This window comes from Gallinula chloropus, assembly GCF_964237585.1.
Source record: "Gallinula chloropus genome assembly, chromosome: 6".
In the NCBI taxonomy this organism is placed as follows: Eukaryota; Metazoa; Chordata; class Aves; order Gruiformes; family Rallidae; genus Gallinula; species Gallinula chloropus.
The window spans coordinates 23,874,701-24,163,058 of NC_140091.1; the positions used below are offsets into that span (position 1 = coordinate 23,874,701).

The window sequence follows — 288,358 nt, forward strand, 5'->3', positions numbered from 1 at the left end:
TTCTCTTCTATTAGATGCCTTTTGCAGTGCATGAGAGGAATAATTGCACAGCTAAACAACAACATAGCTTTTTGTCGATTTGTCATCAGTTCTACAACAATTCTAAACCAAGTAGCCAAACTAGATGTGAACATAAGGTAACTAAAAGTGTTCTCCATGTAAACTGTTGCTAAATAAAAGTTTTTACATGGTAAGGATATGGATATCTTCTTAAAAAGACAGTGTGCCCTTTCAACCTGAATAAATGTGGCTAGTGTGGCTGTCAGGAGGAACTTACCAGCCTCTATTCATTTTAACCTTTATCTCTGTTTTTAAACATTTCTCCAATAAGTATAAAATTAAAACAGTCAAATGTACAAATCAGTCCTCCCTAAGTAAGAATTTTCAACCATCTTTCCACTCTTTAAATACTCAGGTAATGTAAGTCTTTGCCATATTTCAGAGCACTGGATAGCAATTTGTAGCCAGTCACAGTCCTTCTGCTGAAGGCTTCCCTTGATCTCCCAGTGTGGCAATGTAGGGTATCATAAGCCTAGTCAAAATTAAAAAAAAAAAAGTGTCTAAATCTCAGTCTTCCCCATGCTCTATTGCTGAGGATAGGAACTCTAGATTCTGTTATTCCTGATGTTGTTAGTAGGAAAATAAGTTCACAACGATTTACAGCTCCAACATTTCCTCCAAATCTGTGAAAACAGTATGGGTGATTATACTTGTACCAGCAGTGACAAATGTAAAATTTTACTGTTTGCACCATGGTAGTGCCTAAGGAAAGTGTTGATTCCATTTCCACTGCCATACTATTCTAGTTTTGTTTAAGGTTGAACAATATTTTTAAAGGTGGATTCCTATGAAAACTTTGTTTTCACTTTTATGAGGCCTTTTAAATGTTCATCTAACTTTACTTTGGCAATCAAACACTAAAGCTGTAAGCATGTTTTTTCACCAGGAGTGTCAAGTTTCCCTTGTGCTGTTAGGAAACATTACTTATGAACATTTTTTAATTAGAAAAAGTTCAATAATTAATTTAGTGAGAGCTACCTAGGTTACTTGAAAGTACTTAGAAGGACTACAAGATCATTAATTCTCTGTAACTTTCTTCTGCTTATTTACTCTGGAAAGAAAACAATGGTATTTATAACAAACTTCAAAGGGAAAGGAAATTATCCATTTTCCCCGTCCACTGTGAAGAAAGTAGAAACATGTGGCTCAAACCTCAATTTTTTCTTTCTACAATTTGGTATTTAAAACATGTTCTGTTAGCTAATATAAGACTTGTAAAGCAACAGATTAAATTGGGGGGGGGTGAGGAAGGGTGAGGAAGGGTGTGGCGGTGTGGAGGTTCAATTACTGAGCACAGTAGACCACCATCTGCCAGGAACTGCATTTGGGTAGCTAGTACAGTCTTGCTGTAAGAAAATGGACTAAATGGTGATTGAGCCAACCCCATTTTCTGTGAGCTTCAGACAGTCAAACCACTCCCTAGCATACAGGGCCACCCCGCCACCTCAACTTCCTTGCCTATCCCTCCTGAAGAGTTTGCAGACAACCATGACTCTATACAAAGAGGAAAAAAAATTACTGCTTATCCCTTTGTGCAGTTCATTAGAGCAGCAATGTGTCCTGTTTGCAGTTGCAGAACATTGGAAGAGTTAATGTATGTTGTCTTTCTGATTTTGGATAAACTTTATACCTCACAAGAGATAAATCTCAATACTTTTTCCAAGGGGGATGGTTGTGCCTGTTACATGGGTTTTGGTTTAATACAGTATGAGGTAGTATGTATATTTAGACCTTTGATCAAATTGTGTTTAAAACTTTCGAATCACCAAATCTTTCTTTCTTTTTGTATCATTGGAACTTAGGTGTCAGTATTTTGTACTGTCATACCTGTGATGTGTGTGATGAGCTCAGATGGGAATTTTTGTTCCCATAAAGAGAGACCAACTTAGAAGATTTTTGTTTCTTGGAAGACTGAAGTAACCCAAATCTTTAAGTACTGCACTGTACTATATTTATGCCTCTTAATGTTTCCTTGGTTTTCATCCAAGTCTGTTGAAACAGTTCATTCACTGAGGTTTTAGGGCATTCTTTTTGCTTTGGTTATTGTTAAAATTTATTATCCTTCCCTCATCGAACAGTGATAATGTTGTTATTTGTGGGAGTTAGAATTTATAAGCTGTTCTGGAGAAGACATTTATTGCCTTATGGGCTGCAAACTATAGTAGAGCTATTTTGTATCTGAGTTTTTCCAGGAGTGCTTATGGCCAGATGCTGGTATCAATGGTAAAATCATAAATGTGAGGAAATGCTACTGGCCTTGTGCTAATTCTGAGCTTGAAGATATTTTAGGACTGAGCTGAATTCCAGCCTAGGTTGCCATAGTGTGAGGAACACTCAGACCACTTTCTCCTTATCATCGAATGTTGAAGCTTAATAAGAATCTCAGGTGCCAATTGATTTATTTAATTACTAAATGTTCCAAGTGCTGCTGGTGCTTTTCAATGATTTTTTCTTTAGATACTCCAAAGAGAGATAGAAAATTGTGTCCTGGGAAGACACAAAGGGATAATTGCTGCGTGACCAACATGCTGTTAAATTCTATATGTTTTTGAACACTCTGTAATATAGATGATGTCTACATTCCAGTGTATTTCTTTTTTTCTACTGATCATTTGTAAATTTAGGGTTGTGTCCAACTCTGATTAGTGAAACTAGCAAAAGGAAACTATATACTAGATGTAGCAGTGTTGCTACTCCATAAATTATTTTTCTATTTATATAAGATTTTCCAAATTTCGTTACAATAAATTAAGAAAAATATACAAGACAATGTCAGAATTGCACATAAGGCTTAATCTGGGTCATAAGTAATGAATGGGGGTTTTTTGTATTTTATATACTACTCATTATCACTAAGCAAATATCTAAGCCTATTCCTAACCCTGCTTAGACTCCTGTTAGAGTGAATCTGAGCTAGAGCACTTTACAGAATGTTCATAAATGCCATTAATTGCACATATCCATAGAAAAGCATCCACTAAAGTTCCACAGACATTAAAAAAGCCCCAAACAACAAAAAACAACAAACCAAACACCCCCCCAGCCCCCCCCCGCCCCCCCACCCCCCCAAAAAAAAGAGCATTCATGAATTGATAGTTCTAAAAGGTTCTCTCAAATCTACAGGAAAATTACTACTTAAAAAAACCCAAACCTGTTACTTACTTATAAGAAAGACTCTGAGATTATGGGGTAGAAAATACGATGATCCAGAGTTATTCTTCTAGAAGAACATGGTCGTGAAAAGGAATCTTGTTATAGCTTCAAACAGTAAGATTATAGTACCTCCTGAATTTATTTTTTTATATGATATCAAATCTTTTCCCAGGGTTGTGGGGTTTTTTGTTTGTTTGGTTTGGTTTTTTTAACATAATAGCTGAGAAGGGAATAATTTTTCACTCTTTTTAGATCCTAAGTGATGAGAGACTCTAAGGGATGCTCATACCACTTTAATTCTTTGTGACTTCTCCAGAAGTAGAGAGAACCTCAAAGAAAGAAGCTTTAAATATTTTAAGAAACGCATACTTTTGTACTGTTAATGGGTAGTTTTCATTATAAATCAGTAAGAAATTGAAGTTCTTACATTTCAGATCTGTTGGTTTCTCCTTTGTGGCAACTTCACAATGACGTGTATTGAATTACCAACAGCCAACAGAACTAAATTACACCATGGCAATCTTAGTGTGCTGCTTACAGGCAGCATACATGTATATTTTGTGATGATAAGGTGCAAAAGGTGCTGTGCTGGAACAACATGGCAGTGTTTCTGCCACTCAGCCATTCATTTGAACTCCTACAGCTGTTTTGTTACTAAACAATGCATGAAGTAGTGGGGAGCCCTCCTGCTAGCTGGCCTTGCAGGAGAGCGCAGAGATTCAAACACGTTTAACAGTACAGAAAAAGAGTTAATCGGATACTTTTTTGGTTGCTGGCAAGTGAGAGCTCCATATTGACAAAATCACAATCAAGCATCAAGCAAACAATCATTGCATTCCCGTGTTCACAATGGAAGAAATTACCAAGTAATAACAGCATTATCAGCAGTGCTGTTAGAAAGCTTCATCACCATTCTATGCAGCCAGATTATAATGGCTTGACTATTATAAAACAGACCGTAGGAGAGAAAGGCAGCAGGTGCCCATGCCCCATGTTTGCAGAAGAGAGCACAAGTTGTTCATTCTCCCTGAAGTGAATATAGAGCTCATGCGGACCAGCCTCTTGCAATCACCATCACGAACTTGCACGTGTCCAGCAGCTTTGAGAAACATTCACTCTTCCCAAATGATTTTGATGCTAAATGGCCAATTCAAATATTCCAAGACCTAAAGAGAAGCTCAGTTGGAGAGGTCTCTCTGTAATGCTACAATGCCACCAGTCACCAGAGCCAGTGATTGCATTTAGACTGAATTTGCAGCAAATTTGTGCTCTCCTGGTGGTAGTACAGTGTGGGAACAATATTTCTTATTGCTTTTCTAACTGTTTGCAAAAGAGAATAAAAAGGGACTTTCTCTGGTTTTTTTTTCCCAGAATCACACTGGATCATGGTGGTGTTCCTCCTACCTAATTCCTCCTGCAGGTATGTAATCCAAGGTAGAGAAGCAACATTTTTCTCATAGCATTTTCAGAGTGCAAAATGTGTCCATTACGTATGCACCTGGACTTCCTGGAAATGAAGCAGACATTAATGCAGAAAGATTAATTGAAACATTACCTCTGGCACCATTACAGGTACTTCAGCTCTTTATTGATTTGAGTTTGGCATTGATACCTATCTTTCCTTGCAAGTGATGATGTAGAGCTTGGTGAGAGAATAAGAAAGATCTTGTTACTACAAGAACAAGGAGTTACTGAGGTGAACGCACATATGACACATACACTCTCTTAAATCTTCCCACATAAGAGAGACCTGTCAGTGTTGTTATCACTCACCGAAGCTGGTCAGAAAGTCTTCAGTAGAAAATTCCATCTCACTGAAAGCTAAATATCTCATGTACTCGTATTTATTTTGACAGGCTTTCTTACTGAGAAGTTTTAGGAAATCCTGGTAAATCCACTGGTTAAGGAGAAGATCAAATGAAAACAAAATTTCTCTGAACAAAACCCAGATATTTAGAAAATTTTGGTTTTTGAAAGCCTTTTAAGGTTTATTATATTTTTCTCCAAAGTACAATGAAAAAAGAATTTAAAACATAAAAAAATACAGTTCTGGTCTCTGTTAACTACTCACATAGCTGTTGAATAACATCTTCCTGCAATACTTCTTTAACTGTTGGTTAAAAAGATTGTATCTCAGACATTTAAGAAAAAAATGAGGAAGAGAGAAGGAGAGGATAAGAAATAAGACAGTTATCTAAAGGAAGAAAAGTAGAACAGCTGCAAAAAACTGAGGTAGATACTGCACCTGAATTAGAGGCTAATGCAGTCAAATTCAAAATTTAACAATGAAGCCAGGGAAATGGAAAAGCTCTAGAGGTGTTTGGAAGTTAATGATGCAGCATTGTAGTAAAGCCCAAATTAAATTCTCAGTTCTCATTGCAAAAACACATTAAAACTAAAGTACTGCAGGATAAGGCTGTCTCATGCTGCTTAGAGCATTACTCCTCCTGAGTGGTTTGTTGGGGTTTTTTCACTGCAAAGCAATGACAAGATGTTGGTCTTTTTCCTGCTCATACTTCTAACCAAATTTTTTCTTATAACAAAGGGAAAGTATAGAATTCTGAGTGACTGAAATTTGAAGTACAGGTAGAATGTCTAATGCAAAGACTGAGGAAACTTGAACATAAAAGAATGTGTCAAATTATCTGCCATCTCTCCCTGAAATCATGGCCAGAAAAACAAAATAAAACCAATCAAGAAACAAAAAAACTCAAAACAACCCCCCCCAAAAAAAACCAAACCCCAAAAAATCCACACCACAGAACAACCAAACAACCCACAGTTTCTCAGGCTCCTGTTATTTGCAACATTCTCTTTAACTTCCAAGATTATAATTTTATAATCAATTTAATTGGTCCATTTAATTGCTGTAGCTCTATGCAGAAATGTTTTCTTTCCTTTGACCTAACTTAGAAAACACAGAGATTCATGATTTTTCATTTCTGAAAACAAGTTAATTTATAATTTTCCCCACAAAATCCAGATCAGAAACTATCTTAAGTGTAGGATTTGTGGTGTCCTCATGATATGAGATTCTTACTAGCTAGTGACATGAATACTTTTCTATTTAATATCACAAATGATAAATATTTAAATTTCACCCTTCATGCAAGAAGCACATATGGAAAAATGGAATTTTCAAAACAAGATTTAGAAAAAAGCCTTATTACACTTCAGCTGACTTTCGAAACAAAAATATATTTATAGCACAAATCTCTTAAGATATCTGAAAATACAGCAAGTTTAGTGTTCTGTCTCAGGTATTTTATCACATGTTATTTAGTAAAGTAGTGTCTCAAGACAATAGTACCAATTCAAACAAGTCAGAAGACAGAAAAATAAAGCTGTCTTGTACCTTCTAGGGAAGCCTAGGAAAATGTGAAAAAGAGAAATAAATGTTCTAAATGCAAAATACACCTGAGAGAACTTCAGAAAAAATATCTTCCAATGACTAATAAGATTCTTGGCATAATTTTATATAGTTCTTTTAACAAATCAGTTATTAAAAGTTATGAAATAAGTACATTTGAAATTATAAATTCTTATTCTATAGGTAACTCATACTTTGCTAGAATGAAGTAAGGACAAAAGTATCATAGGCAGGGGTGATACCATTTATTTAGTGCCATACTCATCACTGCTGTGAAAATTCTCAGCTGAAACAATTGTCCTTCTGCAGTGGTTGAGTATGTGTTATACTTTAAAGTGGAATCTTGTTATTTAAGTAAGCGGGCCTCAGACACACACATATATAAACCCAGCATTCTTCTCTTCCACTCTTTTCAACAACAAAAAAGTTAATTCTGGCCCAAGTGCCACCCTGGAAGGTTTAACTTATCCTATGTTCACAGGCATCCAGGTCTCCCCACGTGCCGAGTGCTCTGCGCCAGCGCTGTTCCCTGCACACTGCAACAGCTCATTAGAACTTGCCATCTACACCCTCACCCTACACATCCTGCCACTGAAAGAAAAGCCTTTTAAAGTCTTATAACAGCCATAATAACACGTAGAAAATATTCTTTTCATATTCATTAAGATAAGAAATACTAGCTTGCCTACCAGCAGGTACTCAGTAATTTCAGGACATGGATGTCCTGTTGATTGACACCCTGGGTTGAGTCTTAAAAAGAGCGAGTAATGATTACCTTATTTTTTCATCTTGATTATTTATGTTATGAAGTCTTTGTTTGATACATAATGCAAGTTTTATTTTCAAATATTAACTTTCAACAGGTTCATTCAGTTTTATGTTCTGAGGCCCTTTTCATTTGCAACTTAAATACATTTTAACCAGTGTTTTTTTTTTCTTTTTAAATGCAATCTATATTATAAATTTGCTGTACTGGTATGAGATGGTAATTGGTCTCATAGAAGTATCTTTCTCTGTCCAGATTGCTTCTGACTGTATAATTGGCCTATAACTCTGCATCATTATTTAGTAACCTAAATACAATGACCAAAGCAGTTTGAGTCAGTGGAAGTTCTATCAGGTTTACCTTAATTGTGCAGTGTTATTAGCACAGAGGCTTAAAGTGATCATGTTGTTTTGAACCATCTGTCACTGTACCCATGAAATGAGTACAGAAATAAAAAAATAATATATACCTGTTTATTTTAAAAGAGCTTTCTCTAATTTTTTCCTCCCTCCCTGCCTTTCCTTCTTTCCTTTCCTCCCTCTTTCTTTCTATCTTGTTTTCCTCTCTCTGAAGCTGGCCAAGAGATTATGCTTTGTACCCTAAGTCTCTCATTTTGTGGATCATGTTGTATCATGCAAGTGAAAAGGCTCATTTTCCAGATTTAGTTTACTCAAGAGATAATAAGCAATTGCTGAATAGCATCTTCATCAGAAATTGTTTTCACATTGAGTAGTGTGGTAGAGAAAGTTCTTTAGAAACCTTTACAAGAAGAAATGTTTTTGTAGACAGAGAAACCACAGTTACAGAAAACAAATAATTTTTTGGCAACTGGACCACAATACCTATCAAGAGCTGACAGAGGATTTAGGCAGTAGTATATGACACAAGTCATGGCTTAACACTGCCAGGATGAAAATCAAGTGCAGTATCCACTGAAGGACAAGGATGAACTTGTGAGATGGTTTGAAACTTCCCTTGCAGCAGGAGCAGATGATCTGTAGGCTTCTGTAAGATCTCCTATATTTGTGGTTGGTATAAATATGATGCTAATAAACAAGTAACCTGTGATTCAAATGTTAAACAAGAATAGAGGCTGTTCCCTGAGCTTCTACTTAGATTTCTGTTTACCTACTGAAATTATTATTAGTTTCCCATGTGGGGATGCTGTTTTGCTGTGACATATACATAGGATTTTTAATTTCAGCAGAATTCCTCTTGGTTTTATATCCACTAAGAATCAGTATATACACCTCCTCTTCTTTCAACAGCCTAAACTTGTATATGTAACTCCAGTCTGGCCCCCATCTGTAAGGATAGAATTTCATTGCAAAGGAAATAACAATGGATAATTTGGAATTGGAAAGGGGAGAGAGAGGAGACTTTTTTCTCACCAGTGGGCCACAGACAAAGGTTGTTTCCTTGGGAGTGTGAATGAAATCTCCATTTGACAGCAGAATTTAAATGGTGATCACAAAATAAACAGTGTTGTCAACAGGACCTGTCACCATACTTAAGACTGCTGAGTAATTAGCGCAGCAATTAATGCAAGCAAGACTTGTAGGCACAAATGATTCTTAGAGGTTCACAGAGGAAGAGAAAGAGAGACACTCTCACTTTGAATTTGAAATTCCTCCCTGTGGCAGTCTGAGAGTGACCATGTGCAGGTCTCAGGCTTCAGCAGCAACAAATGAGTGAGACTGTGTTTTCTCAAATTGCAAGGGGCTTTAAATACAAGAGGTTCACAATTAGAGGTGAACACAATACATTTTTACTCCCTTACGCACCTTTAGATCTGAGGGTAATTTAGAAGCTGGTGGACACCTTGACTTCTCTTGCTCATGCCTTGGTATTCATAGTCCTTATGCTAAGATCATTAAAGGGTTTTGTGAGTTAAAAATGTGTTCATCTAAAAATAAATGACTGAGGAAAAGTTGACATGGATGACAATGATTGAAAAGTGCTAATTTCATACCTTCCATTTATTCCAAGTTCCAAGTACCTGGAGAAATGCTTATTCAAGTAAGATGTATGGTGTAAGATAGAGGATATGATAGATATGGCTATTTTATGTATGAAAACCATATGTCCTCTATTTATGTAATTTGCAAATTATGTAATTCTCAGATTTTAGCTGGAGGTACACACTGTAATGTTGTGGCTCATTGTGTTCAAACAATCTGTCATGCTGTAGAAATGTTTATAAGCTTTGTAAGCACAACACAAAAGACCACAAACTGGTTGTAGTGCTGATCCTTTCAACATATGGATAATTGTAATTTCTAACAATCTAGAAATGAAAAAAGTATGTTTCACATTAGGGATGAGCTTTACAGTCTTGATGCACAAATGTATCTATCCCATAACTGGTTAAAACATAGTGCCAGTGCTGTCAGGGAAGGTGAGAGCTGAGCTCTGCCCAGATTCTTATTTAGCTCTTATAAAGTTACAGCTATAGCAAGTATAACTTCATCCTCATAATACATAAAAACAATGCAAATGTGCTGCTTCACCACACAGTTCAGCTAGCTGGAAAGTGCTCAAGCATGTCCTGTCTCTCAGATTCTCTGAACTTTTCTCAATCTGGCAGATGAAACACATGTCTTGTGAAAAAGTTCTGAGTGAGATATGGAGTTATTTTACATGATTCACCCTTTGCTTTCCACAGAAACACATCTCCCATTGCAAAAGTCTTTCACATTGCACTCTAATGCTTTTTGGTAAATTGAAGCCACATCTGTGTTGTTTGTAGGCTGTGTGTGATTTGACAACAAGATTTCCTTAAATCTTGGGTGTTGTCCAGCCTAAATGATTCTATGATTCTTTGATTCTCAGATACTTCCAGTATCTGAAGGGGCCTACAGAAAAGCTAGGAAGGACTGTCTGTAAGGGCATGGAGCAATAGGATGAGGGGCAGTGGTTTTAAACTTGAGCAGCATAGGTTTAGATGAGACAATAGGCGTAAAGTTCTTCACTCTGACTGTTGTGAGACACTGGCCCAGGTTGCCCAGAGAGGCGGTGGAGGCCCTATCCCTGAAGACATTAAGGTCAGGCTTGATGGGCTCTGAGCAACCTGAGCTAGTGAAGATGTCCCTGATCACTGAAGGGGGTTGGACTAGATCACCTTTGAAGATCCTTTCCAACCTAATGCAGCTTATGAGTCTATGATTCTATAACTAGGGCTAGGTTTTCTGGAAAAGTGGTGATTTATATTTCGATTTAGTAAAAACAGGCACTCCCGGACCTTTGTTCTCTGGATTGAAGTCATATCATATATTTTCTGATTTTAAAAGTCTTTGGGGAAAAGTAATTATTTATTGCCAATTAAACCAGATTTGGAAAATACAAAACAAAGGCAAATTAAAACAATTAATTCCACCCCCTTCTATCCCTCTTTTCTTCCCAGACACAGCTTCACTCTTTCATTGCCAGCTCCTGTAGCTGCTGGAGCAGTGAAGGGGAAATGGGGAACTGAGGGGATAGCAGTCAGTCCGTAACAGTTTCCCTGTGCAGCTGTTTTTGCTCCTGCTTCACTGAGCCCTCTCCCCGAGCTGCAATCCTCCATTGTAAACCTGCCCTGCTGGTGGGTCCCCTGCAGAGGCTGCATGGTGATCTTTCCATGGGCTGCAGGGCAATCTCTGCTCTAGACCCATCCCCACCCCCTCTCACCTGTGTGTCATAGCGGTGCTTCTCAGAAATATATCACTCTCAGTTTGGTTTTAAAATAGTAATATGACAGAGTTAATTAACCAAAAAAAAAGTTGTTCCGTGAGGTGCAGATTAAATGCCCCATTTATATAGTAATTAGTTCTATCTAAGTTTCTGTCCTAATTAGTACAAAGTATATGTGAACTAACCCACAAATATTCCATATGAAGAGTTTGCTCCCAAATCAGCATTTTCTCCTCAAGGAAACATGAACTTGGTATAATGTAAAAAAAAAAAAAGAATATAAAAATTAAAGTTCAGACAAGGATAGAAGTATTTTTTTGATTAGTTTTGAACTCCCAAGTGAAAAAAATACCCAGTAATTGGAGAGGTATATTAGCATAAATTACATATACTTAGCATAATATAAAAGACCTTAGAATCAGGCTTAAAAAGCATGAGACTGCATTGTGCACCTGAGGACTTGGACTTGTTTAGTGTATTGGTTTTGATTTTTCAGCCACAGGTATCATCTGTATACAGAGCAAGGGCAGTGAGAAAACTTTTTCTCCCACAGTAATGGGAGACATTGCATATCAGAAACTTTGTTGGCTTTGGCAGGTTGGAAAACTTCATGTTTTCTTTTTTTTTAGCTTGAATCAGTATGGAACATGCCATCTGAAAGACTATTCACCATTATATTCCAAATTATTTCTAGCCAAGCTTGAGGACTAGAAACTTTCTCTGTGTGTGCATAGTGAATATTCTTTTAATGACAGCTTTCCAAGACCTGGACTTTACAACATAAATCATGTATTATCAGACTTACAGTAAAATCCCTGAGTTGGCAAAACATCAGTACTTCCTAAATGAGTCCCCTCAGCCTGCCTGCTAATGGGGAGAATATATACTTGCTACAGGGGGGAAAGATAAAATAGCTAAACGAAATGGTGATTTATTTTATTTGTATGATCTGTTTCACAAAATGTTAATTCATTCCCTTTAATAAACAGCAAGTAAAACTCACCCTCCCTCAAGCCACAAATTAGCAAAAGCGTTCATAGATCACTCTTGATCACTCTTGATAATAGGCTTTTTCCATGGAGTCCATTTCAACCAGTGTGCAAAGTGCAGCTCCTTACTCTCAGCTTAATGCATTTAATAAAACTTAATGAAACATTTGTAAACTTAATGAAGCACTCTGGAAATGAAAACAAAGGCAAGCCAATGTCCTTCTAAATGGAAACCAGGCCATCATACTAATACCACTGGAACACCTGAAATTGTGCTAAGCTTTTAATATGTCCTTTGGAGTTAACAGGGTAGACCAGAGTATCATTCAGAAAACTGCTGCAGTAATTTATTGGGTTTTTTATTATCATCTCTGAAAGCTTCACTCAGATATTCCTGTCTACAGTGCGCTGTGTATTCTTAGTGATCTTCTAGACGAGGAAGTGAAACTGCAGTAAGGTATTGCCCATGGTAGTAATGGGTCACAAACTTTGTATAGACTTTGCAAAGCCTTAGCATTCACCTCATCAGGCTCTCTCTGAACTTTCCATGACTTGCTGGCAGCAACTTTGGTTTTATTTAGTTTAACTGTAGCAATTTTATTTTTCTTAGCAACTTTTTGGCAATGTCTAATTTGGTTTTAATTTTCGTTTGCTGAAGGTGGAGAAGATTTGCAAAGAGGTCTTGACAAATTAGAAAGCTGGGCAATCACCAACAGCCTGAAGTTTAACAAAGGCAAGTGCCAGATCCTGCACCTGGGAAGGGGCAATCCTGGCTGATCCAGACTGGGGAATCAGATGCTTGAGGCTGGCTGGCCCTGTGTGGAGCTGCCTCAAGCAACTCAGGAGACTTTGTGATTCTGTGATTCTATGATCTTTCTATTGCACAACTAGAGTTTTGGTATGGATAGTATTAAGAAGTACTTTTTCTGTGTTGCAGATTGTGCAATTCTTGATTATTTTCTCAGAGAACAGATGATTATACTCTTTCCCCCAGTTCTGAAATTTTCTTGTAATATTAGTATTTCCACAATGTTTGCACACTTGCTCGTTATTATTGCCCAGAAGAAGAAAACTCCTTACACATGCCCCTAATGAAACTGCGGTCCTGGGGAAGATGCTTGCCTACTACAAAGATGTACTCTTGATTTTAGCAGTTGTTCCTGATAATGCAGGGGAAGAAGAAAATAATTTCTTCTGCAGAATTTTGTGATTTCCCATAGGAGAAAATACACTAGGAAAAATGTATTACTGACCTATCCTTTTTCTTCACATTTATTCTTTGTGTTAGTAGTAATACCTTACACACAACAGGACTTTTTCTGAGCTCCTTCTACAAAACCTTCCAGATATTTCTTCACAGAACTTCTGCACCTTGCCATTGGGGTTTTTTTTGTAATTGATTGTCCCTTGTGATATGTATCTTGTAACTAAAGCTAGTGAATCACAGAATTTGAACCAAAAGCTCTTGTTCTGGTTTTCTTGTGTTCACAATATGAGTGCACTATAGTGATAATTCATAATGATGCCTCACAGCAGAATACAACACTGACAGAACGAGCCATATAAATTAATAACTTCTGTTTCCAGTTTAAAATTGTTTTTAAAACTATTTTTGAGTATTTCTGCTACTGAAAAAGTTCATCCTGTAATATAGTCAGAAATGGTGTAACACTTTTAGCCATATAGAAATCACAAGTGGGGGTCTCTGTAATGGATGTCTGGAAATCATCTGGTACCACCTTTTGAGACCAAGGACAGCTTATCCAGGACCCTGGCAAGCCAAGGCTTGATTCCACAAATCCTCTGCACAGACCATTGCAATGTTTAATGTTGTCACAGTCAAGCACCTAGAAGCTCTCTGCAGGTGCCACAAGTAAACACCAGTCATCTCAAGGCCGGAGTCATTGTCGACCAAGGCCGAGCCCATCAGCGATGGTCCCTGTCCTTATCTCAACTCCTGAGCCTCTCAATAGATATTTTGTCCCTGTCCAGCTAAAATGGAGTGTGACAGAGCAACTTTGGTGGGCATCTGGCCTCCAGCCAGGGTCAAACCACCACACCTTTCATCCTGCATCCTAGCAGAGAAAGTTCCTTCATCATCTTTTGTGCAGTCTTCTGTTGAAAGACTGAGATTAGATCTCCCCTTCAGTCCTTCCGCTCTCTAGGCTGAACTCCTTTTCTTTCAACCCTGTCGAGTTTTCCACCCCATTAATCATCTTGGTGGCCCTCTCCACAAGACCATCTTGAGTTATGCAATGTCTTTCTTTAACTGGGAAGACCTCAATACAGTATTACACTACTAACTTATTTGTAGCCCCTATTTCTCCCTACTAGCCTTGACCTGTTGACCAGGAGCTGTTGGACCATCTCTTCCAGAAGAACAGGAACTAAATCATTTCTCTCCAACTTCTATTTCTAGAACTCCATGGGTCTTCTCCATCTATTTATTTCCAAGTGGGAGACCAGCTTTGTTGGTGACATGGTTGCCAAGTTTTGAAGATGTCTTTTCCTAAGAACCACTGTCCTCCCCCTGCCTAAGCCTTGCTTTTGGCCATCCTATTCTGTATCCTGAGGCCTCAGCTCTTGCTCTTTCAGCATCACTGCTAGGATTTGATTGATTTCCTACTCAACTTGCCATATGGAACATAATCCACTGACCTCTTCCTTCACCTGACAACTCAGTGATTGAAGGCATGCCTCCCACAAAGTCCATCCCCATCTCAGTTACTGGGGGAGCATCAGGCATTTTCCACAGCCCACCACTTGAATGACTAACCACATTTCCCCACAGAAGCTCTACCTCAGTTGATGCCTCTGATAAACTAGCAGCACAAGGTGGGAATGTTACAGAAGCAGCATCTTGTGTTGTGACACCATGGTCTGGAATCATCACCAGTTTTTCTACCAGAACAATGGCACAGACATTACTACCTCAAAGCAGCTCAAGCATCATCCTGGGACATTCTGCCCACCACCACAAACTGGCATGTAAAATGCTATCTTTCTGCTGGCAGTGCCGATTTGCAGCACTCCAGGTTACTGTGCTCCCTAGGTGACAGTTAAATACTCATTGGGAGCCAGGCACAGGTGTTTTTCCCACCTTTTCTTTCAAGTCCTTTCTTGCAAGCCTATGAACACCTCCAAACACATCTGAAATTAAGTTTGATTCCCTGGCAAGTGCCACAGCTGCTTTCCTAGCAACTGGAAGCTGGTCGTAGATGCCTTCCACTGAATCTAACTGATTGTACATGACATCTTGTACATAGTGTAGATCACATAGCAAATTAATGATAATATTTTAAGGAGAAGATCTCAGTTTTACTTCAGGGGTAACTTTCATAAGACGAAGGGGTTTTATATATAACATTATCTATTTGCCTCTTGCCTGCTAGCACAGGCATTGGAGGAACAGGTATCTAAGACTTGATACTTATTTGAGCATTTAAAATTCAAATTTTGGTGTAATCTCCAAAATTGTTTGAGCTGAAACATTTTTCATTATTTTTAGTGTGCAATAAGCTCTCGAATAAGATCAAGTGGGGCTGTGCAATATGGCTCTCACAGGCGGATATTTCATCCCATATTTTACAAAAACAAGCCTCATTTGCAGTTGTCTAGGCAAGGCAGAAAAAAATGCCTATTCACAGTTTTATGCAGGTCTAACAGTCTCATTTCATGTCATCAAATTTATCCTCATGCTTCCTGACTCGGATGTGCATCACTTGAAACATGCCTACTTCAGACTAGTGATTTATGAGGCAGACTGAGAACCCTGAATTTAATTTGATTTAGGGAAATTTCCCAGAACTTACCAGGGGAAACTCAGTTATAAATCCAAACATAATATTTCATCAGAAAGTTTTATATTTTCTCCTAATGTTTTTGAAATATTTCCTTAAGACCTGATTCTGATTAAGCTACATCACACCTTGCTGAATTTCAGTACATTTTCTAAAGAAGCTTCCCACATGATTGTGCAGTGGTTACATCAGCCCTTACAGCTGATTTAAACCCTTCTTACAGCTTTTATTTTTATATAACCATGTATTTATGACTACTTTTTCCTTCCCCCCATCCGCAGTCTCTTACATTGATTATTTTCCTAGGGAATGGCCCTAGGCTCAACAGAGTTGGCATAAATAATGGCCTTAGGACTTAAGCCTGGTTTTGTGAATGGCTTCCTAATAAGAATTTAGGATAGGATAGGATAGGATAGGATAGGATAGGAATAGAGTAGAATCTTTAATGTTGAAAAACCACTAAGACCATCAAGTTCAACCATCAGCCCAACACCACCATGTCTACTAAACCACGTCCTGAAGTGCCATGTTTACATGTCCTATGAACAACTCTGTCACCTCCCCACACAGGCTGTTCCAATGCCTGAACACTCCTTCAGTGAAGAAATTTTTCCTAATATCAACAATTCTTTTTTCCTAATATCCAATCTAAATCTCCTCTGATGCAACTTGAGACCATTTTCTGTCATTCTATTGCTAGTTACCTGGGAGAAAAGACCAATCCCCCACCTCACTACAACCTCCTTTCAAGCAGTGTAGAGAGCTATCAGGTCTCCCCTCGTTATGCTTTACTCCAGTCTAAACAATCCCAGTTCCCTCAGCTGTGACTCATAAGACTTATGCTCCAAACCCTTTATCAGCTCCATTAACCTTCTCTGGACATGCTCTAGCATCTCAGTGACCTTCTGGTGGTGAGGGTCCCAAAACTGAACACAGCACTCTAGTTGCCCAGTACAGGGCACACATGACCTCTTCCCTAGTCCCGCTGGCCACAAGAAGTCTGACACAAGCCAGGATGCCACTGGCCTTCTTGGCTACCTGGGCACACTGCTGGTTCATGTTCAGCTGTCTGTCAACCAACACCCCCAGTTCCTTTTCACTGGGCAGATTTCCATGCCTGTAGCATTCATTGCCTGGGGTTGCTGTGACCCACGGTCAGGACCCAGCACTTGGCTTTGTTAAACCTCATATAGCTGGCCTCAGCCTATAGATCCAGCCTGTCCAGTCCCAGGGCAGAGCCATCCAACCCTCGATCAGGTGGACATTCCCACCCAATTTGGTGTCATCTGCAAACTTTCTGAGGGTGCATTCGATCCCCTCATCCAGACCATTCACTCCATCCAACATTATACTTCCGATCTAGGTTAGGAGCCTGGGATATTTGGAGAGCTGAAGGACAGGTGTGGGCTATTCAGATGTCTGAATTTCCCTTCAGAGCTTCATTGAAAAGAGAAGCAGCCTATGCTTCTACTTTAAAACCCTCATTTTAAATGCCCTAAATTTTACCAGATGAATGATCCCACCTAAGTAAGGATAACTTCAGTGATCTGAAACATGTGTTACCTTATACCAGTGTGACAAAGGGCTTGCTTCCAAAACAACTTCTGTGTCTCATGAACTGCTCATTCCTAGAGTGCTTAGCTGGAAATGGCATCTGTTAACCCTAAAGTCAAATATCTGGACTTGTAAGAGGAAACTTCCTCTGTGCATCTGAGCTCTTTATACATAGCTTTACCCAACTTTATCAAAGACACTAAAAGTTGTCTTTTAAAGAAAAAGGAACTAGGCAAGTTCAATTAATAAGTTTGTGTGTTTGTGTATAATCCAGCTACTTTAATAAATAATCACATTAAAAATTCAAATATGTCTGGTATGAATTGAAGTGATAGAATGACTCCAATATATTCTAATAAGGGAATATGACAGGGATTACTTTGCTTTTTCTGATGATAGAATAAAAATTGTTAATATATTACGTTCAACCTAAGACTTATTAGAAATTACACGGATATTTTCAAACTGTCAGCTGCATTTGTTAATTTTCCTCTGTTAAATTTGAGAAAGCTGACTAAAAACTGTTAAAGCTGAGAAATAATAAATAAAAATAAATGCTTGGTAGTTTTCCATGTTTATAACTAAATTCTGGTAGGATAGAGACTTTAATCTTTTCAGTGGTCCAGATAAAATTTTTAACTAAAGATACCCATTTTTTATTTTATGTTGACAAGTCAGCATTTTAACATGCTTAGCAGCTCAGTCCTCCTCTTAACTTTATAGATGCAAATATAAAAAAATATAGCTGTGATGCTATCTGCTGTCCTGCTGTTAAACAAGAACTTTCCTATCTAGTTCCCTCAAGAAATACTGATTTTGGTAGTGAAATCTCAAGCATTAGACAGGAATAGAGGAATTAAATTCATAGAACATCACCGGAACAAAACCAGTTTAAAAAAAGAAATAATTTTCAGATCTAATATCCTTCTGGAAATAATCTTAACTACATTTTATTTGTTTGGGTTTTGAATTGGTTTTTTGTTTTTTTTTTTTAATGGAGAGGAAGGACTTGGAAATTTTCTAATTATATGCACAACATTATTTAAAATTACTTGGCAATCTAACTTACACAATGATATCTTTTTCTCATTTTATGACACTTTAATTTTGTAGGCCAAGGTGTTATGTCCTATTATATAACTGATATACTGGATAACTGCAGTGGAGGTGGGGGCACTCCATAAAAAAGGACATAAAAAAGAAGATCTATGAATTTATAGTATTAATTATGCTTTGTTGTCCTCTTATGCATATTTAGTGCTTAAAGTTTCTTCTCTGCTGAGACAGAGCAAAAGATGTAAGAGAAAATTTTGTATCCAAAACTAATTATGATCAATTTTCTTGTGTCATATCCATGCTAAGCAACTGTACCTAGCGTTTGCATTTCTGGTCTCATGTTGCACTTACTTCTATTGCATCTAAATGCTCCTAGAATGAGTTACGTAGCTGTGATGAGATCCCCAAGGGACTTCAAAGATTCTTTGCTGTTCCCCTTTCCCCACAGAAGAATCAGTTTGATATATACACACTCCCCTAGATTTATTTTAATTCTCCTCTGCTGTGTTCCCTCTCATGTTAACTGAGAAATTACAGAAAACCTTTTTTTTTAACAAAAGACAGAATTCTTGTAGTGTGTTTGAAAGGTGGTCACTCTCTGGATTACACCTTCTCAAGGGAACATTGTTTTCAGAACAAAACCATCTCTGCCTCCTAGGTGGTTTTACCCTCTTTTTTTGTTTGTTGAAAAGGAGTTCATATGCAAACATAAAATAGGTAGTGCAGCCGTGTCTAGGGAGCAGACAACCTTGCATCAGCTACTGTCATTAACGCTGTCATTTAGCTGTATTTCTCTTTCTTATGTCTGTATGTTGGACTAAAATGTAGCATGAAATAAAGAGGAATACCTGTGTTTAAAAAAGACACTGACAGTTTTAGATGCACATTACTGTTCAAGAAATATCTGTAGGGAAGGAAAAATTTACACCACTTCTGTGAGGTAAAACTGTTTCCTTAATCAAAATTCACACATTAATATTGTCAGTTTGGTGAGGAGAGAAGGAAATGCTGACTCCTGCCCCTCCAGGTGCGCCCGCTCCCAATGCAGTGCAATCCATGGTGTGGCCACTCTGCCAGAATGCGAACCTGGAGTGTCTCGGGCATATCATGTGGGTAAATTGGCATTATCTACACTGTTCCTCAAGGTTATAGGCTGCTTAACAAGTGATACCTGCATGCAGAAGAACATTAGATTGCTAGGATACATCTCTAATAGATTTCTTGCTTAGTGAATAGACCCAGAGTCAGTCGTGCGTCCCTATAAACTGCCTGTGCTGTACGTCTCAATCGACTGTCTGTGGCAGTAATAAACCCTACTGGCTGTGTTGTCAAGGTCTCTCATGTCACTGATCCTCACAGAAAAGGAGCCATGACATTTCTTGTTATCAAACTCCTTGCACATGCAAAATAATCTTGGTCTCATTTGAACTACAATGGGCCATGGGGCTCTCTTCCAGTAGTTTAAAAACCTCATAAAATGATGTCCTGGTTCCTTCCCTCTCTCCACTCCCTCCAGTCGTCCCAGTTACACTCTAGCTACCTTGGCAGGAGCACCTGCTGCACACCTAGAGCACGCTCCTGTATCTGAGGGTGACTGCTAGCAAGAGCTATAGTTCAGATTCATCTACCCATCAAAGAAACGATAGCTGTGGATTGTAAAATACTGATCCTTTACTATATCACATTTACCTACTTGCTGTTGCAGCTTTATTACCATGCAGGACTCAAAGTTGAGATGTATCTCAGTAGTGTAGTGATCTGGGCATTGATCTCCTTGGTGCTCTGCTGTCTTTTGCTTTGTAGCTGGAGTATGTGCTGTATTTTCAAGGAAATGTCTTTTTGATGGTTGTAGCCACCACCTTTGTATCTCTTCTCTCTCCTGCTCAAGTTGCCTGACTGCTTGCTCAGCTTGGGAAAAACTGATTTCTCTTGGTATCTACCTCTTTACTGACATGAAGTATCTACTGAATAAGCACTATGCATACTTTTGGAAACAAAGGTTCTTCCCCCAAATATTTGTAGAGGTGCAACAGTTCTGTGGCAAAGGAAGAAACACCCTGAAATGCAACTGCACCTCTACCTGCCTTCAGCCTCCAGAATTAGAACACATTTTATTTCTACTTGTATATTTTCAGTATGAAATAAGAGGAATGAGTTTATTCATCTTCATGATATTTTTATATGATTCAATTCAGCCTCTGTATTCTAAATCGTGTCACTCAGAGGTTTAAATCACTCTGGCAAACCTAATTTTGGTTTCTAGGCAGTGATAACGTAGTCCATCAGTTGTTTATGGTTTGTTCCTGTAATAGAGCTGCTAGACATTAGCTGGGCTCCCAGCCTTCAGACATGATCTAAATTGCATTTGCTTAGAAAATAGTGTTATAAGAGTTTTGTGTCATATAACAGCTACCTTCACTTAAAATGTAAGGTTAATATGTTATAATTAATATCTACCTGGTGGATATTATAACTATAGTCACTAAAGTTTGGTCTGAATACTGGATTAGGTGGTTATGGTATAGTTCCTTATATTACTATAATTTCTTTTTTTTTTTTTTGGTCTGGTTGTTTTTTGGGTTTTTTTCAGTTTATGATGTCAGGTAATAACAGCATTGATGAGTGTAAAAGGGAAAGGACAGCAAAAACCCACAGTGGAGATCTGATGGATAGCATACACTAAATACTACCTGCAGTGACCGGGTGGAAATGAGTGTACATAGATGTAGCCACAGTTCTTTCTTCCTCGCAAGTATGTTCATATCTTATTACAAAATTTGTTTACAGATTAAGTCTTTGACTGTTTTGACTTATCCAGACCTGTTATTTTACTTTTTTTTTTTAAGCACCCTGAATTTCCTTTTGAGATCATAGAAAGATTTCAATAGGAAAAATACCAAAAGGGAAATATTTTGGGCCACTGGTTGTAACTTGAGGACCAGACACATCCTGTGATTTGTTTTTTTCCCACTATTAAATTTTTATTTTCTTTTAGATTTATCCTTAGGGAATACAGTTTTAGTAAATTAGAAACCCTCATTATTCCAAGATCCTGCAGGTTCCAAATTCTGAAATTAGCCCATGACTAGCAGGCTAAGAAAGTTATAGCATACATTTAATTTGACACAAAGATACGGTAATGACAAGGGTTTTCTGCTAGTCCAGTCAAATACACTAATGTGATGTATAATAATGAAATGATGTCTCACTGAAGCATCTTTTGGCTTCTTATTTGCACATTCTATTGTGTACATATTTGGGCATAGTTAAGAACTTTCTACTGCAGCAAAGAAAGATTTTTTTATTTTTTTATAAGTAAAAAAAAACCCCAAACCAAATCAGAGAAACCCAAGAAGAAAAGCTGGTCAATGATAATATCTTTTAGGGAAGAGCATGAAGGGGTTGGGGGGAGGAGTCTCAGATCTTGGTATTTTTCCCTAGTGAAGGGATAACATAAGGGAAAAAAAAATCATTGCCCCACATTTCTATTGTAACTTTTACTTTCTACGAACAGAAGAGGATTCTTTTGCTTTTTGTTCATTTTATAACATCATAGTCTTTTGTTTATTTAAAAAGACTACACAAGTTACTGACTAGTAAAATCAAACTATCTAATTCTACAGTTTGTTACAGTTGCCAAAGACATCATAGTCTTTTGTTTATTTAAAAAGACTACACAAGTTACTGACTAGTAAAATCAAACTATCTAATTCTACAGTTTGTTACAGTTGCCAAAGACATACCAAAGACTTGGAGCTGAAAACAGGAATAGTAAGAATCTTAACTGAGAAGGTCTTACCAATACAAGAGCAAGCTAAAATTTTGACACATAGGAAAGGGGCTGAGATGCATCATTTAAGTAGAAAACAAACAGAACCTAGAGGCTGATCACAAGAAAAAACTGCTCATTTTACATCTGCAGGGCTTCCTTGTATATAACGTCTGACGGATTATCCAAATGTGTGGTGGTGAAATAGTAATCCTTATAAATATTTGGTGAAATCAAGAGACACAGGAATCACCAAAAAAAGAGAACGTTATCCTTGGCAGCAGGCTTTCTGAAGTGCTTCTGACTTTGCATTTTATTTTGCTTACATAAAATTATGAAGCATTGCATTTCTTGTGCTGCTGTGATTTAGCTAGAAAAGAGCGTAGCTTAAATTCAGATTACTCTGCACTTCCGAGTTAAATTACAATAAACTGTAATATTGGAAGAATTCAGTCATGATACATAATATAATATATAATACCATATTAATTAAAATAGTAAAATTTAATTTAATGGAAATTAACTGAAATCTAGTTGAATTAAAATTGTATATGAATTAAATATAGATGTTTTCTTTCTGTTCTTGCACATAAAATGTTAGTTTTATAGGTAATCAGTGACACAGGTTCAGACTTAACATGAGGAGGTGCTGTGAAAAGACTTTGTATCAGCTCTCTTCACTTTACCCTGTATTTTCTGACATGGACTTCTGACAGCCTAGCCATTTGTGCTGTTCTCTGGCAATAGGTAGTAAAACGTTCTTAAGAGTCCCAAGTTCTGCCATTTTAGATGGATTTTTTTTTTCCTGCTGAAATGTGTAGAATGCCTCTGTAAGAGGGTATATTTTTAAAAAAGTCAAAAATCTTACACTGAAAGGATATTATCTGTATCAATTAAAAAAATACACACATATCAAACAGTTACACTGTCAAGGAATTAGAATCTAATCAGTATGATGGTATTTAGGCAAATAGTTCAAACCAGATAGTTCTTGATAAATGTTACAGTGTGTGTATTTGGAAGGAGATGATGTATACGTGTGCACAATTCTCTCTGTAAGTGTGCAAAGCAAAGGATCATGGAGACTTTCAGAAAGTGTTTTGTCTGTGAAATGCTTTTCCTTTTGTAGTGTGAGTAATACCAGTTGCAAAGACAGCCCCTCACCTGTCTGTTAAGGAGCTAAGGTAACCTCTCATCACTGCACGGCTCTCGATGCTGTCCATCCTAAAACACTCAGTATTACCGCTCTGGGAGTCTGGATGTCATGCTGAGTACCTTGAAAAGGGCACGCCTTAGGAAATCCTCAGGTGTAGCAAGGAAAGCATTGCTACAGTTGTCACTTCAGTTCAGCATGAACATTTAGATCCACATCCTCAGAATAATATATTCTATGGCTATGACTTCTCTAGAGTTTGTCTTAAAATTTAAGTCACTATCTTCTCTTTACCTACACCTCCTGTGTTCAACACACACAAAAGTGTATCAAGGTTACTACTTTTGTGTAAGAAAAAAGAATCCCACAGCATTTCTTTTTAATAACTGTTCAGCTACAAAATTTTATTGGTATCCTTCTATGTTCCCTCTAGAGGATGTAATGCACAAAAGCATTGCCACGGAACATATAAAATTACAAATGAAATTTATTGTAAAAAGTAGAATGTCTTCTAGACTGGTGTCAGTATTTATTTCATTCATAAACCAAAACTGCAGGTATAATATATTCATTGTCAGCAAGTTCATGTGTGTAAATTGCCATCCAACAGTATTGACTGATATAAGACAGATATTGAAAAGACAATTTAAATTTACTCTTCCAAACATAAACTGTTCCACAAAAGCACTGTAAAAACTCCTTCAAGGTTTTGTGTTGTGCTTCACATTTATGGTTAACTACATAATTTGGTTGTGTCATAATCCACTGTGTTTGGCAATTTGGCATTAAAGGTCTGCAAAGCAGATTGAATCCTCACCACTTCACTGGTAGACAGTTTGAGTCTATGACGAAGCAAGCAAGAGAAGAGGTCTAGACGACGTTGACCAGGGGGAGAGAGTTTATTTACACGATCCCGTATCTCTAACAACTGCAAAAGTGCTGAGTCCTGTGATCCCTGAGTATAGGGGTAGTCCAGCTGCAAAATCAAGTCTCGAATTGCTTCTGGGTCAAAGTGCATGCTGTAGCCAAACACTTGGATGTTATTGATTTTCATGTAGCCCAGGTTTCTTGAGGGATCAATAAATTCCAGGGGTTCATAGTAGATGCTCTCATTGCCATTTGGACCGTTTGACTTTATTCGACTCCTCAAATAGATGTGCACAGTTTCAAAAAATGTCTTCCACTTGTTGCCCAGAGTCAGCGTCCAGTTATAACACTGAAGGGGTAAGTCCAGTTTAGTCCGCTCCCAGTCTGGGAAATTATTTTCATTCACAGGCATAAACCAGCTCTCAGAGTGGCTGCCCCCAAAAGGGTTGACGTAAACAGCAAGAACAGGCTCTAAGGTGCTGTTTTTAGTTAGGCAAATTTGAAGAGAGAGGCCTAGTATCATATGGACCAGGCTGGACTTGTACTTGTTACTCTTAAGAGTAAGGAGCATCCGTTTGCGCCAAGAAGGATCAAACCAGCTGTTAAGGCGCATGTCATTGCTGATGAAGATGGCATGGACCTCAATTCTCCGGTCTGTTTTCTGCAATAAATACTTCATTTCCAGGTCCTGAAGGTCAGTCTCAAACCCAATGTAGTGCTCAGTTGATTCTGCCACTTCAGGCTTGCAAAGCCCTTGGCTCAGCATGTAGCCAGCATTGCAGCTCCCACAGCGGGTACGATTGTCAGGAGCGCAGCTCAAGCACGCAGAGCCATCTCCAACAGTGCAGGGAAGGAACCCATGGCAGGCAACCTGGTCATTGGGGCAGGTACATGTGTGAGTCTCTTCAGAAAAACTTCCCAGGAGGCCATTTTCATTGCAGTAGAGAAAGGACTGGATGCGGTTGAGCCAATAGTTGGAAGATCTGCAATGTTAAAATAACTTATTTTAACTCAAATCAGACCTGCACACAGTAAATACAACCTGGCTATTTTTTATCAGAAAGAGAAAAATAAAGTTGCTCTATAGTAGCATATTAAGGCATTAAAGGCAGATGACAGCATCTGCTGTCAGATAAATACATATATAAATTGCCCTTTAACAATGGAAAATCAAAAAAGCAAAGTTTCCTTATAAACTCACAGGCACAACAGGAACATTTAGTTCATGTTTTAGTTCTCTCTGTATCTCTGTCAAGGAAGGCTGACAGAGAGCCATTTTTCAATAATTGTCTTCAGATTACCAGCCTATGCAGTTGAAACCATTTTTCTTCATCCTATTTGATCAAGCAGATGCTTTGAATGTATCTATGTATGTATAACTCTGTAACATCTCTCTATTTCTTTATAAAGATTTTTGTAAGCTTGCAAGCTTTCCTGTTACTTGCTGGAGTTGCTTTGATGTATAGACCGTAAGTCAAAATGTTTTCCCGGAATAGCAAGTAGGACCCCACACCCCACTAAAATCGATTCAGTCTTAATTCTTCAGGTGATTTCCAGCATGACAATATCCCTACAGGAAGCCATGCATGAGCATCTTGTGTTTATTTTTCATCTTTGGAGATGAAATTAAAAGATCACTCTAACGTTTGTGTTGTCATCTCATTATGGTTTCACTAGAAGCAACAGTTAATGTCCTACATCACACTGGGATAACAGACACTGAAACCAACAGTTTAGGCTGATGAGGCACAATCACTAGAGGAAAGACAGTGGAAGCAACGGAGTTACATGGGCATAGTCAAGAGGAAAATCATCTTTCTCTATGTGTATTTTTCAGTTCTTATTAATCCAAGCTATGAACAGTTTAAAGAACTTGATTTGGCCACTGCAGTCAGACCTATTGTTGCCACATAAATGACTACGGCTGCACAGTTTCTTCAATTTTCATTGCATTGTTTCAAAGAGAAAATGCAAGACCTCATTTTCTACTGGCTTATATTTAAAGTCATATCTGAATTTGTCTCAGCCAATGAATCATTCAGAAATCTTAAAATCGTTGCTTTTTTTTGACTATTAAAAAATGCTACAACTAAAAATCTATGGCATCTCAAAGTCTGATTCTTTAGAAAAAAGAAAATAAAAATTTGTAATATTACTTTGCTATATACTCTAGTGACTATTTTTTTTCCTCTTTTTTTGGTTGAAGGTGTGACGCTTGGTTGTTTTGGGAGTTTTTAAATATACATATAAACTACTAGTACTTTATAGAAGTAAATATAATAGAATTCATGACATGAATGCCTAAACATCATTCTTCTTTGTGATTATTGGAAATCAGCAATAAGCAAAAATATATCAGCAAGTTAAATTCTACATTTCCTGATTAGAAAACATAATGTCCATTCTACAAGTAAGGTCAATGTCACAGTGTAGAAACTACTCCAAAATAGAGTAGAACATTAAAGGTTTTGTGTACTTTGTCTGGGTTGTTTAGACAATAATCTGTACCTGCTGAGCTTGCCCTGGTAGCTCACAGAACTGCAGTTCAGGTGTGTTATGTTATGACCCTGCTTCCCATTACAGGATGAACTTTGCAGCCAGACAATGTCTCACATGGTGTATCTTATTGCTACCAGCCCTGTGATGCACCACAGCAATCAAAACAGAGTAGATCCTTGTCCAAAGGAGAGAAACTAACCTTTCAAAGGTCTCTTGTTACAGCTTTTTCCTAGCTCTTTATTGTTCTGTGCTTATTTAAGATCCGATACTGAACTCCAAAAGCTGCTGAATGTAAGACAGAAAAGTCTGGATTATTTCTTTCCCTTTAGATATTTGGGTTATGCCATTTGTTTCACAACAGCCTTTGTAAAGTTGTTTCCTTATTTTGACTTATTATCTTGGATGGATAACTGGGCAGATTTCAAGAACAAGTAATTTTCTTTTTAATCTCAAAGTTTTCTGCTTGCACTAACAGCCAGTACCATGTGGCCACTGGACCAACATTAAGCACATTCAACAGCTGAGAATGATCAGGTTTGTAAATGAAACTTTTAGCATCCCATTTCACTTCTCTTGCAAACAGAAGTCCATGGCTTTATAAAGTTGTCTTACATGGAGTACGTTTCCAGAAATCTTCATTTGGCACAGACTAACTCTGACTTTACAGCTGTGGACTCAAATCATCTCAGTAGTGGATAAACATTTGAAGATTTACTGTAAGGATTCCATGTATCACAGTGTCAGCTCACACAAAACATCAACCATGCTACAGAGTTTGTAGCATCTAAGGATATGTTTGCATAATATACTCTAGTCAGAAGAATGCTAACTGTGCCTGAACTCCAAAGCCAAAGAAAGTCATCTGACTATGTAAGTTTTTTCAACAGATTAGTAGCCTGGACTTGGCACTGAGATATCATGGACAAGCAATATCACTATGGTTTAACAGCATCTATCCTGGCTTAGAGCTCTGGCAGTTAGCTGTATTTGGTCTGGCTGAGGTGGAGCTAATTCTCCCCGTAGCAGTCCCCACTGTGCTGTGCTATTGGTACCTAACAAGGTGTGGATAACACACCAGTGTTTTCAGTACTGCTGAGCTGTGCTTGCACAGGGTGTCTCTCCAACCTTTTCCTCACCAGTAGGCTGAAGATCTTGGGGGCGGATACGACCAGGAGAGCTGACCCAAACTGACCAAAGGGGTATTCCATATGGCATCTGCTTAGCGATAAAAAGCTGAGAGAAAGGAGGAGGAAGGACAGGGGTGTGAGGGACATTCACTATTTATATTTGTCTTTCAGAGCAGCTGCTACTAATATGCATACAAAGCCTTGCTTCCCAGAAAGTGGACAGACAGCACCTGATAGTGGGAAGTAGAGATTAAACCTTTTGGTTTCCCTTTGCTTTCATGAACCACCTTCTGCTTTTGCTTTATTAAATTGCCTTTATCTTGATCCATGATTTTTTTCCATCTTCTATTTCTCCCCTCCTTGTCCTGATGCTGGCTTGATAGAATGGTTTGGTGGGCACCTGGTGTCCCACTAAGGTCAACTCATCACAACTACACACCAGCTACAAATTTTTGGAGACTAGTTTTGGATACTTCCTGATAGATGTAAATAAGAAAATTTTTGATTGTTGCCTTCTTTAAGTGTCACTAGCACGGTTTTGACAGCAGGGAGGCAAGCACAGGAATCGCCTCTGTAAGAAGAGGCCACGGGTGGCCACATACAGCACAACAGCTAGTTCCAGCCAACTGTTCTTATCTCTCACAGGTTTTTATATCTGAGTTATTTCTCCCCTCCTATAACAGAGATTTAGTCAGACAAAAGCTAGTTCAGTGTGCAGGCATCTGTCAGCCAGCCTAAGTTAATCACTCACATAAGGTAAGGGAGATAATTTGCAGCTTGAAGTTGATCCATGTTATGTTTCCCCTACTATTTCCTCCTCCTAGGTCTAGTGGATAGGATTACAGGTTTTTTTTAATGAATATTATATTACTACTTATGAATATGTTTATTATTTGTCATTAAAATAAATCAAAGGAATGCGGGGTGCATCATACAGAGAAGGAAAGGGAGACTGTCAATCTACTGATGAAAAGAAAAGAACTGAGAAAGTAGGAAAGGAATTCTCTTGGTCCACAGAGGTGAATGAAATAGAGATATCTGCTGAGGACAATGGCACTGCTAGAAAAAGAGTATTTTCTATTGTTTAAATAAGCCTATTTAAACCAGAAAAATAATTTACTAGAACCTGTTGATTTGGTTTTGGTTATTCACTTCTCCAGCCACACAGTCTTTTAAACATTTTTTCCTAATTAATGATTTAATCTACTGTTTCCATTATTCTGAGAAGCAAGATCTTTAATGTCACTTTTTTGTTCTTTTTCTTTTTAATGAGACTACTTTATTTTTTTGTTGTTGTTAAGGAGTAGAAGCAGCAGTCTAAAAGTCTGCATGAAATTATATAGCTGCACAATCACATAAATTTGTAACTTTGTAACTCAGCTTATTAAAACAACTACATCTTTCATCATTAGAGTTTGCAAGGGGACCAAGAACCTTAGAGGGAAGGAGGTTTTCTCCCTATTCCAAATAAAATTCAAAACTATAACCTTCCAATACTTTTTACCTTTTTTGGATTTTTTTTACATTGTTTTAATCAGAGAGATTTCAAGAAGTTTTCCTTATACTTGTTTGTCATTGAACAGGCTACAAACATAAATTAAAATAATAAAACCAACTGTGTTACTCGACTGCTTTTTTAAAATCTTGTCATTAAAGAATACAGTTACTCTTCATAAATTTGTTGCTTTCACTCAAGTAAATTAAGCAAATTAAGTACATAAAATTTCAGAAATGCCTCCTTTATTTAAGCCAATCATCCTTAATTACATAAATTCACAATGGAATGTTGTTCTGCAAGTTCTCCTTTTCTCCTAGAAATACAAGGTCATTTAAAATTCTGGACACTTCATTCAAGGGCAAGGGCTTGGTTAGAAGCAGATGCCTCCCAAAGGTCAACACCTGTCAGAACAGCTAGTATGATCAGATAGGTACAGCTTAGGCTTCTACAGCCACTGGATCCTCTTTGAGGATGGATGGCAGCAAGGGAGAGATGGGATCTAACAGAATATAATGGGTGACATCTTGGGCAAAAAACTTGCTGACTTTGTGAGAAGGGCTTCAAGCAATGTTACCCTGGGGCTGGATCAAACTGGGGTCTAGGGGAAAAAAGGGTCTGGGAAAAACTCTCCCACCTGGGAGTGGTACTACTAGGGACCTAGCTCAAGAGCCTAGGCACAGATGCAGGTGTGAGAAACAGGCAGAAGACATGGGCGTGGTTGCAAGGCTGTGACTTCACTGGGATCACAGAGATGTGGCTGGATTGTCTTTGGGTGTTTGTGATGAACAGGGCAGGGGAAATAGCTGGACTACACACAAAGGAGTGATTTGAACTGAAACTTTGCTATCGAATCTTATCGATCTTATGGGGTGGAATGAGACACGAGGCCATCAACTGGGAGACTGTGGACAGAATCTGCTACAGACCACAAGATCAAGAAAGGAAGTAGATGAAGCCTTCCTTACCAACCAGAGGAAGCAACATGACCACAGGTCCTGACCTTCATGGGGGACTTAATCCCAGCAGAGATGGTGGTGGGATAAGGTGACAAGACAAGAATAATCTAGGAAAAGACTAAAATGAATTGAGGATTTTTTTATTTTTAATTTTTTAATGCAGGTGTTGAAGGAGCTGAATAGGAGAGTTGCTCTGCTAGAATTGTTAGTCATAAACAGAGAAGAACTGGCGGAAGATATAAAAGTTGATGACAACCTTGGTTACATTGGCTGCAGGAGGATCAAATCAAAAATCCCGAAGGAACTGATAGCAATAAGTAACAGAATAGTTATCCTGGTCTTCAGGAGAGCAACCTTCCTCTTGGTCAGGGAATTACTAGGTTAGGTACCAGATGATGCTACCCTAAAAAGGAAAACAGCCCAGCTAATGTGATTGTTCCTCAAGAATGATGTCTTTATAACACAGTAGTCCATTTGGATGTGTAGAAGTTGAGCCGACACAGCAGGATGATAACTTGGATGCACAGGGAAATCCTGTCTAAGCTCAAATAATGAGACGTATACCTAGGTAGAAAGTTGGGATAAGCTGCTTAGGAAAACTGCAGAAACATGTCCTGGCCATGCAGAGATTAAATTACATGACATTTCAAAACTCAGCATGATTTGAAATGAGTGAGCAATGTGAGTGATAATAAGAAGGATTTCTACAAGTGTATTTGAGCGAGACACTCGGAGGAAAATACAGACTAAAGGAAAAAGGAGACCAGGCAACAGAAATGGTTAATGCATTTAGTGTCTTTGCCTTGCCCTTACCTAACAAGATCTGTTCTAAGGAAGAGAAATGCAAACTCTTGCATCTGGAACCAGAAAAACCCTCAGCATCAGTTCAGGCTGGGTACACATGCCTACTGTTAGTACAAGTAGAGTGAATCTCTAATACCTAAGGAGAAAAAAAAATAATTCTGTTCCTGGATAATGTATAAGACATCCAAGATTTTGCTACTTTTCCTGAGCCTTATCTACAAGGCCAACACAAACCAATCAAGACCACTGAGCTGTAGAATATCCTCCACAAGCATCACAGCCACAGGTTGGCAAAAAACTTCACACTAATGACTGACATTCTAATTAAGTAATTATTCCTATATTATGCCATGTAGTTTGGAAAATATCATTAAAAAAATTCCTTGAAAACAAAAACATTACTTAACCATCTTTGGGATTTTAAAGGGATCCTGTTTTCTTTTTTCTCTTAAATAATTTTGCAATTGCCTCCAAACAATGGCAGAGTGTGGGAAAAGGTTTTGAAGCTCAGTGCACTTAGCATGAGACATACAAAATCTCATTTTTCTTCTAGGTGATTATTTTCTTCACATAAGACAGTGTCAGTTACTGCTTGATGACATTGGTTAGATTTCCTTTTTCTATTGTATTAGATCTAATTCTTTTTTAATTTTCTCAGTTAGTTGGCTTAACTAGTGCTTGCTTATCCATGTACTCTGCAAATTTCAGTATGCTACTCCTAACTACTTTCTTCCTAACTACTTTCTTCTTAATCACCATTTGATATATTCATCATTTGACATATTCAAGATCCACTCTTTAGAGTGATGTCAGAAAGAAAAATGCTTATTAACTCTGTCATAGGACTTAATTTTATTTTCCTTTTTTTATTATTATTTCATTTTTTAAAGCTGGCTTGATATCTGAGCTCTACAGGAGTCATTAAGAAAAACTCCTGTTTACTTTGATCAGGACAGACTCTTCAACTTTAAGATATTCACGAGAGGATTAAAGTTAGTATGACTTTACTCAAAATTTAGTATACTGTTGTTCTTGTCCTCAGGTTTAGTCAAGTCTTTGTACTTCATTTCTCATCACATTGTTCTGTATACATTCACAGTGTTCTTTTACCTTAAATCAATTTTTATTTAATCATTTATATTCTCATTGTGTTAATGGGGGACATGTGTAAATGAACAAAGACTGCTTATCTTGAGCCATTTCTTCCTATTTATAGAGGTTAATAAATAAATTAAGACAGCTTCTGAGGGAAAGTTGAAAGAGCTCTGCAATTATTTTTTTAATGACACTGCAAACATTACTATTTGATTTTGAAAATTATATTTACTGGCCTGATGTCTTACTTTTCCAAACATGGAGATATAAAACTTCTGACTTTAAAACCAGCAAAAATCTTCCTAGTTACTTCAATGAGTTTCAAATCAAAATGAAATATCTATACCTGAAATATCTATACCTTCACCATCATACAAAATTATGTGATAAGCTTTAATTAAAAGCTGTTTTGGATGAGTCATACACTTGAAATCACAATTCTACTCTACAAATTAAGTAATGTTTAATTTAATGAAATAAAATACTTGGTAAGTATAGATTATTTCTTATAATTATTATATAATTATATAACCAATTACAGATCCATGGAATTTTTTTAGAACATTTTTAACACTTCATTTGTTTATTGATCTAGAGTCATTGAAATTAACCTTTCAAAAGAAGCACAAGTTTATAGAAAAAGTGGTATGTCCAGGATGGGGTTCCTATGAAAACCTCAATATCGCCTGTTGTTCTGCTAGTTGAATATCGATTTTATTTATAGGAAATAGACTATGAAGCCTCTGCTCTGACTTCTGCAGAGAAGAACACTGATACAGTTAACCCAAAAAAATCACATACGCCTCAGTTAAGACTCCTAAACTTGCTTTCCACTATTTTGACGTTTCAGTCTCAGCTTTGACTGTTTCTAGTCACGTGAACCACTTCTCTTGTGTGGCTGAACGTGTCTCTCTGACACTAATGTCTTTGATCATATACATCAATATGAATCTACTTAGTTGTGTGTGACAGTGTTCCTCAAGTTTTCTCAAGTCTTAAAATTTACTGGGAAACAAATTGTTCATTAATTACGATTTAGTAAGAAGTCCAGCTCTACTTTCTTATGTTCAACCCTTGCATTCCACTATACTATCAGAAGATCAGGCTGATATTACTGGAAGATAAGACTCTCGTGGGTGAGCCTCTGTTGCATAGGCTGCACTAAGCAGTTGACTACCATCCTTTCAGCTAGAATACTTACAGGGTACAGAAAGCCTGCCATATAATCTCACATTTAGACAAACATGATTAAAAAAAGAGCATAATGCTATGGAAGTTAATGTATCAGTTAACATCAGCAAAGTTTCCGATGAGAATCATCTTAATGAGAAATATAAATCTTAACTGTATTGGTAAATTGAATACATCTGTATGAAGTTGCATTGCATTACCTAACTATGAAATGCTCTCCAATTCTAAATACTGAATTGTAATCAAAGTATTTTGCAATATTTTTGTGTGTTATGAAATAACTGTACTTATATAAAATATTAATTTATTTGAATAATAGCAGTTTCCAGTTTAATCCAAAGCATGTGTTTACAAAGCATGTTCAATTCACTGTAACATTAAATGTAAGAACAAAGGAGTATGGTCACCCTATATAATAGCTGTAGCAAGTGTTTAATCATGATATGACACTTTTACCTCCTTCTCTGCCTCACTAAGTGCTTAACATCTGTTGTACATCAGATGGCTCAGTAGCAGATGATGAGTACTCAGTGAGGCAGATGCTAAGTAAAAAACTGAAGACAACATAACAAGAAGTGTATAGGCAGTAAAATACCCATTACCTATTTTTCCCTCCTTTGGAGGTTGAGTCCGCTATAAATCTGTAAGACAGTAACATCAACATCAAATGGGCTTACAGGTAGGTAAGTGCCATGTCTCTCCAATGTCCTACTGATCTTGCGGGATCACCTCTTCAGAAGGAAAAAAAAGACTTCAAGTACTTTGTTTCTGGGTTCTGACTCATAATAAGAACATTATTTGCTACTACATTTTGTAATGATCCTTATGTAAACGCACTGTTCCTCTGGGAAACGGGTTGAACCTACTGACCGTGCAGTCACCAGAAAGCCAGTGAGAATGAATAATTTTAATATTTTTAGTTTATACAGCCTCACAAAATTAAAGTGGTACTATAACAATCACTCAAATAAACATGCCTGAAGTTATTTTACTATGGCTCATGTTACAGGTGTGTCAGTGAGACTGTCAATGAGTCTTCAAATCCTGCTAAAAAAGATGATAGGAGCATTGCAGCTATTCTAAGTTCACATCTTAAAATACCACAGGTGACCTCATCTGCACCAGATCAAAGAATCACAGAATCACAGGGATTGGAAGGGACCTTGAGAGATCATCTGGTCCAACCCCCCTGCCAAAACAGGGTCCCTAGGACAGGTCGCACAAATAGGTGTCCAGACAGGTCTGGAATATGTCCAGAGAAGGAGGCTCCACACCCCCTAGGCAGCCTGTCCCAGGGCTCTGTCACCTTCACTGTGTAAAAGTTCTTCCATATGTTGGTGCGGAACTTCCTGTGCTCCAACTTGCAGCCATTGCCCCTTGTCCTGTCCCCACAGAGCACTGAAAAGGGGCTGGCCATTCCCCCTGCATTCCATACTTCAGATATTTATAAACATTAATAAGATCCCCCCTTAGTCTTCTTTTCTCCAGGCTGAACAGCCCCAGCTCACTCAGCCTTTCCACATAGGGGAGATGCTCCAGGCCCTTAATCATCTTTGTAGCCCTTCTCTGAACTCTCTCCAGGAGATCCCTGTCTTTTTTATACCAGGGAGGCCAGAACTGGACACAATACTCCAGGTGTGGCCTGACCAGGGCAGAGTAGAAGGGGAGATATTTTACCACTGATCTGAAAGTTTGTATTAGCTATTTGGCTCATGGTTAAAACAACATAAGCATACTATGAAGTAGAGAAGGACTAGGATGCCTTTGTAAATGTATATAAACAAGAGAAAAATCTCTGCCTACAGAGATGACATTGCTAAAAAGCCCCTGTTAACACACAGATAAAAGTTACTTATTAGCTATGGAATTTTTATGGAAATATTGTTTCCATATGTTTCCAACAAAAAAGTGGAAGAGGTAACTATAGAAATCTATTTTGGTGTGAGAATCTGTGGTGGTTATACTACACGAAAAGGACTGGAAGAGTCAGGAGGTTGATGCTGGAATTAATAACAATCTAAACTGAATCTATGTTGATTTATGGAAGTTAAAATGTTCTCCTCTGTTAATCCTACTTTTAAGGAAATTTGCAGATAGATCTTCCATTCCTTCTGTTGCCATTCTGCAGCTGTTTCGTAGTCTCACCACCCTTGTTAAGGCTGGTGCTCTATATTTTAAAACCAATATTGTATTAGGAAATGTAGATAAATTAAGCCCCTTTATCAAATTATATCAAACTGTCACACCTCATAAAACTAAACTGCCATGAGTACATGATACTCTAGACTAAAGAATATTTTTACGTTAAAATACTTATTTTAATATTTCTAGATGACCTTTTATGAATTTATTTACAAAGAATTGTAGCTTTAAGTACTCTAATATTGCACCCTTTTAAGTCTCATGGCAAAGTTTTCTGGTTTGAAACATTCCTACACATACATGAAAGAATGGCTATAGAAAAAGCATTTGAAGATAATACACCCACAGTTTTTTGACACAGCTATAATAATGATCATTGTGCTATACTGAAATGGAAAGTAAACCACTTTTTTAGAACCAACTGTTTATTTAAAGAGGTTCAAATCGGAGATAAACTTTGAGAAGCGTTTACTAACTAGTGATCCATTGCATTGCAGGGACAAAGGAAATAACAGTGAAATTAATTAATGGTGTCAAAGGCTGAACAAAAGGACTAAGAGGTGCTAGGAAAAAATAATTGCTTTCATGTACAGGAGGCAAAAAGACACCTCACAATCAAAACCAAAACCAAAAACCAAACAAAACTACGTGTACTTCTTGAAGCCACTTTTGTTATGTTTCTGAGGTATGTGTGTACTTTTATTTGTCATGTTAGATGAGTGCAAAACTTACCTTTGGCCACAGAAGGTAGAATTTTAGGTGGACCTTTCCAGCTGTATATTAAAGTGTTAATTATTATTTTTAAAAATTAAGATATAAAAAGCTTATCTAGAGGCTTCAGTGACAGATAAATATGCCTCTTTAAGACATGAGACCAATAACAATGAAGCTTAATCTAACATAATCAGCTTTTCATGTGTGAAGGAAATGAAGTATAAAATTGGACAAACTGAAAGTAGGATCCCCTCTCCTCTGCTTTTATACATAGGTAAAATAGGACCTGATAATGCCACATATACACCTGTGTACAATCATTGAATCATAGAATGATTTAGGTTGGAAGGTACCTCTAAAGATTATTCAGTCTAACAGTCAGATAGGGACACCCTCCACTAGCCCAGGTTGTCCAAAGCCCCATCCAACCTGATCTTGAACACTTCCAAGGATGGCGCATCCACAACATGCCTGACTAACCTGTTCCAGTACCTCACCACCCTCATTGTAAAAAAATTAAAATAAAAATTCTTCTTTATATCTCATCTGAATTACCTTCTGCCTTTTGTTTTGCCATTGCAGGGCTTGGTAAAAAGTCTTTCATTCTTTCTTATAAGCCCTCTATAAATATTGAAAGGGCAGAATAAGGTCTCCCCACAGCCTTCTCCAAGCAGAACAACCCTGACCTCAGATCATATCTGTGGCCTCTTCTGGACTCACGCCAACAGTTCCGTGTCCTTCTTGTCCTGAAGACCCCCTGAGCTGGATGCAGCTCTGCAGGGCGGTCGCCTCAGACTGGAGTAGTGAGCGAGATTCACCACCCTAGACCTGCTATTCATGCTGCTGGTGCTGCAGCCAAGGACACCATTGGTTTTCTGGGCTGCACATGTACATTGGCAGGTCATGTTGAGCTTCACGACAACCAGCAGCCCCAAGTCCTCCTCCTTGGGGATCTCAATCCATTCATCTCCTTGTCTGTACTGATACTCAGTACTGCCCTGGTTGTTTCCCTGCACTACAGATAGCCTTTCCTTCCCAGCTGGATGTATTAGCTCTGAAAGAGTTTCACATTAATATAGCTTGGGCAATGGCTGCTTGAAGCTTTTTACTCTGTGTTCCAACTGCCCAAAAAGTAATATGTAACAATGAATGAACTGAAGGAAAAGAACACTGGCTTAGAAAAAGTAGAAAAAAATTAAGTAGGATTTACAAATTAAAATATCTTCTACTGAATAATATAAGGCTGAAGTATAAAAGTAGATAATTTAGGAGTGTCTTTGAATCTTAAATTATGTCTAGCTCTGAAGTAATCATAGTATAATTATGAGGACAGGGCTTCATTACATTTCTATATGTTGGCATGAACCTAATTTGAATACTAAATGTGTAAGTGGAAGTGAGCTAGCTGTGGCTGGCTACTAAGACCAACTGGATTTCCTTGTCAATTGACATCCTGAGGCCAAACACACAAGTTCAAATTCAGTCAAAGATGTATCTGTGAGCTGCATTTGCAACAATCACAAAATGTAATAACAGCTCTAGTTTCCAGTGGAAATCCCAGAATTAATATAAAAAGTAGACTTGATTGAAAGGCAGCAGATCACAAAGCTATTGAAAAATGCATACAGGTTACTGAGTGTTTTAATGTGGCACTTAGGATAGGAGGAAGTAGCATCCATGTTCTTGGAGTATTTAATTCAAAACAGGAGTAAAACAGTAAGTTCAGACAATGAAGATAATTTCTGAGCTGGAGGTTTTAAAATACTTTGCAGGATAATTAAAAATAAAATTACAAAAGCCCCACAAAACTGTGCTCACAAAAGCATTCAAACTTTTAATAATGGTGAAGAGCAGATCTGGATATGCAAAGAGTTTAATGCCTGAAAAATCAGCAATCTACTGCATGTTTTTCTGGAGTTAAGGCTCATTAATACAGGCAAAATCATGCCCTCATTAACAGCCTGTAGCATAAAGGCAAAATCTGGATTCTATTCCTGCATTTTTCACCATCTCTCTGTATGATCATGACTATGGACAAGACACTTGCCCTTTTCCTTTGACAATGACCTTAAATTTTTCCACTGTTTCCTTATCTGGATTGTAAATTTAATTGCCTCTAGATTCTACAGCAATATAAACAGCAATAATCTGTAATTTTCTCCTACCACGTAGAAACAGAAGTGCTACACCAAAGCCAGAACCTCACAGTAAAGAGTAATGGTTTTAATTAACAAATCCGAACCTCATTTCTGTATTTATGCCTCACTTATCATGATATTAAAAAAATAAAATAAGATTCTGAGCCCAGTGTGGTTTTTTTCACTCTCATGTTATAATAACTGAAAATAAGTTAAACCAACTATCATTTCAAGCAAACCCTTAAAGTTTTAATATGAACACAACACACTCTGCAGGTTTCTTTTCCTGCCATGATACGTTTGCATAAATTGTAATGACATCCTTACATTTCTGACGGAAAATTAAAGGCTGTCTAGAAAAGTTGTATCATACCCTTTTTAAAACAGCATGTATTTCACTTAATAATGTATAATTCTTGTAAATTGATGTCACTTATGTAACAGTCATAAATATGGAAAGTATTAATATAGATGACCACATGTTGTATGTGTATAAATTAGGAGATAGTAGCACTCAAGCTTATAGGCAAATATCAAGTAATTGTGTATCTTCTGACATTTTTGTCTTCTTTTAACAAGCAAATACATAACATGGAATGCAAGGTGTAAGTTGATAGAAAGGCTGATATTGGGTCAACAACAAAACTCCAATTTTCTTCACATCGATCTGCAAAAATGAAAATTAGTATAGATAGTGACACTGATAAACTGCAGTCCCACCTTAGGAAGCTATGCAGATTTCTTTTGGAATCTATACAAAGATAAAATGATTTACCTCATAGAACTATTATCTATCCCCCACCAAGTGTTAAATGATTGATGAGAACAAAATATCTCCGTTTGCAATTCAGAATAATAATCTTTCTTGCACATTGCTGAAACCTGAGTACTTTCCACCTGTACACAGAACTAGTTCACCCTGGTTTGAATAACACACAGGAGCCACAAGCTATTGCAATGCTGGCAGAAGCCAGGATATGGTAACACCTCTGGGTAACCCCTCACCGACTTTCTCTGACAGAACCACATGAAAATAAGGAACAGTGATATGAACTGCCACTGAAGTTGTTTTGGAGTTAATCAACTCCTGTACTACACTTTGCAACTCTGTCAAAACCTCAGAGTTTTTAGGAGATCTCAAGTGGACAGTTGAGCTTTGCTGCAGATGCTGGAGATTAGCAGTGGGACAGTGTGCATCCTGAGAAGAGTACAGGAAGAATAATCGACTATAGATCATTCCCCAAAAGAGGTGATAACTCTTCTTGAAAAGAAAGAAGATATTCTGATGTGATACTTATCTTGATATTCCAACTCATTCTATTGAGTCGATGTCCTCTTTTGTGGGTTTTTTATAACATAATATTAACAGATAGAACAGAAATCTCCCCGTAACATTTTTATTAATACCTCGTGAGTTTTTATTTAAGGGAGTATAATTAAAAAAACCCAAAACAACAGCAACAGAAAACCCACAAACTTTTAAGTCCCTTTTAAATTCATCCTTAGTGAAACTAACCTGCTGGTATTGGAAAGAATTAATTTAAGGAGCCTGTCTTGCACAAAGAATATCTGAAAGTCAACATTAATAACCAAAACTGAATGGGAGTAGGCAAGATTTCCTTGTAGGGAAAAAGAAGTCTGTTAAAGAATATATTCCTCTGACAAATGACATATAACATTTCAGACTTTACAACAGCATATGGTTTAAGAAATGCTTAGCATTCTTAACACAGTTATTTTAAATATCTTTGATTATAAGCACCGTGGGATACTAAAGACTCTGGAGGAACTCTATTATTAACAAGGACTCCAGTATGCTTTCTATATATATCTGTGTGTGTGTGTGTGTGTGTGTGTGTGTATAAGCACACACCCCTCCTTAATACCCTAGGCACTCTCTGAAAGATTTATCTGTCCTTTCCAGAAAGGCCAGATGCTCTCAGCTGGAAAAGAAAAGAAAAGAAAAAAAGGAAAAAAAAGGGAAAAAAAATGGGGGGGGGGGGGGGGGAGAAGGAAAGGAAAGGCTTCGAAAATCCCTTGAAGAAAGCCCTTCCAAAATCAGTCTCAACAACTGCAATGACCAATGAAACAAGGGTCATAATTAAAGGATGTGAATGGTAAAGTGAGATAAATGTGATTCTTTTAGTGAAGACAGAGAAATGATAACAGATTTCTCACATGCAAGGAGCAGTGTAAGACTGGCTAAAAAACAAGAAAGAAAAACCACAGAATGATTTTAGTGTAAGTTGCTGGCCACAACCCGAACCTTCAGAGGAACTATGTGTGCTGTGTGCTCATGTCTGGCTGGTAAAATGCGCAACAGTCAAATGGGGTTTCTGATATGGAATCTGTATTGAAATGCAGGTAAGGTGCTCATTGCTGGAGAGTTAGCTGAAGGGAGAGGAATGCACAAGCTGCAGGGAAGTACAGTGCTCTCCTCAGTCATTACAGAATGAAATGCCACGTACAGCTACTTGCTGTCTTTGGCTTGATGGATTCGGATGTCGTATGTATTCATCCTGGAACCTACATACAGGGTAAACAGCTCATTTTTCTAACCTTGTAGTAAACTGCCTAACTCCCGCAGTTCAACAGCTCTGCAGTTTTAACTACTTCACTCAGAAAGTACGTTTAAACTCTAAGGTTGGGAATCAGGTCATGAAACACAAAGAATTTTATAGTGGTAGGTTTTAAACAGCTATTTGCTAGGGTGACAGCGCTAGCAAGATGTTCCAGAAAGGATTCCATCCATTCTTGTCAAAAATCTGCAAACATTATATACTTCCTAGTGTCTTTCTAATAACAGTCACAACAGAAAGTGCCTGAAGACATTGTCCATATGGAAAATGCCAATCTGCCTCAGGAGACTGTCTTGAAGAGTTCCCAATCAAAGTGCAAACCAAAAAAAAAAAGTATAGAAACATGATGTAGGATGTACTCACACAGGTTTTGGAGATACAGTGAGGGAATGATGACTCGAGGTGGTGATAACTGCAGAGTCACTAGCTAAAGTACAAGCCAGGAACTTTAATGTTCCCTTTTTCTTGCTGAGGATTTCCCACTGTGCACAATGAATGCCACTGAATAACAAGGAACAGCCACAAAACCAGCCCTAATGTCCTCAGGCAATCCTATCATCCATTATTTCTCTTATTTATTCAACACTCAATCCATTTACATGGGTTTAGGAGGTTTCTTTTACATGTATTTTGGTGGGTAAGGTGACTTAGCATTTACATTAAAGGAACTTTTACAGAGGCAGAGAGATTTTGGTGGAATCTTCTTCAGTCTGCTCACTATGGCACTTTGATTCAATGCATTAATGCCTTTTCCCTTGTTTCTAGCTGCTGCCATTTTGTGGTGCTTTTGATTGACAGCAAAGGCAAGCGGGCTTGTCACTGGGAAAGTAAGCAGGGCTCCAACATAAACACTCTCACCTTGATGAGTAATTACATTGCCTCTGCAGCACAATCAGTCTCTGCTGGCAAACGGACTGAGAAGTCCAAATCCACACATAATCCAGTGTTTTTCACAAGGCTGCTTACAGCTAGAATTGACATTACCAGAAAGTTAAAGAAAAATTGACCCTGCTCAAATGTTACTTGTTGGTTTGATTTTGAAGTTAACCCTTAACAGCCAAACTCTGACTCCCAGAAAAAATAAACTCTGTGTGATATAAGGAGTACAAATTAATGTTAGCTTTGTATCTGGCAGAGTTTTACAGTCTCCACTGCTTATTGCAATATAGCTCTGTCAAACATTATTATTATCTGAGTGCTTATTACTTTCTTAATCTATTTAATTTACCTCATTATGGACTTGTTCTGAAAAAAAAAATAAAACGATGGTGTCAGTAAAAAGGACCTCTTCAGCCTCAGAGCATTCATCATCAACCACTTACGTAGTCCTAATGTTCTCATTACCAACGTAAGAAACAACACACTGGCTAGAAGCTGTACCTCAGTGATAAAATTTTAAAAATATTGGAGAACATCACCTGTCCTTGCAAGCAGTAGTATGTTGCAAATCATCCTTATTCAAATAAAACTTGACTGAATTCTCTTAATACTATCTAGCAGCTTCCACTGGCTGTTTTAGTTTCTATGGAAACAATGTCAATTATTATTTTTCACATCGGACTGAGTTGCTGCATAGACTACCTGTACATATATGGATATTGAACTCTTAAATGAAATATCTACACCCCCTCACTCCATAAATAAAGGATTGGTTGGGTACTATAGGACCATTTAATATCTCAGCATCAAATAATTGAGATGGGTGAGAAAACTTGAAATGAAGTGCCATGACACAATCTCTAATGAACCCTACTCTATCCTGCAGGTTGAGCATCGCAGTAATTTCCCAACTTCACTATGAAGAAGATATTAGGATAAAAGTAAGCATTATGAGTAGAAGAGGAAAGGGTTATTCATTTCACTTGCTGTGAGAGAAAACCATGTTTGCTTTCCAGGGGTGTTATTGCCTTTGGTACATACTGATCTGCAATTTCATTGATTCTTTCTACCGACATGACTTCAGACTTCCTACTGAAGTTGAGCATGGCTGTCAAGGAGGATTTTTTTAAACCCTTTATATTTTTACCTGTTTAGCATAGTTTATATTTTAGTCTTTTACAATGTGCACCACAAATAAATTACTGTGATTTTAGCCACCAGCTAAAGTGGTTAAGCATGTAAAACACAAAACCACCAGTTTGAGTTTAAAAGAAACATTTGCAGTGCCAAGACATAATATCCCACCCCTAAATCAAGGTACTTATCTTTCAGGTAATCCTGAAGTCAGGTATTGTTCTCAAGTACATGAAGAGAAGGCAGAACACAGTAAGAGTGACTGAATCCTGACAGGATGTTCCGGGGAGCTAATTCGCATGCTCTTTGCTAAAGCACGAATCATGACTTAAAGACAGGGACCTTCAGGTTAGGAACAGAGCCACTAGACTCCTGACAAAAGGGAGTCAAGGTGAAGAACAGATGAACAAAAAAGCAAAAGCCCTCTCCAGAAGCCTAGCTTAAAAAAATGTTGCATCAAAAGCAAGAACTATCCTTTCTGAACTCTCTTACTGTTCTGCTGAAAATTTCCATCTCTGAATGTTGGAAAGCTTTCTTTTAGTTTCTTCTTAACTACTTGTTAATTTCTGTTTGTTTTCCATTTATGTATTATTCATTCAGAGTACAGAGTTACAACACCTTGTACAAACACAGTGCTCATTATGAACACTTTACACATAATGTCCTCTAACTGTCAGTGGGACACTGATGGCCAAGATGGTCCACAAATATTTTTTTTCTAGGTAAACTTGGCAAATACTGAGGTAAACACATCACACACACAGTGCTGAGAAATGCCTTACTTGGTTTCTAGAGCCAGGACAGTGACAGAAGTTACACAGTTTCTTATTCAAGGAAGGGTAGAAGCAGTGTGTCGTCCTCACATTAGATAGAGGGGGATGAATGAAACATGATTTATTCTTCTTTTGCCCATGACTAGTTCAGATATTAGACATAGCTGCAATTCTTTTTATCCTTGAGCAGTATCTTTCTCAGAAATGATTGATGGATAGGATTTTCTGCCCCCAAAGTGTACTCTACCAAGGACAAAGAGACCCAAAGCTACTTCTAAGGGTCATATGAGGTCATATCACAGTGAACTGAAAACCATCACTGCATTACATTTTCATAACCTTTCCTCATCAAATATCAGCCTTAACACAAGACAGCAACAACAACACAGGAAAACCCAAACCCTCAAAAGCCTAAAACACAATAAAATAAAATAAAATAAAATAAAATAAAATAAAATAAAATAAAATAAAATAAAATAAAATATCCAGAGTTTAGAAGTTCAGCCTTCCACTACATAAAGGTATCTATAGGAAAGCTGCAGAGGGGTTGGTTATCTGGGAGTATAGTGGTAGAATAACTGGGAAGGCCTTGAAAACAAAGGAGAGGCTTAAATGAGATCTTAGTCAGAAATCCTTCCTGAGGAAGGTGAGGAGGCCCTAGCACAGGGTGCCCAGAGACGCTGGGTCTGCCCCTGGATTCCCAGCAGGGTTCAAGGCTGGGTTGGATGGGGCTTTGAGCACTCTGGACTAGTGGGGCTGGTCCCTGCTGATAGCAGGGGTTTGGAACTAGATGATCTTTGTGGTCCCTTCTACAATTAAGTGCAAATGTTTGGGGTGGCCCCCAAATCTCGAATGTACTATACGCATCCACAAGGAGTCATCTTTTATTGATTTGTATTTTCCTGCAACCAGTTCTGCATCAATTTACACTGCAAATAGCTCATGAATTTCCTGTATCCTGCTCTAATTTAGAGAGCACTGCAGACCATTCCAGACTGCACTGAGCCATGTTGAATATATTCGTCATCTGTGTAATAAGTTTTGAGTACCTTTGATACACCTGTGATTGGGCTCAACTGTAGAAATTACTCAGCTTCTCTGCTCAAGATCCACTACAATGTAACTGATTTGTGAAGATGTTTCACACACTACTCATGATTCTCCTGTTTTGCTACTAGAGGCGTGTAGGCTCTGAGCAGTGAATCTAATTCAGTGCATGAGCAGCACCTGTTGTGTTCAGCATGACAATAACTTGCAAAGACTTTTTTAGATGAGCATGCATACTACATTTACAGGCTCAGGAAGCCCTATCCAATTAAAACCAGATTGTCTTTAATAGAATCTGTAAATGTGAACTGGAGTATCTGTTCTATATTCTTTTGCTAGATTTGTTATTTTTTTGATTTGGGGTTTTGGGGGTTTTTTTTGGTTTTTTCCCTTTGTAACCCCAACTGTTTTCTGCTTTATTGTCCTGGTAAGACAGCAAATTCCATTTCCTGCCATCTGTTGCTAAATTTGCAATTTTCCACAAGATCACTATGTATGTATTTTTTTCCCTGTTTGTTACTTTAGAGAAGCTACTATAGATAGACAAAATGACTGATCTATTTTTGACTTAAACACTACCCTGGTGTTTGATTAAAAAAAAAAGAAAAAAAAATAGATTCTAATTTCATATCTTCTACATTTTGAGGGAATTTTTTGTTTAGAAAAGAATTATTTCAAATTTCATCTGTCTCTTCAAACTGAGATCCTATTGCTTTTGATATGTTATTGTTAAAGCTTGGTTTTTATTCGACTTGCATTTCCTGTTAACTGCTTATACATCTGGTTTTGATGGACCATTCCTTTAAATATCTAAGAATCTGTAGAGACAAAAGTAATTTTACAGCTGCCCTATTGTAATTACTATTACCCATGTCTGTTTACTTCTTTTCCTAAAAATCTGCATAAATGCCTACCAAACTTAAAACCTCCTTGAAGCCCTTTGGATGCTGAAAAAGATCATATGAAAGTCTGTCCATGAGGATGGTGCTGATAATTAACAGACATCACAAATGAAAAAGGAAGAAGCAGTGAATAAGTGTTCTGCTACATAAATAATTCAAAATTGAGGGAGATTTAGGAAAAAAAAATCATGGCCATATAAGAACATAGAGAAATTTTCAAATATGCATGCACAAATCTAAATAGGAGATGAGAGACTCATTAAGGAAAAATCCTTATAGCTTTGTTTCTGGTGCTGGGACTTCAAATAACTTCACTGCCATTTAAGTTCTCTCATTTGGGATTCTCAAAGAAATAATCTTGTTAGCTTTGTTTTCAATTGCATGCTTCCCACTCGGATTCTGAAGAAATCAAAGCTTATTTAGCAGTATTGTCTCCCAGTCCTATCTATCCTATCTTCCTTCATCATTTCTACCAACAAGCTCTGGAAGACTTTTGTTCTACAGAATTTGACAAAGTGGCAGAAATATCCAAAGCATTGTTCATCCTCATTTTATGAAAACAGGAAGATAGCCCAAAATATGGTAATCCAGTTGCAGTTTGAAACCAGGTAGTCCATGAATCAACATGGGAACTGAACAAATGAGAGGCTACTTTATGGGGCTAAAATGGCTCGCTGCTTTAAGAATGTGCAGAACTATTTTATTTATGAAAAGGTTTTTATTTTTTTTTGTAATGACTGCTTGGAAATATGGTTCCTGAAGAAAAAAAAATCTAAAAAAACTCTGAAGCTGTCTTGTAGATGCCCAATGTATTTTAAATTTCCTTTTTCTAACAGTCACAGCTTTAACAGATCTTCTATGAACACTGAAGTCAGTCAAAAGCTGAAACTAGTCTCTCTGAAGTCATTAAGATATATCACCTCTCTCCCAGGTTAAGGTGTTTATGACAAATGAAAAATGACCACAGGAAAACTCAACTCATTGCTCATGTCAATAGCCTGCTTGTTCTTTAATACAGCGTAGCTAACATTTGGCATATTCTGAAACCCACCCGTGCTGTGTGTGTCTATTTATCACAAGGTGCCAAAGAAAAGTGACAGCCAAACTCACAGCAACACTCACTATGCAAAGCTGGAGAAGCACAAGGGGACATACTCTTTAAGGATATCCTTGTTTTCACAGCCAAAGATGCTTCTCTAAAGCAGCATGTCAGCATTTGAATAACTGAAGTGAAAACCCTTATTTAGACACATTTTTAAAAGCGTGAAGATCATGACTACTTTTGAATGATAGAACACTTGTAATATGTGTTTACATTACTTATCATGAAGATGGTTTTGCTCAGCTTATTGTAATTGCATTATTCCTCCTTGTCGTGTAAAGTGGTATGTTACCTATTATTATTCATTTCCTTCTGACCTTCTAAAGGACTTCTTATTAAACTGAAGTGTCCCCTGGCAGAATATATCCTTGTGGGAAACTGAGGAACACAAAAGTGACACTGCAGCAATATGTTGAAAATACTAAGAGTCTTTTGCATTTTGCTGTAGTTTAAGTACACAATCATTACCTCACAAAGTTATACATCACCACATGCTTACAAAGAAGCAGCTGAATAAAATTAATTTTCTATAGAAAATGACAGGTTTTTAAATACATTTAACATTTCTCTTACTCATTCACTGGAAGCTAAACATATCTATGACAAATTCAAAATTATTACAGGAAAGTAGTACCCACCCTATGTGAATAGGTTCTTCAGTCTTTAACATACATGCTGAAGAACATAGAGTTTAGGAATGTGAATTTAATTAAAATTATTCTTCTATTAAAAAGAAAAAAAACCCAAGACATACGGTCCTAAACTTTCATTTATTTATTGTTAATTTTATTTGTACCTGTATATGATACTGGCCAAAGAGGAAATTGTTCTGTAGATCAATGTAAATGCTGCTGCAGAAATAAAATTGAAACTTTTTCACTATGGATACTGATAAAATTAATGAAAATAAAGTGTTAATATTTCATTAATGTTAAGCTTAACCATAAGAATTTTTTTCTTCTTGTGATTCAACTGGCCATAAATAATAACATCTTTGGAAAAAAAGACTATTATTCAAGGAAAATTTAAATTGTTATTAAAAGTATCTTAATTCAGATAATCATTATAAAGGAGAACATTTATTTTTGTGTCATGAAATAAGTGGATGCCTTACAGCTGACCCCAGCAGCCCATTGCATGAACTGCCTTTGTGAGTGAGATTCCACATGACAGACACATAGCAGTGACTCTGAGTTTCAGCAGAAATGTAGATGGTTGCAAGCTTTTGTCTTGTAATTAGTGAGCAATAATATCCACACGTCAAATACTCTTTTATTCAAAGTTGTTAGTGCACCACCACCTCTCTAATGCTGTTCTTGTTATCCAAGAACTTGCACACAGGTCCCACCACAGATGCTGCTACTAATACCACAGACACTGGGGTATCTCCTCAGGCTCAAACATGACACTGAAGGACCAAAGGACCTGTCCTCAGTCCTCCTGGGCCACAGACAATAAGCAAATATTCTGTTCACGTATTCCCATGCTCATCCAAATGTTTACATCTCTTCCAATACTTATATAATGACCCTGATGTCCCCTAAACACCCTTCCAGTGCTTTATATTCTTCATCCTCCTTGAAGGATGAATTCCACAGAGGAAGACTGTTTCTATGCAGTAGATTTCCTTTTGTAAGAACTAGGGAGCTGTTAAGGCTCCAATCATCATGTAACTATTCAGGAGTGCTATGCTACAATAATCTACTTTTATGAGAGTTTGGAAGGTGAATATAAAATAACATAATCCCCAGCTGTGCTGTTATGTGTAAAGCCATCCCATTAATCATACTCAGTTTTACTTTACAGCCTGAAAGTATGCAAAGTGTTACTGCTATTCAGGTGCCTTCATACTGCCAGTTGCACACCTTAACTGCATTTTAAAAGCTATCTTCTCAAGAAATTAAGCACTCAATCTTTTCCTATCCTCCAGTGGAAATGTTAATTCAGCACCTTTAGATGTCAACAACATATGCAGAACACCCTAGAAATCTGTGCTAGCAAATGAAACCATAGAAGTATCCCAGTTTCCATGCCTGACTGCAAAGTGTTAACCACTTTAAAAAAAAAAAAATTAAATTATTCTGTTTCTTTACTGATTATTGAAACTGATTTAGCATCTGTATTTTACCATGAGGATACTGGTCACAAGTAAGCGTTTTGCTTACATCATTGTGGGGAGAGGGGATTAGATTATTTGTAGTTCCAAAGAATGAATCCGTGCTAGTCTGATGCTGCCAATAAATATATTAAGGCCTCATGGAGCTTGCAGACATAAGAGTGCAAATAAGTAAATACATGGAACTGCTCAATTCCTTCCTGGAGCATTGATGCGATGTTGGATTTCGATTGTGATCAAGCATTTGAGTCAGATGAAAAAAGGAATATGTAATAAGGACAGGAAAAGAAGAAACTGTTGTCATGAGGTACTACTCTTTATCTGATAGACAGAAACTCCAATTTTCTACTTAACCATCAAGGCAATACCTCAGATCAGAACCAAGGAAACGTTATGAAATAGTCTTTTCTTCCAAAGCATGGAAAGTGCTATGATTAAGAGGGACTAATCTGTCATGTACCCTCTGAAACAAAACTTCACTGAGTGCAAAAGCAGAATCCACAAGTCAGGAGACTTTTGTAAAATCCTGGACGTTGATTTATGATTTTTTTTTTTTTTTTTAAAAGAGATAAAGTTCTGCTTCTTTTAACTTGCATGCACAAGGAACGTCTACTTGGTAATTTTGAAGGAGTGTTGTACTGTTTTGCTGAAGAAAGAGTTCTGCAAATGTCCTCCTTAAGTTTATTCATTAAGGTTTTGTAAATGTATTAATACAATTTTGTGTGTGTAGAGTTGTACATTTTATGTCAATGATTAGGGATTATGATGTCCAAATATTGTCAGATATTTCTAATTATGTTCAATATCAAGACTGGACATTTAAACTAGGAATTACAGGAAAAATATATGAATTTTACACACTTCACTGTCACCTTCCTACAAAGGGTGGAAAGGATATACCAAACTTCAAAGACAAAATAGGTTAAAAGAGAGTTTTTGTAAAATATATTTGCAAGTTTGGGTGAGACGTGTGATCCCATAGACTGTGAGACTTGCATTATCATCAATTTCACAACTGCATGGCACCATTCATCCGAACTTGTCTATAGAGTTCTATAGCCAGATGACTGTCTGCCATTCAGCAAAAAGAAGAAACAGACTCTGGAATCATTATTTGCCAAGATTCACAGGTGTCTCCTGTAGAAAACTTCTTTATAAAGCTTCATGCCTCTGTGTCAGGACACCAATCTCTATTCAGTACAGGGAAATTTTGCCTTTCATAGACAGAGGGTCTATTTTTATCTTTGAAGTTAATCCAAATTCAAGTTGCAGCAACACTTAGAAGCACAGATGCAGATATCCTGTATAGACTTCCTTTTAAATATTCATGGATAGAAACCTGTTTCTCTAATTCATTCAAAGCTTGGGTTTCTGGCTTTTATGACCTTTTGCTCATCTCTTAATCCACAAGTAAAATGTTTCTTCTCCAATACAGTTGGCATTATATCCAAATGTGGAAGTACATGGGTAAGTAGGCTACATATGCAGCAGATGGTCAGCAGAAGAAATAAAAAATCACTTAATGTTGAACAACCTCATACCAGCGGCAAGATTCATTAAACTGTGGACTGGACTCAGCAAGATAGAAAATGCTACTCAAGTGTTTTGCAGTGTATCGAGGGCTAAATTGATGAAACAGAAAGTCTGCATGCTGCCTTGGGATTTGCTACACTGGTCTCCACTCTGAGCTTATTTAACTGAAGTTTTGTAGAGAAACATTAGGGACAACAGAGTCAGCAGCTTAGCTATCCATTTTATGGTACCTTGCTCCCATCTTGGACATATTTGCCAACTACCTCATTTATATTTATACTGTATCTTAGCCATCACTCCAGGAGTTATCTAAACCAGTAGTGCTTTCTACGGGTAATACACTGATGAAGCAATCTACACAGATGGTAAGCTTTCAACTTACATTAAAAAAATCATCAGTTATTGTTTCTTTTTTTTTTTTCCAAAATTAAAGCAACTTTGTCCAAAACTGAGTGAAATAACACATGCATCGTTTCAAGGGCATGATGCCTTTGAAGTCTTCTAAGGTCAATTAAGGATTTATTTTTTTTTTTAGGATTCTTATCAGCCAGAAGTTTCTTAAATTTGAAAGATTAAAAAAAAAAACAAACAAACCAAACAGAAGTTTAAGATAAAGATCCTGATTTCAGATTCTATTGGAAATGTCATTATTTAAAATAAAGAGGGAGACATTTAGCAGCTATAACGAAGACAGTTTAAGCAGTGTTAAGAGAGATTTCAGTTTTTGATGGTTTGTTTTTTGACAGGCATGTATTTTGAAGTTAATTTCTTTAAAATTTCTTTTTCAATACATGAATTTTAATTGATGCAAAAAATCCTGACATTTGAATCACAGAATCACAGAATCACAAGGTTGGGAAAGACCTTTAAGCTCATCAAGTCCAACCGTTCCTGTCCTATGCTAAACCATATCCCTAAGTACCTGATCTACCTTTTTTTAAACACACCCAGGGAAGGTGACTCAGCCCCCTCCCTGGGCAGCCTGTTCCACATCCCCACAACTCTTTCAGGGAAGAACTTTTCCCTCACATCTGATCTGACCCTGCCCTGGTGCAGCTTGAGGCCATTTCCCCTCATCCCATCTCCTGTCCCCTGGCTGAAGAGACCATCGCCCACCTCTCTGCACCCTCCTGTCAGGTCAGTGTAGGCAGTGATAAGATCTCCCCTCAGCCTCCTCTTGTCCAGGCTGAACATCCCCAGCTCCCTCAGCTGCCCCTCAGAAGGTTTGCCCTGCAGCACCTTACCCAGCCTTGTTGCCCTTCTCTGGACTCTCTTCAGGACCATTTGATGCACTTTTATGTAATGAGAAGTTTGAATGTGTACTAAGTCATCTGGCTAGAACAGGAAATACTTATCCAAGAATCTGAATGTCCAAAAAGTCAGAAAATCAAAGAAAAATAAAAAATAAAATAAATTCCTTTTAGTTGTTTGTTGGTTATTTTTTTTTAAAATAAACCCAGAGAAAATAATTTCTGTGGACAGAAGCTTCACAATGTGGAAAAAAGCTTGACTGTAGACATTTCTTGAGCTTTGAACAAATACATTCATTTAGTATTGAAATGTAAGCAAAGGTGATTCTGGGTAGATTTAGGGAGGATTTTAGTTTCATTTGGTTGTCCTTATTTAATAACTTGATAATTGAGAGCAGTTGGTCATTAAACACAATAGAACTATCTTAGAAAATTAACAAGTGTCACAGAATCACAGAATCATAGAATGTTAGGATTTGGAAGGGACCTTGAAAGATCATCTAGTCCAACCTCCTGCCAGAGCAGGATCATCAGAGTAAATCATACAGGAACACATCCAGGCAGGGTTTGAATGTCTCCAGAGCTGACTCCACAGCCTCTCTGGGCAGCCTGTCCCAGTACTCTGTTACACTCACAGTGAAAAAGTTTCTTCTTACAGTCCCATGGAACTTCCTCTGCTCCAGCTTGCACCTGCTGCCTGTCCTGTCGCTGCCATCACTGAGAAGAGCCTGCTTCATCCTCCTGACACTTGCCCTTTAATACTTATAAACATTAATAAAGTCACCCATCCATTTCCTCCTCTCCAGGCTAAAGAGAACCAAGTCCCTCAGCTTTTCCTCATAAGGAAGATGTTCCAGTCCCTTAATAATCTTGGTGGCCCTGTACTGGGCTCTTTCAAAGAGTTCTATGTCCCTCTTAACAAATGTCACCTTCTATCTGGACTGCCATTAATTTTTATTACTCCTCCTCCTTGCAATATAGATGTCCTTTATTTTATACTTCTCACCTGTTCCATATATGGGTTTCTAGAAAACTGATAATATCATAACTGGGATGATTTCCATACAAATTAATTGGAATTAATGTCTTCTGCAGCTGTGCTGTAACATCTGCCATTTGAGAGATGCTTTTTAATGTTCTGTGCTCATCAATTTTAAACTATACTACTAATAGTATCTCTTTAATATGGCTTGGATTCCAAAAAGTATGCTCTAGATGGGTAAAGAGATCATATGTTCTTAATCAGCACTTGACCACCATCCATATGGGATAGATCATACGATGGGCACAGATGTCTCAGGTATTTGATTTAGTCATTGGTTGTTTTGAAGCTGTAGGACATGGAGACAAATGTTTTACTCCAAAATACTGGTCAAACTGTGAATGTGGAGGAAGAAGCTTGATAGAAAGGAAATATGGCTTTTATTTCAGATGTTACTTTAAGACCCTGATCTCCTTCACTTGTTGATGAACTAAAACTTCATTTGCATTCTCTCAGCCTGAATCTTTTCTCTTTCCCACCCAAAAAAAAAAGACTTTAAAGTTTATTTTCCTTAAGAATGTTACTGTTAACACAGTGCTTTGTATTCATTCACCAGTATATTTATGACAGTTTTCCAAAATAAAGAAATATCTGGAAATACCTGGGGGAAAATTGCACAAATGTAGGACTATGTCTTGTGTACAATAACATCTTATGGAAAGTCTCAGGAATTATATTTTTTTCTTTCCAGAACCATACAAAACATATGACTTAAGTTTGCACATCAACAAAATAATGAGTTCTTCACAGACTATAAACATTCATGGCAGTTAATGATTGCACTGAAAATTAATGTTTCTGATGGGCAAATTACGTCACATATATTTTCTACACTTGCTACATAGTCTGAAAGCAACTTGGTCAACCTGAATAAGGATAGCAGAACACACTCTTGAAGTTTCTCTGACTCCTGTATTACTCAGAGTAAGAAATGGTAATTTGGGGGTTATTAAATGCTTGGACCATCTTTTGGGGTACAAAAGATATCCAAGTTGTATAAAGTCACATTGGGACCAAGGTTATACACCTCACTAGATATTGCCACAGACCAGGCATAAGCTGACCTAAAAAATCTGGAGTTGGTTTGTGTTAGCTGGGGTCTCCAAGTGCATCCCTTGAGCTACATTAAGTTTATAAGAAATCTGCCAGGAATGTAAATGTTCTGACAGCACAAAATATGAGGTGAATAACTCAACAATAAAGCTTTTCCCTGGGTGACATCTGTCCACACAGCACACGTCACCACCACAACCAGGGCCCTTGCTGATGCTCTCAACCGAAAAGCCAAAGAATAAAACACTGCAGAGTTTATTATTTATCACAGACTTGCTTTCACACCCTCCAGCTATGATCCCTCCTGGTGAAAGTTGAGACATTGGCAAGACAGCACGAGCCTGGGCCTGCTACCGATCCTGTCTCTCTGGGAGCACATCAGAGGGCTGGATGCTTCCGCACTGTCTGCCTAGCACCTCTCTGAAGTGTTAAATTCATTCAGAAACTGGAGAATGCAGGAAGGGAGAAGGGGGGTGGGGATAAGGAAGGGAAAGACAGTTTCTTGCTCATGTCACATCATCGCTGTCAGTAAAGAAGTTGAGTTTGCTGCTTGATATTTGAGGTAAGTGACCTGCACACTGACTTCAACAATCAGTACATAGCCACATGCTTAAGACACCAATATTGAATTAATAATTTGACAGTTTTGATTTGGAATGTTTCCAAAAATTAGCTACTGTTGTATATAACTTTTTTCCTATTGTTTGTGTCCCTAAATTTCTTTACACTTGGAAGTACCCATAGCAATTTTCCACAAGCTGAATTCTTATCCGGTGGTTCAGTTTGAGAAAAATCAGATGCCTCCTTACCATTCACCCTTCAATACACACCTTATTCTTTTCTATCATTTATTTTGCTCCAATCAAGAGCACAGAAGAAAATATAGAGAACTTATTACACCAAAGATGTATGTATTTTTGCTTTATAAAAGACATAAAAGGCCATAAATAAGAAAGAATGACTAACTGGAAATGACTTGGAAGACAATGTATTAGTTCTTTCTTTCTTTGTGTTACAAATGGAAGAATAACACAGTATGAAGCAGCCATATCAAACTTGAAATAAGTTTTTTCATGACCATATACGTACATATTCACCAGATAGGAAACTTGTTCCTACAATTATGTCATTTGGAAGCACTTAAGACAATAAGATCGGTGCATTCTGCATGTTGGAAGCAAAGGATTTATCTTTAAAAAAAAGGAATCAAAAAGGTAGACATTAGGTAATATGAACAATTCAGATGCAGGCTTACAGCACTTTTCTAAGCTTTTTTAAAAATCAAAGACTTCAAAACCAACCATCTGCAGGATTGAAACAATGTAATCTTGAAATTTATCTAAATACAAAGTTACTATATGTCTTTAGCTAAGACAATGGAGGCATAATCCTGAAGGTTAAGTCTGGCATTTGATGTCGTCTTGAAAAGCAAGTATCTTGCCTTCTGAGTGAGTTAACAGACTAAACTGCACATGACTTAACACAGGTGAGAAATACATGATGGTTGCTTGCATGTGTCCATTTCTATGTCAATGGTTCTTTGACTTGTTTAACTGAGAAGTTTATCTGATTCAGAGCCTGGAAACCTTGTTTTCAGAGAGCTGACAGACATAACCTGACAAGTAGAGACCTCTTTGTCAAAGTAAGCGATGAAAGGTTTTGCCTGAAACATGGATATGTATAGCAGAATCTCCCCATCCCCCATAAGCCCAACCTTCTTCCCTTTTATTCTACACTCCTGTCAAAGCTCTCTTGTGCTTTGCATTAATTCCCTCTTCCCACAGAGGAGACACATTTTTATTTGAAAAGGCATAGACCAGGAAAGCATTTCTGCTGCAGCAATTCATCCCAGCCTGAGCTGAGCCTGGGGCCCCACCGTGACGTGTGCTGCACAAACACATAGCGAGACACAGCCTGTGCATCACTCCAAAGAACTGCAAAAGAGAGGAGAGAAATGTGATCTTGTCGGCCTGTTGTCAGCCCTGCAGTTCTGTGCTTAGCACAGACAGAGGGGCTTTGGTGACCCCACAGAGGAAGGCTGATGCTGCAGACTGTTATCACTCCTTTTTTTGTTTTTCTCCTTTCTTACTTGATAACTCATAGATGATAAAAGACGTGCCCCTATAGTATATTTGATACTCTTCTGGGTCAGCTAAAGCAGTGTTCAAATATTTTTGTATTATACAGCTGAAATCTGGGAGATACTTTCCACTCCTGGGTTTAGCCTGTAGCCCAGGGTGTTCCCAGTCTCACACTCCTGACCTTGTCTGAGCCCCATTTGCATATCATGATGCTTGTAGGCAGGGGGCGTTGTCTAGAGAGGATCACAATCTGCATGTCAAATGTCATGACCACAAAGACAGATGGTCATCAGACTAGGAGTAGAAGAAGCTGCCAACCCCAGAAATGTGTGCCAGCTTCTGTTCACGTGTCAAGCAATTATTTAAGGTGTAGGCTTGCACGCCTTGGGAGTCATCACCGTGTTGGTCTGATGTTGTTTCTAGAAGTGATTCAGGTAGATAGATGGTGTGATTGGACCCTGCCCAATCAATGCTCCCTTTTATGGGGGAGTGATGTCAGGTGATATGGAAAAAAGCCCGGGCTAACTCATCCTCCCTGTGCTGACTGCTTGGCAGCTTGGTCACAGCAAAACCCAAAAAGCCAAAACCAAGCCCCTCGGTATTGTAGGTGTACCCTGGGGATTAAATGTGCTGAATATTGCATCTTTATAGCTGAAATTCTGCAGCATCTTTTTCTTTAAGCTGTGCTTCTCTTTTTTAATACCACTATTTTAAGCTGCTTGTGTTTTATTTTCTTCAAATTTTCAGGCTTCAGTTCTGATAGCACCAATTGCACTAGAAAATTTACCTGGGAAAAAAAAATAAATAAAAACTGTACATTTGAGGAAACAACGAGGGGTGAAATTTAGCAATTTGTAGTAGAATGGGTATTAGCAGATCTGAAAAAAAATGTATTCTAGATACTGTTTCATGAGGGAGAAGGGGAACTTGAGCCCAACTTTCCACTTCTTAGAACTTGACTGCATGGAGGAAAATAGTATTGCACAGTAATATGGGATTTCTGTTCTTATCACCTGTTACTCTTAAAAAAGAGCCCAAGTAAGAGATGGACACTAAAGTATCTATCCTTCCTGAGTGAAATTATTTCCTTGAGTCACTTTCTGCTGTTGCATTTCTGAATACTGCCTCCTTTGAGGTGTGAATATACAGCACTGTTATATGGGCAATACATGAGATGAAGTCACAACTCTCATGCCAATACTCTGTCCATTTAAAATATGGACTGTTTGACAGTGCAGCAGGACTCTAATAGTCGTTATGATTCAATAATCACTAGTATTAGCATTGCAAGACAAAGAAAAATGTGTAATACAGCATTCTGTAATATTAAATTAATATCATATCATGCTATATTGGTATAACTCCTTACATGTCAGATGTTTCCTGCTAAGATTACTTTCTTTCTTCCAACAGTTTGTATCATGTGACTCCTAAAGCACTGCTATTAGGGTACAGTTGCACTGGTGAGCAGCCCGTATTTTAAAAGGACAAATTTTGGCATGAGAGATATGACCTCACTCCACATGTTCCACATGTGGTATTTCCAGAGCATGGAAGTAGGCATCCTCCCGTTCTGTGACATTAATATGAACTGTCTACTAGTTTCACAGCACTTTATGATACGGTAAAGCTACTTCATTCTAATGTTGCTCTCCATCTAAAAAATCAGCAGTGGAGTTGTGGGTAGGCTGGAAAAATTCTCTTATATAGCATGTGATCAAGAACAAACTCTGTGAGTAAGTAATGAAATGCTGCAGCATTAGAAAAAAAATCTCCTTAAGAGAAAACATATTACAAGGACTGAGGCTAAGAGCAGCCTGCCCTTATGTATATACAGCTATTAAAATAGGTGTGAAAACACGCACACACAGGAGTGTATCTTAGCCTGTCATTGTTATCAGACCTATTATTTGCAGGCCTGTATATATTTTTATGTCTGTCACGTTAGCTTTAAATAACTCTAATCCCCAATCCAATTAAAGGTATCACCTCAAAGTGGATCATTTTATTTCCTTTGAGAAAAGATACAGACTTATTATTTGGTTTATTAAAGCAACTGCTACCAAACTGACCTTCATTTTATCTCACATACTTTCATCTTATCACCTTCCTTTTTTATGGCATGCAACTTTCAGATGTGCACCTGGTGCGTTAGATCAAATCAAAGTTTCCACTGGAGAGACATTCCTTTACATTGAAACTTGCAAATCCATTTTTAACTCCCACATGCAATATCTTAATTGAAGTAGATCAAACCATTTTCTGGTGTTTTTTATGATGTAAAATGATGTGCAATCTAAGTAAATTGTTCTTTGTTCTTTCTTGGAAGGATTTTTGTTTAGAAATATCTCTGTGGTACATTGTATTCTATTAAGAGGAGAAGATGTGCTAAAGCCAGGAAGAATACAGTTGCTTAGCACCTCTTGTTTGGAAGCATCATATAAATTAAACCCAGCCCATTCAGCCGAGCTTTTGTTGTCTTACACTGCCTTTCCATAACACAACTTTCATCTAGACTCACTCTTCATATTTGTTCTAGCAGTTTGCTAAGCAACAAGTAATTATCATAGAATCACAGAAGGCTTTGGGTTGCAAGGAACCTCAAAGATCATCTAGTTCCAATCTCCCTGCCATGAGCAGGGACACCCTCACTAAGACCAGGTTGCCCAAAGCCCCATCCAACCTGGCCTTAAATGCCTCCAGGGATGGGGCTTCCACAGCCTCTCTGGGGAATCTGTTTCAGTGCCTCACTAACCTCATAGTAATGAATGTCTTCCTACTGTCTAACCGAAATCTACCCTCTTTCAGCTTAAAGCCATCGACGTTTGTCATATAAATACATTCCCTGGTGACCACTCCCTCTCCCACTTTCCTGTATGCTGCAGTTAAGTCACCCCAGAGCCTTCTCTTCTCCAGATTGAACAACCGTAACTCCCACAGCCTGTCTTCATAGGAGACGTGCTCCAGCCCCTTGATCATCTTTGTGGCCCTCCTCTGGACTCACTCCAACAGGTCTACATCCTTCTGTCCCGGAGACCCCAGAGCTGGATGCAGTACTCCAGGTGGGGTCTCATGATGGCAGAGTAGAGGGGCAGAATCACCTCCCTCAACCTGCTGGCCACACTGTTCTTGATGCAGCCCAGGACACAGTTGGCCTACTGAGCTGCTAGCACACGCTGCCAGCTCATGTTGAGCCTGTCATCAATCAGCACTGCCAAGTCCTTCTCCTCAGGGTTGCTCTCAGTCCATTCTCCAGTGTAGTTGTGGTTGGGACTGCACCGACCCACATGCAGGACCTTGCCCTTGCTATACTTCATGCAATTCGCATGGGCCCACCCCTCCAGCCTGTTGAGGTCCCTCTGGATGGCATCCCTTCCCTCCAGTGTGTTGACCTCACCACACATCTTGGTGTCATTTGCAAACTTGCTGTGGGTGCACTCGATCTCTCTGTCCATGTCACCAACAAAGATACTGAACAGGGCTTGTCCTGGTACTGACCCCTGAGGAACACCACTCCTCACAGGCCTCCACTTGGCCACTGAGCCATTGACCACGACTCCTGGTTAAATTATACTTTTTCACTTACATCCATGCTTTGAAAAGAAAAATCTCTGTGTGATGTACTGTGAAACTTCAACCTATTGAACATTGTGGCTTCCTTGGAGGAAGATTTGACTCCCCAGTAACTTTCTCGCTGTGAATCAATTATTTCAAAGCAACCTAAACTTTTTGGTAACAAACTCTGAGATATAAGGAGCCAATCCTGCGTGGTATCCTGCGGGCATGGGATTAACCTATACTGTCTTTTTGTGCATATTTCATTCTGAACTATTCTGAACACAATGGATTTGAAGGCCTCAGTATGCTGATGGACTGTGTTATGGACACTATAAAAAAACCCCAGATAACTAACATTTTTTTCTGCATATGGATTGAAGAGAAAGCTAAGGCACAAGTCCCTTCTCTGAGGTGTTTTAACAGTTATCAGGTCCTGTCATGCTCCTAGGGCATGAGAATTTTTTCCCCTGTGAAATTAAAAAAGAATAGAAAAATGAAAAAATGCACATGAATTTCTCTTCCTCCTTTTATAGCTGCCTATGGTACATTCTGTGGGAAATTCCAGAACAAATCCTGGTTTTGCAAACTAGAATTCTTTCTACAACTCTTCCGTTTGAAGCAGCTATTCGCTGTCTCTGGTAATAAACTCTATTTAAAGCTACATTAGTTTCAGAGTATGTTTCTTAAATAGAAAATAAAAAGTTAATATTAAGCATCCAGTCATTTCAAAAGTTTAAATGTTGACATTTTATTCAAGATTGCATGCTTTTGTGTACAAGGGTTGTTCCCTGGTCTTTTAAAATTAACATTCTTATTTTCTTGAATGACTCATAATCTTCAGTTGCAGTTTTTTTCAAAAGTTTTCATTTTGTTATTATGCCAAGGAAGATGTAATCTTTTCCACTGCCTTATTGTTTTATTTACATTACATTTCTCCTTTTTTAATTTTTTTGTTTTGTCTTTATTAAATCACAAATTGTGTTGGTTAAATTTGGCCTCAAGTGATGCTTTTTATCACAAAGTGATTTAAACTGCATACAGATAGGGTCTGCACATATAGCAATATACTGTAATGAGTGCATTCACTCAAACGTGTAACATTCACCAAGGAACTAATTTGAATGACACAGAAAAGAATGAAATCAAGTGCTAAACTGACACTTTTGAAGGAAGAAATGAAAGCTTTTCCCTGGTTTCAGTGTCTTTCAGTAGTGTTTGGATATTAAATCCAGTCACAAGAAACCTTTGACATTCTTATTGAAAAAATATTTGGGAAGGGGAAGATAGTCCTTCTCTGCCAAGACAGTTTCAATTTCTTTTATCTTCTTAAGCACAGATATTCTGTTGGTTTTGATTTGGTTCCATAATTTGGGTAGCTGCTTGCCCTCAGCTTTGGTTCACATGAAGTGTCTAAGTCATGAGTTGGATCAGGTCCCTCATTCCTGTACTTATCAGCTTCTCAGCATATAGTCATTATATTTCGAAAGAAATCTTACTGTTGTGTTAACCAAAACAGAAACAAAAGCATTTTTCCCTCCCCATTGCACAGTGAGAAACGTTTAACCCCTTCGTGCTTCCTGCTTTACCCCTTCCCACTGCCCTGTTTCAGCCACAGCATCCTATATGGACATCCCTATTGAGTAAGACTGGCATTTATTTCTTCCCTCCACTTATTTTGTCCTTAGAAAATGAGAAGATTCAATCTGAAGGTGACATTAACAAGAGATTATACATGCACACATCTTGTCGTTCAGTGCAGGTGTGAGTCACAACACTCAGTGTAAGCTTTGAAGAAGCCTGCCCTTCACTGTCTGTAACAGGGCATCCCTTTCTCATCTCACTTGAGAAAGGTGCTGCTGGAATCAAGAGCTTGGACTAACTTAGTGATTCTGACAGTCTTTTTCTCAGAGTTTATGTGCTAGAACACAGACACCCTTAGGCAAACTGCTTTCACAATTAAGAATTGCTCCTCACGCTTCATGGCCTAACAGAGAAATACGCATGGTGAGCTCAGGGCAGGGATATGGCTTTATCCCTCATCTTGACTCCTGCACAGTAAAATGTGTTGTGCCACTAGTGGTGTCTCATCAACTTTCCCACACAGACACTGCAGCAGGAGCTGGCCAACTAGTGCAACAAAAACTGCTGCATGCTGCAGGTCTCACTGAGCAAATGCAATGAATGAGCATAGCACAGCATACATACATGCACAGTGAGCTTTCAAGGGTGAAGTGTCAATACAGTAAGACCATACTAATAACAATAATTTGATCTTTCAGGAGCCTTAACTTCATGGAGACAGTAGTTTACCTGGTAGCATTATTCCACAGAACATCAACTTTCTTATTCAGACTGCACTATATATTTTCTTATTTGTCTCTTGAAATTGAATGTTTTATCATTCCTTCCCTATGTACAACATAGGGGAATATTATCCACATAGGAGTTTCTGTGCTCCTGTTGGCTTTCCATTTTCAGGTGGCATTTTTCTTTGAACTCAGACAATCAGTACACTGATTACAGAAAGTGTATTAATTAATTCAGGTGAATTTTAAAAATCTACATTCAGCAGTGCCATAACGGTTTCTAACAGGAATCTACGGAATTTTGATGTATCTTGGCATGATTTGCCTTGTAGGAAAAGAACAATGAATGTTTTCATGTTAAAAAAAGAAAGTTTAAAATCTGGGAAGAACATCGGGAACTTGAAAAGGTTTGCAATGAACAGAATAAAATAAAAATAGTAATATCGTTCTCATCCTCAGTGTATCCCAAATGCTGCAGTAGAAGTTCGTTCTAATCACTAGTGCAGACTGAAAGAAAACTATTTATACATTACTCTAGCTGAAGAATATAAAATGTGTTTAAAAAGGAAACACAGGAATGTAGCTACTTTAACTTGCAAGTTAATTGACTCTCTTCTACTATGAACAATGATGCTAGGAGAGGATCCAATAGTATTTTGGTTCAAGGGCTAGAAAATTACAATCAAAAGTAATTTAGTCTTATGACTATTAAGTGGCTTGTTTTTTCAGGAAATATGGAAAAAAGTTGCAAGCAATTCTGTCCAACTGATTAATTGAATCCCATTTAAAAACAATCAAGCAACAATTTCTTTCATGTTCAGTAACAAAATGTTTAGGCCTGAGAAAAGAGACAGGTATTTTCAGTAATGAATTATAGCCTTGACTGTGTGCAGGAGCTCCTTCAAGTATGACCAAACGATTTCTGGCAGACTGCACAGATAAATCCCTATAAAACTCAGTCTTGTAGAAAGTTTTCATGAATTATTTTGAACTTTCAGAACATACCTCCCAGCTTCATGAAAGACCAGACCAGCTGTCATTTTTGACACATTCCTTTAAAAATCCTTTGTGTATATATATATATTCTACTGACTTGTGAAATACGGTATGAAGTTAAACATTAACACAGTTACTTTGTTTTTACTTGGTGCCAACATCACAACCTTTATTAAAAACTGAAGCATCAGCTTTTCAGCCTGTATCTGAAAAGGCAGTGCCCACAAAATGCGATTTAAAATGCTATTTATATCTCCATTAACCATCTAATTTCACTTTCCATAATAAAGTTCACCCTAACTATCAATAGCAGATCCCTAACACTAAGCTGAAGGAGTTGCTTGGAAAATCTTTGGAAAGGATTACATTTTGTTCCAGTTCCCTCTTCTTGTTTCTTTGGAGCCAAGGCTATTGTTGGCACACAAAAACGTAGGTTTTACTTTTATTTCTGAATTCCACAGGGAATTTTGATACTTGGGTTTGGTTCCATTATTTCCTTCACTTTCTGCTAAATACCTTTTCTTACAGCCTGAGCAATAATTCATGTTTCTCCATTGCATCACGCACTATTCATTTGGGTGCTTACCTGTGAGCAGTTGTGTATCTAAAACCTCAGTACCTCTCTTGGATTAGGCATACTCTCATGATGAGAAGTGCCTGAATACTGTTCTATCAATACCCGTGTTTTCTATCTTCTCATTATTGGACTTTTCACACTGATATTCCTTTATCTATTCCTGTATTTTGGCCTATCAGATTTTCTTTAACAAGGTTTGGAAATTAAACCAGTTTCTTTTGACCTTTTCCCCTCACTTCTCAGTTTAAAGCTCTTCTTATCAGCCATAAAAGCCTTGATGCCAGAAGGCAATTTTCCCAGATAGTCAGATGGAATCTAGTCTTTGAAAATGTTCTTTTAGCAAATGCTTCCCACTGGCTAAATATTCCCAAAGCTGCCTTTAGCACTGATCTTTGAGCCATCTATTGATCATCATGATGTCATCATATGTCCAATCTCCCTCTATACTGACCAGAAAAAAAATTAAGCTGTCGCTAAAACAGGAGATAATTATCTTAAAAGTAAGTTAGGATATTTTTAAATTAGAGATGTGTTGCAAAATCAACTGTTACAAAAGTTTAGTACAACTACCTGTAAAACAGGCAAACTCATTTCTAGTAAAATGTAGTATTAACAAACAAACCATGAGCTCACTAGTTCTGTAATTGAAAAAAAATCCTTCATTAAAAAAAGAATTTGAAAATTAAAAAATATGTTTGACCCAACACCCTACAGTGGTTATTGTTGAAGAGCTGATAATTTTGGGAGGGAAAAAAAAAAGTGAGGTTTGATTCTATTTCTTATGTTTTTAAAATTGCTATTTTCCTGCTTTTTTCCTGGTCTTTTGTGTTGAATCATCTCTTTGTCAGAACGCCCATTCAGGTAATGCCCAAGAAACATGGGAGATGATGGCAAACTACTGTACTGACCATAATTTTTTTTTACTGAAACGCTTTCTGATTATGAAATGATCCCAAACATGGAAAACACATTTTTGTTTCAGACAGCAGATCACAAAGCAAAGCACAACATGTAGAAAAGGGGAGTATGAGACCTGTGATGGCTGGCTGCTTCTGAAACAAAAGGTGGAAGGCTTAGCTAAGTGCCACCAAAAGGCAAAAAGGAAACGATGGGCCCTTAATGTGGCATGGGAGAGCTAGAGGCAGGGGAGAGTGAGGAGCCCCTGGCAGTTCTGGAACACTGATCTAGATTTCTTTAAAATTGGCAGAGATACATCCTGAATTCAGGAGTCACTGAGCTGGGTCCACAATGCTTATGCTCAGAAGAATAATGTTCTCAGAAGCTCGTTCATTTCAGATTCACTCTAGTGTCATTCCACTAATTTCAATAAAGCAATCTTCAATCAGCAATAAACTATAACCACTTTATGTTAATATAGATTTGACTAGCTAGCTTTCAGGATCTCTCTGTTTCTAGGAGGACTAAAACACTTCCATTTTCTTTCCTTAGGCATCCTTTCAAACCTAATTCATACCTGACAAATGAGACAAGAAATCAATAATACGTAGTGTATACTGTATAATGACCTGGAAAGTTCTTAAAATAGCTGTGCTGGCTCCAGAACAGGTATTCAGTGTTCAGTATACAGTCACCTGGCACTGTTACACCTGGCCAAGTTCCACTGACAATACAGTTCTGTAAAATAGAGGCAAACCAAACAGGATGAAGCTGCACACTGATGTTATTATGAAGCTGCCTCACATAATACACAGTCATCTACAAATGAGGTTTTATTTTGACCTTTCCCATCGTTATTTAGGAAAACATGAACAGAGCAATATTGAAAGCTGGGATTGTTCAACTCCTACAAACACAAGGATTGTATCCTGAGTGTGTACAGTATGCTGCAGTATTCCCAGACCTATGCGCTCCAGGAGGTTTTAGGGTCAAGACAGAAGTTTGACTTTCTCAGGTTTTTCATAGACTTTCTTACCTCTGCCTGGGCATGCGGATGAGTGGCTGTTTATGGCATCTCTTACTAAGGCCAAAAAGCTTGTGAACAGTTTTCTGTGCCTTGAGGAAGAGTTGCTTCATGCTGTTTTCTAGTTGCTCATAGCGCCGTTGAAAATTAGAATCCATTGTCCACAGATGCATTACAGTAGATGTGTTCAGGAAATAATTGATGGGCAGCCTTTTCATAAATAATTTGAATTCATCTGGAAAAGAAAAAATATTAGGCTTTTATTATGCAGTTATGGGTATTGTTGCAGAAAAAAAAACCCTTCTAATTTGTTTTTTCTTGAATTAATTTTATCAAACTTGAATTTTTGCAATTTTAGTATTTTCATATTTTAACTCTTTCAAAGCAGAAAGATTGCTACATTTTAGTGGGTTAGAGGAAAACCAGCAGAAGTCAATATTTATATATTCATTATATTGATAAAAGGAAACACAAGCAATGCAATTATTTACTTGAATTATTAAATAAAAATCAAAGTTTCTTACCTTCAAATCTGGGATCTGAAGGTAAATACACATTTAAAGATCTATGTGTATTCATTCATTTGGAGAAGACAGGCAACTGTCTTAAGAGGAGTACATTTAGGAAATGCAAGGAAATGTAATTTTACAGGCCAGCTCTCCTTTAGATATGTTATTCCACCTGAGACAGGCTAGACTTTCAAAAGTATTTAGAATTGAAGTTGAGCCTTTAAAAGCATTTTACAGAACTTGAAACTTCGAAAATGTCTACCATAACATTTTTTTTACTCATGTCCCCATCTCTAAAGTGGTAAAAAATGACTTCTGAAATCCCAGGATCACTGTTATTGTGAACATCCTATGCTTTGTGGATCTTTGTGGTAGCTCTGCCCACATAAGATACGTGGAATTAATCTCATTAACAGGATTTCATTAATCAGTGAGTCTATTTTCATAAGTAGAATAATTTACAAGTTTTGAACCTAAATACACTTCCATTTGGAAGGCCTCTAATTACCAGGGACAACATGAGAAAATGAGAGCATGCCTGAATGGATGTTTTTATCCTTTTCCTTTCTTATTTCCATATATCAGAATGCTTTCCTGTCTGCCCTCCTGTCTGCTGCTATCCTCCCACCCTTCACAATCCATTATTTTCTTTCAGCTTGTTCCTGCAGTAAATTCACTTATCCCACTGTTTGGCTTTCACTCTGCCAGATGCTCCTTTTGGGTTGTCTACACTTCAGCAGACTATGTTAATGCAATGATCCAACTGACTGAAGTAGCCTCCTGCTTAAAACTAGAGTTAGTGATAATATTTAATGTTATTAAAACTTTAGGTTGCTCATGGGAGAGGGCTGACTGAGTAAAATGTTCATATGAAAACATGCCTCATTGCTATCATTGTTTTTCTTTTGGTTTCTTTTCTTTTGGTTTTAGCTTTAGCTTTGGTTTAGATTTTTTAACATTTTTATACAAAAAAAAGGGAAACATATTTTCTGTTTTACAGGCAGACAGGAAAGTTCTTTTCTAAATGAGCCAGTGTGACCCTCATGTCAACACCCTGAGGGGCATGGGGCCATGATGAAATAGAATGGCCATATTTTGACAGTATTTTTTGTGATGGATTAAGATTCATCAGAAGAGGCATTGAAAGGTCTTCTGGAAGGTAAAAAATAGAAGGCAAGGGGAAGGATTATGATTTTCTATCTAATAAAATGGTTTTAATAATTTATCTGTGAGCTCCCTGGCAATGTGTTATTCATCTTCTCCTCAAGTCTTCCTCTTTGGGTATTAGTAGTCCACTATTGTCCCCCTGAGGACAGCACTGCTGCTCCTCTGCTGACCCTATGTACTAATTGACTGAAGAAAGGAACTGTTTCTTTATTTTGTCAGCTATTTAGAGCCTCTTATCCTTTGCTTTTTCCCTTCCCTAATTTTGTCCAAGAAGTTGGTTCTTATCCTCTGTACAAAGAAAGTACCTATTTGGTTATCCAGGTTATCCTCATTTTGTCTGCGATCAAGTTCATTTCCTTTCTAGCAGCCAGTATAGTGCAGTAGGTTTGGATTTAGCATGAGAACAACCTTGGCAAGATACCAATGTTTTTAGTTGTTGCTGATTAGTTGCAGTGTCTACACTAAGTCAAGGACTTTTCAGCTTCTTATGCCCTGCCAGGTGCAGAGGAAGCTGGGAGAGCTCAGCCAGGACAGCTGAACAGACTCACCTGAAGGATATTCCATAACATATAACATCATGTTCCAGGTATGACTGGGAGAGTTATACAGGAGGAGGGATTGCAGCTTGGAAACAGACTGAGCATTGGGTTTGTTCTTTTCCTGCATGTAGCAAGCAATTGCATTTGTGCATCACTTGTTTTAGATATTTTTATAATGCATTATTACTGTAATAATTTCTCTTGTAATAATAAAGAAAAATAATTATTAAGAATATATTAATTTTAGACTTTATTACTATTATTGGATTTATCATCGTTATTATTCTCTTCCTTTGTTATCCAGTTAAGTGTCTTTACCTCAACCTTTTTTTCCTCATTCTCCTCCCTGTTCTTTTTGGGGATGTAAGGTGTGAGTGAGCAGCTGCGTGGAGCTTAGTTACTGCCTGGGGTGAAACAATGACACTAAGTTTGTAGCTTAAAAATAGGAATTGATAGAAGTATTTGATAGATTCTACATTACCAGATGAACATCTCTGTCTTATTGCAGCTTGGGGAAAATCAGTTCCCTGTTTTCCCCTCCCCTAGTGACAATTATGTCTCACTCTCTTCACTCTACATTTCCCAGTCCTCACTTTCCTTCAAAGCTTGCATGAATGCTGTGGGAAAGAGTTTCACTTGGTTTGTCTAAGAAGGCGCAGTGCTGTTGGCTTGATAAAGCTTTCCCAAGTCTAAAGACTGCATTTGCCAGTTTAACAAACTGGTAGTTAAATAAAAAAAAAATTAAAAAAAAAAAAAGGAAAAAGAATAGGAAAAAGGTTAACTGAACTGTTCCAAAGTATATCCTTTGGCAAACCAGGTCTGCAGTAAGTCTAAATCAGCCAACCTCCACTGACTTCAGAGGACTGTGCTAATACACCTAGGGAGGATCACATACAAATGCCACATTCCTGACTACTGGCTTTAATCGCTAACTTCTCATCTCCCTTCTATTCTTCTGAGACATTGCTATATTTACTTAAATGCTGTTTCAGGAAGCCAAAAATAAACCCAAATCCCTGAGCAGACAACATAGTCGGAATATGCCTTTCCAGTTTTCATATTGCTTTAATAACTTACTTAAGAAACATTGTCACTTTGCTGTCCTCTACACAATGGCAATAAGCTCTACAGCTAACAACTAATCATGTGCAGTGTTTGGAGGTGATAAGGAGGGTTTACACTCCTCAACTTGTAATGCAAAAGCATTTCCAATAAGAAAATACTTCTTTTTCTCCCTGTAATAAAAATAATCTTTCACTAGCCCCGTGGCCTGAACGATCATGCTAATGAGCACTGTAATACAGGTAAAAGAGAGACAAGAGATAAAATGATCACAGTTACATAGTACCTGATGCAAAAAAAAGAGAAGAAAAGATAATGTGCTCATATCTTAAACAGACACATTTCATGATCTGTGAAACTACAACATGAACTCCTCACACAGAGATGATTAAACTATTACACTCTAATCAACACATTGTACCAGCCATTCTTGAGGATTAACAGCCGGTATTAAAGTGCTGGGAGCCATAGAAATTGATACTTTTAAAGCAAGGTACTTGATGCCACATGTGATCTGATTTCAGGACTTCCCTGTTTTCAAATGGGTAGCACATGTGCTACAATTTTTTTCATATGCATAACTCATTGCAAATAATGGGGCCAAATGTAAAACATTTTAAGCGGTGGTTGATCATACAAGTAATTTAACTTTCGTTTTACATCTGGTCAGATCTATTTTTCATTTCCCCCTTTCTGCGTGGTGAACCTTCCTTGTCTTAGCAAGGTCTAGAGATTGAAATGGCTTACTGCCTTTCAGTGGCAAAGAATGAGTGAGCAGCATCACACTGGGAGTAAACATTACTGCTGACATCAGATGGCTATAAGACATATTTAGGCTGTGACAAATATCTCCAGCTACTTAGCTTGTAACTTGGATTCTGAGTGTTAGTATCAGAGCAGGGCTTGATGTGAAGACAGTGATTAACATTCTGTATACAGAGCTAACAAAGACTTAGGGAAACTCAGGAAGCTTACAAAGGATTCGACAGTGCACTACTAGGAGGAAATAAAGGTGCCTGGTCTGTGTTAGCAAAGAACAGGAGCCCTGATTTCTCTGTTATGAATATTTTGCTTACACCTGATGTTTTGATTTTCATGTTCCTTAGAAGACTCTCACACCTTGAACCCCACAGCACGCTTCTGGCCCCATGTCAGCTGAGGCTGAGTGGTTTCCAGAACTGTTCCAGGCTATCCAAACGTCCTATGTTAACTTGTTTCTGCATCTCTCTTTTGGAGGACCTTTAGAAGCATCTTCAAAGTCGACAGCTTTATATGTTTGGGAATTCAGAACACCAGATAATAATAGTACCACCAGGCTAACATCTGCCCGGGCAATGCAAGTCTGGCAATATTAACGTGCCACGTAGTATCACTGCACTTTCTTCTCTCATTTTCTTTAGATTAAACAGAGTGAGTCCATGACTGAGCTTTCAGACTCTCATTTCTAAAATTTTCTTTTAAATGATACAGCCACTTTTTCCCCAATCAATATAACAGAGATTATTTCTAGTCTGTGGGTGTTAGAATTCATCTCCACAGACCAAGACACACTGTGCGTAAAGGCAGAGAACAATCTCAGCTTCTGCAGTCAGGAGAGCATGAACAGGAGGATAAAGCAGCAGCTCCTTTAAGCCCTAGCTTGTGTCTGAAGAGGTGTCAGTAATTTACTTTATTGAAAATCAAATTTCCGGACTCTCCTTGTAAATAGGAAAATTCAGATTTGGCATGTATATCTAACCAAGAAAAAGTAGATTGATGGGGATGGGTTGTTGTGATTCCGTTTTTTTCTTTTTGCTCTGTATTCTGGCTAAAATGAATAGCAGCATACATGTACATATGAAGCAATTAAGTGAGGAGACAGTCTATGTGCAGCTTAAGACAATGTAAAGCAAAAGAGAGTTTGAAAATAACATTCATTTAGTGATATATCAAGAAAGAAATTGTTTCACTGCAAAGTAAAATACAATAATTTTCAGCCATCTTCTCTCATTCTCTAGAAATTACTGTTTCTGGGGAGCTGACATTCGATCAAGTTTTATTCTGTTGGTTATTTTAATTTACCGAAAATGAAATAATTTAATCTTACGGCATCAGAAACTTTAGCATTCGATATTAAAACATAATGTTTTCTTAAATCTATAACCCTGTTTAATTGTGTGTTACATAGTCTAATCTAAAGTTAATTTTAATTTGTTTTACCAATATTAAAATATGGGAAAAGCAATTATATTTTCTGAATAAAAGCAGTCTGAAAAACCATGAAAAGATATTCTGCCTGGCCAGTTTAAGAATCTTTTATTGACTGAAACATATTATTGACAATAGGCTGATATTAATAAGAATTTAGACTGTAGCAGTTCTATTTAATGAAGATCAGTAAAAGTATGTCTGTAGGAAAAACCACTGTTTTACATCATATTATCATGTAAAAATCTACCATTAGACAGCAACTGAAACGGGGTCTTTTGTCATTTCTCTAAATGATGCTTTAATGAAATATTTTTCTTCCTTATTTATCTAAGAATTACAATAAAAATCTTGAAACATACTTTGTAATGAATAAAATAATGTATGTTCTTTAGTTTGACAGAATTTTGAACTTCAGCATTAAAATCTATGCATCTCTCATTTGTACATACATACTCTCTTCCTATCCAGATCCTTACCTTGCTCTAAAGGTATTCTGGGGATGTGTAAAGCCTCATGTACAAACTGTTCTGCTTTGGCTTTAACAAAATGCTCCAGTGTGTTTTCAGCAAACTGACAAAAATTGACCAGTCAGGGCATGATACTACATGTCTGAACAAAAAACCTTACGTTGTCTGACATGCTGTACAAATAAGAGCATTTCATACAATTTCAAGATTAGCTGAAGTCCTACATTGCATTTCATCTTTTCTCATTCTCATAATGAGAATTGCTTGCAATGACCACTACTCTTCATAGGCCACTAGTATCCTGGAAAGCCATTTCCCTTCTTAAACCGTGATAGAATCAGATTTCAATTAAGGCTCAATGTGAAATTGGGTGGTCTCTAGTACAACCTCTTGCTCTGACATCAGACCAGATTGCTCAGGGTTTGGTCCAGTCAGCTCTTGAAAAATAATGTGGATGGAGTCAGTACAACCTCTAGGTTACCAAGACAGGCTGGATCAATGGGGATAGGCCAACTGAATGATGTTCAACAACGCCAAGTGCCATGTCCTGCACTCGTGTCACAACAACCCCATGCAAATCTATAGGCTTGGAGAGAAGTGGCTCAAGAGCTGTCTGGAGGAGAGATATCTGGGAGTGTTAATCAACTGCCAGCTAAAAATGAGCCAGCAGTGTGCTTAGGTGACCAAGAAGGCCAACAGCATACTAGCTTGTATCAGGAACAGTGTAGCCAGTGTAGCAACAGATTCTTCCCCTGTACTCAGTTCTGGTGAGACTGGACCTTGAACACTGTGTTCAGTTTTGGGCCCCTCACTACAAGAAAGACATCAAGATGCTTGAGTGTGTCCAGGGAAGGGTTACAAAGCTGGCACAGGGTTTAGAAGAAAAGTCTTAGGAGGAGCAACTAAAGGAGCTGGGATTGTTTAGTCTGGAGAAAATGAGTTGGATGGTTCTTAAGCTTGGAGAATGCTGTCCTTTGAAACTGGACAGTTTTATAGAGCTCCTTTGCCTTCAAAGCTGCTTCAGAGCAAATACCACTCACCACTTCCCAGATTTATGTGACAATACAGGTCTACATTCTGCAGCTCTCCCTTACCAGATCAAAGTCCCCAGAAAACCTTCCCAGAGAGTGGGTCAGGTCAGCAGAGGGGACTTCCATCTTCAAAGAATGTTACCCGCAGCTTTCTAGCGCCTGCACGTGGGTAGGGTTTGGCTGGCTCTGATGGCCACTGAACTTATTCAGGCACAGATCTACAGGTGGAAAAGGAGCTGGTACCAGGAGTCACAAGCCTCCTGTTTCCCTGTCTTGGCAGTCTGCATTTGCCATATGATGGAGTACGACCCTGGCTGCCCTGCACATGCAGCTGAGGGTTCAGATGCTGAACTCTGCAGGGTCTTTAGCAAGATCCTACCTCTTCTTTCATTTAGCCCAGTGCTTTACAGAGGGAATGCCATTCCCTCTCTGAGAAGTGATTCATGAGATGTTCCAAAGGCAGGTATTTGTAACAATGCCTTTCCAGATCTCTGAGTGTCAGTGGAAAAAAAAATGAAGGAGTTTGAACCTTTACATTAAATAAGAAGTTTCAGCTGCAATTTTGTTCAGCTGGGGTGTTATTATTTTTACTTTTTTTTTCTTAAATAACCTCTCTCCCTGTCTGCACTCAGCACGTGTTCACAGCTGGTACTGATGCGACTCCAGCCTTCCTTTGGCACAACTCATTCTAATAGCAAACCAAAGTAAATAGATAGTATTGCATAAGAAAAAAGAGCAACAGTCAGAGACAACAAGAAACATTCAGACCAAAAGCTTTCATTGGTAAAACACTAAGGAAATATCTCCAGCAAGTGCAGCAAGCTATTTACTTACAGAAAAGATGACACAAAGCAGCAAAGCAAGACATCCAACCCTGCTCTGCCAATTTGCTTAACCTCTGTGCCCATTTCAGTGCTGACCTTATCTGCTATTGCTGCAAATAACCCTACTGTTTAATATCAATACTGATTTATTTCTGTTATAGGTTAGAAGCTGGAGAGAACAATACCAATTAATTTCACAGAAAAGCTAAGGAAGGCTGCTAAAGCTATTAATTTCACAACAGAGAATGCTCCTAAGTATAACTGTGCAGAGCATAGAAAATACATTTTATGAAAGGATTTTTAGCATTGTGAAATTAGAATGCTACCTAAATATTTTGAAATGCTCTGAAATTCCTCAAATGCTTTTAATTTCTCTGAAATCCTCTAAAAGGAACTTTGCTATTTTTTCTTGGTTTGCTTTGCTTTGAATCAGTCAAAATACTTCACATTGACAGAAGATAAATTTCACATTTTTATATCAACCTTTAACTTCGCATTATAACCCAAAAGTTACAAAGAAATGACAAAATGATTAAACATTTCAAAATGAAGGTCTAAGTGCTTTACTGTATTCTGTCAAAACAAACATCATTTTGCAATCATGGAAAGATTATTCCTGTGGGTTTGTTGGGGTTTTTTCAAATACCTCAATATTTAGAATAGATAAAGCTCTCTGCTGTACTTCAACTGTTTAAAGTACAAGTTATTTGGAGAAGAGCCTATCTCTTGATATAACTTCAGCACATTAGACTCCAAATTTAATTGTTGCCCTGTATTACAAATAATAATAATAATAAATTTGCTTATGGCTCCAGGCAGCTGCATCTTCCCTGGAGTCCTCTCTGTAGCTGAAATTAGTGTGGGTAGCAAGAGTTCTGGGAGGAAAGATCTGGTAATCTGCAAGAGTTTATCACACTTTTTTTACGTAGCTGTTAGTGTGTGTGAAAAAACATCTACTCTAACAATGTGACAATGGTGTTACCATTCCTTTCCCATAACAGTGCTTTTAATTGTAATCAGGGCAATAAATATGACAGCAAGTCAAATAGCAGTGTCAGCTGTAAACTACAGAGCTGGTAGCCTGGGAGAATAAAAAGCAATAGGACCTGCATTTCAAAGGGTTGGATAGGGTGGCTGTTCAATAAAGTGCTGCCTCAATATTGCATAGATATTATTAAAGAGATTTATAAAAGATATATGTTTTTTTAAATATCCCTCCATGATTCAAAAGCCTGGAAAAAACAAAGTACTAAAATGAACATATATTTGTTTTTATGTTGCAATGAATTTTAGTTGTTCATGATGCATTACTTAATTTGTCAAAGAAGTAGCAGCTGTGTTCCAAGAAATATATGTTTGAAAATAATCCAATTCAAGGAAGCATAAGACTGCAGCTTGAAACAACCTTATTTCTTCACAGAAAAGACAGTAAAGCTGAATTCGACCCCCCCACCCCCCAGCAATCTAGGCTAAATCACTAAACTCTCCCTATAATTAAAACATTTGGTTCTCCAAATCAAATGAACTCTCCTTTAAACTTTCTGAAGGACAAAGAGGAGGAAGGAAATATATGTGTTCTGGGAGAAACGGACAGTATAGGAAGGAGGAGACAAGGTGAGAAGCTCAACACTGAATACTGGACAGTCTATTTGAACAGGCACAATTTAGTTGCCATGTAAACCTTGGGGGGAGCAAATTTTTATGATTCTTGCAGTGGCATAAGTTTGTGTTGTTTTTTTTTTTTTCTATTGGCTTTCTTTTTTGCAGTGAGGAATGCTACAGGGATGCTACTATAAACCTGTGGCTCTGTGAGTGGGAAAGAACAAGGCAGAGTTCATCAATGCAGGTGAACAGAGGTCCTTTTGTCATTCCTGAATTTACAGTTTCTGAGGAACTTTATGCAAATGTGGCAATACAACTGATCATACATATTTGTTACCTATGTTTATATAAATAGTCATATGTATACTTATGTATGTTTTTTATATGTAGTTAAAGCAAGTAATCTCAAACTGTTATAGGAATACGAAATCACAGACACTTCCCTCACAAGCCTGGGGACGTTCTTGGTGCCCAGATAAAGAGGAAATAAATGCAGAGTCAAAATTAGTAGTAAAGGCAGAATATTATTCTCAAATCATGGATTAGTTCTGATGTTTTACTAGACAAGAGATAACAGCCTTCCCTAGACTCTGCTGCTAGCTGAAAGGACGTACATGTCCTATAATAAGGAAGCGACATGTTTCTTATTCTCAATCTAAATATGACCTTGACAGCAAGTTCATTTTTCAGAAACTAAAAGGCCAGACTCCAACAGCTGTCTCTGTAAATCCCAACATTTGAAGGACATTAACTTTCATCCCGTCAGTTTTTCTCTTGGGTTTGAGTTTCGTTCATTAATATTTTAAAGATGTTTATCTCACTAACCTTCAAATGGGTGTTCCTCAAAATTCATTGGAAACTTTCATTAATAAAGTCTCCAAAATTTACCTATGGGTTATTTTGGATTATTTTGTTAACATTGTGATCATTTCAATGTGGTTTACAAGTACCTCTACAACAGGGATGTTCCAATTTCCCTCTATTATTATCTTTCAGTAGCACTATAAATGCACATAACGCACAGGACAGGATTCTTAGGCATAGATTTAGACATAACCTGTGTCACCCCAAAACTTATCTCACTTGTTCTTGGTTATGCTGGTAACTCTTGCAGTTTGAAAACTGAGTGAGGTAAATAAATGTGTAATGTACCACAGAAGGATAGTTCAGGGAGAAGAATGAGTGAAACTGAAAGGCGTTCTTTGAAAACACATCCAAGTAAATAACCAGTGTTAAGCTGTTACAAGAGAAGATTTAAGAAGCTATGAATCAGAACAGACAACACTGCCCCAGACGAAAAGAGAGGCCACAGAGTAACATCCCTCTTAAGAAAGAAAGTCCAAAGCTGCCAAAGCAGATTGGAGTTCCACCAGGAATGATTTTTTTTGTCACTAGCTTTGAAGGGAATTACATTATCTCCCGTACATGGTGGACATAAGTAGAGTTATATTAGATCAAGCCTTCTGCTCCTCCTCTTATTACAATGTCATCACAATGTTTAAAGTGTCTGAGGAAGCAATGCCATGTAAAACTTTAATAAGTTGATTTGCCAGGTGCTGTTTTAGCAGGACTGCTATAATGCTTTTAGTTTTGGAATTGGGGCAATTATATTTATGGGGCCTGATTGGCTGTACCTTCATTTCTGGAGTAGGAGATGAACAATTTAGACATTGACTGAAGAAATTATGCACATACCACCTGTTAATTTCATTAAAACAATGACACCTCCACAGGGGTGGGAGAGGTGGGGAGGGGAGTATTGGTCACAGAAGGAATGACAGCTTGCTGTATCTGTTCATGCTATTGATTAAACTTCCTGACAACCACATAGGGAAGTTAATTACCGGGAGGCAAATTAACACCCTTGCAAGATAATAGAGAAAACAATAATTATATTAAGAACTCAGGGGGCTAAGTTTTCTTGGCCTTAAGCCTGAAGCTGTAAGCACCGTTTTAAAGAAAACCAGTGCTCTACTGCTCAGGGGCAAACAGTTTGAACCGTATTGATTGAAGTCTTTATTCTCAGTGATTAAAAAGCACCTTCAACTGCCAGTAAGTCTGTTCAGACTTTTCAGAAGGAGTCTTTCAATTAAGATTTCAAATGAGACTCATTTTACAGTGCAATCTGGCTATTCTGGTCAGCAGAGAGAAGGACTGTGCTCCTTGAATGACCTGTGCAGTCACATCTTGTGTGTAGCGCCTACACTGAGCTTGCGAGGGCCCTTTGAAGGGTGCATTCTCTCACCCTGAACCAATGAAAACAAAACTTATCACAGAGCAAGGTTAAATTTGTTGATTTTATAAACTGAAGAAATCCACAGGCGTTCTGTTTAATTCCAGGTTTCATTTTTAAGCTTATGCTACATGCCTTTGAACGGCAGCAGAGCAACTGGAAAAGCAGTAATGTGTCACTGGTCTGTGGTGAGAACTTCTAGTGGAAACTGTCTTCACTGCAAATGGCAGTGTGGGACTAAACTCACAGTCGGTGATGCCAAATCAAACCTAGACATCTTGCAATGTTATTTAAGGCTTGGAATCTCAATGCAGAGTCTGCAAGTCAGTCTGGACACTTTCCTTGTATTATAATTGCCAGAATTTTCTTCCTATCAGAGCAAACATACAGCAACGTCTATGTTTAAACTGGCCTTTCCAAATAAAACCTGCAGTAACCTTCTGCCCTTTTACTCACTTTTAGTAATTTGAAACAGGTGTAAATAAGACATCTGGTAATTAACTATGGTTTTAAATGTTTATTTTAGAAAATGTTTTCTCTGTCTTTTTGTGTTTTTTTTTCTTTTCCTTCCCCTCTTGTACTGGAACGATCAACAATCAGAGGGAACCCTACAAACACAAAGATGATTTTTCCCTAGTGACTAAACCAAAAATTTTTACAACAGCATCACTCCAGTTTACACAAGAGTTATTTAGGGCATTAGTTAGTTCTTAGGGTTGTCATTACCTCTGGCAATAAGTGAGAAAGCTAGAAGCAAGGTTGATGTCTACACAATGTAGTCAGTCTGCAGGCTTGGCAGCTGGGAAGAATTACCTTTCTACTTGCCAGTTAGGTGACTTTGATTTAAAGATAGTGAGAGGCAATAAGAAGGAATCCTATGGTGCCAACTTTGGCTAAAGCAGTTTTTAGAAAGAATTTGTTCCAGAGGAATAGCTAAATTCTGTGACTTACTGGGATGGCAAACATAGTTATAATTAGGGTTTTTTTCACTAAATAGAAGGAATGTTAAGGTTAAATATCACAGGCTAAATGCAGACTTGCTGTAGTAATGGACTTTCCTTCGTGGACTGCTGGGGTATGTGAATATAATTAATAATTAAGATGATTCCAGAACTTTAGCTAAAATTATGAAAAAAAAAGTACTTATCAGATGATAAAAACATTGTTCCCCAAATGTTCCTATGTCATTGGTTCTCATCATTGTAATGCATTCTGTCAACCAGACGTCTAAGATTTCTGTCTTCAGCACTGGACAATCCACTTGAATTTATTTAACTTTGTTGTTGGTTTGGTTTGGGGGTTTTTTAATATAATTTTAAATTTATTGCAATCTATTTAAATCTAAGTTAAAGATTTAACTTTATATTTTGTTTACTGGTTTTATGTTTGTTTTATTTAAGCATTTATTTCTTTTAGCAAATTAAATAAGTCTGATTACTCTGGGTATGTCTGCTATTTTTTATAATTGTTATTTAAACTGACTGAAGGAAAAAATTCAATAGATGTATCATATGTGTTCAGCATCTCAGGGTCTCTACATACAAGAATAATGACTGTAAAATCCTCTTTTCTGAGAAATACTTAGAGATCTGCAGAGTTTGATATTATATCTGATGACTCTCTATGGCTGTAGGTAATGACTGTGTGACTGTCATAGCCAGTCTCTGACTCTGTAACAGCCTTAGATTTCCTCCTTTACATCCTCTTTCCAGCCTCAGTAGTCACAAAGGAAATGATGTTCATCTGTAGCAAATTCATAAGGCTAGTAGAGGGTATAAAGAATCTCCCTTGAGCATCTGCACTCCCATGTCAGTGCCAATTGATTTTACCTTATTTTACCATGGTTTGCAGTCATTCACTGTGAGAACAGGGACCTTCACAAGAAACAGTTTTGATGCCTGGAGTAACTGGCAGGGCCATTTTACAAGGACATGTAGCGTGACCACAAATGGTTGGCCAATCTTTTGATAAATTCTGACAACTATGTCCATACAGCCAGACCAATACCACCAATCCCAAAATTCAAAGTGTGAATTGAAACATATTCTGCCTATTCAACAATAAAAATACTGGCCAAGTTTTGCATGTCAGTTTTAATTGATTAAGGTCTAGATTAACTTCAGGAGTGAGACAACATTATTCTTCACTTTTTCAAGCCCTTGAAGACCTCGAGGGCTTCTGTTGTGCTTTGTTCTCATTAAAAAGATCTGCAGATCTGGGAAGCAGATATGCTTAGCTGAAAAGTCTTTTTTGCTTCAAAGTTGGCATTTTACAGTATGCTCCTATTTCATGTGGGAAAATATGAACTGCAGGAGAAGGGTGACAATTCTGAAAGGGTATTATCAAAACATGGTGGTTTTCCATATTGGCAGTTTTGAAGATGGAGATATAAACTCATGACACTATTAAATGGGTAATTCTACAAATCTCGCTGAAGACTGTGGAATGGTGGAGGTAATCTGTCCTATTACCTTCTGTAGATTTTACATAAAAGTAATTATGTAAGATGCAAATGCTACCCCCCAAAAAAGAATGGGTTGCCTGAACTTCCTCATCCTCAGTATTACTGCTATTGAATTCAGAAATAAGCTTATCATCTACTCTATTAGGAACCTGCTTTCTTCAACCCTTTAAATCAAATTCTTTTATACAGGGGATTTTGGGGAACATCATTAATTCAATCATTATAAAGAAATGGAAGAATATAATTGAACTGAGGAAGCAGAACTCTACATTCTCAAAAGCAATCTATGCTGATGCAAACAAGAAAACTTTGGTAACTCTCGGTTAGTGCTATACATTACCTGAGGATTTAGAGCTAATTTTTGGGTGAACCTTTCAAAAGTGGATTTTTTCAGATGAGTTTAAGTCAGTACATGTAAAGGGTAACCAATGCTCAATAGTAAGACATCCTGTAGTTATTAGGGAATTATGAAATGCATTAGACATGAAGTCCAAATCCTGTGAATCCAGGGATTTAAGAAGAAATAGCTTGCAACAGCAATTCATTTCATCCAGTACTTTGCAATCAAAGCAGTGATGCAGGATGGATGCACAAAGAAAAATAGTTTCAGCAAATTTTAATGTGAAAGTTAATATCAATTTCCTTTGGCTGTACTTAAACCATTTGCACGTTCTGTGATACTGAAATTTACCTTTTGAAATATCTCCATAAAGCAGATACAGAAGTGATAGGAAAAAAAACAACTTTGCAGTATGAGAAGGAAATTTTTTTCTTTTAAAGGTGTAGAAGGATGTATTTCAAAATACTTTCAGGATGACTTTTTATGTTTAATTGTGCCTGTGAAGCTGCATGTCTGATAGCATAAACAGTTTTTGTGCTCAGTGGGCCAAGTTTTTCAAGGTCCTGGATGGCTCTGGTCTATTTAAGCTGATGCTGAACATTTAAACACACAAATCAAATCCATGAAGTTAATGGACTACAAATGATTAAAAGAAGCATGTATTTTAGTGCTTCACTGAATCGCCATTAAGCCCAAATGTGACAGTAAGATTTCTATGCAATTTTTTGTAGGCATGCTATTTCCTTCCATGGCATTTTGCATTTAAACTAATTGTTTGAAAGAATAAGTTTTCACTTCCAAAGCTGCTTTGAAAATATACCTCATAATATTTGTTGCACATGTCCTCATCCCATGCCTTTCAAGGAAATGTTCCAAAAGAGATTTTGTTGCCTTCAAGGGGGAAAAAAGAAAATCAACTGCTCAGCACTTGGGAAATATGCAAAGACAAGGCAGCAAGCTGTCACTGCATGTGAGCTATGGGCAGATAAAGGCTGGCATGGAAGATTTTATTTTCATGTTTCCAGGAGGTCTCATAAATGCTGGCAATAAAAGAAGAAATTATGAAAATGCACTTTTGCCATCTTCTATTGTTTGAGCAGTCCTACCATCCATGACCTTATTTATTCTATTAACCATTTTAATTTGGAAAAATGAAATTAAGTTTCAATAGGGACTGCTGCAATTTTCTTTTAGATGTGACTAAGCAGACCACCTTAAAAGAAAATTGCTGTCATTTTAATTGTTTAAATGAAGTGGTGGCCAGATTTCCAAAGGCTATCAGCCAACCACACCAGGATTCTAGTACAGACATTACACAGTCATATTCCTATCTCTTATGTCAGAATCCAGGGCCTATGGGGTTATGTATTTTAGAGCAGTGGGTCATGATCTCTGCAAAATGCTAAATTGTCCATCAACTATTGTCAGAGTTGCATGTCAGATTTTGCCTCTTTATATAATAATTCTTACAGAGAGAGTCCAAAACTTTCAAAAATCAGTGATGTGTAAAGATGACATCCTCACCAGCACCATCGTCATCACTGCTGTAACCAAATACTGTGAAAGTCTGACATACAAATTTGAGCATTTTTTCCAGGAAACTTGACACTCTTTGTGGTGTGAAAATAATTAGCTTTTTAGTGCCTAGGTTGAAGTTTTTTCCTGAAATGGAAAGATAAAGTTTGCTGAGAGGATGAAGCAGGAGGACCTGAACAAATACATGCTCCTCTAATAGAGGCCGAAGGGGTACAGGAAAACTGGCAGTACTAAAAGAACACCACATTCAAATGGTGAGGTAGGACCCAGGTATGGTAAGGGAAATTGCACTGGTTCAATCTAACTAACATAGGTTGTCTCCATACACTTGGTGAAACAGTAGCTTGTGATAATAGCAGGTCAACTAGATTATCTATTTGCCCTTTTAGGCTACAAATTTCCATGAAAAGCTACTTTCATACACACGAAGAAAAAGTAAATGAAGCACTGCTTGATTCTGTTAGAAGGGATAGTTTTAGGCTACATGTTAGATGATAAGAACACAGCTTCTTGGAATGATGCTCTAAGAGGGAACTTTGCTTTCACGTTAATTCAGCCAAAGGCTTCAAGAAACTAATGAAATTTGTTAATAAAGGTTGAACAGCTTTAGTATGGATTTTTGATAAGGAAACAGCTGCTCATTTGCAAGGATAGTAGCTGAGTCTGGAGGCCACAAGATATGATAAAGAATAAGCAGATGGTTCAGAGTAAACAATTTAAAGTAGCTCTTGTAATGTCTTTGAGAACTTAGTGCATATTCTGATATTAAGAGGTTATATGAAGCTCATTGAGCTAATAGTGAACAAGTGCGTGTTGCTGGAGGGAAGCTAGAGAGATGAAAAAGGCAGCCAAATTTACTGAGAGATAAATAGCATACTGCTTTATGTCCTCCAAAATGAGAATTGAGTTGTTAAAAGGTGCCAGAAGACCCTGAGTGAAATTAAATCTGCACATAACAATGTATGACAAGCTCAGAACTGGAATATGTCTGGTCATCTAATCTATAATAATCATAGTTGCTCAAAAGAGAATTGTGACTCTCAGCACACCCAAACTGCAGATTAGAGTCCCCCTGTCAGAAAACCAGGAAATTCTTTGATCACAGAGTAACAGAACGGTTAACATAGGAAAGGACCTCTGGTCCAGACCCCTGCTCAAACCAGGTTCCCCAGATGCATTTGCTCAGGACCATGGTCAGTCAGCTTTTGAATATCTCCAAGGAGGAAGACTCCACAACATGCCTGGGCAACCTGTGTCAGTGCGTAGTCACCCACAGAGGGAAAAAAAAAGTGGTTTGTGGTGTTTGAAAGGAATCTTCTGTGTCTTACTTTGTGGCTACAGCCTCTGGTCCTGTCACTGGGCACCACTGAAAAAAAACCCAGCTCCACCTTCTTCATGCCTTCCCTTCATGTGTTTTTTCTACATGGGTAAGACCCTCCAAGCCTTCTCCAGGCTGAACAATCCCAGCAATCTTGGCCTTTCCTCATAAGAGAGATGCTCCCATCCCTTTGTCATCTTTGGGTACTCTCTCCAATATCTCCATGCCTCTCCTGTACTGAGAAGGGCAGACCTGGACACAGCACTCCAGGTGTGGCTTCAGCACTGAGTAGAGGGGATGGATCATCTCACCCAACCTGTTGTCAGCAGTCCTAATGCAGACCAGCACACCATCCTCCTTCTTTGCTACAAAGGTACATTGGTGGCTCATGATCAACTTGATGTCATGATCAACCAGCACCCCCAGGTCCTTCTATGTCACACCCCTTTTTTTCAGCTATGTGGTCCCCAGCATGACCCGGCACAGGACTCTCCAAGGGCAGGATTTGCTTTGTTGAAATTCATGAGTCACAAGTCTAGTATTCAGGACCTTGACTAGGTATACAAATTTTTCCTTCACATCACATGATTTAAATTAAAACTGCCTAATTTGAGAGACGTAGGCTGTACAGAAAACAGTCTTCTTGGTTTTGTTGTTGTTAGATTTTTTTTTACCCATTATTTCTGGAAATTTAGGCAGAGAGATTCAAAGGGACAAATTAAATTTAGCTGCATATTTATTTTAAGTGGTATTTATGCATTGAAGAACTGCCATTTTTTTCTGTTCCTCCATTGTTTTCTCTTGAACAGACAGAAGGAGAGATAACACTGGGAATAAATAAACCATCTTTAAAATAATATTTAATTCTTCCTCTGCAGGCTGAATTCTGTCCACAGGTAATGTGCCTAAGCTCAAGTGAACCCAGAGAAGTTTTACAGGTCTCTATTAGGAAACTTCTTTTTCTTTTTTTTCTGGATTCAGAGGACTACTTTTTATATGCAAGGTAAGGAAGAGTTTGGATGGCAGAAAAGTTAGAAAATTAATATACCTGCATTTAACTTTATTCAAATCTGGAGTTCATAGTGTCAAAGAAAGGAATTAAATAATTAATTCCTCTGTAGTTAGTAGTAGAATGTACAGGGTAGTAGTTAGTGGTTTTGATTATCATGTCCCTTGTCTGTTCAGACGCTAAATTAATAAATAATCTGGCCGCCTTTCATCCTACTATTTTCTAGCTAATTTATTTTTTATTATAAATTGATTAGAAAAAAACAACATCCTCTTATCTCAAAAGCTGAATCCCGCCATTTCAGACAAAGACTGAAGGAAATATACCCTATTTTAAACATTAATTGTGTTTAATAAAGGGTGTTGTTTTTCTTAGAACATGCTATTAACATTAATCAGCTCATGATAATATTTGTTAATGGTGTTTTTCATAATTTAAATGTTGCACAAGCTCAAAATCTCTCAGAATATGTCTGAGTAATCACAGTGAATTGAAATGCTTTCAGACCATGTGTGACAGTATTGGAACAGCTCTTCAGATGGTAATGTATGATTTATATAGGGAGAGGTAATGGGCAATGACTAAGCTATCTATCTAAAGTTCATAAGCCTACTTTTTTTCAACAAAATGCAGACCCATACACATACAAGGTTACCTATCTCATTTTCCCATGAACATCTTCATGTGCAACACTTAAGTTAAAAGCAGAGATTTTCTGAGCTACCCAAGAGATGTGGAAGTCATGTTTTATATATTTATTAGATTGAATCCATTATATATATTTACTGAAATTATTATATATATTTATTAGATTGAAATCATTCAAGGGCTAGAATGCTAGGTGTGGCATATATCTTAATGATTTTATATATATAATTTAAATAAAATAATTTCACACTTTTTAGTAACCACACCTAAAAGCAATTACCTAATTGACAGATGTATGTGAAGTTGCCATTTAGTAATTCACAGAGCTGAGCTAAAGAGCTTTTTTAAAAGGAACAGAATTCAACTCTCACCCATTTTCTCCCTGACATTCATGTCTCAGTCCTGAACACGGAGCTATACGTGTAGCTGACAGTTATTCAAACTCTGATTAACTCCATGCCTCTATACAGTTTGCTATAAGAATCCTCCACAGATTCAGAGATGTGTGTTCTTTCAGTTAACTGAAATTACTGTTAAGGAGGTGCCATCAGGTGACATTGCTCAGGCACCGCATCCCATTCAAGCAGGACAAAATACTGTAAACAAAACGGTGCCCTTCTGTGAAGTCAGTGAGGTTATCCTGGTCTGCAAAGCAGTGAGCACACCAGGACTCCATGAAAGCTTAAAGGTGTCAAAACAGGCATTGGGAAAAGGCATTTTTGCACACACATAAAGATATATTCATGCTTTTGTAATCAGAGAAGTCTGTGGTTCTCCAAGGAGAAATACTGTGAGTTCTGGTGTCCTCATGCTAAGTGACCTGGTCTGGGAAAAAGACCTGAGATTTTCCAAACAGACTCAGATTGAGCTATCGCTTCTCACTAAAGGTTATGACAACTGAAATTTTAACTGACATAGGGTCGTTTTAAATTCCAAACCTGGAAATGAGAAATCAGCCCTTAACAATGAAATTATAAATGTAAAAAATTTATACATCCAAAGTATTTTTCGTAGTTAAGGATTGTACTGACATTTCTTCTGCTCTTCCCGTGACCACTGAATATTTTTCTTTCCTGTCTCTTCTATTGACATATTCTCTTTCTCCAATATAGCTTTTAAAAAATGTGATTTTAGTTTGCTTTCTTTTCTTCTTCCTTATTTCCCTCATTTTATTAACTATTTTTTTTCCCCTGGTTATTTTTTTCCAGGTCTGCTGAGCTCTCTTTACTTTTCCCACCATCTGGCTAGACAGATGCTACTGATCTCACTGAGTGAACTGTGAAAGCAGTTGTTCAAAAGTGGATTTTACCTGCAATTCCCATCCTCTATGGGACTGGAAGTTCTGATGATTGGGGCAGTTGAAATGATGTAGGAAACAAGCCTTAAAGAAAACTAACATGGCATAAGCATGTTGTAGAGACAACATAGATAGGTCCTATTTAAACAGGAATCATGTGAAGAGGGAAGTTGCCAGCTATGATGGGATGAACTGTTAACTACTTGGTAAATCAAGGGCAGACTATGCTCTCCATGTCAACTTCATAGCATCAACATAGGACAGGATAAAGTGGAAGAACAGGAGAAACTTTGACCCAATGCTGAAAAGTGGATTATAAAAGCAGCAGCTGTTTCAGCCGCGTTACAGAACAAAATGCAGAATCCCCATTTGAACCATACAACCTGAATTCCTTCCATGGCTTTTCTCCTTTCTGCCTCCTCCTTTGTCTTACTTCAACAGGGACAAAATCCTCACAGCCCTGGACTCCACAAGGTGTACCAGATGGATATTTAAACACAGCTGCCTGAAAGCTAACATAATTACACAGACTGCTGATCATCATGAGGTGAGGACAACACTTCCTACCAGAAAGTTGCAATAGGCTGAGATTCAAGATGCATTGAAATATGTTTATCTTCAGACATATGAACCGTTCTGGAAATTTCAGACGGAGTCTGTTGTATAAATACTTTTTGTGAGATACAGCCAAACAGACAAATATTTAGAAAGCATCTCACCAGATTCTTCAAATTCACTGTTGTATGCATTCCAAGTTTCACTTATGCGGAGCAGATTTTCTTCCATGGCTTGAATGTCCATGTAGGGACAGTTGCACTCTGGGAATCTGGGACCACACTGACACCAGCAGTCATTGTCCTTGCAGATGAACTCCCCCTCTGAATTGCAGGCGATATAGCTCAGAGCTGCCTGGACAAAATGTTCTTGCAGATACTCAGGCAGGATGACTTGAAGACCTGAAGGAAATGGAGTTTAGTGTAACGTTATTAAGTGCAAATGAATGTTTGGTCCAAGCATTTTCCCCAATTTATATAACAAACAAAATTATGAAAAAGGAAACTATAATCCTTTTTCTGGGCAATTTACACATTTGTCTAGCATTCACAGAATGTCACAGACTTCCTTTTTTAACAATTAATTTCAGATATACTCCTCAAATTTTCCTCTCAGATGGAAAATCCATTCTAATAACTAGTAACCTGTGTTCCTCAGGCAGAGCTTTACCACTGTAATTTCTGTCAGGGAAGATTGTCAAAAACAGAAAGAAAGGAATACATCAGCTTCTCATTGTAAAGAATTACTGAATGAACAGTCTCAGCAGTAAATGCTATGCAGTCAGGAAGCATGCAGCTGAATTATAATCTTGGTACCAGCAGTTAATGGAAATTTGGAGAGTGCTGATGAAGGGAAAGCAGCTTTGAAGACAGTAAAGAGACAGTATAATCTGTAAAAGAGGTGTGAAGATAAACATTTCCATTCTGTATTGTACTTGTTGTCCATGTTGCCTTTGACACAACAAGATACTGCTTGTCTAAATAACCCTAGTTCTCTCTTCATGATTCTGTAGAGACACACTAAGAAGAATGAGAAAAATTAAGTTGGAGGAAACTTTCAAAAAATAAAATTCAGCTGATATTTAGTTTCTTATGCAATTGGCAATTATTTGCTAAGAGACAGTCCATTGGAAATGATAAGTAGGGGTATAAAACCACGAGAAACAAAATTCTTTCTTAAATCTACTAAAGGTTTAACATGGGGAAAGGGAGCAAAGTTCAGCTCCGATGGTGTTTCAAAAAAAACTCCTGCTATGTCACAAATACCCTTGCAATGTGTTTTCACACTTTACCTAGTCATGACATGAAGAAACCTTGCCACAGCTTGTCACATTGATGTGCCAGAACCACACATCAGGTGAACTGAAAATTAAAATATTTGTGACCAGAAATTTTACTTATTTGAAGATTTTCAACATTGTTTACATGATCCAAACGATGGGAACCAGTGTTCCATATTGAAGATTTCTAACTTAACTAGCTATCACTCACTCCAGCTACAATAGTAATCGACCAGCTAAAAAGCTGCTGCAAGGTACTTTATAATTTTTTGTTTACTGTTATTTTCTGTGGCAAAAATACACTCTCTGGAGCCAGTTGAGTTTATTTGTAGGTCAAATAATTTCTCAGCATACATACATATTTGTAGTGTAGGTTTCTTCTACACAGGCACTTGGAGAATTACAGGGAGATTTCTCTCTTATTTTTAAGTGCGTAGAAATGACAGCTGTAACAGCAATTTCATAACCCTTCCAAGTCAAAAGTGAGATCAGAATTGCTAAAACCTGGTGCTTTCTTCTAACTCATGCCAAAATATGTAAAACACTTCTGCTACCTGAATAAACTTTTCAAAGTACTTGTATACGTGCAAAAAGCCTTGAAATTGTGAATGGGAAAGAAAGCCCAGACAATCTAACCTGAGTCTTGTTTGATTCTTCTGTGGCAAGTATGAAATGGTTTATGCAGTTCTGATAATGTGTTTCTCATCATGAAGATCCAATGGCAGGCATCAAAACACTGTCTGAGCCATGCAAAGCTTACTGTACAAATTTTTACTGACAAACATTGTGCATACACTGGAGACCATCAAAAACCATGAATTGTTTCTGGAAACATTTAATTGCATCTGAGTGGAAATGGCAAGTTCTTTTTAAAAAAAAAACCACATATACTGTCTCTGAAATAGCTGTATAATTTCATGGCTTTTAACCTATTCAGGAGAGATGGAAAGGAAATGAGAAAAAAAAGCACATGGATGGTTTAAACAGGAAGATAATTTTTCTTAATAGTCAGCAACAACTTTGCACTGTGTGTCCAACTGATTTATGAACCAATATGGAAAATCTTTAAGACTGGAAATAATTGTATAAATTCCTATAACTGCAAAATAAGAACTGTATTCTTCTCTCATAGCATGTGTATAGAGATACACACAAGGACATAAATTACTAAGAATTTTTTCATTGTAGTAATAAAATGTTGCTCATGCTACATTTGTATGACTGAAAGAAGCAATTATTAATGGCCTAATACCCTAGTGGGTGACTTTTCAAAAATGTTTGTGCACCTAATATGCTACCAGGGAAATGCATCTACTGGCATTAATGAAAAAATTATTTAAATTTTGCCTTTTATATTCCTTTTTCCTTTTCCCTTTTTCCCCTTTTCCCTTTGCCTTTCTACTTTATTTTTAATATATATAATAACTATTATTATTTTTCTAATGTGTGACCTGCCCAGTTTTCTTCAAATTACAAAGAGGAATCTTTGGACTCTTTATTATTTAGAGTCTTTGAAAATTTCTATCCTGCTCATCCAGTGGCTTCATCCGTGTCAGCGGGCCAGCTGCACGAGCTGCGAGCTGCTGCTCAGTATGTGCAAAGCAGGCTGAGCACACTAAATGTCACTCCCTGCTTGGTGGAATCTATGGGAATTCAGGCTGTTAAAAGGTGTGCAAGTGGTTGCTAAATAGGCCTGTAAAATGTTAACAGCGTTATTCAAATTATTTTCTGATGTGTACAGAAATTGTTTCCATTTCAAAGGCAACATGAGTTACTGACATTTCCTTTACTTTGTCTAGGACACACTTATTGCCTGCACACAAAAAAATTAGGAAAATGACCTTTTATGAGGTGGAAGAAAGAAAAACAAATAGTGTGATAAATGTCATCCTGTTCCAAAACAAATTAATGAAATTGCACCTACATACCTTGCAACTGAATCTTATTTTCAGGACTCTGAACCAGAACAGAGCTGACAGAATCTAGGTTGTCATAGTTACTGCAGCCAAGAGGACCAGTCCGCGTTTCTGTTACCTGATAGTAAGGGAATGGAAAAGCATTTGCTCTATTATTCAAAACAGACTCAGGTGCTGAGAAATTAGTTTCATGAAGTTTCTCTTTAATTCAGCTGGTGGTACATTTCCAACTTCATAATGGTGAAATAGCACAACTTAATTATGAAAAGCCCAACTGCAAAGGTTTTACCAGTGCCACAAAGTTCAGGGAGCTCAATTCCTACTGCAGAGAATCCTTACAAGTACTTCAGTTAACAGTCTAAAGATGGTTTATTTCTTCATAGCTATGGGACTTGGAATGAGTTTCATAAAAGTGGTTCATAAAAATGAGGTAGTTTTTCACTGATGAAACTTGTGCACATGGCAACTCTTCATTGAAATCATGGAAAAACCTTTTCCTGTGTAGCACAGCAGGATTCGAAAGCAAACACCTTTCAAGAGCTGTATTATAACAATCGCAGTGCTGGGATACTCCTTATCTGGGAAAGGCTTAAGATAAGTTTATACATAACACTCTAGATATATCATAAGCAGCAAATCTGTGACTGCAGAAACAAAATACAGCTACATTTGTCAAAGCAAAATGGCCACATGTTGGCCTCTGGCTTAACAGTTGAGGATTGGGCTTGGAAATGAGCAGTTACTTAAATGACTAAATGACTAATTCTTTAGTAAAGAAGACAAAAAGTGATTTATATGCTTCATGGAATATTGTAGATAATACTTAGGTGTCAACAACATAATTATGAGGGCTAGTATCTTTTTATTTTAATGTTATCCTGAGGGAAAAAAAAAAGAAACAAAGAAAAAAATTTAAAAAGGGAAAGAAAAAGAAAGGCTTTAATGTCGTTTCTCAGCAGTGAAGCACTGTAACTTTGGAAGCACTGCTGTGATGTCCAGAGGGCAGGCACACAGCTGCGCAGCAGATAGGCAGCACCTCAGGTTTTTGGTTTGGGTTGGGTTTTTTGCCCCTGTATAAGGAATCAATCAAGAAAAAAAAAAAAAAAACAAACCAACCTCAAACCCTTAGAAGATCAGTCAAGTAACAAAAACCAAACCCTTAGGAGAGGGTAGGTATGCCATAACCTCACATGGAAGTGGGTCCTGTAGAAAACTCATGGTTTTGCTATTCCTTCTCCTTTTTCCCAAGACCAGACAGAGAGATGAAAGTAATGAAGGTAATAAAATAATAAAAGTAATACAAACTGCCATAGCAGGAAACATTGGCCATAGGATGTTGTCCCTGTCTCCTTCACTGCCAAAGTAAAATGAATCCCCCTTCCACATCCCTTTCCAAACTGCTCCCAGTCACCATCCTGGTAATTCTTAGCACTCTACATTTTGCCATCTCAGAAGCAGTGGCCAGATTTACTCTAGTTTGGTGATCTGCCTCAGTTTTGAATACAATCACTTCTATTTTCAGTTATTTCAGGTATTGCATTCAGCTCTGGACCTCCTGGAGAATAAGCCTAATTTATAGAGTCAAGGAGTTCATTTCCAAACTACACACCTCCACTGAGCAGCAGGCTGAGATGCCAACAGACAAGTAACATTAATTGCTGTGGAGAAAGAAGCTTGCTGTTTTAACTATCTGTTTTGAAAAGAATAGGAAAGTTGGCCAAAATAACCCATGAATGTTCATGTTGCTCAGGATTGCCTGGCTCTCACAGTCTGTGCTACCACCAGCACGTGTGGGTGGCTGCAGCTGGATCATGCTATTCTTGAAACCAGGATTTCATCTTTTCCAGGATACTGTACTTGCAAACTACATACAAAATCTGAGACTACTCCAAGGTTTTGTCATCTTCCCATCACTTTGAACTAGTATTCCTGAGAGTGGAGAGAGACCTGTTGCAATGCCAGCAGCCCGTGGAGAGGACACACAAAACTGGCTTCAGCCAAACTGTTAGCATGGTGCCAGCAGTGTGAGGAAGTGAGATGGAGTCAGGATGTCTCCTCGCTGCACAGATTCAGCAGTCTTTAATACTTATGCCAGCACCATATTTACCACGGTTTTGCCCATGGCTGGAATGAAAATTGGATTCACCCCTGATCCTTCACTCTGACCCTTCCTCTCCCAACAAGTGGTCTAAAATTCCATTCTAAAATCTCATTTTTGGGTAGTACCCCCATCCTATATACAGAGACCTGATGGGTTTATACAGTAACAAAGACAGTTACCTACACACAATAGCCAGGAGACAAGAAGAGAGGTCAACGTTATTTTATCCTAGTTCTGAAAGATTATGCTCAGCATTTATCTATGCAATTCTTTATTTAAAGATCCATTTATTTTAAAAGGTCTATATACTTTAGAGTTGCTTTATTTTGTATATTATTATTATTATCCTCTTCAACCATTTGTCTATAAAGCAGCTTCATGGAGTTATGTGAAATGTATAAACTATAAAGCCAATTTTAAAATTCCTATCCATTCGTATTATTCTTATGCCTCCTGAAATAACCAAGTAAGGAAGGGTATAGTAAGGAGTTTTATAACTGTTGTGTCCCTTTTTGTTCATGCATTTTCATTTAGATTATGCACAACATAAGTAGCAACTTCCACTTAGGGGAAGTGATAGCACTCAGCGTATTTAGGTATGTTAAGAGGCAGAATGGGGAAAAATCATCATTAAATGGCTTTTTTAACTTTAGAGACTGATTATATAAATCCAATGATTCAAAAGAAAATTCTCTCTCTATATATGTATATATGAAAAAATTGAGCATGGTTAGATTTTAAGATGACTTACATTCATGACTGTTATAGGTAAGCAATAAAATATTGTTGTAATGATAACAATACTAAATAATACTCCAGAAATAGAGCAATAAGTAAGGACCTTTTCCCAATACTATATTTCAATCAAATATAGACATTTATAATATTAATTCTTATATATATCTATATATATATATCCAAGTACCCTCTCCTTCCTCAGTCAAATCCTTTGCTCTGGTACTCTTAGTTTCTGCATAGAAAACATATTGCAAGAAGAAAAACTTAATGTATAGTCCCAATATGCAACAAAGAAAGCCTAAAGCAGATGAAAATCATCAAAACCAAGATGACACTCCTCCTAGTCAGAGGTCAAAGCAACATAGTCGCATGGGGTTTTTTATACTCTGTAGAATTCATTCTTAACAAAGATTGTAAATCAGAAGAAAAATTTGAGTATTTGATAAACTAAAGCCTCAAATTTCTACCAGATTTTCTGATCAAATGAAAGGATTTAATTTTGGGGTAGTTCATTTTGATAACAAAGCAGTCCACAGAGGGGGAAAAAAAGTTCCAAAGGTTCTAATTCTGTTTTGATCTGAGTGCTATGGAAATCACTGACAATTTGATATTTTCTTGTTTCAGGAATAATAGACACAAAATTGGGAGGGCAATGGTACTTCTTTAATTTTCTTCCAACCAGACAATTATGCCTATATTCACTCCCAAGATCAGAGCAAAAAGGGGTTGTTGTTTTGGGGTTTTTTTGTCTGAAAAGTATACAATAAACGATAAAGTAAAATGATGAGAAAGGAAGGTAAAATGTAAATGCAGTGTGCTAAGATGCTAGCATAGTCCAGAAGGGATTGCATATGTAGAGTGTCATAACCACATACTTGTTTTGCAGGAGCTAGACCTGCAGTCCATAAAGAACACTAGCTCACAAAGCAAAATACCAGAGAACAAAGTTATTTAATAACCAAAAACTCCCTATGAACCAATAGCAAAATATGTGTGAAGCCATCTGACGTGAGCCAGGCAGGCTATTCTCAAGTGCCTTGTTTTCAAAGATTATCACAGAACAGGTTTCCCTGGGCAGCAGGGTTTTCAGTTCCCAGAAATAAACTATAACATTTGGCATTAATGAGACAAATGCCTACAGTTTTCAGCCAGTTAAATCTCATAACCATGGTGATAACGACCCGATTAGAAGTGCACTGAGAACATACCTCCTAGCACTTAAGCAGGACTGAATTCTTGTGATATCAGTGGGTAGTATTTCCCTGGGAAACAGCGTGCTTTTTTTGTCCATGATAATTAAGCCCATAGAAGGCTTTCCTAATAAAAGGGAAATATATTTCTGCAGAGATTTTGTTCCTGGTATATCCTTTTAAATGCTGGTAGCTAATATTCCTATCCACATGCCCATGCAGAGGTAGTGTGCTGTCTTGCATAAAGGACTATCCTCTTCAGCAAGACTCTTTAAAAATGCATTTGGCTTCTAAGGAAAATAACTAAGGCAACACAAAGGAGAATGAGATAATGCTAGTCAGTTCAAAATAGGCAGCTGCATCCGTATTCGTATAAACCTCTTTAATATTTTAAATATTAAAATAATGGTTTAGAGCAAACTCATCATATATACATGACTATTCATGGAAGAATGTCTCCTCTGAACAAGAAAGGGCAAGACTATGGAGCAGGGAGAAACCTGAAGTCTTTAGGATTCTCCTGGATGACTCTCCTATCAACCTCACCTTCAGGACTTGCAGTCCAGCCCATGTTCCCACACACTGTCAGCCCTGCACATTCTGTAGCCAATGTTCATTTCACCTAAAAAAAAGTTGATGAAATGAATAGGAACTAAATGTACTTTCTATTTAGAAGTGGATTTCCTGCCAAGATTGTGGGTTTTTTCCCCTGGGCTGGACAGTTTTTCACAAAAGCACCTTTCTTTCAGCTTTTTCCTTTACCACACAATAGGTGCTCCTCTGCTGCCCTACTTGTGTCATTGAGCATATTAAAAGGCTCCCACTAATTAGGGTGTAATTAAAAGAAATCAAATCTTCCAAATGTTTCAAGCACTGACACTTACTATGCTACCAGCTAGATGAACATTTCTGAGGGAGGTACAGACAAACCAATATCACTCACAACATCAGGGCTTGGATTAATATTTTCAATATATTTTTTTTTTAATTGTCAGCATTCTAGAACAATACCTCATCGGCATCTTAAACGTGTTCTGTAGCAGCAGTATTGATAGCACAGGACTGACTTTTTAATCTGAAGAGCTCACTATCTCAGGAGACCTGGAATTTGTCCCATCATATTTTTCTAACATTTGCTGTTGAAAAACAGAGCAGGGACAGTAAACTTGGTATTTCTGCAAATGAAATAAATTGCAAAATTTCCATTAATTTCTTTAGAAGTGGAATAATAACTTCTTTCAAGTTTTTGCACAAGGAGACAACTTTCAATTTCACTGAATGCAGCAATAAAGCTTCCCAAGAGATCAGTGTAATCCCTCCATTCCCTCTCCTTTGTTTCTATGCTCTTGGGAATTTACTGTGAACTACACTACTACATTACAACAACAAGGAAATTTAAATATATTATCTTCACATAAAGCATTAAATACCTCAGAAATCAGCATATCATAGGAACTGGAAACCAGCTCAGACAGTTTAAATTCTTCTCTACCGTTACATTTGTTAAAAGTGTTATTTTTTATAAGACTGTTTAGGTTCAACTGATAGGGAGCAATCAACTGCCTGTTCAAGTCTGTTCCCCACTATCTCGGAAAGCAATTTTTTATCTGTAAACTCCAGAAGTCACAAAAACATTGAAATAAGCCTTTGATGCTATGCTGTGCCACACAGAAATTAGACAAGAAACCAAGATTGTCAGGAATGCCTCACTTCTGAACTAGCAGGAAGCATATATGGGCTGAACTAGCTTCTAAAGATACTTCAGATAGAGGTCAGGTAGAGAGGGAGAAATTATTACTCCTTATGCACTGCTGCAATGCCAGCTCCACAGACTGCAAAACACTCCTGAGGCTATGGAAATTGAAAGTGAGTACTTATCCCAGCTGAAATCATTGCCAGCATTGACAGTTCTGGCACTGGATCCATAATTTTTCCTTTTCAAGGACATTTTAAACCCACTGCATGTCACATGCCATGTTTCCATGCATGTTGCTTCCATCCCTGTTGCTTTACATAAAAGCAAGTTTGCAGGAAACGAGGCTGTTGGAAAAACAGCCAGGGCAGCGATACCAGAGACTCATCTCCTGCACTTTCAGAAATCAAGGGTGCATCACCTTCATACAGAGCATAAGGACAGACACTCAGAAATAGCATGTTGTCTCTTTTAATTAATCTTGAAGAATAGATGGGAATGAAGTTCTTTGCAGAAGCAATAGACTTAGCAAAAAAATTGAGTATTTTGTTTCAGTTCACATTTAGATACTCCTGCTTGCCCACATATTACTTAAATTAATACTAATATTATTTTTCACAACTTTTATTGCCCAAAGAGACAGATGAGCAACAAACAATAAATGAAATCTATATATTTTAATTAAAAGATAAAATTAGGAACAAAGAAAACAGCACTGATACAAATCTAAATATTTCTTGATCATAAATATCTCAAGGTATCTCCAGAAAGCAAAAGCAAAGAAGTCTCCTGAAGCTCGATTCCTGACCCTCCTTCCTTTTCCACTCCTTTAATACATAAAGAATGTAAAGATACAAGGAAATCTTGGGGCACACACTGTAAAGGGAGACCATCTACCTACATTTAGCCTAACTGCAAAATTCCATTTAAGGACTTCCCAAGAGTATTAGGAATAGGATTTATATCTTTATGGCTCACAGAATCACAGAATCGTAGGGGTTTGAAGGGGCCTCAAGAGATCATTGAGTCCAACCCCCTGCCAAAGCAGGTTCTTTAGAACACATCTCACAGGTAGGCATCCAGATGGGTGTTGAATATTCCCAGAGGAGACTCCCCCCACTTCCCCCTCTCCCCGCCACGGGCAGCCTGTCCCAGGGCTCTGTCACCCTCACTGTGAAAAAGCGTTGAAGGTGTCTCCAGTCAGACTCTGCTCCACTGATCACCACCCTCTGAGCTTGGCCCATCAGTCAGTTCTCAACCCACCTCACTGTCCACTCCTCTATCCCATTCTTTCTCAGCTTTGCTATCAGGATGTCATGGGAGACAGTATCAAAAGCCTTGCTGAAGGCAAGGTAGATGACATCCACTGCTCTCCCTCCATCTACCCAGCCAGTGATGAGATCACAGAAGGCTACGAGGTTGGTCAAGCATGATATCCCCTTGGTGAATCCATGCTGACTCCTCCTCATGACCTTCTTCCAATCTTCAGTTCCAATATGCAATGCTGATGCTACTGGGATTTTTCACTGTGTCCTAGTTAGTTTCAAGAAGATGGCATAATTTATATATTTATAAAACTCAGAGATATTATTAATCATAATAATACCACAATTGAATGGAAAATAATTTTCTTAATTTGGGAAAGTATGAATAAAAAATAATCCTCCCTGAATCACAATAAAAATTAAAACGTTCTTTTTCTTTGTGCAATGACATTAAAAGGAAAGTCTAGGTGAATATAAAAATTATCTTTGGATAATTTTGAAATATTTTACCTTTAATGTGGTCAGTTTAAAAAATCATATATATATTATATTTTAAGAGAAAAAAATAAGAATCACTTGTGCTAAAGTAAAAAAAAAATCTTAAGGCTGACATTGGGATATAAAAGTACATTTAAAGGATTTAAAGTCTTTATGTTCAAAAATCAAAGTGAGAAGGGCAGGTTGATTAAAAAACAGATATTCCATGGAGATGCTACCTATGATTATGCATTTCTGTGCAATTCTAAAACTTAGTTGGAATGTTCTTCTCAGTAGTATCTCTCAAAATTTCCTGTTTTGAAGCTATTTCCAGATCTTATATTTCCTTCCCTGCAGTGCATGTAAACTCCTGGTTTATTTCTGCTGTCCACAGCACGGCACTTTCTAACACTCTGCACTCACTCACTGTGACATCTGCAGTAGGACATTTTGCATGTCCATTCTATTCTACCATACTCCAGTCAAGCTACCCCTTATGGGACTGTCATTCTAACCTCTCAGAAAGAATCACATTACTGCCCATAATGTGCATATCTGCTAGATTGTGCTCTGCCTAGGTCACACACATGTTTTTAGGGACTTATTTTTAGACTGTAGCCTCATTACTTTCCACTCATTTATTCCCTCTGGTAAATGATTGTAACACATTTGCCCTTTCTGTCTCATTGGTGCTGCCAAATCTCAATTTATAGTTTTGCAAAAGTCTTTGTTTTATGCTACTGGGTCTTATATGATACTCTGCAGGTTTGAAGGCCTGCCTACAGAGTTAAGAACTGCAACTGATCTATAGTTTAATCAGCAAATGTCTATCAGATGTTCAAACTAAGGGGAAACACTTGGCTAAATTTGTTTCAGAAAAGAAAAGCAACTTTATACTGATGCTCTAAACTTAATTTCATATGGATATTTGCTCAGTGTAAGGTGACTAGTTTAGGTATATTGCTGTATAACATATATTTGTTACACCTCTTCATTGCTATTGTTCAGTTTAACCTGTGATGAAAGCAAATCTTCAGCTTCAAATACAAAAAAATTATGAAAAAACATGGAAAAAACACCTGAGACTGGAATCTGATTCCAAACATTGCTGCAGTAAATATATCATGCATAATTCATGGGTATAGATTATATAATATATACATTACTCAAAGCAGGCCAATCAGATTGGCAAGCCTGTTCATTGTATAAATTGTAAAGGACTTATGACTCAGAAACCATACCTCTGGTTTTAAACTGAATGTGTATGTTGTTTGTTACATATTACTTGATAGGAAAAATAACGTTCAAATATTGATCTGCAATTGTACTTGAAGCTCCAGTCAAGGACTAGCACAAAACTAACAGAAGAGTAGTAAACCACAAAGGCCTCAGTGGGGAACCTGTTCCAAAGCACAAGTGTTTGCTGATGTTTTCTAAGTCATCTGAGCAAATTAAAGAGGCAATGCTCATACACAAAGCTGATGGAAGCTCTCAGGGACGCATTGCATGACTCCAGAGTGCTGCCTGGTCGATCTGATGAATGAGCCACAGCTTTCATACTATCAAAGCAGTTCTAAGGACTTGACTCGTGAGATTCTCCAAAGATGTAGGGAGCCTTAGTAGTATTTTGGCTCACTGTCATGCAGCCTGCTCATGAACTCAGCAGTGCTGACACAGCAACATCTCAGAGCTTGTCTGCAAGAGTTTAAACCCCAGCAGTCAAAAATCATACAACTGGTCCTCATTTACCATGCTTAATCTTCACATGGGAAATACTCATAGCAAGAAAAATCTCCCAGGTCTCCCAATTTCTATTCCAGCACTAGTCTGGGAAGCAGAACCATCAATGTCTGCAGGCTTGGCTCAGACAAAAGTAGTTGGGGAAGCACCAGGTAAAAATGACTGGGAAAGATGGCAGTTTCTTTGGGATATTAGCTTTCTAGGTTATGTCAACTTGCTGCAAGCCCAAGGTAAGGGGTAATATATCAAACCTGAGGGTATATTTGGTTAAGATAAAAATATTCACACAGCTTTACCTAGAATTTTCTACTATGAACAAATAAACAAATGAACAAGGAAAAGTACATAATTAAAAAGTACTTTTCAAATAATTGTTTTACAGAAGACTTGCAACTGCAATAATGAGTAATATGCTAGATTAAAAAAATGATTGGGAAAGGCAAGGCAAGAGCAAAGAAACGAATTTGCAAGTAAAGAACCGTATGAAAGAAAAATCTTTGGTTAAAAATAAAATGTAAGCTCATAATACTTTCACCAAAATAGAATAAATTCCCCTTTTTATTCCCTTTGAGACCAATTGAATTGCAGATAATTCCATTGCCTGTCTGCTGTATATCAGAAAGAAGGACTGAATCCAGGTTTCTTGGTTCAGTCAAAATTCATTAAAAATGAGAGTCTGTAGTTGGTTCCATATGCAGGCTGATCTTTCAGATTGGGTCTGTCAAAACACATGGCAAAAAGATAATTTCTTTTACACCTAAGTTCTCTCAAATACTCACAAGTCAAGTGGAGAAACCCGTAACATAAGAAATAAGGCAGTTTTGGTTATACCCACCATTAAATATAGAAACTTCTAATGTCAAAAATTGAAAAGTCTGAAGACTGTAGAAAATGCTGTTAGTGAATGAGAACTGCAAGGGAATAGGTACCAAACTGTATTATCATTATAACCATTAAAGTTGTAATGATCAGGTACACAGTGACAGAGAAGAAAAGAAAGAGTATTTGTCAGTTCCCTGTGCTCATCACATCAGGAGGTGGAATTTCAAATCAGAGTCCAATGTTTTACTCAGAAAAAGAAAAGTAAAACTGGATTCATAAGTTTTCTGCTCTTGATTAAATATTCAAAATACTCCTAACTGCAAGCCTATCAAATAGTACTTGAGTTGTTTTGTAAATTTACAGTAATAAGCAGCATTACAAAATTGAAACACAAAGAATTTAAAAAAATAAATGCTATCCTGAGAGGTAGAAATTACAGCTGGATGGAAAATTCTTATGGATATACCAAGATCCAATATTTTCATGAAGAAAAACCAAATCCTCCCCAGTGTAAATCAACACTGCATTTAGTGCAACATTGTGGATTTACACCATGGGGGTTTCCATCCTTTTTACAGGTGGAAATACTTTTGGCATATGGTGTTGAGCAGGTTTCATCAAACTCTCCTGAAGGACTTTAACTCATTCACCACCTGTAAAGACTCATGAATGAACAAACTAAGTGCTCTGAGTGCTCTTTTGAAAGTTTTGGCTAACAACTGAGTGATCCTCATTATTGTTATTTTATGAACCAAACAAAAAGAGAAACTTTAATGTACAGAAAATTGTTCTTTACAATTAGGCTCTGGGGCAACGTTATCCAGACAGACTGCTGTGCCTAGCTGGAAAATCGTTCAAATCATCCTGATTCGTGGGAATAGGAAGATCTATCAAATATCAAGGCCTGTTCATTAAGCCATACATGAATGTGTCCTACAATGGAGCTTGCATTGATATAATTTTTTTCAAAAAATGTTTAGAATATAGAATCTTGTCTGACGACTGGTTTTATTCATTTCTTTCTGTACCTGCCATAGATGAGACAGCAGCTAGGGCAAAGAATGATGTATCATAAAGGCAAGTGCATCTCTTCAACCAAAAAATAGAAAAAGAGAGAGCTAGAGTTCCTATGAGCATGAGAATCTAGGGAAAGAGGGAAGTTCAGAGGAAAAAGGAGGAAACAAATGAAAAGAGAGTAGCACTTATTATCAGTACTGTGGAGTCCCATGGAAGTGAAGGGACTTTGTTCTGCTCAGAATTGAAAGGAACTCTACTACCTGCAGGTCTGATGCTTCCATGTAGGCTACCATGTACTGGAAAATATCTAGAGATATCTAACTATACAGCTACTTTCATGATATGGTTGATGAAAATCTCTTTTATCTTCTTTTTTTTTTTTTAATTACAGGTCTTATTCAAATTCTCATATGTCACTGCATATTTTTTTCCATGCCTTTTCAATTATTACAACATTTTGCTTGTATGTAGTGCACAATGCTTTCTAAACAATTACATTGCTATAATATATAACTCTTTATACCATACACTATAGACTTGGCAGCTTTCTATATTTTCAAGGAAGGACAGATCCTGCTCAGTGTACACCGACACCAAAGTTGGTGATAAACTCGATTTATTTATCTTAAGTAGCTTTCCTTATGGTCTTTTTAGCACTGTAATCTCCTGACTGTTGAGTTTAGTAGATGAAATGCCTTTGCTTTATATCACAAAAAAAATCCCCAACAGAACAGCATGATACTTTATCCTTCTGTTACTGCAATATAACTGTTTTCTAAAGGATTTTTTTTAATAGGTTGGCCTTTATGACTAAATGAAAATTTTTAGACATAATGCTTCAGTCCTCTTATACATCCTAAAAATAAAATAAATAATAAAAAGCAGACCTCCACACTTTATCATTCTGCTTTAGCAAAGTGTATCAATTGCTGTGCTTGAAGGAACACAGGGTATTTACTTCTGCAGTGATATGAATGGCTCAGTGTTTTTGTGAATGTCACATTTCAAACAGAGTACTGGAATAAGAGTAAAGTCTACATAAATAGACTTAAAATATGACAGAAAAAACAATTGTAATGGTTCTCTTCCAATCATTTTCTCTATTATCTGCAACATTTTATCATCACCCATTTTTACACATCAAGGATTTCATGAAAATTTGAAAGGAAAACTTGGAATGGTTTTCCATTTCCAAGTCTCTCGTTGCTCCTAGAGAAGATACAATTATATTTCCTTGTAAATCTGCATACTGGGTAGGAAACTGCATACTAATATCCCCTATTTAGTGGAATTATTACCAATGTTGGAACATTATGAACTAGTATAACTGCGACACTATACTACTTTAATGTTTGGGTTTGGTTTTTTTTTAATCAAAGGAAGACTACCTAAAGACCGTGAAATGTATAAACTATTCCCTAGGAGTGAGAGGGTTAATTTAACTAAGCTAGAGATGGAGAAGGAATAACAGTTTCATAAATTAGGAAGATGATGGTTGAGGTTGAATGGAGAAAGCCCTGATCTCAAGGATAACAATATGCATGTGAAGAAATTTCTTTGACTTCAGTGGAGTTTATTCCTTGTATGAGGTCAGAATCTCACTATGTAAAATTAGAAAAATTATTTTGCATACCGGATTCAGCAATAAAATTTAGAGAACCGGGATGAAACTCCAAACCTTTAACATGTTAAGGGTCTGAAAACACTACAGTAATCACACAATACTACAGAAAAGCTCCTGCATGAATAATGACAACTTTCTGAAACCCATCTTTCTGCCACAGCATATATTGACATAGTAAGCATGATCTTGTTAGAGACTGAATTATAGTTTTACTGTCAGATATATAAATACTTCTGAAAAATTCTGTGAAGCCCCAGAGGTCGAAATCATGGTGAGCTGCAGAAGAGAGCAATGTTGCAACTCTCAGATTCAGTTACCTATGAAGGATTCTCACATAAAGAGTATTTTCAGGAGTGTTTTTTACCATTCAAATGAATAGATTGAATGGGGTGATTGCTGTTTGAATCATAATCTATAATAGCAAAATGTGAAAATGTATTATGCTTATAAATTCTATAGGAAAAATAATATGGCCATTAAAACCTTTCATCAGGCTTTTATTATTCTCTTCTGACTCTGAGTCTCTATTACCCTGAGATATTCTTCCTAATCTGACCTTTGTGTTCATACATGTTGTTGATACATATTATCTCATATTTCTTAGCGTTCAGAGGCAGGGAAATGTTCTGTGAATTTTATGGTCCTTGCTGGACATTTTCTGACCTGCTGATAGGAAATAGCTGTCAACTAAAGAGTGGAGGACACGGAGAGGGCTGAACTGAGTTTCTCAACACATACACAAACCACAGCATAGCCAGAATAGAGACTAAATTAAAATCCACACAAATTTGAATGCCTCCAAATTAATACTGGAATGATCTGCTCTAACTGCATTGTTCAGTATGCTCACTGCGGATATCAAGACCAAAGTCCTTCTCCATTTTCTAGGTTAATTTAATTTAGTTTCACATTTTAAGGAGAAAAAAAAAAGAAACATTTAAGGAACTGAAGTATGAATTGTTTATGGGGTTTTGACAACTGTGATGACAGTTGCAGTACGAGTACTGTTAAGGTCTCTTGTTTACGTATGTATATTTATAACCTGCTTAGGGTTTGGCAGTCTTTATTTTCTTGGGGTAAATCCTTCTCTCTTGATTAAACTACATAACTGCTACAACAAAGTCCTTCAATTTGTTATGGTCTATCATGTTGTGTGGTCTATCCTTTTCTGTTGTTGCTTTGTGGTTGTTGGGTTTTTTATGATTTTTTGTTTTTAAAGTGAGGAAGAGTTATCCAAAACCTTTCCAAAATGCATATCCTAGCATTTCTATTATGTGCTATTTTGTTGCTTTGGAATCATTTCATGCTGTGCTACCAAGTAGCTGGCGATGTTATAACTTCTTGCACTCATTACTCCTCTATGCACATTGCTGAAAATATAATGAGACAGTGCAGTTTGTATTAGAGGCTGCTAAAACACATCCTTTTACGAGTGTCGTGCTGCAGCTGCTGTGATGTATCATGTCAATTATGTTGCTGAGTATGCATTCTGAGAGTGTTTAGTAAAACATGTTATTCCATTAACTTGCTGGTCCTTTCCCCCCACACACTCTTTTCTCTCACTCTGAAAAAGTGAAGGCCAGATTCTCAGAGGAACTCGGCTCTTTCACACCAGCCCAAGAGCTGACCTCTAGATTACCTTTTAGAGAAAGCAGCCCTAGAGTTTCAATTTAATTAAAACTTGACTGTCCAAATGAATTAAAGTTGATTTTAATATCATCACCTTAAATTCTTGAATAAGATATGGAAATAAATCTCTAACCTTTACACTTGATGTATTATTAGAATTAGTTAACTATCCACATGGAGCAGTCATAAGATTTTGTTGTACCTATAGAGAATCTCATCCAAAGACCTCCAACAGCTCTCAGATATAAATGTAGAAAACTTACTGTATTTCAATTTTATAATGAGGTAAACCAAAATCCTTCGCTGTGCAGTGCAAGGTGATGCAGAGACATCTTAGCTACTTGAAATTGTTCTAGCTGCAGGAAGAGAAGGGATATAGCTGTGGAAGTCAAGGGCATCTCCTGAGCAAATAACCCCTGCTGAGAAATCGTGTGTTTGTCTGGGCACAGCACTGTGGCACAGCTCTCAGGTCAGGCCCTACGTTTCAAGTTTTATTGGTGCTTGCACCGTCTACTAGCACATGGCCCATGTGACGTGCTTTGTGGCATGGTTTAGCCAGGCTCAAAGACCAGGATGTCACCATTGTGCTTTTGATCTTGTATGAAGGTGGTCTGATCTCCTTCAAGTGAAGAATTTGGAATTTCATAATGGACCTGAACAAACTTGTCCTTGAAAATCTGTACTGTGACTTTCCTCTGACATGCTTAAGTAATGTCATGATACCTACACCAGGCTGACACCATATGTTACTGAAAAGTGACAGTAATTTTTGGCTTTTCATTCTCTAGGTTTCTTTAACTGAATTTGCATTTAGTATTTAATTTCTTTAATTAAGTCAGTAAATATCTGATATTACTTGTTTCTCCAGCACTATGTTTCTAACTGTGATTTTACAACTTAAAACTCTGGCTCAGCATGTGTTTTGAGCTTCCCAAGTGTTGGTCATTTACAAGGTTTCTCAGTAATACAATTTTAAATCCTGTCCACACATTAAATGGGAAAAGTGAGAACAAGAAGGTTTCAAGATCTGGATTTCAAAAGCTTCAAAGTTTTGGCTGCTTATAGTAAAACTACAAAAACTATCTACATTTGGAATTTGCCAGAAATCTGACACAAGCTCAAGCCTTTATAGTATTTCAGCATTTCTAGTTTTGATTACAGCAATTACTTGAATCCACAGAAAAACACATTCAAATATGAGGTGTGGGAAAAAGAAGAAATATGCAAGCCTTTTCAGACAAAACAAAGAAACAAAAAATGGTCTGTATTTCAATCTGAGTTTTGAGTGAGAAACTAATTTCATTAAACTTAAGTTTCCTGTCTAACAGCCCACCATGAGTCATTCATGGGTTAATTATAGATAATCAGATATAGTTACCATTACAATAGAGCCCGGTTCTTATAAACTATTTGTAAAGTTTTCAGAGACAACAAAAGTGCTTAAATATCTCAGAGCAAAAAAAAAGTGGTTTGGGGGAAGAAAAAAGCAAATTGCACAATAAAATTTAATTGAAATTAGAGGGCACATTCTCAAAGATGTTTATTCTTTCTCACTCAGATGGAATAAATGGGCTGTAATCTGGCTGTAAATGGTTGGTGGAAAATTCAATTTATGCATCTGTTCTTCTGTCCTCCTGTTCTTTTGTTGCACCGTGGCTCTCCCACAGATACTGGACTTGAAGAAAACACCTACGCTGTATTCACCTGCCCCAACTCCTTTGAAAGAAAAAGTATTCTTGAATGAAAGAAGACACCCTCCAAAAGACAGCTACAGTAACAACAGCCTCCTCACTATATTAACTGGCAATGTTATACTTGCCTAACATAACTGTATTTATCCTTTGCAGGGTGCAGTGAGAGGATTCAATAATATTTAATTTACCGTGTCACCAATGTGTTTCTTATGTGTTCTGCACAATCATTTGGACTTAGTTCAGTTCATTACTGACACTGGTGGTATTATGGCTTCTAGAAAAAAATAATTCAGAGTCATTTAGAATCATACAATCATGGAATAGTTTAGGTTGGAAAAGAGCTCTAAGATCATCAAGTCCAACCATTAACTCAGCACTGCCAAGTCCACCACTAAACTGTGTCCCTAAGCACTACATCTATGCATCTTTTAAATATCTCAAGGGATGGTGACTCCTGGGCAACGTGTTCTAGTGAATGACAATCCTTTCAGTGAAGAAATATTTCCTAATATCCAATCTAAACTTTCTCTGCTGCAACTTGAGGCCATTTTCTCTCATACTATCATTTTACATGGGAAAAGAGACTGACATCCACCTGGCTACACCCTACTACACAACTTGATATCATCTGCAAACTTATTTAAGCTGCCCTTGATCCCCTTGTCCAGATCATTGACAAAGATATTAATCAGAACTGGCCTCAAAACCAATCCCTGGGGAACACCACCTGTGACCCATCACCAACCGGATTGAACGTTCACCACAGCTTTTTGGGCCGGGACATTCAGCCAGTTTTTACCCAGCAAAGGGTATGCCTGTCCAAGAAATGAGTAGCCAGTTTCTCCAGGAGAATGTTGTGGGAAATGGTGTCAAAGGTTTTACTAAAATCCAGGTAGACAACATCCACAACCTTTACCTCATCCACTAAACGGGTCACCTGGTCATAGAAGCAGATCAGGTTACTCAAGCAGGACCTGACTATCATGAACCCATGCTGACTGGCCCTGATCACCTGCTTGTCTTGTACATGCTGTGTGTGATGAAACTCAAGATGATCTTCTCCACAACCTTCCCTGGCAGAAGTCAGACTGACAGGCCTGCAGTTCCCCGAATCCTCCTTCCAGCCCTTCTTGTGGATGGGCATTACATTTGCTAATCTCCAGTCAGCTGTGAGCTTCCCAGTTAGCCAAGACTGGTGATAAATGATAGAAAGTGGCTTGGTGAGCACTTTGCCAGCTCCCTCAGTGCCCTCGGGTGGATCCCATCCAGCTCCATAGAAGAGGGAAACCCTAATTCCTACCAGACCATACTCAGACACTTCCATGATTTCCAACACATAAACAACATCAGCAACCCTTGCATCTTTGCTGTCTCATGGATCTCCATCCCCTACCTCCACTGAGACGGCAGACAGATGGGCCTCACTAGCACACCATCCCCAGGCTTATGTCTAGCCAGTTTGGTTTTATCCCTTTCCTCTTTCAAAGCTGGTTTAAAGCTCTTTCAGTGAGCTCTGATAACTCTTGTGCAAGGATGCTTTTCCCTCTTTGAGACAGTAGCTGCTACAATAACTCATGACCTTGATGGTTCACACCATCTGTCAATCAGCAAAGGATAAGGTTAGTCATAGGGATTAAGGTTATTGCATAGTCTTAAATCTCAGGCCACTTCACCATCCCTTGAGCCTGCAACTATGGTTAGGTCTTCAATAGCTGCAAATTCACACATCTTTACAGAAGCAATAACACCACCAAAGTGGAAGAGCTGAGGATATTGTTCATTAAGGATACCACAGAGGGAAAGAACAACATTTGCTGACTTTATTTTGCTTCCATGACTGTACAGGATTTTATTAAACAAGAGAGAGCACAGCGCATCATCCTAATAGGGATGTTAATAGGGAGAACTAACAGCAGCTGAAGACAAATTTTCATAGGAAAAAGCTTCTAAAATGAGCATGCAAAAGAAGTAATGTTGGATCTCTAATATTTCAAACACAACAGGATGTACATTCATGTAAATGTATATGCAAATTACATGCAGCCCTCAGGCACTTGGTGAGTTTCCAATGAGGCCCTTGAGGCTGCAAACTGTTGATTTAGCATATAAGCCTAACCACTTACACTAAAATGCATGCATTAAAATAATATTGAAAGAATGTACGTATCAGGGACTTTTAAATAAGTTAAATATTGATATAGGCTCTGAGTAGCTCCCATAGACATTTAATTTCCAGTTGGAAAATGTAACATGGAGATTTTACCTTTCTTAGAGTGGAATAAACAATGTATTGTCTATGTGATTAACTCAAAGCCTCAATCAGTTGTACTCATGTTATTTTTTAAGGATAATTATGTCACAGCTAACAAATTTGATTACAAACAGATTTGATTAACGAACTTGTTTCATCAAATACATATCTCTGTTTCCTCATGCTGCATGTTGATTTCACTCTAAATGGTATAGTTCTTCACTAGATACATACTAATTAAACATGAAAATTGTAATATTAATTCTACTTCCCCCTTCTTAATGCTTTCTTTTTCTGGTAACATACCTTAGTTTTTGATAGAAAACCTTAATTGTAAAATTTATCAAAATATTATCTTCCTGCATCAATTCCACAAAATTATGTATCAAGACCTATAAGGAAAAAAAATCAGCTATTGCATATATCAAAGAATTTGAATGAAGAATATAAGAATTGCTCAAGGATTAGTTGTTTTAATAATATAACGCTGAATAATGTTTCACTATGTGTTGCTTTCCAAAGTGAAATTGTAGTTTTGGGAAAAAGAAATATTTATTAGTATTTGCTGGTGATTTTTTTCCCTGGAAGACTAATTGATCTTGATCATTCTCACCTAATAGTGATGTGTTGTTGATTTGGCTTTGTAACTTAATGGATCCCTCTCCATGTCTCATATTTAAACAGCTTAGACCTTAATCTATTAAGGAAGCATTATATAAAGAAGCTGAAAACATTAAAAATTGTGCAGTAGTTTACAGTGTAAAAAGCAGTAGGTTTACTCTCCTCCCTGGAGCAGCCCAGGAGGGGAAGGCACAGATCTGGCTTATGGTCACCAAGCTCCTCAGGGTGTCACTTCTCCTGAATCAGCCCTCAAGCTGATCTGCTGGAACACAGACATCTAACTGTGGATGAGGAGCCAACCAAGAATTCATGGGTAAGGATTAAAGGGAGGACTGGATAGAGGAGCCAACAAGGAGTGATGCCATGATGGACCTTATTCTCACCAACAAGGAGGAGTTCATGGGGAATGCAAAGCTCAAGAGCAGACTTGGCTGCAGTGACCATGAAACAGTGGAGTTCCTGATCCTCAGGGCAGTGAGGAGACTGCAGAGCAAGCTCACTACCTTGGACTTAGGAGAGCAGACTATGGCCTCTTCCAAGATCTGCATGGTAGAGTATCAATGAACAAAGCCCTGGAGGAAAGAGGGGCCCAAGACAGCTGGTTGGTATTCAAGGATCAACTCCTCCATGTTCAGGAGCAATGAATCCCAACAGAGGAAGTCAGGCAAAAAAGTCAGCATGAACGGATGAACAAAGAGCTCCAAGGCAAACTCAAATGCCAAAAAGAAGCCAACAGAGGGTGGAAGCAACGGCAGGAGCCTGGGAGGAATACAGAGAGACTGTCTGAGCAGCCAGGGATCAGGTTAGGAAAGCTAAAGCTGTGAGAGAAATAAATCTGTCTGGGAAAGTCAAGGACTGTAAGAATAGTTTCTGTAAGTATGTCATTGATGAAAGGAAAATGAAGAAAAATGTGCCCCCCACTCCAGCATAGGAGACCTGGACAGGGAGAAGACTGACGTAGTCAGTGAAGTTTTTGCATCTGTCATCACCAGGAAGAGCTCCAGCCAAACTGCTCAGGTCACAAAAAGCAAAGGCAGGGCCTGGGAGAATGAAGAACTGCCCACTGTAGCAGAAGAGAGGGTTTGAGAATACCTAAAGAACCTAAAAGGTACACAGTCCACAGGACCTGATGACATGCAACCATAGGTCCTGAGGGAACTGGTTGGTGAAATGGCTCAGCCACTGTCCATGTCATTTGAGATGTCATGGCAGTCCAGTGAAATGCCTACTGACTGGAAAAGGGGAAACATAACCACCATTTTTAAAAAGAGAAAAAAGGAAGACCAGAGGAACTATAGAGTGGTCAGTCTTATCTCTGTGCCTGGTATGATCATGGAGCAGATCCTCCAGGTAACTATGCTCAAGCACATGAAAAATATGGAGGTGACTGGTGACATGGCTTCACTACGGGCAAATCATGCCTGGCAAATTTGGTGGCACTCTGATGGGGTTACAGCATTAGTGGATAAGGGTGGAGGAAATTACATCATCTACTTGGGCTTGTGCAAAGCATTTGACACTGTTCCCCAAATTGGAGAGGTGGATTTGACAGATGGAACACTTGGTAGATATGGAACTGACTGGATGATCACACTCAAAGAGTTGTGGTAAACAGGCTGATGTCCAAGTGGAGACCAGTGATGAGTGGCATTTCTCAGGAGTTGGTATAGGGATCACTGCTGTTGAACATCTATGTCATGGGCATAGAGGGATCAAGTGCACCCTCAGCAAGTTTTCCAACGACACCAAGCTGTCTGGTGTGTAAAGTTTTGCATATGATTTGATGGAAGGATCCTAGTTTTAAAGATAGATGTACATCTACATGATAAACAGTAAGATTATGAAGGTAAATCACATCAGAGGGATGTATAATACGATGGTCTGGAGCAAGACTGATCTGATGGACAGCCCTCAGCTGAGATCTGGCTCTGTTGCTTCTCATTTTCAGCTGTGCTGCCTGAACAGCCAAATGCTGTCCTGCACCTGCATGTGGCCAGCTCTGAACTCTGAACTGCATTAGCTACCATTCTACCAGCCCATGATTAATGGGGCAGGAGTAATAGCCTCCATCTACCAGCAGCCAAACTGAACAGGTGCTGCCAAGCCACAAATTCTGGTGATATCCTTCTCACTGTAAAGGCCCTGGTGCTCCCAAGGAGGTAAATATGTATTTACTTGAGTAACAGCAAAGGTAGCTGGAAACTGCAATTGACTTCAGATGGTCTTTTGTTAAAGACTGTGGTAACGGATGGAAAGATCCAATAAGCAGAATGGATTCTAAATCACATCTTACATTAAAAGCTTCATAATTAATGCATATTCAACTGCAAGCTAAAATTTTATTTGCTTTTCAATTATGGAAATGGACTGACAGGTTAGTTCAAATAAGCCATGTTAGGCTAGAGTGCTGCTCAGTAAAAGATTATTTTGCTTTACATACTACCTGCTGTGGCACTGGCCACAGCCAAGCATCCTCCAGTGCCACCAGTGACCTACAGCACTCAGTAGATAGGATGCTTTGACTGACAAACTGTACTGAAATTATTTCCTAAGAGAAAATATGATGTGCCCTCACAAAACTGCAGAATCAGGAGCTCCAAACTGTTCCTAAAGTCAGTTTAAAACCCCCAAAACATCCCAGTCACAGGAGTACAATGTTTTGCAAAAGAAGAAGAAAGAGGGTAAAGATGTATGAGGGAACTGTATGCACCCATGCACTAACATCAGTCCATCTATAAATGCAGTTGCTGAGCACACATATAAAGGGGATCATCTCAATGAAAAAACTGCTATGATGTCCATCTCATTCAAATTATTTATTACTCATCAAGAATAACACATCTGTAGTGCATTAAATCCTTTTCAAAGTTAGAATCTTCACATTCAATCGGATGTTTTGATTCAGGTAAAAAAGTTGAGAACAAGAATTACTTTTGTTAACATGTGTTTTCTTACTAATCAAAACACATTTCTCCTGAGAAAGCAGCTAGTGAATCTGGAAATACATCTGTAGGTTGATCCTAGAGGACTTCCCTACCTTTATGGCAGTGGAGGCAATTTGGATGTGGTGGAGCCTGCGCAGTGTGCTGTCCCTGTCGATGAAATAGGAGGCTGCAAGTTGGTGCAGGGTCTCCAGAGTCACCGCAGAGCTGTTCGTGCTGAGATCACTTCCTTCCGACCTCTTGCTCAGCTTCCGTTTGTCCACAAAAATTGTGAGTGACTCCTCTCCTGAGCAGGGAAACAGAAACCACAGACCCCATCAGTGACATGTGCAAGTCCCAGTTTGCCAGAAATAAGGGAGGGAAGTAGAAGTTTTCTGTAGTTGCTGCCTGATGTTGTTACCCCTACACAGACATTTCAGTGCCTAAACAGATGGACAACAGATACTATTCTAGGTGTGGTTTGTTTGGCTGTTCGTTTTTTTAATGGTACCTCATGAATAACAGCTATTGAGTAAGAAGCATTTATACCTAAAATACAATGACACTGGGGATAAGTCTGCTATATTAACTCCTATTTACTAAGAATATAGAGATATTCTGCAGATATTAAATATAAATCATGTACAAAATGTGTTTATATCCAAAGTTGCCTAATACCTTCATTTTTTAGTATTTTAGTGTAAAAGTTGAGATTTCTGGTTTCCTTTTTTTTTTTAATGTATATTACCTGATTGCTGAGGAAGATACCCCGTTACAGCTTATTATGAACAATCCTGTTATAAGCAATCTAGTGCTTTATAGTCAATTCAGAAATGCTAAGATGCCTGAAACCTGGTACATTTGTCTTTAGCCAAATTTATATAACAAAAATGTATTGAAATATAGAATATGAATGTTAATCCATTTCTTAAAAAAAAGGAAACATAAATAACATAAACATTTTACTAACTCCGAAGTGCTTTTCCAAAAGCAAAGAGAAGCTCCAGCATCTTATATTACAGATTTCCCACTCTTTCCTTTTCAGAGAGACACAGAGAAATACTATTGAGTTTAGAAATTTTAATTGCTGTAGCATTATTGAAAACAAAAGGTAAGCAGAAGCTTCCTTTTTTAACTAAGTTCTTAAAAGCATTCCAGATCAGACCTACTGATACTGTTAAATTTGGAGGGAAATTTTCATATTTATTGCTCATTTCACGGATATTTGTTTTCCCTGCATTTCATCCTGAGCAAAAGAATTCACTTATGTTTAGGCAAAACTCTTAGCTTCAGAAAATGAACTAGAAACACAATTTATTGGCTCAGTGTTTTCATCTGTGCAACGTATTTCTGAAGTAACTACAAAAAGACTTTTCTCACTTTGTGAGTCTGTGATTGGTAACTTGCATTCTTCAATGTTAATCTCCAATACAAATGATTCATATCATTACACCTGTATTTTAGGTGCTCAAGAACCCTACAGAATGCCACTTCCTTTTTCCTGGAAAGGGAGCTGTCCTCATAGGGTCCGACTTGCCACTTGTGCTCGTTTCATTGCTCACCCATCTGCTGCAGTGGCATTTTGCCCATTCAGAGGACTGGCTGCCAGCTTTGCATGGGTTTCTGTGCCAAAAGGTAATAACTGTAGAGGGGTAATATGTAGGATGAAAACATGACATCATCTTTAAAAGGAGATAAAGTTGGTGGTGAGCAATGCTACATGAGGAATGCATGCCTCCATGCAGGAGACCACATCTGTCCACTAATCTGACACATAACTACCTTGGCTTGCAAAAATCCATTTGCTGGTGGAGAAATAGTGCATTCCTGTTAATCAGTCTACCTTACAGTGCTTCCCGATCTCTCACAAATTCAGAGGACAGTCATGCCCTTCAGACGTTCCATAGGCAAAAACACCATTATCCAGGAGCCTCTTTTCTAATTAGACCTGCTGGGTTTGTCCAGTATGTTCATGTCAGCCTGGAAGGGACAGCTGCTTCCCAGGACAGCTGGCTATTCAGTGGAGCCTACCAGAGTTTTCACCACGGTATTTCTACTTCTCCTACGGTTTTATAATGGAACATTTTTGTGCATGCAGTCATCAAAGCAAGGATTAGTTTCCTGAACTGCAAAGAACCAGGAATTAAAACAGCCTCTGTAAGCAACAGGATTTCCCCATCAAGTGATCTAATCTTTCTGCTTTTATTTGACTACTGCCCAAACCTCCTGCAAAGCAGCCTAGGGCTGATGGGCAGGGCAGGTGTGAGCGCCCTGCGTTACTGCAGGTTTCTGCACTGTGTTTTGCTGCGCAGCCTGGGTGTGAGGCAGTGCTGGTCCTGTGGCCAGGTGGACATTTATTCACACTGTGCTGCACCCATGCCAACCGCCGTGAGCAGGAAAAGCTGGAAAAGCACAGCAAAGTGTGATGACTTGTGCTTTGAGAGGTATTTCTCATCGAAACCTGCTTTAGGTTGCAGCGCTCTTGGCATTCAACTCTGTCTATGCAATAAAACCTGCCTTTTCAATACATGCCCTGTGACTTCAGCCAGTATGGAAGGTATTTTGGAAATGAAAAGCAATAGAGTGGGCTGAGATTGGAGCCAGGGACCATGGGGTTTTTTGCAGCTGTTTGTGGAGCGATAAAGACACAGTCGTAACAGAAGGGACAACACAGGAACTCACAGGGGTAGAAAATGTATCAGTGACCAGTTCAGGTTGCACAAACAAGGTGCAAAATTTTACTAAGAATTTTCTCTCCACTTTTGCCTTTATCCAGAGGTCTTAGCTAGTGTATTTCGATTAAAGTGACTTTTGCAAGTTTGACTGGCTTTCCAAAGAAAAAGTAATGGATTGTAAGGTGAAAGAAAACAAGCCCTTAGTGTCAAAGAAAATCTCTGGAAATTTCAGGTTCTTTGTGTTTCATTAACAGGTATGTTACCCCATCTTGCTCTGGTTGTAAACCCTTTTGATTGACACCTATTTGGTGTTAGTAGAGATGGTGGGACAGCTTTTATTTCAACACAATCCCATTGAGTTTTATTACTAAAACAGTTTGGTTATTTTTCTCCCATCAGCAACATCTGTTCTCCAGGGGGCAGAGAACTTACCTGCAATAAAAACTCCTATTTCCAAAAAATCACTTGGAAAAGGACATTGTGGTGTGTTGCACTGCTTTGCATTGATTAAAAAATGCCAGAAAAGTGACCTTTGAACCCCCTCACAGTGATCACATCATCCTACTATCCTAGTCATGCTTGATCCCACCCTTGCTTGTGGCAGTTGCTGGTGGGCGTGTTTTGACAGGGAAGATCTCCTAGCACCCCCAACCTTGCAGGCTCCATCTCCACTCCCTGATGCTTCCTTTCTCATGCTCTGTAACCAGGTTGAAATGGTCTTGAATGTTTAGGTTGACTCAGTTTACATCAGATTACATGTCCTGAGGTTGAATGAAGGCATGCAGCTGGAGCAATGGGGCCTCCAGTGTAAGCATCACCTCAACTCTTTCTCCTTCTTCTGTTTGTACGGCATCTCAAACCACCGAGTCCCAGTTCATCACTGGGATTCTTATGCCCTGTGCTAATATTGTGTGCAATTAGGTAGGTTTCAAAAATAGTTGCTGTTTATAAATTATCTTAGAGATTCTGTAAGGTTTTAATCTGTCAGAGCTGATTTATCACTTGCTAGAAAAAGTGGATTAAACCCCAGGGAATTCCCCACTATGTGGAACTCAGGCATCCATGTAGAGTTGAAATCTCTTTCACACCCAGAACTCTGTGGTTTGTAAAGTGACATCATTGACTCATTTTTTATTTGTGGAAGGCAATTTGAGTTAATTTAGATTTTGAACTAAATTTAATTTTAATTTAATTTAGGGAAAATTAAACCCATGCCAAAAGAAACCCTTCTGTCACATTTGAAACATGGATGTATTTCTTTTCCTGGTTACACCATAAATAGGCTAAGAAGACATCCAAGCATTAGCTAAAACAACAGGTATGATTTAGAAAACTATTCAAGATTATGAATTTTAAGAGCTGAAAAGGATTAATGGCAGTGAAGACTAAGAACACATGTTTATTCAGCTTCAGATCTGAACAGAGGTGCTTCCCACAACCTCTCAAAGCAGTATTCCCTCTATATCACCACAGTCATGAGACAGTTGGACTTTCCTTTTTCAGGTTTAGAAGAAATAGCCAAAAAACATTTGGTAATGTTCACCATAACCGAATGATTGGTTCAAGAAATTAGCAGTCACTGCACTGATGCTTTATTACCATGTAGCTGCTGTCCCTGACAGATACGCATCGGGGGGCAGGAGATGGACATGCACACTGTAGAGTGACCTTGGCACAATATATACTAATGTTCCCACAAGTCCTGGAATTTCCAAGCTTATAACTTAGCCTAGATATTTAATTCTTTCTAGGTTTATCTGAACATATTTTCCAGGATTTGTATTTATAAGTTAAAATCTTCAGCTGAGAAAAAGACTCTGCACTGATTTTCAAAAAATAGAAGTGTGAAGTGAAATAAAATAGTTTAGAGGAATTGAACTAGACTGATAACCCATGCATGGCCATTTAAATATAAGACTCCTAAACAACAGTTTATAAATGTCATTCAGAAATTAGAAATTAATTTTGTGTGCATCTTAAAACATCTTCAGGAATTATTTAAATAAAAAATGCAAATCACCATCATTGAGATGGTAGAATTTGAATAATACTATAACAACTGTAGCTAAATATAACTGTCTATTGAAGGAGTAAACATATTTTGTTATAGATAATAATACATATTCATATCATTTAAATATTTAGTGCTATTTTCTGCCTCAATTATTGAGAGATTGTTTTTCTGCACCCACATCTTTGTAGTGATTAAAGGATTTTATACCTTGATGTTTTGGATTTTCTTCTGTAGACCAGGTAGTGGTAGGAAAATGAGTGATCTAAGGAGTTCCCATCACTTCATGTCACAAAGTGAGGAAAGAGTAATGAAAGGATAACACTCAAAGGCAGATATAGCTGAGCATCATCGACAGTCATCTACTTACAGCTCTCTTTTCATTCACATACATAAATCTTACAAAGGTATAAAGGCCTTTGTGCTATGAATTCCTCAAAAGTTTCTGGTTAAATAGAATGCCACAGCTAGAAGAGCTGTAAAAAATAGAAAAAAAAAGGTTTTAAAATGTTATGCTTTTGTTATAAAATATATCCTTGCACTAGTGGAAAATCTGTTCATGTGTGGCTCACAGAACATGCCATTAAGGTTTTATCAGGTCATTTTCCCAAACTTAAACACATGGAAGTGTATAGTTCCAAAAACTATATAAATTAATGCCAGGCCAGATGTGGTATCATTTCTGTGGTTCCAGTGAATAGCAGTGCATGTTAATTCCATACATGCCATCTGGTTTTTGGACTTTGTAATTTTTTCTTCATTGAGTAGATGGGGAGAAAAAAAAAGGGATTGGGTTTTTTTTTCTTTCACTCCTCATCCATAATCTTAAATTCTAGGAAATTTACATACCTGGGTGAGGTGTTTGGAAGTCTGATGTTAAACTTTCAAATTTCTTTCTCACATCAGTTTTTTGGGACTGAACTCTCCCTCCCTTGTTTGCAAATACTTTCTATCCTGCCTCGAAAGAAGTATTACAGAAAACAAAGGTCATACCAGCAGTTAGTGTAAATGATAATAAATCCTCCAGAGTTCATTGAGATTCACTGGTTTACAGCGCCTGACGCTTTCTCCCATCTCTGGCCACAGAGTGATACACTGCTCCAGAGGAATATTAATCAGGGAGAGAAAATCTGACCCTCTTCATTCAGCGTGTGGAACAGTACAGGTATAATGACCAGACTCCCTTGCAGTACTGTAACTAGTGGAGAGGAGAATGACAAGAGGTTGAGGTGAAGCTAGTCTGCTGACACCTGTTAAGGTTGTCTGTTATAAAGACAAAGCTACCTATTTTTCTTTTGATTTTCAAGGCCTTCAGCACTATCAAGAGATATTTCCTGACTCAGAGAGATGAATGTATTGATGGTATTGGAATGAACACTGCGGAATTAGGACTGACAATAGCAGTAAAAATAAATCAATTTCTCTCCAATGTTTGAGATAGATTGCCATTTAGCCAATTGCCTATAAAGGCTCCAGTTTCATAAAAGCTATGACAACCTCCTGCAAATCCATTTATTCAGAGCAGTTACCATGTTTCCAGATGCAAGGAGGATTCAGTTCTGATGTCCTACATGTTCCTCTTGCGAAGCGCCCACATCAGACTCCCATCACCCAAATGCCTGGGGCAAAGGTCCATCATTTCAGCATAGTATGGTAGTTATCTACGATTTCCTCATCACCAAGTCTGTTGGTTTGCTGAGCAGCCTTTACATCCATACGTAAGAACAGCATTAAAGTGAATGCCTTTCAAGTGGGATCCACTGATATTTTCATCCTCCTACATTTATCCCACAATGGTGTGCTAGACTTCACACCATCTTCGTTCTGAAGCTCACTGCTGCACTCTATTTTTTGTAAACCACTAAAGTGTCCAGCTGCTAATGTTCTTTTATATTATTCAGCAAGCTGGACCTTCATTGCACCATGCCGTATGCAAGCAAAAGCAGAAAGTAGAAATGCAGAACAAAAGAGGGAAAAAAAGTAATACTGTGTATTGTCTCTCATTCAAAGGAGAATATTTGTTTTTTGGAAATGCTAGTTGAAAGCTGATAAGGAATTTAGAAATACATTTCATAGAGTCAGAATATAATTTAGCCTGGAAGGGACTTCTGGCGGTCATCCAGTCCAACTCCCTGCTCAGAGCAACTCTAATTAAATGAGATGCTCAGGGTCTTGTCCAGTAGAGCCTTCTCTCACCTTCAAGGACGGGGTTGGCTTGATTGAGTCCTCTCTTGCCTTTTCCCTAAAGCTGTTCCAGTCAGTCCTGGCTGGGTTGTGTAAATCTGCACCTTTGTTAATGCAAACAGGGTATGTCTTGCCCTAAACAAGAAGAAATTTCCTCTGCTCCTACTGATGGTCCTGCCCACCACAGCATCCCCACTTGTGCACAGAATTTAACAGATATGAGCAGCCACAGCTCTTCTTTTTCAGTGGATTAGACACTGCAGAGCCCCAGCACAGAAGCAGGAGTTACCCTTGTGCACAGGCACGTGACCTTGCCCAGGAACCCACTGCTCAGTCCAGTGTTTGCCTTGCAAAAGGGTCCGTCTATCGTGGACCTTGAAGCTGCTCATTATGGGCATTTGGCTTCTGTCACAGGACGATACAATTTCCATCACAAACAGAAGCAGTGAGAAATGTCATTTTCCACATTATCTTGTGGCAGCAAGAAAAACAGAACTTCCCTAAGTTCCCGTTTCAGGATGTCCTCAAGGGGAATATTTCTGTGTTTGTGGGGAAAGGCTGGGAACGTATCACAACCAACCATGTGTGAGAGTTCCCTTTATGGTCAAAAAGGGATATTCATGAAAGCCAAATGGTCACAGAGGCACACAAATCTTCACACAGGATTGTTTGTTTGCCAAGCTTTCCTTTATGTCCGTGAATACAGATGATTTGGGATTCATTAAATAAAAGTGCTATGCACACTCAGTTTGGTCTGCTTTTAAGGAGCTACACAAGTGAGAAAGATTTCAGAATAACCCAACCTGTAATTAAAGTGAAAGTACGAATATATTATTGAGAGAAAAAAAAAAGTCTAATTGCATATTAATAAAGTATGGACAAGCATCTCTGGGAATCCCTGTTCAATCTAGCCCAAAAATGAGAACTAAGGCATACAGGGAAGCACAGGGTTATTAGCTACCTCATGAAAGCATTCTTAGAAATTACTAATTCCCTGTAATTATTTTAATTGAACCAATTTTTCAAAGTATTCAGCACCCATCCAAAGATAATGGAAGGCAGCAGGTGTGCCTGAAATCATGCCTAAAAATTGAGGCTAGGGACCTAAATCAAAGCCATCAAAGTTAATACAAAAACACCCTTTGACTTCATTAAGTGTTGACAGAGCCCGGAAGTCAACACCATCCCCCTGTGAGCGGAAAATTTTTGCAAGCTTGTGGCAGCTACTGTGTCTTACAGCCTTTGTGAGGGAATCTGAAGGGGAGTGAGAAAAGGGTGTCCTTACTCCAGTTCCCCTGCAGCAAATCCTGAGGCTTTGGGGATAATACCGAATGTTTAAGCTACAATTTTCAGTTGTCTTCCAAAGGACCATATTCAAGTTTCAGTTTTTAGTAAGGGACACGTACTTCCTAAGAGGTATCAAGTCTGCAGCTCTTTTGTCCTCAGTGTGATACTGGTGCTTTGTCCTTTTAAAGAGCAGCTATTATTGTGCTAGACTGCTTTCCCTGAGTTGTTATGTCTAATTTCAACTTGAAAATGAGTTCCATCATTTAGCTGTTGGAACTGAAAGTTGTGCTCGTTAATAATTTGCAAATGGCCAATAATACTAAAAAATACTATTTGCTATCGGATAATCACTGCATTAGGATTCTTGCTGCAGCCAAATATTTCGTTATTATGCATTATATTTTAAGATTTCTTGTCTTTCACTTGTTAGTTTTTCATGTGCGGTCACTTGTAAAAAGTATACTATTTGTATGTTAGAAAAATGCCGAGATTTTAAAGGAAAATCTGGGAATTTTATTCCAAATTGCTGGTCTTAAAACTCTAATGTCAGTGGATTTCCTGTAGAAACACTAGCTTCTAAAATTATGATAGGAATTAGTTCTTTAGTATTTTAGATAACTACGGCAAGACAGAAATTCACCTTGTTTCTAGAATGGTCTTTTTCAAAAAGGAGCTACTGTGAGCTATTTCAGTTGTTACATATCTCAGATACCAGCCAAAAGACAATAGGAAGGCTGTCATTTCCTAAATATATGGTTAAAATTCAGTTATGAAATGTATTAAAGAGAACCATTCCTCAGGTGAATAAAGGATTTTGACAAGACTGTCCTGCTGGAAGGATACTCAATCACCAGAATTAACTTCAATATAATCACCCACCAAGGGATAAAGCTGCATTTTTAAAATGTCAGTTCATTTTGTAATGCCTAGATGGGTAATCGCAGGTACTAATTATCTTTCATTGTGAACAATTTATGCTCTCTCTTGAACATTAGGCCCCTCCACTGGATTTCTTCAATCCATTTGGTGACTGGATCACAATTATGCATAGACTATCCTTTCTAAATTAGTCTGCAGGGATTTAGAGCTGCAGATTCCATTAAGTTAACAGGAATCCCATGTAAAAGCCTCATCATCCCATTTTGAAACTTTTAGTCCCATTGGTTAAGTGGATACTAGTCCTGAACATGGCAAAGTGACAATAGAGGAACTTCCCAGCGGTCAAAGTCATTTAGAAGTCCCCTAGCTGAAAAGATTTGGTGAAAATACTTGTTATTATTTTTCTTACTTCATCTCTGCAACACTGTAAGGGATCAAGATACTCATGTAAATTTTTATTATGCAAATTATTAGAAGGGCCTCTTACAGGAAAAAATGTGACTCTCCTTAACGACCTCTCAGTGAAGAGAAACATCCCCACCAGACACGGAGCGTGCACACCAGGAACCCAGGAAAAGTACCTCAGTCTAAGCAACATGATTTCTTCTCCTTTTCTCCCTATTTTTTTTTACACAGAATCAATAAAGCAACGTTTAACATCAGCAGAAGAAAGCTGTGAGACTTTTAGACAGACCCTGCTCCCATGCTTTAAAGTCCACGCCAGGGAGAGTCGCTCAGCCCAGCTGCAGGGACCAAGGCAGTCCAGTTACAGCAAACTCAAGCACAACATTTCCAAGCATTAACCCTACCTCCCAAGGTAGCTGACAGCAGGAAATGTGTTCCATATTTCTTGATAAGGTTTTCTGTGATCTGCTGAAGGGTCGGGCGGCGTCCGAGTAGCCTTATGTTACGGAAGAACTCAGGGGCAAGAGGCAGAGGGGAGCCAAGGAAATTTCTTCTTTCCACAGCAAGATTATTTACTTTCCAGCGGCCAAACTCTCTGCAAAGCAAAACAATTCTCATTCAGGAATGTGTCATTCAGACAAATGTTCTTCATTTGCAAACTACTCTGCTCTGTTGACTAGCTGGGGGCAACTAGCTGGGTCTTACAACAGGCCTTGACAGTGACACTCCGTCATGTGTTACAGGCAGAAAGGAGTGTTGTTTATTAGAAGCAAAGACAGTGGGCCATAGCAAAATAATTGTTCAGAAACAAATAAATAAAAAATAATCCACTGAGAATACGGCTGTTCCCATTGTTTACATTTAGGTTCTGATGTGAATACAGCCTTAGAATGATCAGATTTGCTAGAGACTGAAGCTAAATTAATAATTGCCCAAAATTTGGACCATTTGCAAAAAGCGTTTTCATTAGCACAAAGCATATTTTACAAACATTTCAAGCAGCAGCACATATTCTTTGCTTTTTGAGAAGTTGTTTGCCATAGCTTGCCAGTTTGAACAATTAGAGAAACACTATTACCACACATTTAGACTTATATTTCCAGTTTTCTGTACCTTTGTCCTCCATTTTGAGGAAATATGCAGATATAGGTCCAACTTCGAAAAACAGATTACTTCAGTTTCAGGAGGGATATAAATTAATTCAAAGACTTGTGCCTTTCCCCTCCTCAAAATAAATCAATGAGGCAGGGAAAACAAACAAGTCAATTACATTCCAATAAACACATCTTTTATTCATTTACTTACCAATTAAGATAGCAGATAGAGTTATTAGTGGAAGGACTCGTCCTCAGATGCAGCATTTGCAACATCTTTGCTTTAGCAAGGTACAACAGTAGCTGCTTTAGTTACAGACTTGAGTACAGTGAAAATTTAAGTCCAAGGCAACCTCTGGACTATGGTTTAGCTACCACTTTGGGGAATCACTTGCGTGGTTACGTCAATTATGATTTCCCTTGGATAAGGTTGTAGGAAGGCAAATAGAGTAGAGAGCTGGAAAGATCCTACTCAAGGTCCCAGCTAAATATAGAACAGAGTTCGTTTACAAAATTAACACAGAAGACAAAAAAAATCAGGGCTGCATCAGGCAAATAAGCCCTTGAGAGGTATCTGAAACAAAGCAGTTGCCTGTGGGTGACTGGGATGAGAGGTGTAATACATAATCTAAATTGATATTTTTAGTTCTTTTAAGGCTACAACTATTAGTAAAATCCAGATAAAGACATTCTTGTACAGCCCTCCTACTTTCCAGCATCTTCCAGATTCTCTTACAGATCCAAACTGTCTTATCCCCAGTGCAGCTTAGATGTACAAACATTTGTGCAGCACCTGTGAATTACCTTTCCTCTCAGATAAATTCCTGCAGATGCAATTTTTCATCAAAACCAAATCTGAACTATAATAGAAATATCTTTATGTAACATACCTGAAATATAATGCAATTTACCAGCCAAGAGCAGGAGACTAAACAGATCCCTACAGCTTCTCAGAGACTGCACACCAGCATTGTGCCTAAATTTGTATTTGCAAATCACTATTTCATAGGTGTGTGTGGTTTTTTCAACTTAATTGTCAGGTTTTAAAGTTTTCTCTCAGAAATTCACTTTCATTTTAAGAAGCTATAAAACCAATAAACTTTCTTTTCAACCTTTTTGGAACTACTGCATATTTATGGAAGAATATGAGGGAAAAGGAGAGACAATTTTTTTCTGTCTATATAATATTCATTGTATAAATTGACCACATTAATGCAGGCTCAGTTAATTAGCCAGCACTGTAAATGTAATTTTCAATGTTTTTTTTTCAATTATTACAAAAAAGTAATAAGAAAACCATATTTTTATTAATTTTAAATTCTGTGCTTTCTGGGCGTATTTGAGTGGAGGGTTTTATTTGAATACAGGTCAGTTCTTTTTCCTGAACTGACCATCAAGACAGAATTGCTTTGACAGCAAGAAAAGAATACAAGCTTTATAATGTAAAATATTCATTTTTATAGTATGATTAGATCTTTTCTTCTAAATTTGCTATCTGATTATTTGTCCGTATCAAAAATGAGGTTCAAACACAAGAATAACAGAAAAGTTACAATTCTTATAGAAGCTACTTTGCTGTTACTCTTCAATCGATTTTCATTGTCAGAGTTTTTAAGGACAGAGAAGACCACCATAATCCTCTCATCTGCCCCCTTTTTAATGCAGTCAAAGGAATATCACCAAATGACTTTGCTGCCTCTGTCAGCTGGTTTGTGACTGAACAAACCACCTCCCCAAAAAACTCTTGTTCTGACTTAAAGGTGATGCTGAAGATTATTCAGAAGTTCTCAGCACCCTGTTGCAGTATTTTACTCCAGAGAGTGCATTCTCTTTTCAGCTTGAACGTTGCCAGCTTCAGTTCCCAACTGCTGTAGTTTTTAACATATGGCAGGCAGATTAATTTTTTTCTTAATATTAGGTAGACTCTGTGTAACTGCTTACAACCCTTGTCTGAATCTCCTTTTAAACTTGGGCTAAGCAGATTGCTTTCTTTTGTGTTTCTTTCTGAACTGTGGGTTCAGATGATATGTCTCACAGCTCTTCTCCAAGAGTGGCAAATGATTTCTTGGAGCAGTAAAACCACAGACAATAGTCTCATCCATGCTGAATTCAGAAACACTTCCAAGTCCTCCTGTTCTACTACAAGTCCTTTATTTATTGAACTCAGGGACCAGGTTATTCTAAGACCAGGAGAAACTGTTTTGGCTCACTTAGGCAAATCTGAGTTCCTTCCACAGTTTTTTTTTTGCTGTAGAAATCATGGTTTTGCTGTATTTTATGCTATTTCAGGGACAGGGGATAGGATAATGCTTTTGTAAAAGTTTTGGCAGTCTTTTTTGATTCAGAGCATACCAATAGAAACAATTACTAGTGCCGCAAGAAATCATCTTCTGAAATTCACTGCTGAGGAAACGGGGAGTAAAATATGGAAGGTGGGGAATTTTTGGTGTTGTTTTGTTTTGTTTTATTTTTTGTTTTACGATGACAGTTTTATTACTCTTCCACAAGCTGAGCTGGAGCCTTTAAATAACCTACAACCCAGATATAATATTGTCCTGGAGCCTTTCTTAAATTAAGTAATTTGGAATATAGAGAAATTAAGACCTAAACCCTCTGGAACAGACAAGCAGAAACTTCCTCTCTAATGTTAAAAGAGGCACATAGGATGCCAAAAGTGAGCTGCCTCACTGCAGGAGTGGTGATACCTAGATGTGGACAAGCAAGAAGTGTAACAGCTTCTCCAATAGGAAACCTCAAAAAAAAATAATTCCTCAGAAGTAACTGGGTTTAAGAGTGCAAAGTGTAGGAGCAGGGAAGTCTGGACTGAAGTTCAAGGTAGGGCGTTCACTCTTCATTATTTCTAGCATGTTGAGTAAGGAGGCTTTCACAGACGCTTTCTGGGTAGTAGGTCAGAGTCACTAGTAACTGCTATCCTGAAATTAGAGTTAATTTCTCTTTTCTGAAATTCCACTACAATTATAGCCTTAGGTTCCTTTTATAGGAATTATAGAAATATATTTAAATATCTCTACATGTAAGTTCACTTTCTTCTCTTGGTTCCACCTTGCAAGCAGCAGCATATTCTCTCCAATTTCCTTTTCCTCTCTCTTACCACCCAGTAAAGCTCAAACTTTATTTACTTCTTTGCCTTGCAGTTGTTCTCTCTAACACAAACTCTCCAGCCCTCATTGATTTTTGTACCAAAAGTGTGGTATTCTCTTTTTGAAACCATGTTCCTGTCCACTGCCAAAGGCAGACTCGCAGTCCTGACAGAGTTAATGATCTTCTTTGTACACAAAGTCCTGCCTTCCAAAATCACTGGAGTACCATTCATCAGAACACCTCCCACAGAATAGCATGGCATCAGAGCTGGCTGCTGGTCAAGAAAACCAATTATACACAAAATACAGACACTAGAGGTATTAGAAGCTTATTCTTTCCTCCTCTTCTTCTTCTTCTCCTGTGGAAGAGCCAGAACTAGCAGCTGTCATGGTGCTATCAAAAAGCTAAGATATAATAGCAGGTGGTACAGCCCGTGTTGCCCATCTATTTCCAGCCTGAGCAATGTGTTAACCGTTGGATAGAGTTCTGCAGCACACAGGGCAAAGCCTGTTGTTGAGAAAGATGATGGCTTTGAGTTCCTGGACTCATACAAGAGAGAGGAAATGATTCCGTCTGGCTCCTAGGATGAACCCTGTGAGGAAACTGTGTTATTAGCATAAGCAGTGCCAGAGGCCACAGGCAAAATTCTCTCCATCTTTCTACATATCAGAACCATGGATTTATAGGTTCAGCCAAAAGTCTGTTTCCTGGCTGGTTGGCTACCATACAGGCAAGAGCCCTGGAGCCTAGCAGTGCCCATGCTGATGAGCTGCACTGTGTGCATTCATCTATCTGCTGAATGGGGTTTCCTGCCACTTCGTTAGAGAAAGTTAGGTTGGAGAATGATCAGTTAGGTAGCCAGCATGGGGTAAAAACAAGCACAGTTTAAATATACAGTTTTCATTTCAACACATTTTATTATTTCCTACTAGTTTTTATTTGTCCATGACATTCAAAGTGATGTTTAATCTCAGAATAATGTTCTGACCTGAAACACCCTTTGTGAAAGTTGTGGATATGTTTTCTTCTTGAAAGAAGCTTAAATTGCAACTGAGTCTGAAAGTACTTCTAGGGCAGCAGGCCAACAAGGGTTGTCAATGTCTCTCTTGAATTTCAAGCCATGTCCTTTTCTTTTTTATTTCAAATGTGTATATAAATTCTACATTTCATTCTACCACTATGTTCATTTCAATAGATTTTAAATTATATGGTATGGGAAGATACAGGGAAAGCTCTATATAAAATACCTAGTTGAAGGAAATTTTACAAAATGCCATTGTATTCTAAAATTGGAGTGTGGGAAGACTTGAAATGGGAATATGAACTCTGTTGTTGCAGATTATTAAATCAGAGCCTACAAAGAGGTTTACAGCAAGTCTGATGGATTCTTTCTAACCACAACAGTCTCTCCTGAGGTTAGCCAAACACAAAACGGAGCCCAGAAAAATTAGCAGTGTTAGGCTTTATTGTAAGTAACTTAGGTGTTTTATACAGTATTAGTACCAGTAAGCATAATTGTTAATGAACAGCAATGTGGCATAGTTTGGAAAGCACTATTGGAAAACAAACTTTCCATAATTTTTAGTACCGTGGAAGTCCTCTGAGTTTCTTTCTCTTAATGTTTGCTAAATGAGACAGTTCCACTCTCGGATGGTGAGAAGGTGACTGCTTCAATTGGGCTGGAATGACAGTAAAGCTCTGAAGCCAAAGTTTCCCATGCAGCTGCAAGTTCATCTGTTGGCAGAGCAGCTCAATGGCAGAATATATCTGGTGTTTTTTCCACCTACTTTCTTTAAAAGTCTGAGGATTTTTCAATGCCTGAGGCCACAGCATGAATATGGCCAAGATAGTATAAAATTAAACTACTACCTTATTAAAGTTCAGAAGAAAAAGGTCAATGCAACGTTGTAATGGTCATGATTTGCATCATGCAGTGAGCTGTGACTGGGGCTTATGCAAACTGCCATTTGCACAGATACAAAGCAAAGGCAAGCTCAACTGGCTCTGATAGGGGTCATAACACTATCATCTCCATTTCCTCTGTCCCGTTCAATGCAAAAGCTATGTATAGCAATGGCTGTTAGGGAGAATTGTACACAGGCTAATCCCTCCATGAGAGGCAGGCTCATGGGGAATTGTGCTACTCCTAAAGACTTTATAGAAGAGGATCCCATAGCAGCAATATCCCATTACCATGAAGCTACATCAACATGTGGTAGGGAAAATACTTGCTACCAGAAAAAAGAAAAACAGAAGAAAAGTGGAGGGGAAGGTGATGGTGGGAGATAGAAAAAGGAAAAATTGCCTTTTAAGAAGAAGAGTCACCCAGCTGTGGACAGATCCAGAACCATGTAAGGTTTGTGCCATTCACAGATTTTCAGGTAAAAAAATTCTCAATACCAGCACAGATCATAGAACTTTCACAGAACATTTGAAATCAGTTAATGGAGAATCTGCCACAACCTTTACTAAATCTTTTTTAGTTGACTATTACTATTCAAGGTGAAGATGAAGGGAATTAGTCATATATTGACTAAGCAGCCTTCTGAAAACGCCTGCCTTTTAATAGAAACATGATAATAAGGACAAACACTGAAATATGGACAAAGTAAGCAACAGCTTCCCTTGATGGGAAGAAGCAGACCAACATCTCTTACAACTGTCGATTATCCAGGCACAATGATTGAAAAAAAAAAAAAAAAAAAAAGATGTAATAAGCTTCTTTTAAACCTATTTCCCCATTGCTGAAATGGAATGTATTTCTTCACTAACCATATCTTCAAAATTGTCTGGCATTTTCTCTAACTCTTAGTTAAACACATATCTATATTCTATATTATTACTTGTATTTATAGTTTTTCCATCTTATAATGAATAAACACTATCATTGGGATTTCTTTTTATCATAATATTCTATTCCTTTGAAAGATTCTAATAATATTTTTTCCTTCCTAATCTTTTTTCCTCTTATCAGTTTCCTAGCACTTGAATTTCTACTTCCAGGACTAGAACTAGCATCAGCTTCACTATCAACTTGCATTATGCATATAGGATATGCATAAGTGTATAAACACATTTTAATTTAAAATAAATAAATATTATATACCTAGAATGCCTATGAATGTATTTCTCTTCAGACAACTTATAGTCAGATTATTTTTTCAGCTACTGTGACATAAATGATTTGAAACATCTCACATCATCTTGGATATAGAAGGGTTTACTACACAAGAGGAAAAAAGCTGGCTTTCCTTTTATCCATGTCTGATACACATTTAGCCTCTGCAACATATGTACCAAAGAACTCCTCCTCTCATGAAATCTGAGAGGGACTTGTTTTCTGTCTTGCCTGTAGTTTGTGATATGCTTCCAAACACACTTGTGAACATTCATTCATTCATTCCTTCATTCCTTCATCCATCCATCCATCCATGACAAGGATTACATTGCAAGCAAATAATCCATTGGTTCTACATATAATAATTAGTTGCAGAGCGGAAATGGAGAATTCCTGGTAAAACCTACCTACCCTTTCTTCTACTATCTCTGAAAAAGACAACATAACTGGGAGGTCTTTCTTACATAGATTTTACATATTTTCTTTATTTCTTCATCTATATTTAGATGTAGTCTGGCTAGTCGTTATTCTTTCCTGTTAATGACAGCAATAATACAGCCAGCTCAGTAATGTCACAAGTAGTTACCTATCCAATTCATTACAAAAAGCTTATATTTGTTTTTCCCTGCAAGAAGCTAAGTACTGATTTCATTGTTTGTTATGTGTCCAAGAGGGATGAGAAAACTGTTCATTCTTCCCTTGACAGTATCTAGACAGTCTCTAACACCATTTAGCAACATTGTTTCTACAGTGTTTGCAAGCTCAAAACATCCTTTTTCCCTGTTCACATCTGCCCACAGGAGTTATTTATTATCTAAGCAACAGGTTTTATGAAGGGGTGCATTTTCTTAGACTTGAAGACTAATGAAATACAAAACCTTCTCTGACTTGAAGATTCTTACCTTTTTTCTATTTTTTTTTTGTTCAACCATTACAAAATCTGATGTCTAAATTTAAATCTGGTGAAAAAGGTATAGATATAAATTTTATAAATGTGGTATAAAAACTGGGTTTTATGTGTTGCATAATTCACTGATCACCTTCACTCGGTTTCCCAGAGTATTTTCAGAGAAGAGGTATCTCACCTATAGCTAAAACAATAGGTAAGCTTTAAAATGGAGAAGTCTGCCTTGGATAAGAGGTTCTTGGTACAATAAGGAAAAGAGTTATGAGAAAGAGATGCAAAAAGGTGTATTTAGTCTTTTTGTCTAACATTAAAGGCCAATAGATATCATGGTCCTGTTCCTGCAGTTGACTGTACATGAAAAAACATATAAACTCTGGAGTGTTATAAGAAAACAACTCAGAAATTTCTAGAGGTCTCACTGAGAAGGAACTTCATGGATTTGAGTGTACTTGTCATTGCTTCAAAATCTACAAGAAAATCAGAGTTGCCTTCTTTCTCTTCTTGTCCTGACTAATACAATAAGACTGGAAGCAGATTTCCTGCAGAGGTAAGGAAGAAAGTTGTATCTGTGTTTCAGTGCATGCAATAACACAAGAAAATACAGTTTGTGAAGACTGAATCAGCATAAAGATCTGTTGGAGAAAATAAAACATAATCGAGCATTAATTGATTCAGTGTTGGAAGATACTCCCAGATGAATCACAGGGGAAACACAAACTGCTAAAATTCTTTATTATATGCTACAGTTTATAATCTCAAAGTTTTTGAAATGTTTTTTATTGCTATTTTTATAATTCATGTCTCAGAACTACACAAGCAACCTCTTGTACTGGGCAACAGAGAGACATAGAGACAAAACCAAACAGTGATAAATAATTTTAAATGTAAAGACAGTGCTGCGTATTCACCCTATTTCTCATCTGGGAAACAGAGTCATAGTAAGGGTCCAGAACACTGGGAGCACAGCCTCCTTCTGTCCCCTGTGCAGAGCGGACCAAAAAGGTTTATGATCTGGCTAGTGTGAGCCTTTGAGAGCTGTTTGCTTCCTTGCTTATTTCTTTGTTTGCTTGTTTCTGGGATGTTACTGATGTTCAGCATTGGCTTAGGCTCAATGCCATGGAAACACCAAATTCCTGTTCACTAAAACTAAAGGCTGATGTTGTTCTTGCCTGCCTGGGAAAAGATACCTTAAATGAATGGTCTCAAACTAAATATGTTTTCTCAATATATCCTCAAATATACTCAAACTAATAGTGATCCAAAGCCTTACCTACCAAGCTATACATAATGTCTAGACTCATTCCTTTTCCAGTAAGAATTTTGTGTAAACATAAATCATGTTCTATAGTGTAGATTATTTGGCTTATTTTCTATAGAATTTACAAGTGCATCCTTCCAACTAAGACTTTTTGCCATTGTTGTGGCACACGTGCCAGAAGCACTATTTCCAGCACTGAGAGTTGACACAGGAACTTGAATTTAAAAAGGCAGTTGTTCCTACCAACACTCTGGGATGAGGCTGGCTTTACACAAGGGTAAATTTCAGACATAGACCTAAATGCTGTTTTGATGCTTTGAAACAACAACTACACCGTTGCTGTTTGCAGAATTTCAGATTGTTTGAAGCAGTTGAACGTAAACCCAAATATTTTCTGAAAATACTTTGGCATGTTATTTGTTTGGTTATTGCTTAGCTCTTGGGGTTGTTACCCTCCTATCTAAATACTGCATCCCTGGGATTGCTCAGATCTCTACTTACACACACACAAAGTGTGTGTGAATAAGGACTCTTATTCAACATATAAATTGTTTCAATTTTATTTTCCACCACAACAAAGGATGCTTCTGTTTTAGCACAATGATTTGTATTAATTCCCAAATAAATCTTGAGCATGGTTTTATTTAAAATGGTCCTGGTGCTAACCTTATTTTCAAGTTGTACAAGTTGAAATATCTCTAAAGAACCAATGGAATAACCACAGTGAGCTGAGCAGAGCATCAGGGCAATAAACCTGTCAATATAGTTCCAGAACAGAAAGACAGAGTTTTCTAATGCACTCCACTATATAAAAGTGTTGAAAGGTAGATGAGTTACTAATGTCAACAGAAACTGTTACGCATTTAATTTTTAACAGTCACTGGTACATTTCATTCTACTTTCAGTCCTTCTTAAATAACATGGGTGTAGAGATTATACAAAGTGAAGAAAACTTGGAAACAAAACTTTCCAGATATGAGGACCTGTATAAAACTTGATAGGTCAGCTTGTAAAACGCCTTCTAATACATATGTTGGAGACTTTGTATGCAACTAGATCTATTCTGAAGCTCAGACTACATTAAGAAATATGCTGAATAAGCCACTTAATCCCTCTACAGAGTCCAAATATGAACTTTTTTAGGAAGCTTCAAATATAATGAAGCTCTATTTTGAACTTCACTGTTGTAAAATGTATGTATTGAGAACACATTATTATACCATTTCTGTGCATCTGCATTCATTTCATTATCCTTCACAGCACCTTTTTAGAAGAGGTCTGAGAAAGAATAATACAAGTGATGGTGGAAAATTTCAAGTAGGATATAAGCACCAATGGGAGATAAAATATTATTTATAATGTCATGTAATTATCATATACACTATAAATTTTATTTATAACACCATGAATAATGACAGTTTGGGAAGGAGTGAAACTTTATACACCTGGCAGAGGCTGGAACAAGAACTGCAGAAGAGGGATATTTTTTGCAAACAAGCAAGCAAAGCATTGCATGGCACATCCCCAAAAACCTTTAGCTGTAGTCATGGCTACTCTGCCTTTATACTAACATGGCTGAGCAAAATCCTATTCTGTATCACCAGTACCTGTATTAACAGGATCATCACTGTGCCTGAGCCAACAGCATCATCAGAAATAGTGGTTTGTTCATGTGAGTTAAGTGCCAGCTGAGGGCAGCTCTACTGGTGGATCGTCAGTTTGCTGAGGTCTGAAGCCTTCCCCCTCTCCTCTCCCTCATGAAACAGGAGTTTTAACATCTTTGGGAGGCAGCGTAAGCTATGCAGGCCAGTTGCAATAAAGAAGAGACATAATTATTGAACTCAAATTAGCAAAAATATGATTATTTATCTTCTATGTATATTTCAATTTGAGGTTGATTGGACAATGATTTCAGATTATTAGCCGCAATATAACAACTGTGCTTAAGACCCCATTGTTCTGGCTGCTATTCTGCCCCAAGCTGAAGATAATGACAACCTACATGAAAGTTAGAGTATTTTCATATAAATGCTGCTTAGGAGGAAGCAGAACACAACATGGCTGTATGAATCTAAAAACAGAGCCAAGATTAACTGGCTTTCGGCCATATGCCCAGCAGACATGATGGTATTTCTGTCCAACTTCTTTGTGTAAAAAGCAATGCTGGGCAATTACTGGGGATTCTGTTTTAGCCACAGTAAATTTAACCTTAGCTATTAATGTCTTGGCCAGGATGATTTCCATCCTATTGTAAAACACACCAGCTTTGCAATGCTGACATGAAAAAATACCAGTACACCTCCACAGTGTGTGCTGCTTCCCATAAATTGGGATTATATGTTAAATAGAGACCAGTATTTTATACATAACAAGGATATGTTATAGAAGATGAAAGATGTGTGAGGATAAATGAAGTAACTGGTACGTAGTCACAAACAATGGCAGTGCATTAGTACGAATCTGTGTAAGAAGGGGTCTGTCATGACTTACAAAGCCTTGCCTGTCTGTCAGCTTGAGTACAGCTCAATGTAGCAACAACGAAGCCAATATTTTTCCCATCTGATGGTGGTCTAGGTGCCCTTGCAAAGGGAACTCCAGCTGGAGTTCCTAGGGTAAATGTATATATCTCACAAATATACTACAAAAGGAAGCTAATGAACATATTCATAAATACTCTTACTGAAAACAATACAGCAAAGAGATAATTCCTGTCTCTGAAAAAGTAAGCTGTGGAATAACAGACAGGATGGTCAAAAACCTTTCACCTAAATGCTACATTTAAGCTGCTTGTGCGTTGAGCTGGCTTGGTACAAAGCCCTGTAACAAATACTGCAGCATAAGCAGTGCTTCACTCTTGAACCTGGGACTAGCTGAAACTATGCCAGAAATGGCAATAAATTAGGAGTAGGATTTAAGTCAATAGCCTAACAGCACAGGAACAGAAATCCCATTCTGTAAGACTCCTTGCCTAAATTTTCTTATAAGAAGTTCTTCGGACATAACCAAGGCTACAAAACCACAACCTCCCTATTTATCCTATACCTCCCTGTTCTGGGTTTGGATAGGATAGGGCTAATTTTCACCAGAAGCTGGGAGTAGACCCAAACTGGCCAAAGGGGCTATTCCATACCAATAACATCATGCTCAGCATAAAGGGGGACTGGCAGGTGGGAGGAGCACACAGCTCCAGGACACATGGTTTGTGTACAGCTGGGTTTCCAGACAGCTCTGAGTAGTACAGCCTGAGTTGTGGGGTTCAGTGAGAAACTGCTTTGTGTATCCCCATTTTTGTGTATTTTGTTATAAGTCTTGCTGTTGTTCTTATCCCCTCTCTTTGCTGTCCCAGTAAGCTGCCCTTATCCCAACCCAGGAGGTCTGCCTTTGTCTCCCCATTCTCCTGATCCCACCTTGGGGGACTGAGCGAGTGGCCACATGGTGCTCAGCTGCAGAGGAGGCTGAACCAGGACAATCGGTTTCTTCTCCACCAAGTAGGAAGAGGCAGAGGTGGAAATTTCTCTTGGATATCTGGCAGGAGTTCAAGCTCTGTGTCATCAGGGTTTAACAAATGCGAAGACAGACAGAATTATCCCCTTGATTACTTCTGCTTTTTGCTTATCCAAAACCTGACAGTTCTCTGTGGCTGAGATTTAATTCCCCTGACTACAGGGTCACCTTGTAGTGAATAACTTTCACCCTGGCAGGGGTCAGAGACATCCACATCCAGTGGTGGTCTTCAGCAAAAGTGACTTCACCCCACTGAAACCAAGCTAGAAAAAGTAGAAAAGCAGGTTTCAAAAAGAGATGTGCTTCTCCCACAGGAGCACTGGGTTTCCCCAGATATAGCCCTGGAAGTCAGAAGAGATGTGTTACATGGAGCCCATATACTGTTCTCTCTTTAGGGGTAAGCCGAGTTTGTCTTTGTGAAGGCTCCTCACTGAAATGTCATCTCTCCTGCTATAGCTGAGCTTCAGGGAAGTACACCTCAACACAGAAACCTATCCAGTACTCCAGCCTGCATTCAGGGTTTGGATTTTTTCTTTTCCCCAAGGAAGTGAAGGCACAGAGAATAAACAGATATCCTGGTCTGAATAGGAATAAGACCAAAATCTACCCTCAACAGAAAGAATGAGGAAGGACTCTGGATTCCATCATGAACCTTACATCCATTCAGCAGAAACTTGACCCTGCAGCAACACAGATAGGAATATACACTTTTTTCACCTCTCTAACCTAAATAAAATCACAAAATTCACTATTGAAATCCTTATTGGGACAGCAGATGATTTCATTTTCTCCCTGATTTTTCCTTGAAACAGAAATAAAAAGAATTACAGAAACTGTTTTTAAAAAAATACTTGATTTTTTTCAACTGTTGTTCCTATGAGGCATTGATGCATCATGTGAAAATTAACACAATTACTGAAATTGAAAGAAATTACAAGAAAAAAATATACTCACATCTTTAGTGTGACACTAAAGTTAATTTACTGAATCAACAAAAAGTTAAAAGTATAAAAGGTGAAAGTACTTAAAACAGTTATAAATCAAAGAATTTTCACACACAGTAATTTTTAATCTGTTTGTCCTCTCTCTGATTAATAGCTTAGCATACTTTGGCTTCTGTGAGAAAAACAGAGATAATAGTACTTAGGAAACATGCAAATTTCAGTTTTGTAATGGAATTTTTGTAGCATTCTGTATACATAGATGGCACTTTTACAACATAAATAAATAAAAGAGAATTTTGCAAAGGATGATTTAAGGCCAAACTTCCACAACACTCTCCTTTGTCACAGGAACTCTCTTGCCCCAGTAATCATCATAAAAACTATGTGCTACACATCATCTAGGAGTCTCTTTTGCTGCAATTTGAACTGTTAATATCCATCTACAGCCCCAAAAAATGATGAAGGTTTTGTGTAGCTTTCCATAGGAAGAGTCATTACAGTTGTTGGGTGAATGTAAGTGTAGGACCTAAATCTCTTTGGAGTATGTTATTAGTGATGCACTATCAAGTGAGAGGGCTTTTGTGTGTGGGATCCTACAGAAATTATCCTCAAGCTAGCCCTTTTCAAAGTCTTAATTGTTAAGTAGGATGAGAGAAAGTATATCTGTGACTAGTATTTTTTGAAGATTTTTAAAGACTAGAGAAATGGTTGAAAACTTTTTAAAAAAGGAGAAATGTGATAAAAAGGAAGGTACTGAGTTAGAAAAAGAACAAACACATACAAAATAAACAATCATGCAGAAATGTAGTAAAATAGATTAAAAACAATCCAGCTAAATCTGCTTGGGATTTGACTCTAAACATGGCAAATATATAAAAAAAAACCCCAAACATGACAACTTCCAGAGTTCTGCTCAGATTTCAGTGAGAATAATGCCCCCAGAGAGAGATAAAATACATATATGTGAAAAAAACCAACAAAAAACAAAACCACCAAAAAACCCCAAACCAAAACCGTTTAAATCCTTTTGAATACAGGCAGGAGATTAAAAAAGTAAAAGAAATTATTCGTTAAGACATGTTGGACTCTTTTTTTTAATTATTTTTTGCAACACAACGGTTTTATGATATGAAATGTGATTCAGAAACAGCTGACAGCATCACAAGCTTTTTGTGGGCACTTCCAGCACATTGTCTGTACATACTCCAGTGCAGGGGAGTCTTGGTCTGCTGGCAATTCCCAGCACACACATTACTAACAGTAGCAGTTATTTTGCCATCCCTGAGAAATGGTTCCTGAAAAGGGTGTAGAGACATTACCACTGAAGGGAAACAAAGAACTGTCAGGAAAAGACTTGGGTTCAATTAAATGCATGCAGGGTAAGGATTTGCTAGTAGCTGATACAAGAATATGAACTGAATGACATTTGAAAGTGCTAATTAGAATTGCAGTACTTCAGAAAGGGCTGATCATGTAATGGATGCTGCAGTATGCAGGGAGCTTTATTCTGGAGTGCCAGAGTGGAGCTGTAGTCTAGAGCTATGCAGCCAAGAACACTGTTTTCACTGAATATATCAAATATGCAGTATTTGTAAGCTATTTCAGTACTTCAGTAGATTTACTATACTTGCATGAAATAGGCTTTTTCAATGATATCAGAAATATTTCCTAGTTATCTTTTTAATCGACTAACATTTTTTTGAGACTAAATTTTTTCCAAACCTGACACATTTTGACTCAAAGTCACCAATATGATGCAGCTTTAATTACACAGAAGTTGTGTAGTTAAAAGTAATATAATTTAATTTTTATCCTCATGGGGTTAAAAAAAATAAATATATACATATGTATAATTATTAAGGTTCAAGGCCTAGCTTTAGATAACTCGGTTATCATTTCATCTGAAAAGATGGAAAGAAAGAGAGAAAAAATAAAGTATTTTCCTACAAATAACAATTCTGGGAAAGAAAAATTGCCACTCATCCCTGAAACCATGGAATTTTTTCTTCTTTGAAGTCACAGAAAGAGGAAAAATTGGTCCTGTCTGTAACAGCAGGTACACACGTTGCCCTTCACGTGCGGCCTCACACTTAGAGTATAATCAGTTATTCCCCTGTGATCTGAGGGAAACGTCACAACTGGAACCTCTCTTTGCATGAAGGGGTTTTCTCCTTCAGCTCTCACTCGGGTGGTGTTGGTGCACTCTTCTAGTAGGGTTTTCAGCAACTGCTTGAAGAATGACCAGGTAAAGTACTGATTTTGTTTACGTGACTGCTACAAGCTGCAGTGCTGTCTTGACAGCTGATAGTGATGATGCAAGTTACAATTATTCCCACCAAAATTTAAGTTATTATGGAAACCTGTACAGACTATTTCAGGTGAGCGCTCTGGGAAGGGCTGATTCTCTAGTCCTCCTTGGGAAGGAAAACAGAAAGATGTCTCTCTCAAACTAGAGGAGAATTATTTATTAGGAAACTGTATTTCCAGACTTTCTGCAGAGCAGCTGTGGGTCTTTAATAAACTACATTGGTAGCGATATCCTGCCCTTTCAGTCCCACAGTCAGTAATTCAAATGTGCCTGTAACTCAGAGATGATAGCTGCCCTGACAGCTGGAGACAGGGTGACAAATAGCTCTTCCAGTTGAGACATTGACATAATTGAAATGTGCTGCCAGGGGAGAACAAAAGAGAGAGCATGGATAAGCAGCTGCAAAATCCATGTGAAGGGTACGGTCTTTCCACTGCTCTGCTTTTACCAGCACAGCAGTTTTAGACTGTTCAGGTCAGCGGCGATAATTGTGATCCCCTAACGGGATTGCCACAACACCAGAAGCAGAGTGAATTGATCTCTCATTAAGCATTTACAAAGCTTACATGCTAGCTGTAGAAGTGGAAATGTGAAAGCATCCTAGATGTGCTCAAGTATGCAGGAACATCTTCCCTTAGATCTTTCACGACAATACCTTGAGAAAGTATAACTAAAGTGTTATTTTGAGAATCAATTTATCTTAAATCATCTTCAGGGTTTTTATCAAAATGGTTTTCTACTGTATTGGTTCAGACAACTTGCATGCAAATGGTTTGGTACACTGGCCAAGGCCTGGCATTGAAAACTAAATTTCAGTTTCATGGGTGACTTGCTTATTCTTTATAGGGTTTTTTATATCATTATATCTTTATACAGTATCAAAATAAATATTTTCCTTTTTTTTATTTTTAGCAGGTATTCAAGGATCCACAAAATGTGACTAATCAGCACTGGACCTTATATGATGTTTGGGAAAAGGCTTTAGGGATTTTAAGAGCAAGATGTGTTCATATAGCCATTGCAAATTGCACTTCTTTAAACATAAAGAATAACCTCTTTGAGCCTCAGTTTTCCCATCTGGAAAATGATAGGTACCAAAACATTTACTCCTTGCACATGGAAGACATAATAGTTCTATTTGTAGAATATCATTCAGAGCACAATTCTGTACCACTCGGTAATCAGAAATGTCTACACTGGGAATATAATTAATGTCTTTCCTCAGCGTGAGAAGAGCAAGATTTTATAAGATGCTGCTTAGGAACAGCATTACCCTGTAAATAAAAACTAGAAATATTTGCAGAGGAACCTGTTCATCCACTTTTTTCCCTCCCTTTGCCCTCTAGAAATCAAGATAGTGGGATTTTGTCTCACTACCTTGAAAGCAAATTTGGGGTGGCCAGTATTTTTCTTCTCTTTTTTGGCCAGTCATGATCATTCTTTATTAGAGTGACAAATAGCACACAGGTAGAAATGCCGTACCCTTCACCCCAATTACATTGTAAAATGCACTTTCATGTTACAGGAACAAAGTACAGAGTGACCCAAAGCCCCTAAGGACCCACAAGAATACAGCTCATATTTCAGCTCTGATTAGAAGACAACCAGGAACCAGGTCAGAAAAATTAGGAATGTCCACAAGGCACTTGAAGAGGGTTATGCTGGTTTTCTAACTGATCATGTGTTTTGAGTTGAGGAGAATGACATACAGGGGGTGGGGTGAAGAAAGGAAAAGGATGCTCAGGAAGAGTTTTTCAACACCTCTTCCCAACTTCGTATTCTTTCTGCAGAAGTTATTTTAAATTAGGATGGGGATAATCTTTGAACTTTGTAGAATAGTTACTGGGAAGGTTCTGTGTTTGCCCCTGTAGTTTTAAGAGGCTTCATTTCACTCCCATGGAGCTTCACTAGCCCTAGGCAATCACTGCTGTCCCTAACAGCCATAGCTTGTTTGTTCTCCAGACCCTCCAGTTGCAATTACCTGCATTTCTGTTCAGATGTACTGAGACCTATGAGCTGCACTCAGTCAGATAATGAGGCAGGAATATAGACCTGCTAGCAATTTTCTTTCTATCAAGATAATAAGCATGACTTAATAGGATGATCTAAGACATACATTTATCGAAAAATGTGCCAGTAGTCAAAATTGACAAGATTCAAGTAGATTTAGTTTGATTGGCAAATAAGCAATATCGCATATACAAGCCTTGAACATTATTGGGAAGGTGAAAACGAGTATGAGTGGATGGATCAGTTGGTTTTAGTGTTTTTGCATCGAGCTGTCAGTCAAATTGCTGACAGCAGCAAACGTGTATTATTCACAGCATCAGAGTTAGGATTAGAGGGCATCCTTGATTCTGCTGTACCCTTATAATTGCATACACCAATCATTTTAAAATGCAGCTGTATCTTTGGTAGCTAAATCATCCCAAACGAAAAAGAATCCTTCAAGTAGACTTGATGCCAAAAAGACAGACTAAGCAGCAGCAAGGTAACCTTTGGCCAGTAGAAGCCCTTTAGGTTTCCAGCTACCCTTTACTGCAGCAGGTCTTGTACCTCACTACGTGTCAAAACAAACAGAGCTGCTTTGTACCTCCTGCTAGTTGGCTGACCACTCATATGCCAGCCTTGAACACCTCTGTTTTATCCACAACATAAGGAGAAAAAAATTTGGATATTTTATGACCTGCTTTGGTAACTAGAGCTTGTCTTTCTATAAAACACATATAAAAACACAATGCCAAAACCTGAAACACACTGCAGAGCCACATGACAGATTGTAAAACAGCAAATTTTCTTTTTAGAGGGGGTTAGTTTGCATGTATCTTTTATCTTAACAGAGACATTCTATGGAAATAACCTCATCTGGAAAATACCGTGCAATTTAAATGTGCCAACAAATAAAATAAATAAAATAAAAATAAAAATAAAAATAAAATAAATATAAAATAATTAAAAATAAAATAAAATAATTTTTCAAAAATCTAGAATAATTTTGTAAGTGTGAAAAGATTTAATGATTAAATTTAAAGATGGAGCAATTTTAATTTAAGATATAATCACATCTTCCAAGTTCAGCATCTGCTTCAGAAAGGAGTAAATATGCTACATGTCTGTAATTGTCTTTCTGCTTTCCATTTCCCACCTGGCCTTTGACTTAATTGAATAAAGATGATCAAAAATAGCTATAAAAAATTGCAAATACTCTTCTTCCTTTTTATCTATACCTAAATATTTGAATATCTAACTTCTCCCTGAGGCATCTTTACAAGGATGAGCCATCAAAATACTTTCAATAGCTCACATAAACCAGTTATCTTCTAAATACAAGTTGGAAGCACAACTAATGAAGTAAACAAAGATTGCTGTGAAGTAGTTCAGAAATGGCTAGGGAATGAGAAGTGCATAACTTTTGTTCTGCACCTGTTGTAGGTATGCAAATTTGCCATGAGCCACTGGAGGCCTCCCAGCACTGGGAGGTGTCCTCAATAATGAAGTTGTTTATACCAACATCAAAGACAGACAACTTGCTGGGGTTAGCCAGTGTCTAATGAACATACTTCAGGACATGGGTATTGTGCAAGATTGTTTTTAGCCTGAGGATTCTGATACTGTTAACATGTGGTTGTGATCCTATATAATGATATGCAAAGGCAAAGTTGGCCAACACTGATGAAATGTCAGCAGCTGAAAAGTTTTCGTATTGAATGGACATCAGTCACTACAGCAAAGTGAATCTGTGAGTGCCTATTTATTCATTTGCAGTAGGTATGAATAAATGTATATCTATACTTCTATATACTCTATACTTCAATATACTCTATATCTATAGGATATGTAAGAGATTACACTAATCATAATCTAACAATCTACATTAATCACAAACAATACCATCAGTGAGCTCTATGGACAGTCTTACCCTGGTAGCTTTACTTTAAAACTAAAACTTCAAAATTTAAACTTTAGTTTAAAAAATATTAGAAATGCTGAAACAGCCATGACATTAGACTATCTAAATTAGTTTATTTAGAGATCTTCACAGAGGTAAGAAGTTAGCAGATACAAATTATTTTTCATATCAAGTACAGTCACTTAGCAAACCAGTGACTATTTAATCAGACAACCATATTGTTGTCCAGTATAACTGGGAGTTTAAGTTCTGACATCCCTCTCACATCCTCAACATTTTTTTACTCTATTTTTAACTTTATTTTATTTTAATCAACTTAGCATTTATAACAGCAATATCTCACGTTTTTCAGGAGTAGACTGAAAGGTATTTCAAGAAAGGATTACCTTTATAAGAGGGGAGATGCAGATAAGTGGGTGATCAAGACCTAAAATTACAGGGCAAATGGTAAGATGGATCCTAAGTTTAATGATGTCTACCATAAGTCTACTATATTTGAGTAAATTATTCACAATCAATGTCTGATCAATTTGAATTCTTTTGGTTCACAGAATGTCCATTAGCAAATTATTTTTTGCAGCTTATTCAATATTTGAATGTAGTGAGAATATTTTCTGTGTATTTTGTAGCAGGGGATAATTCCTTATATCTACTTGAGCCCATACTCAGAGTGCCAGTTAACTCTGATGGCTACATGAATCTTCTTTGATTGGATTAACAGAAGTGATATGCAAGCAGATGTATAGCTGAACTGAACCACATGAGAACACACTGATCTGGCCATTTCAAATTGTTTCTGTGGTTTTGGCAAGAGAACAATGTAAATCGAAATATTTCTTTTCCAAAATTGTACAAGGAAATGGGTACTACTGTTTGCCTAGTAAACACACACAAAACCAGGAGTATTCACTCTAATAAAAACAAAAAAGTGACAGCACCTGAAACACTCAAAGGAGAGGCTAAACAGGCTCACCCATTACAAACTACCAATCTGAAAAACAGGCTCATGTATTTGGTATCAAATTGTTCTAAAAGAATTGGATCAATATAAAGTTACTAAGGCCAGAAATCCAGATGGTGTTGATCTCAGCCAACTAAAATTAGCTTCATTGGTTTTGGCTCACTTATTTATTCCTGTTGATATATGTGAATTTATGGAGAACTGGACAGCAGCCAAAGTCATACCCCATTTATTACAGATGAGACTCCATTTTTTCCAGTTAAATGATATTACACTAGAAAATCTTTTTTACCCCAAGTATATAGGAAATTCCATTTTAGCCAACAGCTTGATTTTTTTCTGAGATGAAAATAGTATATCTGTTTGCAGAGCAAGTTTCAGAATAGAAAAACTCAGTTTTTACTTTATCAATCAAAGTCTCAGATGACTTTAACATAATAACTAATGACCTTTTAATTTCACTCTGAATATATCACCCTTGGAGGTTTCGGATGTGATTAATTCTCCTTTGTTATTTATATTTCCACAGTGTCCCAGTACTTTAAGCTGTATTATCAATGTTTGTTACATAAATTACACACTATAGCCAGTTGCAACTAAAATTCATAGAGTTTTCTATTGCTAAACTAGTAAGTAAAATATTTTTCTGTCTTTTTTTAACAATACTGTGCCACTACCATGTGATGATACAGTATGCATCCACAGTGTATGTGAATAATAGGAAACTGTCCCCTGCAAAAAAAATAGCCTTACAGATGTTAAATAAAATACATTCCCAAATGAATATGTCCACATCCTAAATTAATATGAGGTGAGACTGTTAATGTTGCCCACTGATTATCAGTGTACAGCACAGGTTTTAAGGCCTCTAGCAAGCAAGTTGAAAGATATATTTGAAGTACAGTGATCATGGGTTTTAACTTACAGATCTATATTTATTTCCAGCTGTACTAGGTCAGGATCAAAGGCAAAAAGGCAGAACTAAAAATGCTTGAAGTTCAAAGTGTGGTTACACTGACTCAGAAAGGTCATTGTCAGTTATCTGTATGGAATCTGATCTATGGTTTGTCAGAAGTATTTCCCAACACCACTCACACGTATTCTTAAGCAGTATCATAAGTAGATAAACATGAGAAGAGCTTGGTCAGAACATCCTCTGGAAGCTTCCTGACAGTGAGCAAGCCTGATCACAACGTAAAAGAAAAATGTGACGTCTTCTCTTAACTTTATTTGGCATGGAACAATGAATTCTCATATAACATGGAGCCTCCACAACACTTTTTTTTTGAGAGGACTTACAAAATTGTTGACTTGTGATTTCTGACTTAAAGATGGCCAACAGCTTCTGAATGGTAAGGGAGAAGCATCAACGCCTGATGTAAATGGAAACAAATTCTCCCAGTTTTATTTTGACATCATAAAGGGGAAATATAAAAGCTGCAAGTTTTCATTAAGGAGTAGACGACTAAATGCATGAGTCACTGATATATACATTAGGCTTAAGTTGCAAAGTTGTTGTAACATTTAGGCAACAGTGAAGTAAACTCAACTGTGTCCACCTCATACCACATTTATATTACCTGCATGTTCTGTACATGCATCTTTTTTATTATTCTGTAAATTCAGCTTAGCGAGTGAATACAAAATTCAGGATGAGTTTAATGTAGCAAAAATCCATTTGTGAAGGCAATTCTTTCAACAGGTATTACATTCTGATATGACCAATTACCTTTGTGTCTATTCTTTAATTTAGAAATTCAAACTGTACACTACAGGTATCATAGGAGATTACACTGTAATCTAAATGCTGATGCTGAAGCCATACCCATACCAGGACTGTAAGTGAGATGTGGTGTGTCAGTAGATCCATCTGTAAAGAACATTTTAAATTAACGCAGTATTTTAGACCCAGCACAGACACTGCAGAGAAGAACAAAGAAGAAAAACATAACTAATGTTGTTTTAAGCTGAGATGAGACAGACATCATCTCTTACCTTCATCAGTATTTTCTATACATAAGATTTCCTTCTGCATTAGGAAGCGATGAATTCCTAAACTAGTGTCTTTTGCAGTTCATTCCTCTGCATTCCCTGAGTGCACAGTTGACACATGGTGGCAAATATTACCCTCTGTTACACTTCAGTGGAACTTCTGCCTTTTTTCCCCAGTGCCCAATTTACAGCAGAGAAGCAGCTAATAGCAATCACCTTCCTCCAAGTGCTCTGTTTATCATTTCCCTGTTTCTATGCTTGATAGCTTCCCTGTAAGGACTCACAAGATATTTCTGTCTTCTTCCATGTATATTTTTCTGCTATTTCATTATCATCTGCTAAATAGCTTTGCAGCAAATACTTAAATGTATTGTCTGGGATAACAACAACTATACAACGAAGAAAATGCTGAGATTGCTGCATATGCAGCAACTGTGTCATTGCTTCAATGTTAGCTTGTCCTCCCCTGGGTTTGTTTTCCTCTCTTCGTGTATCTTGTCACCTTACTTCTACTTTTGCAAAAATAACACCCCACCTTCTAATTATTGCATTTCTGGAATATTTGTACCTTGATGAAGCCACTGAGGAGATTCGTGCTCTGGCTCTGTTATTTTTTCAGTCCCCACTTGCCATCTGCATGAAGGCAATTACACACACACCTCTGACAAAACTAACCATTCTCCACAGGCAAAAAGGCTTGGAATTATGAAGCAAGGAAATTCACTTTAAACGCTCATACTTCTTATCACCACACAAGCACGGGGACAGAGAGTACTAACAATAACCCATTCTCAGTCCTTCCCAGGAGCTGCTCTCAGGGGGCAGGACCAAGGTCTCATCTCCAGAGCAATTCAACCTTTTTCATGTAGGGTGATAATCTTAGCAGGGGTTTCTTTGCCTGAAAGTCCTACTTTTCTCCATTTGCTCTCAGTCAGCTTTCATGGTGAGGAATTACTTTTCTTCATAAGATATTGCACAGCTCAGAAATTACTTGGAGTGTGCCCTTCCCCCATTGTACCAATCAGTTGGCATGGTGACACCACAGCTGCTACAAATCACAGGGAAGATGCTTAACGGGTACATTTGAGAGAGAAGTTCGTGCTGAAGAAACCACTAAATTTGCAATCATAGCACTTGTTCTTTGGGTGGTTGTGCTTTTATGGCTGTAGCTAAGGGAAAAATATTTTGGAAGCCTTGCAACTAATGTAGGAACGAGTTTGTGTGGGGAAACAAGCTACCTTACGATCTCCTGCATTTGCATTCTGTGCACAAGGTGATTCTTGGCTTCGTAACCAGAGATGGAGCCCACACAGGTCGGCATCACGCAGATCCAGGGATGCCCAGGCTCAGCTGACAATGCTGCCTCAGCTTTTAGTTCCTTTGGCCTTCCACACCCTTATGACATCTCCAAAATGAAAATCTGTTAAATTCAAGCCCATGGTGTAAAACTGTAATATTCACTATTTCTAGGGGGGCTGCAACTCTGGAAATCAATAGATGAAAATACAATGAATTAAGCCGTAATGTCTTTGAGAATCCTGCATGCCAGAATCAGAGCTAGGCTCCCTCTCCTCCTCCTGTCCTGCTAAGGAGCAGATGGAGATCAGCCAAAACACACTGCCAATGCTTCCTACTAGTGCCTTTTTTTGATCCTTTTGAATGTAAGGATGATATTTTTGCTAGATAATTGTATAGTCAGACCTTGTAACTTGCCTTATTAAACCTTCTGTCTTTTGTAACCATCCTTCCTTTGAAGATAACTTCTGACATATTCCCCTAGTTCCCATTTGGAAAATCCCAGTAGCATCTTAGGATCGCAGCCAAATATATTCATTCTTTTTACTAGAATTATTTTTTCCCCTATTATCCCACTTTTTCAAACTGTTCCTTATTCCCTGATTCTTGTTAACAACATCAATCAGGTCTTTTCCTCAGGCCACTCCCTTCCCTGGTAGCAGATATTTCTTTAAAAAGTAGTTTAGGGACCGTTTGGATTTGCAGCCACGACTTAACAAATCTTCATAAATTAAACTGAAATTCTTGCTTACATGTTAAAAAAGAGGCAAGTGACTCTTCAAAATTACTAACAGCTCTTTTATTGGTGGTGTGCTTGAATTTGATCCTGGATGTTCCCATTTTCTGCTTAGAACACATTTTTTTGCAAATGAACAGCTTTCCCATTAAAATGAGGTTTTCAATGGAAATGCTGACATAGTGCAGCAGCAAAGCTTGTGCCATTGAAATTATGCAGGACTTAATAACTGGAAAAGCAAGCAAGAACTGAAAAACTGAAGATATCCAGGTGGGATATAGTCTTTCATAGAACTGATGTTGTTCTTATGAATTGTAACTTTCTCCTTTTGCAGTGATGAGATGCTGATGGTTTTAGCTTATGCTTTTTGGAAATGTTACACTGGATACCAGGGAGTGTGTCACCGAGTTCAGGCACTTAGCAAATCAGTGAGTATTAGACAACCATATCATCATTCAGCATCAGGTTGGACCCGATGATCTCTTGAGGTCCCTTCCAACCCCTACGATTCTATGGTTCTGTGATAACTGGGAGTTTTCTTTAATTTAATCAATCTAGCATTTCTCACAGCAATATCTCATGCTTTCAGGAGTAGACAGAAAGGTATTTCCAGAAATAACAGCCTTTATAATAAGGGAGATACAGATAAGTGTAGTGACCAAGACTATTCAGGAAACACTTGACAGACACAGAAGTGAACCAAGCCTTCTGTACTTGTTTGTAATGCTCTCCTGGATAGCATTTACATTTTTTCTTTTAACTCATAAAAGTTAACATGGTGAAAGCGCTACCAATAGATTTTTACTTTCACTATTGGTACATGTACATGTATGTGTATATACACATGTTATTTGCATGTTATATATGCATTCATACATATTCATGGAGGAAAAAGTCAACTAAATAAAGCTTCCCAAAATTACATTTTTCTCTCCTTCTCCTTTCTTATCTTTAAAAGCATCTAGTAATTCCACCACTGTTAGTGCTGATTCAACAACAGGAAATGAAAACAGAATATATGTGAAATAAATTTAGAGAAGACAGAAATATGCTTCATGTTTGCAGAGCTGTTGTGGTTCCCATGATGTCTACTGGGGAAAATCTGTACTGGTGGTTTTGTGTTATTGAAGAGAAGTAGCATGGCTTCACTGTGGAAACCATGATCAATTGAGACAGGCAAATCCATCAGATCCTAATCCCCCATGTATCCATGAGAGATACAAGCTGATTTCTAGTCTCATAACATTCAACAGTAATTCTAACAATATCTGCAGTTAGTTTAGGAACAGGCAGAGTAAGAAAAGAGTTCAAAACAACATCACAGAAATTATATTCAGAGATTAAGTGTATCTGGATATGAAGTTTAACTACCCCCTGACTCTTCCTTGTCAGTTCACCTTAGAGCAGTTTACAAAGGAGTTGAGAAGCACCATTTCAAAGGTGTCATCCATACTTAATGTGTTTAAAACCATCCATCTGGCTAGCAAGACACCTCTTTCCCTGACTGGCCCTATAATCACTTAGTTGAAATGAGGGGTAATGCAAGACAGCCCAGTTGCTGATTTAGCTGTACTGGATGACAGGGAAGAGAAGCAAGAGAAGAGAAAACACAAAAGGAGCTATTAGCAGTTACTTTTGCCTTTTTTTCCTTTTTTTCTCCCCCCACCCCCCCACTGCTTAAAAACTTAGGCTATAGCTGCCAAAGGGCAGGTAACTGGTTAAACGTAATCATGACTTACTTAGGCATGATACTTTGCTTTCTTAGGCTGTGCCAGTAGCACAGCCTGGGCTACCGTCCATCCCCTGGTCTGCAACTTAGATGCATGTGCACATACATGTATGCACAGGTTATGTTCAGCTGTAACAGCTGCATAGCTATAAGAAAGGGAAAAGACGGTTCCAGAATAATTTCCACAGAACATTTCATTTAATAGAAGAATGTCTCTTTCAGAATCCTTCAAAATGTTGGTATGTTTGGAATGAGAGCCAGACTCTCTGTAACTCTCCAGAGAAACAAAAGCTCTTATCTATCTTCTAGGTATCCTGTAAGACTTGTATTTTTACTATTATTATTACTGTATGTGATACATATGTTTGAGGGGTTCTAGGTTATCCCCTGTGTTTATATTTGCAGTTGATCAATTGCAGCTTGAAAAGCTTCTGCCGCTCTGAAAAAGCTTAAACTTGGACCTGGTGGGAGGGAGAAGGGAGAAGATGCAAACTGAGAAGGAAAGCTATGTTAATGAAGACTAAATGATGGCAGGAACTCAGTGCTCTAACATGCATATTTTTCCCCAACTAATTGATCATTCACTTTTCTGTGCTGGCAGTTTGCACTCCCAGACAAGGTTGTAGGGAAAACAGAAATAATATTCTTAAATAAAAATAAGCACTGATACAGAGGTAAATACCTCCCTAGAATACTTATTACTATAATGATATTAACTAATAACTAAAAAGGTATTTTCCTCTTCAAAATCTCTTCAACATTGCATACTAATCCTCATGGTATTTCAGTGGCTTGCTCTATCAAGAACAACATGACAGTTTCCTCTCAGGTATTACAAGCATTTCCTCACTGCCCCTGCTTACTGCTGCCTGTATTGAAGAAGTTAAAAGTTCACTGAAAGTTGAGTTACTACACAAAGTAACTCACCCCACAGTGCTCTGAAGACTATGGCACCAGCTTCTTGTAGCTTCAACCAGCTGGAGCAGCAGGGGCTATTTGCAGGTTAAAGCATCAGGAGAGTTTGCTCATTCCTGCTTTCCTGTCCCAAGCACCAACTAGATAAGCACAAACAAAATGAGTGCTCGCTTTGCAATTCCAAGAATATTTCAATTTCCTTGAAGGAAATCATGCTCCATGCACATGTGTAAACCCAACTAACAAGAGCATCAATGATTGCAAAATGATCTGAAATGTGTAGCTACCGCAATGAGATTAACAGTCACAGACACCTATAAGGTGTAGTTAAAGGCCCAAGTCTACCAGTGTCCCATCTCTATTCCTTTAACTTTTGGCACTGGCTTTGCTGTCCTGTTTAGACTTCCACGCTACAGAGGACATACCAGCAGAGATAGCTCCTTGCCATGCCTCAACTTCAAACTGGTATGCCTGCTTACTAAAAATTAAATGTTTTGTGTTGTGACTCCACAGCAAAACCAAGGGGGAGGAAGTGTGAAATTTCTGCTGTGTGGCAATAATAAACCATTTTCTTTGTAATCAGCCCAATCTCTTATTTTGCTTAGCTTCTTCAGCACTCTTTTTCCCAGCTGTGCTGTGGCTGAATGACAGTGTATCACTTTGGAGAATGTATCGGTCCAATTAAGAATTCTGTTCAGTTTTGTGAATGCTATTTGTAATTGCAACAACCACAGTGGATTAAATCACCCTTTTCTTCCTGCACAAAATTGCAAGGCATTGTGGGGATACAGTCTGAAAGACTGGGACAAAGAAATCGGATTGTATCAACACAGAATGACTCTTCCCAGCTTGAATAGTGGTGCTACTGACAGCAGGGCTTTGGACTGAAATGGACTTTAGAGAGAAAGCCAAACCAAACCTGCCCTTCCCCCAGATACTCAGCATCCTCCAAGTTCCACCTCAAACAGAGAATAGAGAACTGATTTAGACCACTGGTCCGAGGCAGCATGGAATGTTTGCCTGTTAGCCTGCAACACGATCTGGAAATTCTTTGAACTAGAAAACATTGTACAGGAACTTTAAAAGTCAAATACTTTAGCAGATTTGAACATCATAATACAGAAAATGCTGTAAATGATGGTTGGCAGCCTTTGTAAACTCTTGGGTCCATGAAAACAAAGAATTTAGACTAGTGGGCACTTTTGAAAAAAGCCCAAAACCCAAAAAAAACCCTCCTGCTTACAAGAAGCGTTATAGGATGGATGGCTCAACACTGAGTCAGCCAAAGTGCTGCCCAAGGATATGTCAGCTGAGTCTCTGGAGTACTAAAACACTAGAAATGTGGTTGTCCTTTATTTATAAAGGTGTTTATGTTTACTTATGCAGTGTATGGAAGTCAGACTGCATGGCATGATGAACTGATTGATCCAGGCTATCCTACCTGAGTGCCTTCCACCTTGCTTTCCATCATGTTTAGTTACAGCAAGCCACAACAATAAATGGAGACACCTGGTGCATGTAGCAACACAGTTCTCTGCATGTGTCTCCATCACTACATCACATTCATTAGAGAGTATGATGTCAGCTCTACAGTACTTTCAGGCACTAATTACAAGTTCAAAGGTACGCTGTGATTATTTTTGTCTGCTGAGTACAGTGAGCTTTGGATTCCAACCCACATCAACAATTTGGGTCTCTTAGTATGAAAAGTAAATGCATTCAAAAGGCAGTGTTAAAACTAAGAGAATTTAATAGTTGTCAAAGCTATATACAAAGATACAAACTGGCCAAAGCACAGGTATGAAGATGCAGACCATCTGGAGGGGTTTCATGTTTTAGCTACATGTTCCTCAGGTCAGGGATTTTGCATGTCACGTTTTCCTGAGTTTACAGCAAGGTACAAGGCACCTGAGCAGAACTTATATTTGGATTTTTTCAAAGGTCCAGATGTCTTTTACAGGGCCTCAAGTTCAACCCCTTTTACTTGTTGAAACATTGCCAAAAACAGCCTCAGTGAGACTCAGCTTACTATTTCTGAATCAAGGTCTGGGACTGCACAAGGGGATCAGCATTGTTTTAATGCTGGAGCCAAAGCTGAAGTCTCCTCAGCCTAGTCACTAAGAGTTACACTTGCTGATCTGATAGCCTAAGGAAACAGGTTGACAGGAGACCTGTATTCCAGATTCATTAGCTTGCTGGGCAAAATTTAAGGCACAAGCTGCTGCGGTAGTTGAACATTCCTGATTGTCACATATAACTACTACAGATTTGTAAAATTACTGTTTGTAAGTTCCAGATCACTTCAAAAGCCCCTGGAATTGGAATCTCTGGCTTCTGCGGTATAATTTAATACCAATGAAGAGTGATACATACACTTACAGACTGCACCAATGTCAAGGTGAAGGTCTCTGGGGTGTCTGCAGCTCAGGTTCTTTACATGCTGGACTGAGGTGACAGCACAGGACTACACTGGAGTCCTGGCTCAACACCTCTTTTTGACAGGATAGCAAGTATGTGCAGGTTCCTCTGAGGTCAAATGAAGGGTATCTACAGAGTGCTGGGATGATGGGCAAACTTTGGAAAGCAAATGGCTCAACAGCTACAGCTGAAAGGTATCAAACCACAAGCCCCAGTAAGCTCATTAATCCAAGTCTTTCCGTGTAGGGATGCGATGCTCAAAGCCTTTGCCTTCCCGGGCTGTACTTCAAGGTCAGATTTCTGGTTTTCAAACTGTAGATTGTACAACCTCTGTGAGATTAAATTTGAGTCTTTTTGATCAGATGTTTGCACATTTTGAGGTCATGACAGGGCAAGGGTTGTGGAGCCAGGGTATCCAGCTTTTCCTGCTGTTACCAAAGTATGTGCTTTTTGTAGCATTACTGGGATATCACATTTAGCATCATGCTCTAATAACATGCTTCAGTATTATTGTTATGTAATTCAGGATATATAGGGCAAGTGGAATGTTAAATCAACCTCTCCTGTATTTATTGTATATGGCTAGTGATTGAATTTAGATACAAGATGATAAATATTTTGCTGTCTTCATGAATTTTTCTGAAGCAATAATATTTTTGTCAGCCTCCTGTCTGCACTGAAGTTTGGTATAGTGCATTCAGTTGTCATACCCAGAGCTATGAAAATCTAATTTAGCAGTGGGGATTTTTTAAAAAAAAATAAAAATAAGACAAATGTGAAAGCAGAGAAGTTTTGGAAATATTGAACAGAAAAAGAGATTTACATTTAGAATCTGAATAAAAAGCTCTCCTTTGCTTTCTTTTCCAACCTGCTGATTGATTCTGGGATATTGTTCCTGTGAAATCATTCATAACATCCTAATAGGTAATAAGTGCCATTAAAATTTCTGGTGTGCACTCAGGAACATTTAAACATATCATAACAAAGGTGAAAATAGAAGTAGGCATATCAAAATATTTTGTGATAGCAGTATGTAAAAAGAAAAAAAAAGAAAAAAATACAATTGATTTTAAATCTCTTTTTTTTCCTTCCCATAGTTTTATGGGTATTTTAACTTGAGATATTCAAAAAGTTCAGAGAGCTATGGATGTAGTATTAATGTAGGTAAGTAGATGACATGAGATTTGGGAAACTAAGCAGACTGTGGGAAACCTCCAGGCATGACAATGGGAACTGCTAGATGTAACAAATAACACAATGAGAAGAGGACCAAATTTACAGGTAAGGGTCAGATTTTACAGTTATTTAATGAGTTTTTTTCAGATATTTTGATGGGAGCACTGGGTATCTTTAGAAAGGCCAGCAGCACCTAGGCAACTGTAGAGGGTTGCCTAGGAAATGCTACCAGAAATACCAAATTCACGGATGTAGATGTAGAAATGGATGTAGAAAAACAGAACCTCTATGGGGAAAAAGCGACTCAAGGCAAGTCATTCATTCAGGAGGAGCCCACGGCATAGAATTAAAGTTTACAGCTGCTGGGGAAGACCTAACACCAAGAGCTGGTGGGAAGGGGATAAAAAAGGAGCCTGGGTGGGGTCTGGATGCCTGGCTGAGCTCACACTCTGTGCAATGTGTATGCCTCTGCAGCCCTGCTGCTCCCATGGTGGCCAGCTGGAGGGCTGGTAAGGAGGAAGGGAACCTCCCCAGTGACCTGGTTTTGGCTTGAGAATTCCCATAGAATTTCAATAGACTGAGATTTCATTGAAAACACTTCAAAATTTTACAGCATAAATAGGAGTGTTAAGAAAATGGTACCTATTATACTTTTGTGGTGATATTTGCATCAAGAAACTAGACTTAAAATGTGGTTTATCATATTTGGAAAAGATTTAGGTGCTCTTTACTTTTTAAAGTAAAACACTGAAATCCCTTTATAACCTGAGCAGATTGCAGATAAGGTCAATTTTTCTCAGATTACTACTCTGTTTCCCTAGGTGCATAAACAATTATTCCTCAACCCATTTACAAGTGTTATAGGAGCTTAGTTGTACAAATAATTACTCAGTTACCTGTCTGAAAGGTGCTACAGGTTTTACAAACAGAAAAGAAATAATCTAGGGAGATTAAAAGCAAGCATCAAACAGAAATACAAAGACCTTTTTAGAGGGGTTTTTTTTGAGCTTGAGTAGTGGAAGCATTTTTTTTCCTTTCTATGCAGAAAAAAAGAGAATATGTAAGCTTTGATTAACCTGTAGCAATAAAAAAAACCCTACAAATGCATATTTTAAGATTGCTTTTAAATAGAAACAATCCCTCACACCCGATTACATCTGGTATTACAGGATGATTTCATAGAATCATCAAATCATAGAATGAATTAGGTTGTAAGGGACCTTTAAAGACCATCTGGTCCAACTATCCCTGCAGTGAGCAGGGACATCTTCCCTAGATCAGACTGCTCAGTTTCACAGAATCACAGAATCACAGAATCACAGAATCTTAGGGGTTGGAAGGGACCTCAAGAGATCATCGGGTCCAACCCCCCTGCCAAAGCAGGCTCCCTATCTCATATTACACAGATAGGCATCCAGACGAGACTTGAATATCTCCAGAGAAGGAGACTCAACCACCTCCCTGGGCAGCCTATTCCACTGCTCCGTCACCCTCACTGTGAAAAAGTTCTTCCGCATGTTGGTGCGGAACTTCCTATGCTCCAGCTTACAGCCATTGCCCCTAGTCCTGTCCCCACAGACCACTGAAAAGGGGCTGGCCAAATCCCCCTGCGTCCCAAGTCTAAGATATTTATAAACACTAATTAGGTCTCCCCTAAGCCTTCTTTTCTCCAGGCTGAACAGACCCAGCTTACTCAGCCTTTCCTCATATGGGAGATGTTCCAGGCCCTTAATCATCTTCGTGGCCCTTCTCTGGACTCTCTCCAGGAGATCCCTGTCTTTTTTATACCATGGAGCCCAGAACTGGACACAGTACTCCAGGTGGGGCCTGACCAACGCAGAGTAGAGGGGGAGGATCACTTCCTTCGACCTGCTGGACATACTCTTCCTGATGCATCCCAGGACCCCATTGGCTCTCTTCGCCACCAGTGCGCACTGCTGGCTCATAGCCAACCTGTCATCAACCAGGACCCCCAGGTCCTTCTCCACAGAGCTCCTTTCCAGCAGGTCATCCCCCAGCCTGTACTGATACAGTCGGTTGTTCCTCCCCAGGTGCAAGACTTTACACTTGCTCTTGTTGAACCTCATCTGGTTTCTCCCAGCCCAGCTCTCCAGCCTGTCAAGGTCTCGCTGGATGGCAGCGCAGTGTTCCTGCGTGTCAGCCAATCCTCCCAGCTTTGTATCATCGGCGTACTTGCTGAGGGTGGATGCTATACCCTCATCAAGATCGTCAATGAAGATATTAAACAGGACTGGACCCAACACCGAGCCCTGGGGAACACCGCTAGTCACAGGCCTCCATTCAGATTCTACTCCACTGATCACAACCCTCTGAGCCCGGTCCGACAGCCAGTTCTCGACCCACCTCACTGTCCACTCATCTAACCCTTGTTCCCTCAGCTTCTCTATCAGGATGTCGTGGGAGACAGTGTCGAAAGCTTTGCTAAAGTCAAGGTAGACGACATCCACTGCTCTCCCTCCGTCCACCCAGTTGGTGATGACATCATAGAAGGCTATGAGATTGGTCGAGCACGATTTCCCCTTGGTGAATCCATGCTGACTACTCCTCATAACCTTCTTCTCTTCCAGTTGTTTGGAGATGGCATCCAAAACAAACTGTTCCATCACCTTTCCAGGGACAGAAGTGAGGCTGACTGGCCTGTAGTTACTGGGATCCTCCTTCTTGCCTTTTTTAAAGACTGGAGTCACATTGGCTATTCTCCAATCTTCAGGCACTTCTCCTGTAGTCCAGGACCTATTGAAGATGATAGAGAGTGGCTCCGCAATCACCTCCGCCAGTTCTCTCAGCACACGTGGGTGTATCCCATCTGGACCCATGGATTTGTGTGCATCCAATCCTTTGAGTCGCTCCTGGACTACCCCTACCTCAACTAGAGGTGAGCCGTTCATTCCCCAACCACTGCTACTTTCGTCTAGTATCTGTGGGTCCCGAGAAGCCTTCGGAGTAAAGACCGAGGCAAAGAAGGCATTCAGTATCTCCACCTTCTCATCATCTCCCGTTACCAAGATACCCGCCTCATTTAACAAGGGACCTACATTATCCCTGGTTATCCTTTTACTATTCACATACCTGAAAAAACTCTTTTTATTATCTTTTATGTCCCTTGCCAGCTTCATTTCTAAGCAGGCTTTAGCCCTCCTAGTTGCATCCCTGCAGGCCCTGGCAACATCCTTATATTCATCCCATGATCCCAGACCCTGTTTCCACAGTTTATAGGTCTTCTGCTTCCCTTTGAGTTTACTTAAAAGCTCCCTGCTTATCCACGCAGGTCTTCTACCTCTCCTTCCCGATTTCTTACTCAAAGGGATGCACCTATACTGTGCATGGAAGAAGTGCTGTTTGAATGTTAGCCAGCTCTCGCAGGCTCCCATTCCTTCAAACAGAGCAGCCCAAGGGATAGCCCCTATTTGATTTCGGAGGAGATCAAAGTTAGCTCTTCCAAAATTCAGGGTAGCTGTCCTACTTTTTGGCTTGCCTCTTCCACTCAGGATCTTGAACTCGATCATTTCATGGTCACTTTGTCCTAAGCTGCCCCCGACCTTCACCTCCCTAACGAGCCCATCCTTGTTAGTGAAAACAAGGTCCAGCACCCGCCCTCTCCTCGTAGGTTCCTGCACCATCTGTATCAGGAAGTTGTCTTCCATATGCTGCAGAAATTGCCTGGACTGCATACGACTGGCCGTATTGCTTGCCCAGCAAATATCTGGGTAATTGAAATCCCCCATAATGACCAGCGCCTGCGATCTTGAAGCTACTTCCAATTGCTTGAAAAATGCACTGTCAACCCACTCCTCTTGATCAGGGGGCCTGTAGTACACGCCCACGACTACATCACACATATTGGCCTGCCTTTTAATTCTTACCCACAAGCTCTCGACAAGTGGTTCGTCCCTACCCAGCTGGAGGTCAATACACTCTAGGTGCTCTCTAACATAAAGAGCAACTCCTCCACCTCGTCTCCCTAGCCTATCTTTCCTAAAAAGCACGTAGCCATCCATGGTAGCATGCCAGTCATCCAGGCTGTCCCACCACGTCTCAGTGATTGCAATGAGATCGTGGCCCTGTGACCGCACAAAGATCTCCAATTCTTCTTGTTTGTTCCCCATGCTACATGCGTTTGTATATAGGCATTTTAGTGGGGCAGCAGATGCAGATATCCCCAATAGCTCACAGCGAGTTTTTCGATAGGGGATGGGCAAAAGCGGCTCCACTGAGGAGTTCACGGGGTAATCCACAGAGTTATCCCTACTCTCATGTGGAGCAACATCCCCAAGTCTGCCATTGTGTTGTTGGCATTTATTTATTTCCTCCATCAACTCGTGCTGTGACTCCCAAAGCACCTGCCTTACCCCAGCGACCTTTGTAATATCCCCTTCCCCCTTCCTAACTAGTTTAAAGCCCTATCAATGAGCCCTGCCATCTCCTGAGCTAGGATCCGCTTTCCTCTATGGGACAGGCGAGCCCCATTAGCAGTACTCATGTCCGGAGCAGAGTACACCATCCCCTGGTCAAAAAACCCAAACTTCTTGTGCAGGCACCAGCCTTTCAACCACTGATTCAATTCATGTGTTCTCCTGACCCACTCTGAACCCCACCTCCCACAAGTGGGGATAGAAGAAAATATTATTTGGGCACCCGTCCCCCCAACAAAGCGCCCTAGGTCACGAAATTCACTCTTGATAGTGCGCAGGCTACACTTTGTGATTGCATCCCTGCCTGCTTGAACTATCAACAGTGGGTAATAATCAGAGTGACTCACCAGCCCTGGGAGCCTTCTGGTAATATCCCTGACCCTGGCTCCAGGAAGGCAGCACACCTCCCTACGTGTAGGGTCTGGTCTACATATGGGGCCCTCCGTCCCACTGAGGAGGGAATCCCCAACCACAACTACCCTTCTTTCTTCTTGCTTTGCTGAGGCAGTCACAAGGCGTGCAGATACTCGCCTCGCTCTGGGCTTTCGCTTCCTCTGAGGTAGAGGGACTGTATTCATCTCCTCACATACCTCCTCTTCAACTTCCAGGGCTCCAAACCTATTGCATATGGGGACCTGGGGGAGCGGGGTAGGTAGGCGGGGGGAGTGCCTATGGCAGCGAGTAGGGACTGCCTTCCAGACCTCCACAGGGTTTGGGTCACTCCCATTTACCTGGCTAGGGCTGGGCAGGGGGACCGCCTTCAGTAGTGTGGAATCTACCTGGCACTCTTCCCTCTTGGATGCCAGGGAGCTACACCACCAATCAATCTCCATCTCGCATTCCCGAATGGCTTTCAGCCTTTCGAGCTCTTCCCGCTCCTTTTCCCGGGTGGCTTTCAGCCTTTCGAGCTCTTCCCCTAGATTGGCAACTAAGCAGAGGAGGTCATCCACCTGCTCACACCTCACACAGGTGAGGCCCTTGCCTCTTTCCCCTGGCAGCAAGAGACTCAGACATTCCCTGCAGCCAGTGACCTGGACCGAGGCGTCCCTAGGCACGTCCCCCATTGGGGTTGCCCCAGATTTAGAGAGGGAAGGTCTCCGCCTGGTAGACACCATGGTCCAAATGTATGGACACAGAAGAAACCGGGAACCCTAGGCACCTCTGTACTCTGCGCTGGTGCGCTCAATTACCCCTCTGAGCTAGGAGGGGAAGCTCACGCTGCCTGCTTGCCCTGCCTGCGCGAACTGCCGCGCAAACTGACGCGCCACGCCCTTCTGACGCGCCACGCCCTGTTTGCCCGTCCTGTTCGCCGCGCTCCGGGTCGCTGGCGCTCCCAGAGACCCCTCTTGTATGGAGTGCGATTGCCGCTACCGCGCTAAGCTCCGCCCCCGATGAGTCACTCCGACGTGCAGTCTCAACGGGAGGCAATGGCTGCCAGCGGCTGCGTCGCGGGGTCTCTCCTTTTCTTCTTACGTTCTTTTATTTGCCCTCGAGGACTAATGCTCGGGGGTTGTCGCTTTCAGAAGGCTCCAACGCCGAGTCTCCCTCGCCTGAGCTCTCTACCTCAGCAACATCAAGCCACAGGGCAGCAAGGAAACATCCTCCTTGCCCATACCTTCCCAAGTGCCTCTAAGCCATAGATTAGAGGCTCTAACTGTGGAAGACCAGGCAGGTGACAGTGTGGGTGCCTATTCATCTACACCAGAGGAGAGGCCAAGATCAGAGCAACATACCCCTCAAATTACTACAACTGCAGCAAGAAGGAAGAGATGAATCACAGTGGTAGGAGACTCCTTGCTAATGTACCTGTACTTCTGTAAAGCTTTTGATACAGTCCCCCACAACATCTTCCTCTCTAAACTGGAGAGATATGGATTTGATGAGCAGACTGTTCAGTGCATAAGGAATTGGCTGGATGGTCGCATCCAGAGAGTCGAGGGCTCAATGTCCAGATGGAGATCTGTGTCAAGTGATGTCCTTCAGTGGTCCATAATAATTTAATATCTTCATCAGCAACATTGATGGTGAGGTTGAGTGCACCCTTAGCAAGTTTGCAGATGAAACTGCACAGTGGGGTGGGTGGTAGGGTACTGGAACAGGCTGCCCAGGGAAGTGGTGGCTGCTCCCTCCCTGGAAGTGTTCAAGGCTGTGTTGTATGAAGCAGCCTGGTCTAGTGAGGTGTTCCTGCCCATGGCAGGGGGGTTGGAACTTGATGATCTTTAAGGTCCCTTCCAATCCTAACCATTCTATGACTCTATGATAAACCTGACCTTAAATGTCTCCAGGGATGGGGCCTCCACCACCTCTCTGGGCAACCTGTGCATGTCTCACCACCCTCAGAGTGAAGAACTTCTTCCTAATGTCTCATCTAAACCTATCCTGCTCTAGTTTAAAACTATTGCTCCTCAACCTGCCCCTCCATGCCCTTACAAAGAGTCCCTCCCTAGCTTTCTGATTGGAAGGGGCTCTAAGGTCTTCAGGCTGAACAAGCCCAACTCTTTCAGCTTGTCTTCGTAGAAGAGGTGTTCCAGACCTTGGATGGTCTTTGTGGCCTCCTCTGGACCTGCTCCAAGACATCCATGTCCTTCTTGTATTGAGGGCTCCAGAGCTGGACACAGTAGCATTTAAAAAATGTTATTTCTCTGACCTTTCATACTTATCACCACACAGGGTTTTCTCCCTTTGTTTGCTCATTTTCCAAAATTTTAGATATTTTCTAATATAAAGATTTTATAAAGAAATAAGGATTACACATTAGGATATCAGTTTTCTAATTTGTTCTCTTGATTATGGTGTGGTTTTGTTTTGTTTTTTTTATTTAGTGGACTTATTCTGCAGTTCCAGCAATAGCAATGCTATAGTTTGTTACTTTGAATCCCCTCTCATCACAAGGACTCTATTTTCTACACACACTGTTTCACATTTTGCTGTCTTTCTTCTTCTTCCTGTCTTTCCCATTCCCAAGGTGAGGATAAAACTGCTCCAGGCAAAATGGACAGAGAGGAATCTCTGTGCAAGCCGCATAAATGGACCATCTGACAGGATGTTTGTCCCAAAACAGATGACAATGGAGCAGGAGAGCTGTCAGTCAGATAAAGCAGTAACCAGATGTTTTCCCACCATGCCACATGGGCAGTCTTGACAGGGACATCACCCAGGAACACTCCTTGGCAATGACTCCTGGGAAGCCTGGGGAACAGGGGCATGTTTGTGTTTACCCATGCCAGATTAGAGTTCTTGGGACCAGTTGTTAAAGTATACCTGAAAATTACAGGTGTATCGTTAATGGTTGTAGGCATCTAGCAGTGTGGTTTATTCACTGTATTGCTAATATTAATCCTGAATGTATCCTGACAGTTAATTGTTTAGCATCAATAAAATGTTTCAATTCCAATTTGATTTAAACCTCATGAAACCTCTATTTCTTTGGAAGGGATACTGCAGAGAAGCAGATGCTCTGAAGCCCATGGGATTGGTTACACAGGGTAAGGCTGGATGTGTGACAGCTGTCTATCATGATAAAATATTTACTTGGGAAAAAAAAAAAGGATTACAGCTAGTGGAGAATTTTATTCCTTGCCTCATCCACCCATTTTTTTGTTTCCTAGACTGTAGAATTTTATTTTTTTTTCCCCTAATAGAGAGCTGGGTCTTCTTGTGCTGGGATAAACATGGATTTTTGTCAAAGGTTTTAGCTCAGACTTTCTCCAGCAGAGCTGAAGCCAATCCTCCTCAACTTACAGGCTTTACCTTGTGTTCTTTAAAATATCTTGTCCCTTTTGGATGTGCCTTAGCCTTCTCTTAACACCAGAGTATGTGTACTATGGTATCAAATTTAGCTCAGAAGACAGGATCTCCTCCTAAAACACTTCAAAATAATATTTCAGAAACTGATTTATAATTTTATGTTATTCAGTGCTTTTCCACCCCATGCACCTTTTCTGTGCTTTACTTCACAACCTCGTACTGTAGAAAGGGGATTAATTATCTTCTTTGTTCAAGCAGTACATAAAGCAGCAGCCACAACTCCACTTCACTCACTACAGTCATTTTTACTACTGTCATTTGAAAATGTCAGGAGCCAGAGATCTAAACAATCTGATGACTAAATGAACAATTTGTTTGTAATGCAGATAAACATGTTTCCAGACTGTTAAGACAACCTCCTGCACCTGTCTACACACTTCCCAGTGTGTGACCTTGACAAATCAGGCATCAGATTCATCTCAAAAGGAGAATGAAACCAAGGGAAGGAAGAAGGGGATGGGTGTGCTATTGCATCTATCTGAAAGCCTATTTCCATGGAATGGAGAGCAGCAGAATGAAGAGCCCGTGACAGCAAGAAAATTAAAAGCAATGTGTAGGTCACAGCGGGTACGTTTTAGATGACTCCCCAGGGATGCATGTGCCATACCTCAAAGGTAGTGCTGGGAGTTTTTTCACTTTGTTAGCAGGGTGTTTTTTAGGTGGCAGCTGAAAATGCTGTGGCCACACAGATGCCTGAATTGCAGCAGGAAACGTGGTTTCATAGAATCATAGAATAGAATCGTAGAATCATAGGGGTTGGAATGGACCTCGAGAGATCATTGGGTCCAACCCCCTGCCAAAGCAGCTCCCCAGCTGATATTGCACAGGGAGGCATCCAGACAGGTCTGGAATATCTCCAGTAAAGGAGACTCCACACCCCCCTGGGCAGCCTGTCCCAGGGCTCCCTCACCCTCACTGTGTAAAAGTTCTTCCGTCTGTTGGTGCGGAACTCCCTGTGCTCCAACTTGCAGCCATTGCCCCTTGTCCTGTCTCCACAGAGCACTGAAAAGGGGCTGGCCATTCCCCCTGCATCCCATACTGAAGATATTTATAAACATTAATAAGGACCCCCTTAGTCTTCTCCAGGCTGAACAGTCCCAGCCCACTCAGCCTTTCTTCACAGGGGAGATGCTCCAGGCCCTTAATCATCTTTGTAGCCCTTTGTAGCCTTTCCTTTCACTGGATACACAGCTACAGACACAACATGCACTGGGCAGCCCTGAATTGCGGACGGCTGTGGGAATGCACCCTTTGAGTGCAGCTCAGAGTGCAGACTGGGTGAATTACGGCTGTGGCTTTGCATTAGGTCTGGTGATTTGAGAGACACTCCATATCATAACTCCTGCCACCATGATTACAGTGGGAAGATGAATAAGCACAGCAAGAAAGACCAGAGTGTTAAGCAGCTGCATAATTGCACACCTATGGAAATTGCTTTAGCTACAATTTCTGAGCACATGAAAAAGGAGGAGACAATCTTTGCAGGATCAAATGGGAACCTGTATGAATAAAAATGCACAGGAAGAAAATTCATCCTACAAGCAAGAAATGAGACCAGAAATTTACAACTTCCATACAAATAAACAGAAGAACCATATAACTTTGAAGAGTAGGTGAACCTATTGCAACCTATAAAATTATCATCACATCAATCATCTGGAAAGGAACTTGTTCACAATCACTTTATGTGAGCTCAAGCTTTAGTCTTTTCTATATTATTGCATCATCTGAATTGTCTAACTTGTGCATCCAAAGTGCTAACACAAGGCTGGAGCTGGCCATGTGGAACACCTGATGTTGGAAAGCCAAGACTGAATCCAATTACAGCCACCAAAACAATACACTTTTTTTTCAAAACTGTCTTGCCTGAAGCTGAGTACTGATATTGTTGTGTCCCATTCCTGTTTCCCCAAAGGGAAAGGCCAGTTATATCCCTGTACTGAAACACACCTTGGCAATGAGGGATGCTGCAAGGGTGCCTCCTGCGAGAGGAGAAGGTACTTCGAGAGGAGTGCTGGGCAGTTGGCTCCACAGAGGCCCAAACACAGCCATAGCTCAGACCATCAGTAGCACTGCCAGGTCTGCTGGGGAACCACATTTTTAAAAAGGCAAAAAACTGCACATCAGAATGAGGAACAAAGTGTGAGAAACAGCCCTGCAGGCACCAAGGTCAAATGAAGAGTGGAGGAGGTGCTCCAGATGCCAGAACATAGATCCCTTTGCAGCCCATGGAGACACCATGGTAGATCAGGTATTTCTCTGGAGCCTGTGGAGGAAACCAAATTGGAACAGGGAAGGACCCAGGCTGAAGTGGAGGATAAATGTGTGGAGGAAGGAGTAGCAGAGAGGAGCTGTGATAGACTGACCACAAACCCCTTTTCCACATCATCTCTGCCCCACTTGGATATGGAGGAATTGGAGGAGCTGGGAGTGATGGAGTGAAGCTGAGACTGGGCAAAGGGAGTTTGAGGGGAAGGTGCTTTAGATTTTTTCTTTGGTTTTCATTATTCTATTTAATTGCCAATAAATGAATTTTCCCTGCTTTACTCATGAAGTTTATTGATAAATGATCTCCCTGTCTTTATCTCAACCCCTGAACTTTTTCATTTTATTCTGAGCTCTCATTCTGTCAAGGAGGGGGAGTGTGAGAGCAGCTGGGTGGGAGCTAGAAGCAGCCTAAGTCAACCCACCACAACTCTCCAAAGCCCAAATCTTTATAGTGAGAACTTAACACTGAATATTAAAGAGCACTACAACATTCCTGGTTTTCCTGATTATTCCTGTTTTTTTAATTCCTTTTTCTTATCTGGAGAAGCCTTTAGTGCCCCTAATTCATTTTTTCTTGCGTTGCATTTCAGTGGTTTTCACTGAGTTGCCTAGTTCTCAGCTATTGCAATCACACAACATCCTTGTTTTGCTCATCTAAATTTTTATTTACACTTTCTGGTGTCATTTAAACCTTGTGTCCTTTTTCTTATACAGACTGATATAGAGATGGAGGGGGGAAAATAAAAATTCTGAATCTTGGCAATTTCCATCAGTGCAATACAGAGAATACAGGGTGGAGAAAGCTCACCCTGAAAGCTAGGGTTCCACACCAACAAGAGAAGCAATGTTTAACCAAAAGTCTACAACAGAGATTGAGAACATTTTCCTTTCATATCTCTTATTTCCGCTGAGCACTCATTGCAATGCAGAAATTCATGTCTTTCCCCAGCTGCAATTCCAAATCAGAAAGGTTCTAAGCATCCAGCCAAAGAGGAACAAGAAGGATGTATTGTTTTCTGATTCATGAGATAGAAGCACGGGGGAGACTACATGCTTCCTTTAGTTCTAGCAATAAGGAAACCAAGATTTTAACACATAATTCTCTGATGAGTTTCTCATCATTTCTAAGAAAACACCTAGCACATTTAATTTTCTAAATTCCTAGTTTGCTCATCTTTGGGACTTACCATGGCATTGTGGATTAAAATAATCAATAATGTCAATCATTAATTATTAATATTAATAATCCATAATAGACTTTTGGTATAGAAAAATATATTTAAATTCAAATTTTATAAAGAATGTATTACCTATTACCTAAATACAGTGTAATATCTAAATGTTTGATTTCCTAATTGTGAAACGACATAATGCAGCAGGGCTTATAAAGTATTATTCTAGTGCACATCACTCCAAAAAAAAATAATCTATGGGAGCTGCTAAAAAGTCTTACTATTTAAAAGAGTAAGAAGCTTGCATTATTCTGTATCACTCCTTCTGATAAGTGCAAGGGACTGCTTTGTCCCCACTAGTGGCTACTTGAAATAATCATCCTATACTTACAACTTTGCAAACTGGTTTTGTGGGGAGGACAATATCTATAGGTGATTTAGTAAACATGAAGAACTCCTAGGAAATAAAGACAGTATTTTCATCTGAAAAATTTTTAAAAGGTGCATTAGAGGGTAAAAAAAAAAGTATTATAGCTGTGGAAATGTTTCTAAATAATTATTTTATATTGTGCTCTGTGAGGTATTAGCCTTCAGAAAGTTCAGAGCAATCACGTCTTCAGAGAACACATTACAGAAAACACTGTGGTAAAGAAACCCTTCTGTGTATACATTGCCTATACAAACACCATCCAAGAAACCACAAGGTCTAAAGACAAGCTTTGTAATTTCTCACCATTTAAGCAGTAAATAGTTACCTTTCTGTATTCTGAAATGTTTACTACTAGTATTAAATGTCAGCATCTCCATTAACCTTGTACCTTCCCTGTCAGGGTTTCATACAAATTTGCTGCAGGGGAAATAAGGCAACTAACAGAAAAGCTGATATTTATCTCTTTTTCAAGCTATTTGTTTTCTATGAGGTCAAAATTATCAATTTTTTAGTCAATCACATATCTGGACATGTAATTAAAGTATAATGATATAGTTTAGTGACCCTGATGCTGTACTTGATCATGGCACACACACATTGTGTCCCCCCGTCCCCCCCCCAAAAAAAAAAAATGAGCCAAACACTTCAGCCACACAAAGTTGAATTTCTCTTTAAATTGATAGTTCCTATCATTTTCAAGGCATAAGCTACACAAAATTTATCTTGGTCACTAAAATATATAGGGATGCCAGAAATCATCAGGCTTGCCTGTCTCAAGAAAAGGCAAATTCATGCTCAGCCTTCCTTTTAAAAAGCTTCAAGTTCAAAACTCCTCAGTTTATGTTAACAGTGGATGTACTGTAGGAGATTTGGGGAATAGAACACTCCTGGAAATCAGAAACTCCTGCAAATGGCCAGATTAATGGGTAAGTTGCATGTAAATGAAAAGCCTGCAATTAGATATGAATGTGGTCAGCATTTCACCTTTTTACTTGAGAACTGGAACAAATCCAGTATCTAAGTTTATTCTTGTTTCCTTCTGCACGAGCAACATGATTTCTTGGTTTGCAGCAATTCCCCTGATTAGTGGGTGACTGTTTCTAGTTCCCATTTTCCATCCATTACCCAAATGCCACAATGTGTGTCACCAGTCAGGCATCCTCCAAGACTGCTCTTCCTGTGTAACAGACAATAATATTTCCCAGGTGATCGCCCCAAATGAAATGATCTACCACTCTTCTTCCACATCACACCTCAGGACGTGACAGAAGCTTCTTTCCCAAAACTGGTTGTTGCAAATCTTCTCCTCCCTTTTACAGTTCTGTGGCATTTTTATCTCCCCATAGCTCTTCACTGATGCCCATCACTATAGTATCTACTGGTCTGTCTTTCTCTAGAAAGATAATGAAGAAACAACATCTTATGAAGAGGTATGGGAGGTGTTTGCTTTCCACTAGTTGCGCCATGCAGCTTTAATTTTATTCTTGCAATGAGTGAGTGTTGCCACTTGTGGGCAGAGTATTGTTAATGATTTATAAAATATTCTTTTAATTGATGAAATGCACCCAGAGGCCTCCTAGGGAAAATAAGCAAGCTTGTATTTATATGCAAGTAAGTCTAAAACTGTTACTATTAAAAACTAGAATGTCAGCTAAAACATCCTAGTCACTGATAGCAAAGCACTTTTCAAACACTATCCTGACTCTAAACCTATGTGCTTCATCCCTAGAGTAGGATACAGGACTGCAAAAGTGACATTAATTTTATTTTCAGAGGTCTGGGGTAGACATGATTGCTCCCTAGATCAACTACATCCTCATAGACATTTACATTTAAGCATTTTTAAGTACAAATTCCTCTAAAGGGTCATAGCCAAGCCAAGAGAGATTATTGTCATGAATAATTCTTATGAGCAATGGTATCAAATGCTTTACTAAGTTCAGATATTAATCTAATGCATTCTACTGTTCTCCCTAGAATATGGAAATTAGAGTCAGTGGTTCAGAAAATTCCTCAGTGAGGCTGGAGGTCCTTGTGGCTGAAGCTATGAAATATGTCTTTTGCTTCAAGGATGGGTGGATCAATGAATAAAAAATGGGATAAGTAGCCTACATATTTTCAACACTCCTGGAGGAGCAGGAGGCCATATTACTCTGTGTGTGTGCATTTGGCTGCACACTCTGGTTAGACAGATCTGTATCAAAGCAAAAGGAGTAATGTGAATAACACACGTTGGATTCATGCAGACTATAAAAATCACGTGAGACAGTTGCTGAGACCATTCCCTTCATGCAGTACCTCTAGAATTAACTGTAGGGATGAACTCAGTGGAAGGTCTCCAGACTTAGAGGAACACTTCCTCCTAGTTTAGTGTCCTCAGTAAGTTTGCAGATGACACTAAACCAGGAGGAAATGTTGTTCTGCCTGAGGGTAGGGAGGATCTTCAGAGGGATCTGAACAGACTGGACCAATGGGCTCAGACCAATGGGATGAAGTTTAACGAGGCCAAGTGTAGAGTGCTGCACGTGGGACATAACCCCGAGCAGCGCTACAGGCTTGGGGGAGACTGGCTGGAGAGCTGTCAGGAAGAGGAGGACCTGGGGGTGTTGGTTGGCTGCAGGCTGAATATGAGCCAGCAGTGTGCCCAGGCAGCCAAGAAGGCCAATGGCATCCTGGTTTGTATCAAAAACGGTGTGGCCAGTATGTCTAGGGAAGTGATTGTGCCCCTGTACTCGGCATTGGTGAGGCTGCACCTAGAGTACTGTGTGCAGTTCTGGGCTCCTCACCATAAGAAGGACATTGAGGTCCTGCAGCAAGTGCAGAGAAGGGCAACCAGGCTGGGGAAGGGACTGAGGTCAAATCCTATGAGGAGCAGCTGAGGGAGCTGGGGCTGTTTAGCTTGGAGAAGAAGAGGCTGAGGGGAGACCTTATCACCACCTACAACTACCTGAAGGCAGGTTGTAGAGAGGTGGGCAATGGTCTCTTCAGCCAGGTGACAGGACATAGGACAAGGGGAAATGGCAAGAAGCTGTGCCAGGACAGGGGCAGATTGGATATTAGAAAAAAAAGTTTTACTGAAAGAGTTGTTGGGGCCTGGAACAGGCTGCCCAGGGAGGTGGTTGAGTCACCTTCCCTGGATGTGTTCAAAAACGGTTGATGAGGTACTTAGGGATATCGTTTAACATAGGATGGAGATGGGTGGACTTGATGATCTTCAAAGGTCTCTTCCAACCTTGTGATTCTGTGAAAAGCAATCACCCATTCCTGTACTAAGCAAGGATGGATTGTGGCCGAGATTAGCACATCAGTGTACAAAGGTACCATCAAAAGAAAGCTCTAGTGTTACTGAGGCTTAAACTCAGGTTCTGTCCACGCAAACTTGCAAGCATTAGCTTCTTAAATGTACAGAAAATGGCTAGGCATGAATGCAACGTTTCTGCTTCTTTATGTGTGAATAAGGCTTTGCCATTAAGGTAGTACTACTAAACTCAGTAGTGCCATTATCAGAACAATGTCTGCAAGCTTCACTTGCAGGACAAGACTTCAAACTGCCAGAAGTTCTGTGAAAACAGAACTAAACCATCCTTTAAACTGCAAGGATATTACAGGGAACTTAACTAGCTCCAAGAGTAGTTTTAATATAATTAATTGGAAACCTGAACGCAAAGTTCCATCTCTTAATTTCTCATACTCCCCTCTGCCCCTCAATATTCCCACTGGATATCAAAACAACGTGGCCCTCGACTGCAAAGTTCTGTATCTCTTATGTTCTCTTCTCTGGGGTTTATCTTGCATGCCTAATTCAGCAGGAGAGCAACCACTCTATCATGCATAACCTGTTCAGGTGGTGTAAGATTCTGCTTTTACTTCCAAGCTGTCATCTTTTACTACCCTAGAGACAGGACAATAATGGGGACATTTTCTTTTGTTTATTCTGTGCTGAGTCTGTTCTGCCCATGATGCTGATTGAAGAATGATCTCTCCCTGTCCTTATCTCAACTCCTAAGCCTCTCTATATATTTCTCCCTCTGTCCAGCTGAAAAGGGGAGTGATAGACCGACTTTGGTAGGTGCCTGGCCTCCAGCCAAGGTCAAACCACCACAGAATCTCACGGAAATCCTTGTTCCAGATATGCTACATTATTGTCATATGTGGTTATCTTAAATGCATTCCTGGAAATAAATTTACATACAGTACTAAGGTGGAACTATACCTCTTATAACTGAAGACCATTTGAACATATCCAAAGAAATACTACTTATGAATAATCTTGCTCCAAGACTTTTGCAATTCTTGTTCAGAATTTTATAGCTAAGGAGAAACAAATCGTTGTGGGGTGTTTTTAATATGCTAGAATGTCATTTAAATTGCATCACTACAAGTTGTTAAATATTAAACTCTTGTTTCAGTTGCAGGAAGTCTTTTCTCCATTTTGAATTTCAGTTTAGATGTAATTCTTAAAAAATTAATGCAGGTTCATGTTTTCATTTCAAGCTTTACATACAACAGTGTCACACATATATATATATATCTGTGTCTGAAAAAAACTCATATTCCAGTTTCTTTTCTTAATGATGATCAGCAGCTTATCAGCTTTTCCCTCTACCCCCAGGAACATTTTCAACAATATAACCCCAAATCTTCCTTTATTAGAAACAAAGGCAATAGCAAGTCCAAAGAAAGTCATTATCTGTGAACAGCCACTAGAGACGAAGACTCTGGTGATAAGACCCAAAGCAGATGAAAATCAAAAACCAGGACAGCAGAAACAGAGATAGCAAATTTTTGTACTGAGAAATAAAACAAGCTCAGATGTGGACAGTGAGGAAGTGGTGGAAGTAGAAATTAATAAGTCTAGTAGAGTCAGAAATCTGCCATGATAAAACAATCTGGCCATCCCCTCACCTCTTACCACGTTCAATTACCATGGCTGTTGTTGGGGAATGTTTATGCTAACACTTGAGGTTAATTATAGATACATGCTTGTGCTTTAAATATTAAAACAAAACCAAATGGACAACACTTTAGAGTCCTTCCACCATAAGTGGTTCCACAAAGACTCTGAAAAGATGTGTCACCATCTCTTTCCAGCCACAAGCCAGCGAGCAGTGGCATGGGGTCCCTCAGCCCAACCATGGGTCCACCTCCAACCCAGCTCTACTGCCCTGAGTGTACATATTCCAGGTGGGCTATAGGAGGATGCTGAGGCTGTTCCTTATCACCAAGGCAAACCTCACTCCCTTGTAGGGAGTCCTGTCTCTGGCACTCCTGCTTCCAGACAGTGTAACCCCTTCTGCAGCTGTGACTCCTTGCCCTCTGTGCCAGATCTGCCTCGTCACAAATCACCACTCATGAACAGTCACAATCTGAATGTCCCCTTCACTGGAAAATATATATATGATATATTCTGCAGTATAGTTTAACCTTGTCTTGTTTGTACATATCTGGGAGTTTCATTGGAAGCAAGCAAAACTTACCCTTGCTCAAGAACCTTCAAAAGCTCATGTGGGCTGCCTCAGGAGCTTAAAATTAAAGTACTGATATTCTCATGCATGTATACATTTTGATGGCATTTCCAGAGCCTTTGCATTCCAGAAGCACTGTTAGCACTGATGTAATACCTTCTGTTTCACAGATGAACAAAACCAGCTCTGTCCAGTTATTCAAGATCAAGCTGAAAGTAATTATCTCAGACAATAAGGGAATACTGTGAAAGTTCTGTGCAAGTGTGACTTGAATAAAACATGGTACACAGTGATGAGGAACCAAAAGCTGTTCTTGGCTAAGCCAGCTGGACAAGAGTCTGAACTTCAGAAATTCTCCCTGTAGAGAAATACATTCTGCTAGTATGCTAAAGTGCTGATTTGTACCTCTGCACCCATATACACACACTAACCAATTTTAAATGGGTTGAAACACTTTCATGCTGTCGAAAGCATCAGCTCAATCTGCATTCATGACATTCATATTTTGAAAGTACTTGCTCAGTAGTGTGGCATTGTTCAGAGAGAAGAAATATTTCACAGTGACAGTAAAGAAAATACACTTTTCATTTTCAGTTCTAAGAAACTAATGCTTCATTACCACTTCTCATTTCAGTGCAGGCTTTAGTCCAGTATCAGGAAAAAACCCCACAGATTTGCAACAACTACCTTGAAAATGTTAACGGTTCTTGTTATCTTTTGGAAGACCAGTATTTTGATTTGTGTGGTTTTTGAAGCAAAAATTGTGATAACATTTCTATACACCACATATTTCCATAAACATTGCAGGCTAGTTCTTCTTCTGTCTAAGTGAAAAACAGCTTTTCAACTCAACTAGTTCAACTCTGTACCAAATAGCTTGATAAGTACAATGTGCATTCCAGCACATTGTAAACAATGAAAAATATTTTGGAATTTGGGGGGGGGGGGGGGGGAGGTGGACAGGGATGTGTGGTAGGGGACATTAAACTAAGCTGAAGTTACCTGTCTCTTTCTACAAATCAGAATATTAAAATAGAGCAGTGTCTTTTATACTCTGTTTCAATAGTCTTACACCATTTCAGCTGGAAGTAAAATGTAGCTGCAAAAACACCATAACCTAGCAAGAAACCAGTGCTTGTAGCCCCTCAGTTGAATGGCATGAGAACTTCAAGACACTATTTATGTTGCAAACAGAGGTGATACTAAACAATGCATTAAATCATGTAATCTCTTATCTCTGGCTAAGAATTAAAAAAGCATTAGGGAGTAAAGGATGGAGGTGATGAGCTGCTAAACTAGTATGGATGTCAGCAATATCCCCTGTTCATATGGTAGCTAGTGCTCCCTAAAGCTAGGGTAATCCTAAAGTTTCACACACTGGTACACGTAACTGTGCGATGAAATAGCCTCTTGATTCCATATGAGTGTGCATCACGATACTGCATTATTGCACAAGGCATTATGATTAACACCATTAATAGCATCAGTGGCACAAGCATTGCCACGTGACTGAAAAATTCCACCATCCTATGCAGCAACTTCTGTGTCTGCAGCGTACTGTGAGGGCAGAATCCATGGCACGTGTTCTGAAGAGTGCTTCAGTTTAACAGAGCTTAGCTAATGTCACCCTAGCTCCTTCGAAGTTTGTTGTTGCTGGCTTCTTTCCTTAGGCACAAAACCTGTGTGTTTTAATAGCGACAGGTCACTATCTAGCTTTGAGATAAGGGGGGAACCAAAGTTGTCCCAAAATCATTTTAGCAAGGCTTAAGGTGGCTTATGCTAACAATCTAATCCAGAAAGCAACAAACAGTGACAATAACAGTGCCTATCTCCATGGGGAGCTCTGTACAGAAACATACTAAGGACTAATGAGCCTCACCTGTCAGTTGCCTGTGCTCCTCTGCTTCCCCTGCCCGGCGGGCGGGCGGGCTGCTCTCCTGCATGATGTGGGTGGCAGCGACTAGTTGCTGGGTTCCTTCATCCCTTTTAAGGCTGGAGGCGGGGTCACCTGACGCCAGGGGGCGGGTGAGCTCTGGCGAGCTGCCGGGTGGTCGCCGCGGGTGGAAGGAGCGGCACACGGGGTGCCCGGGTGTAGGGAACCTCTCTGCACAGCCCCATCTGCCGCATGGCCCCTGAGCTTTACCCGAGGGATCGCTGTCACCGCTGATCGTCGCTCACCGACTCTAACATCCAACACTGTGTTGAAGTAAAAGCCCAAGATGGCATTTCTACAGATAGGGACTGGATCACCAGCCACGACTCAGGCATGTCAGGTGGTGAGAGTGATGTCCTGCTCCCTTGGGTCCAGGGTGACTCTTTGAAGTAGACCAGAGGATCTGTGGCCTTGGCAGGCATGACTGTGAAATGTGTGAGCAGCCAAGGGTAGAAATGTGAGAGCAGAAATCACTACCCACATGCTGTTCCAATTCCACTAAGCAGGTGAATTTTAGCTATCCTGACACTGAGTTATGAGGCTCTGCTCTTGTGCTTATCCCATGCTGAATTCCCCCACAATAGTTCATGTTCAAGTTCATGTTATAGGGTGGAAGGGAAATAGGAATGAAAAAAGGATGCAAAACAAACTGACACAAGTCTAAAGCTGTGAATTCTGGCAAAGAGTTCCTGGCTATCCAATCTTCAGATAGAAATACCACCCTCTGCCCCCCTCGCACCCCACATACCAAAAAACCCCAGGTGACCCATCTGTGTCTCCTCAAACTGTCTTGAGAACTAAGTCCTGAAGTTACCTTATGGAATGGAGTCCCTTTCTTTGATCTTTTTTCCCCCCAACTCATTTTAGCAATAAACAATTTCATTTATATCAAGTATAGTACTGCCAGTCAGCTCTTGCCTATCCCTTTGGAAAACCTTCCTAGTTGTGCCCTATTTGCCAATGCGATATGAGGACGACTGCATTACAGACAGAGATACTGCATTACAGACTGAGAGATACTGCATTCAGAGGCATAGTTTGAATTTCTATCATAAACAGAACTTCTGGGTTTAGATTATTAAAAGATTTAGATAGTCATTCTTTAAGTCAGTTGGTGTAGTAACTATTCTCTGCAGAGGGAACGCTGGAGGGCACAAACAACTTCAGGGATCGATTCTTCATTTTTATATTCCATTACAAGGCAAAGATGTAAAACAACACTAATAGGTGTTAAGCTAATTCAAAGTGTGAACTCAGTCCTAAACATGACACTTCTGCTAATGAAAGGAGAACTTACATTCCATGACAGCTGAGCACTTGGTTTCTGCCATTTAACAAGGACAGGCTTCCCAGCTCTGCTGAAGCTTGGCATTTTTACAGTGTACTTTTCCCTTTCTCTTTCTTTATTTTATTTTTTTTTAAAGAAGACAACTTAGTTCAGACAATTCTCTGTAGACATATAGCATCTTCAGAGTTTCACCTTCAAGGTCTTAACAACTGTTTGATTTTCAGATTGTGCTGTGCATAGAAGGTTAATTCAGTGACACCAGAACAAGAGTGGAGAGAGACAAACTCGGAAATATATTTGAGCTATGACTTGACATGGTTTAATGGAGTAAGATATGCTACTCTTGAAAACACCATTGCTTTTACAGGACTTTTTTAGCCTTTTTGAAATAATTTGCTGTGCAAGTCTCACCTTCAGAGTCTAAACAGTAATATAAAGCAGCCAGACCTATAAACAGACCATAACTAATATTTGTCTCTTAATAGTGTGATTGTATTTAAGATACATAATGACAGTGAGTTCTGAGATTGCAGCAGTGCGAATTCAATAATTAAGTGCAATCAAAAAATGAGGAGAGCTTTTAACTTTTGTGTAATCTGCTTCCCAAGCTCTCTAGTAGAGAAGGCAAGAATGAATTATTTCATTGAAGTAATCCTTGTCCATCCCAGCAGCTCTGGCTTTTTATTTTCTTGTAGTGAATGAAATCTGCTGCCTCCCATTCATTATCATTGGGATTTTTTTCAATCTGGAAGCACACAGATGGCATGAAATATATAACTGCTGATGGCACCCAACATACTCATGTACCCAGTATTAAGACATCCTCAACAGCTTTGAAATATGTTGAATGTTAACCTTGAAATCTCACTGCCTAAGTTACACCTGGATCAGTCACGCATCAGGAACTCATTTCTGATGAAGCTAGGTGCTTCACAGATATCAGCAATATCTATTAGGATCTGAGGCAACAGAACACACTTGGTTGTACCAGAAAACAACCAAAGAATATAGCATAACCAAATCTTACAACTCACAGTCTTAAGACAGAGGACAGATCTGCTGTGGTGATGAGGTGCATGGTGGGAAAGCAACATTGGACAACAAGACAAAACTCCACAGGAGGCTATTTCCAAGCACCACTGTTAAATACTTTCCTCATACAAGTAAAATCTGCAAACAGATTGTACATACCTCAGTGTGAACCACTTCTGAGAACCAAGCAGACTCCAAATACTTCACTGTATTTCAGCACTGCTCCTCCCCAGACAAGGGGGTGGTAATAGCATTCACAACTGACTATGTTACTTCAGCAGTTGGCCCCACCAGTTTAAGCAGTGTAAGGTCATAGCTAGAGGTGGCCACCCTAAAGGATCCAGAACACTAAAGCCATGGAATAAGACATCTTTTCCACTGCCCTTCAGATATACAACACTTATGCTATGTGTCTCAATAGAGTCTTGATTTAAATACCAGTGGTACCAGTAGGTGGAAGAGATACCTATGAACTGTATGATTACTTGTTGTGAATTAGGCTATCAGAATCTAGCTCTAAACAGAAAAAAGAACTTGAATTTCTGAATTTCTGGGATGGTGCACACACAAAAAAATTAATTATGTGTATGTATGATTTTGTAAGCATAAAATGTGAGCACAAGAAAATTGGTCTGGAATTTTGGATTATATATATCTATATCTATATTTTTTTAATACTGGATGGATATATATTTATGCTATTGTACAAGTAGCTTCCAAACCAGCATACTTGGAAGTCAGTCAATCTCTAACAGAAAGCTAAATCAAACCCCAGCTTTTTAAAAACTGTTTTATTTTGCCATATTTTTTATCATCCAATATTTAAGACATTTTTGAAATGAAAATAATGATATCTATTAATTTTAGGAACATTTCTGTGAAAATTGCAGCCTTTCCCTGTCAATTTTGAGGGTATCATTAATGCTTTGGATATTTGGTTGCATCAATGATTCTGCTTGAAAAATAAGTTGTGTCCTGGAGGGTTGTTTATAAACATTTTTTCCAGATTATTTTATGACCTTGTGGATTTTTTTTTTTAAGCTTCAGCTATCTGACAAAGCTTTGCCACTCATTTTCTGCCTATTAGCAGAGTATCTCTATCCCTCATTACCCTCGGAAACTGAGAAATCTGATGAAACAGAATTGACACCAAAAAGTATGATTTCTCTCTTTTATATTTATGATAATTACAGATACTGGTGAAGTTGTTCCACTTTCCTGTAAATTACCTGGAGGCTTGAATTGCTGATTCTCTTGGTCTTAGCTCAAATTGTTTCAATCCATATTGTGGTAAGAAAAGAATTTCTTCATCTTTGTGTTGGTAGTGAACGAGTTGTGAGTGACTTAAAAGCATCTGAATTTTATTAAGCTTTTCTTACTGAAAAGCTTGCTTAGCCCTCATTCCTACATATACAAATGCACATCCATTTGCTATGACCCTATTACTCCAAATTAACCATTTTCCTCAGACATCTGATGACATGAGAGTTCCCAAATATTAAATTCAGAATTATTCCTAGCAAGCAATGATGCAAACCTTTCCTTCAAATAAAATTGTTCTTATTACTCCCCAAACTGTAGAGCATTTAATGAACACAAGTAGCCTGTTTGCATACACTTCAAATAAGGGTATCTCAATCAGATGATGGCATGCAAGCCACAGTGCACCATTTCTAACAGAAGTATACATCATGCTTGGAGATGTTCATATGGTTCCCTGTTCAGCATATATTCATGTCACTGGTTTAAAGGTTATCATTTTCCTTAGTGAATTGAGGAGAGGGAATCATGTTGGTAAAGCATTAAATTCAGCATATGGCCTATGGGAGTTCAGGATTTTAGTACCTGCTAAGGGAGCTTTTCTATGACCTTTGATAAATAGCTTGGTGCTGCACTGCAGCCATCTATGAAAGAGGGGCAATAAATGTGTCTTTTTCCAATTTCTTTTCTGCTGTTATTCATTCAGGTGCTGAGCACTCTCAGACTGCTCTGCTGTAGGAAGCATGGGACACACACAGAAGAGGTATTAGGTTCTAGAGAGATGCAAATGCTGGTAGCTATGCCATGCAAAAACTGCAACACGTAAAAAGATGACTCAAGCAATGCAACACAACTGCAAAGCCGTGGATGTGAGCACAGTTTTATTATTAATGCCTTGCTTCAGGACAAAAAGGCTGCTTCTCACTAAGAAGCAGGAGCTTTGTCTTGGAAAATAAGGAATTTCACAGTTTAGAAATGGCAACAGGTATGACCAGCAACAATCTGTGAGCTGTTTTCCTGCACTGAAAACTACAGCAACATGCTGGCTAGCCTGTTTGGCACATTCTGAAAGATCTTCTTTTAGCACAAGTAATAGTCATCCTCACTGCTGGACACTGAGAATTTATGACACAAAGGACCATGTCCAGTGAAGTGCACACAATACAAAACCAACAACTGAGGAAATGCCAGGTTCGGCTCAGGTGAAGATTGTAGCTCTGAAAAGCAGCTTTTGGTACTCTGTCTGGAGCTTGCACTTCAGGAATCCTTCACAACAAAGCAATCCTCATACACTTACAGCTCACTGGTCACCATAGCATGCCCTTTAAGTTCCACAGATTTCTATCTCTGGATTTAATTCTTCAATATTTATAATAAAGTTTGTGGAATTGCCTTGAATACAGACTTAGCCTAAGCTGTCATGTAAGTGCAGTACAGGAGATGTGGGTGTTTTCCTAAAAGCATGGGCAGCCTTTAGTATCTATCTTTTGTTGTTGCATACTAGCAAACTGCAGTAATTACCTAAATATATAAATATATTTATGTGTTTTATAAATAAATATAGTTGTATATATCTGGGTAAATGTTTCTATATAACAAGTTTTTCTGTGTCTCTCAGAGTTGTGCCCTCCGTGCTTTGATTGAATACTTTATCAGGTAAGAAATGCTACGGATAAGTCAAACGGCCTCCTGTGTTTCTGCATGTATTCATTATTGTCAGCCCACATGATTTTCTTACCCTTTTCTTCCTGTCTATTTCTCCTTACCTCTCTGTGAAGAATATTTTTTTCTCTGAGACTAGAAGATGCCTTAATAGACTTATCACCAGCTTTTTTGGTGTAGGGAAAACTGCTGTTTAAGTTAAACTATAGGAAACATCTAACAGCAAATAATAATAAAGTAGAAATTGATTCAAAGGAGACTACTTGCTGGCTTCAAATTCTCATCTTCTGCTATACTAAAATGGTATCTTGCAAGAAACCACCCTGACCTCCCATTAGCTGTAAAGTGACAGACACCACGAGAACACTCTTTTCCAGGAAACACAGCAAATTTGTAAAGTGCATTCCTTTAGGTATCAGCTAACACACTCTTTTGATCACTTTTTAATATCTTGCTTTATCTGTTAAGCTTACTTATGTTACCTGGATTTCTCAAGGTTTTCATTATATTTCCTCTACGGAGGCTGTCCATCAGCGTTGCATTTCTTCAAGTAGCTCTGCCAATGCCATTTGGCTAACTATCTGCTAATACTAAAAGCTAGTAAATCTCCTCAGGAGGACAGGCAGCCCTGAGAATTCTATGAATTTAAAGTCTGATTTATGTCCTTGGCTTAGTAGAAAAATGCTCTTTGTAAGAACAAAAGCTCCAACACCTAAGTAGAGCTGAAATTTCTTGAAGTGGCAAAATATTACCTAAGTCTGGGCTGAAGTTTAACTCTGGGTAATAAATCACATCTAGGCACTGCCTGAGAACCTAAACCTTAACTGGACTTTGTAAGCTGATCTAACTGCCAATTAGACTTCTCTTCCCTGAGTAAAATAAAATTGCTGTCTGGAGTGAGTTTTCATATTGGTCCACTGCAAAACTCATTTAAATTACTGGAAGGCTAGAAATCAATAAAATAAAGTGTCAGTGAATAAGAACCTGTTAAGGAAGGAGAAATGCACTCCTAGACTTCCCCCCCCCCCCCAATCTTTTTGGATAGTGAGATAGCAAAGTGATTGGAGTAGGTTTAGAAATATTTTGATGCATGAGTCTTCCCTTCTCCAGAACTGGATCACGTTTGAGCATCAAAGACAGAGTTTTTGTTATACCATATGTTGTTTGGTTTGTTTTGGATTTTTTTTTTAAAGAAGTCTCAAGTGCTTGTATTGCTTCATAGATCCACAGAGTAATTTAGATTGGGAGGTAGCTCTGGAGTTAGTAAGTCCAACCCCTGCTGAAAGCAGGTCCCATCATTTCAGGCTGCTCAAGACTTTGCCAGTTGAGCTTTAAAGACTATTGTCCAGTCAAATTTCAAATAACACAAGAAAGAAGGTATTCATATTTCCACTTTGTAGACAACGTACTTTGTTGTTCAGTCACTCTCGCTGCACTCTCCCTGTGATTTGTTTCCTTCTATGCCTAATGGAAATTTCCCTTGATGCATGTTTTGAGCATTTCCTTGTGATATCCTGCCTCTGTCTTGTTCTGTGCTCTCTGTACCCACAGGACATGTATTCAGTTAGCAGTGTAAGACCAGGCAACTTCAGATAGCCATGTCACCTCATCTTGCAGCTTTTCCACCTTCATATCAAAGTGTACTGTAGACACTGCAGCTACTGCACTTGCCTATGTACCTTGTGAAAACCAATAACTAGAGGGCAAGCCAGGACCCAGCTCTCCCCAGGAAAAGAGGCCATGGTCCCCCAGTAATTTCTACCACTCAGGAAGGATTATCTCCAGTCGTACCATTTTTCTGATGCTGCTTCCCCTTCGACACTGAAGATCACTGATTTCTGGCTGCTGCCTAGCAAACTGTATGTTTCCATAACCAGAAAAAGCTGTCAACAGCAGGACAAGAAGAATAAATGTGGTGGGCTTGGTTGTTGTTGTTGTTGTTGTTTGGGGGCGGGACAGGTGGTTTTGGGGTTTTTTTGCTGTCTTTTTCCCTCTCAGGTGAGGTTACTTATGGTACTATGACCAGCAGTAAGCACTGCTGGTTGTCTTGCTTTTGGGGAGAGTTTAGAGCACTGTAGAGGCAGAGGTTCCAAAATTCATCACAAGGAGATTTCTCCAATGTACTGAAGAAATATGGCTCTTACAGGAAATAAAACTGTTATGCCAATATTATATGTATTATTTTAGCACCTAAATGGATTTAGTCTGTTTTGTCTGTATGAGAATTTTAGATATTTATGAAAGATTATTTCTTTCCATAGCAGGCTTTCTAAAGCTTGGACTTCTTGCACTCTCTGACACATGGTATCCTTTCTGTTGATGAAATGTGAGATTTAAAATAAGCTGTATGTCTAACATTGTTCCTTAAACTTTGATGAATGTTACCCGTGTTCCAAAATTTATGAGAAAATGAAAATCTTTTGTAGCTACAGAATAGAAAACAGAAAATAGTTTTCTCATTTTAATAACTTGAATTAAATTTTTCTATGTATTATAATTTAAAAAATCATGAACAGGAATAGATACACTAGCAAGTAATAAATCATCCTTGCCATTCTTCTATTACCAACCATGACTGAATGTTATAGATTTATGTTCTGGTAATTCATCACTTTCCATCCATTATCCCGTGGATAATTTGTTGTGTTTATAACAACAGATTCTCAAACTCATTATATTACATCTTCAGATATCAGAAAGTGTATAAAATTGAAGGGTAAAAAAAAAATCCTGACTATGCAATCCACTGCTTTGGTAAAATATGGATACAAAGTTACATTTCTTTAATTTCAGAGGTAATAAAGCAGTATTTACCTGCTGCATCAGAATGAGAGATGATGGTTAAAGCATCTGTCATGACAGCTAGAAGCAAATTAAGAAGCAGAGATCAGCTAAAAACTACAACCCCAGGTTGCTACTTCAGCTTTCATTAACTTAAATACATTAGTTGTATTTGGCATTGTTATGTGAAAACCTAGTCAGCTTTATTATCTAATAGCAATTTACATATATTACACGTACTGTTGTGTTTCATGTTTTGAAAAGGCTGCTCTTGCAAGTCTATAAGACAAGTCTCTAACTAGCCTTGTTTAATTAAACCACCCAGTCACCTTTGTGACAAACAAAGGACCAATTTCTTAGCTCATCATGAAAAGCAAAAAGAGGGAAATAATAATTGTGTGGACATTTAAGTCTGCAGGACTACTAATTGATAGAATTTTTTCCACTTTTATCTGTGGGTAACAGGGGAAATATTTTCTCATTAACAGCCTCATCAGCTGTTCCCCAAAAGCAACTGTTTTCTGGTTGCTGATGGTGGCACTATCTTCTTCAGACATATTTAAGGCAGTGGCTCAGACCCTGCTGCCCCTCTGGTTTGGATTTGTGTCTTACTGGTTTTTATGCAATCTAGCTTATAACTTGTCTTAAGTTATACACTACATAATAAAGTTTGGATTTTTGTGAGGTTATTATTGTAGCATGGGTGACTAATCCCATTAGGGCTTAAAAAGACTTTTAAAATAACTTATTTATGAATTTTGTTTTTAAAAAAATTAAAATTAAAAAAGCGTTCACTAATGTACTCTGAAAAGGTTTGAATGGGCAATGTATACTCAACTGGATACCTTCATCAAACACTTCAAAACTCTGCACAGGGATTTTTAGAGAATTCTAATGCATGACTTAGGAGCCAGAAACTTTCCAACTCTAGATGCCTGATTTTGAACAAAGGGTTTGATGGTATATTTATCCCCTTGGAAGTGAAGCGGCAAAATATGTTAGAAGTGTGTATTACTACACTCTAGACCATGTTGATTTTTAGAATCTTTAGGACATTTCAGATTCATCCAGTAGTGAGTGATCTGTGGCACTTTTTATACTATTGCACTTGGCTACAAACGTTTTCAATATTATCTATCTATTATCCTAAATGAAATCAAAATGTATATTCTCCCATGTAGCTTGATGGTATTGTATAGCTTATCTGTTTGCTGAAGTCCTTTTTTCCATAACAAAAGGCAAAGAGCAGAAACTTCAGATCATAAATGTAATTCTGCTTGAGTCACATTCCAAACTGGGAACCTCCACAGGAGTTCTGCTTTCCTCAGTAAGCTGTATATCAGTTAGTTTTCCTCCATGTTCCAGTTGTGAAAAGCAGACGTGCTCAAACACAAAACTAACGCAGTCTAACTAAGCAGAGTACTAGGAAGCAAATCATCTCCTGGTAGAGGTGGTTTTGTCACTCTAAATGAGCACTGGCCATGCTTTGAACACTGAAGATGGTGGAGGCATTTGAGAAAAAGCAATTTTTCCCAGAGACATGTCTCCTTCTGATGAAAATCCTGAAATGGCAGCTGCAAACGGAGATGAGAATGTGATTCTCAAAAGGTAGATTTCTTTAAAATTTCATGTGGATAAATGGCATATATGCTTAATGATACTGAAAGATACACATTTCAAACCAGGATACACAAGCAATTCTAACAGCAGGACACAATATGGGCTGCACAGACCCACTAATGACATGGAAATCCAGAGACCGTGAGAAACCAGACATTCAGAACCTCATGTGGAAGAGGATATGTGCAAAATATTAAGCATAAAATACAAGAATTTTAAATAGCAATTCTATTAATGAAAAAAATCAAGTTCTTGATAACCATATCATAAACCTTCTGAATCTTGTAAAGCAAAAGCAATTTGATAGTTGAATTCTGAATACTACCTCCAAATGTTCAATTGTAGGTGGACAAGATATGAAAGGAGAAATCCTGACTAATTTACCCAAGCTTCAGAGTTTGCCGGAGGTTACCCTGTCCAAGAGGATGGGACCCTTCAAGGCATCTTCTGATGACAAAGCCTCTAAGCGAATTCAACCCCAATACATGACCTTTACAGTGATATTTTCAATTATTTTTTTAATTTTTGCAATCATGTCAGATTTCATTTCTCTATGTAGTGTATATTTTTCTTCCAGTGGGAAGATTTTGCAAAACTTGGGAATAATTTTGAGTTTGATGACCTAAATGGAGCAACAAACTGTGCACCTGCTAACATATTTATCATGAAACCTTAATGCAAAATTCATTACAGACATGTGAAAAGGAGACGCTTCCTTCCTTCTATAGAGGTGTAACTAGCACCAGGGATACTTCATGCATGAAAGATAGATTGAAGAAAAGACCTGAGAAAATTAATCCCCTGATACATAGTCTACAAAACCTGGAAAAAATAAGTATATTCTTAAAAAAGTATTGTTAATGGGAAATAAATGTAAAAATATACAGACTTCACTGCTGTTAAGCTCTTGCTAAACAATTCTGATCTCTTTTTTTTTCTTATAAGGTGGCGTATTAAAAATGTTTTTGAAAGATTTTTTTATGGACAGACAGATAGTGTGTCAGTAGGATCATAGGATCACAAACTGAAGGGACCTCAGGACAATTTTAGTCCAAGTTCCTGCTCTGAGGTCAGATCAGGCTACTCAGAGCTTTATCTAGTTGAGTGGTGAAAACCATCAAGGATGGAGATACCATTTTTATCTGCTTTAATCTCCTGCATTACTGTGAGGCTATAAAGAAAAGCATTTTTTCCAGCCAGATTTCCGGTCACAGGATGGATCAAAAGAGTACAGTGGGCCATGCCTGAAGCAAGGTCCTACTCACTCTGCTTCAGATTATCAAATCTGGCTCTCAGAGAGCCTGACATTCCACAGTATTTGAAATGATATCGAATATAAACTGTACAGCAAGTAAGAAATTCTTTCCAAATGAGTCTATGAAGAAGAATAATTATTTACAGTGAAGAGTGGACAGCAAAACCCTTGGCAGTGTTTGTGGATCTAGGTATCTATGAGATGAAGTCATGAAAGTGAAAAACAGGTTGTAAAAGTAGACCAATGGCTATAAAAGAAAGAAACAGAGGAAACAAGGGATGCAGAGAGCTTCAACTCTGCTGTTTACAAAGGTATTTACAATTCATGCAGGCAGAAAGCAAAATCATAGGAACGTCCTCTTAAAGTTATTTAACAGCAAGAAATGCCAGCAGATCTCATATTGCTAGAAGTAATTAAGACATTGTGTTGTGATGTTTGATTTGTTTTGTTATGTTTGGAAGGGACCTCAAAGCTCATCTATTTCCACCCTCTGCCACAGGCAAGGACAGCCTCTACTAGCCCAGGGTGCCCAAAGCTACATCCAGCCTGGCCTTGGACACTGCCAGGGATCCACAGCTTCTCTGGGCACCCTGTGCCATGGCCTCACCACCTTCACAGTAAATTCCTAATATCTAATCTATATCTACCCTCTCTCAGTTTAAACCCACTACCCCTGGCCCTGTTGCTCCATGCCCTTGGAAAAAGTCTCTTTCCAGCTTTCAGCTGTTCATAGCAAGTGCTAGAAAGTGTCACAGTGTAATTACAGACACAGAAAAGGGGAGAAACTGCATGAACATGCCTTCAAAGTTTAAGCTATCTGGAACACCTCCCACAAACAGATCAATATTAACTACTGGAGGGTAGTGTTTATTAATTTATTGAAAAATAAATGAGCTTTAAAGGTGATAAGGAGTTAGTGTAGGACCTGATATTGAAATAAAAGCTCACTGCCAGTGATGCTTCTTGTGAAAAACTAGTTTGTTGTCTGGAGCTCAGGAGAAATATACACAGAAAAAAAAAAATAATGATTTTAAATAAAATGGGACTAATGTCAGCTCATTGAAAATCCTCCTTTTCATTGCATTGTGACACAAGTGGATGACATTCAACTTTAAAACCTTAGAAGCAGTTCTGATTCCATGCCCTACAGGATGACTGCACTCATTATCATTTTAACATCAGGAATACCATGTCAGTCCAGTCTATACAAGCACACACTGTGATACTGCTCAAATTTAAAAAGATATGTTAGTTACACTTGCCAACAAAACAGAATCCCTGCAATATTCAAATTCATTCTGAAACAAAATGGTATCTTTCAGCAGGAGCCTAGGCAGTTGCTTGATCCCAAATTTGCCCTCAGAATCAGGCCAGCCCTCCAGAATGGGCATTATCAGAGCATCATGAGCTCTCAAGGTGAACAGAGCTTTGAAGTTCATCTGCGTTGACATCTCCTTCCTATGAAGTACCCCAAAGACCAGAAGTCCTGCTTCTGACAGCCAGATAAAGATTTAAGAAACTAATAAATAAAATTAACCCCTCCAAATCTGAAAATACACAGAACTCAAAGCAACTGAAAAAACGTAGAATAGAAATTAAAAAGGAATTTATGCATTGTTGTCCATCTGTCTGCTCCTGGCTGCACTGAGCCCCGCCCTTTCAGAAATTTCCCAGGACCCTCAAGTGATTTCTCTCACCTCCACAGTCTAAAACATCTCCTTCATGCTTCTAGTTTCCCACTATAGCTCGTTTGTTTGCTCCCTCTGAAGACAACTCTGCCCTAGATTTCTCAATCTCTTCCTCACCCCCAAGGGTTCAGCACATTTTTTTTCTTTTATAAAAACACAAGAGGGGCCATGAGAATGGGGAATAAACTAAAAGAAAATTCATCATCATGAGGGTCTTGGCTTGTATAAAGAAATCAAATGTCCTTCTATTTACAGGTGCAGCAGGATGAAATACAGTATTCATATACTGAAAAAAAGTTTCATAATTAAAAAAGAAAAAAGAGTAGGTAGGAAACTTAGTAATATTCTTTCTAAAGATAACACCAGTTTTAACTTTTCTTGACCAGAATCACCGATAAGACTTTAAGGACTTAAGGACTTGTAGACTCTACTAAAATCAAACACTGAAATCTATCTCAAAAATAATAATTAAAAATTTATAATTAATCTTCACAGTACAACATCCAAAATCTGTTTAACATATCATTGGAAGGCAGACCAAAAAAATTTCTAATCAACTATGAAAGCAGAAAAGTATGTGAAACAGTCCTCTGTTTCCAAATATAAAAATATTAAACATTGGAGATTAATAGGTCCAACCATAAAGTATGGAAATAATGCCTTGTCTTTAGATGGGATGGTCAGTACTGTGCTTGGCTCATGGAAAATCTGACATGCATTCAAGGACTTCTGTAGTATTGAGAATCCCACAAAAGTTTGTGTGATCATCTGAGTGAACAAAAATGTAACAGGTGGTGATGAGCTACACAGGGAGGAACCTCCGTGCCAGCGCTGGTCTCTGATTGCTGGACGGTTCAGAGAACACCAGGAAAGCAGAAGAAAACCCTTTAAAATTAATCTATCGGTTCCCCCTAACCAAGGCCTAGTACTTAAGAAGAAGAGAATCTATGCTGCCGAAGGTTTTACTGGTGGAAGCACTTCTGACTTTATTCTGTTCCCTGCAAAATCCTGTATCGTTTACTCAAGCAAAATGCTCATGCTCTGACCAATTCAGCTGCTTCTACAGAACAAGTTCTGGAAGATGAATTCAGTCCTAACGAGTTCATTAAATATCACTTTAATGCACAGTGCTTATAAAATTACATAATCACACATGACCAGAGAGGTTTCCTGCTAGAGAACCAAAATGGCTTCAAAACCTTTCTACCATAGAAAACCAAACGGGATTCAACCGTTTCTGGCTCATGAGGTTCAACAAGAACAATCACGTGGGTTGGGGCAATTCTCATCATCAGTACAGGCTGGGAGATGATGTGAGAGAGCAGCCCTGCAGAGAAGGACTTGGGGGTGCTGGTGGGTGAGAAGCTCAACATGAGCCCACAATGCGCACTCTCAGCCCAGAAGGCCAATCGCATCCTGGGCTGCATCTAAAGGAGCGTGGCCAGCAGGTCAAGGGAGGTGATTCTGCCCTTCTACTCCACTCTTGTGATACCCCACCTCAGGGGGTTGAGACTTGATGATCTTTAAGGTCCCTTCCAGCCCCAAGCATTCTATGATGCTATGATTTATTAGCAAAACCAAAGTCAGAATCACACTTCTGGGACCAGAGGAGTAGTGGTGACGTTTCACAACTTCCAGACCTTGTCGCACTGAAGCCCCAGAGCATTTCCAAATCTATTCCCACTTTTACTGTATTCTGCTATTGCCTAACTCCCACTAATGGAAGTATGTTGCTCTAATTAGTCAAAAAATGACGACACATGCTACGATCCAGCTAAATCTCAAAGGTCTTCAGTACTGAAAAAAGGAGTTATCTTCCATCCTCTGCAAATGGCAGGCTACACTATGGTGTGTGGAAAGGCATTCGCTATGATTTCAGAATTTCTTCAAGCTCCATGAATCTGTTATTAAGGTCAAACAAACTGTGGAAAGACTTTTTTTTCTGAAGATGTAGCCTGAAAGACTATCACACTATGTCAGATACTTGTTTTAGACTGTTACCAACATTGGATAGTAAAGATTATTCTTCAAAGAACTTAATTTCTTTTCTGAGAAAACAAATACTGAATTAAGGAGATGATAATTAAAATACAATTATTTTCAATAACCAAATTTATCTGAGAACTGAGGGGTTTTGCATCTTTTTTTAACTACTCTCTTTCCAAGTGACAATATCTGTATCCCCATAAACAACCAAACCAGAGGCCTTTGAATTTGTATCATCACAAAACAAATTGTTTTCTCTTACCAGCACATTATAAATCATAAACCTAAGGGGTTTTTTTGTTAATACTCTAGTTCTATATCACCCATTAGTTACTACAGGGAGAATGATTAAACCGTAAAAAAACCCCTGAACTCTAACAGATGATGGAGAAATTAAAAATATAATGCAATTATATTTTAGAAAAGGTGAGAAAGTCCTTCCAGGTTTTGCAATTTACCTCCCTATTGTCTGCTGTTCAGTAATTTCTATTCCTTGTTTATATAATACAAGGAATACATTTTGTGTACTATATAATACCTTTTCTTTAACCTCCTTTTATCTAAGAATATTTCCATTCTTATAAAGGGCTGCCTCTGCAATCACATGGCATTGTCACTGTCTGACTTTTCCTGCAGCAGAAAACAATATAATACACAATATATGATGATTTTACTGGATCTGTAGAGAGGAAGATACAGTTTCTTCATTTTTTTTTTTTAAATTATTGTTCTATCTAAATCAAAATCAGTTTCTAAATCAAAGCCAGGAGGAAAAATAAAATTAGTCAATAAGATTAGGCTTCATGCTTTGCCATTGAAATGAATTTTTTCTCTGAATTAAACAAACAAGGGAAAGTTTTTTATAATTATGTGGATAGTATATATTTGTTTGACATCGTAACAGAGCTCTTATTTTAAGAACATTGAATTAATCTAAATATTGAATGAACATGCATAGCAATGTACCTTTATTTTAACAAAACTGTGTACAGTTTTTGTGAGGTCAATCTTCTCCTCTTTTATTTCAAATAAATAATGCACAGTTACACTGTGCTTGTAGTTGCCATCAAAAAATGGTATCAGAGGAACAAACCAATCAGTATTAACCAGTATTGAAAGTATTGCTGCCTTGAAGTCAACATAAAATGTGCTAATAAAGAATCGTGAAAGTGCCAGATTGCATTTCCTTCTAGAAAGAGGAAACTAACCAGCTCTTGGAAAGTATAGCAAAGAAGTCAAATTTACTCATTTGCCTAACGATAAATACCAAGTTATCTGAAGTACTGTAGGATCACATCTAATGCTCCTAAGAAAATCCTCAGGTAGGTGACTGAAAACCAGTTACTCCCAAATATTCTTGTAAATTCCCTGATCTAAGGCACTGATGCTGGTGTCCTCAGCTGGCTGAGGATACGCTGTCACGTGGCATCACTGGAAATGCCTGAAGCAGCTAACGGCTCTGTTCAGAAATTACCCAACCACTGTGTTACCCTGGAAGCCAGAGATTCTCCTTCCTACTTGATAAATGTAAATGTTTTATTTGCTTTTATTGCAGGAACATCTAGAAATCTTCCCTATGACTGAGGGAGGTGTTGCAGTGGCTTAGCCTGGCAAAGCATGGGATGCTAATGGGAAGGGAGGAAGAGATGTCTTGTCTTCTCCTGCCTGGTCAGGCTGGCTGTGATGCTGCAGGAGTGCTCAGATCTTATCGGGTAAGCAGCAGAAGTGCAACTCCTGGGCAAAAATGAAGGGTGAAAACATTTATTTCAGCAGGTTAGGCAGCATCCTTCGTCAATATGTTCAGCACCACAAAGGTGGAGCCCAATGCCTCACTTTTGCACCACAGCATGTCATTTACCAGGGCACCAAGAGTCGGAGCACCCACCTGTTTCCCTTTTCTTTCACTATTCTTCCTCTGAGACTAATTTTCTTTCATTAGCTTGTCTAGATGATATATCTGATCTCTTTCCTGATGGAATAATGTGTGTTTGATTAATAATAATAAAAAGCAGTCTATTCTTTGCTGTTAAAGAATGCTTTGATCTCTACATGGGCTTAGCATGGGGTGTGAGGTGGTCCACAGGAGCCTCATTAGCCTTGTTTGATTGCTGTTGAGGTACTGAGATGAAGTCAGAGACGACTCATGTCCTCAATCTTCTGTCACGCTCATTTTATATGAAATGATATGGTTCACATTTCAAAGCCTACTGCTTGACAGGCATTCACTTCTCAGCCCGAATAACAAGATACTCTACACACAGTAGAAGTAATACTGTTAAGTATACATTAAAGGAAAGAAAAAGAAGAAAAAGTCTCCAGTTTAGTGACTTAGAAGGAAAGGAAAAACATATCTTTGTCTGATTTGTCAACTCAAAATATCAAAAGATTCTCTTTTCCCCTCCTATACTAGAGACAATTTAAGCTTACAACCTTCTTATTTGTTGCTACTTTAAATAATCTATATCATAAACTAAAAGCATTTTAATTTCTGGGTTTTTGTAACACAAGCAGCTGTTGTGGGGTTTTTCTAGTGTTCTAGTTACTAGGAAGGGGGCAAAACAATCCTCTACAGATTGCCTGGTTTTGACTGAAGCAAGTTTATTGATCCAGGCAGCGATGACCCTACACAGAAATGTGAAGAGACAAAAGGAAGAAAGAATGCACCTGGGCACAGCCACCACATTTTTATTGGCTCAGAAAGCACGCTACTAAAAGGTTTCACTGTCTGACTTTGTGTTTTTCTCCACTGGCACTAAAGCAACTAAAGTAAGTACACATTTTGACTTTGATTAATATGGAACAACAATTTTCATTTATGTAGCGCCTTTTAAACTCCAAAATAGCATTAAGCTCTTAGACAAACTTTAACATATATACAGGCTCCACAGATGAATCACTTCATCCACTACTGGAGCGGAACTACTGCTGATGTGAAATATGACAGGCGTTTAGCAGTTCATGGCAGCACAGTCAGGCACAGGCAAGGAACTGAGGAATAGCTTCTCCATCTAAAGCTGAAGGGAAAACAAATTTCATGAATGGAAAGTGTTTCAGGCTCTGAGGCTCCCATTTCTTTCCTTTAATATTTCTTGGACTTTTGGCAAGACACTCAAGAGAGGTGATGGGTCATGTGTCTCCTACTCATGTGTGATTATTTCTATTAATTTCTTTCCAACTATATAAACACTTTGTATCTCTAATAAGAAATAACTGAAGTGCTCAAAACTATTAGAGAAATAGCTCAATACTATGGATTTGTATCAAATATGTTGCTCTAATTTGGCTTGCTGATATCTTCATTCACCAGCCCACTTTAAGGGAGGTGCTGAGTTGTACTGCTTTGTCACAAATTTCTGGTGTCTCAGATACCAGCTCTCTGCAGTGCATCCAGCTCACTAGAGAACCTCATTTGCTGACCACGCTTCCTTCTGCCCTTCCAGGAGCTGGTCCTCCCTGCTGGCCCAGGGAAGGAGCAGCCAGTACAGGCTGTACAGTCCTCCTAGGAGTGGCTTTGCCCAGGAGGTCAGATGCTTCCTTTGTCTTTTCCATTCCAGATGCTTCCATCTCCACCAGTACATGGGAGCCTTCTGTACTAGAGTCCAATGTCTCCACTTACATTCTTTGGACTGAACACAGAGGGAGTTATTAAAACACATTTTGTTTAACTTCTTAAGTGTGCTTGAGGGGCAGAAGCTTAAAGAAATGGCAGTTTCATGGCCCCAGGACTTTTCTCTTCTGTCCTGCCACTGTGATGCAAATAGCCTAAGTGCCTAAAAAGATACAGACAGCTGGGCATGCTAAAAGCTGTGACACTCAGTGGTTTAATAAAGACCCACCTCTATTACTGGCAGCAAAGGCCAGGTCAATTCAAGAAACACTCTGTCTCTGATTCACCACCTATTTCTTGCTCTTTGCTCTAATGAGGAAACACAGTATGTCTTGAACTTAAAGTGAGAACTTGTAACACATCTCACATTATATTTTCCAACAGTAGATGTATTTATATGGTTCCTGGATATAGCTGCATTAAACAGGCTTTGATTTCTTATTATGTCCACTATTCATTACCTATTTTATAAACAAACACCTGGAAACTAAAGAAATGTTTTTTAAAAGTCTACTGTTACATATTTATGTCCTGCAGTCTACCCCAGCTAGTCTTTCTAGACTCATAAAGGCACAGAGAAATCCATAAACATCTCTGAAAAACACAAAATGCAGTTGGCTTGGAAGATACTTCCAAAGCAGAGAGCACATAATAAAGAATACACTGCTCTGAACTGTCAGAATGTCCTGAAGTACATGAGGTTCTATATAGAAAAGCTGTAACCGAAGTTATACCTGCCAAGAAAGAGTAAAGTAGCATTATATAATTGTTGAAAGTTTTGAGCACACAAATATAGAATCACAGAATCATAAACTGTGATTTTTATATAGGAAAAGGCAGGTTGAAATCCTTTTCCAGGGAATGAGAGTGATCTAAATGCAGAAGAGTCAGTCAGCTGTATTGTAAATCTCCTACACAAATCTCTTAGTGTGGTTATACATCTATCTAGTTATTTATTTGCTGCATTTCATTTCCTTGCTTTACTTATTGGTGATAAACGTGCCTTGAAATGGATGGCACTAAAGTCATCTGAAATTATTGGTAAGAAAAGTTAACATAGCTGTCATATGACTGATTTACAGCCTGTCACTGTCAAGAGTAAGAGTGAAAAGGCCAGTCACAAAAATAGCCTGTGCATAAGATCCTTGAAATCTCCAGGTATTCCAGCTAAAGCAATTTGGGTAACAAAGAGCAAAAAACCAAAGTTTTATTTGCCATGTCGTAACTTCAGGATGAAGGGAAGGGACATCCTTCAGTGGGCAAATTTCTTGAGAGAACTGCAAAGCAAGTGACTTTACATGAGCCTGCCAGGGTCTTCGTGCTAGATGTGCCTAGCTAAGCTCAGATGCATTCAGGGTATTATGGAGAAGGAAGAAGGGTGCAGAAGATTCACAGGATTTGAGATTCAGAGAACTGCTGCTGCTTGCAAGTTAAGCAAAAACTTCTGCCACGATATCAAGCTTCATTATTCCTTGTACAATAAAGAGGACTTGAAAACAAAGTGAAAATAAAAAAATGAGCTAATGAAAACTTACTGTAGCAAGAGTCATTAACTGCTTAAATAAATGCAGTTTCTAAGATTATTACGTTAGAGTAAGTGCTGGTTTTACTGGCTTGAAAATGTGTGGAGCTGCTGCAAACTACTGCTGCATCTCCATAAAAGATAAAGGGAGAGGGATTTTATAGGCTCACAATTATGTTTACCAGAGGCTAGAAAAAGCAAAATGTGCTGGTCAGATAAAAAACTGTGTTTGGGGTAAAATAAAGGAATCATCTGATACGAAGATAAGAAATAGAAAGCCTGTTGAAGTTTCTTTACTGCAAGTGTCCTTATACATAACTTTTTTTATTTCCATTTTTTATGGGAGGATTCTGATAATTACCCACAGACTCTCCAGCCCATCAAAAAGACAGAGATGCTTGTTTTCACTTATGGGATTATTTTTTTTTTTTTGTGGAATGAATTGATAGACAACTTTTTCTTCCTTCAGCCTGTGAAGATCTTTGCTCTAGTCCAAAAATACTTTTAAATACACCAAAGGAATCACAGAATCATGGAAGGGCAGGGGTTGGAAGGGACCTTCCTCCTAAAACAGTATCACTTTGACCAGGTTGTACAGGATCATGTCCAGGCAGGTTTGGGACCTCTCCAGAGAAAGAGACTTCCCAATCTCTCTGGGCAGCCTGTTCCAGTGCTCAGGCACCCACAGAGTGATTAAGTTTTTCCTCATGATGGGATGGACCTTCCCAGGTTCCAGTTTGTGCCTATTGTCCCCTGTCCTGTTGGTGGGCACCACTGAGAAGAGTCTGGCCCCTTCCTCTAGCCACCTACCCTTTAGATATTGATCAGTGTTGATGAGATCCCCTCTCAGTCTTCTCTCCTCCAGGCTAACCAGCCCTAGCTCTCTCAGCCTTTCCTCATATGAGAGATGCCCCAGTCCCCTCATCATCCTCGTACACTCTGCTGGAGTCTCTCCAGTAGCTCCCTGTTGGTCTTGAACAGGGAAGCCCAGTACTCCAGATGTGTCCTCAGCAGGGCAGAGCAAAGCAAGACGAGAACCTCCCATGACCTCTTGCCACGCTCTTCTCAATGCCCCCTGATACCATTGGCCTCTTGGTCACGAGGGCACACTGCTGGTCACGGATAACTCGAGACTTGTGGCCATGCCACATGTCAGTTTGCTAAAGATCCTCCTTTCACCTCCTTCTTTACATGTCGCACCTGAAAGACTTCTAGATATGTTTTCCTCCTACTGTCTCACAACAGGCCTGGATCAGACTTCTCAGATAGAAAGGGTAGAGAAGCAACTTTCCCTGATATCTGATTAGCATTCAACAAACTCTCAGAGGGATTTATTTATTGCATAATTCTCAGAAGGTGCAACAAATGGAATGGAAATATAATGGAAAAACAATGAAGTTATTTAGGGTGGCAATGAGCTTCAAGTCTTAGAGAGATTAAAGAATGTAACCTATTACACCATTTCTCAATTTCTATGGAAAAAAAAGCGAAACATCATCTGAATTTCTTTGCTTGACTGGGGAGAATTATCACACAGCTGTGACAATACTCTGTAAAAGCCAATTTGAATATGTTTTTAATCATGACCTCCTTGCCAGGTGCAAAACTACTTTAAATGAAGGTGAGAAGTCCAAGGTAAATGGTGGTTTATGTTTTCAGTAAGCTTCACTGATTTATGCAGCACAGCTTGGAAACCAAAGGAAGTCTAAGGCCTGTAAACAACTAACAACTTTTCTTCTCATTTAAAATCTGTGTATTTTCCTCTCGCCACCCAAATAACATACTAAACTGGATTAGAGGGAAACAGAAATAAAATTCTAAATCATCAGACAAAAAGAGAGGGTGCAAGGAGGGATTACTGCATGGAAAAAAAATAAATCAAAAGCTTATTTCTGCAGCAAGTATAAAAAAGTAACAGTTGAGCAGTGGAAGTCATATGCTTTAGTCACGTATTAATTTTTCCAAGGTCAAGTGGCTCTTTTAATATACCTGCAGTTGTGTCATAAGTCAGTCTGGATGAAATTTAAATGCTGTTAAAAGGTTTGCAGCTGATGATGACTCAAAATCAAGATATTTTATCTGTGAAATAGTGTCTTGAAAATTGGTGACTGGTAGTCACTTTGGTTTTCTTTCCTGGTGAAGAAATAATGGTGAGGTCTACCTCACCCCACAGAGACTGTAATTTTAACACCAACACCAAGAAATAAACTTGACTAAGAAATGAAATAATTTCTGTTTTCTGAATTTTTAATATCAGATTTTCAATAAAAGTCCTGGATCATCTCTGGCTGGGATACTTACCTCTTTTGAATTGGAGATAACTTTATACTCTTTCCTTTGTAAGAAAACACTTTATACTCTTTCCTTTCTCTTGGCTCCCAGTGCCTCTTTCATCAAAATGATTGAAGCTCAGAACAGAAGCCAGAGCAGGAGCTCTATGTGTCTGTCTGAATGTGGTTTGGGGGTTGTGATATTTTTTTTAATTAGGGGGATTTTGTAAATTGAGTCTGTCACTTTGAAAAGTTCCAAAGGACCTGAATAAAAGTAAATTAATACTAGGAAAAAAAAAAAAAAAGCAGCAGTAAATTACAGGTGTTGGAAATCCCTTCAATATCTACCCCTGCCCAGAAGTTTCCTTTAAAGACATGGGCTCATAATTCAGTTATGTATGATTTTGAGGCTGCTTCTCCTACTTTACTTATATTTCCCTCCTTGTATCCTCTTTGTGTCCTGCCATACATTTCAGTGCAATATGTGGAAATGGTCATGGTTTAACAGGCTGTTGTTTCAGTGTCCGTGTGTCTCACCTCCTGCTGGGGTAGAGTGGACATTTCACAAATGGGTGGATTGATCTCCTCAAAGCATCTGGAAGGGGGTGCAAGCCTGGGAGATATTCAGCTTCACTGGAAGCTGAAGGCATTCAGCACTCAACCAATAACCCTTAATTGTGTGATACATGGAAGACAATTTCTTCAATGCCCTATTGGTTACCAGTTTAAAAACTAAAAGATGGACAGCCTTGACAATTTTATGCTAGGAAATCTACAGCTGTCAGTGCTATTCATAGAAATACCCACATCTTTTTTGCAATCTAGATAAAATACTTCTCCTTCTCCTATCCTGTGTCAGCATGTTTAGGTGTGTGCTATCACTTGGACTTTTTAAATACCCTGCTGACTTTGTTTTATTGAAGGGCTTGCACTGTATAAACACATGGGGTGGGCCAGTGAGTGTAGCAGGGTCCCCAGTGAAGCAAAAGGATGGCTGTTGGACTGATGGAGCTGCCCCTTCCGGTGTGGGGAGGAGCACATGCAGTGTTCCCCATGCCCAGTAAAATCAGACAGTACTGTTCCTCCCTTCCTTTCAGGTTCTGTATTCTATCCCATGCCTTGGAAGTATGCAGATGTGTTATTGGACAGGATTGCTTCATCTGTTTGGGCAAGTAGAGAAAATAGAGACCAGAGAATGTCACAAGGCCACTCCCCAGTGTAGACATCACATTTTTTCAGTTTGTCGGGGGGGGACAGTGCTGGTTTTCAGAGGAAGTATTAGCTTCCCAAGGAATTGCAGGGTGGTATTTTCTTGTTTGCATACAGCAAGATCACAGTGTACTGTTTGAATGATAATCTGACTGATGACAACACGCAAAATAGTAACCTACATTTTGGTAATAACATGAACAAGTGCTTTGCATTGGAGAAAAGGCATGATTTCCCCAAGATCAATTTGGCTTCAAAACTAAGGTTTAGTTGACTCACTTTTAAAAGAGGGTTTCAAATTCTATGGCATAGATACGTGAGAATAATTCAGTCTTTACAAACAGTCTGTATAAACTGTCACAATGAAATTTTTTCACGTTAAGTAAATCCCATAGAACAGGTTGTAACCAGCATCCAAGGGCACATGAAAATATACTAGTATCCTATAACTGTCCAGTGTAGTTTGTTCATATTATGCAAGCCTATTTGCAGGAAATTTCCTGGAGAAGGAAGGCACACCTTCTATGTTTTTTTTGGTTTTGGGTTTTTTTCTTTATTTCTCTATTCACTGTTGGTACCACTATTGTCTCATGGTATTGCAAGGGTCAAGTGGATTTCTCTGTACCATAAATGAGAGTGGAAAGGTACTGAAACCTGCTTTACTATACATCTGCTACAACGCTTACAGGCAATCTGGATTGCCTACAGAGTAAAACAAGAAATTCAATTTTCACTCTTCATTTACAACTTAAATCTTATACAGATACAAACTACATGAGAAGGATGTGATCACAGGGGATTGTGAAGACACATGTTTCCCTGGCACCGTTTCCTCAGTTTGGTTCAGGATCTAAACCCAGAAGTTTCAGTTGAGCTGGTTCATCTGATAAAGGTTTATTACTACTTAGGATGTGAGCCATGATGAAAGGTGCTGGGAAGAGAATAACAGGGTCTGATCAACAGCGGCTGGGAGTATTATGTGGGTAGAAGGTAGAATGTCTCTGGTGAGGCAGAAATATTTGCTCTGCCTGTGGCAGGATTTGTCCCAGGGTACCACTGCAGTATGGAAAGAAAAATGGGCTGGCTTTGATGATTTTGCAGTAGTAATGACACTAGCTTGCATGGTCCCATTACAGCTCTTCTGGAGGGAATTACCAGAGGGAGAGTGTTCTTTCCCCTGTCCAAACAGAAACAGCTTCACTTTAATCTTAGAACATTCAGCTTTCCAAAAGCATTAGAGACGTTTCCTAGCCAAAATCTCATAAAGAAGTGATGGTGCAATGGGACAAGAGAGAAAGTCCTCTAATGGATTAATAACTTCCTAAAATACAGGGGAAAAAAATAAGGGAAAAATTATAGTTTGTGCACAAAGAAGATTATCATTTTGTCCCACATGGATCTCTCTTGTTCAGCATATTCCTAAGCCATCTGGAAAATGGGGTGAGCAATGAAGTGAAAAAAGTCAAAATTCAACATTTAAAAAATGTAATAAGAATCTTCAGCTGAAATGAACTGAAATGAGCTCTTTGGATTGTTGATTTACAAACACTTTTTTTTTTTATTTAAGCTGTTTGCTCCAGTATTTGAAAGCCATTTTTAAAGTGGGAGAATATTTTCTTACCCAGCTCCACTTCTGAACATCCCTGAGGTTTGCTGAAAATAATAGCCAAATTATGACTGTAATTACAAAGCCCACGTGCCAGTCCTTTCTACCTTCTACTACTTTACTATCTTATTTCTCAAGTTAGAGGCGTAGTAACTCCATGTTTGCAACTTTTTTCTTTCTTTTTTTTTTTCAAAAAAGCAACACCTTTTCTCAAATATATATTGCCAGTAGTTTGATACTTGTAAATGCAAGGAAACAGGAAAATAAAGATTTTGTTTTGTTTTGTTTTTTCTTCCCTGTCACTGCCTGTCTCCAAAGTTGTTAGATCCCTGTGTTGCAAAATCTTGGTCCTTGTTGTCCAGGTAATGAAATGAGAGAAACTTTGGTAATAGGCCAAAGCTGTGCCTGTTGCACCTCTGTCCAGTGAATAATTAATGAAATTACTATTGCTTTTGCTCTTGTTCTTCTGCGATATACAAGAACACTTTTTAACCTCCAACATCCTACAAAGTTCAGTCTGAAATTCCAGCATTTGCCGAAATATATCTGAAACCTAGAATGACTTTATTATTATGCTTCATCACCATGGCTAGATACAACAAACAGCCGTTTGAAAGGTGAACAGGATGAAAGCACTGGGTGTGAGTTGTTAAAATTTGTCTTGGCTGTAGTGTTTATACATATTTGTTGATTCCTGTATTTTAACACACCAAAATAAAAACACAAGGGCAGCTTCCAGTTCTCCCAAACTGTCTCCAATGATTCAGAGGAAATAAGTGGGTGTGAGGTAAAGCCTCTATGGTGCTCAAGTACTTCAAGTGGTGAATGCAGTGCAAATACTGGAAGGAATGTAAGTCACACATAAAGGGGCTATATAAACGGTTATGCAGCAAACAGATATGGAAGGTGCAGCAGGTGCTTTCATTGTGTGGACCGTCCCCTCATTTTGAGTGACATGGTGATGAGCTACAGGCAAGATGCGTCCTTGTTTCAGAGATTCACATATTCAAGTGTTTTAAGGCCAGAAGGGACTGTTGAGTTCGTTTGATGTAACCTACTACAGTGAATTCTGCCTGCTAATTTGTCTGTTAGAGAGAAGGATTTCTCCTTCCTGCATAAGGAATGATATTACCTCAGGAACTGTGTTTGAACAGCAGTCTCTTTCTTAGACACATTTAATCATGAATTAAACACTCCGAGTCTAATTCTTACTTTCAGTGCTAACAGCTATGAAAAACACTGACAAAGTCCTATAAATGCCTACAAATTCTTAAATATGTAAGGTGACCAGCTTACATTGGGAACTAATGTTTATTGGAAACTCCACAGTAATCCTTTGGATTTCAACTTCTGGGATAAACCTTCCTTCTCTCCCCTGTTAATCCAGGGAAAACTCTAACCAGACTTCCCCAACATTCATATTTCCTCTGTGGTCCTGCACTTTTTCATCTTCATCTACAAAGGATTTGTAAAGGGACCCGTGTGGAGCTGTGTTTGAACTACAAGTCATCTGCAGCTCACATCTCACAACGACATGATATGGAAACCAGACACTATGTCTTCATGGGTGAAGCAACACCTAGAAGCAGAAATCAAACCTACAATACACATTATAACATACCTACAATCCACTGAAAATTGGAACAGTGTTATGATACCAATAACATGCAAAATGTCATTATGTTTGAAAAAGTTAAATTCTTCACTAACAAAACAGCTAACAGAAGTGAAACTTGTTAATCATAAACACAATTTATAATCACTATTGCTGTCTCCTACTATGATTTTCATTTCTAGAGGATTCAGCTGAGGAGATACACATAAACACACAGAGAAAACAATCCTTTTACACCTACATAAAGATTAAATAAGCAGGTTTCCCCCTTATTAGCTTAATTATCATCTCTTCAATATTTGAGAAAATATATATAAAATATATATTATATGGACATTATCATTATACAAATTATTAATAATAAGAATTCTTTTGGTTACAATTATATCTTAGTTCCCAGAGAGCTCAGCTAAGAAAGACACATTGTGGTCTAAATGGGAAGGGTCAAGCAGCTTCAGATCAGCAAAAGTGGTACTGAATTATTCTCCATTCCCACTACCCTTGCTATAGTACCTAGACACGTTTACATGTATTTGTTCTGACAGAGTCCTGTGAGGCAGGGTGGTGGTTTTATCTGCTGGGAAAGCACACTAAAGGATTTGTGCATGGTCACAAAGTGACTCCAGAGGTAAAAGGGCTTTGGCAAAAAGCACCCTAACCCCAAGCATTCTTTATCTATTCCAAACAAAAGCATGTAAGATTAGTCATTCATATTTTCTTAGGAAGCAGTCAGCTCTGAATACCTTCACGAGATGTACAAATCAGCACTTTTCTAGAACTTAATGAGGAAAGAGCAGTCTTCTCTCTTAAACCCACAGGGCTAAATCTCCCAGAATACCTTCACATACCACTGCCTATTTTTTCCAGCTCACAAAGCAGATATATTTGAGCTATACCTAAGGAAAATAGAACGGAATCTTCTTTCTCTGCAAGAAATGAATAGTGAAGCAGGAAAAGTGTTTTTCCCCATTTAAATATTTTTCAGTGGGAAAATGCTCTTGGTGAGTTAAAAGTATAGGCAGAGTATATGGCTTCCTCACAAAATTTCGTTTTTCCTTTCTTTCCATGGAAAGCTGCGTCTTCAAAAATTGAGGAGTGTTTGTTGGGTTTTAGGGAGGATGGGGATAAATTCCTCCATGTTCAGCCAAAACTTAAAATGTTCTCACTTGGAAGCAGTAGATTCATTCCACCACCTCACTCTTCCTCTGGTGATGAATACATCATCTCTCCCATGATGCAACTGCAGTCACAGCACTGTTCTGAAGTGATCATCAGACATGTCTCTGCCACATTTTACAGGCAATAAGCAATCTCGATCCAAAGAGGGAAAAAGTGGGAAAAAAACCATGCCTATTGCCATCCCAAAATTGCTTTTTTTTTCATTCTTACTAAAAATCCAGCATTTGACAAAAAGATGTTCTCTGAATGCTTCCAACAATAATCAGTACATTCCCAGTAGCTCACCAACATTATAAAGGGTCATAGAATCATAGGCTCAAGGGCTGCAAGGGACCTCAGGAAGTCTCTACTCAAACTTGCTCAAAGCAGAGTCAACCCTGAAGTCAGACAATGGAGACTGTACAGTCTGTCTAGGTAACCTTTTAAATTCTTAACTGTCCTCATGGAGAAAAAGTTTCTCCTTACATCCAATCTACATCTCTCTTGTTTCAATTATTTCTGTGTCTTGCACTCTTATCATGCAATTCTGTCTTATGAACTTCATTGGGTTCCTCTAGTCTTCAGCTTCTTCAGGTCCTTCTGGATGGCACCTCTGCCTTCAAGCTGTCGTGTGCTTCCACTTCCTCACAGGTTGGTATCATTTGCAAATGTGACAAGACCATGCTCTTTCTCATCTTCCATGTCACCGAGATATTAAATGGGGCAGGTCCCGTGACAGACCTCTGTAACTGTCTGCCTGTTAATGGGCTCCAGGTGGAGTAAGACCAATGAACCATGAAATCCTGAGACCATTCATCTACCCATTTGATCGTCCTCTCTTTTTGGATATGCAGAGGGCTGCAGGGGTGGTTTCTGTGAGAACGTGCTAGAAGGTTCCCCTAGGTCAGACAGAGCCAACACCAGCCAGCTCCCAGATGGACCCACTGCTGGTCAAGGCCAAGCCAATAAGCAATAGTGGTAGGGCCTCTGGGGTGACAGAATTAAGAAGTGAGAAAAAATGGGGGCAGCAGTTATTGCAGACAGAGAGGAGAGTAAGTTGACATGAGAAACTCAGCAGAGTTCAAGATCCTCAGGGCAGTGAGGAGGGTGCACAACAAACTCACACCCCTGGACTTCAGAAGACCAGATTTTGGCCTCTTCAGGGACCTGTTTGGTACAGTACCCTGGGACAAAGCTCTGGAGAGAAGAGGGGCCCAAGGTGGCTACCTAGCATTCAAAGGTCACCTCAATGCACCCCAACAGAGAGGAAATCAGGCAAAAATGCTCAGAGGCTGCAGGGATGAATGTGGAGCTCCTATGCAAACTCCAACACAAAAAAGGAAGTCTACAGAGGGTGGAAAGAAAGGCAAGAGCCTGGGAGGAATATAGAGAAATTGTCTGAGCAGCCAGATGGGATTAGGAGAGCTAATGCCCTGGTAGAATTAAGTCTGGCCCGGTACTTCAAGGACAGCAAGAGAAGTTTCTATGTCAGTGATAAAATGAAGATGAGGAAAAATCATCCAGAACGAAACTGGAGACCTGTTTACCCAGGACAGGGAGAAGGCTGATGTAGTTACCAAATTTTTTGTGTTGGTTTTCACTAGCAAGGTCTCCAGCCACACTGCCCAGGTCCCAAAAGACAAAGGCAGGGACTGGGATAATGAAAAACTGCCCACGGCAAAAGAAGATCTGGTTCAATTATCTAAGGACCCTGAAGGTGTACAAGTCCATGGGGCCTGATGAGATGCAGCAATGGGTCCAGAGGGAACTGGCAGATGAAGTGGTCCAGCCACCTTCCATCTCATTTGAGAAGTCATGGCAGTCCAGGGAAGTTCCCACTGACTGAAAAAGAGGAAACACAACCCCCATTTTTAAAAAGGGAAAAAAAGGGGGATTTCAGCCTAACTTTCACAGTAATTACCTCATTTTCAGTAACAACTGGGAATATTACGTCATTGAGTAACACTGAGACTGTCTTCTGCAATAACAGTCAGAGAAATTGTGTTAATATTTCAACATTACAAAGAAATAATTGCAAAATACATTCTTAAAATGAAGGAAACTTCATCACTAAAGACAAAATAACTTTCATAATGCATTGATATAGAAGTTGAGAAATATAAAGGAAGAGCTGGAATGTTATTTTTTCCTTTTCTCTCAGTTATTAATATAAACAGTTATTTGGTTGGTGTGATTTTTTTTATAATTCTCAAATAAATCAAACTGTTGGATTTCATTTTACAAAATGAAAATCTGAACTAAAACCAACAGGTGATGCTTGCTCTCTCCAGAGCCTAACTGAAATTAGGATTTTAATTACTTTTTCATGAGAATTGTGACTACAGCCCACAACCTAAATCTCTACAGAATCACAAAACATCCTTTATATACCTGTTAATTTTTGCAAATCATTGCAACATATTAAATTCACACATTCTGATGTTTTTATAATGAAGTAGCTAATGCTGAAAACTACCATGAAGAGGTATGGAAAAAAGATTTAAAATAAATTTGTGTTTAGATCATGCTGAATGATTTAGTCCTCAACAAGTCACTGATTTAAATAGGTGTTTAAATGAAATCCAAATGCCAAAAATAATTTTGAGATAATTTTTAAGTGCTTTCAGAAGTAAATCTTGTGAACATTAAATGGTACTGAGAGTCTGTTTCAGGTGATGAACTGTTATTTAGCTGCACAATCTAGATCAGTCATAAAAGTGCTTTGAAACAGCAGTGTAACATCTTTGTTTGAATCACAGAATCACCAGGTTCGAAAAGACCTTTGAAGATCATCAGGTCCAACCGACCCCATGCTAAGCTAAACCATATCCCTAAGTACCTCATCTACACTTTTTCTGAACACATCCAGGGAAGGTGACTCAACCACCTCCCTGGGCAGCCTGTTCCAGGCCCTGACAACTCTTTCAGTAAAAAGTTTTTTTCTAATGTCCAATCTGCCCCTGCCCTGACACAGCTTCTTGCCATTTCCCCTTGTCCTATCTCCTGTCACCTGGCTGAAGAGACCATCGCCCACCTCTATACAACCTCCCTTCAGGCAGTTGTAGGTGGTGATAAAGTCTCCCCTCAGCCTCCTCTTCTCCAAGCTGAACAGCCCCAGCTCCCTCAACCGTTCCTTATAGGATTTGCCCTCCAGCCCCTTCACCAGCCTGGTCACCCTTCTCTGCACTCGCTCGAGGACCTCAATGTCCTTCTTATGGTGAGGAGCCCAGAACTGCACACAGCACTCGAAGTGTGGCCTCACCAATGCCGAGTACAGGGGCACAATCACTTCCCTAGACCTGCTGGCCACACCGTTTTTGATACAAACCAGGATGCCATTGGCCTTCTTGGCCGCCTGGGCACACTGCTGGCTCATTCAGCCTGCAGTCAACCAACACCCCCAGGTCCATCTCTGCCTGACAGCTCTCCAGCCAGTCTCCCCCAAGCCTGTAGTGCTGCTTGGGGGTGTTATGTCCCATGTGCAGCACTCTACACTCGTCCTTCTTAAACTTCATCCCACTGGTCACAGCTCATCTGTCCACTCTGTTCAGATCCCTCTGAAGAGCCTCCCTAACCTCAGGCAGATCAACACTTCCCCCCAGCTCAGTGTCATCTGCAAACTTACTGAGGGAGCATTCAATCCCTTCATTGAGGTCATTGATAAAGATGTTGAACAAGACTGGACCCAGGACTGAGCCCTGGGGGATGCCACTCATGACCGGCCTCCAGCTGGATTTTGTGCCATTCACACCACCCTTTGGGCCAGGCCATCCAGACAGTTTTTAACCCAGCTGAGGGCCCACCTGACCAGGCCAGTGGCAGCCAGTTTCTCAGTCAGAATGCTGTGAGAAACTGTGTCAAAGACTTTACTGAAGTCCAGGTAGACCACATCCACAGCCTTCCCCTGTACATTAAGAGGGTCACCTTGTCATAGAAGGTGATAGGTTAGTTTGACAGGATCTACCGTTTGTAAACCCATGTTGACTAGGCCTGATCCCCTGGCCATCACACATGTGCTGCATGATAGCTCCCAAGATGACCCTCTCCATGATCTTCCCCAGGACTGAGGTCAGACTGACAGGCCTGTATTTCCCCGGATCCTCCTTCTGGCCGTTTTTATATATGGGGGTAACATCTGCCAGGCTCCAGTCGAGTGGAACTTCCCCAGTCTGCCAGGATTTCTGGTAGATGATGGAAAGGGGTTTGGCTAGCACATCTGACAGCCCTCTCAGCACCCTTGAGTGAATCCCATCTGGCCCCATTGACTTGTGGGTATCTAACTGGCCAAGTAGGTCGCTAATCATTTCCTCCTTAACCATGGGAAGTTTGCTATTCCTCCCCTCTCTGTCAGCCAGTTCCTGAGGATGAGTACTCAGGGAATATCCATCTTTACTATTAAAGACTGAGGTAAAGAAGGAATTAAGGACCTCAGCCTTATCCTCATCCCTTGTCACTAGTGTTCCCTCTGCATCCAATAAGGGCTGGAGATTCTCCTTGCCCCTCCTTTTACTGTTAATGTACCTACAGAAGGACTTTTTATTGTCTTTTACAGAACTGGCCAGTCTGAGTTCCAGTTCAGCTTCTGACTTTCTCCCTACATGATCTCACTACATTCCTATAGTTGTTTGAGGTTACTGCTGAATCAGAACTGCTGCTTTTTAACATAACATGAGGTCAGAAAAACTTGCATTGCCATTGCCAGAGCTGCAACTGGGTTTCAGAATATATCAAAAAAAAAAAAAAAAAAAAAAGCATTCCTCTCAGCACTAATGTTCTATAAGCATTAATCATTAACCTAGCTTCCACAGACTGAGGTTAAAAACATGAGCAAATCCTCTGTAGCTGTGGATCAGACAAGTTGTGGTGTTAGGAAGTAGCACATTTTGCCCAATCAGACCTGGTCAGGGTTGGCAGGGACCTCTGGAGATCATCTAGTCCAACTCCCTGCCAGGGCAGGGTCACTAGAGCAGGCTGCACAGGACACCATCCAGGCAGCATTTGAACATCTTCAGGGAAAGAGACTTCCTCAGCACAGGGAGTTCCACACCAATCTGGGGAAGAACATCTTCCCAGTGATGGTCACAGAGCCCTGGGACAGGATGCCCAGGGAGTGTAGAGTCTCCATCTCTGGAGATATTCCAGACCCAGGTGGACGCCGACCTGTGCAACCTGTCCTACAGACCCTGCTTTGGCAGAGGGGTTGGACCCGATGGGCTCTGGAGCTCCCTTCCAGACCCTATGATTCTGTGATTCTGTAAATCCCCAACCTCCCCAACCTGTCCCAGGGCTCTGCCACCCTAACAATAAAGAAGTTCCTCCTCATGTTTAGGTGGAACTTCCTCCAGTCAAGTTTATGCCCATTGCCTCTGGTCACCACTGAAAAAAAGACTGATCTATCCTCCTGACACCCATCCCACATATTTATAAACAGTGGTAAGATCCCCCCTCAGTTTTCTCTTCTCTGGGCTAATAAGTCCCGAGTTCCTCAGTTTCTCTTCATCAGAGAGATGTTCTAGTCCCCTCACCATCTCCATACCCATTTTTGTACCTTCTCCAGTAGCTAACTGTCCTTCTTGACCCGAGGCACCCAGCACTGCACACAATATTTCAGATGAGGTCTCACCAACGCAGAGTAGAGAGGCAGGAAAAACTCCCTTAACCTGCTAGTCACACATTTCTTGATACACCCCAGGATACCATTGGCTCTCTTGGCCATGGAGTATATTTGTTGGTCATGGTCAGCCTGTTGGCCACAAGGATTCCCAGGGCTTTTCCACAAGGCATCTTTCCAGATGTTTAAATCAGTGCACCTTTCTCCACTCAAGGCACGTTTAAGGCTACAAGAGGCTTTCTGTCTACTTTGTCATCCATGGCAGGAAGGTAAGTAGCTGCATTTGAATGTGGGGGTTTTTCACCCAACAAAACACAATGATTTAGCAAAGCCAGACGAGGTCTTTACAAGAGAAGACTCTGTTCAGGAAAATGACTGGATTAGTTCTCTGCTAAAAGCTAGGTTTTGTAAGGAAGCTGAAGTGATGAGAAGCAGATTGGGGGGGGGGGGGGGGGGGGGGAAGACTATTCTAATAGAGAAGATAGATGGACAACCAGTGGCTGTCTGGGGTCTAACCTGGCCTTTCACCTCTTGTTGCTGAGAGGTTTGTGAAACCGGTAACATATGTGACTGGGAAAGGCCAGATGGGCAAGCAAATCTAAGAGCCATGCTCAAAGAGGTCCCTCTGCTCAATGTGCTCTATTTTCATCCCAGGTTTGCAATTCGAAAGAGATGCTAACTAATTGAAGTAATAGTCTGAACAGCTTTTTAATTACATATACCGACACAACAGGATTTTTGAAGAATTTTTCCCCCCCTCCAAGGATACCCTGTGACTGCTCCAAAACTGTCAAATATAGACATAAATACCAGAATAGTGTTAGGTGAGAAAGGAGCCCCAAAGCACTGAAGAAATCCTGCACAGTTTGTCTTATAGACGTGCTAGTAGCTTCCTGACAACTTGGCTTCAACTTCAATTTTCTTTCTCCCAGAGCCAAGTACCATATGCTAACTGTTACAGTGAAATTACACTTATCCCACAAGTCTGCAACTGAGATGCTATATTTAAATTCAACTGCTAGGTGAAAGTATGTTTTATAAAAACTCTAGGAAGCTGTATCCAGATGGTTACAAAGAAGAACCTATATCTAGGGATTTTGGGGAGGATAACGGGGTACAGCGGTATTGCTTCTGAATTTGGGTATTTCTAGTGATATTTTCCTGATATTTGGCTATATCTAGTGGCTATTCCCTTTAAGGTAGAACTAAAAAGATTACATATTGCAGTTTTTGGCATATATCAGCTTGACTATTTTTGCGGAAATAAGTTATTAATAAACTTGGTTTCATTGGGATCTTCTGTAACTCTTTCCATCTGCGTATTATCCGTCTCAAGTTCTTATTTGAAATTAACCTAATGTACTAAAGAGAAATGTTATTCCATTTATTTCCGCTTTTTGTCAGTATAACTTTACTTTTAAATGCCAGAAAGACACCGGGGGAAAGATCTTTAACTGTTGGAATTATCAGCATTGAATATTTGACATTCTGAATTAGATCATTTCCAACACTAGTCTGTTCCATGAAGGGAGACATGGCAGTCGGGGAGCTGATTGTTTTTTCACATTTCCAAAGGAAATGTCAGCTCTGACAGTACCCAAAGCAGTTTAGCAAAGCTGCAACATTGGCACAGAGTGGATATCTTCAGTTTGTTGAGGAAATGCTTTGGAGTAGCTGAGGGTATTTATGAATTAACACCAAAGAGCTCCTCAGTCAGGCTAATGACTGACTATAACTTGAGAAATAGTTTCAGAGATTGAGAAGAGTCCACCACAGGAATATCTGAAATTTGAGAGTTTGCTCTTTAGCTAAGGAGACAGCTGAACTCCAGCATTATGCTACTCATATGACATCATGTAGTGTCCTTCTATAAGTCTCTTTTAAAGCAAACAGATGAAATGGATAAGAATCAACACTGTTTTATGAAATACTCTGAGCAGTAACTTCCAAAGTAAGCTCACATTTCTGCTGATTTTAACAACATTGATGATGTCACAGTGATTGCGTGAAGCTTTTAGTCTAAGTTCAGTGTAAAGTATACTGCAAAATTGCATCTCTTTATACATATCTGTGCTCATGAATAAGTGATGTGAGTGTGTGCATACATGCTCACTACAAGGGTGTTTCATGAATATCAGCTCATTTCAGAAAAGCCGAGAGCTTTTATAAAAAGGGATGTTCTCAAAGCCCACATAAGGAGTCCTACAAAACAAGGATGACAAATTGCAAATGGATTTCAGAACAAGTACATTGTAAAATATCCTGATTGGGCTGTTGTCAATACGCTTCTCTGAGGGAAAGTCAGGAAAGGCCATCAGTACACACTGTTTTGAAAAAGTAAAGTTAAGCTTCTAAAGCTTAATTGAAATGACCAATGTTTTTATTTGATGTGGTTACTCCCCAGCACAGCACCAATGTCACACCAATCAAAAAACAAAGCTCCTGGCTTTCCTTACCTTTTTCTTTTAGCAAATCTCAGTTCTGCTCTCCCCAAAAGAATATGGTGTGCAAAATGCAATTTTAAGAAGGCTCTAGGCAGATGATTTGATGAGCTGACTTGTTCATTTAGGCTTGTGGATCTCTGGCCTGAATCCAGGTCAGCCTGTAAGCTTGGTGTGTGATGAGAGATGAAGGTGCACACTGTGACTTGTTTTGGCACCTGGGCTTCAGCCTTGATCCAGGGCTGGGGTTATCTGCACCCACCCATCTCTTGTGTAGTCTCCTGACCTACACCAGCTCAGTATTCCCACTGTTACATATGTGTGTAGAGCAGAATAAGAGTGGGTTGTGGTGTTCAAATGGCACAAGGGCAGTGTCACTCAATCCCTGCCAGCTACAGCCTCTCCAATTCTCTCTCTCGGTTGCTGAGACATAGCAGGTTGGCAGCACACCTTGTTTATTACCCACCCTGGATTTCAGAGACATGTCCTGTGCAGGGTGCTACAAGTGTCCCTGCATCTGCTCACAAGCTGGTGTCAGGGTATCTATGAATTTACCACTAATATATCCAGTTATTTATCTTTGCTATGGATTCAATTCTACTTTAAATTACAAATGAGTATCCATACAAAGAGTAGCCCAATTCACTTTTACTCAGTATAGCAATGGAGATCTACTTTTTAACAGCAATCATTTCAGTAGAAATAAAATGTACCATATGGGGACATTTTACTGTGGGACTTCCAATAAGGCTACAGGGAAGAGGGCTATTACTAGCCACAGTCCCATCAGCTGAATGGAGCTATAGACATCATTTGTTAAAACTAAAAGTTTAAATAATCTACATCTGAATGCATAGTCAACAACATATAAAGAAAAAATCACTACACTGCCTTTTAGCTGTCATTAATCTTGGATTTTAATCCCTCTTTCTTCTAGAGAACCCAGCATAATGTGATAAATTTCTCCTGTTTCTGTGCTGCTGTTAATGCAAAATTCTGCCTGTCACCATGATACAGGGTTTTATGAGACCATTGTCCCTAATACATGGAACTAAAGGATGCACAGATTTGGCAAGTAGATAACTGTAAGTTTTCAGCCAAAAGGGTTCTCTTCTCTCAGAAATACTTCTTGATGTGTTCAGAACATTTGACAATTAAACTAGTCCCTAAAAAAAGCAAGCAAACAAACAACCCATCGCAAAGCTTGCTAAGTGTTTTGGGTTTTTTATAAAATTAAATTAGGGCAAACTATAATAATCAAAGCAGGAGAGGTGACTGAAGTGTTCACAAACTTTCAGTATTTTTTCCTTTATCCTGAAGAAAAGTTTTCAACAGATTTCTCTGTAAAGCCCTGATCACCCATGGATTTGCAAGACCATTAATTTCTTCATGAAAAGCCAACAGGAAAAGTGAAGAGGCAATGAATCACAGAATCACAGAACCATGAAGGTTGGAAAAGACCTCCAAGATCATCTAGTTCAACCATCCCCCTACCACATATATTACTAACTAAACCATGTCCCTAAGTGCCTCATCCAATCTTTCCTTGAACAGCCCGAGGGATGGTGACTCCATCATCTCCCTGGGCAGCCCGTTCCAATGCCCAACCGCTCCTTCTGAGAAGAAATTTCTCTTAATTTCTAATCTGAACCTCTACTGGCACAACTTTCATCCATTCCCTCTTGTCCTGTTGCTACTTATCTGCAAGAAAAGGCTGACCCCCAGCTCACCACAACCTTCTTCAGGCAGTTGTAGAGAGCAATAAGGTCTCCCCTCAGCCTCCTCTTCTCCAGGCTGAACAGTTCCAGTTCCCTCAGCCTCTCCTCATCAGACTTGTGCTCCAGACCCTTCACCAGCTTCATTGTCCTTCTCTGGACACGCTTCAGGGCCTCAATATCTTTCTTGTAGTGAGGGGCCCAAAACTGAGCAGAGTGTTCAAGGTGCAGCCTCACCAGAGCTGAGCACAGTGGGATGATCACCTCCCTGCTCCTACTGACTGTGCTATTCCTGATGCAAGCCAGGATGCCATTGGCCTCCTTGGCCACCTGGGCACACTGCTGCCTCATGGTCAGGTGAGTGTGAAGCAGCACCCCCAGATCCTTTCCCTCTGTGCAGCTTTCCTGCCACCCTGCCCCAGACCTGCAGCACTGCCTGGGGTTGTTATGACCAAAGTGCAGGACCCAACACTTTGCCATGTTGAACTTCATTCCTTTGGCTTCTGCCCCTTGATTCAACCTGTCCAGGTCCCTCTGGATGGCCTTCTTACCTTCTGGCAGATTGACACTACCCCCCAACTTGGTGTCACCTGCAAACTTACTGAGGGTGCACCCAATTCCCTCATCCAAATCATCAATACAGATATTAAAGAGGATGGGCCCCAGTACCAACCCCTGGAGAACACCACTTCTGACTGGTTGCCAGTTGGATTTAACTCTATTCACCACCACTCTCTGGGCCTGAACATCCAGCCAGTTTTTAAATCAGCAAAGAATGTACCTGTCCAAGCCTTGGGCTGCCAGCTCCTCCAGGAGAATACTGTGGAAGACTGTGTCAAAGGCTTTGCTGAAGTCAAGATAGACTACGCCAACAGCTTTTCCTTCATCCACCAGGTGGGTCACCTGGTCATAGATGAGGTTGGTGAGGCAACATACCTCACACACACACATCCTGTTGCCTTTGGCTGATGCTGTGGTATCAGCTGTATATACTTCACACTGCCAAAACTGCTTTCTTTCGACTTGTATTTTCCTGTTAAGTTACCAAAATTTATTTCATAATTACTCAAGTGGATCATCATAAACTACCAGTTTACATCTTTCCAGAGCAATTAATGCATAAATCCAGCTATTCAAATGTGGGGTATGCCATAAGCAACCAGATTAAATAGGGATCCTCCTACTTTCTTCCACATCTGACACTGGGTCAAGTCTTTGCAAGTAAGTCAAGGAGGTCACCATGGGTGCCATTGTCGGAAGCCAATGCCAGCAGTTCAGAGGCCTAGGAAAGGTGGAGGGAAATGTTATCTCCTAATTCCATAACAAATGCTGGCTAATGACATCACAGAAAGTAACACGTTAGAAACTTATAAAAGAAAATTTGGTTTTATGTGTGATATAATGTCCTTCACTGCCACAATAGGTGGCAAAAATTACTCCACGCATTGACATAACCTTTATAAAATGATGGTGCACCAGTACATCTCATAGTATGCAAATATGCACAGTAAAAATAATTTTCTGTTCAATGATAGCTTTCTTATCTGAGCCTGTCACCTGTATTTTTTTCCCCAGTTCTGTTTAAAGACCACTTCATTTCATTATTCTATCTAAATGCTGTTGTTCTGCAAACACTTTCACACTCCCTAATCTTCAAATCCCTAGCACTAGGTCACCTCCTGTAAGGAATTCATACTCATGTATAACACTCCTCTGCCTCATGAACCCACCCAGGTTTCCTCCTGATAGACTGAAGCTTTTCCTTTTATTTTTGTAGCCTTGCAGCTTTATTTATTTTGTTCCTCTATTACTCTCTGTCCCAAAGTTTTTGCAATCAGGATCTCAACCTGAACTAATACAAACTACTAGATGTAATTTCATTAAACACAACAGCTTACACAAATTTAATGTAATTGTTAGCCTGCTAATGACAGTGGAACCATCCTAGCTATTAATTTGAAAACTGGTGAGCTATTTCCTTCAGTACAGTTCTTACCCTTCTAAGATACCTAAATAAACAAATGTCACACCAAGGACTAAAGCCTTGAAAATATGAGGCTCTTTTGAGAATCTGGTTCTGAATGCTAATGTTAAGCTCTATAGAAAAAGATTGACTACTGAGGAAAAAATAGTACTTAAACAGCATATTTAATTGATAGGGCATTAGCTTCAATGATATTTAGAGAACATCAAAGACAGAACATATCTGTATCATGAGGAATGAAGTAATATTGGAACTTCAGCAGAATGATCTAATTTAGTTCAGTGGACAACAATGGTTAGGATAGCAAAATATTCTATGCAGCAAGTTTACTCATCCTCTTAACTTTATTTGTGTAGCCTGAAATTGGATTCCATAGAAATGCAAAGTTTTTCAGGTTGCTGAGATCTGAACCTTTATCTTTCCCTGCAGGCTATTTGTATTAATCTGCTTTTCTCAGAAGCACAGAGATGTAAAACTGTTAAAGCTCATTTAAAATGTGGCTATATTTCTATCAATGGGCCCAGATAGTTGAATTATAGATTTTAATTATGCTTTTTACACTTTGGAAACTCTTACTTAGAAATGTGTGTAACAAAAGTATGTAATTAAAGAGCCTTTATTGCTGCTGATCAGTGAATTGTGTCATATATTGACAGCAAGAGATGGCTTAGTATTTGGAAGAATTTACATGGGCCACATTTTATTAGTGATTAATAAGAAACTCAGTCACATCTTTGTTCTCCTACCTTTACTAGTAACTTGTCATGAAATCAAAGCAGAGCAAAAGATGAGAAAATGTGAAATGCCATTTGCTTTTAGGGTAAGGTAGAAGAATATTTCATACTTGAGTAGCATCCACCCTACGAAACCAGCTAAATACATAACTGGAAAATGAGAGGTTATGCTTACAATTTTATCTGCTATATATCTGACATGCCTGGCAAACTTTTCCAGTTTAGTAAAACAAGAGTAGGATGGTTACCATCACACAACATTGAGGCACTTTTCCCAACAAACCAAGGCATGAATAACAGCCCCCACACCAGCTGAAGGTGTTGCAGCTATAGTTACTGTCGTGTCAAGACTGTGAATCCTCAACCAGAAAACACGATGCCAGTTAGAGCTGGTGGAGGGAACCTGCTTCTGCAGGGCACTGCATGCTGTGCTGTGGAATGTCTACAGCGCTGGGGTGGGGGAAAGTAGGATAAAATGGTAAAGCAGGGTAATACCCTGCTTTTCAGGGTATGATTGAATAGCAAGCAGACGTGTGCTATGCTATGCTTTGCCAGATGTTTAATTTAAAAATCATTTTATACTGTTGGATACCACTGGAAATGGAATGGAGATACAGAATAAAAATAATCTTGTCCCAGATACCACCAACTTGACCAGATTTCTGTGAAATATGAGCTGGGGAGCTGCTTTGGCAGGGGGGTTGAACCTGATGATCTCTCCAAGTCCCTTCCAACCCCTACGATTCTATGATTTACACAGAGAAATGACACAGGCATGTTAGAGAAGATCAGGAAATGGGTGTTTACAATGCATAGCTGCATTCTTGCCCAAAATTGACGCCTTTTTGGTTTTCAGTTTGGTTTTGGTTTGGGGGGCTTGGGGGGGGGTGGGGGTGTTTGGTTTTTTGTTTGGTGGGGGAGTTTTTTGTTATCAGAAGAAGAAAAAAATGTTGAAAACAGAAATTGCTACAAAGTGTTCCAGAGGAAACAGACTGTGTTTGTCTAACATCCCAGCTGCTTCAAAGCTTGCACCTACATGCTCACATATATTCTCAAGGTTTTATTTCTTTTGGGTAGAAAGTTAATTGCATCATTGACTTCAGTGAAGCTCGTGGTTTAGACTATTATTTGATATGAAAAAGGTGTTCAAACAACCTGAAATAACTGTAGAGAAATGTAAGGAACTAGAAGAATATAACTGTTTAGTGGTATTAAAGAATGCTACATCATGCAGCATTTGTACCTGCTCCAGACCACATCATTATTCTTTCACACTGTGTTTGGGCCAACAAAACTGGGACTTAACTTTCCTTCTGATACACAAATCACCTTCCAATGTTTCAGTTTCCTATGTAGAGTATTTTATTTTTTTCTAGCACACTGTTCTGCATAGTCCATAGAGCAAAAGGTTGAGAAGAGCAGCCAAAATTTAAAAACTTTGGTTAGATTTTTCCTCTATTTTCAGGACTACTGTGGGAGTAGCACTAGGACTCTTAGTTACTGGCAATCAGAATTATTCCTGGGATAAAAATAGATGAGAAAATCAAATGACAGTGGCATTTGGGGGTGAAAAGTAAACTCTGGATAGTGCCTGATAATTTGAACTGTTTTCAAGTTTGGAGTCCTCAAAGGATCCTTAAACATACAAAATCTTCATTTAATTGTCCACTGGCTTCCCATTAAGAAAGTATTTTGGTGGAAAATTGTTGATAGCTCAGTAACTAGTGGGTAGCTATCACATTTATGTCCTGCCTTCATTAGTAGATGAAGATGTCATACAAAGTAAATGTGTAACCCTTGAACACATCAGTTGTATAGGCTACCTTCTGCTTCTGCCTAGGAGGAGTGTGACCATTCCTCATTTCACAGCATGAGAATTAAAGCTCCATACTGCTGTTCCAAAATCCACCATTTGTTATCAATGATAAAAACATATTTCTTTATGTCAAGAAAGAGTGAAATAAATCCAAACTCCTAATCCCTTTGCTGGATTAGTCTCAGCATAAAGTCCACAGAGGGCACATTAATACGTTAATGTATTTTCCTCTGTGTATGCCTGTCTGTTTACAATGAAGATCAACTTACCATTTCATGCTAGTCTCAACCCAGACATTTCTGTAGTTGGCCAGTTCAGACCCTTTGCTTTAACTACAGATGGATTACTCCATCTGAGATAGTGAGTTTACTATCCCAGAAGACCAATTCACAGGTAACTCCATGCCATTTTGCATAACATTGTTGTAACAGAGACAGTGTGGTCCCTGATTTTCAGGAGCTAGTAACAGCCACAGGGTAAATAACTAGAGGGACTTTGCCCAAGGCTTCTGTAATATGAAGTCTTTCATTTTGCTCCACTATCACATTTCATTCAGCATTGATTAGAAGGTATTACCTACCCTTGTGACAGGAGAATAATGATTTTTTTTTTTCAGCAAAGCAGAAAAAATAGTAACTGCATTTTATTCTGAGTTACATGATGTGAGCCACCTTCCACTGAATATTTTGCTAAGACCCAACAGGTGAGACACTCAGTGACATATCTCACGGAACTATAAAATGAAGATAACTAAATTGATTAATAGTGTTAAGGTGAAGAGAAAATCTGGTCATGTTGTCTGTGGCTGAACTGTGAAAGCCAACAGCCTCTTGTATTCATTCTTCATATCACAGATTTTTACAATGGTTTGGGTTGGACAGCACTGTAAAGCTCATCCAGTTCCAACCCTGCTGCCATGAGCAAGGACACCTCCCACCAGTCCAGGGTGCCCAAAGCCCCATCCAACCTGGCCTTGAACCCTGCCAGGGACCCAGGGGCAGCCAAAGCTTTTCTGGGCACCCTGTGCAAGAGCTTCACCCCTCTCACTGTAAAAATGACTTCCTTGTATCTAATATACACCCACCCTCTTTTACTTTAAAACCATTGCTCCTTGTCCTGTCACTACAAGCCTTGTTTAAAAAATTTTTCACCATATTTCTCATTAGACCGCTTTATATATCAAAAAGTTGCAATGAGGTCTTGCCAGAGCTTTTACTTCTCCAGGCTGAACAACTCCAACTTGCTCAGATTCTCTCCATAGGAGAGGTCCTCAAGTCTCCTCCCCATTTTCATGGCCATTCTCCGGACCAGGTCTAACAGATCCACGTCTTCTGCTGAGGAGACCAGAGCTGGTCACCTTGTTCCTTTGATGATCATTATGGGTCCCTTCAAACTCAGGATATTCTATGATTCATTTCTGTGATTCTGTAATTCTATGAAATAAATTAACGAATGTAGTATCATAGAACCACAAGGTTAGAAAAGGTCTTTGAGATCAGTGAGTCCAACTGTACCTGTCCTCTACGAAACCATATCCCTAAGCACCTTGTCTACCCGTCTTTTAAATACATCCAGGGATGTTGACTTAACCACCTCCCTGTGCAGGCTGTTCCAACGCCCAACAACCCTTTCAGTGAAAAACTTTAACCTGAACCTGCCCTGGCACATATTGAGGCCATTCCCCCTTGCCCCATTGTCAATTGGACAAAGAGACCGATACCAACCTCTCTACAAAATCCCCTCAGTCAGCTGTAGACAGTGATAAGTTCTCCCCTCAGCCTCCTCTTCTCCAGGCTAAACAACCCCAGTTCTCTCAGCCTCTCCTCATCAGACTTGTGGTCCGACCCTTCACCAATTTCACTGCCCTTCTCTGGACACACTCCAGGATCTTGATGTCTTTCTTGCAGTGAAGGGGCCAAAATTGAACACAGTATTTGAGATGCAGCCTCACCAATGCTGAGTACAGAGGCACAATCACTTCTCTAGACATACTGGCCACACTCTTTTTTATACAGTACAAGATGCCATTGGCCTTCTTGGCTGCCTGGGCACACTGCTGGCTCATATTCAGCCTGCAGTCAACCAACAGCCCCAGCTCCTTCTCTTCCTGACAGCTCTCCAGCCAGTCTCCCCTAAGCTGTAGCACTGCATGGGGTTGTTATGTCCCATGTGCAGCACTCTACACTTGGCCTTGTTAAACTTCATCCCACTGGTCACAGCCCATCGGTCCAGTCTGTTCAGATCCCTCTGAAGAGCCTCCCTACTCTCAGGCAGATCAGCACCTCCTCCCAGCTCAGTGTCATCTGCAAACTTACTGAGGGAGCATTCAATCCCTTCATCCAGGTCACTGATATTGCGTAGGACTGGACCCGGGACTGAGCCCTGGGGAACACCACAAGCCTCCAGCTGAATTTGTCTCCATTCACCACCACCCTTTGGGCCCGGCCATCCAGCCAGTTTTTAACCCAACTGAGGGTCCACCTGTCCAGGCCAGTAGCAGCCAGTTTATCAATCAGAATGGTGTGAGAAACCACATCAAAGGCTTTACTGAAGTGCAGGTAGACCACATCCACAACCTTCTCCTCGTCCATTAAGCAGACCACCTTGTCACAGAAGGCGATCAGGTTAGTTTAGAAGGACCTGACTTTCATATACCCCTGTTGTCCTTGCCTGATCACCTGGTTGTGTTGTGACAACCCAGTTGCTGCTTGTCCCAGCAGCACTAGGCATAATAGTGACATGCTACCATAAGAAAATAGTAAAATACAACATGGTTTTTGGATCCAAAGCCCAAAACTTAAAAAAACCTGTTTTACCAAACATAAAGCTGTTCTTGCTGTGTTGTCTCACTCATCTATGCCCTGTGGCCTATGTGGTCTACTACGAACTGTTTATAGTCCTGTTAGAAATCTCCTTGCGCCATCGGTCATTAGAGAATCCCTAGAGCAAAATTGATGAGTAAGCATTAAATCAATATTCCATTTTTCTAATTAGAAACTAAATGGGGGAGGAGAGGGATTGATAACTGCATATTTTTAAAAAATTAAGCCTAGCCTATTTTGCTAAAACATGACTTGTCAGGAATACAAATGTCCCTTCTCCTGAAAATTTTAACACCACCTGCCACGGAGTTCCTCCTTCCCAAAACAAGACCACATATAACCTGTGGAGCAAATATACTTTGCAATGTGCTCTTCTGTTCTTGACCCTCAGTGGTCTAGGTGGCCTTCACAAGAGCAGGGAGTAAAATGGAAATCTGAAGATGGAACATGGCCCTGAGTTTCCTGTTACAAATCCAGTCATGAAGAGCCAGCCTGCAACACCTTCTAGGTGCTGATCAAATCTCACCTCAGTAACTTGGTGTAAGTCAGTGGCTTTAGTGTTCCTTATCAGATAAGAATGCAATTACATTTAGGCCAGTTCTAGATTTGATTTAGCCTGGTTTCTTAAAAACTGGAGGCTATGCAACTGCTTTGCAACAGTAAATGTAGGTGGGTTTTGCAAGCCTGTGGCTCCATCTCTTGCAAATAATTTAAGAAGTTGCTGTCAAGCTTAAAAAAAATGTCTACACATGTTAAATCATAAATCACTTTTAAAGTATTTTCACATTTTATGACAATAAGTAGGAAAAATAATGTGATCCCAAAATGACCTTACATAGCTGAATGTGGGTGCAAAACAGTGACCCTCTTATAAATGTCTTGCCTGCAGGATAAGCTCTGGTCAGACTTAGCCATCAACCAGAAGACACAAAGCTGTAGGAAAACAGTCTGTATTCATTATGGCTCTCTACAAGCAGCTGGTTCCCTGTAATTACCCTGTGGGTATTAAGCTCAAGCTATTTTCCTCTTGCCCTGCACTCAGCAGACAGTGTTAGCAGGCCATCACTCCGGTGGCCTTTCCACACCTGGGATTACTACCATCATTTTTCTTTGTTTTCTGGCTTTGAGGGATGTTACTTCCCAGACCAGCACTTTCTGAAATTACTGTTTTGTTAGCACATTTCAAGATGATCTCAGAGCTAAAACAGAGAAGAAAAGCACAAGGATTTTTCACCACAGATCAGAAATGCAGATTTCACAAGGATAAAACCACTTCAGATCAGGTACAGACTGTCTTCAGCCACATCTATCAGCCACAAATCCTTTCAATAACTTGTAACTGGACTTCAATCTGTTCCGCTCCACCTGTTCCCTGGCTGAATTCTGAGATATTGCTACCAGATTTACTTAACTCAGATTGAGTTTTTCCTACTGCTTTATTCCAATACTTGTGACAGAGCCAGCATTTCTCAGGGAGAGATTAATATTGACTCATGTGTGTTGGCTGTACATGGGGATTTACAAAGACTCAAACTGAATTGGAAACTGGAGTCAGGTGACTTCAGTTTTTGTTGTGGAGAACTTGACAAATCTCACTTCATATTAGCATAAATAACAAATAAAGACTGTCTTATTGCCATTAACAGTGATATAAAGTCTTGCAAACTCACTCATAGTTTGGGATTTTCATGTTATAACTGAGAAAACAAGAGAAATAAGATGAAGGAGGAGTGACACGTATAAAATTTTGTCTCTCAATAAATATAAAACAGGTACAGGGAAATTTCTTTTTAAAAGAAGCATACTTATTTTTGTTTCATTTCAATGTCCCAGTTCACAAACATTTTAAGTTTAAACATTGAAGTTAATTGTCATTAGTTTCTAATAAATTACTATGGCTACATTCCTATCTATAAATTACCATGGTCAGGGAAAATGACCACCACACTCTGGTTTTTTTTGTGTGTATTTCCTTTGTTTGTTTCTTTTTGTCTCTTGTTACAGAAAAGTTGAGTGTCAGGGGATTTAATATATTGTACTGATACCTACCACTCCTTGATGGGTTTCATAACAAGGACATGCATAACTAACTCACACAGAGACAGCAGTAAAAATAGCCATAACCATTATTTCTTCAGGCAAAATCCTAAATAAACAGATGGGCCTTCACATCAACCATATAAAAAATTGTTTTACTAAAATGAAAAGCAAATTTCAGAGGCAACTCTAATAAAAATGTCTTTCAGATACTATTCAGTCCGTGACACTAAAAAAAAGTTAAAAGACTTCAAACGAGGCAGCCCTTTTTGAAATGAGCAATGAAACAAGTTAGTCAGAATTTTAAGAGCCATATGAAAGACCTGATCAGGACCCACTTTTTTGCATTGTACTCACATGCTGTTAGTCATCACTTGGGCAAACAGCTTGGGCACTGAACTCAGCATGAACATCTTTGAGGGTCCTTGAATGTTAGGAGTTATGCACAGGTTGTAATGTTTCCCAAACAGGTGTATTGACAAGTCTTATTTGAGAGTTCATTGTCCAAGCATGAGCACATATTGGAGGCATGAGTGAAGATACAAGTGGAAAATCTATGGCATATGGATTTCACATGATGTTATTACACAAGGAACCTGGGAAACTGGGAGTTAAATGTAGAGTTTCTGTAGCCACATGCAAGAGTATATATTTTTCCTTATACAAAAAACCCAAACAAACTACATCCTGTTAGGGCTAATTTCATGAACCGTTTACAGAATCATAGGGAAAGATAGATAAACAAACTGGAGCAAAGTGGGAATAGCCTCTGCATGAAACTGAAGGTTCATGTTAATGTGGTTTACATATTCTGGGATATCTTTTATTGTAGTCAGAGCTAAAGTTTATTGTAAGTGACATAATCCAGAGTTGACCAAAAACATGGGAAGATGCAGCAAGATCTGTCACAGTGCTTCTGAAAGAGGCATTTTAATACAAAGATCTAATAAGGACCTTTTTATCATGGTCAGTATCATAGAGGATTTCTGGACCTCTGACTCATCAGGATCTGTCCATAGTGAACTCCATTAATGCACTGGTGAAGGGCAGGTATTCAGACACCTGACTGCAGAATATGGAAGCTTTTCTTTCTAAGGAAAGTACTGTCTCCCACCAAAAATGTGAAGTAATACACTCCTTGATTTTCACTCCATATTTATGTATGTATACATACATACATGTATATACGCACATACATGTATATACACACATACATAGGTATACATGTGTAGCTACGCATAAACGTAAATGCATATAAACACATGTGCATTCACATTCACACTTGTTTGCTATGACAGTAGTCATAAATATTTGGGTTCTAGAAATTAATAAATGAACAAGAACCACAGACTGCGTGTTTTCAATTTATTCTAATTTATTGAGTCTTGTGGTTTATTACCAAAACATCATTTGCTATTTCATAAAAGAAAAAAAAACCCAAGCAATGAACAGTTCTTTATAGCAGGAGACCTTACTACAAGTCCTTTATTTTTAATCAGTTGAAGTTATTATTTTTTAATTTATTTTGCGTGGTTAAATACGTGAAATATAGACAATAAGCTTTATTCTGTTTGTTAATGTGGGTTTCAGATTGGTAATGATTTGTTATGTTTGGAATTTAGTTTTATTATTATAACCTGTAGCCAGTATTTTATGTAAATGGCTAAAGATGCACTTTAAATAAAAAGCAATTAGATTTAACTGGATAAAAATATGTTGCATGTGCTTTCTATTAATAGAGCATATTTATCAGTAGCCAAAGCTGATGTTGCGCTTGAGTTCTGTAGGGGACTGTGTCAAAAGATTAAGAGACTGTGTCAGATGTTTGTCTCAACATCACTGGAACTTTACACCACCAACTAACACCATTGTCTTAAGCAATGGCACAACAGCCAGACTGCAAGGCCTGATGCTTCCTGCCTTCTTATGGATCTGAACAGAGAGCTGATTAAATTTAAACCAACCCCTGTGGATGGACCCAGATCTGGGGCTTGGAAAACAGAGGGGCCCGGAGACCCCTGAAGACCTCCAAGTGACAGTATTGGGCATGCTCACTGCTGCAAGTGTTGAGTGCAGTTAAACAACATAGCTATTGGAATACACTAATTGATTCCTAGAAGTAGAGAATACAACCCAGTAAAAGAACAGAGGTGCCCAGCATTGTGGGGGAATGTTCCTCCACTGGACCTGAAGACATCGGACTGACGGGACCCCGCAGCTCTGTGGTGGTAGCTATTACAACCTCTCTCTCTCTCTCTCTCTCTTTTTCCCTTCTCTTGCACATTTGTTGTGGGCCAAATAAAGCGACTTGACTCTCCATCAGAAGAGAGGTGGCAGCAGGGACAGGGAGGGGATTGTCCCTCTCTGCTCTGTCCTCGTGAGGGTCCAGCTGGAGTCCTGTGTCCAGATCTGGGGCCCCCAATGCAAGAAAGATGTGGGACTGTTGGAGAGGGTTCAGAGAAGGCCACGAAGATGATCAGAGAGCTGGAGCAATTCCGTGAAGAGAGGCTGAGGGAGCTGGGCTTGTTCAACCTAGAGAAGAGAAGACTGGGGGGCACCTCATTGCAGATCTTCCTGTCCCTGAAGGGAGCAGAGAAACAGGAGGGGAATCAACTTTCTAAAAGGGTAAACAATGGCAGGACAAGGGTGAATGGAAGGAAGGTTTAGATGAGATATTAGGGGGAAGTTCTTTACAGAGAGAGTGGTGAGGGGCTGGAATGGGCTGCCTAGAGAGATGGTGGATGCCCCATCCCTGGGGGTGTTAAAGGCCAGGTTGGATGGGGCCCTGGGCAACCTTGTGTAGATGCAGGCTGGAGGTTGGTGTCCCTGCCTGTGGCAGGGGGTTTGGAATTCTATGATCCTTGGGGTCCCTTCCAACCCAGACTATTTTATGATCCTATGATTCTGTGACTCTTGATTCCATTTTGAGTCTTGATTCTGTTCCTGAGAATTGCAAAGACCTGGTCATGATAAAACACCTAATTGGACATCACTCAGGAGTTAAACCCTGCCAGGCCCAACCACCCTGAGCAATCTGAGGTCTGCTGGAATGCAAGGAGGTTTAACCTCTGTCAAATTGGTCTATCTGATTGTGGATCATGACAAGTTCCTGGTAAAACATCCAATGCTACTACTAGCAGTAAGGGTATAAGTTTCAAATCCCTTATGTTAAGTTTAAAGAATGCTGAGAATATAATTCAGAATTAGTTAAAATGTAAATATTTATTTTAAATTAACCAATTCTATTTCCTCAGGTTTCCAACTCTGCCGATCATTCAGAATATTTGGCAGAATATGTCTTATATTTTGATTTTAAATTATGTTACTCTTATAAGTCAAAACCAGTATATGTGTTTTTCCCTAGAGAAATTAATATTCATTACTTAAAGCCAGATGCTATCTCTTCGATGCATGTGAGACCTGCGTGCACAACTTCTAAATTGCTACTGGGCTTTGTGTGTGCAGTTTTCAGAGCTCTCTATATATCAAATTGTCTGATATGTATAAATACCTGCTCTTCTAACACTGAATAAACAAAGTAGAAATTGAGAGCATCACAAGATGAATTGAGATCTGGAGCCATTAATGACCTAAAGAACACTATTATCCATAAAAATCATGTTGGGATTCTAGGGAGAATTGGGCAACAAGACATTATTTTGAAGTATTGTTTTTCTTCACAAGGTTGTCTGTTGGAATGAATCTGGAGCTAAACAACAAAAATTCACAACCAGCATAATGACTAGTAAAACCTGTGGAATCAATCAATTAGAGCTAGAAGACAACTAAGAATTGAATTCTGAGGTATTGACCATGACCTTAAGTCAATGATAGCAGAAGAAAATGACAAAAACTCTTGAGTGAGCACGTTTGCTGTTATTCTTTTTCTGAGTGAAAAGGTACAAATACCCTCCTATACAAAGAAAATATCATACATTCCAATCAATACTACTGTGTTTCTATACAGAAGAGGTTTCTGTGCTATTCAGTTCTTTCCACTATGTAAGATACAACATGCCACATGTTTAGACTTAAGATGTGGACAAAAAGAGAAATCTGCAAGCCATTCTGTTGGGAGTTGACTCCTGACCCAGCAGCAGGAAGGAAAACCAACAATGCAAGGGTTAAAATGCAAGCACAGAGAACTTGATTCAAGGAATAAAACCTTGCTGGCTTTTTTTTCCAGTAACCAAAAGAAATCCTGGTAATTGTTTTTCCCCTTTATGAAAGTCATCAGCATTTGAAGTTCTCTAGTTCTGGAATACCAGTTATATTTAAACAAAAATGAAAAGGGCAAATGAAAGAACAAAGACCCAGCTAACCAAAAATCTTCAGGGAATTAATGAAAATGACCTGATTTCATGCCCACGATTCTGGCAGACTATCCTGCTGACTGAAGAATGAATCTATTACTAGTGTTAAACAGCTTTTATACTACTTCGGTGATTGCATGAAACCATTAAGTTACAGCCTCTATTACCCTAATTTTTTATGGCAACTTAAATGATTTATGAAGTTACTAACTGATATGATGACACACCATATTCTCTAAATAAAGGTTCTTTTGTCTAGGGAAACGTACGAGTAGGAGGTTTTGATTATCCTTAAAATACTAGATTTTAAAAGTGATTATATTCTGGAAATGGATTTGGTGGTATTTAGAAAAATAAGATCCACTCCCTTCCTTGCTGTTTGAGTTTTCTTGGGACCTTTGATTATATGCACCAAACAAATAAGAAGAAATACAGAGACTGTCAAAATACAGGGGCCTGCAATGTGCTACAAAAAAAAAAAACAACCATAAAACCACCACCAACAACAACAACAACAAAAAAACCCCACAAAAAAACCAAACAAACCAACCCAGAAGTCAGTCTTGGCATCAATATTCTCTTTTGTTGCCAAGCCAAAACATGCTTTGTGTTCTTCTCAAGTAAACTGACTCCTGAGAGCAGTCCTAATCCTGCTGGCCTAACCAGCACCATTTCTGAATATCCTTCCCAGCTCTAGCACTGCTCTAGAGAAAATTTGCCTTTGTTCTGAAACCCAGTGATTTAATACTAAGCCAACAAACTGGAGTGAGGGGATATGGGGTAGGTCTGACCCTGGTCAGTGGCAAAACCACTTAAACGCTTTTGACTGCTCTAGGATTAGGGTCACTAATAGATTTTTGTTGTTGTTGTTCACTGAGATTTCTGCAGGATTCTGTAGGAAGCCAGAACCTCTTAATATGTACTGCTTCAGCAGCATCTGGCCACGCTTTTCCCAAGACCTCCCAAGGTGGATGGGGGTCTGATGTTGTGTATCAGTGTCTGAAGCAACCTTGGTTTATCTCATGCTCTTGAGTGATGAGTGCTAGCCCTTTACCTAGAGCAGATGGCTTCTCTGCTGTGCAGCTTCACAAAAACTCTTGAGTAACAGAGCTGGAAAGAGAGGGGCATTTTGAGAACCAAAACTCACTCCCTCTCTTTGGTCCCTCCTGCCTACCTCTGAGCCCCTCATGACTGTCAACCCTTTTTCCTGGGCCACAAGTTTTCATGAGAGATCAGACTCTCTTATCTTTTTATTATCATTGAAATATTCCTACACTGGGCAGACCTCTTGCATAACTGGAATTGTGGAGACAGACCTACATAGGTGCTCAGTTCTTATCTCCTGCATCTCTGGTATCTGAGAGGCCCCTTGCATTCCCAGTGCCATAAATGGTAGACTTAGGGACATCAGTAAAAGACTCCTTGGCCCTTGTGAACATCCATTCTATGTACTTGTCAACCTCTTGAGATTATTGGCAAACTAAACCAGGCTAGAATTCATCTGAAAACATTTTTTAAAGTTTTCTGTTACATACACATAGCTTCTCATGAAATTATCAGTTCCTTTTTTCCACCTTTTCCCAAGCATGTCCCTTCAACAGAATGCCCTGGATAAATAGATCAAGAAAATAATACAATTTGATAATATGAATTGTTATTTGTAAAGCATCAGTACCTGATAGACATCTATGGCCTAAAGATAAACCAAAAATGGTTTCCCATGAAGGAGAGCTGCATTTGAAACAAAGGGCTGGAAATGAGATGACTTTGGAGAACGTCATCCAAGTATTGCTAGACCTGGAAATAAGGTCATTTAAAGCTCAGGTATGTACTTACACAAGCAGTTTCACCAAAGCCAGCTATTTAACTTGTGTCATGCCCAGCTTAGCTAAACTGAGAAAGGCTGTTAAAAGTGTATCGCAATCAGAAATGAAACTCACTGATATTTTTCAGGTACAGAGATTCTTTTTAAAATATCCTTCTTCGGGGGTGGGTGGAATGATTTTGCTTTGGTTTTGGGGTTTTTTTGCTTTAATTACTATTCTTCCACTGTGGGAAACTGTTGCTGTTTGATTCCTCAGGCTGCAAATCAGCATTGCTTTGTGTACCCATACTGTTTGTTATAATAAGGCCACAGTACCGGACTAAAAATAATATTTTTCCAGTGGAAATCTATCAACTCACAATCCCAGAAACTCCCTTTGAATTGCTCTCCTCTGCTCCCCCCTACGAGCCGTTGTTGCATTCAGTAGTAGAGCCTTTTGTAAACACTCTGAGGATGACGATCCCTACGATTACAGTACCTTTTATCCACTAGGTTGAATGGAAAATTCCCTAAAGCAAGCTCACCAATTACAATGCAGGCCAGAAGCAATTTACTGATACAGTGAATTTCTGGAAAAGGCAGACAGAACTGTTCTTGCTATTTATTCCCTATTGATGCAGCAATTGTGGAAGATAAACTTGTTTGCTCTTTGGTGCATTTATAATCCCGGTTCTCAGTTGCCCAGCAGTGACACTGTGCATGCAATTCAATGCTCAAGGAAGAGAAGACTCTGAAAAGGCACTGGTTGACCAGTTTTGCTTAGCCAGTTTGCTTAGAGGTACATTTGGCTGACTACAGCCCACATCTTTTCTCAACTTCTATACTTGCCTCATTTCTTTCTTTGGGATACCCTGTTCCACTCCTCTGCCACTACCCCTCTCACCTTTTGTGGGGTTTGAATGTAATCAGCCAATCATAAAATCATCAAGGTCGGAAAAGACCTTCAAGGTCATCAAGTCCAACCATCAGCCCTACACAACCAAACCACTAAACCATCTCCCAAAGCACCTCATCTACCTGTATTTTAAACACCTCAGGGATGGTAACTCCACAGCCTCCCTGAGCAGCCTGTTCCAGTGCTTCATCACTCTTTCAGTGAAGAAATTTATCCTCATATCCAGTTGAAACCTCCCCTGGTGCAACTTGAGACCAATTCCTTTTGTCCTAATCTTTTGTGTTATGGAAACTGAGGTCCATGGCTGAGAAGTGAGCTCCTGTCTAAGTATCCAAAGAAACAAGCCTACTTAAATAAGGCAGAAGCTTTGATATTTCCAGTACCTAATGGGTCCTTCCAAAAAAATTGTCAGCAGTGATGGCCTCTAGAGCATGATCAAATAATAACAGCACCAAGAAATGCCACACCATCGTTTCCTTAGGCTTTTGAAAGGGATGATGGCAGACATATCATTTCAGCCCTGCATTTCACTAAACATTTGTGTAGGAGAGAATTGTTGAAGACATTTCAATATTTCTTTTCAATGCCTTAGAATTCCTAAATTATCAGTTCAAATTAGCCTTGGGAAAAGCACAAGGGAATGTCATTCCAGACTGCAGACTGGAATGAAAATTGCAAACGTGGGCACGTTGAGGTGTACAGCCACAAGTAACCCCCCCATTTCATTACTAACACTATCTGTCAGGTACATATATCTGTGAAGAAATCTAGTGATAGCTGTGGGAAAAAAATATCTTGATAGGGAATAAAAAGCACAACTGACTTTAATGTTGTCTCGACTTCCCACACAAGCATTAGGACGTATTAGTGAGTGCTCCACGATGGTCACCTGTCTTGCTGACTCACGAGATGATTCAGAACATGTGAGAGGAACCCAATACATTCTAATACAAAATAATCTTTAGTTTCATAGCATTATTTTCTAATCCTTTCTTTTTTAGTTGTTTATGAATAATCACAATCACTGTAGAAAGAACATCTAAAAGGATGCTGCTTAAGTCACATGAATACTGTGCTGCTCAGAGCTACACAGTTCTTTAGAAGATTTTTTATTTTTCCTTTTGCAGGCTAGTATTCTGCACTCATTAGGTATACTTTACCTCAGTGGTTACTAAAACCTAGTCCAGTACTAGCACTGCATCCTATTCCCCTACTCATAGGATCGTTACTTTTTTGTAACTTAGTAAGACCCAGAACTATTTTACACTAAAGATTAGAAACCTGCTTTAAATTGTTACCCTGAACTTATTTATAGCCAGTTTATACCAATTTGGTTTTTTGAAACATGATGGCTTTTGGGTTAAATAGTTCATCTCACTTTGTGATCCACATATTGACAGGAATCCTATTTTTTTTCATCACTTTTTTTCCCCTTAAATGTACCAAATATTTCTACCTTAAAAGCAAAGGCTCAGCTCTTCCTTCTGATTTTTCACATCTGTTTTAAATTTTAAATAATTTTCCTTTCCTACACAGTATCCCTGAGGATATTTCCCCAGGACCTTATTTGATAGAGTGAATACTTCCCTATCTCTGTAGAAAATACCACTTCTGATACAATGTAGGTTCTTTGCATAATTTCACAATCACTCTTTCCATCCTGGTAACCTCTCATCTCATTCTGTTTGGATTTAAATTCCTTTGTCTGGGGAGCTGATTTACATAAGAGGCACAGTACTCCCATTGTGTATTAAATAACAAATTATAAACTCGGTTTTCCGTGCCAAAATATTTACTGATGTTAAACTACAGGAGCCATCTCCCATAAAATATTGACACAGCATTCCCTCTCATTTAGAGGCTTTCAGCAGCTATCCAGGTGCCTTCCTGGCATTGCTCTCCTAGATCAGTGGCCACGAATGCCAGAAAAATACCCAGGGCAATTGTTAAATTCCCTTCAAAGAATTACAGGGAATACCTTGCTGCCATCCCACCAGTCCCAACATACCACAGTGTTGGTAACATCAGTTGCAATTATCTACTGTTCCGCAGCACCTGATTAAAACATTATGTATATATTTGTCTCTTTCAGCTTTATCACATAACACTGTTAACTCCTCTCACTGGAGAGCTAAACACAATACAAAATCAGCATGTGTACCCATGGACATAACTGATCTTTAATGTATAGGCTAAAATATAGGTGACAATAGATTTTCCTACTGCTGCCCTCCCATCATTTATGCATCAGCTGTTTTTCTCACTTTTTTACTTTAATACTCTGATAGGGAGATAAGGCAAAGTAACTTTTATCTATAAAAGCTTATTAGGCTTAAGTTAAGACCTCTCCTAAGAAATTGGGTTCAGTTAATAAGTGAGCTCCTGGGTGCCAACCTTTGGCTTCATTTTAACAATTTAGAACAGATTCATGGTCGTATGAGCACTTCTTTAGAGTGAGCAGGGAATGTGGATACAAAGTGGTTGCTTTTTGCCTTGCTGGCATGCAAACAGGGGGTTAATAAAAATGCTAGCACAGAGTCCATACTGGTATTTTATTAAATTTTTTAACTGTTTTAGTCTAAAAGTTGAACTCCAGCCTTTTTAAATGCAAATATGTTTAATAATTTAAGAACAGAAAAAAAATAAGGCTACTGGACATCATGGCAAACAATTGTCATAGGTGTTTAGGTGAAACTAAACGTTAAGGTCAGTCTATCTCCTGCCATGCAAATGACAGCAATAAAACGAGTAGCACAAGATTGTTTTACTCAATAGCTGAGAAATAATGACAATGTTTCCATCAGGTTCTAAGTAATCTTCATTTTAACATTCTTTGTTATCCTCTTTAATATGTGTTTTCCAGTTCTCTGTCCTATTATCTTGATGATAATAATTCTGTATCTTCCATGGGCCTGCAGTACATGACCTTGATCCCATTCAAATCAGTGTCAAAGCAATGGTGAAGGATAAAGGCCTTCATCTCTTTATTTCTATATAAATATGTATTCCCCAGTTTAACCATAAGAGAGTAGCACGCATTTTCTAATTTTTAAAAGGAACTTGATTATAATAGGGGATGCTATTTTGAAGTTAAAAAAAAAAAAAAAACTTGGGAAGTTAATAATTTAATTGAGAGTCTTTTTTTCTACACCATTACTGCCTCTCCTGAGACTGCCAAAGGAGGAGAAAATATAATGGGAATCAAAACATCATCCTAGTCACTGCCTAATCTTTCTGTGGCTGGAAAACAAAAGTCAAACAGCAGTCTCCTACTCAAAACTCCTCCAGCACATTTTACAGTACTACATGCAGGATCTGCAGCTCACTAGTGGGTTTTATGTTATTTCTACTGAGACCATTTAATTACTGCTAATTGTAAACACCTAGTCCTAGTGTTAGGTTTGTTGTCCTGAGCATGGGCAGTGGTACTTGTTGATGGAGAGACACATCTTTCTGGGTCATCTTCTCTGTGTGACTTGGATGCCATTGGTCTAGAGACACAGAAAGAGACCTGCCACTTGTCACAGTCCTATCAATTCTTCTGAAGCCCACCCCTTCCCCAGAAAAGAAGCCCACCTTTAGGTGAGCTTGCCACATTTGTGCCATTTTAAAAAGAAAAAAAGGTCCTTGGGAATGTTCTGAATGTTCAGCCTGACCTCACTCTGCTGCAAACATCCTACCAGAAAGGGCTCCAGAGTACAATCTGCACAGCCTCTTACCCAACACATTTCAATCTTCTTGAGCCCCATAGATTTTGATCTGGCATAGATATTAAAAGGAAGGGACGTAACTTGTCCTCCCTTTCCCTGTTAAAACGCCAGGTCTCAGGTGTGGACTTCAAGGGCTGAAGGAGCAAAGGGGAAGGAGACCCTCCTGTCAGCATGGTGCAGAGCGGCACCTCTCTTTCTTGTTAATGCGATCAAGCAAATGCAGGGATATGTTTTCCCCTTCCTTACCTCTCCATACCATTCATGACTGTGTCCCCAAGGGATTGTTTTCATTAGGTAAAAGATAGTTGAGGGAGTGAACAGACCAATTAGATTCCAGATCCTTTAGCCTGGGAAAGCTCACAGAAAAGCACCAGGGATTAAATTTACAGCATGTGGTTCGTAACAAGGTCACCATGTTCTGCACTATTTCCTAATGGGACCGTATTTTACAGGGAAACTTTGCAGCAAGGTTTGTATTCAGAGGGCTGAATCAAACAATGCACATTTTTCTTTTGATTTTGGGAGCTTGTGCCTCCCTGGACTTCCCAGCTCATTTCTTCAAGGAAATAGGCAGACGATAGAAATAAACACAAGAAACACTTTTTGTGAGACTGTGCAAATTAAAGTCAATTGAAACCTATGCACAAACCCAAATAAATATTAGAGATACAATTGCAGATCTATAAAACTTAACAATGTTTCTGTAGTGATGGCTGAGACGAGAAAAATTCTCAAAGAACTGACTGAAAGAGCTGAAATGAAATACAATTCCATCTTTCATGTTTTTAGCAAGATAATCTTGGTTCAGTGTTGACTAGTACAGAATAATAGGAATAAAATATGCTGCCTCAGTCTCTGCATTATTGGCTTTACATTATTGGTCCTGACAGCTGGCTTTTAAAATGCAGTAAATATTGGGCAACGCTGTTCTGTTCAGACAAGCCACTTCATCAAGCATATTTCCAAATCACGCTTTAGTTTCAAAATGTGCTTAATTTCTCTATATATGGCAAAGTACCTCACTACAAAATTGACCTGCAACACAGTGCCCTCTACTGCACGTATGTAGGAAAGGAAAATAAAGCAAGTTCCTTAAAAATGAAGTCTTCACAGACTAAGACCAACAGTTTTGTCACAGGCATCTGGATATTGAACTAAGGGGTGGTACATTCATATAGGTATATATCACTCTTACCTTCTTCTAAAGAGCTGGATACCACTGGGAGTAGTACATTACAGTAAATACAAAATTTACACAGACTGGTTTAAGGTTTTAAATTAAATCAGGGTGCATCTTTCCATACCAATCCAGTCTGTGCTATAGGTTGGAGAGCTATTAGGGAAGTCAGAAATCTGTCCTGCATTGCCCTGATGCTTCCCCTTTCTCTTTGCTGCCAGGAGGGATCTATAGTGATACAAAGTGGAAAAGCGTCTGCTTATAGATTTGTTTTCTCAGTCCATAATCCCTCACGCTCCCTCAATTTCTGCCCTTCTTTCTATTTGCTGTTAGGTCACTACTATTAGACTGAACTCTCCTTTTCATTCCCATGTCTATGACAAATGCATTTGGTGTCACTGAGTTATACCTCTTGCAAATGACTAAGAAGGTATTTCACAAGTTTTGTCTCAACAGTGAAAGCTGACAGGTTACAAATATCCCACAAGAACAATTCTACAGCAAGAAACAAATTCTCAAGCAGACCTGTATTTGTTACATCTTCCCCTCTTTTTGTCTGCCTCCCCCACCCCTGCGCCTTCAGTCTGAACTGAGCCAGCCTAATGCAGGGCTTTGTGATGGACCTGCAGCTTCTGTTAAAACTCACAGTGGCTCTTATTGCGCAGTCCCTCAGGGATGAGAAAGCTGCTTCTGGAAACAGTGGTGCAAACTGCTGGGAAACTTTTTGGAGTTACTTTTGAAATGCCCTGATTTGGACAATGAAGACCATGCTTTTCCAGCAGTACCTGTGGAGCCACAATTTCGTTCTTGATGTCTCAGCTTATGTCAAGACACACCAAAAGCAACTGAGCTGGATCTTGCTGCATGATCGAGTGCATTCTGTGTTAAGTCCCTGCAATCAGAGATGTTTTCTGGACACCTTAGGACATTTTTGGATATGTCACTAGGGCAGAGCAGAGGTCGATACCAAACAACAACGTTTTCCAAAGCAACATAATCAGTTACCAAAAGTTCTTTAAACAAAATATAAACAAGACAAGCAGGCATTTCTGTAGTACACAGTGCATATATGGCCTTGCACATATTTCAGCAACAAATTTTTTATCTATGGATTCACCCCCACATCTGAAACTTTTCCTTAAGGAAACCCTTGTGGATAATTAACAACTTCTAAGGATGATATCTCTGTAATTGCTTTCCCTTTGCTTCATACCTGTAAATCTTGTATCTTGTGCTAAATCCCTGTCGACTTCTGTCCACAAAATCTGTGTATTCCTGTGAGCGATGGAAGGGTCCCTTATCAGAGAGGAGCCAGTCGAAGGGGCTTGTGGCATGCTGATCCGAAACAGCAGCAACTGCTAAAACCCAGCAATGAAGACTCAGTGCTATCCACTCCCATAGAGCCATCAGAGAGAACAATTCAGCACCAGCACTGCATCGCCATATCATGCTTCCACTGGGGACTTAGAGCCTTCATTCTCTTAGCTTTCCCTCAACACCTAGACAAAATACACAGTCAATTAGATAAGCACACACTAGGCATCCCTTGGAAGTAGAAACAAGTTTCCTTTCTTTCAGCTTAAAGAGATAGTGGCCTCTACTTTATTACATTTTACATTAGCATAAACCCCACTAGGCTAGTTAACAGTGGAGTGTTTCAGTACTTCAAATGCTGTGAAACTAATGTCTTCATTAACATCATCAGTGATAATATTTACTGTTGAAGGGAAACCTTCACAAATTGTCAGGGGAGGGATTGTGGGGATTTTTTCCCAATAATGCTAGTCATTAATGAAAAATAAGCCACACAAGAATTATTGCCTGTTAGCATCAGTACGAAAATCATTCAGCAATGTCTATGCGTAAGGTTACAGTTCATATATTGGACAGAAAATACAGATGAGATTCAGAAAACGCTTTCTTTTTCTTAGCCCTTGGAAAAGACACTGAATGGCTTGTCTTCACCACACACATAGTTAACAGGTTCACATCACTCTTCCCAAATCACTGCCACTGCACAAGGAGTGGCTGCATCGGTCACTGTAGCTACCTACACTGACCATGAGTTCCATGAGGTATTCAAGCTCCAGACACTGCAGTTTTGAGGACCCCTTACAGCAGCACTTGACTTTCAGTCCAATTCACTCCAATCCAATGGATCAGCCAGAATCACTACACAATTGCATTGGGTACCCAATCAAAAGTCAATTAACCGGAGCCTCCTGTGGGAACTCAGTGAAGACAAGCCAGTTCCATACCTGTGAAATGGGATAATGATTCTATATCCTGCTCAGGTTTTGTGAAAACATCTATGCAAGAGCATGAAGTTGTCAGAAATACTTAAAATAACAAAGATCATAAGGATTCCTAAACATATAGAAACAACCAGTTCTAGCTTTCGGTGTAAGATAAACCAGCACAGAATTAATTAAAATATATTAATGTGAGAGCTTGCATTTTTCTAGCTGATTAATTTATAGTGAGAAACATTTTTTAATTCACAGTCACTCAAAACAGCACGCATTAGGACGTTTTTACAGTGCCCCTTGTTAGGATTTTTCTGTTTTACTTGGCGGGAGATTTTTCTCTACCATCAGTGATTTAATTTATAAGTGTAACCTGAGTGAAGGATGCTCCCAAGAGAACAGCTCTGCGACTGCACGCTCAGTACCACCCATCGATTACAATGGAAAGGGTGTAGCTGAATAAATACGCCCTGTGCATAAATCCCAGACATTCATATTCTGAAGAGTCTTCTGTACAGATTATAAACACATCCACTGCAGGAAGTTAACTGCCTCCAGAAGAGCACAGAAGTTCATGTGAACCAACAGCAATTTACAGTCTGAGAATATAATAATCTGTCTGTAAAACCGGAGAAATAACCAAGGTTTATTGTCTTCTTAGGCCCAAGTGTAATTGTTTGTAACGTGATTTGGACCTGATCCTGCAAACAAGAGATGTATAAGTAATCTCACTGAAAATAAAAATAAAAAAGACCTTTTTCATCTATTTCACGCTGAGCATATGCCAAAGCACTGAGATGTAACTATAAACGGTTATCACCATGCAGTAGCTTATGATCATAAAACACAGATTGCATTAATTTTATAAATCCTTTTGAAATTAGATTCCAGGAGTCTGCAGCAAAGAGCTCTCTAACTGTTCTTTATACTCTCAAGCAATCCCGTCCAGTCAAAAAGCCTGCAGACCATGTATGCTGTACAACATAAAGGTCTACCAACACCTTGTGTATGCTGCACAACATACAAGGTGTACCAACACCTTGTCCATAGATTGGTGCCTTTTTTCTTTCAGGGGCTGAAGTTCAGGCATGGGGGGTAACCTTTGCCATGTCGTGTGGAAAAGCATGCACAGATCTGAAACAACACTGAAAAGCAAGAGATTGCTCTCCTAGCCCATAAAAACCATAATGTTAATCTGGTTGCTATTTCCTGTTAAAAATTAGCTCAGTGGGAATGAAGAATACATGTCAGTCATTTCCAGACAGGCCAGTCCTGCTTTTGTATCACAGCAGAGTGAAAACCTACAATAGTTCTGTCCCTCTGCTTTTCACCAATCAGGGAAAAACATATTGCACTGCATACTCACTCCCCACCATCATCCTTTCCATCGACTAGCAAGACTCTGGAGGTAATTTCTTTACATTATGTGAAGCTCCAAAGAGCTTACTGAGAATTTTAATTTTCATACCTATTGCTTTATAAAAATGCTAGCTAAGACATAAGGTTCTGTGTTTCCCAGTTGATCTTTTCTATTGAAAAAAAAAAAAAATGTCATGGTTTAAATTACAAGAGGTAGGAGTTTACTTTCTAGGAAGTTATTAACCCTAAAGTGTTTCAGGCCATTGAATTGTAATGATAACTAATTGGGTCCCTTTTGAATTCAAAATGATAATATTAGGACTGGAAAAATTAATTACTTTGTATATGTAGCTTCTTCCTAAAAGTAGACCAAATAAGCACTTGACAGGGAATGGTAAAGAGCATTGTTCTGTGCTTGCCTTAATGCTACACCTCATGGCATGTCATAAGTTAACCCCTGGCTAGACACCTTTAGAGAACCTGTGTAGCTACAGAAGAAAATGATCTCCTTGTTTTAAAGATACGTGAAGATGTTTCCCAAGAGAGTATAAATGTACAGCCAGTCCTCAGGGGGAGTGAAATAACACGTGCATTTCAAGCTGATACTCATTCACTTGTCTATATTGCCCAGTCATTGTAAAACCAGCCTGCAGAGCATCAATTCTCATAACACCCTGGAGAAGTAAACTTTTACCTTGATTTAACAAACAAGGAACTGAAGCATGAAGAGGCCAAGGCCAAGATTATTTTTTAAAAAACTGTTAGAGGGATTAAACTGTATATTTCCTATGAAAAGATAATTTAGAAAATTCCAGCCTAAGCAGTTTTCCTAAGGTTAACATGTTGAGATGTTTTGCAATCTGTAAACACTCCAACTCTGTAATGAATGCAATGCCTTGAAAACTGTTCTAGGTGTGTGGAACATCCAAAGGCTGTAGTTACAACAACAGGCACAGAACTCCAGGGAGGAAGAATCCAAATTAAATTGGTGCTTGAGCACCTGCTGGTTTCAAGGTGGGATGTGAGAACTGAAGAGTACATGAACACCTGTTAAGTGAGGGGGCTGGTGGAGTTTAAAGCAGAGAAGACAGTCTGCAGAGGAGAACACTTCAACCAAGACTGTCATCTCAACATGTTTTCGGCCTTTTCTAAAACCTGAGGTTAAGTGAGTTCAAGGAGCATAATGGGCTACGTTCTCCTGTGCTGGAAAGCTAGAGTCTCCTCACTGGTGTGAATGGCTCTGGGTCGGCGCCTTGTGGAAATGCCAGAGCCAAGTCTGAGCTTTTGTGACCATGTAAAGGGCACTGAAGACTGGAATAATCCATTCCCTAACATCCTCTGAGATTGTAGCCACTGGGATAATCTTCATCAAGCTTCAGCTAGGAACGGGAGTGGAGGAAGACTGTAGTTATTTTGCTGTCATCCCAGTGTAGGGAAAAACCCACCAAATTCAGTCTTGCTTTTCTAAGGTAAATATATTTTTTTTCACACTAGAAATGGTCTATAATGACATGTGGGTAGTTTGTGAACTCACTAAGCTACTGTACCTAAAATAGTAAAGCTGAAGTGCCAGCTTGATTGGTGGGCTGAGCTCTCCTGCTTACAGAACATGACAAATCATTTATATTGAGAATAACATAGGGCCAAACCAGGTGTGTGTACAAAAATGTTCAAGAAAAAGCAAATGAATAAGTTTAAATCCTTCCTAAAATGGAAAAAGTGTAAAATGTTCTCAAGGAAAAAGCACAGAAATTGGTGGTAACCTCACTGCATGCAACTCTGTGGGGGTTTGCTGTGTTTTGTTTTGGTTTGTTCTTTTTCCTGAGAGGCGAGTTGTGCATTGGATAGATGTTCTAGTATGCAGCAGAGATACATCTACGGAGTAGATCACTGTCTACTGGTTCACCAGTGGAGTAACTTTTTGTATAAGCCATTAATGTCAATGTCAGGCAACATTAGTAGCTTTGTTGGGCAACATATACAGCTGCAGCACTGAAGAATCAAAATAAAATACCTGCACACTAAAATGTACAGGTATTATAAATGAGATCAGGGTGGAGTTTTTCCAGTATTTCTCTCTATTTTGCAAGTCTGGGAGGTGGTATGGCCTCGGTCTGAGGTGCTCTCTCCATTACACATGGAGCAATGACCTTGCAATCTCTGTCAGCATCACACAAATGAGCACAAATTTGCCTCCCTTATTCCCTCTTTCTCTTTGCTTCCCACAGAGATCTTCTGACAGTGGGAACACAGAAGACCGGATCTCTCTGAAGCCCTTTGGTTTCTATGCTCACTAGAATCCCATGAAAGTGTTGAAACATCCCATCTCCTGTGTGGAAAGATGAGACTCCTTTATGCTGAAGGGGATTCTTCTGGCTTTAACTTCCCATAATGATGAAATGAAAATTGAAGATTGTTATTCTCAGATATGTCTTTTCAAAGAAAACTAACTTAGAAACCGTGATGTTCACCTCTCCACAAGTATATGAAACCTTAATGTCTCTAAGATGATCCTGATGGTGGGGTTTTATGCAAAACACAAAGCCTGGCTTTCTTTGAACTGATCTAAATAACAATTAAGTATATATGCCTTTAAAGACAAGCAAAGGAAAATTCCAAAAACAGATGGGGGAAATACAGCAAATTCTGTTTGCAGGTAGTCAAAAGGTCAGTGAGGTCACAGTTTTGTGAGGTTTTTGGTACTCCATCCCTCAAGTCACTTGTAAGCCTTAGGGATTTCAAAGTTACCGCTTTTGATCAAGTACAATAGCGGGTATGACAGGGAACACTGGGTCTTTCCTTTAGATTGCACATGGTGGAAAACAGGCAGGAAGTATGTTCTTTATTTTCTGTTGCTCAGGAACACTACCAGTGACTTCAGCTTTGAATCCATGGCAAGAAGCAGCACTTTATTCCCTGCAGCTGAATGGAAAGTCCTGCAGTTCAAACGAGGGACAATACCTCAGCACCACTTTTTTTAGAGGTATTTTGACACTGAAAAATTGAAAGAAATTTTACATAAAGAATAAAACAATAGTCTGAGTCTCAGAGATTGCTCTTATCTGCTAGAAGAACCTTGGTTTCTCACCTTGTGTCTCTTTGCTTTCAATTCCTCATCTGAAGTGTGAGGATCATGTTGCCCACCTTTCCAAAGCACTACAGGACCTGTTCATAAGAACTCAGTGTTACAATCACTGATTTTTTTTTTAAATTTTTTTTTCCAAAAAAGCAATTTTTCACATGTTAACAACTTTAAATGAATGAGACCTGGGAAGGCACCTGTCCTTGAAATTCTCACACAGTCCAGTGTAAATGAAACAGCCATGAGGCTGATGATGTGCTGTGGAAGAGAAGAGCAGAAAGTGCTGCAATCAGTATCAGCTACAGAGGAAGAGGGTAATGCAGAGCACAAAAGAGCATCTCGCTTCTGCTCTGTTCTCAGCTACCACACAGATTCTGCTCTTGAAGGGAAGATGCCCAAATGCACAAAATAAACTCACTTGAGATGAACTTCCTGAAAGAGAGCAAAGGGGCTCCTGAACTGGGCTGGACTATTCTCTCCTGTGGCCACAGACAGCTGTTTGCCAGGGGTTAACTGTCACGCATCTTGAGAACCACCCTCAGGCTGGAGCAGAAACAAGAGAGCAGCATGCACATTTGGTGGAATGAAGAAACAGAAGCGGGGCTTGGGGAGTTAAAGGATGGAGAGTGCTCCATGTCACCAGATCCAATACACAAGAACTGCAGAGTACCACCTGTGCCTTGTGCAAGGGGTAAAAGGCATCTGGATAGGCAAAAATATATTCTTCAGCAGATGAATTTCACTGGGGGAAAAGAGGGGATGGAGGGGATGTGGTATTGAATCAGCTTGCTCTCTGTTATTTATTTTGAGCTACAACAAATCCTGACTCAGAAACTGTCCTCAGCAGAGAATTGAAAGCAGATATGTTGGCAAATTTGAAAGGAGAAAAATAATTCTACCTTTACCATCCTTAAGTGAGTTTTACATTCCAGGCTTAAAACTAAGAGGGGTCCTGAGATCAGGTCCTGGTACCTGTTTTGACTACATGGACCCTAAAGCAACACCTTTTCTTTGTTCAAATAGAGCTTCATCCTCTGCTGGGTTTCATCTCTCTTCTCTGCATGAGACAAGGATGAGACCCCTGTAACTGTGTCCCCAAAAGCTGAAACAGCAAACAAACAGGATGTCTGGATTTTTGGTTGGTGTTGCTTTGTTGGGTTTGTTGGGTTTTTTTTAATAAAAGAAATCTTGCTGGTTTTCCTTCGTCCCAGCCTTCAGAGAAGAGGAGCAAAAATAAAACGTGGAAAGAGACAGCACTTGTCATCCTGACCTCTGCAGCCATCACCAGCTCTGCCTGAGACACCAGAGGCGATTGCTGCAGGTTACTGCTATTGCTCATTGCACATGCCCAGGTGTTGGCTGGGTCCCTGCAGAATTTCACTCCTGCAAGTGCCTGCAAGCCTTAAATTGGATATACCCACATGCTTCCTCTTGCATCCCAGCACAGCTAGTGATGGTCCTTTTAGTCCTTGGAGTATGGGTGGGCTGTCAGGTGTACTGAGATAATTATTTTACTATCTGTTATTTGTAAAAGACCTAATTTTTGTCTTTGCTGCCCAGATCATGGTGTATAAATTAGCTCAGGGGCTTCTTCAATCTGTTAATCCAAGTTCATCCTCCTGTGTAAATAGATCCTTACCTTTTTTAGGTCGTGACATAGGGTAGCATCCCCAAATTGCAATTTAAGTCTTTCTACCTTAAGAGAAACTACTCCTGCAAGAAGCACACTGATGGGAAGAAATTAGCTATCAGGGCCCTGAGTGCACAAATGGGCTTCAATAGCCCTGACCTGCATTGTTTGGGGCCTCCATCCACCCCTGGTCTCACCTGGACCTTCAGGTCCTGCCCAGGTTGTGTGGATGTGGCTTGCCCCAGTTCCTGCACTGGTACCTGGTCCTGGCTGGACCTCTGGCCACAACTTGGTCACTGGGTCACAGCTCAGCTCCCGGACTGGCTGCAGCCACTGGTCACTTTACCCTTTCCCTGTGCTCATGAGCCAGGAGGAGCCAAGGAGCTGAAATGGAGTTAATTTCTGGAACGGCTAAGTGGGACCCTGACCAAGACCTGGGTTTCAGCTGACCAACTTCCAGGATGCCATGAAGCCACATTAAAACCCACTGCTTCAAGAGCTTTAAACTCGCTCCAGTCTGGATGACTGTCACTTCAGCAATCTCAGAAGTTTATAGGGGATGAAAGCTCTATCTTCCCAAGTCCATGAGTGCACATGGACTGTCCCATGTGCAAAAGATCTCCGCATGTAGGACTCTGTGTGACATCTCAGTCTCAGGTCACTCTTTCATCTCACAAGTCACGCTAAGCATTATCACAAATTGTCCAAAAACTCTCAGCTAAACCATCTGATGTTATGAAAAAAACTTCGAATGGAAACAGAACAAGCTCTCTTGGAATGAGTTTGGGATCCGTGCTACAGGAAAAGAAAAAAGAACAGCACAGGGAGAGTTTCTGGTTCAGTATTTCCTCAGGCACAAGCTGACATGTATCACAGTGACACACCATTTTGCATAGTGGAGCATTCAAGCCTGTAGAAAATCCTGATGGGAGACAGATATTTAGAAATGTGCATTCTAGCTTACTGGAGTTTTTTAAAACTCCAGGCTTCACTCAAAAATGTTGAATACTCTCTGCTGTGTTAATCTTGTTGGGTGGGTTTTCATGCCAACTAAGTAGGTCCTTAGGATTTGTAAAGACTGCACCCTAAAATTAAATATTAAACTCTCACTGGAAAATCATGAAAGACTACTTCCAGTAGTAGATCTCCTTTCCACCCGTAAGCATTAGACTCCAGACAGTTTTCTGCCTCAGTTTATCAGCTGTGCATTGGCTGGCTATGGAAGGAGTATGCCTACTAAAACACATATAAGCTAGCTCAATCCAGTAAACCACACCAAGAGCAGCAAACACCTCCTACCTGTTGAATTTCATCCTTCTACTAATTTTAAAACCCAGAGCTGTTTCAGCTGATGGCCTCTAGAATGGGAGGAAGCAGCTATTTACAGGTTCTGCACTGAAGCTAATCTCTAGGTTTTCCAGTCTGAGGACTGTTCCAAATATAACTGAGTATTCTTTAGTGCAGAAGGATTCCTATCAGTCTTAAAATTAAATGGGGTGGGAGGAAACTTCGCTCACCAACAGATCTTTGATATGAAGAAGATTTAGTTTATAGAGAAAAGAGAGTGCTTGGGGCAGAGTTACCTTAAAGTATAACTCTGATTTTAAGTTCCTTAGCCTTCTTTAACTATAGTTTCCTTTCATAAGATTAGGAAAGAAGGATATTGTGAAGCCTAGACAATTAATATCTTGTGCTGATTCTGGCCAGGCCAGAGTTAACCTCTCCAAGCGGGTGAGCTGGCCAGAGCCGGGACACATCTATGAATTATTTTAAAGTTCTCGGATTAAAAAAATGTCATAAAATAAAGAAATAATGATGCTCATTTTATTAATGGAGTGACAGAATATTTTTGTTGCTTCTTAAAACTCCTATTTCTAGAAATTCTGCAACAAATGTTCAGAAAACCGTGGAGAGGAAAAGAATTGCTGGTCTCAGATAAAAATAGAAAATGGTTTTAGGCTGCTGAAGTGATAATATTATTTGTACAAGGATGAAGAAAAAAATAATGGTGTGGATCTGTTCTCCGGTCTTGAGACCCAAAGCAGCAATGAACTCTGTTGGTTGTAATCAGGATAGATTTACAAAATGCAGCTTCCAGCCTAGTTTCGCGTATTTCCATCCCCTCAGATATTACCTAACCAAATCTAAACTCCTGTTCATGTTCTGAAATGTGATTACAAAAATACTGGGGGGATTTTTTTATGTCTAAGAATGAATTTCTCAGTTTAGGACATCCAGCTCAGGCATGGGATATAGGCCTGTAACTTAAGCTAAGTAAATCCTGATCAAGGATTTGGGTTTACACTCTCTTTGCTTTTATTTTCCATGTGGAAATGAGTGGTTACAGTTTAGACTTGTGGTGAGAAATCATCTCCATAAAGATCTAGGGGCATGACGTTTTTCTTTCACTGCACTCTTCTGGATGCTTTGCAATAAGAATGGATGATTTTATGTATTTCATTTCTTAACATTGGTATCTAATGGACTAGTAATGTATTTGTTTTGCTCTTTTATTCTGGCTTTCAGACAAAAGCAATCCAGAGCTCGTAGCATATTCTACAGCTCGTTCTGGTGGAGCTGGTTTTCATCTGATGTAAATGGGTAGTTAAAACTCCTTTCAGGTTCCCAAGCTTCAACCTATTTATGCCAGCAGAAAAACAAACAACCAACCACCCCCAAAAAACCCGCTCCCAAAAAACTTACTTATACCATCATTGTCCTCCTGTCAGAAACAACCTGTCACCGGCCGGGGTGGAAGCTCACTAGATAGGAGTCACAGAGCATCCAAGACAACACGGTTCCACACCTGGTCCTTCTGTAAACTGCTGTGTGACTTCTCAAAATTCCCTTTGCCACACCGTTCTAAGCCTGTAACTAGTATATGGGTGGTAGCCAGATCCTCTTAAATGTCCATGTTACAGCTATTAATTTTTTATAGTGCAAGTAGGGACTTTATGGCTGGCTGAGCAAAGATACAAGCTTCAGCAAGCCAGTCTGGCCCTAATTGCATCTCAGGATGGATAATACACAAAGCTTGATAGCACAAGTAATAATTATGTCATGTGTGCTGAACAGCCTGCTATCTCTTATAAATGCAACACTGAGGCTTCCCCGTGAGTTCTGCTTTTTGACAAATCTAGCAGAAATTAAAAAATGAGACAGAAAGAAAAAAGTCTGCCTGCTAAAAGATGTTTTTATCTTCATGGTATGTTATAAGGAGGAAAGCCTGGGCTTTAGAGTCCCATCACAAATTAGTCTTGCATTTGTTTAGCTACCTGATAGTGTAAAAACAGTACAAAATTATCAGTATTTCTTGTAGCTCGTGGAAAAACATATTCTGACTTAGTAGAAAAGTGCTAAACTAATGTTTAAGAGCTTTAAACTTTCAGCTAGCATCTTTGCAGTGCAAAATGAAAGACACGTAGTCTGTTTATTAGAGACTACAGATCCCTGCAGCCTAAATATGGTGAACATAGCTTTTCCTTATTACAGACTCTTCTTTTCTCCAAAAAACTGAGAATACATTCCAGACTTTGCCTAGTCAAGACAAACCAGTATGAAGAAATTAAGGTGGTTTATAGATGAGAGTAGCTTTCAAAAAAAGCCTCTGCTGTCCCTTCTAACTGATGGGAATCAATCTGATGAAAGCACGCTAACAGATAGCTTAAAGGGTATTTAGTAAGTTACTAAAGCTTTTACTTTTCAAGCCAATGAGTCAGATTCATATCCCACAGGAGCAGTTATTAACAAAGAGAACATCAGCAACTAATGGCCGTCACAATGGCTCCACGTGAAATAAATTCATGGTCTCCAGAGGCAGCAAGATGAGTCTCCACTTGCATAAACACTGCTGCTCTAACATAAACTGGCATCTTCATGAGAAAAGTTGGTGCGACCCTGAGGAATAAGGTGGGTAAGCCAGGAAATGCTGAGCATCTACACATGCTCAAGAAAAAGAGGTGGGTATCCACTCTGCCCTGCGGATCAGCCAATGGTCCAGGAGGGAAGAGTGAAAGGTTGGATGATGACATTGCACTTGCACTGCTTTAAATCTTCCCTATAATTAAGGACAAGCACTGATAGGATCAGTGTCAAGACACTACAGTACATGTTTATCTACAAACCACCTGTATGTAAAACCTCATGGTCCAAATTCAGCATCCCTTTAGCGCTGCATAGTTAAATTAAAAAAAAAAAATTCATTCAAGATAAAATTTGTTGTAATAACTTATGTTCTGTCTGTCCTCCAAACTGCTAATGAAAAGGGATCAATAAAGCTATAAGTGAAAAATAGCTAATTAAAAATATACTCTCGGGCTGCCACCTGAATCCACAATACCATTTTTCAGAATGTAGTGGCATTTTTCACCAGTGATGTTAAGCTTTGTTAGAAATGGAGTTTCAAAATAGAGAGAGGGAAAAAAAATAGGAAGAAGAAATGCATTTGTAATAGATTTTAATAATCCCATTTGACTTGGGAGTGGTCATCCATATTCAGTTAACCAGGTGGTTTTGTTATTTCCAATAGATTTATAAGTACTGAAAGAGCTAAATTAGCGCTACGGAGCTCCCAGTAGTCATGAATAATATGGGATTAAAGGTACAGAGTAGTGCTCCCATTCCCCTGATTTAAGTCCTTTACTTGGCAATGTATAATAAATACCTTAGAAACCACTTTTCTCATTAATCAAGTGCTGGTAGCTGTGGCAGTGAAGGTGTTACTGCAAATTAGCGGAATTTTCTAATCACCGTTAATGTGACTGCTACAGCAAAGGTATCTGACTGACAAGCCTTAGGATCTCACCTCATTATAAGAGAAACCACTACAGTTTAATAGTCTTAATTTAGCTGACAGCATATATTGCCTGGTCAATCTTCTTTTGAGGGTGGAACCAAATCTGTGGCCTCTGTGAGAGGCTTATTAGTCAGACACGGAGATCTTTACCATGGCAGAGGGTGCCCTTCTTCCCCCTACCCAGAGCACCGTTCTGTAGCACACGGAGTGAGGGGAGACTTTGAGGGGAAAGGCAGAGCTAAATAACTGATCCCATGGCCTGAGCCAGGGCAAAGGAGTCATTCTACACCCTGTGTGCCTGGGGGGTGAAGGGGTGCATCTCTGTAGTTCCTACCATACATATTTATATATATGTATGCATATGTATATGCAAGCTGTGTTTATGTATGCACACTTTCTGGGGTACATATGAATGATTAATTTCAGAGCTAGGAGATCAAATTATTCACACTGGAGTTTTCAGCGCTGCGATGACTTGAGCCACGAGGTACTGGGTGCCTGCAGCTCAGTGGGTGCTTCAGAAAATGGAGCTTTCTTAATGCTCCTTGACTTCATATAGAAGAAAGTCAATTTATCAATGAGGATACAGTACTGAGACTAAAAAAACCCATAAGATCAGGCTAAAAATCCTTCATCTCTTTAGTATTTTAATGCTATTTCATTCAAGATATGCAAAGCCTTACACTGCTCAGTATGCAGCATGTAACTTCATGATGCTTGCCTTTTCTTTGCTTGTTTGTTTGTCTAAACCTGAAGTTCATTTTGGTTCCGAATTATTATCCTGGAAATTGATCTCACTTTCAATGAAGTTAATAGCAATGGTCTGATCTCCTTTAATTGTGCAAGATCAGGCCCCTACCAAACAACAGACATAATGAACAACAGGGAAACAATGCTACCAAGAGAATGGAGTTGCAATTGTATTATTCTTTTTTTAAATGCTCTTTCTTGCAAGGGTATAGGACTAGAACAAGAAGAGTAAGGTCACTTCCCCATAGAATGACCAGCTGTAAGTTACTCCTTGCAGCAGTCGAGCAGGATAGTTTTCTTTAATGCAACCTTTCTGAAATAGTATTTTGGCTCTATTTGTCCAAATGTATTTCTGGTGATTTTACTCCCATGGGAGATGGGTGTTTCAAGAGAGGAAAATATTAAATGCCTACTTCTGATTTTGAGGAGAGATGAAGCTTTGGGAGGAATCAAAAAGGGCTGCTTTAGGCATATATGACAGCTAGAAAACACTTAATGTTTCCAGAAATTATCATCTAATGCTTCCCACCAACATTCCCTTTTTCTTCCATACAAAAACTTAGGTAAATTGGTCTTCCAATCTTCCATTTAGATTTTCAAAAATTGTTGAAGAAGCAACAAGCTTGTTGGCTAAAAGACCTTCCTTTTGTTTTTCAATAGGTGTTGCATTTTCCTGCTGAACCCTCAAGCCTTAGACCGGTCACAGTCACATATGATTACTCAATTCCAAATTAATCTAAATGAAACAAAACTATCTTAGTCCCACAAATCATTGTCTCTACCTGGGATTGAGAGAGGTGGAAGTCACTGCAATCTGTGTGACTGAAGAAATAACTTTTCAGGCACAGGTTGGTGTGAGAAAAGAGCAGACTCCTGTAATTAATTCCTCACAACAGCACTCAGACAGCAGTACAAGAAATGGGAAAGGGTAAGATGGGGCAGTTGCATCACTCAAAGCTCCTCAAGTTGTTTTGTTGGCATGTTGTACAAATGCTGCCTTCTGCAGTGGGGTCTGTAAAACGTTCAGCTGCTTGTTTTCATGTTCCCAGTTAACGTTTTCACTCGCAGTGTTTCAGCGCTTCATGAACAAGCACCCCAAACACAGCCACTCTGGTGAACTCAGCGTCTGTTGTGGAGGTTAGCTCTCGCTGGAGGTGGATCAGCTTACTGAAAATATAACAGATCTTTTCTTTTTTTCTTCTCTTTTTTTTTTTCCCCCTCCTCTGCTGAAATTATGTACACGACTCAGAAATGCTTCGAGGCAGGAATTTGTAGGTAGTTTCTTTAAGGACCTCTGATAATTAGACAGCACTGCAACAGCATCCAAGGCTGTGGTTCTGTTGCTACACTTAGATACAGAGAGGAAGAGAAGGAAGTCAAATGTTCCTGTTCTCATAGCAAGGTCTTAGGGAGAGAGCACTGGCAGCAGCCTGCAAAGTCTGGTATCTGAACGGATTGCTTCTCCAAAGTTATTGCTTCTATCCTGTAAATGTGAGTGGGGCCACTCTAGCTTTATCTCCAGGTACTTAATGTGCCCGAGTCAGTCATTTTTGAAAATACAGACTCTATAAGGTTTCAACTTCACTTCTTTCTATAACACCCTTTCGTGATGCCATAGTTAAAGTTAGATGTGGGCTTTTCTAGGAAAGAAGTTATTTCTGTTTCTTCTGCCAGACTTGTTTGTCAGATACCTGTCTCTCAATTACTCTCTCTCTATTTTTTCCAAAATCGGGTCTATCTCCCATCGGCCTTCATCTGATACGGATCCCTGGCCGGTTTTGATGCTACAACAGAACATCCTTCACTCCTCGCATACATTACATTTTTCTGCCAGTCATGAATTTACTACACACGCACACACTTGCTTCACCTCTGAAAGAAATCATTACATCTTGAAAGGGATCTCCTCTTCTGAAAAACATCTCGAACCCCCAATCTCGCCTCACGCCTCTTTCTCCCGGCTACGCAACTGAACAGTTAATGAAAGGTACACAGAAAACGCGCTGGAATTCGGGAGGGAGACACGGCACAGACTGCTGGTAACAAAGACCTTACCTTTTTAAATGCATGATGGTCTCTAAGTAGCACAGAGCCCGTAGCCCGAGAAAAGCAGGTCTCCTGTCTTCCCACGCACTGTGACGATTTACACCCTATTCTCTTCACCTCGCTCTTTACACCACGCTACATACAGTTCGTGCTTCCGCTGCCTATGACTGGCTGGTGCATCTGTGAGGCGCAGGCAGGACTCCTGCCTGGAGCACCCCGCACCCCCGATTAACTCCTCACGGCCGCGCCTCCCTCCCCGCCGCGGGTAGCCCTGGCTTCGGGGCCGGCCGGGCACCCGCTGCCTCGGAGCCTTCGCTTCTCCTTGCTCTGCGCGGCGGCGCAAGCAGCGAGCCGCCCGCCCCTCCCGCTGAGCTGGGCAGAGCCCAGGGGTCCCGGCTGCCCGCGGCCCGGACCCGGCGCTGCCGCCCGGCTGCAGGAGCTCGCTCCGCCCGGAGCCCCTCCTGCTGCTGGGGCGGGCGGTGCCGCTGCTCCCCTCTTCCCTCCCCTTCCCGCCCCCCTAGACCTACACCCCCCCCCCCCCCCCCCAACACACACACCCCGTGGTACCTCGCCCCGGGGACACGCACAACTTGAGGGAGCCGCACAATCTGAGCAGGTAGCCACGCAGGCAGGACCTTGACATGTGTTCTTAAAGGTGTTTCCTCTGCCAGAGTCGTATCCACCCACAGCTGCCGATATTTGAAATTAGGGAATTAACTCCCGATAGAAGGGCAGTCCCGAAGCCGCGGAGCGCCCGGGGAGGGGAAGCCGCGCAGGGGGTGGTGGCAGTCCTTGCCTGGGCAGCCACAGACAGGCGAGAAGGTTGGGCACCCAAACACCCAAAACTTCCCCCTAAAGGGCTATTGGGAACCCTTCCCTGGGGAACGGGCCGCGGGGCTTGGGAGGTATTTACACACCACCGGTCTTCTGCACGAAAAGCAGAAGAACCAGCTTAAGGCAAGCAGAACTCCGCCCGGGCTGCGGCCGGGCATCCTGGTATCCTCTGAGTCATGCGGCCCGACGCGAGAGAGGGTATGGGGGACCGAAGAGTGATGGAAATGAACCATCGGGACTAATGGGAACCTGCTCTGTTAAACACACCTCGCGCTCGCTTGTTGCCATCGCCCATTAAGCCTGCATTAATTGCATTGATTTATTTCATGTTTGTATGCAAAGGGTTTGGGGGGGGGTGTGTCGTCCCCCCTCCTCTTCTGCTGAGTGTAGAAACGCCACCCGGTCTGACCTGTGTCAGTTTTACTGCCCAGGCTCCGCTTTACTGCCATCCATCACAGGGACTGTGATCTAAACAGCTCCACTGCCCTCATCCTGTGTCCTACCATCTCCCGTTCCCGTCGGCAGAGAGGGAATATAGAGTGCTCTTAAACCCGGGAAACATTCTGCTGATGGGCACATTAATCTCTTCTGCAGAGCGCTATCATTTAAGGAGCACGGCGAGGTGATGATGCTCACCGGGTGAGCCATTCCCACAGCCAGTTAATCCCTCAGGACTTCCCGAGTTGGTTTTTGTTTCCCCCCAGGGTTTTGTTGGCGGGTTTTGGGTGGATTTTCGGGGGGGGGGGGGGGGGGGGGTGTCTGTTTGGTTGGGTTTTTTGGGGGGTGGGGGGTGTTGGTTTTGGGTTTTTTGGTTCGGTTTTGTTTGGGCGGGGGGGTTGTTTTGTTTTTTAGTTTGGCTTTTGGAGGGTTTGGTGGCGCTTTTATTTTGTTTGGTTTGGGTTGGGGTTTTTTTAAGGATTAAAAATTAGAGCTTTTGAAACGCATTTAGCTGGGTAATTCTCTGTACCTAGGAAGGAAAGGAGGTATGACTGCACAGAAACTTTCCCGAGCAGCCTGGTGCGGGAGGATCCCATCAGCAGCGTCATTGGCGGGTAATTCAGGAGAAACGTCTGGGATATGGTTAATTACCCCAGTCCCGGGCGAGGGGGCCCAGGGCAGGAACAATGTGTGCGGCGAGGGGGGGTGGGGGGGGAAGCAGGTCGAGTAGTGCTGGTAACGGGAAGAGCTCCGGGAGGAGAGCCTGCAGGAGAAAGACGCGTAGCTGTAGGGACAGGAGTAGGTGTGGGGGTTCGACCTGCTGGGAGAAGACAGGAGCTGGAGAAAAGATGAATTTTGGATCCCACGCTTGAAGGGTTTTTTCACTCCCCTTTTCTCAACATCAGCCAGCAATTTGGAGGGGGAAGAGGCGGGGATGGGGGTGCGGGGATGGGGGTGCGGGGAGGGGGAGGGGGGGTGGAGCCCTCTCGGAAGCACGGCATTGAAGGGGGCATTGATCTTTTCTGTCCTCTGATTGCCACCAAGCAATAAATTCACATCTCGTGTATGTCTCCCTGCCATCTCTACCTGCTCAGAAGCCTTTAGCACCTTCCTGTGATCCGCGCACGTACTGCTTCGGAGACATGACTGAGCACACACACACACACGCTTCTCCTGCACACCAAAGGACAGAGTTAAATGGACCCCAGTCCATACCTCACCGAGAGAAGTAACGTTTCCTCCCTACCTTCTGCTACTGAACATGGGTAGAACTCTGCTGGTAATTAGAGACACAGAAACACTGGAAGTATTACTCGCAAATAGCACTCCGAAGGCATTTGTTCTTTTTTTAAAAGCAAAAAGTGTTTATTTCCTTTGGTCCTCCTCTATTTTTCTTTCAAAGTAAGGAAGCCCCTACTCGATTCAGAAGATGCTCCACGCTTCAAAACGCGGCAGGTAGAGGTGTAAGTGAGCGTACGTTTTGGGAAGATGACGCCTCGATCCTACCCTGCGCTCCATGGGCCAGCAACGACACTGGTTATTCCCGAAAACAGCAACAAATAAATCCAGGAGGGGATAGGGGAGCTCAGACCTGCGGGAAGGGCGTGAAGCGAGAGCAGGTAGGAGGTGGCTGCAGCCCGCCCCCCAGAGGCAGCCCCCCCCCCCCCCGCAGCAGCAGCCCCTCCAGCACACACACACACACATACCCCCCCCACACGCCCCGTAGCAGCAGCAGCCCCCCCCCCCCAGCAGCAGCAGCTCATCCAGCAGCAGCTATCACCTTCGAGCATAAGCGTCCGACAGATTTAACTACGCCTGGAAATCCTTTCCTATCCTTCCTGGAGAATACCTGCCCACCCTCACTCCAGCCCAAGCCTCTCCGGGGGCTCAGGAAGAGGAATGAACTTTCCCACCTCCCCTCCCCACGCAGACTTCCCGACACGCCGTCAGACACGCTCACGGCTCCCTTACCCGCCCGCCAGCTCGGTCCATCCTCCCGCACCGGGAGAAGCCCGAGCCCTCCCAGCAGCCACCCGGCAGCAAGGGTTAAACCGCCGGCTCTGTGGCAGGTCCAGAGCCCGGTGCGAGCGCCGCTACAGCGCGGTGAATACGGCCGGGCGCGGTAGCGGCGCAGCCGGCGGCACTGCGGGTCGCAACTTAGCGCCGAGCGGTACGAAGGGATGCGGGCAAGCAGGGCAAGCAGGACTGGGGCTCCCTAATTCCTTCGAGTTCAGAAAGTGGAGCCAGGCAGGCTACCGAGAGGTTGAGGAGCAAGGCGAGGCAGACGAGACCTTGCTTTTCTTCCTTTTTCCTTCCCCCCCCCCCCCCCCCCCCGTCCTGTTAAGTGTCCTTTTTGTTGGCAACAAGCGGTCTGAGCATGAAATAAAACCTACTCACCGAGTGACATTTCAGGAAGCCAGGCGGCCGTGAGCAAAATGCATCCCGATTCCAAGCATATAGTCCATGATCTTCGGCTTCAAGCTAGAGGAGGGCTTTGTGTGGTGCTGGGACTTTGGAAACCATAGCAGTTCTGCGTGGCACCGCAGCGAGTACAGCGAACCATTCACACCGCGCCTGTGTGTAGGGGGGAGAGAGGCAAAAGACCCACAGAAATTGAAGGGGGTGGAGGGAGTGGGGGGGCGGAGGGTTGGCGGGAGTTGGAAAGGAGGGAGGACGAGGGGAGAGAGTAGGAAATCCGAATATCAAGAGGAGTTGCGGGAAGGGATTGGATTTGTTGGGGCTGAGGTGGGGTTTTGTTGGTGATGGTCGTGGTCCTCAAGGGAAGAATAACAAACGGTGGGATCTCAGCAGCGAGCGGGGAGAGAGGGGGTTTGCCGAGCCAGGTGGAGCAAGGGCAGCACCGCGCTGAGAAGCGGGGGGCTGCAGCCAGTCGAGGCGGCCCAGGAAGGGGCGAGACGGGCGGTCATCCCGCTAGCCGCGGCGGCGGGGTGGGAGGGGGCGGTGGAGGGGGATGTCACCGGCCGCGTCTCGGGGCTGCTGGCTCCGCACAGCTCCCAGCGCTGGGGTCAGGATTTGCTTGACATCGCCAGTCTCCCTCGGGGACGGAGGTGGCGGGAGAGGGGGAGGGGCCGCCTGCGCAGCGGGGCGCGGAGAGCCGCGGAGAGGGGGGATGGACGGCGCCAGCTCCGCCGCTTCGCCAAGGGAAGCGACTCGGTCGGGCTGGGGTTGGGGGGAGCACGGCACGACCGCTGGCAGCCCCTGGGGCCGGGGCACACGGCACGGGCGAGGGCTGGCACGGCACGACCCGGAGCCAGTGCGCCGGGAGGCAGCCCCAGGGCCGGCTGCCGGGTAGCGCGGCACCCGCTCCTCCTCCTCCCGCAATCCAGCGAGCCACAGCGGCGGTATCGACCGGGTAAGAGGAGCCCCGCTCCCAGCCTCTCCCCCTACCCTCAGCCAAGCCTTTGTTTCAGATCCTTTTGGTTTTTTCCCCCTCGCAGACAGGTGCCCCGGGCTGGCTTCCTCCCTCTCCCTACCGCTCGCCCGGCTGTGGCATCCCCATCCTCCCGTCCCGGCCCCGGCAGGGAGAGGCGGCGGAGGGGGCCGTTTGCGTGGGGAACCGGCTGCTTGGAGCGACCAAGGGAGGCGGACATCGAGCCCGTAAACATTACGGCGCGGGGGGGGGGGGGCAGCGAGATGGGCGGGAATGGTCCTGCTAATCACCCGCGCCCGCCGCCCTGCCTAGGGTAAACGAAGCATCCCCTCTTCAAGCCGCCCCCCGCCCCCCCCCCCCCCCCCCAACCCCCGCCCATCCCCGGAGCTGTTCGGCTCTCGGTATGGAAATCACGAGCAGGCTCGGTGGAAAGATCTCCCGTTCCTCGCACAGCGCTTCCAGAGTGTGTGCTGAATTTCAAGGGGTGTGTGGGAGGGGGAAGGCAGCGCAGCATTTACGGAGCTTGTTCCTCCCCCCACACCCCCGCACCGGTTCCTCTCCTACATATGTACTGTAAGCAGACACGCACATTTATAGCTAATAAAAACGTATTTCCCTGCCTATAGTTAGTCTGAGAGCCTGGTAGGTAAACTGCAAGGCAGTCTGTGTCAGGGAACAGCCTGCAGATCTACGAGAAGCTTTGGCATCCCTGTGTGTGAGTGAGGTAGCCTGCTTGTGTGCACACACCATGCTTCTTCCCAGCATCAGCAGGCACAGTGACCATATCGACTATGCGATGTATGCATTGGACAGTATGGAGTGACCACCGGTACTGCACCAGCACTTACCACTTGTGCTACGTGTGCTCTTCAGAAGACACTGTGGGTTTTTTATGAGCTGTTTGATCCGGAAGGTGTTTGTCTTCTGTCAGTGATCTCCCCAAGCACCGGTGCAAAGTGATCGTGTACCTTTGCCAGTCTGACAGTTCCATGTTTACAGACTCTTTTGTGAGAGGTTCAGGAACCCGAGATTCCTCTGGCATCCAGCACGTTTCATCGTTTTCATAGTAAAGAACCGTGGAGTTACCTGATCTTGGCAGTGATTTAGCCTGCTTTGGGGTTTATTGTCTTTAATGAGGAGGGAAGAAAAGGACGGATGTTATGCTTAGTGAAGAAAAATACAGTGTCCATTTCAAGGGCAGTAGCTGTTAAATATGTAGGCATATGTATGATTCATGATGTGGCTATAAAAATGAAATGCATACCATCTTCCCTCTTTGCCTCAGAATACACTTTCTCTTACAGCAACAAGTAGCACAGGCTCCTCTCCCCCTCTTCTCTCCTCCTCCTTTCTCAGCGCATCCTGACAAAATGCCAGTTACAAAGGTCAGCTTGTTTATGTAAAGATCACTGTGTTTTAACAAAGACTGCTGCACATCAAACCTGCAACGACTATCAAATAGACTTTTGGATTCAAGGCACTCAATAAGAGCACTGTCCATTCTCCAGAACTGATAAAACCTCAGAGAAAATGAAAAGGCAGAGAGACACAGTGTGTCACAGGGAGCAGATCAACAGTGCCAGGGTGGGCTGGGCAGCGATGGCTTCAAAGCAGTGTTTGCTACTGCAAAAGGTAGGTAGATACCATGGGCACATATATATCTAATATACACATACAGGTATAGGTGTGAATACATAAAAAAGAGGCTTGCTGATATGCTAATGTCTTTCTGCTCTTCTCTTTAGGTTTTTTGTTTGTTTGTTTCTAGCCCTAATGATGCCCTAGACTCAATGTCTTCCACAGCCACTTCACACCAAAGGTAGCTTAAATCAGCCAAGGATCATTTTGAGTGGGTGACCAACACCCACCCAGTAAAAGAGAAGAGGTTGCCTTCACTTTGGCTTGGACCCTTCGCAATTAGGTTCAGTTTTCATTTCCTAGTATCCAGAGGTGCAGTGGCCATAGTGTAACCTTCACTGTGCTCCCTTTCCCTGCCTGCCAGCTTGCTTAACCTAGAGAGCAGTACAACTATTTCCTCAACTAGTATCACCTCTTCTCGTCCTTTGCCACTTTAAACCTAATAAGCATATTCTGATATACCTCACTTGTGTTTACATGTCCAACACCTAAAGGTTAAAAGGAAGTTTCCTTGAACAAACCCCACAGGTCTTTCACTGTGCTCGGTCCCAAGACCTAATTGCTACTGCAGTTCCATTTTAGCCTGATGTCCTGAAGCAGAGTTCAAGTGCTGTGGAGGACTATGATGGTGTTAACAACCTGTCACCTTGAAATACAGAATCACAAAATCCCACCATAAGGCAAAACTGCAAACAATGGAACCAACTGTACTTGAGTAGGGCAGGAACTTTTGCCACCAGCTGAAAATGCTAAATCCAGATTTTGGACCCGGTCATAACTGAGGAACTGCACAGCATCATGTCAGAGAGGAGGGGCACATCAATTCCTCCTGTCCTAAAAAACCCTTTGGCCCTGAATTACAGGTGATCAGATTCCTTTGTTCTTTGTATCTGCATTAAATAGCAGTGTGTATCTGTGTTGGGAAATGCACATTTTAACAGTGTATCCCATAACTTTTTTTTACCTTCATATAATCAGCTTTTTGACCCTCTTTCTTCCAGAACCTTCTGCATGCTTATCTTCAGCTGCTGAAAAATGTATGTAATTTATTAAGCCGGTGCAGCAGTTACCCTTAGTTTGCAACAGGCAAACCTATTTTGCTAAGAATAGTCACCTTCTTAAAGTGCCTTCCTTCTCCCAGCTATAATGAATTCTCTGCATGCTACCCTGCTGTAAATTCTCCATCTAAAAATTCCATCCACTACCTGTTTTGTCAGGGGAAACTGTACTTGACTTTTCAAATAGTTGGGAGGAGCAAAATGATAACCTACTAAAGTGCCTTGCCCTTAACTGAAATTATGGCAAAGTAATTAAAGTTAGAGCAAAAAGGCTTAAACTTTGGACTGCTTATGTTCTTAGTGTTTTTGCTTGGGTGAGCTTTTTTTAGAAGTCTGTTTTGAATGTCAAATTTGCATATTCAGCTAGGAAACATGGGGAATGCTTGATTGCCTATGTCCAGTGTTCATATCTTGCTTTGAAAACAATGTGTCACATACTCCTGGGTTTCATTTCCAGTTACTATTTGCATTTGTAAATTGAGCTGCATACCTAAATAAGTCCTCTATTTGCTCATTACAGAAACAAATATGCTGTGTTTAGAATTTTGCTTTATACATGTATCAGAGGAACACAGAATCACAGAACAGCCTAAGTCGGAAGGGACCTCAAAAGATCCCCTGGTCCAGCCCTCAGTGGGTAAGGAAGCCTACATGAGACTATGTACCACCCTGTCCAACCACATCTTGCAAACCTCCAGTGATGGGGACTCCACCACGTCCCTGGGGAGGTTGTCCTAGTGAATGACTGTTCTTACTGTAAAAGCAGCCTTTCTTATGTTGAGATGAAACCTTGCACACCACCAGTACAGCCTGTGCCATCTGCCCCTCCTCTTTCCCATGTAGTTCTTTGTGAAGAGTGAGCCTTTTTGTAGCAGTCCTGTAAGTACTGGGGCACTATGATGAGGTGCCACTGAGCCTTCTTTTCTCAAGGGAAAAAAGATCTAATTCCTTCAAGTATTTCCTCACAGAGCAGGTTCTCCAGCCCTTTGATCACTTCCATGGCCCTCCTTTGGACCCTCTCCAGCCTGTTTGATTCATTCTTTAGTTGTGGGGACCAGAACTCCGGGTGCAGCATGACAAGCGCTGGGTGGAGTGGGATGATCCACTCTCCAGCTCTGCTGGTGATGTCCCTGCAGATGCAGCTCAGGATGTGGTCTGCCTTTGCTGCTGCAGTGGCACACTGCTGACTCATGTTCAGCTTGTTGTCCAACAACAACATATTTCGACCTATACGTTTTTGCTTTAATGGAGATGTGAGTCACTTGAATGAAATTATATCCATGGGCTCTTTCCTGCAGAAGAGATTATTTTTAGGATTTCCCTGCATTTCATGCACAGGGTATGAACTAGTCCCATAGAATTTCTTCAATTTCTCCACAAAATTAAATGAAAGCAATACAACATTGACAATGATGGCATATTTACTTGACCTCGTCCTTTGGCACCCAGTGACAAACTTACAGGCTGGGTTGGTTTTTTTTTCAAGCACTTGCTATCATTAACATGACAGTGTTCTGAGACAGGATAGCCTCTGAGGAGACCAGAGATATTTCTCCACTGCTTTCAGAAGTTATTCACTGCAAGACCTGTAAGATCACCTAAATCCACTGGACACAGTTAGATATATGTATCTATCTTAGATATACGTATTCCCTGGTCAGACCCCACCTGGACCCTGGTCAGGCCCTACCTGGAGTATTGTGTCCAGTTCTCGGCTCCCTGGTATAAAAAAGACAGGGTTCTCCTGGAGAGAGTCCAGAGAAGGGCTACGAAGGTGATTAAGGGCCTGGAGCATCTCCCCTATGAAGAAAGGCTGAGTGAGCTGGGACTGTTCAGCCTGGAGAAAAGAAGACTAAGGGGAGACCTTATTGATGTTTATAAATATCTTAAGTATGGGATGCAGGGGGAATTGGCAGCCCCTTTTCAGTGCTCTGTGGAGACAGGACAAGGGGCAATGGCTGCAAGTTGGAGCACAGGAAGTTCCGCACCAATAGGCGGAAGAACTTTTACACAGTGAGGGTGAGGGAGCCCTGGGACAGGCTGCCCAGGGAGGTGGTGGAGTCTCCTTCTCTGGACATATTCCAGACCCGTCTGGACGCCTCCCTGTGCAATATGAGCTGGGGAGCTGCTTTGGCAGGGGGGTTGGACCCGATGATCTCTCGAGGTCCCTTCCAACCCCTGTGATTCTGTGATTCTACGATTCTATCTGGAAGGGATGCAGTAGCACTTGAGATGTGGCTGCATTAACTTCTCTAGGAGTTGGCTATCAATTGCCCCCGTTCTTCCAAGATTTAAATGAATCTGTAGGGCCTTCACCACTGTTATAATCAGTGATAGGGAGAGCGCTACAAGGTTGTTTCCTTATACTGCAAATACAGAGAGCAGCCTGAATCACAGACAATGTCTTTGAATGATCTGAGGGATTTCCTGGCTCAGCTGTGACAGACATTGTTTATAACTGTGAATTCTCCATCGCACATCAAGCAAATGATGACTGCCATCACACAGCTTGACAGGTAAAATCAGATGACTTCTTTAAAGCATTCCCAACCTTGACTGCAGCACCGAAGTGGGCAAAAGAAATCAAAGTAATTGTCTATAAAGCCACAGGACAATGACAATATCAATATGCTACAGTACTGGTACTGGGTTTTATTCTTATCTTCTATTTTTTTAAATTAAAACATATTTTGGCCACATTTCCATGGCCAATGCCCACACAGGCAAAATTATGGGATTGGCATTTTTAAAGTAACCTCTGACATATTCAGGTATTCACTTTTTCTTGCTAGCTGAACTTTAGAGAATCACAAAAGAAAGTCCTATGCATCAAAAACCTGGTTTTCTTCTGGAAAATTTCTTCTCAGTGGCTCTGGTAGTTCAGTTCCAGGAGGGATGTCCTATGAAAGTAGTGCAGCATGTACTTCCAGTAGGTGATATGACAGAAATGGAACAGAGGCCCCTGTCCCACAAGCACTGACTTGACATTAGCCTGAGAAGCACTGGCCTAACACTTGAACAGATCTGTAGAGGAATGGAGGTGTGTTTTTACTGTGTTTGTGTTTAAATACAGAAGCCATGCATCTTCTACCGAGCTCCTATCCCCACCTGATTTTAGTGTTGTCACACAGACTCAAATAAAATCTGTTAGAGTTTGTGTTGGTTTTGTGTGGTCAGAATTGAGTGTCTTCCAGATCAGGCAAGGTATTAACATAATAAAAAACCCCAAACCTCTATCCCAGAGAGGTCAGAGTCTGAAACGTGTCTGAACTCATAATGGTGGACAGAGAAAGTGCTGAAATGAGTAGGAGACTGCTGGATGCATTTTCTGTGGTGCATGTAAAAGAGCAAGACCCACTTTTAAATGAGTTCCAGGAAGGGTGATGGAGTCACATGAAGTTCTGATGCCTGATACAAAAGAGGGACTTACTGTAAGTTATAGCAAAAGAAATTCTGTATCCAAGGTGTAAGAGATTCCTGATTACAATTTATGTACTTTCCTTTTATGAATGTTTACAGAATTAAAATACATGTTTGCCAGAGTGTAAAAAGAAATTTGTCATGGTCCAAAGGGGAGAAACAATCAGATACCACTGAAATCCTCAGCTGACTCTTTGTAGTGTCAAGGAATCACACACTAGAAAGGCAGAGTTTACAGTGTGGATATCCTGGAACGAAAAGGGCATGTAGAGAAAGCAATTTACATTTGGAAAATAGATTATTTTACAGATATTGGTTCAAATTGATAGTCATTCCTTGAATAACATCTGGTGCATTATCTCAATAGATGTGGTTATCTCCCATAGAAATGAGCTGAGCAAAAGATCTGTGTTAAGATTGGAAAATAACCTTAGTTATTATATGTCATTACCTCATAAGAATCAAAATACATGGGCCACTAATGACAATGAACAAGAACAATACAGTTACTTGAACAGTCTGTTCGATGCATTTCCAGTCTCTAGCATGCACTTAAAATACAGCAGCATTACAAGCATTTATCATTTTACTGGGCCATGTAGCTAATGAGATAGAAAAAGCATGGAGAACTTGGATGGATGAACTCTGTTTGCTTAATTTCTAACTCAAATATAATGATATGAAAAATAAGTAATGTATGTATAAAGCATCCTTTGTTTTTTTCTATCGTCCCTGTCTTGCAGCATCTTGGTTTGGGGTCATTACAATGCACAACAGGGGTGTGTGGTGTCAGCAGCAGCCATCAGCTTCCATAACATTTCTACTTCTTCCCAGCTTGTGGGGGACTTATACTGGGAACATGTCAGGCTCTCATCTCAGTCACAAAGGAAAGGAGGCAGTAAAAAAGATGTCTCTTACATCATTTATTTGATAACATTCTCCATTTGTCAAAGCAGTGGAGCACAAAGCCCAGATGTGTTTTGTGAAGCACTTCGGAATCTGCTTGGTTTTAAGCACATGCTTAAAAACTTCAGCAAACAAGGATGGCTTTATGTCTTTGATTACTCTCCAGCATGTGTTCTGCTGCATCACATGGCAGCAGTATATATCTTTAAGGTGGTGCCAATGTCTTGAACAGAAAGTCATGTTTTCAGCTCTATTCTTTTAAATGGCATTGGGCAGAAAGCAGATAAAACCTTAGGACCTGATTGAGAAAGCACGTGCATCCAGTTTTGAGTCAGCTGTCTTGATTTTGCTCAACCTTAGAAATAACATTCACTTTTTGCCAGAAAGCTCTGACACAGCAGAACACCAAGTTGTGTTCCTATTTGGAACATTAGGGGACCAGACATCTGTTTCCTTGTTTGTTTTTTCAGATAGAGGCATGAAAAGCACCACTGACAGAATGTATGAGCACAGAATAACCTCACAGTCCCTGCTAGCTGTGCACTGTACTTACAGCTAGGTAAAAAACCCACAACTCAACAACGAAACAGTCTTAAAGACACATTCTCATTGAGCACTGTTTGCACTCTAGAGACAATAGGTCTTCTCAACCAAGTGCAAGAATTCATTGGAAAATTCATTGCCAGTATATAAAATCATTGGCAGCTGCTTTTTTTGAGCTGGTTAAGCACTGCTCAGAGTCTGAATAATTTTTGTCAGCTCAAAGCTGACATGTATATTAATCCAAATATGGTTGGCATGGAGTTAAATGGTCTGTGCCTTAAAACCATACCTTACAGCTAATGCTCTGGTCATTGCCTAGTATTCAGGTAGAACTGTAACATGAATTAATTTTTTTAATTGATGAAGTCAGTACTATTTTCTTGATACTGCAAACAACTGCATAAATAGCAAAAAGACCCCCAAATGGTACATACTACATAGAACCATCATAGAATCATCAAATGGTTTGGGTTGGAAGGGACTCCAACCCCTCTCCCCTCACAGTGCCAGCCCTGCCATGGGCAGAGACACACTCCACTAGCACAGGGTGCCCAAAGCTCCATCCAACCTGGTCTTGAACCCTGCCAGGGATCCAGGGGCATCCCAAAGCTTCTCTGTGCAACCTGTGCCAGGGCCTCACCACCCTCAGAGAATTTCTTCCTGCTGCCTAATCTCAATCTCCCATCCTTCTTTTTAAGGATATTTCCTCTTGTCCTGTCACTACACTCCCTGATAACCAGTCCATCGCCAGCTTTCCTGGAGCAGCTTTAGGTACTTAAAAGCTGCTCTGTGGTCTTCCTGGAGCCTTCTCTTCTCCAGGCTGAACAACCCCAATGCTCTCAGCCTGTCTTCATAAGAGAGGTGCTTTAACCCTCTGATCACCTTCATGGCCTCCTGGGCTCACTCCATCAGTGCAAGCAGTACTCCAGATGGGGTCTTACCAGAGCAGAGGGGCAGAATCCCCTCCCTCAACTGCTCGCCACACTAGTTTTGATTCAGCCCTGGACACAGTTGGCTTTCTGGGCTGCATTCCCAGGTCATGTTGAGCTTCCATCCACCAACACCCCAAGTCCTTCTGAGGGCTGCTCTCAATCCATTCCCCATCCAGCCTGTATTTGTGCTGGGGATTGCCCCAGCCCATGTGCAGGACCTTGGCATCCTGCAACACAGCTTGGTGTCATCAGCACACTTGCTGAGGGGGCACTCAGTCCCACTGTCCACGTCTCCAGCAAAGATGTTAAAGAATGCCAGTCTTAGCACTAACTCACCATTGGTCTGCATTTGGACATTGGTCTGTTCACCAAAACTCTTTGAGTGCAACTATCCCACCAATTCTTATCCACTGAGTGGTCCATCTGTCAAATCAGTCTCTCCAGTTTTGAGACAAGGATGTCATGTGGACAGTGGCAAGTGCTTTGCACAAGTCCAAGTAAACAATGTCAGTTGCTCTTCCTTTATACAATGCTGTATATGAAGAAAACATTTACAGTTTCTCTGATTTCTGAATGAGTAAAAGCTTTCTCTCTGTAAATAAAGAATCAGAAAGCAAGGACAAGGATCTCTCACCTTCTTCTACCCCAAAATTAAAAGGATTTCTCAAGCATAGATGTTCTTTTCACAGTAAGAAAAAGACCCAAATAAAGCTCTACTACCACACCTTCAAAATAAATTACTAAAAATATTGGTCCTCACCACCAAATATTGTGATTAGAAAAATATACCGACTCAGGATGTGGTTATACTGTTATAGAATATTCAGATCTGTTGCTTTAGAATATTTAGTTTCCTGTAGGCCTCTGTACTGCATCTGGCTGTGATACAGTTAATGTTCTTCACAGGAGCTTGTGTGGTGCTGTGGTTTAAGTTTGTGACTAAAACAATATTGGTAACACCCCAAAGTTTTAGCTGTTGCTGACAAATGTTCCCAGCATCAAGGCTGTGTCTCCACGCACACCCCACCCCAAAGGTCAGTAGGTTGAGTGTGAGCATGAGTTTGGGGGAGGACACACACAGAGGCTAGCTGACCCTAGTTGACCCAAGGGATATTTCATACCGTAGTGATCCATGCTTAGCAATAAAACTGGGACTGAGTCTTTCCGAACTGTGTTTGCCCAGAGACTGGGAGCAGTGGGATGTTGCATCAGTTGGGTTTTTTGGATTTTGTTGTTGATTTGTTTGGTTTTCGTTTGGGATTTTTACACTTATTAAACTGGCTTTGTCTTGACCTATGAGATTTTCTGACATTTGCCCTTCCTAGTCTCCTCCCCCATCCTGCTGCTGGAGGGAGGCAGTGGTTAGGTGGGGGTGTAGCTTCCTACCCAGCTAGTTAACCCACCACAGCCTCTAAGGCCAGTTTTGGAACAGGAGAAATCATTGTGCATCAGCAGTTGTGGAGTTTCTGAAACAGGGAATGGTCTTGTCTGCCAAATACTACAGCTCCATCCAGCTTGCCTGTCTCACGAACCTTGAATTCTGTTAAATAAATACTTATCTAGAGTCCTAAGAAAGGTAGGAAAGCACAGAAAATAAGAGTGAAAACTTGAGAAGGTGGCAGTACATTCTCATACAAATAGTAGTGATATTGATAAGCTGGCTTTTGCTGCAATGTTCCATTTCCTAAGTAGCTGTCCATCGTTGTCACATTACTTAGGTGAGTTCTGTTTGCATTTATCCCTTCATTTGTTATTTCCTTGAGAGTGGAACAGGGTTTATACTTTTCCTGATAATCTGCTTGTGGTTGAATGCACACAAAAATAAGCTACTCACAGAAATGTGGAGGCTCTGATGGCCTCATTTTGTTCTGTGATCTTACTGTGAAGTGTGCATGGGGTCAGTGAACCCAGCAGGGGTTCAGCAGAGCCCCTACTGCAGGTGGGTAATAGTATTTACTGCTATTTGACATCTTAAGTGAAGTTAAAGTCTTATGTAGTGCAAGTGGAGATTTATTTTGGAATCTAAAAGGTTTCAGCACCTGTTAGGCTGCCCCATGAATGTGCTGTGTGATGTGGATGTGAGTGTGCAGCATCCAACTGCTTTGGTTGTTTACAGACTGGCTTTACCATCCACTTATGCACCAAATGATGGGTATAATGAAAGGATCTTATCACTGCCTTAACCCTCCATTCACGCTGCCTTGTTGTTATCTCTTATGCTTGACTCTTAAGCTTTGACCCTAGTGAAGTTGGAAATGTTTGATTAAAGGATTCTGGCTCCCTGTAGAGTTGCACACATGGTTGCTGCAGGGCCCCAACACTGCCTTGTAGTATCGCCACAGCACAGAAGAGGGAGAGGAGCTGCTAGTACTCTGTGGAATGCTGTCATATAGGAACCAGTTATACCTGTAAGGTCAACTGGTTAAAACTTGGCATTTATTCTATGTGTTTTGTATTAAAGAATTATTAAAGCATACAAAAACCAAGCTGGCATTGAAATACATATTTTTCATACTCTCAGCAAAAGAAGATTGCAATATTGTTCCTGATTTGCTTGCAAATTAGAAGCAAATCAAAACATATAAGGTATTAATTAGAACAATTCATGTAGCAAAAGTATCTAATAGATCAGACAATAAAGCATCTGTTGTCAGTGGACATTTGGGCTACTGAATACTCCTTTTTCTGAATTACATGGGGCAGACACTTGTTGCTCAGTCAGATCCTTTGTGCCCTTCATTGTCAATTATTGGCTAACAGAAGTAAGACCACCAACTAAACATTTTACTCTGGATATGAGAAAATTTCCTCTGTTTCATCTTTACTTTATATAGGTCAATTTCTGACAAAATTTAACAGACATTTCACTGACATCTTGCAACCAACTTAAATTGTGAATGCATTTAAGGACTGTATTTTAATTGCATATAATATAGACCTGTCATTAAACTAAAACAAGCCTCAAATCTTCCAGCTCTTCCAAAATGCCTCACTCATACTATAACAAGCCCCTTTCATTTTAAAAGCCTGTGAAGAAATGTGCCCAGCAACAGGTATTGGTGTTCACCAGACCTTAGGGTTTTTTTCAAATGTTAACTGTTTCCATATAAATGCAAGACAAATGTCTTTCAAATATGTTTTTTGCAATCCCATTCATTCAGCACTGTGTTTGGGTCATCTCATATATTTGCATGTAAATGATCTTATTCTGCATCCAGTAAGGGCTGGAGATCCTCTTTGACCTTCTTTTCACAGAACTGGCCGGTCTGAGGCTAAATCTTTCTGTAGATGTATCAACAGTAAAAGGATGTGCAAGGAGAATCTCCAGCCCTTACTGGATGCAGGGGGAACAGTAGTGACAAAGGATGAGGACAAGGCTGAGGTACTCGACTCCTTCTTTGCCTCAGCCTTTAACAGAAAGGTGAGATGTTCCCTGGGTATTCAGCCTCATGAGCTGGCTGACAGGGAGGGAGAGCAGAACAAAGCTCCCATGATCAGTGTGAAAATTATCAGTGACCAACTTGGCCAGTTAGAAATCCACATGACAATGGGGCCGGATGGGATCCACCAGAGGGTATTGAGAGAGCTGGCAGATGTGCTTGCCAAACCCCTTTCCCTGCCCAGGGAGGTGGTTGAGTCACCATCCCTGGATGTATTTAAAAGACAGTTAGATGAGGTGCTCAGGGATATGGTTTAGTAGAGGATGGGAATTGTTGGATTTGATGTTCTTAAAGGTCTTTTCCAACCTTGTGACTGTGATTCTGTGATTCTGTATCATAAGCAACAGTTGATAAAAAGGTGCCTAATAAATAAATATTTATGCTTGTCACATACAATTGCAGTACACTTTACAGTGGCTTGGTTAAACAATTTCTCTTCCTGTAGGGCCATATAGTTGGCAGGCATCAAAGAAGAACTCTTCTGTGAAGTTTGCCAATGTATGCACTGTTTATAATCGCACTGGGAGGATTTTACATTCTCAAATCAGCAATTGGAACAATGAAATAATTTTAAGTTGTGCTGTTTCTTAATGTGCTGGTTGTGCAGTAATTATTGTATCATCACCTGCAACATCTTGCAGTGCTGGAAAATGAAAACCATTACCCTAACAAGTTTTCTACAGGATTCTTCATTCAGGTTAGCTAAAGGACATGCAGAATAATCCTTCTAGCTTCTTTATGAAAATCTACTTCTACACCTGAAGTTATTCTTATCTTTACACTCTCCAATATTATTTCAAGAATCGTACTACAATGGGATTAACTACAATGTAGTGGCAATTAGTCACTGCCACTTTAATGACTAATGTCTCTGGCTGGTCTCAAGCACAGTGTTCTTGTGGTCACAGAAAGCCTTTCCTGGATGCCAGTGGATAAGTTTCCTTCTCCTCGACAGTCGTGAATACTTAAACTTCAGTCCCTAAGTAGCCTGAGAAAAGTTTCTTTAAAACTTCTTTTGATAAGGTATCATTATGAAGGTAAGATTTCTAAGTATATTTCGAATGACCTAATGCTTAACCATTGAAGCTGTTAGATATTAGACAGGAAACATTCAGAACCTCCTGTGTATGTCCTGCAATAGAAACAATTTCTGGTTGTTGTGGATTGGCCTTGGCTGGCTGGCAGATGCCCACCCAGTTGCTCTGTCCCTTTCCTCTCCCTGCCCCTCAACAGAGCAGGGAGACAAAATAAGCTCAAAAAGCACATTTGTTGAGAGAAGGACAAGGAGGTTGTTTGCTAGTTACAGTCATGGGCCAAAAATACTCAATGCAGGAAAAACTAATTTATTGCCAATTAAAAGGCATTTTGGAAATTATCTGGACAGTCTGGAGAGTTGGGCAGGGAGAAATTTAATGGAATATAACAGAGCAAGTGTAGAGTCCTGAATCTGGGGAAGAACAGACTCATGTACCTGGACAGGCTGGGGATGTGTCTGTTGGAGAACAGCGTATGGGAGAGGGACCTGATGGTCCTGGTGGACAGCAGGATGGCCATGAGCCAGCACTGTGCCCTCGTGGCCAAGAAGGCCAATGGTATCCTGGGGTATATTAGAAGGGGTGTGGTTAGTAAGTCAGAGAGGTTCTCCTTCCCCTCTACTCTGCCCTGGTCAGACTGCCCCCCTGTCCAGTTCTGGGCCTCTCAGTTCAAGAAGGACAGGGAGACAGTTGAAAAAGTCCAGTGCAGGGCCACCAAGGTGATGGGAGTGGAACACCTTCCTTATGAGGACAGGCTGAGGGAGCTGGTTGTCTTTAGCATGGAGAAGAGGACACTGAGGGATGACCTCAACAATGCCTATAAATATGTAAAAGGTTAGTGTTAGGAGGATGGAGCCAGGCTCTTCTCAGAGATGTCCAATGATAGGACAAGGGGCAATGGGTGCAAGCTAGAACATACGAGTTTCCACATGAACATAAGGAAAAACTTTTTCCCTGTGAGGGTGACAGAGCCCTCTGCCCAGAGAGTATCCTTCTCTGGAGACATTCAAATGCCCCCTGGACATGTTACTGTGTGAGCTAATCTGGGTGACCCTGTTCTGGAGGTGGAGGTTGGACTAAATGATCTTTCAAGGTCCTTTCCAACCCCTCACATCCTGTGATTCTGTGAAATCAGAAACAAAGACAGAAAATTAAAATACCACCATCTGTCCCTGCTTTTGCCCAGACTTAACTTCACCCCTTCATTCCCAGATCCTCTACCTCCTCCCCCACCTCTGAGTACCATAGGAGGATAGGCAGTGGGGGTTGTGGTCAACCCATAACAGCTCCTCTCTGCTGCTCCTTCCACCTCACACTTTCTCCCTGCTCTAACACGGTCTTCTCTATAGCTTGCAAAGGAATCTGCTCTGGCTCCCGGAGCACCTCTCCTCCTCCTTATTTGCTGATCATGGTTCCTGCAAGGCTGTTTCTCACACCTTTGTCTCACTCTTCCTGCCTATTTTTGCCCTTTCTGAAATACATTTTCCCAGAGGTGTCACCAGTGTCACTGACAGGCAGCTTTGTGCCTTTGCTTTGAAGGAAGAGAGAATCAGAAAGGAAATTGACTTTCCAGATCAACTTATAGCTAGATAAAGATAGACCTTTGTTCAGTTCAGATTTTGAGAGGAACTGATGTTTCTCGTAACACTTGTGGTTGTGTTTATCTTTGCTCAGGTGTTTACATGCTGTCTTGAATAGAAATGGCTCCAGAAGTATGCTCGAGTGCTTTCCTGAGCCACAGCCAAAATCTATATGTAAATGAAGGATAGTCTGTTCTAGTTTATTTTGAAGATATTATTGGGAAAAAAATTGGCAAGCACATTCCATAAGTCATCAAGATAGGCAATGAACTAAACACAAAGGCAAGAAAAGCTTGTATGCCAGCTTCTTGAGCTCTCACTGCAGGACACACAATAGAATTTTCCCCAAGACTTTATCAGCCTTGTTAATTTGCCTTTTCTCTGAAATCCTTACAAAGGGAAGATCAGCATAACAGTATAAGATAATTTCTGTCCAGTGCCAAAGTACAGTGAAACTACAAGGAAGTAACAAGGCAATTACTATAAGGATAAAGGACCAAATACTCAGAGGGAAAATACAGTGAAAATTTATTGCAGCATGATATACTGAGAGAGAGAGAAACCAGTCTCAAGCATCTTCCCCAGCCTGCTTTTGAGACAGAGGTGCAACAAAGGGTATACAACATGAAAATCTAGTTTTTTCTGTATGCAAACCATGGGATTCTGTGTAGCTTGGGCTTTCTGGAGATGGTGGTAGTTCTAGGCAGGAGACTCATGTCTACTCCCTGATTAGAAAAAACAAATAATTGAAGGACTATCAATGAATAAAGGTTTCAGAAGAGAGGGGGAAAATGCAGACCCCTGTAGCCAAGTAGCAGACTGTCTGCCTTGATGTGCACTGGTAAAACAAAGTGGAGAAGTACACCTTGGCCTCAGCAAATTTCCTCTACATTCACGGGACTGTCTTTGAGGGACTTAGAACCATCTTAATAAGGACTATATTAATTCACATTTTTCACATTTCTTGTGTGTAAGATATCAAATGATATTTAAGTCAGCAGTTCTCAGATGGTATCTGTGGCAGGATTTATGCCATTTGCAGTCATGCTTGCAGAAGCATGACTTTGAGATCAGTTGGTCCAAGGGAAAGACCAGACGATCTCTGTCTTAACACAAATTTTAGACTCAGAGAGTGAAAGCTTGGCTTGCTGCAGTGGTTCTCAGTGGTATGTGGTGCTGCTTTGCTCCATTTAAGGGGCTGGGGCCGTAATTCTCCATGCCAGTCTGGATCTGAACAGAACACAGAATGGGAAATACTTCTGAGTTTGAAGTTCAGGCTCAAGATTTAGAGATGCAGTACATACTGCCTTCTTTTATACAGAACGAAGTCATTCTGGTGACTGACAGATCATAGCCAGCAAAGGCATAAAACCTGTCTTCCAACGTCCCTTGAATAGTCATTGTTGAACTGCTGGTTTGGAGACATCTGAATCCCAAACTAATGCCCGTAGGTTGGGAAGATCCAATATTACCAAAAGGTGTAGTGCAACCAGAGAAAAATCTGTGAGTGAAATGGTCATGATCAAACCATCCAGAAAACAGACCCTCTCTGGAACAAGTTTTAGTCTTCTAGAAGCTCTGCTTCCATGATACAACTGGAGATTAATAGCAAGTCTTATTCCCCTTTCTTTGTCGATACACCAAGTGCCTCATTTGCACTGCCAAAGATCTGACCTCTCATGGCTGCACCATCCATAGTTTTTATCTAGAGGTTCCTTGAAGTCCCAGCTTTGTTTATAACATGCTATTTTTTGAGGATTCCCAATTTGGAGTGGCTATAAGAGCCCAATGTCACATGGTTCATGAGAATGACAATGAATAACATGACATGCAGCAGGTATGTGAGCTAATCGAATGTACACCTGGCTCAGTCCTGGGTTCGTTTTATCCAGGTTCCTTCTGGTAGGACTTCACAAAAAATTCTCTCTGCCAGGCAGCAGGCAATGAAGAGCAAGCAGTGAACAGCAGGCAAGCAGCATTAGCATTCAGAAGACTGGGACTCTGGGGAAAAAACCCCAGGAGCAAATCAAAATGACAGGAGTTACCATAATACTCATTGTAATTTCACTCTCTGTGTCTTTTTTAAAAATAAATATATTATCTAAAGCATTTTTTTAAAGCACCTATATAATCTTTCTAGTTAAAGTGACATTTTCTGGAATTTATGGAAATGTTTTAACCATTTCCCTTCTCACTGCTAACCAGAAGGGACTTGATCCTTAAGCAAAAGCCATCAGTAGGCTGTTCATTAGGATTAGTTGCTTTTGGGGGAATATGACAGCAGAACAGAAACTGAGGCTTCTTTTGGGGAGCCAGCTGCACAAGAAATGCTATAAAGGAAAAGAAGTAAAAGAGCCACAAAGAGTAATTCCTTTTCAATGGGTGTCTTATTTCCATCTTCAGTGTAACTGCTCAGATTTCTGATCTGAAATAGTTGTGCTGCTTTTCTAAACCAGGCAGACCTGTAAATACCAGCATAGACCTGTTAATGTCCACTTGAACAGAAAAAGAAAGAACTAATTTAATTTCTGTTATAGTTTCTCAAAGGAAGTATTAGAAACATAAGATGACAGCTTCCTTGTTCCAGACTCTACGATTATATCTTTGACTCACACACCTGTGTATTTACTTAACTTTCCTGGTAGTTGCTTTAGAATCAATGGGCTGTCTTCATGCTATCAAGGCCAAAATACACGTTTGTGTTGGACAAACACATATTCTACTGGAGAAAAAAGACTTTAGTCACTACCAGAAAGACTCTTTTGTTGAGTACAATGTAGAAGGTCAACTAAGCTCTTATCTCTGCTCTTAAGAGTTCCACATAAAAAGCATCTGTTTGTGTTTTTTTAATTTAAAAATCTAATTAATTTGTAAACTGATAAAGAGTGCAAATTGTCAATTAAAAGGAAGAGTTTTGTAAGGAATCTAGGTAAACAGATTCTCTATCAGATGTCAACATTAAGGTCATGCAATAATTTTTAATGGGTATGAAAATTAATTTATAGGACATACATGCTACAGTAATGGTAGAAAAATTAATTAGAGTGGGAAAAGCACAGCAATCAAACTTACTACATCTGTAATTTGTGTACTTACATGCATTATTTCATACATTCAGCCATCTCAAGAAATTAACAGAAGTTGAGTTAGAAATTTGTCATTTCAGCTGACAGATCCAACAGCTCATAAAATTCAGCCATGAAGATGGAAGAAAATAAGAACCACAGCCAAAATTAGAAAGCCTTTCAAATGATTTTTTTATCTCCATCCTCAGCAAAAATAGTCAAGGTTTTTTTCCTGATCACAGCTTGATTGAAGTGTAGTGGACACAATCCTGCATTGATATCATATCAGATTAATTGACTTTGACAGACGTACACAGAATAAACCAAGTAAGCATCTGGCCCATCTGAAGTACTGAAATTAAAACCTAGAAAAACAGACCCATTTAAATTCATTAAACATTTAGATTAGCACAGGATCAGTGTGCTGAACAGTAGAGCAAATGCTCAGCTTTTCATACCAGTGATGAGAGTTGAACCTAGATAGTGGTTCACCATTGGGTACACCAATAGAGATATGGGTTTTACCACTACTACTTAAAAAAAAAAGAAAGACCATTACTAGTAAAAGTCTCAAGCAGACCCCAAGACAGGGGAAAATGAAACCTTCACCACAGGCATCATAATCTTCCCAGAAAATGTTTCAGGGTGATAATCAGACATGGAAACCTTCCCCTTATCATCTTCATGGACCTTTTTTGTACCCTCTCCTGTAGCTCCCTGTCCTTCTTGACCCGGGGAGCCCAACACTGCCCACAATATTCCAGATAAGGCCTCGCCAGGCAGAGCAGAGGGGCAGGAGAACGTCCCTCGATCTTCTGGCCACACTTTTCTTGATACACCCCAGGATGCACTTGGCTTTCTTGGTCATGGTCAACCTGAGGGCTGGCCTGAGCAGTAAAGATTGAGGCAAAAAAGGCATTCAGTAACTCTGCCTTCTGGGCATCCTCCATCACCATGACACCTGCCACATTTCCCAGCAGGCCCACATTTTCCCTAGTTTCCTTTTGCCACCATTGAGATCTTTGGAAAGGGGTAGAGACCACTGTGCCACCAATGTGCATTTTCCCTTTCCTTTCAGGTAATTCAACCAAGCCAGCAGCAGGAACTGCTGTGATGAGGCTCAGTAGCACCATGCTAGAGGGGACAATGGCTATTCTCATTTGAGGGCAACAGGATCTCCATTAGGCTATTATCCATAAGTATGTTGCAGAGAGGAATCCACAACTATGGACTCTTCCTGACATTAAACATATTTCTACAACCTTTCGGTGGGTGAGTTGAGTACTGGGTACTCTTTCTTTGCTCTTTGTAGACCCATTAAACAATTGAGATGCTGTTATGAGGCTAATGAGCTTGGCACTTTGCAAGGTTCTATCTTTTATACATTTTAAATCAGTGACACAACACTTCGTGCCACCGCACTAGCCTCTTGCTTACTGTGAAGTGCTTTCTCATCATGCTTCCAGTCATTTTCCCAGGCTTGTGACAATGCTTCATATTCTTCAATGAAACAGATTTTCAGTGTGGTCCATGAAAACCCCACGATTCAGTGGCAAGATAAATAAGAGCTAGCTTCTCCCCAGTTATATTACAGCAGGATTTTTACAGCAGTGGCTCAGCACACTACATCTCACAGTACTGCTTCTTTAATGCTCTAGGTCAGTACTGCAGAACAGTCTTATTTTTATAAGCTTGATAGAAAGATTAGGTGTCAAATTTAATAAACCCTTTGGCTCTTTTTCTATTATTCTATGCCATGGGTCACCTCTGCTTTGAAGTAGAATATTTTTTCATTTGTTGGTGGCAGTAATCCAAATATATAAACCACCATATATAATTTGACATAATTTGCATTGATTGGCAGGTTTAAAGCTAACCTGTATTAATGAATTTCTGCATGTGTAATATAAGTGGTTCAGACAGAATAGGGAAAAATCTTATTAGTAAAGGGAAAGCTGTATTTGGATGAACAAAAATCTCATTTCTTCTGCACTGAAAGTTTCCAAAACCTGGATGTGACTCCAGGTTTAAAAAAAAGCATTTCAAATATTTTTGCTAATTATCAAAAGTACTCAGTAACCTGACTAGCCAATTCCTGTACGTCCTCTCTGAGAGCAGTCTCTTTCCCTCAATTACACAAGCCTTTCAGATGTGATTACATTCAAGTTGAGCTGCATAGGAATCCTTTAGCAGTATGGTGATGCTGGCTTCCATAAAATGTTCGTTTCTTCAGGACTGGAATATCTCAGGAAGAATGTACTGGCTCTGACTAAACTTGCACAATGAAAGATTTTGGAGTAGGTCGCTGTACAACTTTATGATCAGAGAATAATTAATAGCTTGTTAGATGGAGAGTCATCAGGACTATTTAAATTATATTTAAGTCTGTAGTCTTAATCATGTAGAACAGAGACATGGGTCTCATTTGCAATCTGTGCGATGAGATTACTGGCCTGTTAACTATTTACTTATCCCTTTATCATAGAATCATAGAATGTGTAAGGTTGGAAGGGACCTTTAGAGGCCATCTAGTCCAACTCCCCCCTGCAGTCTGCACTAGATCAGGTCTCTCAGAACCCCATCAAGCGTGACCTTGAATATCTCCAGGCATGGGGCCTCCACTACATCTCTGGGCAACTTGTTCCAGTGATCTAACACCCTCATATTGAAGAAAACCCAACCTCTGGGTTGGAAAAAAACCTGCTTGGAAGACACCTACTCAGAGGACAGGGCATAATGAAAACTCTTCCTAAGTCTCTTGCAATTGTGTCTTAAAGCATGTCTACAAGTGTTTGGAGAATGAGGTTGGATGAGAAGAAAGCTGATAATTTTTGATAATTTCAACTACTTGTTGAAATTGGAAATATCAACCCTTGATACTTCAGAATTTCTAGCATAACAATGACTTGCTCAAAGGATAAGTCATATTTGCCCCGTGGGGTTCCTGTCATATTCAGTGTCCCTGTCCACTGCCCACTGATTTATTTAAAGAATCAGAGGAAATGAACCATTTTCTCATGAAAGAACAAAGTATTTCTGTTTCCTGGCAAAAAACTTCAATACTACATCACACTTAGCAAAGCATCTACAGCCTGAGAGCTGTACAAGGTAAGAAAACAACCAATATGTCGTGTCGCTGACCCTCTCACTTACAATGATACAGTATTTTATGTATGGCTTTTCTAGTCTCTATTGCATGCTTCATCCACCAAGCTAAACCTTAATCTAAGCTTCCCCATCTGACACTGTTTCACAGACCTGATTCTAGATAAGGTGAAATTTTACTACATTAAAAAAAGAAGCAAAAAAAAAAAAAGCTGTGATAATGGAGTGCAGGTGGAGCTCATTTGGAGTAATGAGGTTTTGAATGGATGTTTTGCAAACAGAACACTTTTTGTGACCTAACAGCTTAGACAATTCACATGCTGTTCCTAAATGGTTTGTTTTGTTCCTTCTGAACTCAAGTGGAAATGAAGATGTCATCTGGTGATGTGGGTGCTTCAGACAGGGAGGCACAAATTAGCAGGCTGCCATTTGAACAGGAAGATTTCACTTACTCTCCCTTTTTGTTGCTTCCTGTCTGCCCGCCTTCCCCAGTCAGAGGAACTGAAACCATACTGGAGAGCAAATGAGTTTAGGAACTGGAATTTTGGGACTATTTTAGGCACCGGAACAACAGACACTCAAGTCTACCACGGCTGCAGTGGCTAGAGGTTACTCACAGGGCTCTTTAACACGGTGTTCAGGGAACTCAGGTGCAGAGTTCAGCTTGTATAGAATATTAAACTGGTGGTTGATATCCTTCAATGCAAGAAAATACGTCCTGAGGAGGGGAACAAAGGGTCTTTTGATATTTCCTGTGAAATTTAATATTAAATCATACAGGGGACAGAACACTATACTGGGCACAAGCACAGCTTTTTTATTCAACACAACCAGTCAACTAGTTTTGGGCTTGCAGATATACTGTGGACTTCTGGCCTCTGACATTACTTGGTTTAATAAGGCTTGTTATTAGCTACAAAATATCTACATTCTATATTGCTGAATATAGGACACGTTCCCAAACATCTCTAGCCACTTGATTTCTGAGCCATCAGCTGGAGTGAGTCACTGTATTTCCCTGAACCAAAAAAGGGGGAAATTTCAAGAGAGTAGAAAAGGCAGAAACAGCATTTGCAATTTTTTTCTTGTGGTTCTAAGGAAATAACCATCCTGCAGACCATCCCTATACCATGGTCCTAAATTCCAGTGTGATTCAATAGGACATGATTATCTCTTGTGTAAGGAAAAGAAACTAGAGATAGAGACCAGAACCACATGATGAAAATTTGACAGCACAAATAAGAACAGTTGTCTGAAAAACAGAGCAGTGGCAAGACCTTAGAGTGATTAAGGACAGTGCATTAGGCATCTGCACAGTGTCTGGTAGCAGTGAGGAGGTAAGCAAAGTCTTAGCATGTCTTGGCATGTATTATGTCTCTAGAATTGAGATGTATAAATCAGAAGTTAAATAGTCACATATAAAGCAATAGCAGAGTTTCATTTTGAATACTCTGAGCTTTTCTTTTTAAGATATTATTTGAAGACTCTATGAAGCTGGAAAAGACAAAAAAAAACAGGCAACCCACAACAGAAGGTACTTAGACTAACACTGGAAATAAAGGAAATGCTTCATTAGGAATGAGAAGCTAGAATGGTATGCACTGAGACCATGGAGAAAATTATAAGATCTAAAATACCCTAAAAGAGAAATACAGATGCCACAGCAAGGCATTTAAATAGAATAACAGCAAATTGAAAAAAACCCCACACCAACACCCTCCCCCAGCATCCCCCCCCCCCCCTCCAAATCCGCCCAAAAGCATGTAGGAGTTTAAATGAAGGTAGAGATGTGTAACCTGAAATTGGAGAGAATTAGGACATGGAAAAATACCTGTTGTATGCTCTAAAATAGAAAAGAACGTGCATCAACTCAAAGGAGTTCTTAGCTAACTACTCACAGACAGGTTGTGCCCATGAAAGAACTTCAGGGAAGTAAGCAAATTCATCTCCCCATCTTGCAGATAACCTGTCCATGCTAACAGGTTTAAAAAGTGATTGGTCTTCTCCAGAATGATTTTGATTCAGCTTTAGTGATGCAGAGTATACATATGACATAATCTACTGTTCAACAGTAAAAAACATGCCTAACAAGACTTTTAGGACGTTTTAAAAGTTTGCCCCTCAGTGCACGACACTTACAGAATGCAACCTTCCATCCAGCAGCAGAGGAAGTAGTAGTTAGGACATGTTTAAGGTACAACTAATGATCCCTCATGCCAGAGTTTATTGTCACTTTCAGCTTTTTACACATAAATTGATATTCTCTGGACTTGCCTTACCATCTTGCATGTAAGTTCTTGTCTTCTGGATTTTGTGAAGTTCTGATTGATACCTTTGTTCTTCCATGTAAGTTTGAAATACCTAAATGGATGCATAGATCACAAAAGAGAGCTTTATTGTTGAGGCAGTGGGAAGCAAAAATAAGAGCTTGGTCTTTCATTGGATTTGTAGAATAATGTCAGCTGGGGGGGAGAAAAGGGGGAACTCCCAAAGTTATAATCTCTGATGATCTCTGGCAGTTTGCCATTGTAAAGGCATTGTGTGGGGAAAAAAATTTGAGATTTTAAGGTGAAAGTCATGATTAACTATTTTGGGCAATATAACAGCGTTACCTGAGGTTGCCCCTTGTCAGACCAAGCCAGGTCTCCTGGGACTTTAACATCCCTATGCAGAATGTAGGCACTCATTTTATTTTCACATATAAAATTTGTTATGTCAATAGTGTTACACTTTCTACTAGAAAACAAATGTGATCAGCATCAGCAACAAGAAGCACCATCTGCTACAAAAATGGGCTGTATGCTGTAAGATCATAAAGCAGTCTTTTAATAAGTGAACTCTATTTATGTATCAATAGATGTTAATGTATGCTAACAGGGTGAGGGAGAGACACAGACTGTGAAGACTACAGTCTCAAAATTTGCACTACTCCCTGGCCAAAACTGGGACCCTTAGTGATGAGATTATGCATACAAATTTTCTCTTCACTTTAAAGATGAAATTCTGTTCCTCCTAAATTGATAGCAAGCAATGCTTGTCTGCCAAAGCTGTAGTGGACACTGCCAAATAAGTATTCTACTGTTACTGGGGAAGTCTTCCACCAACTATCACCTGTATTCCCACCTATCAAGTCAGGAGTACAGTTATAGCTACGTGTGTCAAACAGGAAAGCTGCAGAGGTTTGGAAAGGCTGTCACTAGAAATCTTTACTGCAAACGTCTCCTGCCTCCATCATCCTGAGACTGCAACATACAAAGAACTAGGAGACAAAGTCGTGCTTCTTTCATTGGCAACACATCCCAGCAAGATATCAAGTTTGGCAGCCAGAAAACTGGAATAGAGACAAGGAAATGTTTCTTCTTTAAGCTGACAAGGGTTGTGTTTGAGTAAAACATTGTGCATGTTAGACAGAGGTATTCAAATGCTGGTGCTGGGTCTTACTCTTTCAATAACAGAATTTGGACTTCTCTAGTTGGCCAATTAAAAAAAAAATTCAGTGTTATGGCACTCCCTATCTTTGACTTTATGAAAGAAATAAAAGGGAATCTCCTGCCATTCTGTAGGCTTGTCTTTAAATAGGTAGTTCCAATTTTAAGCATTTCATTTCTCAAGCAATGCAAAATAGAGGATGAGAAGAGGTAGAAAAGAGAACAAATGTTCAGTGTTTCCTTTGATCCCTTAATATTCCATTAAATAATCTACTACTAAACAAAATAATGAATCTCTTTATTATGTGTTTAGGCCTTTCTGGGGGAGGGAGAAGGTGGGAAACGAAAGAAAAATCTTTACCAGCTCTTGAAGGAACAAAAAACTCAGGAAATGTAATGAACTCCTTGCTCGTGTGACAGCCACAGGAGTTTGGGATGGAGTTTTTCTTAATATATCTGTTAATTTTCTTCACTGCTGACAATTCTGAGTTAAGGCACCCTGACTCCCAAAGTGTAATTACTATGTGTTTCTGTGTTCTGAGATGTTGTGGTTTGTGGAATTTTAATAACAATAAAGTGCCAATTTTCTTCAAAACTTTTAACAGATAGAGGATGCCACTGAATGTGATACAAGGCTCTAATGCCTTATGAGTAGGACTCGTGGGGAAATCTAGTTCAAGACTTTGATTTCTGTGTCTTGTTTACATTCCTGAGTTGAAAAATAAAAAGCTTATAATTAAAAAGGACAAGAAAAAATGTATACAACTCTAAGCTTTTTGAAATCTAGAAAGTTTTTCTTTTACTCTCTTGTAGGACTTGTATTTTTAAACCTAGAAATGGTAACACAATCCTCCAATAAATGACAGAAATTAATTCGATATCATGGCCAGATATTTATATTCCCAGGTGATATTTAAACTTTTTTCTGATTTTTAAGCAGTTAAAAAAACCTGTTAAAAGAGCAGTGTTCAGCCTTGTCAATGATACTGGGAACCTCACTGACCACAAACTGTATGGAAATGTAGCAACATCAAATTATGATTAGTTCCTTATATACTGACAGGCCTAGAAATGCTGACAATAAATATTAGCTTTAAGGCCAGATTCTAATATCTTCTATTTACTCTGTAGCCTATGAAAATCTATTTGTTTTCTTTGACCAAAAAAGGATATAAAAAGACAGATGTGCCAATTTTGTGCTTTGTTTACCCAAAGAGAAAGACACTTTTTTGCTACTATCTCATGAAGATTAAAAAATCACTGACATTATTAAAAAACATACTTTTCTTGTCCAGAATTGGATTAGAAGAAATTAAGGAAAAAAAACCCCAAAACCCAATAGTTAATACTGAAATTTGTTTGTCAAATTATGTGGGCTCTGATTTGTTCCACAAAATTTCACAGATTTTGTCACAGATAACAGCAACTGTGAGGAAATGGCTATTATGTGGTTTTAAAGCTTTTACTCTTTTTTTTTTTTTTGTGAGAACTTTCACTCTGGTTCCCTATTTCATTTATTAGGCTGCCTATTAGGTTCTGCTTTCTCAGCCTCTCTGCTGAGGGATTATAAGAATTCTCATATTTATACAAATTTCAGATTTCTGTGCAGAGCAAAGGCCCTTTTTACGTGAACAAAGGAAAAATATTTAGTTTTCTTTGGCACTCTCAATTAATCTCCTGGTTTTCTGAAGTTAGAAGGCTCAAGGTACTCACTGCTCCTGCAGACACACATCGCTACATTTTTATTGCTGTAAAAAAGCCCAAAACTTTGTCTCACTTAATAGGATGGAAAAGCAGGCATGTCAGGCTCAGCTCAGTGACTAGGTGGTTAACAGTAAATTAAAATACCACAAAGTCTTTTGTGTGCACACTGGGCTTCCAGATTACCTGCTGTGCTGCACGATGCTAATGCTTCTGGGCATCCCATGGTATGGAACCCTCACACGCAGCTTGAAGGTCCATAAACCTTCCTATAACACCAAAGACCCTCAACCCTCCCCCTTGATTTCAAACTACGCACCTTAACTTTCTCATGTGGTTTTGCCTTCAGTAGACTTACCAATGAGAAGATTCTGCAGGGAAGGTAACACTGAGGCATCTCAGGGCTGAGTGGTTTGAGGCATGTGTGAATGCCTGCAAATTTATTTCTCTGTATAATGGGCTGTAAGTCAGTACAGGTGTAGTATCAAAGTCTGTTTATCTTGGAGAAAGTGAGAATAAAATCAAGGAGACTAATGGAACATAAAATGCTTGCTCCCAGACAGAGCTATCTGTTGCTTTCCCTCTCTCAAGTACGTGCAGACATATGTTTCATGATCTGACCTGTGCTTTCTGGGGCACAGCATTTGCTACCCTGGGCAAGTTAGTAAGCCAGAAGAAAAGAGCATGCTCTTAGTCATGTATTAACAAGCTGTCAGTTCTTCTTCACACATGTAATTAAGTAAGACAAGAAGCAAGAACAACAATGACTTCAAGTCTCTGTGCATTCCCTGGACTAACCTTAAGGCAGTCTAGATTTGTGCTTGGACGAAGTACCTTGCAGGTGACTGGCTAAGGTAATAACAACAAAAATCATAATAATGTCAGATGAACTTTGAATTGAAAATGTTTTATCTAACCTGAAATTAAAATTTTTTTCCCCAAAGGAGAAAATTAATGCTGTTCTATTAACACTTCCTTTTGCAGCTTTTTATGGGCCTCTTCCCAGCCAAGACCCTTGAACCATTTTGCATTAACATTTTCATGAACTGTGGACCATCTTCCTAAATTTCTGTCTACAAAAGACTTCTTCTGAAATGCTTGTAGTGACGGTTTAACTTGAGGTGGGAATTTATGTTGGTTTCATACACATTGACACAATATTTACTGGTGAAAAACCCTAAGAAATGAGAAATTTAGACCATCACGTGAAGCAGCAAAAGAAGAAATTTGAATGTGTGTGCCTTTTTCTGGCCTCCTCTTAAGACATCCCTTAAAGAAGTCCAGAATTGCTTGTCCTTCATTGTAATGCTTTTTGTAGGGTCAGAATTGAGCTAAAGGACCACCTTATAGCTAGAAATAACCAATAATCATAATTATTATTTCTCACAGTATGACAAAATCAGCTAACAAAACTCTCCAAGATTACACATCACTAAAACAGAGAGTGCAGGCCACACAGTTTTTCTCAGTCGCATCTGTTAATATGACTGCTTTAAAATAGCCAGAAGTGCCATCTGCTGCTCCTTACAAGAATCCCACTCTCTCTCACCCCTGGGTAAAAGGGGCTGGTGATGAAGGACTAGCATCTGTGGTTCTAGCAAAACAGTGAACTCAGCCTTCAGCTCATACCAAACTGAAATGAAGTCCACTGGTTGGATGTGCCTTTGTTATGAATTTAGCCACACACATGCAGATTTTCTTTTGCTTCTATCAGCACCCAATTTGTTGGCAAGGGTTTTAAAATATATGTATTAAAATTGGAAGACGCATCGTATTATCACCAGGAGATCCTTCAGAGAGATTATTTTTATCCAGCAGTACATGAGACAGTCTGAGAAACAGAAATACCCCAACAGAAGTTCTTTGTAGTCTTCTGTGAAGGTAGCTGAGAACAATAGAGAATGGTAAGTACAAGAAGAAAGCAAAATGCACTGTACAGACACACACCAATTTGGGAAAGATTAGATTCTACTTCAGCACTCCCAGCACCTCCAAAGGAATAGGAATATAATTTCATTCTTTTGTCTTGAGCAACTGTTACTGATTTCTACTGAGCCTGTACTAAGCCATTATCCTAAATTTACAATGATAAACTTGAAATACATCTCTAGGAGGGAAAATTACTTTTCAGACAAGTCTGAAGGAAAATCCAGCCAGCCAGCTAACATCATTTCAATGAGATGCCCATGGAATTAATCTTGCAGTGAGAGAATAACAGTATCAAGTACCTCAGCCCAGCTGCTCAGCTCCTCTACTGCTGCTGGTTCATTTTATTCATGGTAATTCCTCCACCTGCTGCCATCTCATCCATGATCTTACTTTTAAGAGTAAAGCTACAAAATCCTAGCCTTACTGGCAGATAAAATGTTTCCCTGCATACTCTGCAGCAACAACCCAGTTAGGGGAGTTCCTTTTTATTTGGTGCCTTCTCATTTTGAAAAGAGAGACTACTTAGTATTGCTGGCTGAACTGAGGTATACTGGTTGTACTCCCTTTTCCTTCGTGGGAATTTCTCTGCTGAAAACTAAGATTTTCAGTATCATAAACAGTGAAAATTTGTGTCACTTTTACTTAGTCCCTGTCAGAAGATAAGATTGATCTTAAGGGTTCTATACAGGCATAAAACTGTCTGCCTGTAATAACTTGCTAATTTTCTAACAAATGAATTGATTTTGCAACACAAAGGCAGAACATGCTTTGCTGAACACATGAAAACTTCATATGTCAGCTGTATATCATAAGAAAAAAACCTTTATTTCTTGATAAAGGATGACATTTAGTAAAACTTAGGTGTTTTTGAAATACCACAGTGTTATGGGTAAGGTTACATTCAGAAAGGATTTTGAGAAGCAGCTTTCAGCACAGTGAAGACAAAGATGCCACATGCACCTGCTACCTGTTGCATCTCACTATTAAGTGAACACTGGTCTTCAGTCACTCACTCACATGCAAAGCAAAACTAAGGGCAAGGAAAAGATATGCAACGTGACCCAATGATATTGGGAGCCAGAAAAGAATAGCACAATGAGAGTGAGCTATGAAAATGTCAAGAAAATACAACTAATGAATAATTATTTCAAAACATCAGAGGTTCAGTGTTGATATGGGAGATGTGAAAGAGAAGTTGAACTCATAAAAGGCAACACATTAAATCTGTGACAGTAACGCATCATGCCAGGTGAAAAAAAAAAAAGGCAATATATGTTTTGTGTTGTGTTTGTTAAAGTCATAGAATCACAGAATCATAGGGGTTGGAAGGACCTTGAGAGATCATCGGGTCCAACCCCCCTGCCAAAGCAGCTCCCCAGCTCATATTGCACAGGGAGGCGTCCAGATGGGTCTTGAATATCTCCAGAGATGGAGACTCCACATCTCCCTGGGCAGCCTGTCCCAGGGCTCCCTTACCCTCACTGTGAATATAATGAAGTCATATAATGATGGAAAGAAGAAATAATGCCAGATTACACCACTGTTGTGCAACCCACCTGGAACACTGCATTTGCCTTTAAGGATGTAAGAAGGTGTCAGAATTAACAAGAATGCACGTGTGTAAAGTGACGTTGCTCTGCCACAGCAAGAGCTCAAAGCTCTCTTGATTCAGGTGAATAACATTTTGAAAATATGTTGTTATCGACTTGTGAAAGTTGAAAAGTCATTAATAAAGATCTCTTTTTCTCCCACGTGCCTCTCCATCTTCCCTCTTTGGGTACCTTCCATGGGCTGCAAGGGGCAACCCACTCCACCATGGTCTTCTCCATGGGCTGCAGGGGAATCTCTCCTCTGGATCCTGGAGCACCACCCCTCCTCCTTCTGCACTGATCTGGGTGCCTGCATGGCAGTTCTTCTCACATATCCTCACTCCTCTCTCCTAGCTGCTGTTGAACAGCAGTTTTTAGCCTTTCTGCTATATATTATTACAAAGGCACTGTTACTATCACTGATGGGCTTGGCCTTGGACAGAAGCAGGTCCATCTTGGAGCTGTCATTGGCTTTGTTGGACATGAAGAAAGCTTCTAAAATCTTCTCATAAAAGCCACCCTTGCAGCCACCCTACTTCCTTGCCACATAAACTCTATACACCTCTTCTTGGTAGCATAACCTGGATACTCAGCAGGAACATGAGAGACAAGAGAGTGTCTGACCAGAATACCCATCTTCTGAAAGATGATCAAGAATAAATTAACAATGTTTGCTAAAAATGGTCAGTCAAATTAAGTAGTATCCAGAGCATGACCAAGAGACTTTAGATGGAAGAAGTAGTGAGCTTGAAAAGGCATAAAAATAAGGATGGAAAATATGCAGTACGATGAAACACCTAGGATTGAGAAGGGGGGTAACAGAGAAGCAATAAGCTTGGCTTGACACCACCAGAAGTCACCCTTCCAGCAACCCTCCCAAGCCTTTGTGTCACAAGAGACAGAGATCACTCAGACCTGTGTTGAGTTATAATCAGTAAATGTAGGCATGTAAAATATTTAATAAGTACAATTGGATTGTTGGTCAGTACTCTGTTACAATTGGAGCTATTATGGGATACAAGAACTGTCATGTAAGCTTACTATCTGTATCTTAAATGTTACATCTGTGCAAAAAGTGTCACTTACCAACCCACCAATGGTCTGGTGTCAGGTAAGGCAGGTCTCAGCCTCACAGAGTAACCTTGAGCACAGTCCCTACGCAGGGGGAGGCCATTGCTGTGCAGCCAGCTGCTAGAGACGCAGAGCTCACAGGCACTGACAGCTGCAGATATTTGGAGTGAAAGCAGTTCGGGTTTAGTCACATTTCCTGCTGTGTTTATACAGTTTGAGCCACTTATTGGCCCAGTTTCTGATCAAACTGGGTTTTTTTGGGGTTTGGTGAAGTCTCACTGGTAGCATCACTCAACAGTAAAATTTCATCAGTCCTTCCTGCTGAGCAGGTGCCTGGACCATCGTTCAGTGATCTCAGCCATTTGGCTGATGCATTTCTGCATCCTTCACAAACCTCACAAACACACACACACACTCTGAGATAGCAGTGACTGGCTCATGTGGTGACAATGCAGTGGAGTCCCACAGGGAGCCACCCAGGGTGTGCAGCTGTGATTCTTGGTGGTATTTGTCCCCATTGTGCAGGTCAGTGGTGTGCATGAAGTGGCAAGCACGAAGCTGGAGAACCCACAGGTCCCACAGGGGGTTTGCATGAAGGGTGTCCTGCAGTGCAGGAGGGAAGAGGGGGTGGGTCTGTGTGAGGATGTGAATGGCTGTGAGCGCACACGTAGATTTTTTGGAATTAGTGTCGCTGGAATGTGTAGGCTGCTAAAAGTCTAGCAATGCCATTTATAGATCATACTGCTGATATTTATCCTGAACATATAGCTCTGTGACTGCCATTTAATCATGTGTTGTTTAAAATAATCAATAAACAGTTTTGATCCTGATTTGAGTTAAACTACATAAGCAGAGCAGTTCTTTCTTGTGCCATTCTGTAACTTCCATATCGTGTGTGCCGACGTGGCTGGCATGGGCACCAATTACATTCTGGTAGCGTTCCAGGAAGCTTAGTGAGAGATCATTTGCTTTACTTCTTGACACTTCTGTTGTAATAATACAACCATAACTGCTGTCTCCACTTTCAGTTCTTCAGTGTGAAGCAGTGATGACAAGCAGATCCCCACGTTCCCTGCAATTAGTTTGCAGAATGTGCTACTGAACTATTGCCTGTTGGAGAAATATATTCCAAAGATACACATTTAGTTTAAAGAAATATTTCTGGATCTAGCAAACCAAGGCTTCAAAGCACTAGAAGGGAACAGAGGGATGCACTAATATTTGGAGACAGACTCCAGAGGTGTTCTCTTTTGAGGCCAACCAGTAAGAAACATTTTTTAAAAGTTTTGTGCCTCCCCCCTGTTGTAGAAACAGCTGTTTGCAACAGGTCTATACCTCTTACCTGCATTCTGCTTGGTGCCGGCAGGAAGAAGAAGGATTTGTTCTGTTCAGGAAACACTTCCTGCTCAAAAGCCATTTTCCTTTCTCTAAGTGCAGGAAGTAAACTTGATAGGACTCTTCCATGGGCCAGAAGCAGCCCCATTTTCTTCTGCTAAGATGTATTCTTCAACTTTGTATTTAATAGTGATTCTGTGATATGTCGTAAGTTGCTTTTTTCTTGCCTAGGTGCATCTCCACTTGCTTCATAATCTCTTGCATCCCAGTTTTCAGTGCAGAGGAGAGTTTATTGGATCTTTTAGCACTTGCATTTTAAAGATAAAGACAAGTAACACTAATGTATGATAAATTTGAAAAATGTCCTGTGTTGCTCTACCAAAATTGTAATCTCCACCTGCCCCACCAACCCCCTGCAGCTACATCCACTGGCACTTTTTCTGCTGGAAGGCACAGGGGGCACGGTCCTCTCTAGGTACCAGCACAGGAAGCACTAAAAGATTTAAGTATCTTATGGAAAACATAAATGTGCATCTGGCTGATAAAAATGGCCACTGTGCTCTGTGTTGGCATCCTACTACTTATGCTAGGGGTGGTTTTAGATTGGATATTAGGGAAAATATCTTCACTAAAAGGGTTGTCAGTCACTGGAACCAGCTGTCCAGGGAAGCAGTTGAGTTACCATACCTGGAGATATTTAAAAGATGTGTAGATGTTGTGCCTAGGGACATGGTTTAGTGGTGGGCTTGGCAGTGCTGAGTTAGTGGTTGGACTTGATCTGGAAGGTCTTTTCCAACCTAAACAATTCTGTGATTCTATGATTCAATCTGCTGTAGGGCTTTTGTTACTTTGGCTTTGATGCTTAAGCCTGAAAAAAAAAAACAACCAAAAAACAAAAAACCACCCAACAAGAAACCACCCCAAAGCCTGGCAGAAAGTCTTAATGTAATTTTCCATAACTTGTGTCCTTGGATCAACACAAGATGTTAACTTAGAAGTCCTTGGAGTCTTAGACAGACCTCTAAAAACCAAACCAACAGTTTAATGCAAATTATCCTTAGTCCCTGTTTCCAGAACAGGGACATAGGAGGATGGGTTCAAGGGCAAGAAGACTCATTCTAAGGCCATTCAGGAGGCCATCTAGAATGATGTACTTTTTCTGAGCACAGGTCTGTCTGCTCTAAACTACTACAGGGTGGTGATTGCTATTAATTTACCTGCAGAATCAAGGGAACAGAAAAGGAGGCACAAAATAAAGGTAGGCTTCCTTTACCACAGTGAACAGTCAGAAGATTTGCCTTCGTTTCGTTCTTTTCCCATGAAAACTGTGATTACTGGCAGCATAAATGTCTTCTATGCTAATTTAAAATGAATAAATAAAAGAGGTTGTATATTCTGTATTGAGTGGACCTTTCTTTTCTTTGGAAGTGGGTAAATAGAGACCAGTTAATTGCTTAAGCTGTTTTTGCAAAAATGGATGTTTTTTCAAATGAATCACTTCAGTAAAGCATAAGAAGTAATGTTAGAAGACTTTTGAGCTTTATTTCTAATTAAAGCAACTGAGAATGGTGCTATTTTGTTTATTGCTCTGTTGAATTAATATTTCATATTTAACTTCAGGTGTCCGTTTCAATGATTTAGTCTGCTTCAATCATTGAAAAATATAAAATGGAAATCCCTCCTCAGAGACATAACACAGCAATTTTTTTTGCCAAAAACCCCTGTTTCCTGCAGATCAAGAACATATATGCATTGATTTTTATTACTAGTTCGATGAAATGAAACTCGAATGATATCTAAAAATAATAATAATTCTTTTATATTTTTAACAATTTCTTATTCAGACTCATTGAAAGAGATGCAACCATCTCTCCTACCTGGAAATCCAAAGGTGAAAAGGATAAATTATGAAGACAATTTTTAGGAATAATTTAAAACTCAGTTAATCAACTTTATGAAAGTCAATTTCAAGAGTTTTTATGTGGTAAATAATGCATTTTTGGTTACTTTGGGCCTTAAATGGTGCTATCTTAGGAAATAAAACCCAGCAAAACCAGAAGTGCCTTGGGCTTATTTCCAAGATGTTCTCAGAGATTTTCTATCCTTTCATGACACATGTAGGATCTAGGCAGTTTTGCTTTTTCTATACACATGATATTGCTCTCTCTCTCATTCTAGCTCTTGCCCATGTGTCAAATTTTCTCTTCACTCCTTCATCACTCCTCTTCAGCCCATAGGATGCAATAGTGTGATGCACACCTAAGAGAATACTTCTTATTTATGCTAATGGTAAATGTACACAGTGCAGTCCCAAGTGGTATTTTTACACTTGTGATTGTTTCAGCCTTTCATCATTTTCTCTGCAGATTAGAATAAATCTTAAGTCAGGCATTGTTTGGGTTTTTTTTCAATCTTGTTTCTTGGAGTTGCTGGTCTGAGCTCCATACGTCATTGCACAGCAGCTAGAGCTCTGCTGTGGATGCTCTGCTTTCTGTTTATGAATGATTAGCCATTCTCTTTTTGAGCTATTTCAGGGAGGCAGCCTTTGATCCTGATTGCCTTTTGGCTATATCCCTAGATACTTTGGCTTACACAGATCAGGACTTTTGATCCTAGAATAAAAAAAAAAAAAGAAATTGCTATTAGAATCAAACGTACTTTTTCACATAGACAGGATATAAATGATAGTTTTTGATTCTTAGTTTAGCATAAAATCAAAAATATTTTTGCATTTTGCCTGACTCTTTATTGTGGGCTTTCAACACAATTCAGACTAATTATAGATAAAGGAATTATTTATTAGGTGGCAAAATGTCCCCTTAAATTATCAGAACGCTTTGTTCATCTTCCACTAGGAATAATCTGGCATTCAATATCTTATTGAACAGCAAATCAAGGGAGGGGATTGCCCCCTTCTACTCTACTCTTGCGACAACCCCCCCTGCAGCATTGCATCCAGCTCTGGGATCCTCAGGACAAGAAAGACATGGAGCTGTTGGAGCTAGTCCAGAGGAGACCTGGGCTTGTTCAGCCTGGAGAAGAGAGGGCTATGGGGGGGATCTCATTGCAGCCTTCCCGTCCCTGAAGGGAGCAGAGAAACAGAAAGGGAATCGGCTTATTAAAAGGGTAGACAATGGCAGGACAAGAGGGATGGATTGAAACTAAAGGAAGGAAGGTTCAGATGAGATATTAGCGGGAAGTTTTTTACAGAGAGAGTGGTGAGTGGCTGGAACAGGCTGCCCAGAGACATGGTGGGTGCCCCATCCCGGGGGGTGTTCAAGGCCAGGTTGGATGGGCCCCTGGGCAGCCTTGTGTAGATCCAGGCCTGGAGGTTGGTGTCCCTGCCTGGGGCAGGGGGTTGGAGCTCTATGATCCTTGGAGTCCCTTCCAACCCAGACCAATCTATGCTTCTATAATAAAGATGATCAGAGGGCTGGAACAACTCTGCTCTGGAGATAGGCTGAGAGATTTGGAGTTGTTCATCGTGGAGAAAAGAAGGATCCAGGGAGAACACAGAGCAGCCTTCCAGTACCTAAAGGGGGTCTACAGCAGGGACTGGTGACAAAGGACAGTGGTGACAGCACAAAGATCAGTTGCTCATAGGTTAAAGTGGGGAGTCTGAGATTAGAGATTAGAAAGAAATCCTTCCTGGAGAAGGTGGAGATGCCCTGGCACAGGATGCCCAGAGAAGCTGTGTCTGCCCCTGGATCCCTGGCAAGGTTCACAGCCAGGTTAGATGGGGCTTTGGGCACCCTAGGCTAGTAGATGGTGTCTTTGCCATGGCAGGGGGATGGAACTAGATGGGCTTTGAGGTCCCTTCCAACCAAAACCAGTCTGGGATTCTGTGCTGCTATATTATCTTTTTGGTGTAGGACATGAGGATTTATTCTTTCCATAAAAGCAGTCAGAAGAAGTACTTTGGTGGTGTGAATTGCTTCATTTTAAAGAACAATAATCTATGGATGTACATGGATTCTTTCTGACAGCAAAGACAGTATTAACTTTAGGGTTCATATATATGTATAATATGAAAATATTGCTTCCTTTTAACAGTTTGCCTATATATTTGTCTTGTAAATATAGTCAAGTACTAAAGGGAGTACAAACGAATGAAAATGAGAAGAATTGCTAATTCAGTTATGTTTTAACATGCTTAATGTCTTTTTTTTGCATACCAGAGAGGCTGAAAGCTATATGGAAAGGATATGAAGTAAAAATTGGTTAAAGCATAAAAAGAAAAACCACTTTTCACAAACAAGCGATCTTTTTGTGGTTTTTCATGAACATCTGCTATGTTTGCTAGAGACAGATTCCCTTTCAAATGACTTTTACTTTCTTAAATTACTTCAGGGTTGGTTTGTTATTTTTCCTTGTTATTTTTTCCTCTTTGTTTCTTTTTTTCTTTTTTAAATTTGATTTACTTTGCTACATGACTAATTTTATTTGACTTGATAATTTTAAATAGTCACTGAGTATCACATCAGTTCTGTTTGCCCTGTGCAGAAAGGTTAGTGAAAGACATTCAACATGTTTCTATGAGGGAAACAGGTGGAACAATCCAGAATGTTCTAGCTGAGTTCTTTTAGGAACAGAGGACAGAGAGAGAAAGACAAATGTTCTACCCAAAGGTAGCCTCTTAATTCATTCTTAAAGTTCTCTACCAAGTATTTATGCAAGATAATGGATAATACTTTTCACTTTAGCCCATAGCGGAAAATGAGTTTACACCCAATCAGGACTGGGTAGAGAACCACAGACTCCAGGAGATGTCTTAGAGTGCTGGAGTCATTTTATGAAGACATGTAACACTGGATTTTTTTTTCTTCTTTTCTCAGTCATGAAATTTATGCTAATACTGCCTGCAGGTGATGCTTTTAATGGACTTCCTGTTGCTCTTTGGGTATTTGTGAATGTTCTCTGACTGTATACTGCTTACCAGTAGCTTTCCTGTAATTTGACACAGACTTCACGAATAAGAGTGAAGGCTGTCTTTGTTTACAACCTTGATTTTTTTAATTTCTAATTGCACAGTTTATAATTTACGTACATAAATTCGAGTAAGAAATGAAATGTCCTTTCCATCACATGCCACCATCTGGCAATACAAATAACAACAGTTTCTGTATCCTGAGTCAAAATAGTTTTCCATTTCAGATATCAAAAGGTTTAAGTCTAAATCTAGAATCTGATTTTAAACATGAGAAAACAACTTTTTGTCTATCTTCATGCTCTTCAAACCAAACAGAAGTTTAACACCTAGAAAAGCTGTGTGCTGCATCCTTGCATCTGGACCTGAGTACAGTTTCCTAAACATAAACATGTGATCTATGTTTGTCTATTTTGTGTAGGGTGACAAAAGCAATTTGACCTTGTCTTTGATCTGTTCCAAGAATCAGAATCACTGAAAATGCATTTTCAAATGGAAGAATGAGAACATTGTATCTCCATTGGATGTCCAGTCTCAATCAGTTCTTAAAAACAAGAAATCTGAGCTCCAGATTTTGTTCTGAAAATACATTCTGAACATCTCCCCTATTTCCCAGTTCATTGAAAAAATAATATGCATTGTCACATTTCACTGTCACATTACAGCAGCATTGTGTACTTCTTACAAAATTGCATTTGATAATTTATTTTACAGTCACAGATAATTTTCATTTAAGTCTTTGCTTATATTTGTAGTAATCTAATATTTATGCTACAAATATTTTTCATTTTGGCATATAGTGGAAATGGAGCTTCCTGTTAGTTAAATTATGCTGCAACCAAGAGTAATAAAGCTGGAATTGCCTTCTGAATTTCATCCCAAAGTATTCACAACTGCTTTAAAATTTCTAATAGCAACATACAAACTAGATGACCTTTTGCTGATGTTTCAAGATGATATGTGCCAACTGTCTTACAGCACATGAACATTTATAAAGCAGTTAACAGGGCATATGTAGCTTTCAGTTACACTGAGGAAAGTGTAACACTGCTGCATTGGTTAGTGACTAATGTCTCTAAGAATTGAAACTATATTTTTGCAAGTGGAGTCTAAGTCGGGATATAGGAATTGATAAATCTGCC

General features: G+C 39.6%; 1 protein-coding gene across 2 annotated transcripts; it reads right to left on the bottom strand.

Moving 5' to 3' along the window:
- Window positions 1–24,072: 24,072 nt before the first annotated feature.
- On the bottom strand, window positions 24,073–231,393 carry BRINP3 (BMP/retinoic acid inducible neural specific 3; the record flags this gene model as incomplete). 2 transcript variants are annotated; one of them, XM_084266494.1, is made up of 7 exons in its annotated part: window positions 24,073–25,189; window positions 65,232–65,454; window positions 86,175–86,411; window positions 89,218–89,323; window positions 111,105–111,295; window positions 120,834–121,024; window positions 231,158–231,393. In XM_084266494.1, 7 exons carry the CDS (start codon window positions 231,391–231,393, stop codon window positions 24,073–24,075), a joined length of 2,301 nt encoding a protein of 766 aa, XP_084122620.1. The 2 variants fall into 2 exon arrangements, with proteins under 2 accessions (XP_084122620.1, XP_084122621.1); XM_084266495.1 differs by lacking the exon at window positions 120,834–121,024 and having other exon boundaries at window positions 231,158–231,278.
- Window positions 231,394–288,358: the final 56,965 nt, after the last annotated feature.